The sequence below is a fragment of the Rhinolophus hipposideros genome, assembly GCF_964194185.1.
Source record: "Rhinolophus hipposideros genome assembly, chromosome: 6".
Taxonomy (NCBI): Eukaryota; Metazoa; Chordata; class Mammalia; order Chiroptera; family Rhinolophidae; genus Rhinolophus; species Rhinolophus hipposideros.
In genome coordinates, this window is record NC_138052.1 from 8,049,412 (window position 1) to 8,337,769 (window position 288,358).

The window sequence follows — 288,358 nt, forward strand, 5'->3', positions numbered from 1 at the left end:
CATCTGACCGACGTCACGGGCGGAGACGCTCCAGTAGGAAACGGCCGTCGCAGCGATGCCCCGGGCCCGGACCCAGCCCGCGCCGCTCCAAAGGGGCCCAGGAACCGTGAACAAGCGGCGCCTCCGGCTCGAGGGCAGGCGCCACTCGGGAAGGAAGGGGGCGAGCCCGCCGGCGCGGTACGGAGAGGCGCAGGGTGCCGCCCTCCGCGCCCTCGCCGCCCGCCCCCGACGAGAAAGGCCGTTTCCTTCGCGCGTTGCAGCCCCGAGCCGAGCAGGTCGCTCAGACGCCTTTATGCGGGCTGTCCGCGTTTCCGCTCAGCGCCGCTCCCCACACCCCCTGCCCTCCGCCGCCTGGCCGCCGAGCTCCCTCTCCTCGCCCGCTCTGAGCTTTGCAGCTACTGCAGGGGGCTCCCTAAGAGAGCCTTTACCTACGGGTCCCCATCAGGGCCAAGTAACGGTCCCCGCGGCCGCAGCGCGCCCGCGCGGGGCGGCTCCCCGTCCGGCGCAGCCAGGCCGACGCATGCGCGGGGAGCTGCGCCAGCGAGGCCGCTCTAGTCTCGGTTTGCGCTCTATGGTCCAGGGGCTCGGCGGCGGCAAGGGGAAGCAGGGAGAGCGCACCGCGCAGGCGCCCTCCGCTTTTTTTTTTTTTTTTTTTCCCTTCATCTCCGCACCGAGCACTTAACCTCATTAGGGTGGAGGAGAAGGCGGCGGCCGTCCGGGCTGCTGCGGCAACTGGAGCGAAGACTACGGCTGTAAGTTCCCGGCTAGGCGAGGGGCTTTGGGCCGCAGCCCCCCGGCCGCTGCCCCCCGCGGAGGCGAGCGGCGGGACTGGGTGGGGGCGACGTCTGGCGTTGTCACCGGCTCTTCGCTGCCCTTTGGGGGAGGGGCCGGCCCCGGTGGGAGCCGGCGAGCGGCGGACGCGAGCGCTGTGTGTCCCCCCCGCGGTCGCGGGTCCCGGGCGGCGCGCAGGGGGCGGCGGCCGTGAGGCCGGCCGGCCGGGTGTGCCCCTTTCCCGTGTCCTCCTCCACACCCCACCGGCCCCGGGTCGCCGGGCCGCGGGCAGAAGCCTGCGAACCCGCGTCGCGTGGCAGCGAGGCCGGATTGCGAGGGCGGCGGGCGCGGGGCCGGGCGGCGGGAAGGGGCCGGGCCCCACAGCGGCCGAGCGGCCGCCGGCCTTTGTTGTCCGCGCGCCGGGCCGCGGGCTCGCGCGGCGGCCGGGGCACAATGGGCCCGTCGGGGTGGGCGCTCCGTGTGCCGCGCCGCCCGGTGAGCGGGCGGTTCTCCGGAGCCTGGTTGCGGAATGGTTTTAAAACATAGTTATTTGTTTCTAAAACCAAAAAATAGGGGGAGCCTTAAAGCATGTTGTATTGCAGCTGGGTGAGTTTGTGTTGTGGGTGGCGTTCGTTAAATGCCATCCGTAGGGCTCGGGAGCTCTCGGAACAATAATTGGTAGGTGTTGTAGCCAGAGCTGCAGATTCTCCGGTCCTTGGGGAGGCAGTGGTGCAGAAGGGTCGGAGGCAGAAATAGTTGCATGCTGCCATGTGCCCTGCCCCCCATTCGGGTGCCGCGGTCCAACGCAGATTGTGGCTTTAGAATTAGTTGCTTCCATTATTCTTGTTTGTGGCATTTACTGAGCTCTTGGTATGAGACATCGTGGACAGTGGGCTCCTCTTGCTCATCACGGGAGGGGGAGAATAGTAACATTGATGCAGAGGCCATATAGATAACACCAGTAACACCACAGTGTCCCAGCGTCACAGAATATTATCTATCTTCTCCATTTGCTGAGAAACATGTACATTTTGGTGAGCTGTTTGCTTATTGCTTATTCACTTGGTAAAATTGTGTAATTGCACCTTTTTTTTTTTTTGTTTAGCAGTTATTACTTGAATCTCCATTTTTTCATTTATAGTTTATTGGCTAATGTGTAGCAAGCACTGTTTTGGATTTTTAAAGTGTTAATTTTCAATTGAGGCGTTTCCAGCCGTAGCATTGTACTCTCTGAGCTAAGGCTAACCAAAGCCAGGAATCCTTTGAAGAGCCTCTTGGTGGTGGAGGTGTCAAATACTGTATCTCCACCTTACAGTCCAAGTGGTAAATGCAGAAAACGCTAAGCTTATATTTCAGTGTTAGAACTGAAAACCCAGATCTCCTGGTGCTTCAGGATTTTGGCCACAGACTTAACTTTATGTAAAAGAGGTAAACACTCTTTGGATTAAGAGGAAGCAAAAATCTGAAACTTGGTGTGTTATGCTTCAGTAACTACTGTGATAGGATCTCTTAAGTGTAGTTTAGATGATGGGAACTTGCTTTTTATAGAGCGAGAGTTCAGGTCCTTAAAATAGTTTGACAGGGATGTTGAGAAATGTTTGACCAGAAGAATATTAAGTTCATTGTTCTAATGTGTTGTATTTTGTTCACTGGTTTGGACTTAGATTTTTTTTGCTTCAGTCTTTTGTTAATTCTATTTTCTTAGTTGGGTCAGTCTCACTATATGTGTTGGGTGCAGTAGTTTCTTGGATTTGAGACATCAACTTGTTTGTTTTTTAATTTATCGGGGTGACATTTATTAGTAAAATTACATAGATTTCAGGTGCACAACTCTGTATTACATCATCTATAAATCCCATTGTGTGTTCACCAGCCAGCATCAGTTCTCCTTCCATCACCATGTATTTGATCCCCCTTACTCTCATCTTCCATCCCCTATCCCCCTCAACTTGTTTTTTGAGACTCCATATATTCTTAACAATCTTCTAGTTAAAGTCATAGTTTGTAGATGATTATACTTTTTATTTTGTAGTACTATTAGTAAATATAACCGTTGAAGGGATTATAAATATTAGGCTCAAAGCAGAATTATAATTGCAAATATGGTTGTCAAATAGTGGAAAAAGTAGATAATAGTAAAACAACAAAAGTTTAAAAACAGAATCATCTAAAAGAGTTCCTAGAAAATAAGAAAAGGATCTATGAGTTCTAAAAAATAGAAAAAAACAAAACAAAACTTAAGTAAAGAAGAAATCATTGATGATATAGTTTTTGGTTTGTAAAATGTAATTTAAGAAAGTAACCTTTCTTTAACCAGTGCAATCAGCATAACATCCATAAGGTTTGTATGACTAACTGATCTCTAATATTTCCTTTTAGCACCAGAATTTACTGATTGTTTCTAGTGGTTCTTTACCGCCCCAGGGCTTTCCTTCCTCCTTTATGCTCAGACCATTACTGCCATATCCAACGCTTTTCTCCCCAGATTCTGTGGCAGCCCGAGTCTGCCTCCCACCAGGGATCCCTATAGACCTACCTCAGATGTGCTCAAATGGTGGCATTTCTTCAGTAACATTTTTGTTGACTTCCCTCTTGTTTCCTGCCTGGAAGTCTCCTCACTCCTTGCTATTGTGTTCATTACCTTCCTCCTTGGAAGATTCACTCCTGTGCTTTTGCGCTGCTGGTTTGTAGAACACTTTGTGGTATCTGTCCTCTGTTGCTTTCTCCTGGGACTTGTGTAACTAGTCACTGTATGATGTATGAAAGAATAAACCAATGTAGCATAACTTAGAATGATAGAATTTGAGCCTTGGTGGAGTTCTTAGAGGCCTCATAGTCCAATATCCTACCTTCTGTCTATTCTCATCAGCCTCAAACTGCAGACATGCTTTTCTGTTACTTTGTTGCTGTACAGGTCTTGGTTGCTAGAAGGGTATTTTATACTGTATCACAATGTTCCCTTTTCCTTTAACTTTTGATTTTTGTTATACCACCTGAAGCAACATGAGTTAAGTCTGTTGTTCACATAATAGCCTTTTCATTTCCTAGGACAGTCACCATGCCTCTTCTAGATTTATTGGTTAATTCATTTGTTAAACCCTTTAGTTAGGCACCAGGTACCATGAGGGTACAGTTAAAGATAGACATGGTCCCCACACCTCATACTCCAGGGCAGACAGACAAAATGTTATGAATTGATGCTGGTTATCAGTCATATAAAACCTCCCGGTTTCATGATTTCAGCATGCTGTATTTAGGCAACTCTGTTTTGTTGGTGTCTTTTAAATGAAGTGTTTGAGATAAAACGATTTGAAATGACCTGACCAGAGTATACAGCCATTGTCTTAGGTTAGGAAACTGTACCAACAATTTTCAAACTTTGTTGTGCTTTCAGGCTCTGCCACTTACTACTAGCTCTGTGATGTCATCCCATGGACCAGTTAAATCATCTTTCTATTTTAATATTTTCATCTGTAAAATGAGGGTGAAGGGAGAGTGATATTAGTATTAGTGCCTACTTACAGGGTGGTGGTAAGAATTAAATGAATTAATATTTGTAAAGTGCTGAGAATAGCGGCTGGCGTGTAATTGTGTATACGTGGTTAACACATGCATGATATGCACAGTTCATATTAATAATGTGTTAGTGGCAGTAATCAAGTTATCACAATCATTTCGGGAGCTTGTTAAAGTACAAATGGCCTAGCCTTGTTTATTCCTGTCTACCTAGAAATTTGGTCGATTAAGTCTCCGTGCATGGAGCCTGGGCAGCCACAGTTTTTAACAATCCCCAGGTGATTTTTAAAAACCCCAAAGTTTGAGAACCCTGCACTTTATATTGTCAGTGATTGCACTGGCTTTTACAAATTTGAAAACTTACCAAGTGATAGGTGACTAGATTTTCCCAAAAGATTCGAATAATACAGGTAAAGAGAAATGCTTGACCCCAGAGCCCAGGCCCCTTGGCAGCGTCACACACTTGTTATCTGTTTGGAATATAGCCTTCAAAACACCCTTACCCTTTTTTGTAGCTACACATATATGAACACTTTCATAATAATAGCAGATTTAAGGGAAAAAACCCTTTTTTCAAAGGACTTTTATATTCATAATCTTACCTGCTCCCTTCCAAGTCCTGTGAGGTAGGCAGGGGGAGATACCATCATTATCCTATCAATTTACAATGAGAAACCAAGACCTGCAAGTAAAATCCAGTACGTGACAGAGCTAGGATGAGAACCGGGCCTTCTGGTTCTCAGCTTAATGTTCTTTTCACGTAAACTGTCTCTTGGCTACATAATTTGTTGGCTTGCGTTGAAGTTGTGGTTCATGAAGTCGCCTGGTCTTTTTGCCGTGTGAATAGCTGCCAAACCAGATTCCTCCTGTCTTTTAGTGTGTCTATACTGGCTTTGTAAAAATGTAAATTTGAGGTTTCATAGTTACATGTATCTGTTAAGATTTCTCTTTTTTGTGAAAAAGAAATCCAGGACTGGCCTAGAGGCCATCTGTTAGCCTGGCTCATTTGGGTGAGTTTATCTTCATTCAGGAGAGCTGGCCCAGGTCAGTGTATCTGCTTTCCACCGGCCTCTCTAACTGTTGTCCAGTTCACTTTCCAAGCAGAATCAGTAAAATTTATAGTTTTATTGCAATAATATAGCAATCATATAGAAAGTTGAGAGACCAGAGGGAGAAAACCCACATCAAACCATTTTAACACAAGCTATTATTTCTCGATGTATCATATCACCCTTCGAGGCTGTCCACAGTCCATACTTTTTAGAAAGTAATTTTAGGCCTTACATGTTTTATGAATAGTTTCCATGTAATGACAAAGTACACATCATTCTAATATTTAACAATAGCTTTGTCATATTTGAAATTATATGGCAATTTTTGGTAAACTGGTATCCTTGATGTGCAGATATTTTTTATTTTTTTATATTACATGTACTACAACAGTGACTACCTTCTTTTGTGTTGCTTCCGTAGGATAAATTCAAAGTGAGATTATTAGGTGATTTTTATACATATTATCTGACCAAAAAATTGTACCAGTTGATAATTTCCCCAGCAATCTAAGGATGTACCAGTTTCACAGAATTTTTACCAGTTTCTGGTATTATAATTTAAGTATTTTTTTGTTATTGTGAGAGGTGTGGAATGGTACATTATTTTTATTTTTCATTTCTTATTTTGTATTTATTTTAGAAAAGAATAAGCAATAATGACAGACTTTAAATGAACCAACTGTATGCTATTTTCATTGGATAGTCCGTGCAGGTGACCTTCCTTCCTGGGTTTCCGCTCCCATCCTGCATTGTTAACGATCGTCGTTTCTAGTTAGGTAGGGAGGAAAGGGCGACTTTTGCTCTGGGTTGCAGACTGGTCTTTTTGTCAGCATCACAATGTAACCTAACATTTTTGTGGCCTACCTTCAAGTGTTTCTGTAAACAGTTGTGCTCAAGGGCCCTGCCTGAAATACTTAGTAATCAGAATGTCTGGAGGTGGGGGTGAGAGGCATCTGTTCTCCTAACATATTTCCCAAGTGCTTCTGAGGCCATCAGAGTTTGAGAGCTGCCTCAGGAGTACCTTCCAGTTATTTTTCTGCTCAGTTTCTTTACAGAGTGTGTCTTTCCTGTGGGTAGAGGCAGACTGCTATGAACGGTTGCTCAGATCTCCTAACAGAGGCCTGTTGTATAGAGTGAATGAATTGTGTGCAGTGCCCTTCCTAATAGAGAGTAGCTGGGTTCATTCTAGGAACAATAAGCCAGTCTTTCCAAGAGTAGTTGAACTGCATAAAAACAGTTCCTTCTCGGAAGCCTCCTGATGCTGGTGGCTGTTGTTTTGTTTCAGTTCTGACAAGTTATAGAGTTCTCCAGACCAGAGCCATGTCCTGCTCCGCGTTACGGTGGCACGTAGACCATAGACTAGCATTGCGATAGCAATAGCCATCACAAGCTGGAACACCCAGCATTTGCCAGGTACTGGCATGAGAGCTGTAGGTATACTTTTGTCAGTTCTTATAGCGACATTTAAAGGCCGTTGCTAATTTATTTTATAATGCTAGGGAGCTGCACCTTAGAGAGTTGAATAATGGTCACACAGCTGCAGTCGCAGTTTGGTTCTCAGATTCTTCAGCTTCCTTTCCATTTATCTCTTTCCTTCCAGCACAGGTTGTTCCTCCTTCATGGAGGTCAGTGGGAGAGAGTCTGCTCCCAGCATCTGGCAGCCTCTGGAGATGCATTCTTACTCACTAGTCAGGATGTAGAGATGCATGTTCCTCACTAGGGTTTCTGGGAGGGTTAGACCAGGTGACCTGCAGCCCTTTTTAGATTTGAGTCCCTGATGTGAAATCTATTTTGGACAATTCAGATCATGGAAGATCTGATATGAACTTTTTATTGTTAGTTTTTTATTGTGGGAGAATACATAGAACAAAATGTCAGGTAACCATATTAAGTATACAATTTAATAGCAATATGTACATTTTCTCACTGTTGTGCAATGACAACCATTGCCACAATCGGCTTCCAGATCTTTTCCATCACCCCAAACAGAAACGTTGTAGCTATTAAGCAATAAATCTCCATTCCTCCCTCCCTCAGCCACTGGTAACTTCTAGTCTGCTTTCTTTCTTTTCTTTTTAATTGGGGAAGGGGAACAGGACTTTATTGGGGAACAGTGTGTACTTCCAGGACTTTTTTCCAAGTCAATTTGTTGTCCTTTCAGTCTTAGTTGTGGAGGGCGCAGCTCAGCTCCAGTTGCCGTTGTTAGTTGCAGGGGGCGCAGCCCACCATCCCTTGCGGGAGTGGAACCGGCAACCTTGTGGTTGAGAGGACATGCTCCAACCAACTGAGCCATCTGGCCACCCGGGAGCTGAGCCGCAGCTCATTGACTTCATTCTAATTGTGGAGGGCGCAGCTCGCTGGCCCATGTGGGACTCAAACCGACAGCGTCGTTGCCCAGAGCTCGTGCTCTGACCAACTGAGCCACCCACCCGTGCGCCCTTCATTGTGGTTTTGATTTGCATTTCCCTAATGACTAAGCTGTTGAGCATCTTTTCGTGTGTTTATTGGCCAATTGTATATCTTATTTGGAGAAATACCTATCTTAAGTTGTTTGCCCATTTTTAAATTGGATTATGTGTCTTTGTTGTTGAGTGTTAGGAGTTCTTATATATTAAAGTCTTATCAGATGCATGATTTGCAAATGTATTCTCCCATTTATTCAGTAGGTTGTTGTCTTTTCACTTTTTGATAATATCCTTTGATAAAAATGTTTAATTTGATGAAGTCCAGTTAATCTATTTTTTCTTTTGCTGCTCATGCTTTTGGTGTCATATGTATTTATTGCTAAATCCAAGGTTGTGAAAATTTACTCTTATGTTTTCTTCTTAGAGTTTTATAGTTTTCGCTCTTACAGTTAGATTGTTGACTCATTTTGAGTTAATTTTTGTATGTGGTGTGAGGTAGGGGTCCAACTTCATTGTTTTGTATGTGGCTATCCAGGTGTCCCAGCACCATTTGTTGAAGACGGATACAAACTTTTTAATTATTTATTGTATCACTCACTGGCATTTATATTTTGTTTTGGGTTTTTGACTTTACTACTTATTTTCTTTTTTACCCCATCCTCTTCCCTGTTTCTTTCTTTTTTTTTTTTCAAACAAGATGCATAGAGGTTTTGTGTGGGTTACAGCTTTGCTGCTTGACCTATAAGAGCCACTTAATACATATGAGTTCCTTTCCTTTCATTTAATTTTGTGTAGTTACTTTTAAGTGGTTTGTGTTACAAAATAGATCGCAAAGACCTTCAGGGTAGGACCTTCAGAATATTTTTTTGTTTCCCAATTTCCAACCTTCTATAGTTCCCCTCCTCCTCCATCACTGTAGTGTCCAGTATACTACCGTGCAAGTGAGGTACTTAACTTTTATTGACCGAATTGTGAAACTAAACATAGATTGTTGTGAATACGTTTGGATAATTGCAGAAAATTCTCCTTTATTATCAAGTTCTTCAAGATTTTTAATTCAGATCCTTTTAAGTCATTTCCCCAAATGAGAGGATTGATAATAGCATCTAGGTCTTTCAAATGCCTTAGGAATTTTTGGGGTGTTACATTAGGTATTTGGATAAACCTCAGTTAGGTTGCATAATATGGGGTTCATTTCATGAGTGACTAAAATTTTTTAAACTTGCTATTTGAGAGTATGATGAGTTTTAATTTCAGGGGTGATTTTGTACATCTGGACCTTGCCTTTTTATTTTTGACAAATGCTCTTAGTTTAAATAATTATTTTGAGTCTGTGCAATGAGTATACATTACTTTTCTAACAAAAAAGTTAAATATTAGAAAATTCGTCTTTTGCCTAGAAATACCAAAAGTTAACTAGTGAAGATGTATCTGGTTTTTCTCTCTGGGGCTGTATTATCAGATTTCCCTCCATCACACTCTTTAGTGTTCAGTAGAGTCTAATGTTACGTGTCCTAAGTGATCTCCCTTGGGAGTCCATTTTGTAATCTGTGGTCCAGATGTCAGTGAAGGGAAGGCTTAGCTTGAAGGTTGGCCTTTGGTGTTTCATTTTGTAGTGGGTTTTGACTTCGAAATAGGTATTTCTTAGTATCTTGTTATATAGACACTTTTATCATATGAGATACTGGTTATTCTTCCATTGCTTATTTTAGTAGACCATTATTATCAATAGTGAAAACAAAGAAAGGCAACATAACAACATCAGAGAAAACAGAGCAGATCCAATATTTCACATGCTTTCAAGAAAATTGTCAACCAACAAAGAGATTCAGGATCTTGAACTCACTTAGCAGGAATGATGGTTTATGCCAGGGGCGGTAGGAAGGAGAGATGATGACTGTTTTCATTCACTATCTCTGGCCTTATTTATGGAGAGGTTAAGCTATCATATGTCAATCTATTCCCATATCTTCGTGTACACAAAGATATGTAGAGATACAATTATATCTATATATACACAATTTGATGCAAGAAGTATTTTTGGTCCCAAGAATGGGGCCCTTCAGACATGGGGTCCCATTCCGAGAAGCGTAGCCCTTTAAAAAGAAGTCCTCCCTGATATCAAGGATCTGATGAGAATTTGTAGGGTAGCTTTCCAGACCCGAAGCTACAAGGCATGTCCCCGTTGGGAGGCCTCTGCTGGCCTCCATTGTTGTAAGTGGTGTTTTTCTTAAGAATTCTTGGCCCTGTTTAGTCTAAGCACTGTCCAGAAGCATTTATTTTACCTGATGGTTGGCTCAGTCCAGCCTGTTACCTTAATCTGACCTTAAAGATGGGAGCTCTTGTTCTCAGTTAATATGAAGACCAATTTTGACACTGTTTAGAAACACTTTCTTAACAGCAGTTGAGTTTCATGTGGACTCTTGCTGTGAAAACATCCTATTAAAATGGCTATGAGCTGAAGGAAAAAAAAGAGATGCTCTCAATGCCACATTGCCCTGTGGAGCTGAGTTGGGCTAAAGAGTATGGCGTTTTAGCCGAATGCTGATTGAATTGATCTATCTGTAGTGATTGGCATGCCAAGTGTTAATAGATTCCTCTGGCCTGTGACTGTATTTTTAAAGTGAACAAGTGATGCAGAAAGCTTTCCATTCATTCTTTTCAGACTTGGAGTAGATTTGTGAAATTGACAAAGGAACATTTGTTTTGACAAAGTAACAATATTTAGATGAATTGTATAAAAATGATTTTTATAGAATCCTGAAAGAATAAGGTTAAATTCTGGAAGATAAGGAACATCTCATAATCATTTAATTGTTAGACCTCTTTTAGGGTGGAATGTGGTGAGTAGAGGGGATGTAGAAAGGGTGTAACACATAATGTGTTAATGAGAAATGGACCCAAAACACAAGAGCCTTTAAAGAAAACTTGCCATTTAGATAAGAGAGTTATTCTAGGGTATATTGGGGTAATCAGTAGAGAATGCACAAACTGCATACCTTGATCAGAATCTTCATTCAATAAACATTAGTATTGTGCCTTAAAGACAGAGGCTCTCAGCCGGGTTCCCAGAGAGCTCCGCCTCTAAGAGGGAAGGCAGACAATTAAGGAAATGGTTATGATTGTGGAGTTAAATGTGCTGCTGTGGGAAGATTGAAGAGGGAAGGGCTGCTAATGTGGGGGTGCCAGAGAGATGTGTCCCCTTCCTATTTTGAGCTGAAAGATGTGAGTGTCTGAACCAGGTACAAACTCACCTGGTTGGCCGCTCGGGGACCTGTGTGTGGCCTTCTTGGTGAGAGAGCTGTGTTGGCCGGAGATGTAGCTTTTGACCGTGGTGCAAGGAGCCTGACTGTGGGCCACATTACTGCCATGGTCTAATTTTGTGACGTGGCCCCAGACAGGAGCCAGGAAAGCACTACTCTTGCTGAGAGAAGGCTGTTTGGAGCTAACATCGGGCTGACAGCCCTGGGTCTTGATAAAATCAGGACTCATTTTTTCCTATCTTTACTTGAATCAAGTGGTCAGTGATTTAATTTTGGAATTTTGTGGATGGGAGTTAGACACTGTGCTTTTGGGAAACTGGTTGCTATTGAGACTGCTTTTGGATAGTGATTGAATTATTAAAATTATATTTTTGTTGTAGTCCAAAGCTTATATGAATGAATTATTGGCTGTAAATTTTAAAAAAAAGATAACTAGGGGATATTCTGTGTCCCTTTTTTTTTCATTGTTAAGATTTTATTGGAGAAGGGGAACAGGACTTTATTGGGGAACAGTGTGTACTTCCAGGACTTTTTTCCAACCCAAGTTGTTGTCCTTTCAATCTTAGTTGTGGAGGGCGCAGCTCAGCTCCAGGTCCAGTAGCCTTTGTTAGCTGCAGGGGGCACAGCCCACCCTCCCTTGCAGGAGTCAAACTGGCAACCTTGTGGTTGAGAGGACGCGCTCGCAGCCCACACCATCACTTGTGGGACTCGAGGAATTGAACTGGCAACCTTGTGGTTGAGAGCCCACTGGCCCATGTGGGAATCGAACCGGCAGCCTTCGGAGTTAGGGGCATGGAGCTCTAACTGCCTGAGCCACTGGGCCAGCCCCAGTGTTTCCCTTTTTATTATGAGCGAGTTTAAATGTGTTGTAGTTATATGTGAAGATTCTTTTCATTTTGTTTAAATTACCTAGAAAGGAGAAATAGAGCTGTTTGTTAATTGCATTACTTTCTTTTATTATAAAATATTTATTTTTTAAACAGGTAATACATACACATGATTTAAAATTTAAGTTTTCCTCCTATCCTATGTGCCATCCATCCAGTTCCCTTTCCTGGAGACTCCAATGCTATTAATTACATATGTGGGGAAAAAAAGCATGTATATCTATATATCTATTTCCTTCCTTCCTTCCTTCCTTCCTCTCACACCTGTTTTTGTACAGATGGTAGCCTATTAACAGACTGCCCTGTATTTTGCTTTTTCCCCTTTTTTTACTTAAGGTATCTTGCAAATCATTCTATGTCTGTACATTAAAAAGACTTCCTCATTTATTTTTTTAAGGGAATAGTAGGTTAACTAGCATGCATTGTATGATGTACCATAATTTACCTAGCCCTCTATTGAGGATTATTTGGATTTTTCATGTTTATAAACAGTGCTGCAAAGAATAATCCTATAATAATTTGTTTTGCCCATGCATGAATAAATAAATGCCCATAAGTTGACATTTTGGGTTGAAAGTTATGTGCCTTTAAATTATTGAGAGATATTGCCAAGTTATTCACTCTAGAGGTTTTAATGAAACCAGCCTGTAATATGAGACTCCTCTCATCAGCACACTTAATGTAAATTTTGTGAAAGCATGTGACCCTGACTTGTCATGTATCATTTTTGAATTAAAACGTGGCTATCGTTCAGTGATCAAAAATGAATTGAGCATTTGTCTTCTCATTACTTGTTTTTCTGTTTTTGACTTTGCAAGAATTCAAGGCTGAGATGCTGAGGTTCAGAAACAAACGTTTGCTTATAGGTGTTACCGATGCTGCCTTCTGGAGATGAATACTAGAGATGGATAGAGATGGATTGGCTGAATAACTGGCTCTTTTTATATTATTCAATTCTTGGTGTAGGAACTGATGATGCCTATGGTTTCAGGATTACAATTTTAATTCACTTTACAAGTAGCTTATTTATTGGATAAAGTGTGGTTTAACTAGAAAGGATGTGAACATGCTTTTTAATGTCCTAAGATGTATATTTCCTTTGAATAGGTAACATGCATATGGTTAAAAAGTTTAAAAGGTACCCAGATAGAGGGGGAAGTGTAAGTAAGTCTTCCTCTACCCTTTTATCCATTCTTCTGCATCCCATTCCCAGAGGCAACTGCTGCTTCTAGATTATTAAATGGTCTTCCAGATACTCTGTGCATATATACCCCTGTGTGTATAGGCATAGGCTGCGGCATTGTTTTGTTAGTACCACTGTGATTTTGAACATGTATTGTTTTTCCTTATATAAATAGTACATGTTCATTGTAGAAAATATAGTGTTAACATTTTGGTATATTTTCTTCCATATTTTTTCTATGCATGAAGAATATACATGACTGCTTTTTATTTTATAAACAAAAATGGTGTCATAAACATGCTCTTTTCTAATTTACTCTTTTCACTAAACTGATTGTAGATATCTTTCCAGGCCAATAAGAACATATTTTTACTGTCATTCTCAGTGACTGTATAGTATGCTGTTTGGATGTAATTTCTTTTCCAATTTCTTATTCTTGGATATTTAAGGACATTCTCATTTAAAAAAAATTTTCCTAAACTACTGCAACGAACAACTTTATACATACATTTTAGCATACTTGACACATTATTTCCTTAGATATATTCTTAGATTCGGATTTGTTGGATCAAAAGATATATTTAAAGATCATTGATAGATGTTTCCAAATTGTCTTGTTTATGAATTTTATTCTTATCAGCAGCACATTAAAGTGTGCATTTGATTATATTCAGTTATGTTCTTAAGCTATCTCTTTTTGTGAGGGTTAGGTCTTTTGGTATAATTGCGATTTTTGCAACTTTTTTCAACCTTTTAAACCGCGATTACTTTTTTTTTTAATTGGGGAATATTGGGGAACAGTGTGTTTCTCCAGGGACCATCACCTCCAAGTCGTTGTTGTTCAATCTTCATTGCAGGGGGCGCAGCCCACCATCCCATGTGGGAATTGAACCGACAACCTTGTTGAGAGCTTGTGCTCTAACCAACTGAGCCATCCGGCCACCCCTCTGAGCGGCAGCTCATTGTCTTCAATCTAGTTGTGGAGGGCGCAGCTCACTGGCCCATGTGGGAATCAAACCAGCAACCCTGTTGTTCAGAGCGCCTGCTCTAACCAACTCAGCCATCTGGCTGCCCCAGGTCTTTTGGTATTTAAAAAAAAGCCATGTTAATGTTGACTGGAAATAAGTCAGCATTGGAAAAATATTGAGGCAGTCACACAGCTCAGTTTGGAAACTGTGAGCACCTGTACAATTCAGTATATACTAACATAGTTAAGGCACAGATCACTTTTGTGCGTTTCTTTTGGAATTTTTTCCCCAAATCCATAAAGTATGAATATAAAAATATTATTTTAGTAATAGTGGTGTTCTGTTGTAGTTGATCTGAGAAATAATAGCAGAATTTCTCTAGCTGTTATATGTAAGCCTAGTAAATCACAGGTTTAAAGGCTGCTTGAAAATGGTTGGATGCGGGTTGGTGGGAAGCAGTAGATGACGTCTTTTCACTAGTCTTTGTCATGCATGCTCAGCTGATGTTTGGAATTATTTTTCTCTGCCAGATCACTTATACTGCATCGACAGATTTGATGTTAAATTTAGTAAGATCCGATTTATAAGTTATAAATGAATCCCTGAAGGCCTCGTTTCCGTTCTTTCTTCAGCAAGCACAGGACTCCTTGTCGTTGAAACCTCTGTGACTATACTATGTAGGTTTTCCCAGTCCATCCGAGTCTGTGTATTCACTTTGAATCTTGCTAGAGTGAGGAATGGGAGCAAGGGAAATGATTTGGAGGATGAGAGTCAGCAAGCGTGTGTTTTCATGCTGGTGTACACCTATCACCGAAGGTTGCCCATGTTGGGCCCTTACATGTGTGTTTCACTGTTGTAATCTTTCCTTTTTCCTTGTTTCCTAAGGAGTCATCAGAAAAGTAGGTGGTCTTACAGAAAGCACCTTGCTGTGCTGTGTTGGAATAGATTGTTTTCTTGTTTTCTCTCCACAGCGAACCTAGAGCTCGTAGGAGGCAATGCCTGGCTGATTGGCTGGCACATTAGGTATTCAGTGAATTTAGGAAACTAGTTCACTGACAAGAGCCTGTCCCCATCATGTGTGTCTTTTCACTTTTCATTTTGGAATAATTATAGATTCACAAGAAGTTGCAAAAAATAGTACAGAGTTTCTGTTTACCTTTCACTCAGTTTCCCCCAGTGGTTACGTGTTACCCTTTTTTCTCTCTCTTGCTATTTTTGATCATGGTTTTGGCTTGCCTTTCGCATCTGTGGGCAGTACTGAACCCTCTGAACTAAAGATCGCCGATTACTCTCCTAGGGTTACTTGTGGGGGTACATACGGCTCTTCCTCTTCATTTGATCTTTATGGAGCACTTGCTTGGCATGTAATGCTGTGCCAGGTGCTAACTGCCTCCCTATTCAGGCTCTAATTTTGGGACATTAAGTATAGTAGATACATCCTTCCTTTGTCTTTTCCCTAAATTATACATACACCCCTAAAAGTACTCAGAGATCTGTGTGTATTATTGGTGAGAAGAAGCAACTATGACTTGGTAGAAATAGCTCTGGGTTTGGAGTTTGAAGCCCAGGTTCAAATCCTGCTTTAGGTTCATACTTGCTGTGTGGCCCTGGGTGGTACTTTGCTTCTGACTGCTTCCGCCTCTGTAAAATAGGCATGATGATAATCACCTTGCAGCGGGTCTCATGGGGGTGGTGATAAAGACAGCGGCATTTGTATAAGCACTTAGTGAGTTGGGAAGTGCTGTTTTAAATGTACGTAGTTATGCTAATTTTAAATTGCTGAAATGAAAGCCAAATTTTAAACTACTGCTACATTACTTCTTTATAGCTTGACTTTTTTATTCAGTAACAGAGAAAAACTCTCTCTGCTTTTATATCCCAAGCCGTCTTACACCTTCTGTCTTCACATTAAATAACTAGTACTTAATAGGGTTTTCTTTTTGTCAACTGGGTATAACCTAGCTCCCTTGGGAAACTTGGGATGGCCATGTCAGCTGTCCTGCTATCAAGTGACATATCAAATACTCTCCTCTCTTCTTACTCACCTAAGTCTGGGGATTTCATGTTTCAGAAACCTCTTAGAAAATCTCTCATGAGCATATGTGAGGTCTTTTCTGCTTACCTTCTAAGCAGGTTTCGCTTTTAGAAACCAACGCTTAAGTTCATAGGGTGCTAGAAACTAAGATTTTTATTTTTAACAGGAGACCTGATTTTTATATATAAATGGAATAGTATGAAAGGTGGGGGATAACGTGAAAAATTTAAGATTCAGATAATTGACTTTTTTCTCTTAAGCATGATCTCGATGCAGATAAACTCTTTTAAATCATTAAGAGGCAGACATCTATACAACACTGCACCCAGTAACAGAATGCACATTGTTCTCCAGTGCATGTGGAACATCCTCTAGGATAGATGGTATGTTATGCCATAACACAGGACTCAGTAAATTTCAAAGGATGGAAATTATACAGAGTATGTTTTCTGACCACAATGGACTGAAATTAGATATCAGTAACCAAGGGAAATTTGGGGAATTCACAGATATGTGGAAATTAAGCAACACACCAAGTCACCAGTGGGTAAAAGAGGAAATCACAAGGAAAATTAGTAACTATTCTGAGATGATTGGAAAAAAAACCTCCAAAGCAACATTTGGTGGTAAATGGTAGCACACCAGTTTTAATGTATTTAATGCCAGCTAAACTGTACACTTAAAAGTGGTTAAAATAGTAAATCTTAGTATCTTAGTATGTTTTACCACAATTAAAAGAGAACTGCCACTCATTCATTGTTCAACAAGAAATGTTTATTGAGCACCTGTTATGCTCCATGCAAAAAACAAAACAACATATCAGAGCTTAGGGGAATCAGTGAAAGCAGTGAGTGCTCAGAGGGAAATTTGTAGCTGTAAACACCTATGTTAAAAAAAAGGAAGCGGGTGGCTGGTTAGAGTGCCAGCTCTTAGCAACAAGGTTGCCAGTTCAATTCCCACATGGGGTGGTGGGCTGTGCCTTTTGCAACTAAGATGGAAAACAGCCATTGGACTTGGAGCTGAGCTGCACTCTCCTAGATTGAAGGACAACTTCTTGGAGCTGATGGGCCCTGGAAAAACACACTGTTCCCCAATATTCCCCGGTTTTAAAAAAAGATCTAAATTCAATAACCTAGCCTTTTATCTTTAGAAACTAGTAAAAGAAGATAAAACTAAACCAAAAGCAGCAAGCAGGAGGAAGAAATAATAAAGACTAGATTAGAAATAAATGAAATAGAAAAAAGGTTGCGAAAATCAACAGACTAAAAATTGAAAAGATCAAAATTGATAAACCTTAAGCTAGACTGACTAAGAAAAACAGGGACAGGACTCAAATTAATAAAATCAGAGATGAAAGAGAGCACATCAGAAATAAAGAGGATTAGAAGGGCCTACTAGGAACAGTTATATACCAACAGATTAGATAACCTAGATGAGTGAAATGTACATTCATAGGCAGATACTACTGAGATTGGCTCAAGAAAAAAATAGAAAATCTGAATAGACTAATAATAAGAGATTGAATAAACAGAAAGCACCTCCACAAAGAAAAGTCCAGGCTCAGATTAGTTCACATTTGGTGATTCTACCAAACCTACCACATGCAAATTTTTTATAAACTCTTTTAAAATAAAGAGGAGGAGGAAATGCTTCCCATTTCATCCTTTGAGGTTGTTATTATTCTGTTACCAAAACCATACAAAGATATCACGAGGAAATTGCAGACCATTATCCTTTAGGAATATAGATGCAAAAAGTCCTCAGCAAAGTACTATTATAGCAAACTGAATCCAGCCTCATATCAGGATGATACACTGATCAAGTAGGATTTATTGCAGGAATGCAAAATTGGTTTAATATCTGAAAAATCTGTGTAATACAAACATATTGATAGACTAACGAACAAAAACCACATCATTGTCTCAATAGCTGCAGGAAAAGCATTTGACCAAATCTAATACCATTTCGTGATAGAAACACTCAACAAACTAGGAATAGAAGAAAACTTCTTCAGTGTGATAAAGGCCATCTGTGAAAACCCACAACTAATGTCATGGTTAATGTTGAATGAATACATCCTTCCCAAGATCAGGAACAAGACAAGGATGTTCTTTTACGCCACTTCTATTCAGCGTTGTACTGGAGGTTCAAATCCTGGAAATTAGTCAAGAAAAAGAAAAGCCATCCAGATTTGAAAATAAGTAAAATCTATTTGCAGATGACATGATCTTGTATAGAGAACATATTAAGGAATCCACTATAAAACTATTAGGACTAATAAATGAGTTCAGCAAGGTTGCAGGATAAAAGATGAATATACAAAAATCAATTGTATTCCTATACGCTTGGAATGAATAATCCAATAATGAAACTAAGAAAACATTTCCATTGATAATAGCATCAAAAAGAATGAAAAACTTGGAATAAAATTAACAAAGAAGTATAAAACTTATATTTTGAAAACTATAAAACATTGTTGAAAAAAATTAAAGATCTAAGTAGGTGGAAAGACATCCTATGTTCAAGTATTGGATGACCTAATATTATAACGATGGCAATACTCCCTGAATTGATCTACAGATTCAGCACAATCCCTATTAAAATTCCGACTTCCTGTTTTGCAGAAATTGACAAGTTGATCTTAAAATTCATATGGAAATACAAGGGACCCAGAATAACCAAAACAATGTTAAGAGAGAAGAACGAAGTTGGGAGACTTGAATAACTTACTACAAAATTACAGTAATTAAGACAGTCTGGTCCTGGCATAAGGGGTAGACATGTGGATGAGTGGAATAGAGTGTAAGTCCAGAAATAAACCGTTAACGTTTATAGTCAATTGATTATCAAGAGTGCAAAGACAATTCAATGGGGAAAGAATAGTATTTTCAACAACTGGTGCTGGGACAAGTGGATATTCACATGCAGAACAATGAATTTGGTTACCCCCCAACACAGACGGTTCTGAGCCTGCGGCATCCTCTTTCCTTTTCCTTTCTTGCCCTGTACTTCTTTGTCTCCTTTTTATTTATTGGGCAAGGGAAGGGGTGAGAGTATAGGCAGAAGAGAGTCCCTGTGTCCTGGGGTAATGGGGGGTGTCAGTTACCGTGGTCTGTCCCCCTTCCTCTGGTTGGGTGGGGGGTAGACTTAATAAAGAGAGAAACTGGAAAAAAAAGGAATGAATTTGGAATATACATGTATATATGTGTGTGTGTACATATGTGTGTGTATATATATATATATATATATATATATATATATATAAATCATAGAGCTGAAGGTAAGCTCTGAAACTCAAAAACTCTTAGAGAAAATACAGGTGTAAATATTCATGATCCTGGATTAGAAAGGGTTTGCTGTATTTTTTTTTTTTTTTAGGAGGGTACAGCTCGTAGTAGCCCATGTGGGGATCGAACCAGCAGCCTTGGTGTTATTAGTACCATGCTCTAACCAGCTGAGCTCAACATCCACTCCCCCCCCCCCCCTTTTTTTACTGTGGTAAAATAGGCAATGATTTCTTAGGTATGACATCTAAAACACAAGCTAAAAAAGAAAAAAATTAGTCTTCATCAAAATTTAGAGCTTTATTTCAAAAGAGGCCATCAAGAAAATGAATGCACACTCCACAAAGTGAGAGAAAATATTTACAAATTATATACCTGAGAATTTTATTATATAAAAACTCTTAAATCAACAATAAAAAGACAACCCACTTAAAAAGTAAGCAAAGGATCTGTTTAAACATTTCTCCAAAGATGTCCAAATGGCCAAAAAATTCATGAAAAGAAGCTCAACATCCTTAGTCATTAGGGAAATGCAAATCAAAATCACAGTGAAATGCCACTTCACATCCACTAAGATGGCTGTAATAAAAAAAGATGGATGGTAAGTGTTGCTGAAGATGAAAATTGGGACTCTCATATGCGCATATCGCTTGTGGGAATGTAAAATGGTATAACCACTTTGGAAAACAGTTTGGCAGTTCTTCAGAAAGTTAAACATGGCGTTACCATATCCTGTATTCTAGTTAACACTCTTATTTGTATATCAAAGAACATTGAAAACACGTCCATGGAAAACTTGTTCAGGAAAGTTTACAAGCAGCATATTTATAATAGCCAAAAAGTGGAAACAGTCCAAACATCCATCAACAGATAAATGCATGAACAAAATGTGTAGCTATGGAATGGAATATTATTTAGCCATAAAAAAGGAATGAAGTCCTGATGCATGCTGTAATATGGATAAATATTACATATTGAAATTACATAAATATTAAATATTGAAAATAGTATGCTAAGTGAAAGAAGTCAGACACAAAAGGCCACGTATTTTATGTCTCCATTTATATGAAATGTCCAGAATATGCAAATCCAGTCAGTCAGAAAGTAGATTATTGGTTTTCATGGGCTTAGAGGAGGTGGGAGTGTGGAGTGACTGGTAAAGGATATGGGGTTTCATTTTGAGGTGATAAAATTATTCTGGAATTAAATAATGGTGATGGTTGCACAACTTTGTGAATCCAATAAAAAAGCCTGAATTAAATGTACTTTAAAAGGGTGAATTTAATGGTATATGAATTATATCTCAGTAAAGTTGTTACTAAAAAAACATGTAAGGGTTTGTTCAGGTTTAGTGATCTGTTTTTTATTAGTCTAGTAAACAAAAGAAAAAAAAAAAAAGCTTTTTGGCCAGCACGTTGAAACTATAAATGAAACTTTCTAAAAAATACAATAGAAGTAAAGTATTGTTAGATTGATTGGAAATTTTTTTCTCCCTTCTTCCACCTCCTCCACCCACTCCAGTTCAAGCCCTTGTTTCTCAGTCTAGTTGTGTAGGGCACAGCAACCTGGCCCATGCTGGGATTCCGAGACTGGCACTCCCTCTGGCTGAGGCAGTTGGTCGCAGTCAGTTGCAGGGGTGGGGGGGATGGGGAGGAATTGCCGGTCATTGGTCGGCAGCTCTCACCGTTGGTCAGCAGCTCCCACCAGCTGCCAGCTGCTCACAATGGGTGCCGGCCACTCATGGCAGCACATGGTAGCTCATGCTGACCGGCTGCTCACGGCAGCCCAGCTCCAGGGAGAGCCGTTCACAATGTTAGCTGTAGAGGGTGCAGCTCACTGGCCCATGTGGGAATCCAGCTGGTGACCTCGGTGTTAGGAGCATGGCGCTCCAACCACCTAAGCCATCGGTCCGGCCCCTGATTGGAAATTTAAATCTCTTTCTAGAAGAGCCAGCGTATTGGTCACATCCTGTCTGTGATGAGGCTTCTTGCCTTCATAAGCTGGTTCTCTGCTGAGGTCTCTTGTCTTCATGTAAGACCATCCATAGGAAGCTGTAATTTATATTATTATTCTCTCCTATTTGGGGTAACTGTCTTAATAATACACAGTTTGGTATGCTGACGTTGACATCAGCCTTGTGTATATGTGAAATATATTTCATTGGAAGAAGGAAAGTCAGCAGTGAATAAAAAATGAGTTGTCTTTGTTTTCAGTTAGTTTTGGTCTCACAGTTTTTGAATGAATAATATTGATGTTATTAAATAACTGCTTTTCTAGTTTAAAACTTAAAATCTTTATCTCTTCTTTTTAGAAAATACAAAAGTAGAAAAAATTACTAAGGAGAGAAGTTCTCATAAACCTATTACTCAGAGGCTACATGTTAATTAATATTTTATGTATTTGTTTTTTCTATAATTTGTTTCATGTAGTCTATATCATATATATATATAATTTAATACAATTTAACATTTAACATCCTAGGTTGTTTAATTAAGAGTTTTTTCTCATTTCCCACCCAAATAAACATAAGTATCACAATTCTTTTGAATAAGTTTAATTTTTTTGTTTTTTTATTTTAACGTACAATTTTAAACATATACAAAACTAGAGAGAATGGTATCATAAACCCTCATGTACCCATCATTGAACTTCAGCAGTTGTCAATACATGTCTAGGTTTCGTCTTAGAAGTTTTGAGGAATAGAAAAAAATAGAAGCAATTCTTACCCATTATTATCTGCCACAGTTCACATTTAGAGAAAAAAAACTCAAATATTTCAAAGATATAGAAACCTTCATTAAGACACTATATAGATGATGTATTACAGAATTGTATACTTGAAACCTATGCAACTTTACTAACGATTGTCACCCCAATACCTTTTAATAAAAGAAAAAGATACTAGTGAAGCCAAATATTAAACTGTTGGAATTAACTTATCTGGCGGCTGTGTATTTTCCCCTATTAATTTTTAATTGTATTTGTACAGTAACGTGGAGATGCTTTTTAAAAAAGTACTTACTTGTCTTTAGCAACTTGTAGTTTTTCTTTTTTTAAATTTATTTTTGAATTACAGTTGACATACGATATTATGTTAGTTTCAGGTGTACAGCATAGTGCTTAGACATTTGTATACTTTATTAAGTTCTGCCCCTGATAAGTCTAATACCCATCTGACATCATACACAGTTATTACAATATTATTGGCTATATTTCTTACACTGTATTTTATCCCCAAGACTATTTTTATAACTGGCAGTTTGTAGTTCTTAATCCCTTTACCTTTTCACCAGCTTGTAGTTTTTCACAACATATTTTTCGGAAGTAACTGACTCACTAATTACATCTTAGGCATTTAAAAGTTTTTTCTTGTTTTGTACTTCATTGACAATTTTATTGGGTTGTGCAAAAATAATTGCGGGTTAAAAGGTTAAAAATAATTGCAATTACTTTTGCACCAACCTAACACATTATATTCCATAATACTGACATAGAGATTTTCTTCCATTACGAAATGGTAGTGCCTGATTTTTGAATAATACTTTTCTATTTGTAATTATAAAAACAATATATTCATTAAAGAAAATTTTTGGAAAATACAGAAAAGCATAAAGAAAAATCTGTACTCTTAACACCCAGAAATTAACCAATGTTAATGATTTTTTTTTTTCTATTTATGTGACTTACCTTTGAATGTAACATGGTGAACCTTCTCCCTTTGTTCATTTTTTGGGCATTTACATTATTGTTTTTTGTCATGACTTCCACTGTAGTTACTGTTCACACTGGGGTGAGTGATGGGTATGGGGAAGTAACATTAACTCTGATTTTTTTTTTTTCCCTTACTGCAAAATGTTCTTGTGATCACTTGAATAATTCCAGATTGAATGATCTTTCCAAGGTAGTCGTATGCCCACCCAGCGTCTCCTGATTCTACAGTTCAAAGCTGACCTGTACAGAGCTCCCTCAAGCCCCCAGTGCTAGAAACTGATTGTTGGGCCTTGTCTCTGTCCAGTCTTTCTGCTCTGTGCCTGACAGCTTGTTTCTAGACTTTCTGAGAGTAAGAACTCTCTTTAGTGGCCAGCATCACAGAGCCCTCCATAAATGGAATTTCTAGTATCCATTAATTGAGAAAAATTACCAAACTAAAAATAAGAAATTAGAAATACCCTTTTACATTACCTTGCATTTAAAAATTCGTAACTGCATATACATACATTTGAAAATATGGATATGAACTCTTATGCAGTTCATGGATGACGCTTGGTGTGTGTATGGGAAAATTCTCAGACATCTTTTTAATAACTCTGCCCTCTCACCCCAGGGGTAGGGGTCAGAGATATTTGGCCTGGTGATACAAATTTGGGTGTCATCAGTTTATAGGCAATTTTGAAATTCGTGGAAATGAATGCTGATAATTTTGAGTGAGCAAAGTGAGAAGACACGAGGCATTGGACTGAGCCCATCAACAGAGCTCTGGACGGGGAGTAAAGATGGTTATTAAAAAAACTTGAGTTGCTGCAGCCAGAGAAGTAGCAGGAAGGCGTGATCATTTGTTTTTAGAGCAATTGTAAATTTTTCTGAAGGAAGGAGCGCTGAGCTTTGGAATGCTGCCGAGAGGTGGAGCAGAAATGGTTATAGCAAAGTCTTCCTTGGCCTTGCCAGCATGGAAGTCACTGGTGAGCCTGCCAAGAGCAGGTCCAGTGGAGCAGTGGTGGGGGAAGCCTAATCTGAGGCTGCAAGGTGAACGGGAAGTGCGTCAGTGCAGCGAGCTCGTGTAGACATCTGTGTAAAGAAGCTGCACTGTCAGTGGTGTCATTGATGGAAGGCATGTGAGCTCAAGAGAGGGCCTTAGAGGAAGTTTATAAACTGCTGGGAACGAGCCAATGGAGAAGGACAGCTTGCTGATGCCAGAGAGCAGACAACTGAAAAGTCAGAGGTCAGAGGAAGCAAAAATGGGAGTGCTTCCCTCATTATCTCAGGAAGGAGAGAGATGCAGGTAGGTGTCCTGATTTGATGGTGGGAGATCTGCGTTGTCTTATAATTGCCTACCTCCCAGCCAAATAGGAGCTGAGAATCTCAGGAGAGAGTTGCAAGCTAGGGTTGGATGGTGCTTGAGGAGAATGTGGGAAAGTCATTTTGGAGAGAAGGGGAAACAGACCTACTAGAGAACCTTGAGCTGGAATGCTGGGTTTTGTTGAAGGCCTTTTTGAAATTTGAGATGATCAACTTAAAGCGAACCTGGATGGAGGTGTTTTGTGTGTGTTCTCTGCCCCATGATCGACTGTTGGCTGTAGGCACGAGAAGGCAGCAGACTGTTTTGAGTTCATCCAAGGTCTGGGTTTACTAGGCAACTATTACAGAGTAAGTTGAGGGTTGTTTCAAGCCATTAACACTCCCCATGGAATTTAATCTAGACTAAAAGGAGTGAAATTGGGAAAGAGTTGATGGAATTGCGGAGGTTGGGGTCATGGGCTTGAAGAATGGGCAGTTGTGGTTGGAAAGTGGGGCCTGAGACACCAGGAGAGGTTGCTGATGCCCGAGAGCAGACACCTGAACAAGCTAAACATCTGAGGAGGTAGAAAGGAGACGGTGGTGGTGTCCACTGGGTTGTTGAAGCCACTTAGGAAAATGAGAGGAGGTAGGGCGGTTGGCGGCTGTGTAGGTGGTTACAGCTGGGGCTGGGACAGTGGGGGTTATACCTGCGTGGGTGTAGTGCCCCATCCTTGAAATTCCCAGTTGGATTCCCTCAGGCAGCATTTTATCTTCCGTTCTCTGCCCTCTACAGCACTTGCCCCACACTTCAGGTTTAGGACTTGTCCTGATACTGTTAGCCCTGTGTGTGTTTCTGTCCATTTATCCCGCAACCACCTCCTTGAGGGCCTTGACCAAGTCTTACGTGCTGTGACTCCCAGTGGTAGGCATCGTGCAGTGCTTGCCACATCACAGGCTCTGAGTAAATGCTTGTTCACTGAGGGAGTGAGTGCGTGGGCTTAAAAGTGAGTGGGGCAGCTGCTTCTGCGTCTGGTTGCTGCGCAGCTCCTGCCGTCCTTTAGCCAAGATGCCTGAGGAAACCCAGACCCAAGACCAGACGATGGAGGAGGAGGAGATTGAGACGTTTGCCTTTCAGGCAGAAATTGCCCAGTTGATGTCATTGATCATCAATACTTTCTACTCGAATAAAGAGACCTTTCGGAGGGAGCTTATTTCAAATTCATCAGATGCTCTGGACAAAATCAGATATGAAAGTTGACAGATCCCAGTAAACTAGACTCCGGGAAAGAGCTGCACATAAACCTCATTGCAAACAAACAGGATCGAACCCTCAATATTGTGTATACTGGGATAGGAATGACCAAGGCTGATCTGATGAATAACCTTGGTACTATTGCCAAATCTGGTACCAAAGCATTCATGGAAGCTTTGCCGGCTGGTGCAGATATCTCTATGATCGGCTAGTTCGGTGTTGGGTTTTACTCGGTGTATTTGGTCGCTGAGAAAGTGACTGTGATCACCAAACATAACGATGATGAGCAGTATGCCTGGGAGTCTTCTGCAGGAGGTTCATTCACAGTCAGGACTGACACAGGGGAACCTATGGGTCGTGGAACAAAGGTTGCCTTGCACCTGAAAGAAGGCCAGACTGAATACTTGGAGGAGAGAAGAATAAAGGAGATTGTGAAGAAACACTCAGTTTATTGGCTACCCTATTACTCTTTTTGTGGAGAAGGAACGTGACAAAGAAGTCAGTGATGATGAGGCTGAAGAAAAGGAAGACAAAGAGGAAGAGAAAGAAAAGGAAGAAAAGGAGTCTGATGACAAACCTGAGATAGAAGACGTTGGTTCTGATGAAGAAGAAGAAGGATGGTGACAAGAAGAAGATTAAGGAGAAGTACATCGATCAAGAAGAATTGAGTAAGACAAAACCTATTTGGACCAGAAATCCTGATGACATTAGTAACGAAGAGTACGGGGAATTCTACAAGAGCCTGACTAATGATTGGGAGGATCACTTGGCAGTGAAGCGTTTTTCAGTTGAAGGATAATTGGAATTCCGAGCCCTTTTTGTCTCAAGACGTGCTCCCTTTGATCTCTTTGAAAACAGAAAGAAGAAGAACAACATTAAGTTGTATGTTCACAGAGTTTTCATCATAGATAATTGCGAGGAGCTAATCCCTGAATACCTGAATTTCATCAGAGGTGTTGTGGATTTTGAGGACCTCCCTCTCAGTATTTCCCGGGAGATGTTGCAACAAAGCAAAATTCTGAAAGTTATCAGAAAGAATTTGGTCAAAAAATGCTTAGAACTCTTCACTGAACTGGCAGAAGATAAAGAGAACTACAAAAAGTTTTATGAGCAGTTCTCTAAAAATACTAAGCTTGGAATACTTGAAGAGTCTCAAAATCGGAAGAAGCTTTCCGAGTTGTTAAGATATTACACATCTGCTTCTGGTGATGAGATGGTTTCTCTCAAGGACTATTGCACAAGAATGAAGGAGAACCAGAAAGACATCTATTACATCACAGGCGAGACTAAGGAGCAGGTGGCAAACTCGGCCTTTGTGGAGCGGCTGCGCAAGCTCGGCCTAGAAGTGATCTACATGATCGAGCCTATTGACGAGTACTGTGTCCAGAAACTAAAGGAGTTTGAGGGCAAGACTTTGGTGTCAGTCACCAAAGAGGGCTTGGAACTTCCAGAAGATGAAGAAGAGAAAAAGAAACAGGAGGAGAAAAAAACAAAGTTTGAAAACCTCTGCAAAATCATGAAGGACATCTTTGAGAAAAAAGTAGAAAAGGTGGTTGTGTCAAACCGATTGGTGACATCCCCTTGCTGCATTGTCACAAGCACATATGGCTGGACAACAAACATGGAAAGACTCATGAAGGCTCAAGCCCTAAGAGACAGCTCAACAATGGGTTACATGGCGGCAAAGAAGCCCCTGGAGATAAACTCTGACCATTGCATCATTGAGACCTTAAGGCGGAAGGCTGAAGCTGACAAGAACGACAAGTCTGTGAAGGACTTGGTCGTCCTGCTCCACGAGAGCGCGCTCCTGTCTTCCGGCTTCAGTCTGGAGGACCCCCAGACCCACGCCAACCGCATCTGCAGGATGATCCAGCTCGGTCTCGGTGGTGATGAAGATGACCCCACTGCTGACGACAGCGGTGCTACTGTCACTGAAGAGATGCCACTCCTCAAACGGGATGATGACACATCACTCATGGAAGAAGTAGGCTGAGCTCTGCCTGAAGGGGGGCTCGTACGCGTGTTAAATATTTTACCTTCATTCCCTTCCATATATTTTCAAGGATTTTTTAATTTTTGTGTTAGTTTGAAAATGTATGGCATGACAATACGTACTTAAAGGAAAGATAAGATTTCTTTCAACTTTTACGTGTCTGCTACTGTGATACCTTAGGCACTAAAGCTGAGCTAGTTTTTCCTTTCTCGTTTCATGTTGGTTTTTTTTTAACAGATCGAGACATAGCGTTTGTTGTAAAATGTCTGACCTAAATGTTACGTGAACTTTGTGACCTAGGTAGCTATAAAGCGGATTCCTTAGTGTACCACATTTTTTGTCACTGAGGTTCTGAGCTGCACCCTGTTGAAAAGAATATCGCTTAAAACAACTTGAACCTGCTAGGACCGCTGTAACCCTTCCACCCCTGTAGTTGTTAACTGCATGTACCCACCCCTAGAAATTAGTATATTAAGCTGAACCAACTTGATGGGAGTAACTATCCATAGGGTTTGTGTTCCAAAGAAAAGTGTTCTTTAGAGGAGCAGAATTGTAAGCCTGCCTCTCAAGGTACTTGGAAAGGAGCCAGAGCAAGTTTTGTGAATGGAAACATTGTTCACAGGTCACATTTTGCTTTAAAAGGTGACAAATACAGATGTATGGAAAAAAAAAAGTGAGTGGGGTCGTAGGAGGGAGAGGGAGAAGGAAAGAACAGAAATAGTAGGTAGAGTAAGAACAGAGACTGATTGATGGCAGGGCAAGGCAGTGTCTTTTTGAAATTTCAGACCATACTATAATTATAAAAATCATTATAATGCAAAAAACGTCTTATTGATGGAAACACATCACTTTTGACTTAGTGTGAATAAATTCTACTAATTTCTGGTTTTCATTGTTGGCTTTTAAAGTATTATGTCTGCTTTCTATGTATTTCCCAGGGAGGCTTTTGATGTGGTTATTGATTAACTGGTTCTGGTAATTTTTTTTTTTAAGATTTCATTGGGGAAGGGGAACAGGACCTTATCGGGGAACAGTGTGCACTTCCGGGACTTCGTCCTTTTAATCTTAGTTGCAGGGGCGCAGCCCACCATCCCCTGAGGGAGTCGCACCGGCAACCTTGTGGTTGAGAGGATGCGCTCCAACCCACTGAGCCATCCGGGAGCTCAGCGGCAGCTCAGCTCAAGGTGCTGTGTTCAGTCTTAGTTGCAGGGGGCAGAGCCCACCATCCCTTAGCGAACTGGCAATCTGGTGGTTGAGAGCTCGCGCTGTAACCACCTGCGCCACCTGTCCGCTCCTGGTGCTGGTAATTTAAATTGTATTTCTTGATACTGTGATACAGAACATTATTTTATTAAATGTTCCTGAGTACTTTGTGTTTTCATACCTTATTTCTTAATCCTTTGCTTCTTATGTCCTACATGGTAAAGCTACCGTTTCATTTTCACTTATTAAGTGCCCATGTTTGGCCTTGCAGTGAGGTGGTAGCACTGTGATGCAGAACAGTGCGAAGAGTATAACCCTTGGGGCCAGGCAGATGGAGTTTTCAGTTAGTGCCTGACAGTGATCAGCTTTAAAACCCGGACAGGTTTTTTTTTTTTTTTTTTTTTTTATCCTACTTCATTATCTTCCAAGTGGGAGTACTTATGCCTACCTAGCTCACAGGTGTCTCGCTGTCTCTGCCTTACCACACCTGTCCTTCAACTGGTCACAAGGCCCCACCTCATTTGCCAATGCTTCTTCCCCCATACAAAGTGCTGTCACTAATGTGTGCACATCCGGTGCACAGTTTAAGACAAAGCTCAAACTGAGTCTTGTTTGTATAGTTTTGACGTGGTCATTCCAGGCCTCCTGGATCCATCCCTTCTCTGAATTACTGCAGTACTTATTCATACCCTCATTGGGCAGGTGCATCATTCTTCCTGTGAAATCTACTGGTTGTGCATTCTGTGTTTGTGTCGAATTCTTATGTTGACAAGCATTTTGTCAGTATGTGTATCTGGTTCTCTCCAGGTAAGTTGGAAGCACTCACACGTTAAGTCATAGACTGTAGTTATTTCTTTTGTACTTTCTGTAGTGAGGTGTGATATATGATAAGTGACTTTCCCCGACCAATAGAATGTGGCAGAAATGATTTGCAAGTTCTAGATCCTAGGCCTTAAGAGGCCTGGCAGCTTCCTTCTTTGCCATTTTGGAATGCTCCAGCTGCTATGTACTGAACGGCAGGCTGTATTACTGAGTGGTTAGAGATCATGTGTAGCAGGAAGTCCCGTCAGCAGCGGTATACAGGCCTCCCACGTGTGAAGGATGCAGTTGTCATCTTCATCCCCAGTCACGCAGGCAGACGACAACAGCTGAACCTCCCAGCTGAGCCCAGCCAACCCACAGACTTACGAGAATTTTAATCCACTAAGTAACAGTGGTCCGACGTTAACTTCTCTTATGCAGATGTTTACAGTAGACTAAGTTGCAGAGCTTACAACTGGTTCTATTCTCCCCATTCTCCACTGTTAATACATACTCCTTTATAGTTGTGTACCTAAGTACCACAAAATAGTTATCAGTAAGGGGATAAGAAATAGCTATTTTTAAAAAATGCCCTGTGCAAACCCTTTCCATGTTTAATCTTTTTAAATGTATGTATTTCTCAGAGTGCCACTCAGAAGTGGCAAGTCAAGACTAGAGGGCAGAATTCTCAGCTTTGTTGCTGTTTTCATTGCATCAGTCTGTCTTATTTATTGTGTGTTTCATTTTTGTTGAAGCTGGTAGTTTTTAACTTCAGCCTGTTAGACTGCAGCAGAGTTGGGCTATTGTTCTGATTGTCATCCAAAGAAAGCTTTACGTTGTAATAAAGAATAAAAAGCATTTATTTGCTCAAAATGATTGCAATCTGAGAGATGCAGATTTAGGTAGCAACCCAAACTGTACTCTGGAGACACCAAAGGCAGGGTTTATAAAAGCAAAACCTACAAAATGTAATTCTTTCATGCACACGAAGGCTTGCTGGCTAGCTTAACCAGGGATTGGTTAGTTCCAGTATGCAAATGAGGGAGGCGAAAACTACAAGGAAGGAGGTAAAGTCCACGTGTGTCCACGTAGCAGTTGTTGTTCAGAATGTTTATGGTTCTGCCTTGAGCTGAGTTTAGCAATATGTGTAGCAACTTAATAGTAGCTCAGAACTGAGGCGCACGATGTACGTGGACCCCACTTGTAGCCTGACCGCATTTGCAGGGACTCGGCAGTGTTTATTCCATTCTATATTCTGCATTATGTTGGTAAAGGTTGCTCTGTTAATCTCCACTTGCCAGGGTACTTGACCTTTTATAATTTGCCTCTTTGGACCAACATGATGTGGCAGGAAAGGTTGAAATACTTGATACCCAGCTTCCGTAGTGGGGGGACAGTGATGCTGGGGAATGGAAGGGCCTGTTGCAGTTGGGGTTGGGTTTGAGGCCTTTGGTTTGGGGCATTTTTCAGAAATGCCTGAAATGTGTCTCTTTTCCCAGGTGACGGATACAATCATATTTAGTGTGTTCTGGCTTTCATAGTGAGATTTGGCTAAAGGGGAAAATTTGGCCTGATAAATCAAGGAGAGAGAGGTGCCTGACTATTCTAACCTCACCTGTCTTCTATATCATTTTCACATTTCTCTTATTATTTTGGAAAATGTGTGAAAGTTAAACTTTTTTTAAACTTAGAAATAGTGTTGCCTTCTGAGTAATTTCCGCTGTGGACACTGCTGTAAGGCACTGCTCCGTGTGACACTGCTCTTGAAGGATGATTACGGAGCCGACAACCAGATTGTAAAGCGGCGCTCCCTGCAGGCACGGCGGAGTCCTGTTTCACTTGTGTCCCAGAGCCTTCAAATACTGCCTTACACATAACAGGCCTCATGTTTGTTCAGCTCATCCACGTAACTGCTGTGATCACAAGTTCCAGGTGAACTTCAGACCTCAGTTTCCTTTTTGCACTCTTCCCTGGTAGAGCGCCTGGGCAGGGTGTGGGTGGAAGGAAGAGATCCCCCCCCAACCTCCAAATCCTCTTGCACCTCTTTTTCCAAGTCCTCCAAATCCTTTCCTGTTTATTTTCTAACTTTCCTCCATTGTTTAAAATACAGGCTTTATATAATTCTGGTGCGATATGAAGTTTTGCCTCTATTTTTGTCAGTTTGCTTTTGATTTCTCTTTTTATGATTTAATTGTAAATGCTTAGAAAATTCTTCCTGGGGGGTTCAGAAAGGAGAACAAGATGATTATTTTCTTGGGTAGCTAAAAATACCTCTGAAAGGTATTTCACACAGGAACATAGGAATGTTATTTGCTTTTAGGCCAGGAACCTGGTTGGTTGTGGGCAGCATTGGGAAGGAGGCCTGGCACTTTTGTACCTGATGGATTTGGGGCTGTGTGACTGGTACTCCCTGAATACCTGTGAAAGTAGAGATGGAGAAAATGCTTGGAAGCATGGGAAAAAGGCACAAGAACTACCCAGGTTAGTTTAAGAATAAAAGAGGATCACTGTTTACTTTCTTTTGTTTTTTTTAATTAGGAAGAAAAAGAAAAGAGAGGACCCAGTCTGCTTAATGCCTGGGGCTTCCAGTGTCTTTATTTCTCTGTGTTTTGTACATGGGAGTTTGTGACCAACTTTTGAGTGTGTTAAGCCTTTATTATTGCAAAATTACCTAAGCTTATTTATTAGAAATCTTATACAATTCGAGTTGAAGGAGAGGTTTTTATATAATTGAAGGAGAGGTATTTTATACTGGGGGTGCCAAATAAATGTATACAAGTGGGCACTTTGGTCAACTTGTTGCTCAAGCAGTAGTACACTGTAATCAGAAGTGTCTGGACACCAATGGTAACCACTTTGAGCACCTCTTGTAATTGCAGAAGTCAAACGTGACTTGTATTCATCTTTTGTTATCGGTATATATTGAGTATTACAATTTTAATACAGTTTTGCTTTTTTAAAATGTATACACATTATTTTTGGCACCCTCTGGCTATCACAATGGAAAGACTGGAATGAATGGGATGATTTCTGTTCCGGGAGTGGAGACTGCGCTCTCTTGCCTGTTGGCTTCCCAGCTCAGCCTGAAGTCTGACCTCGTTTCCCTGAGTCAACAGGACTAGGCCAGACTCCTAATAGGCTTTGAAGGTGGGGAAAGGAAATTCGTTGGCTGTGCAACCTTGGATAATTAGTTACCTTTACTTTACTTTAGTTTCTTTATAGAATTGAGATGTTAATACTTACTTTATAGAGTTGGTTAGAAAATTAGAGATAGTATGTATAAATCCTCTAGCGTAGAACCTGGCACCTTAGGTAGGTCAGTGTCTATTGATTTTAGGCCCCTTGAAGGAGTAAAGGATATGAGATTCTTTCCATTGAGAATGAAAGATAGATGTGGGGGGGGGGGTGAAGTCAGTTGACTACTGGTATGTAATAAACCACCACAAACTTAGTGGTTTAAAACAACAATGAAATATTGTTATAATTCTGTGGTTTGGCTGGGTGGTATTTCTGCTCTTCTCTTTAGACTTATTTGCGTGGCTGTGGTCAGATGATGACCGTGTAGATTGAAAAATGATATCAAGTAGGTATTTCATCACTAAAAAGGATTTATTGGGGAATAAGAAAAAGAAAAGGGTTGCAACCCAGTGCATGCAGATATGGCAAGCCACGTGCACATTCTGGCCTGCGTGCCAAGGTGGAGGGCTATTTAAGGACAGGACAAGGGAAGTTGGAACCATAGAGTTCTTCCCATAGTGTTCTCGCATGAACTTCGTAAGTCTTAGCTCCTCTCATAGACCCTCCCGACTGCTTATGTTTCCTTCAAGTTCATCTTTATCAACTGGAGTGGCTGAATGGGCCCAGATGGCCTCACTCATGTCTGCCAGTTGCTACTAGATTTCAGTTGCAGCACAAGGCCTGTCGTGTTGCAGGAGGCGAGACCAGCTTCCTGACAGCATCTCTCCAGGGCTTGCCTATCACATCTCTGCTTGCTTTGCACTTGCTGATTTGCCAAAGCAGGTCACAAGGCCAATCCTGGGGTCACTGTGGGAGACATAGACTCCACGTTGGTGGGGGAGGAGTAATAAAGAATCTGTGGCCATTTTTAATCTAATGCACACGGGGCCTTGTTTGATCTGCTTCTTGGGCTTGTATTGGGCCCAGAAAGAAAAGGTTCTGTTGGTTTTTCCAGTTTTCTTGTATCATGGATACCTTCTTTAGTTCAACATACGAGCTATTAAGGAACTGGAGATATTTTGTTTGGACTGAAAATTGGAATGAAAGACAATAACTGTGTTTATGTACTTAGAGGTCTTTCTTGTGAGGTAGGGAACAGTTCCAGGGCATGGACATGACTGGAAAGCACAGGCCCTTGAAGGAAGGATTGCCATGTGAGATCGTGAGGGTCTTGAATTCCCTGCTGTTGCCAGCCTGCTGCATTGTTAGAAGCAGTAAAACAGAAGATGGGAAATCACGTGCTAGGGGCTTTGAGGGAGGGTTTTCCTCACTGAGTGACTTGGCTTACATGATTTCTATCGGTGTCAAAAGTCTCTGATTAAAGACCGTTGTGCTTTCTATGCTGAGAGTAGGGTTGGGGTGGGGTGATGTTAGAAAGGGAAAGAAGCACTGTGCTCAGACTAGAAGAGTTACCATGCACAGAGTTTTAATTTTTCTTGATTTATAAGTTCAGATTTACCTGACAGAACCCCTGAGAGTTGGGATTTACCGTTGGTGTGAAGAACATTTTTATGTAACACAGTGTTAGGGAGGTGCTGCGTATTGAAGACAGGTTTCCTGTGGGTCTTCTTGGGTGAGAATCAAAGGAATTGAGAGGACAAATTGAAGTAAGAAATAAGTATACAATTGCTCCAGCAGCTGTAGATAAAATGGTCAGCTTGTTCAATGTGTCTAATGAAAAAGAATGTGGTACTTTTCCTATGTCATGAGTTTTGCCTTGCCGCAAACATGATTTTGAGATCTCCTGATTTTATAACAACATACAGGCCCAAATGGTGCTGTTGTCAGCGGAGAGTACCGTGTCAATCACTGGTCAGAACATAAGCCTATTTTTTTTTCTCCCTCCATCACTCTTTTCTTTGTTGGGGGGAGGAGGTGGCAGGGGCTGTTGCTTGTCCTGTTGCAAAGCAAGCGGCCTGCTGAGCAAGAAGTTGGATGGAGGTGCTGCACACCTTTGACTTTGATTAACATTCCAGGCTGGCACTTGGGTCAGCGGTGTTTCTAGGGAGCCTGCCCATTTGCAGCACTTGGTTTTTTGGAAGACTAGGATAAGGCAGTTAAGTACCTACAGTGATTCAGACACAGAGTGGTGGGAGGCTTTTGGTGGGAAACAAAATTTAAGCTACAAATAAATATGCTAGCTAAAGCAGAAGGTTGCTTTCTTGATTGGCACACTTACAAGCTGGAAGACTGTGAAAAACATCAACCCACCAACTGTATACCTCATTGGTTCTTTGCTTTGGGCTTCAGTGTTCTTTCTGATGAAAATAATAATTATGTTATTCTGATGTGGTTGCCAAGCATTCCGGATTCTCACTCCACTTGTGATTATAAATGATTCTGCAGTGTGAACTGCTTTGTCTTTGATTTACTGTTCCATTATATTTGAGTGTTACGTTATCTGTGCTGATTTGTTGTTGTCTTCTCTTTTCAGAATGGACTGCTGAATTATGAAGTATTCCAGACCCAATAGTAGAACATCACTCTGCCACTCACTCCTTTATCTTCTACTGGTTATTTAAATTGGACTTTTAATATCCTACCAGCTGCTCTTCAGACACACATGGTGCATTGTTGCCATTCCCCGGATTGCATCTTTGAAACACAGGCTCTTGGGAACCTTCGGCAAACAAAGAGGCAGCCTCCCAGGCACGTTTACTGGGAGGGTGTCACCCTGACTGCCCTCTAGCTTTGGCTGGATCTGGATTTGAATTCCACCATGGAGCCTCGCATGGAGTCCTGCCTGGCGCAGGTGTTGCAGAAGGATGTGGGGAAACGACTGCAGGTTGGCCAAGAACTTATAGACTATTTCTCAGATAAACAGAAGTCTGCTGACCTTGAGCATGACCAGACCATGTTAGATAAACTTGTGGATGGACTTGCTACCTCTTGGGTGAACTCTAGCAATTACAAGGTAAGCTGTGCTTTAGAAGGCACTCTGATAGGTGGCTGGGTTGCTTTGTTGGATCAGAATTGGTCCTTAGAAAAAAAAATCCTTTGTGAGCAATCAGCTTGATTCCTTGGCTTCCTATAAGACACTCAGTCAGGTTGTGGCTTTTGGGCATTTCATTGTACAGCGAGTAGAGATTGCTTTGATTTTTGTTGGAGATAAAAAAGTCCTTACCGTTAGCACTTTGAGCGAAGGCCAAGTGAACAGATAAAGAGAAGCTTTTGTGTTGGAAAAGTTTACAGGCATGTACAGCCTTAAAGTTAAAAGTGAATATTGTGTCTTACAGCGAATGGGTCATAAGACCTTGGTGAGTGGCCCTTCAAGAATAAGAAATGTCCTCACTGATTTTCTCTGGGGGGTGGAATTGGCAATAGGATGTGGAGCATTTGACCGTTAGGTCACTGTTTTCAAGTTGGCCCAGATACCTGGCCAGAAATAGTAGGGGTTTCCGAGGACTCTGCTGCGACCTGTGTGTGACGGCCTGGAGGTGTACTCGGGCTCTGAAGAGCAAGGCTTTTATGTGCCGCGGCCGGATGCAGGCGGGGACCCATGACCCGAATGAGCTGGAAAGGGTGACCATACGCCATTCAAGGACCGAGTGAATAAAACCTAAACTGGGCTTGAAGTACAGGATTGTCATTCTCTATCTTTTTGCACATACCCCTTTTTAGTTTGCCAAGATGGTGGCTCCTTGGGATGAATTGAGGTGCCAATAGGTGCCATAGACATTGTGAAAGGGGCTTACAGAAACAGAGCCTTCTATGCTGTTTTCATTGGCACAGTCTTCTGAGATTGATTTGGACTTGAAAACTGGTGCTTACAGGATTCCTTTGTTTGCTCCAGTATAGACTCTGTTTTCCAAATACATGAAACCTTGGTCTTGTCTAAGAGTCAGTAGGCTTTAGATTTATTACGGGTATTACCTGGGATCCTAATATTTTACTTACAACTGCTTGTAAAATTTATCCTGTCTTTAGAAGCTGGGCCTAAATTCCATTTCGTTAGTCTATTTCTTCATTTGGCTGCAGTTAACAAGTGCTTCTTACGCGCCTGGCATTAGTGCTGGATGACGGGAGTGATAGAGTAGTCGTGACATTTTTGAGGGCTGGGTCACCTTGTCTGTGTTTGAATCACGGCTCCACCATCCTCTCTGTGGGCACGTTAGGATGCATCTGGCTGAGACTAACTGAAAACTGCCAGTTGACTTAAAGTTTCTGTGCGGAGATTGCGTCATTTCCTTTAAGAATTTGAGGAGTTCGCAGTAGTTAAGGCAATGCCCAGGGAAGAAGAACATCTGACTGTGTCTTTACTTGAGAGGAGACCTTTCTCAGAAGCCCCCGGCAGACATTTTTACATCACAATGGCTGTGGGCCTGCCTTAGCCTCGCTTCACTAGAAAATGGACAGGTGTCCATAACTGCTTTCGACTGCCGACCTCCTGTTTTAAGAAGGGGTCCAGCAGCTATTGAATGAAGCATGTGGCCATGTGAAGGAGGGGAAAATACTGGCACAATGTCAGATTCCTATTAGGAAGGAGGAGGTTAGGGCGGAGATCTGGGTAACATGGGTGTTAAATAAGTAACCTATGGAGTCCGCTACACTGAGGGAGCTTTCTTAACCTCTCCAAGCTTATTGCCTCATCTGTAATGTTGGGATGATCGAGTTACTATAAGCACCAAATGAGAGTGACAATAAAGTTATCAGATGCTTGCCACGTAGTAAACGTTCAGACCTCAGCAGTTGTTACCAAGACTTGCTTCTTGTCTTCATGGGGCTCGTTGGTATGGGTGGGGGGACCAGCACTGATAAATAAGCCAGGGGTCATAGTGTGTGAAATAACAGAGATACAGAGAATTCGATGGGAAGACAAGAAGAGAGTAATAACACTGCTAGAGGAATCCAAGCCTTTGAAGATTGCGTAGTGTTTTCAGAATAGCATTTGTAGAGTCACAAAGGAGTGAAAGATTAATACTGACCTTTGTGAAGTAATTTCTAAGAAAGACAGCGTGGTAGGAAAGTCAGGAACATGGAGTTTGCTCCTCACTCTCATGTAACCCTGGACGAGGCACTTTACCTGTCTGTGCAGTGCAGGTGATTGACAGGTAATCTCTGGGGAGGCCTGAAGCTCTAGTATCTTACGTGACTTCATGCAGATGGCTGTGCTGTCGGGGCCATGGTTTGTGGGTCTCGTCTTACACAGTGCTACGGGCGGGAATGGGTGCACAAAGGGGAAGTAATTTTGGATTTCTAAAGCAATAGTACTTGGGTGTTGTGATTCCTTTTCTTAACAGGGAATATAGGGGAATGCCCACATAATGTCCTATTTAAAAAAGTGTTTGCCGGGGCTTGAATCCTTTTACATTTGAGTATTTCTTAACATGGTAAACAAATTTGTATTTGGTACTGATTGCAGTTTAGTAGCTACCATTTCTTGCTTACTTACTATATTTTAGGGATTTTATTTCATCACTTTTAATGTTCGTAACACCCCTGCCAGGTAGATGGTGGTACCTCATTTTATACATGAGGAAACTGCAGTTATCCAGAATTACAAGATAGTTTCTACTAATGATTACGGAACTGGGGTTTAAATATAGGTCTCTCTAATTTCCTAGCCCATGCTCCTTTATAAGAATGGGGGTTAGCAAACTTTCTTAAAGGCCATATAGCAAATATATTAAGCTTGGTGGGCCATATGGTCTTGCAAATATTCAACTAGTTTGGACTATTATAGTGCAAAAGCACCCACAGATAACACATAAATGAATGGGTATGGCTGTGTTCCCAATAAGATTTAATTTACACAAACAGATGGGGCAGTTTTGGCCCATGGAACGTAATTTGCTAGCCTCTGAACAAAACACTGAGAACCTACTATATGTAAGTACTTTTTTTTCAGAGGTGGGAAACATTCGTGATTCTTATGGGAAGAGAGTAGGCCTTATAATTTGCAGGTAATTTAGGTTAAATGGAACGCAGTTTGTTTTTGGAGCATCTTGTATGATATTTCAGGAAAACCTGCCTCTCTCAGGCTCACAGTATGCACTGTTATCTACCTTGATCATCTCCTGTGAGCTGGCTTTGGCTTGCTTGGGTAATAGAAGTCGTCGTCGTGGGGACTGAGGAATTGGTTATTGGAATAATGCCCTCACACATCCAGAATACCACAGGGCTGCTCTGTGAGGGTGCTTTGTAACCCCCCAGCTGGGGCTGGAAGGATTTAATAAGTTTGCTGCATTGTCAGAGTGACCACGGGAGCCTTCTTTTCTAGATTACTCAGACATTACAAATAAAACAACCCAAACAATTGAATATGGCTGCCCTCATTGATCTGCTCTCCCTTTCTTGTTTTTCTTGATTAAAATTTGAAGAAAGTGGAGTAGATTCCTGAATATACTTTCAGGCGGTTTGTTTTTTTTTCCTCTTCACCCTCATGTTTAGGCGAAAAAGGGATGAAAGGTAAGGCTGCCTGAGCTGGAGCAGCTGTGGGGAGTCCAGGGGAGACTTATGCTGTGCAGCTTTCCCAGTGAATCTTCACAATTTTTATTCAGCCAACCGGTGCATTTCCATGCAGTCTCTCAGATGCTCGCAGTGCAAACACTCAACACATTTAGTGGGCTCGGGGAACAAAGAACCTAGTGGGGACCAGGTACTTTTTGTGAATCTAGTTCCACAGTCTTTGCAGTTCCCAAATCCCCAAAGCTCTGAAAACCTAGGCGTTTTCACTTGTCATTTGACGTGCAGTGAACTCACATGGAACTACTTACAGTCTTTATTTACTTGCTTACGGCATGTTTCATTGCAAAAATATTAATATGTTTGATTGTGAGTTGCTGTCCCAGATTCTATTCAAGGAGCTATACATTTCTATTTCTATAACTGCATGCACTCTTTTACCTTTATAAAACCTGCAAAATTATGTATTCCAAAATAGATCTGGCCTTCAGTGTTTTGGACAAGTAATTATGGACCTGTGTTTAATGTTGTAGGATAATAGCAATAACCCAGATGGTTATGGGACATTTACTGTGTACTAGCAGAAAATGTGCTAAATATGTGTGCATTTTACCTTGTAATTACCATATGAGGTAGATATTGTAATCTTCATTTTTACAGATGAGACTGATGCTCAAATAAATCTAGTGATTTGTTCAAGGTAACAGAGCTAGTAGTTAAGGTTTTTGGGACTTGAACCCAGGTGTTTTTATGCAGCCAAAGTTAATTAAGCACCTGTGACGTGGCCACCTATACTGGGGTTAGGATTCCAGTGGGGAAAGCTAAGCCGGGTCCTGGTCCTGGACCACAGTGTGTGGTCACTGCCCGGGCAGCGTGGCTCCGTCTGAATCTACTGTGTGTGGACTGTATCCCCGGGCACTGTTGTCTCAAGGCCCGTGCCATGCTGCCTTGTATTGGAAATTTGTAGGTTCCCTATTCGCCTAGGGCTTCCTTTGTCTCTGCCCTCATGCTCTTTATCGTCTAATTGGGGTGACAGGTAAACAGAAGAGAGGACAATGCACAGTGTAGGATAGGAAATACTAACTATTAAAGTGCATCATAGGAGTGACGATAAATGCTGTGCTGTGGAGAACAACACGTTAGGGTGTGCTTAGTTTGGAGCAGGCTTGAGGGAGGTGGAATTAAATACAGGGCCACTCAGAATCCAAAGGAATGAGTCGCAAAGGGTTCAGAGAAGCCTCTCTTCCTTTCTTAGTTCTCCCTTTGTGGGCAACAGTGTCTGTGAAGATTTAGTCTCTCATTAAGCTTCTGTGCAGAGCGCTGGCTTAGCCCTGCCCTGGATGAGGGGGCAGGAGGGGGAGGTGCTGACAGATGGGGGTTTCCTTGCGTTCCCTTGACCTATCTCCAAAACCCGGGCTTTCACTGGGGTTTTCATTTTCCTCGTGTCCTTGGGAGGAGGGACAGAATAGATGATTGGATTCAGATTAAGTGACTTCTGTTTCTTTTTCTGGCAGTGGGCTTGGTGCTGCCATCAAATGATGAGTTCATGCTTCCCAAGTTTTCCCTGCAGTGTTGTCCTGTTGGTTGCAAAGGGTGAAGTTTTCTGGGTATAATTTTAAAAGGCAGGTGCCTGTCTTGTAAGTGGAAAAACCACTGTGAGCAGTACTAAGCGAAAGCAAAACAACTCCAGGAAAAGTTATTTCAAGAAACTTTATGTGGATGGTCAAATAAAAATGGTGTCCTTGATGTATGTAATTAATGGCATTTCTTTCTACATATGTGGTTGGTTATACACATATAGGTGCAGCAGAGTAGATTGGAAATAATTCAGATTTGAGTATGAACAGTCTGGATTCCTCTCCTGGCTCTGCCACTTAGACTTTTGAGCAGGTAACTTTCCTCGTCTGAAAACTGGGTCTGGTGATAATGACACCTATTACGTAGGGTTTCTACGAGGAGTCGCTGAGCCGTGCACCCTTATTGGACTGTAGCCTGTGGTCGGCGAAAGGAAGATGGTAACGCTGTTATGCAGTTACTGGGCCATTGATGCCAAATCTGTGGCAAGTTAACTTTTATTGGGACTGAGGTTACATGCCTTCCCATAATTCTTGTCGTCCTGTGCCTGAGAACAGGGGCTGCCGATCCTTTGGAATAAGATGTGAATCCTTGAGCTGTGCCCCATTGATAAAGTCCCTGAGCCGAGCCGCAGCTGGCTGAGGATTCTAAGGGTGACATTCAACCTCAGGTAAAAGCCTATCCTTTGATTGAGGACCCCTGTTTTAGGAGGGTTTCACTTGTTCTTTTTATTTTTAACACTTACACTTTGCCTTGTTTCAGAAAACTAAAATTTAAATAAGGATACATATAATACGCACAGAAGAAGTGATAAATTGAATATCAAAGCAAAAAAGAAAAACAGCAGGGGTGAAAACATGGAGGCAACAGAGGGGCTGATGCGTACGTGGTAGCTGGTGTGTACTAACAGCTGATATTTATCAAGTGCTTGCTGTGTGCCCGAAACCATGGAGCGTCTCCCATTCACTGCCCCATTTAATCATGATGTAGGTCCTGTGGTTACTCCCCTTCTGCAGCCGGGCAGACTGCCTTAGAGAAGTGAAGACCCTGCCAAGGTTACCTAACCGGGAAGGGTAAGAGGCAGGACGCTAATCTGGGTAGTCTGCCTTTACAGCACATGTCGGAATCGATAAGCTATACCGCTTCCTTCGTAATGTTACAGCAATGTGAATCAGTCACTGTCGGTGCGTCTTGAAGAGTGTACCGATACCCCCCAGTTAATAGTGACTGCTTTAGGAGACTACATCTTGTGAGAAGTAAGCAACTAGTTTTGTACTTTAATAAAAAACCCAAAAATATGTGCGATCGATGTATGTAAAAAGTTATTTGACTGGTCCTAGTAGAATCATGACCATATGTACTTTAAAAATTTTTTACTTTGGAAAATATTCGACCTACAGGAAAGTTTCAAAAAGCAGTACAAAAAAGTACTATTTACAGTAGCCAAGATATAGAAACAACCTAAGTGTCCATGAATGGATAAGAAAATACATGAATATATACAATGAAGTATTCGGCCATAGAAAAGAAGGAAATCTTGCCGTTTGTGAGAACATGGATGAACCTTGAGAGCATTGTGCTAAGTGAAATAAGACACAGAAATGCAAATACTGTATGATCTCACATATATGTGGAATCCAGAAACAAAGAAACAAACAAAAAAACAAACTCTAACCCCCCCATAAACCATAGATTAAGAGGACAGATGGGTGGTTGCCAGGGGTAACAGAATGGATGAAGGTGGTCAAAGGGTGCAGACTTGCAGTTATTATAAGTTATGGGGATGTGATGTACAGCATGGAGACTATAGTACGACTGTATTGCATATTTGAAAGTTCCCATTACAAAAAAAAATTATGTAGCTTTGTATGGTGATGGATATGAACCAGACTTACTGTGGAGATCATTTTGCAATATATACAAATATTGAATCATTATATCGTACACCTGAAACTAATATAATATTGTGTGTCAATTATACTTCATAAAAAGTGCAAAGAATTTTCATGTGTCACCCAGAAACTAATAGTTGACTACTTGTTTGTTTTATCGTTGTCTTTATATGCATGTTATTGTAATTTGTGAACTGTTTGAGAGTAAATTATATTAGGTTGGTTTAAAAGTAATTGCAGTGTAAAAGGTTAAAAATAATTGCAAAAACCGCAGTTACTTTTGCACCACCCTAAGAGACACAGTGCTCCGTTGCTCCCAAATATTTGTGTGTTTCCTGAAAACAGGGACATTCACTTATGTAATCCTAGTACAGTTGTTCGAATCAGTGTTAGGATTGATAGAGTTCTAATATCTAATCTATGAACCTTACTCACATTTCACCTAATGTTCTTTATAGCAAAAGGAAAAAAATTTTCTGGTCCTCCGTCCAATCCAATCACAGGTTGCATTTAGCTTTCATTTGTATAGTCTTTAACCCAGAGCAGTTCATCGTCAGCCTTAACTTGTCGTTTTTGATTTAATACTTTTGAAGAGTACAGGCCATTTATTTTGGATAGCCCCTCAATTTGAGCTTGTTTGATGTTTCTCATGATTGGATTAAAAGGCTGTGCATTTTTGGCGAGAATACCTCAGAGGTAACGTGTCCTCAGTGCATCGTATCAGGAGGCACATGGTGTCTCCTTGTCTTACCTGGTGAAAGCGGTGTTGGCCAGGTTGCTTCAGAGAGTTGCTATTGTTTTCCTTTCATAATTAATAGGTAGCTGGTGGGGAGATACTTTGAAATTATATAAATATCTTGTTTGTCATCAAATTTTCACCTTCTAGTGTTAGCATCTATTAATGATTTTTGCCTAAAATAACATGTTGGCTGCCAAAGGGTGATTTAATATTTCCATTATTTCTTCTTCATTTATTAGTTGACTCCATATATTTGAAGTATATCCTGTGTCTATTTGTATAGCAGGAGTTAAGTATATATTTTGATGGTTATCCCAAAAAAAAACTGTGAAGAAAGAAAAATGTTTTAAAATAGTCTTATTTAAGTACATTTATATTTGTAAGGAATTTAAGGCAATCTGATAATTTGTGAACATAAAATGACATGATGAAGTTTAGTTTGGATTTCTGGGCTTCCCAGCAGCCAAAGTTAGAATGGAGAAATGGTCAGCTGTAAGTTTTTATAACAATTGTGAAAGGCAAATAATAGCAAAATGTCTTCCTGGATTTAGCAGGATAATATATACTTTACAGGAAGGGAAAAATGCAGAGCATGGTAAATGGATGAAACAGAAGACAGTACTGAGTGAAATTCAGGTTAGTCAGCTGCTCTATTCCTGTAGACGAGTCACCAGCTTGAGCTTGGACTAAGGGGGAAATTGTCAGACGGCATCCAGGATAAAAAGAAAACCAGGAGCTGGCAGACCCCACTGAGTTATCTTTTTAACAGGTTAGGTAGAGGAAGAATCTGTGACAACTGGCATGGCAAAGAATCCAGAGAATTGGATAAAAAGTGGCTTGAAATACAGAATGGGAGGTCACCCTGGAGGAATTTTCTGGCTACAGCTGCTTTTTACATGGGATTTGGGGTAAGAGCAAAGATGGCTGTCCACTGTGGACCAGATAGATGGGTTTACAGATGGGGAGGAAATACCTTGTGCTAGGTTTGATGACTGGCAGGAATTGTGTGTTTAATCATGCTTAAAGGCTCTGTGGAAGAGATGGCCTTCAGGACTGTTCGGGATGAGGGAAGAGATGGCTCAGCGAGCTCCACACAGGAACACGCTGCCGGCCTCACTCATAGACGCAGTGTCCTGAGATAAGCGGCTGGTCCCACGCCAGTGAGGCTGAGCAGGTGAAGGAGCCTGGAGGGCTGGGTGGGTAATAGGAAATGACTTTCGGGGCAGTGGCAGCCATTGAAGGGCCCCTGGGAGAGCACGCACAGCATAGGTGCTACAGACTGCCTGAGGAGTTAGGGGTCAGGTGAAGGTCGTGTGGACTAGGACCAAGGGCAAGTGGGGGAGAAGCAAATTGGAGTAATGACATTAGGGAGGAGGACCGGGTGGGTGTTTTAGTATGTTGGGATGTATGAAGGACGGGTGGATTTCTTCAAGATTTCAGGCTTCACGATACATTTTATTGGTTGTGGGTGGCTGTGTGAAAAGGTGTCTGTGTCAGAATCTTTTCCTGCATGATGCATTTGGGTGTTGTTTTGCTTGATTTGGAGTAGGAATTTTAAAAAAAAAAGCCAAATAATTTTGAGGAACATTTAGAAAAATAACCATGGAGAAATTTTTGTCTTTGACTTCTTAACCGTGGCTAAGGGTCCTAAGCCTTAACGTGCTTTGTGATTTATATACATATCTTGGGGACAGCATTTCTCAAACACATTTTTTGAGGCTGCCTACTTGAAATATTTTTGCAAATGCTGATTTGAAAAATAATTTTGTTTTTATTACAATAAAAGTGATATGCATATGCTGTACAAACAACCTTTGACAACAAAGTTATAATGAAAAATTGAAAACTGCTCATGGCTTTTTGCTAGGAGATAAGTATTTTGTTTAGATGGAGAGAATATTTATGTAAGACTCATCATGCTGCACATGCTATTGTGTTAGCTGTCTTTTTTTTTTTTTAAGTTAAATGTATGTCGTGATAATTTTTCCAAGCCAGTAGAGGAGGTCACTTATGAGTTAATATAATTTTAATGTATTATTTTCTTCTGTGAATAGTTAGTCATTATTTTTTGTCCATACCTCATTGCTAACATCTAGGCAGTTCCTAGATGTTTGGTCCTAAGCAGCTCTGCACTGACCATCCTAGAACACTCATGTTTATGTCCTTTGTGTGTCTCTGCTGAAAGCTCTGAAAGGTTGAATTGATTGATGGTCATTCTCTTGTAGGTTTCCTTTTGGATGGGCAAAAGTTGTCTCTCTTGCTAGAAGCGGTGTTGAAGAGCACTTCTTCTGCTTTCAACCTTTCAAATAAGAGCAAATCTTAGGATGATATTAAGTAAATAATTTTATTTTTGTTAATCTCGTCTCCCCTGTAAATGATTGCTGAAAATAGGTTTTGCCTGGGCTGTATGAAATAGTAACAGGAGGAGGACGTCGTGATACCTCGACAGAGTCCACTTTGAAATGGATTAAAGAAGTTGGGTCTCTCTGTTGTTATTTAATCCCATTAGCTTTATTTTTATTTATTTATATTTTTAACACAGAATGAGAATAATACCGATTTATCTCCTGAGAGAGCTGTGAGGAACAAAACCTTCATAATCCATTCCTCTGGAATGTTCCTTTCTTTTTTTCCAAGTGCTTTCACAGCCACTGTTAACCTAAATGTCAGTTTATCTTAATCTGGCTAAGATGGCAGATGCTAAATACTGTTCAGTAGATAGTAATTTTGGTTCTTTTGGGCAGTGAGGGATCTTTGTTGGGTGTGTGATCTTATTTGGGTCTTCATAGGATTCTAGCCCTACTCGGAATATTTAAAATAAAAAAGCTTTGTGAAGAAAAATGACATAACCTTCCTGATCATGGTAAGCAAGTCAGATCGGCTTTGTGCTGAACAGGAACTCAGTTTAAATCACTTTAAGCTGAAATGGGCATTATTGGGTGATCACTGGCCAGAGTGGTGGTTGAGATTACTGTGGAGACAGTGCTGGGGGGCCTTGTGGGGGGCGGGGGGACTTCTGTGTGGCAAGTGCCTCCCTCTTGGACACAGGCTGCTTTTCAGTGTCTCACTCACGTCTTCTGAGACCCTGGCTCACCACCATAGGAAAGAATCTCTTTTCCCAGCTTCGAGTAAGACAACCACAAATCCCCCCCAAAATCCTCAAACCGCTGACGCGTTCATTGTGGCCAGGAAGGTATTGCCGTGCAAGAGGGCGGTGGTCCCTCCGCTCAGAAAACCTCATGTCAAGCCATGGAGTAAGGGGATCCTCCCCTAAAAAATGAAGTCCTGGCTGGGGGCAAGTGGCCCAGCTGTGACCACTGGGGGAACTAGGAATGTCATGGAACTTGTCTGACATTGTTTGAGGGGCTGCAGTGGGAAGGCGCAGGTGTTTGGGTCAGAGGCCCGAGTTTACATCCCAGGCCTTCTGCTTATTACCCGTGTGGATTTAGGCGCGCCCTGAACCTCTGCCTCCTGGGGGGAGGAGTGAGCCACCTGAGACGGCCGTGGCTTCCACAGCGCTGGGCATGGTGTGGTCTCTGTGTGTGTACCTTCACTTCTTGTCTCTTCTCGTGATCGTAGATTGTTAGGACTTTCAGCTCGTCCTCAAGTGAGCTTTTCTATTTTTCCCAACCCCTTTACATGAAGAACGTAGCTTTAGTGATTATTATACTAGTTTTTGGAATCCTAGTACCAAAATGCCAGGATTTTTATGGCTATAATGCCATCCTTTGTATTTTAGAAATTTGAAATCCGAATCATTTATGTGTGATGTACGCAGAGTTCGTGCTGCTTTAGCATTTCAGATGTGCACTTGCCACTTGCCCGTTCTGTTTAAAACCATTCTTGGGTATGTTGTTATAACGAAGGAAGTGGGAATTAAAACTAGTGAAGTTGAGCCTCTTAACGTTTATTCATCACTTGTATTTTTCCGAGAGCTAGTTTGAGCCCTTTACTTCTTTTAGCGCTCCCAAATGGAGTAGTTTTAAAATTAGGGGGGAAGAGAATTAGGAGGAGGCTGTGGTAGGGGTGTAGGAAATGGAGAGCCTGATGTCCAGCCCTCCCCTGCATCTGGGCCACTTCCTGTGAGCAGGGCTGCTGTCCCTGCTCTCGTCTTTTCCAGATCTGTTTTCTCAGGGCCGGACCTTTTCTCCCCAACGATAACATTTTAGCCAGAATCGGCCTCCCTGCCCAGTCAGGGTGAACACACTTTGGGAGAAGTATGTTCAGAGCAGGTGGGTGAAAGCCAGTGCTTTTCACAGAAGTATTGCTTGTGGGTTAATTCCATGCCATCATCCCAGCCCCAAGGGGCCATCCTGGCAGTGTTTGGGACCTTGTGCAAATCATCCTGTAATGTGAATAAGGAGGATTTAGATTACAGGTGGATGAGATGTGTGCACGGTGGTCAAGTGCGTACACACCAAGGACAGCTGGCCAGAGGTGGACCTTTTATTGTTATTTGTTAAGCATAGTTATGTTCAAGAAAACTGTATATGCGTCATTTATGGATTGGTGTATGCAGGGGGTTATCTGCTGCTTTGTCGTTTATGCTTGAACTCTATGCCCATCAACCCATAAATGATTCAGACTTCACGTTTTTAAAATACAAAAGAGTGGCATTATACCCATGAAAACACTGGACTTTGGTACTAGAATTCCAAGGAAAAAGTCTGGTGTGGCCTGTACCAAACTTATAATAGACTATTTTTAAAGGGAAGGGAAGCACTATAATGTTTAATTACTGCTTCATTAAGTGTTTCATTGTTGGATTTTTCAAAATAATACAACTGGCATTTAAAAAATTTCTTTCCTTTAAAGACTGCTTTTGAGTGTTAATTCTCTACACAAGTCAGTTTTATTTGTGTTAGGTGTGTGTGTTTACTTTCTGCCCAGGGCTGTTATCGTAAATGAAGAATGCTGTGATCGGCTTGAAGGTGGCAGAACAGGAAGCTATCTAGAACTCAGCATTTTTTTCTATGCTCTGAAGAGAAAACTCAAGTGCCTTGGTAGAAGGATTTATTTTTATAGGCTGAAATCTTGTTCCCTTTCTTAGGGGAAAATTGATCTGTTTCTTTTGTCATCTCCCAAACTAGGTACACCCTGTGTAGGGCCGGGATGCACTTCTAGAAATGGGAACAGCGGCAAAGGAGAACTACAGGGTTTGGTCTCTGTGGAGCCGTGTTCTAGAATCTTACTTTGGCATTTGCTTTTGCCTCCTCTGAAATCGTGGCCTGCTTCTGGCAGTTCTAGCTGTTGTATTTTTATAACTTGCTGGCAAATGCTCCCAGGCTGCAGAGGTTTAGGATGTTGGGGTTTCTGCTCATCAGTTCCTAGCTGATGCTCTTCTTTCCATTTTTCCTTCAAAGGTGGCTTCAGCTTTGTAAAGTAGACAATTTATAACGAAAAAGTGAAGAGCTTGGAATCTGGGGCCAGACTGCTTGGGTTAAAAATCCATGCTCCTTCCCTTACTCACTGTGATGCTGGATAAGTTACTTCACCTCTGTAGGCCTCAGTTTTTCATCTGTAAAATGGGGACAATGTCGATCTCATAGGGTTGTTATGAGGGTGAAAGAGTTCATACGTTGATATGCTCGACACGTCCTTCGTGCTGCAGACTTGTTAGCTTCATGATTGTTTTGTAGCGTCCCATGTGATACTCTTTCCTCATTTCTTCGTGGTGAGTTCAGCACTGTCACTGCCTGCCTTTGGTCACCTTTTATGGATTTAAATGGTCCCAGAACAGTGGCAGAAAGAGAGGCCTCCGAGGAATAAACAGTCTGGTTGCAGAGTAGCCTCATTCAGGAGGCTGTACTTGAGGGAGCGTTGGCTGCGCGTCTTTACAGGGTGGTAGGTGAAAGGTTACCGACCCGGGTCTCTCAGTGCGTTAAATGTGTACTAACATGGATTGTGGGTATATATCTACTCCACCTTTTCTTTCTTTCTAAACTATTTTAGAAACAAATAAGCACTCATCTCTGATGAGCCATATTAGACTCCTTGGGGGCATTTAACCTCCTCCCTCTAATAAAAACCACAAGTTAGAGTGTGTCCAAGCTTTGAGGGGTTGTTTCTCAACCAGGCTGTAGTGAGGGAGAAGTTCCAAGTCATCGTGCATGCATGCAGTTTGCATAAGTGAGCCATGAGCAAAAGGATTTCAGTACTGGAACAGATTGCACTCAGATGAGCATAAGACTGATCATAGTGAAGAACAAAAGGGAGTGCATATGAGCAAGGAAATGCAAGGACCCAGGCGGGAAGAAAGTAGCCTGATGGGAATTGTATGAAAACAGGAAGACGATTTTGCTGCGTAAAGTCAAAGAAGTGTTTGTATACTTTGCCAAAATGAATAAATGGTGATGGAGATTGTGGAAAAGGAATTGTTTGAACATCATCAAGACAGTCACCAGATATTTGATCTCCTGCATAATAAGGAGAAATAATAGTAGGTTTTTATATACTTTATTCTTAAGTCTTACCTCACCTTCCAGAGGTTAGGTAGCCCTGAGACTCCTCAACGTTAAGTCATACCCTTTAGGGCACAAAGCCTTGACTGGACTTTGAATGGAAGCCCCTCAATCAGTCAGGCTGAGAGGTGTAACTTTGCTTTGCCTTGTCATCGCCTTGTTTAGGGAGTATGGTAAGAAAAATAAAGCAAATCTTAGGTTTCCTACTGGGCTAATGGTAGTAGGTCGTGAGTTTAAATTTTCAATGAAAGTAACAAAAAGAAGTTCAATGGATGCTTGGAAGAATAACAGTCTTTTGACACAGGACAGGAAAATGGCTTGGTGTTTAAGGTGAACAAACTTTTCTTGGTGAATAAGAAAAACTTGATGTAAGGATTTTCTGTTCTAATAGCCAGAAGAACAGTGTAGATTATCTTAGAACCAAGTTTAGGAAGAAACCATTTCTTTCTTTATTTCTTACTAAGAATACAAGGGACTTTTGGGAGGGAGAGAAATGATTCTAGGTACTATTTACTAGTACCTGAGATCAGAGGGCAGTAGCTAAATAATAGTGGAACAGCAGATAAGGTAAATAAGCCTTCTTATTTTTAAAGTGAAGGATATGCCAGGAGCAAATTTATGTTCTTTTTTTGGCTAGTTTTGTTTTAATGTTTGATTTGAACTCTGTAAGTTTTTGGCAGACAAGTTCGTTTTATGTTAATTAAAAAAGTAATATGCTCTTGGACTGAGACAAAGGATTGGAAGTTTCTGCTTGTATGTATTTGTCTGGGTAAGCAATTGAAAGTGGGTCCTAAAAGTCTTTGGTTCTGCTTTACATTCCGTCCTGCTGTCCTGGAAGACTTGGCTGCTTCCACTGTCTGGAGTGACAGCAGCCTTTTTTTCTGAAGTGGATCCTTTGCTTTGCAGTCACCTTTGTGAGATGTTGGTGTGCCTGAAAAGAGAGTCTGATGTAGAAATTCAAGGTCAGCTCTCTGAGCCAGCCTTTGCCAAAGCGATATACAGGCAAACAAAATGAATCTTCCCTCTTCACATTCTTGGTATTAAAGGTAATAGATGGCAAGTTTAGGGTGGGAGCATGGCCTTTCATGTCTAAGTGGTTTAAAGGATTTATGGCCTATTGTTTGTTCATTCCAAAATCTTAATGATATGGATGATGTTTTTTCTCAGACAGGAATGTGGCTTTTGGCAGTGACTCTGCATCACAGTTGCTTGAAAATAACCTAGTCCTTTGGAATCAATATGAAAATATGTGCCCTCTGTGCATCTGACATGGGATTATGAAAGAAATGTGTGCATGATGATTCAGAAATCCTTTGAAATTAGAAAGAGTGGTTTTCAAATTCAGAAAATCTCAAATGTCCAGCACTAGGAGAATATAAGATACATGTATGCAAGTATTTCCATGTTTATCCAGAAGATGGTGTATTCTGCAACAAGTGTAATTTATAAAGAGTTTTCAGTGACATGGAGAAATGCTAATGGAATAATGTAGAATGAAAAAGCAGGTACAGTTTATATACAGCAAGATCTCCGCTATGTATAAATGTATAGAAAAAGGATCTGGGAAGAGATATGTAAACGTTAATCTGTATCATGAAATAATAGGCGATAGGTTTTCTTTCTTTGTTCCTGATTTTCTAAATTTTCCACAGTATGCATATATATGGAATTGTTGTTATTATTATTATTTAAACATCAGGAACAGGTTTTATTTGTCACTGTGAAAAGTCTGAATTTTAAACAGATTCTTGAACCGGAGGCTCAGCTGCATCAGCTTGTTTGGCTTTAGCACCTGTCTCATCCCCAGGAGCTCTTCCAGAGCTGCTGCCCTCACCATGAAGCTCCATGAGTTCTCCCTGTTCAGACGTGGGCTTCTTCAGCGTTTTGACTTTTCTAACAAAGACATGATGGAGCTAGATTGGCAAACCTTGTCTGTATCTTTTCCAGTGCTGTCAGGAATCAGTTTACTGACTGTTTCTTTCAGGTCATTTGTCTGCGCCTCTCGGGTCATGATTTCCATCATCTTCTTCAGGTTTGGCAGACTTAATGATCCTGAGCACAAGAGGTCTTCCAAATCTGATTGTTGAGTTTATTTGGTAAATCCAACACAGACTAGATGAAGCAAATAACCATTGGTAGTCTTGACATCAACATGAGCTTCAGTCATGGTCGGCCATTTTTTGACCAGGGAGCACATTTTGTCACAGGTAAGATCCATGCTGTGGAAATTAGTCAGGCAGTTTTTCCCCTGAACATCATCAGTAATTATCTTGAATTTTCTCGGTATAGCCTCATCATTCTGCTGTCAGCTAGGTTCGCTTCAAAAACACGACCCTGGAGACCATCAGATGCAAGTTTGGTTCCTTGAGTTCTCATGACTAGTGTTTTCCCAATATTTCTTATATTGAACATAGCCGGTGCTTTCATGTTGTGCCACTCTTTCTTAGAAAATGTGTCAACCACTGTCTTCTTGGCTCCCTTCTTGCCGACTGCCGTGGTGCTACTCAGCCAAAAGGCCATGTTTTATTTTTCAAACAGAAATTTAAAAATTTTCTACAGCTGCTTCTGAGAAGATGTGGGTAAGGATATGATGGGGGTGATATACTGCCTATATTGTGTGCTGCATGAAGGGGGGAGTTGGATTTGTAGCAAAAAGCAATGCCTTTGTGAGGTGCACAGTTACGTATCTGAAGTTAAGGAGGATTACCAGTAACTTACAGCGGTTCCTTAATTTTACTCTTGGAATTGCGGTAACAATAAAGTAACTTCCATATTTAAATATGGGTTATACTCAAGCAATACTGTAGTTAGGATCAAGAATCCACTAGGCATATCCAACTGCTTCAGCCCCACTTTTTCCCCCGTAAATTTTCATCTAGTTGCTCCAAGTGATTTTTAAAAATCTGTAGAAATGTTACAGCACTTCATACATACCTAAACTGTTTTGATAAGTTTTGCCAGCGAAATGAGCAAATATTGGTATGAATTTAGCTACCCTAATGACTAAATGTACTGTTTTCTACATTTATTTTATCTTTGTGGTAATTGCTGAATTTGATTTTGTTTTTGCATGAGAATTTTGAGGTAGAAGATTGTGAATATGCCACAGTCAAAGGTTCAGAGTTGATTGGAGTTGGAGTAAGCCAGCTCTGGCTGTTTGATTTGATTTCTGCTTCATAGAAGGGGGATTAATTCCAGAGGAAAATGCTTATCTTTCATCACCAAAGCATAATGGTACATGTGGATTTGAAGCATGCTCATTATATATTTCAAATCTTTAGAATGGAGATCTTTTGACATGAGGAATGTCCTGCATCTTCCTATCCCCTTCACTACAAAGCAGCCTGAGTAACAATTATAATTGCCTTAGTGATTGTCAGAGGTGGGGGGAATGGGGAGTGACCACTAATGGGTAACAATTCTTTTTGGGCTGAAGATGTTCTGCAGTTAGATAATGGTGACGGCGGTACAACCGTGTGCATATACTGAAAATTACTGGATCGTACATTTTAAAAGGATGAGTTTTATAATATGCAAATGATATGTCAGTTTTTACAAAAGGAGTGAGAAGATTCCCCATGTGAAGGAATCCCATCCATGTCTCAGGGACCCTGTAGACCAGTCAGTAATTAATTACAGAGAAGCTTAGTCCTGGGAGAACGCAGCATTTTCACAGGCATTTGACATGAGAGTAAAGAAATCCATATGATTTGATGATCAGCCACGTATACTATACTTTCAAAAGATCTATTTCAAAAGGAACATCAGGGGGATGTATTAAGACTGAATTCTGTTTTAAAATTGAAAATGAAACGTAATAGATGTCAATGAATAACTAAATGAAGGAAGAGAAGGGAAGGAAGCACATGAGTTTTGGATTCACAAGAATGAGGGTTTTTTTTGTTTTTTAAAGAAGTAATTGCTTTATTATGGTTTTCAAATGTAATAAAAAAACAAGAGCTTTAACATATTCTGAATGTCTTGTTATGTGCCAGATCTTGCGATAGTTGCTTTCAATATTTTATAGCACTTAATCACCATAAGAATCATATTTTCAACCCCTTTTTAAATTTGGGAAACTAAAAATAAAACATCACCTCCTCCCTAAGAAAAATTACATGAGTGAATGCCTTTATAAGAAGTTCCTAAGATCACTGAAAATAACTTGCCTAATATGTGACTGCCTGCAGATGCCCACACCTTGGTGAATGTCCTTCTGGGCCTTCCCCTGTGCACGTATCACATTAGAATTACGTTGTGTGTGCTGTTCTGCAGCCTGTTGTTTGTTTGTTGCTTTGTCTTACTCAATATAAAAAGTTACTAGAATTATTTTTGTTGCTAAAATAGGGTCATTTCTTTGGCCTCATGATACTCCTTTTTGTGTATGTTATGATTTCCCTAATTTGCCTCCTAGTAGTTTTAGGTTGTTTGCACATTTTCAGTGTCTGAATAGCATTGAGATGATTAGCCATGCGTAAGGGTTGTATCTTTTTTCCAACCTTTGTTATGGATTTTTTTTCAAATATATATACAAGTAAAGAGAATAAAACAATCCCCCCATACCCATCGTCCACTTTCAATAATTATTAGCGTTTTACCATTCTTGTTTCTTCTGTCTTTCCTCCACTGTTTTTCCTCTGGAGTATTTTAAGATATATTTCATTTGTCATATCATTTTACCTGTAAGTATTTCATCTGTATCGCAAATAAATAAGGACTTCATCATACCCAACATGATTACCCAAAATTAACATCATCTAATAACTACTCTACGTTCAGTTATCCTCAGTTCTTTCAAAAATATCTTTTCACAGTTGATTATTTGAATCTGAATCCAACTGATGTCACATTTAAATTTTTATTAAAATTAAGTTTCTCCCCCACCTGCCTTTTTTTTTTATCATATCATTTATTTGTTGAAACTATCATTTGCCCTGTAGACTCTCCCTCATTCTGGATTTAACTGATAGCGTGTTTTGTGCTTTGTGTCATCTAGCATGTTCTATGTCTGGAAAGCTGGTAGATGAGTCTAGAGGCTTGATTAGCTTCAGATTTTCTTTTTGTAACTAATGCTTCTTAGGTGTTGGTGTTTTCATCTGTCCACGTCATGTTATCTGGTTGTCCCACTTCTGGTGATGCTGAGATTGGTCAGGTACTGGCATCAATCCCTCTGTTGTCTGTTTTCCATCCAGCCTTTCACTTAATGCTTTTAGTAGCAGTTGATGGTTATTGCTTAGATTATGTCATTAGATAGTAATAGGACAGTTTTCTCATTCTGTTGTTTCATTCAGTAAATTATTAGCTGTGATTCTTCTGTAAAGAACTTTGCTTCATCAACTATTTGGTTACTCTGAAATAGGTTCTATATAGGAAAGGCAATTTGAGTGTTTTATTTTCTCCTTCCATGTATTAGTTTTCATGAGTTGGTGCTTACCAGCCTCCAACGATGACTAGAGGTCTTTTAATATAACATTCATATAACTAATGAATATGAACGTTTTATGTGTTTAACCTGTTACATTTGAGCATGTTCCTCATGTCAAAAGGGCACAGAGCCAGTTTGAAAGGGCTGTTTCCCAGTCAGGGTGCCGTAGAGACCTGCTGGTTCGCGGTCGGTCTAGGCTGGAATTGTCTGAGACGAGCCCTGGGCATCTTGTCAGACTTGATCTGGTTTCACACCACATTGAAGTGACTTGTTTGTCACGGACTCCCCATACTTAGGAGCTTCTGGAGGGCAGGGACTGCTTTGTTTTGGAGTCTCATAACCCAGTTCTACCCCTGCTAGTGGGTCTGCATCCCCACCCCACTCCACAACATGAAACGAAACAAAAAACTCACTTGAGAAGGGCTCTTGGGGACTTCAGGAAGTCTCCGTTTCCTTTTTTTTTAAACAACCAGTTTCCCCAGTGGTTTTCCAAGAGCTGTTAGTGACTTTCCAATAGTTGACTTTTCGGTGCACTTTGGAGTGCAGTCTTCCTAGGGCTTTCCTTCCTGTGTGCTGTGGCGAAGACAGGTAAACCTAATGGTGGGAATTTGTGCGTAGACTATAGATTTTGCTGATCAGGCAAGCTATAGGCTCACATCATACATTGGCTCGTGCAATTTGTTTAAGAAAAGTGGGCATAGTATGTGGCTAGACACTGAAGCATTGTTCTTTTCTGTCACCTCTACTTTTCCTTGGGATATCAAAGTTATGTGCTTTAAAGCTAGTTCTCTGTATTTTACAGCTATAGCTTTTTCTTTCAGAGCTGAGTTTCTCATTACTTACCTTATGTTCCACAAGTGTTGATCTCAAATCTTGTTTCTTGACCTTCAGGCTAGAACAGACCGCCTCTCCCCCCACTCCCACCCCCCATTTTATGTGCCTTCAAAGCTTTGGCTGTGTTTATATTGTGATGATACGATTCGTGTCTGTCTCAGACCATGTCTACTTTTTTTTTTTTTTAAGTAATTTTACCTGTAACACCCTGCTTAGTGCCTTGGCACATAGTTCTTGCTCGGTAAAATTTGTCTAATAAGTGAAAATACCCCTGAGCTCTCCTGCCAGTGGTATTCCGTGAGATTTTTCCATAGTCAAATGAGAATAACATAAGAGAACGACAGATTGCATAATACCTTGCCATTGTAGAGATCTGTCTGGCAGGGCTTCGGGGTTTGCATTGGCCTGTGTTATGCTTTTAGCAGCGTCAGTCATTTTGCAGTTGTAGGTGGGAGTTTGCACCCGCCCTCTGGTGTTGGGCGGGTTTTAACTGTCTCCTCCTCACATGAAGCCTCTCAGTAGGTTGTGAACTTGGTTTATTTATCGTGGGGATGAGGTGATACTGCTTGAATATCACTTTAGGTGCATGTAACCTTCCATCTTCTTATCTCCTTCCTCTCCCTTCTTCCCTTCTCCTCTGCTGCTAGGAAATTAGACTTCCTTTGGCATTTTAACACTGAATTGTGAACATCTGACTTTGCTCAGCCCCACTGTGGTGTGAAGACTTGGGCAGCTAACTTTACCCCTCTGAGCCTTTGCTGCTTTGCTTCCGTTTGTGAAATGGCGAACAGTCGTGACACCCGCCTTACCTGCTTACACTCTGTATGTAAAGCTGGACACGCAGGAATCATTCTGTTCACTGTCTTTCTCTTATTTTCTCCCTTTTACCTTGTATTGCTTAGATTTAGAATCTGATACATGTCTATGCTTCTGCCTGTATATGCAGTTAGCTTCAAAGCTTCCCTTTTTGTTGTCAGCCTATTGTGTGGCCAAAGTAAATTAGGGTTTCATAGGACAGAGCTACCCATTGGTTGACTGGTTTGTTTTAAAATAATTCACCCATTTTAAAAACTGAGATAATTATAGATTCATGTAAGAAATAATAGAGATCCTTTGTACAAATACTCAATTTTCCCCCAAATGACATTTTGCCAAATTGTGGTGCAATATCGTAACTAGGACGTTGACAGTGATAAAACCCAGCAATCGTCTCAGATTTATGCCGTTTATTTGTGCTCACTTATGTGTGTCCATTGGCTTTTGAACTGAAAATTTCCTAACTCAGCATTTTAGATTTGTGGTGATTGGGTAATGGAGATAAACATCACATTTTATATGAGAGAATTTATAGATTTAGAAGAAATATGATATTTTTCCTTTGAATTCCAGTGAATGTAGTATTACAGACTATGATAATTTTGGGCCATATAGTGTAATAACATTATTTAACACATAAACGATAAAGAACAGAAAACTACTAGTGGAGCATTCTTGGCATGCTAAGGACACTTTAAAAATGACTTTAAGTATACTTGAAAACTGATAACCATATCCCATTGTCAACTTTGTTTACATATTCCTTTGTTTACTAGTCCTTTGTTTAGAAAAGTATGTTTTCATGAGTACTGCAGAGCTCTGGGTTAGTGGAACCTAAACTAGATTTAATATCTCTGGTTTTTCCTTTTCGTTTTTTAATTGATTGGAAGAAGATGGTGGATGGACCTTAGCAGTTCGCTTCCTTCCTTCCCGTGTTCCTGTTTAGGTTTGACGCATGACCAGACACCACCAGTAGAAGTCTGGGGTTAATTTTTAACTCCTAGTATGTCGTTTTGTGACAGAGGATGCCTGGCGGGCTGGAAGCCCTGCGGATCATTAAGGGTTCATTAGATGCGGTCTGCAGCTGTTAGAAAAGGAACAATCAGGCATGTGGGACTCTCCTGTGTTGCTCAGAGGTGGATAACTAGCCACAGAGCTATTTTTCATTTCAGAGAAGGAAAGCCTTTCCTAGCCGAGAGAAATTGCCTTCGTCTTTAAGAAACAATGTCTACTGAGTGGTACACTTAAGTTGTAGTTGACATTTTGGACACACTCATTCCTCCTGCCACCGTAGTAGCCTTTGACGTGAAATAGGAGGGACGCTTTGTTTTGTTAACAAGACTGTGCCATGTGTCTGTTTCCTCCTTCAGAGAGAGAGGAGACTGATTTGCCATCGAGGCTTCTGGGAGATTAGTGCTTGCATTACTATCGACATTTAGACTCTTGGATGCCGCCCCTCACCCTGTTTTCTTTTGTTCTTGAAACTGAAACTCAACAACTACGAGATATTCGTGTTTATCTCCATTTTACTGATGAGACTTAGAGAGGAAATAATTTGCCAAAAGTTACATAGTAAGAGGCTAAATCTAGGTCCAGACTCTGCGCTCTTAACTACTGTGCAGTATTGTCATGACAGTACAGTCTCAGAACAGGATGGGCCATGCGAGCCGCCAGTGCAGTGCGGCATTCAGGACAATCTTTTAAAATCATGACTCAGATTCTGTTCTCAGCTTAGCCCTCTACAGGTCTTAGAATAAAAGGAGAAAGTTTGCCCTGTTGTACAAATCCCTGAGCCCATGGCCTCTCTGTCTCTCGGTGTCTGCCCACTCCCGCTGCCTTTTCCTACGCTCTAGCCACCCTTCGCTAGAACGTGCCCTCTGATGGTCGGTCGGCTTCTCTCAGATCTGTGTTTGAGCCACATGTTAACATTCAGGTCTCGGCTCCTGAGCGGAGCAGTCTCTATCCTCAGCCAGTTACGTTGCCCCTTAAAATTCCCCCCACTTGAATGTATGTTTCCTGATGGCAGAGCACTTACTTGTCTTGTTTAACTATAAATCTCCATTGCCTTAAACAGTGCTGGGGACAGTTGGACACTTGAGTAAACGAACATGAGGGATTGAACAGTTATGTCTCTGGAACGCCCATTGCTTTCCTGAGACCAAGCATTTAGAACCTTCTGGCTTTAAGGATAAATGACACCAGCTCAGGACAGCTAGAGGCTACCTTATGTACTCTATCCCTCCAAACTCTGCCACCTTCCAGACTAAAATTTGTGGAAAGAGTTATCTTCTCCAGTGTCTCAGCAGCAGGTAAAGGTAGGAGAAGACGACCCAGGGCCTGCAAATTACAGAAGGCTTCCTCTGATTTGTTCCTAGGACCCTGGGAAGGAACTCTTGGGCTTCAGCTCAGCATGATGACTGTTATGGTGGCCCTGAGACACCACAAAAGCCTAAACTCGAGACAGAGAATATTCTCTGTCTGAACGTGGAATGTTCAGACATTTGGAAACAGGCCTCAGATACCTGGAAAGACCAGATGGACTCATCCTTTCCTTCAGCTTAGTGCTTAGTGCTGCGGCAAGTCTTCGCGGAAGTTGTGTTCTATTTATTAAAGTAATGTTTCAGTCATTTGTTCTTCTACCTGTCTAGAATACCATGTGTTCCTTATCTGTAGTTTTCTAAGGGTCATTTGTTACCTGAATGGACTGTTCCCATGGCAGGGCTTTGGGCCTGTGAAGGCCCCTCACTCTGTCTGCTGCATGGGTCAGGATTGCCCTCAGGGCGCCACAGGAGGGGAGGTGGGGCTGCCTGACCCTGCTGGAGTCAGGCTGGGCTTCATGAGCCGCCCACCCCTGTCCTCAAGGCCATGAGCCTCAGAGCGCATTCCAAATCAGTGTCAAGTCCTCTGGAACAACCATCTGCTTTGTATCGGGCCTTTTCCCTCTTGGCTTTCAGTGAAAATTTAATACGAAGAAGAGGAAGGCCTTAATCTTTGTCCCTGCGTTGTTGTTTCACTGTGTAAAAGCATGTAAGTCTTAGAAGTTCACCAGTCCTGGGAAGCTTGACCAGTTTACCAACCCCACCTAAGAAGACAAAGAGAGTCACATAAAGGGACATCGTAACTCTTAGCCAAGAAATCATCCAACTCTCGGCAGTATGTGGAGCTCTATTTATTTTCTTTACTAATACCTCTTTATAGTCCAGATTTTTCTTTAGGTTCCTTGGCTTAAATAGGATGGTGATAGGATAACTAGGTTAGAGATTTATTTGCCCATTTCAGTTTTTTTTGAGAAGATAAGATGTGCCTGTTGTTAAGAGTAAAAGGATATTCCTGCCTTCAAATGCGTGATCACGGCGAGTGGATGTGGTTCGTGTTTTATGTGACAACTAACCAGTTAAGGGAGCAGAGTGCTCAGGTCCAGGTTTCTCTGTGGGAGGAAACGAGCAAAAGCTTCCTGGAAGTGGAGGCCCAGGACTGGGATCTTAAAAGACAGACAGGATTTGGGCGGGTGTTGGATAGGAGGCGGTTATCGTCCGCCTGCCTGGTTCCTGTGCTGTGTCTAGCCCAGAGCTGTGCTCTACGGAGGCAGAGAAAGGCAGCTGCACAGCGGGCTCTTTCACTCTCTTTCACTCCGGTCCATGGTAAAGAAATCCATTTTATGTTGCAACCGGCAGGGACACAGTAGTGCCACCGGCGGATGAAAAACCCTTTCACCCCGAGGGAAACCACAGAACACAAGAACACCTCATCTTACATTAAGCCCTAACGTAAATGAAGCCTTGAGTCCTTTTCCTGTGACCTGCTGATTCCGTAATGAAAACCACTCTACCTCTGTTTTAGCGTCCTGGTGCCGGCAGACGTGAAACGACCCTTTAGATCTTCCAGCCATGGGAGGAAACCGATGATTTTCCACAAGAGAAAATAGTGAACATACTAATTATATCTTTTTTTAACCCTTTAAATACCTGCATTACCCTTTATTTAGGAAGTCCGATATTTAAATATTTCAGAAGTCTGTGCTCGCTTATGCTCATCTGAACTCCAAATACTTGATTGTTTTATTTTGTTTCTGAGTGTTCCTGTGACCGCGGTTGTGTAAGATCAGTGCCCTATACGGCACTCTTGTCGATCACTGCGGCTTTCAGGGGAAAGAGGGCGTTAGGGTACGTTGTGCAGTGAGGGATTCTCCTGCCCAGCACATTCGTTATGAGTGTTAATCCTGATTCCTCGGTAACTAGGAGAGATGGATCTGCAAGATCAAAGATATAGGCACCTCTGTTGTTCTTCTTTAACTTTGTATTATGAACATTTTCAAACCTACCCAAAAGGAGAGAGAGAGAGATTGTTACAATGAATCCCCGTGCATCTAGCCTGGCTTCCATTCATTCCTTCTCTTCCTTTCTGGCAGGCAGCCTCTCAGGGAATTTAAATTTATTTGTTAAAAATTTTAAACATTAAACAGTATTTTATTGTGACTTTATCTTAAACTACAAAATTTTATGTGCTTGTGAAAATTTCGTAATACAGACATGTATGCAGCACAAGGTGAAAGGCCTGTCCCCTTTAATACAAACAGCCCTGCACACAAACATTGCATATACTTTTTTGAAACAAATACGTTGTACTGTACATATTGTTCTCCAGCTTGCTATCTTTTACAGTCACCTTCGAAAATTTTTTTCAGGTCATTTTCTGCAGAAAAAGGCCGCTGGAATTTGGATAGCAAATGCACTGAACCAATGTAGGGAGTAATGTCCTCTTAATAATATTACGTGTTCTGTTCCGTGAAAAGGATGTCTTTCCATTTGTTCAGGTCTTCTTTCAACAGTATTTTGTAGTTTTCAGGGTACAAGATTTGCACTTTTTTTTGTTGTGAAATTTATTCCTAAGCCTTTTTTTTCTTTTTGGTGCTATTATAAATGGAATTGTCTTCTTAATAATCATTTTTGGATTGTTCATTGTTAGTGTATTCATTATTATTTTTAATTAGGCGAATAACATACCTCCATATGTAACCAATTTACCCAGTTGTGTACTGGTGGATTTGGGGGCTTATTTTTAATGTTTTCCTTTTACAAAATAATGCTGTGGTAACGATTGTTGTATGTACACTATACTATTTTGTGTACTTGTGTTAATGTTTCTGAAATTGATTTCTAGAGATGAACTTGCTGGGTCAAAGTTTATGCATATTAAAAATTTGATAGATACCAAATTGTATGCCAAAATGCTGTGTCATTTACAGTTACCAAGTTTGTAAGCAGTTTATGCTAATGTTTATTTCTCTGAACCCTCCAAAAACAGGTTTTTAATCTTTTAAAAGTTATATCTGATAGGTTACAAATGGCATATCATTATTTTGATCTGCAATTCTTTGGATACAAATGAGATACAGAGCAACTTTTAATTTTTATTGGTGTTTTATAGAATAAATTATCTGTTAGATATCTTTTGCCTATTTAACAATCTTTGTGTTCGTCTTTTTCTTAATTATGTGTAGATTTCTTTATGTCATGGATATAATCCTTCATTGTGTATTTTACAGATTATTTTTGCTCAGTTTGTTGTTTCTTTTTACTTATTTTTATTCTTCCCCTGTTAGAAATATGACATTTCTCTTCATTTATTTGTGCCTTCTTAATACCCGTTAGTAAAATTTTTAGTTTTCTTCATATAAGTCTTAGAGTTCAGTCCTAATTACTGCATGTTTTTTGTTGGAGTTGAGAATTTTTTTTTCCCCATTAAACTTCCTTCCTGGTTCTTATAGAGATACTGAAAAGGTATAGATTTTACTATATTTGTGTGAGATTTGGGCATTGAGCTCTGTCGGTTCTAATTTTCAGGTGATTCTCTTAGATTTTCTTAGTAGACAGTTATAACTTGCAAATAATAACTTATTTTTTACTTCCCTTATCTCTTTATTCTTTCTCTGTTCTTACTATATTGCTAAGGCTTGTTGGAATGGTAACCGGAGTATCCTGTATCCTGGTCCTGTGCCCAGCTCCCATGGGAATGCCCCAGGTGTTTTCAGTCTCGCGTGCTGTTGGTTTCTAATAGGATACTTTTCATGTGTTGAAAGATGTTTCCTCCATTTCTTTAGTTACTAATAGATAATACTCATAATAAGAAGCAGAAATGAGAGTTCAAGTTTTTCTTTTTTTCCTTACACTGGGGTTTTTTTTTGGTGCGAGGCTTTGTTATCTCATTTTTCTTCCCTGGGATTCTCCCTCACCTCAATACTCCTTCCTACACCTTTATTATTCATAGTTTCCCTTCTTCCATTCTCCAGAAAAATCCAGGGCAGTGTAATCCATTTATTTCACAAATATTTTGGGTGCTTATGATAAGGAAGGCACTTGAGTTTTGTAATGGACAATTACAATATTCCAGTTGTGTTAAGATTTCTGGGGATTGATTGCAAATGGCGGTCAGCATACCCCAGTACCTGACACCTACCCCAGTTCCAAGCAAAAGAACTTTCTATTAAAACTGGTTTAAAATACTGAATTTAGTTCGTAAGTCCATGAATTTCTGTCTGCTACATCACACTTGGGTGGTCCTCGAGTGATTGGGCTTTGGTCACTACATTCTAGCACATTCTCACATGTTCTCACAACCCCTTCTCTGCCATCCTTTCCATGCGAATCACTATCCTACTTTCTGTCTCTAAGAATTTACCTATTCTAGGTACCTCATATAAGTGGAATCTTACAATATGTGTTCTTTTGTGTCTGGCTTATTTCAGTTAGCCCAATGTTTGCAAATACTCCTTGATTTTTACCTAGGAATGACGGGAAGGACAAAGGCCATGTTTGCTGTATGTGCGTCGCTGTGCTGGCTGGTTTAAGTAGATTGTTTCAGTCATCCTCCCCTGCACATACAGCATTAGGTGTCTCATTCTACAGGTAATGGGGCATGACTTCGAGATGTTAACCTTCTTGAGGTCCCATGGCTCGTGAGTATGGTGATGCCACGTTTTTAACCCTAGTTTTTTTCCTCACTCCAAAGCCTATTCTTTGTCTGCTGCTTTGACCTCACCTTTACTCCCAAATACGGGGTTTCTGAAGATTGAGCCTTCTGCTGGGTTTGTCTTGAGCTGTGTGGTTTGTACTTCTCACCAGGTATGGTCCTCATCCTGTGTACCTCCATCACAGTGGCCTTAAAGCTTTCTCACTGAGTTCAGATGAAGGATGGCCATCGGGTACTCTCGGCAGTAGTTTTTCTGATTGGTGCAGTGCAGTAGATTGATATTTCATAAAATGTTCTTAAGGTACCCAGGCCATGTTGAAAGCTTTGGTTCACAGGATTATTCCTATAACACATTCTGAGCAGTGTGACAGAATTTGGCTAGCTCTGAAATTAATATTATTTTTAAAATTTATTGGGTAACAGTGTGGTGGTTTTTTTCAGGACCCATCAGCTCCAAGTCAAGTCATTGTCCTTCAATCTAGTTGTGGAGGGCACAGCTCAGCTCCAAGTCCAGTCGCCATTTTCAATTTTTAGTTCTAGGGGGAGCAGTCCCCCATCCCATGGTGTTGAACTGGCAACCTTGTTGTTGAGAGCTCGTGCTCTAACTAACTGAGCCATCCGGCTGCCCCTCCAGAAGCTCAGCAGCAGCTCGTTGTCTTCAGTCTAGTTGTGGAGGGTGCAACTCACTGGCCCATGTGGGAATTGAACCAGCAGCTCTGTTGTTCAGAGCTCACTCTCTAATCAATTGAGCTAACTGGCTGCCCCTGAAATTCTTCATAATTTGAAGTCTGAGGGACTAGGAAGATTTTTTTTTTCTGCAAAGATAATTTTATTTTATATATCAAAAGCCATTAATTTTTGTCATTAGTTATTACGTAAATGCTGCCTCGTGCCATTATGCAAGTGACATGATCATTTTATGTCCACAATTCACTTCTGTATTTACAGAATTTTCATGATTTATGTAGGTACATTTATCAGTGAACGTTGAACATGGAGAGGAAGTTTAGCACTCATAATATCTGACATTTTGCAGATAGCAATGTACGTGTATTTTTAATCACCTTTCATTTGAGTCACCTAATGTAAAAAAAAAGTCAGTAATTTAGATGTTCTAAGTCTCTAAAGGAGATTTTCCAGTGCACTCATAGAAATGGTTACAGACAGTTAAGATTTTCAGAAATAACTTCCATGTCCACATCCTGTTGTAATTTCTGTACGTTTTGTTTTCCAGCTGCTTTCCTTTGCATGCAAAAGGGGCCTGGATGAGATGAATGTGTTGCTTCTTTGATGTACTGAACTTTCCGTAGTTCTTTTTCTTCATCCTGTTCATTAGAAATTTAGCTTGGCGTTTCTGTTTGAGCTCTTCAACTGTCTTCATTGGATCAGTAGTTTTATTTCACAGCTCTCATTGGTACTTGACTGGTTCATTTCTACATTTTTCAAATTCAAAGGAATTATCCGCTGTAAACTCTTTACCAGCTTCTTTACAGAATGCTTTACTGACCTTGCGAGGTCTGCGCTTCTTTTTCAAGTTTATACAACACTTGGATTTACAGAATCTGAACACCTTGGAATTGCTGTGGACAGACATCATGCTGTGGCCGGGTGTATGGGCCCCAAACAGCAATGACACTTCTCTGTGTACGGTGCGCGTGGGTACCCAGCACCCGGAAGGATACCGTTTTCACTGTCACTCTTTACCTGGTTGGCAGTGAGATGCTTCTAGGAGGTAGGAACCTAGAGGATTTCTCTCTGTTCTGTCGTCCCCTCATTTCCAGTTGGGCTAAGGTAAAGCTTTTCACAGGGAATGCTGCTGTTACCCTTTAGGTAGTGGGCTTCACGGTGGGGGTGGGAAGGCACCTCTGCATGGCTTGTCAGTCATTTTCACAAGTGTGCTATTTTGCATATATTTTATAATTTTACAGTATAGCTGCTTAACAGTAGATTGTTTGATTATTAATAAATATACTTATTAGGTATTCTAATAGGGATGTACAATCAAAATAATTTAGAGTCACTCACTGCTTTAAGCTATCAGCTGAGACAGGCACAGTTTAGCGTCTGAACTGCCAACTGGGCAGGAGTGAGTTCCATCACGTGCTCTTGGGAAAGGCAGATGAGGGAGCCTGGGCCACGCTCCAGCAGCTGGGACCAACGCATTCCCAGTGAGCAGCACTGCAGAATGCGGGGAGTGCAGAACAGAATTCAGACCATAGAACTTCCAGGGCCTTAGACACTCATTGTAGGTTTGTAGATGGGGGTCCGGAGAGAAGTGACTCGCCTGTAGTCGTTTGGTGGCAGAATGAGAATCCAGGTCTGTTGACCTCGTGCCGGCTTCTTACGTGGTGCCACCACTTTCACAGTGCTTTAGTTCTACTGCTTTCTGTGTTTATGTTTTGGCCTAAGTTTTTAGCATAAGGATGTACAGAAGGGGTGAGTTAGGTCAGAGGTGATTCTTTCATTTTCAACCTAATTTTGAATTTGGGGGAAAGATACTTTTCTAAGTGAGCAGTAGGATACATCAGTGGGGTTCATTCATTAATTCAACATGTAGGGTTCTGGACGACAGCAGTAGAAAATTAGATGCTTACATTTTACTTGGGGAAAGGACCAATAAGCAAGTTAACCGAGTGAATTTTATACACTATTGGAAAGTGCTAAGAGCTCTGGAGAAGAATAAAGCAGAATGGGTCGAGGGAGTCCATGTATGTCCATACCCACAGTGTTCAGTAGGGTGGTGGGAGTGGGTCTGGCTGAGAAGGTGACATTTAAACAAAGACTTGAGATGCTGGGACACGCTGGGTGGATGTCCTGGGGAAGAGCATTCCAGGCAGAGAGAGCGCGTCAAGTGGAAAGGGGAGCATGACTGGAATGTTTGAGGAACAGCCAGGAAGCCAATGAAAGGGGAGGGGCAGAAGTGAATTCAGAGAGGGAATGGGAGGTCAGGCTGTGAGTGCTTGTAGGCCATTCTAAAGACTAGCTCTTAACGCCATGTGGGGAGCCATTGGCAGGGTTCGAATGGAGGAGTGTGTCACTGATGTGAGAGGACTTACCGTTTAAAAAGACACTCTGGTTGTATGGTGAGACAAGAAGGGGAAACAGGGTGTAAGCAAGGATACAGGTGGGATAAAGTGATGATGTCTTCATGGCAGTCATTGTATTTGGGGTTGTTAAATGGAATGCTTAATTCATGTTTACATTATTACCCGTCCATCTCATCTATCCCCTTTCCCCCCATTTGCTGGCATTATGGTTTATGCTGATGATACAGAGACGAATACGATACGGAACCTGCCTGAGGAAACGTGCAGTCTAGACTCTAGGCACTAGAGAAATAGATGGTTTAACAAACCGGAGGTCACAGCTGAGTGGCTGTTAGAAGAGCAGTGTGTAGTGGATGTGCTGGGAACAGCTTCCTGTCTTGTGCTGGTGGATACAGGTGTGGGGGGGCTCTGGAGTTGATGCTTGAAGTGAGCCTGGAAAGAGGAACAAGAGCAGGCAGAAGAGGAAAAGCAAAATGTTTCACAGGGTAGCATGTAAATAAGAGCAGAGCATATTCAGGAAAACTACGGGTGGTTAGTGGGCCACAGAGAGGACCGTTGAGGTGTGGGTACAGCGTGAGCTTTCGGCTGGATTGCTCCCCACACAGTACTCGCAGCTCCTACCCTTGGCTTTGGCAGGTATAATGAATTCTTCCATGAGCCAATCATCAGAAAGATCAGATAAAAGGTCTTAGACGCTTAGTAACTGATTTTTCCCCCTAGCTTTATTGAGGTATAATTTGCACACCATAAAATTTGCTTGTTAAGTGTACAGTTGTTTTTAATAAATTTATGGAATTGTACAACCATCACCACAATCCAATTTTAGAACATTTCTCTATTGCTCTAAAAAGATGCCCATTTGTTGTCAATTCCCATTCTTACCCCCAGCTGTAAGCAACCACTTATTTTTTGTCTCTGTAGATTACCCTTTTCTGGACATTTCATATAAATGGAATCATACAATACGTAGTCTTTTGTGTCTGATTTCTTTTACTTAGCATCATGTTTTCAAGGTTCATCTATATTATAGCATGTATCAGTAGTTTGTTCCTCTTTATTGTTGAATGGTATTTAATTACATGGATCTACCACATTTTGTTTATCTGTTCATCAGTTGATGGATATTTGGATTATTACCACTTTCTGGCTATTATGAATAATGGACACTTTTTGCCAGAAGTGCAGCCAATGGGCAGATGGTTCTCTGGGATAAGCATACGTGAAAGTGATTTTGACTTTGCGAGTATCATTACAAACTTAGTGTTTCGGTTTGCCCTTTTGTAAGACTAATGGTTTAATGAATATTATTTGAGCCACTCAATAGCCGAGTGACCTTGCCAGTTGCCTGTTTCTTTATCTGTAAAGTAGGGATATTTATAGATGTGGTATTTGGCTCAAGGCGTTGTTCTGAGTATTACATAAGATAATACAGAGAATAGGCAAGGTAACAGTTAATTTCCCCCATTTCTATGTCTGGAGAAGTGGGTGGGGATGAGAAAGACTGTCTAAGGAACGCTGTCCTCAGGGTAGTTTGTGGTCTTTGGAGAGATTGGTGACGGGAACGTGAAGGAGCTGGAGAGAGGTGCAGGCATTGGCCGGGGAGAATCTAGAGGCGGGAAGGGCTGTGGACCGGGCCAGCTGGAAAGGCCTGTTGGGGGATCAGGACCTGGGCTTGGAGGACGGAGGACGGCGTCTCTTAGGAGACTCGGGCACGGGAAGAGCTGTAAGCCCCGCTGGCTGGCTGGCTTTGCTGGGAGAGAGGAACGCGTAGGTCGGCTAGAAGGCATAGTAGGGAGAATTTTGAGAGCCCACGTGGGAAACTTGGATCTTTGTTTAATACCTTGGACAACTGTCAATGTTTTGGTGCCTGATCCCCGCTGATGAGCTGCATCTAGATGGGAGAGGTTGCAGATTTGGGGATCTTTGGCTGGATTTGACACACAATGTGTTTTCTTTGAGCTCCTCAGCCCTTTAAAATTTATTCAATTAAATTGTCAGTGTTTGAAATATGGACGTCTGGCCACACTGGCCTTCATTCCCACCTGGTGTCAAGTGGCCAGAGCTTTAAGACGTGTCCAGGTTTCCATGCTCCCCTCACACGCTGGCCTCGTTTCTACCCGCTTGAGTTTGTAAGGCTTCGTCTCAGCTGCACTGTCCAACACGGTAGCCATGTAACATTAAGGTCTAATTCAGTAACATTAGGTAAACTTTCAAGTGTATTTCCTCTTCACACTGGCCACCTTGCAGCTGCTCGGTAGCTGCACGTGGCTGGTGACTGCTGTACTGGGCACAGGTGTGCAGCTGGTCTGTCGTCACTGGAAGCTGAGTTTTTTGTTTTGTTTTGTTTTTCTGTTTTAGGAGATACCTGAACATCCTCTTTAAATGTTTTTTTTTATTTTTCAATTACAATTGACATACAATGTTATGTTAGTTTCAGGTGTATAGCATAGTGATTGGGTATTGATATAACTTATGAAGTGATCACCCCAATCGGTCCAGTACCCATCTGACACCACACATAGTTATTACAACATTATTGACTATATTCCCTGTGCTGTACTTTACATCCCTGTGACTGTTTTTAAAACTGGCAATTTGTATTTAATCCCTTTTACCTTTTTCACCCATCATCCCAAACCCCCTTTCATCTGGCAGCCCTCAAAATGTTCTCTGTATCCATGAGTTTGTCTCTGTTTTGTGTGTTCATTTTGTTCTTCAGTTTGCATATATAAGGGAGATCATATGGTATTTGCTTTTCCATGTCTGACTTATTTCACTTAGGCTGAGATGGTCTGTGTCCATTCTTGCTGCAGATGGCAAGATTTCATTCTTTATTACAGCTGAGTAATACTCCATTGTACCATGGACCACCTCTCTATGCATTCATCTATCGACGGACACTTTAAGTTGCTTGGGCTAGATGTTTATACAAAGGTTACTGCCTGCCTGTCATTGTCTCGTTATGTTCAGACCTTGCCTCCTAGCCTCACTGGCCTACAGCTGCTCAGGTGTAAAATGAAGTGGTTTGATGGTGTGATGACCCTAAGTTCTTTCCACAGTAATAGCCTTGAAAATGGCCAACAATAGGGGACAAGCCTAGGACTTAGCCCCATTCATCTGAGATTAATTACTTACAGTTTAACAGACTTTTGTGACTCATAAACTGGCTCTGGAGATCATTCTAGAAGAGGGATTTAAAATGTAGGCTGCCTAGTGGTGTTATTATGGGACGAGCATCCTGGGACTCCTTTGGCGCCTAGTTTGAAGGACAAGTTTGGGTGACTTGTTTCAGAGCCTCCCTCTCGGGCTCTGCTTCCAGGAGCTACCCCATCGATGACCCCGCAGTGGCTTTCCACTACAGGCAGACTTTGGGTCCATAGCCTCCTTGGGCTGAGTCTGCTTGAGTAGTTCCCCCCACATGTGAATATGCTGAGCGACTGTATCACACATTTTTGGGTATTTCTGTTGTGCTCTTATTTTTAGAATTGAAAGTGAGTGCAGTGTAGAGTGCTAATTAATTTCCTCATATTTAATAAGGTTGCAATTTAGTCTTTTAAAATAACCAAGAAATGTATAGAAGTCAGCAGCAAGTAGTCCCATAGGGCACCTAGTACAATATGTTAAAAATAGTGCTAATAAAGTGCACAGTGTGTATTTTTTTGATCCAGCAGTTGTCCTTTTCAGAATGTGTCTCAAGGAGATAACAGCACATGTGTGGAAGTGTATACCCTCGCGGTATTGTTTAAAATAATGAAAAAGTCTAACCGCACCTGAATGTCTATAGGGGTTTGGAGGGTTGGTTCAGTCATTATACGTAGATATAGTAGGATATCATACAGTAGTCACTGGAAATGGGGATTTAAATCTGTACTTACTCATTTGGGAAGATTTTCATGGCATACTGAGCGAAAAACTATATACATCTATAACTGTGTGTATATGTATATAGTATATACACACAGTATATCTATACAGTGCATATATATATGACCTATTTATGCAAAATGGAGATGCACAGCGTATGTGCAGAGATGTCTTGGATAGTCATTAAAATATTAACAGGATTATTGTTGGGTGGTGTGATTTTGGGGCGACCTTACTTTGGGTTTATACCCACTTTAATTGTTCCTCTCTCCCCTCAATAAGTCATGCTTTTATTTTAAGTGGCGCTCTCATAAAGAAGGGAACAGGCCCCCTTACTGAGCGCCTCTATATTCCAGGCTTTGTGTTAAAACTCTTAACCCACATGTGTATTCCCGAAGGTAAACGTATTGTTGTTCTGATTGGACCGGCGAAGCGCTTGAAGCTTGGAGACCCGGCAGCGCTGCTGGCCCGCAGGGGCGGGAGCTGGAATTCCAGCCCACATCTGCTGTTACACAGCCTGGTGCTCTTTCCTATCCTCAGCATTATGGGAGCACCAGGGAAGCGTGGTGACGCCGCGGACTTTTGAGGTTATCTCGTATTGGCCGAGAAGTACGGTGATTGCTCAAGGTCTTAAACTAGCTAGACAGAGATGAAACGGACTGTAAACATGGGGGAGTTTGATTGCTGTGTTTTTGCTGGACTGCAAGTGCCCTTGGCTTAGGAGGCTAGGCTTTGTTTTCAGTTTGATGACTATCTGAACTTCTTGACTTGGGTGTCTCTCTTACCTCTTTGGTCTTTATTTTCCTCATTTGCAAAATAAGGATAATATAGCCTACATTTCAGGTTGTTGTGAAATTACTCAGATTCACCCAAAAGTGCCTTAAAAACAATAAAATACAATTTGAGTATGAAATATTATTTTTACTCTTGTTGACCTAAGAAACCTCCAAATCTGTAGAGAATTTTTGTAAGAGTTTATTTGAGCCAAACTGACAACATATGCCAGGGAGCAAGATCTCGAATGCTTTGGTAAATAACAGTTTGCAGTTTCTTTTATGCATTTGAATTTAAGGAGGGAACATGAGGAAGGTTACATGGAGGTGGGAGAAGGCAAGGTGGGGATCGGATTACAGGACTGTTAACAAGATTATGTGCTCTCTGGAGGGCGGTTACAGATTATTTCGAAGGTGTGTTAACCTAGATGCACAGAAACAATGGACAGGGCTTGCTTAAGGCAAAAGTAAGCCTTTTACTAAAGAAGGCACATGCCTGGGGCGTGACTACCCACCACGACCTGCCCAGTTAGGGATTTATGATCAGATCATCCTGTGAGGTTACTTTCAATAGAATCCCCTCTAGCCAGTCCACTCTTCCAAAGCTTAAGAAATGACCTGTTCTTCCTATCTAGCTTTTTACCTAATGGACTTTTTTTGGCGGGAAAGTATTTTAGTATTTCTTGGATCAGCGAACTGAGTCATTCTCTAGAAAGAGAACTGCGATAGGTTCCATTTTGGTGCTTTTACGAGTGGTTTGGAAAGTAAGTAAGGCAACAAGGTCTGTCACAGGCTTACAGTGGTCCAGGATCACTCCCTCTTATTTAGTTTTGAATCGTTAAAAAAAAAATCGTGAACTGTCTAGAAAGTGCGTAACACGCCAAGGCACAGTTGAATGAAGCTCACGCTGTTGATTTGCCTAGAACGTTTCTGGCACTCCTCAGAGGAACCGCTGGCCTGACGTATGGTAATCACTTTCTTGCTTTTCTTTTTACTTGAATCATTCAAATGTGCACCTTATTGCTTATGTTACGCTTTATGTTCGCTTGTTTGTGAACATACAAATGTGTGTGTACTTTGTGTCGGGCCTTTTCGCTAGTTATTGTGAGGTTTATCACTAGTTATTGTGAGGTTGAGTGTAGCTTTGATTCATTTATTTTCATTTTCTGTTGTATTCCTTGAATTTTTTTTGTATGTTGACTTTGTCTTAGTTTTGCTAAATTTGTGTATTAATATTATAATTCATCTACAGATCTTCCAGATTACCTGTTTATATTTTCCACTAATAATGATGCTTGTTTCTTCTTTGCGAATTTTAACATTTATTTTTTCTTGTCATAAAGGTATTAGCTAGGACCATGTTGAAAAGAAGCTATAGAATGGATGTTTTTGTCTTGTTCCCCATCTCAAATGAAAGCTTTCAGCATTTCTTCATTGAGTATTATTCTTGGTTTGATATTTGGGTTGTTTCCACCTTTTGGCCGTTGTGAATAATGCTAATAGGAACTTGGATGTGCAAATATCTGCTGGAATCCTGGCTTTCACTTCTTTTGGGTAGATACCCGGAAGTGGTGTTGCTGGATCATACATAGTAATTGTGTATTTATTTTTTTGAGGAAGCACCATCCCTCAGCTGCCTTCCAGAGTCCACCTGTTCATTCTGCTGTGAGGCTGCCTGGGCCTGTGTTCTGTCCTCTGGAGCCTAGTCTTCTGAGCGAGTCTCTGGACTCCTCAGTCTACTGGGCAAGACTGTGATATTTTAACCGCCTAGGTCTTTTCTGGTCAGACGTACCGGGTAAACCTCCCTCCATCCTGGAAAACCTTAAAAAGTCTGTGTTCCCCCAAATTCCACAGGTAGGTTAACTGACATGGACTCTCATGTCTGAAAATATGATTGTCCTCTTACGCTGCAGTCTTGAATGAATTATGAAGGGATGTGGTGAGAACTGAAGGCAGCGTTATTACTATTTTTGTAATGAATAACACTCCCACCCCAACCAGTAATGCAACCATCTGCTGTTAGCGTTTCATCAGGGAGAAGTCAAGTCCAATGAATTGGTAGGCTGCTCTTTCTTAAAAAATAAATTTTAAATTTTAGAACAGTTTTGGATTTACAGAAAAATTGCGAAGCTAATACTCCATGGACCCCACCGCCAGTCTCCCTATTACTGACTTATCACATGAGCATGGTGTATTTGTTACAGTGAATGAGCCAATATTGATACAGGTTTATTAACTAAGTCTGTGTAGGCTGCCTGCCTTTCAGCTGTTCAGGATCACATCCAGGACACCACATTACATTTAATTGTCCTGTTTCCATAGTCTCCTTGGTTGTGACAATTGCTGACTTCCCTTGGTTTTGCGAGCTTTGACGGTTTTAAAGAGTTCTGTCAGGCATTTTGTAGGATGCCCCTCTACTGGAATTTCATGGTTTTCTTGTGATTAGACTGAACTTACCAGTTTTGAGGAGAAGGATCCCAGGTGGAAAGTGCTATTTTAATCACATCATATCCAGCATACGTACTGTCAACATGATTTATGACTGCTGATGTTGACTTTGATCATCTGGCTGAGGTCACGTTTGTCACTGTAAAGCTGAGGGACTCCCCTCTATTCCATACTGTACATTTGGATGGAAGTAAAAATGTGATACCTAATCCTCTTTAGCTCGAGTAAAGTCATTATTGTAAAATGTTTTATACCATTCCATATTTAAAAAAAACTGTCCACAAACCAATATTCTCTTTATAAAAACATTTAAAATTAGTTCCTTTAATATCGGACAATTAATGTATTGTGCTGTTATTGGGCAAATTTTAGATTTCTTCAGTTGTGAAGCAGATTCAAAGTTGAATGGAAAAACCTTCAGGTTTTACTTTTGGTACTAGCTACAAAATGCAGGGTCATTAGGCAGATGCAGGGAATCATAATTATCATTGCCTGATGTAACGTTAGGATGATTATTGGTACCTGAGTCTTGTTTATTTGTTCTGTATGAGCACTGGACTGTGCTTCAGCTCTGCTTTTGAACCAAGTTTAATGTAATCAGGTTGCACAATGGAGAACTGCTTTATACTGAAACAAGGTTGTAGGGCCATCGTTTTAGTGATGGCTAATGGATCTTAGTCTGATAGATCATGGTGAAGTACGAAGGTGTCTTTGTAGAATTATTTGCATATTGTTGAGTACAGGTAGCCTCAAACCAGGTATACAGCCTTAAGTACGGGTGTACTCAAACCAGGTGTGAGTATACAGAAGTACAACTAAGATAAATTTGAGCTGTCCAGTCAAGAAAGAGACTAGGTAGAAACAGTTATAAAACCCAAAAAGTTAAGGTTTTATCAACGTTGTGCGTCGTGCACCACCTGGTGGCATGATGTAGAATGACAGCCTAAATATCAGAAACCGACTTATCATAATTATCTTTTTTAAAACTCCAAAGTCGTGGAAAAGGGGGTTTTTGTTTTTTCCAAAAATTGCACCAAGATAAAGCAGAGCTCTAACTGATGCGAATGTGTTGTTTAGGCGTTAGCAGTACTGTCCTCACTTCTCGTTCATTGGACAGTAGCGCAACCCCAAGAAAAGGATGGTTGGTGGGTTTTGTGCATGCGCTGCACGGAGGAAGTGCCAATACCAGGTTAGGTTGTGGTGACTAATTTGCAAGTCCAGGCCTAGTCGCCGAGTAGCTAGTGTACCCATGCCGACCACAGCTCCCGAAGCAAACCACCACCAAGGTCCTTGTTTTCTCAGGCTTCTGAGGGCGCAAGAGGCCTGTCGGTTTTACCCAGAAGGCCGCGCGCCTCTGCGAGACAATTTGCATATGCGCCCTCGTCGGGGCTGAGCCAACAGGGGGCGGGGCCGCGGCGCGCGTCCGTGCCTGCGTGTGTGTGTGTGTGTGTGTGCGCGCGCGCGCGCGCGCGTTTTCTCCCCACCCTCGGTGGCTGGCCCCCGGGATGTGTGGCCAGGCTGTGGCTGCGTTTTATTTCGTTTCTCATCGCTGACCATTTCCTATTAAAACTGCAAACGGCTCTTTCTGTACGGGAGCAGCCCTCCTCTTGATAACCGATTTAGTCCTGCCAGTCGGCATATGCTCTCTGGGCTCTGGGACGACACCTAGGCAGAACCGTGGGCGCGTCCTGGGAACTGCTGGGCGACAGCCTGGGGGCCAGGCCGGCCGCTGATGGGGTCCCGGTGTTTCCCATTGCAGGTGGTTCTTCTGGGCATGGACATCCTGTCCGCGCTGGTCACCCGGCTGCAGGACCGGTTCAAGGCGCAGATCGGCACCGGTGAGCTGTGGGCCAGCGGGGAGTGGGCCCCCGACCCTCCACCCGCCGGAGCCCAGCCTCCCCTCAGCCCCCCCCACACGCTCCACTTAGCCGTGCCCAACCCTCCCAGCCGTCCCCTGTCTGGTCCTCGCAGCCTCCGGGCCAGCACCCAGCCTCTTCCTTCAGCCCCCCCCCCTCCCCGCCCCCCGCCGGAGCTGCACCACTGCCTTCCTTCCCCTCGGGCCGCCCCCCAGATCCACCGGCCTCACTGCATCTCCTGGCACCCCCTCCACCCCTTCACACCTTTTTGCGGGCTTCTTCCTACCTTCATGTTCCAATAGGAAGTAGTACTGCTAATTCTTTTATGTTTTCATACAAATTAGCTATCACACTTCAGTGCCAACGAAGTCGTTTGTCCCCACCCTTCCCCTTTGAGAGGCATTGTTTCCTTCTTTGACAAGTCCTGCAAATCCCATACAGCTTTATTTTTTCCAGATGATTATTGTTGGTATCACTGTTTCCTGTTAGCTTTGTGATCAGTGTGCTCCTTTCAAATGAGGTCAAGAACTCTTTTGCCATTCTGGCACTAACTGACTACAAATAAAAATTCTCCTTTTAGAAATTTGACATTTTAATAGCATTCCATTTTCCTCCTAAATTAGCTGAATTGTTCAGGAATACTTCTTGTAAAAGAAAGGTTCATATACTCTTAGAAGAAGCAAAGTAAGCTGTCCTTTGGTTTGGAAGTGCCCTTGGAGCACTGCCCAGTGGCCCACACTCAGGTGTGTGGAGAAGGGGCAGACAGCTGGACTCCGTCTGATATGCATGTGTGTATGTTATATAAAATTAAAAACACATATAGTGTAGATGAAACATAGATTGAGCCATAAGCGCCTGCTTCTTTTGCCCCCAAGCAAATATTCTGGAACCCCCCCCCCCCCGCCCCTCCCACACCTATATTTCCTTTTGTCTTTCTTGCCAAGGTCTGCCATTGACATCTGTTTTACCAATATTTCACCAGCATAAAAATATGTTGGGAGCTGGCTGGCGGAGGGTGCGATAAGGAGGAAGACAAATAGTATGGCCATGCAAAAAGGATTTTGCAGACTCTCAAAGTGGCTCCCATGGATTTAACAAGGAAAGCAGGGATGGGTGGTTTTAGATGTTGGATGCACATCGTTTAGGCCAGGACTTTGTCTTCCCAGTTAATTGAAATGTCCACAGTTGATGACTGCGCACTCCCCAAATCAGTGTTCATTTGATCATTTTGCATTTTGATTTCCAGTGCTGCCAAGTTTAATAGACAGACTGGGAGACGCTAAAGACTCCGTCAGGGAGCAAGACCAGAATCTGCTGCTAAAGATCATGGATCAAGCTGCTAACCCCCAGGTAATGTGCTCCGCTAACACCAGTGGGTTACTCTATGTGAACAGACTTCATTTCTCCTAAGCTCGTGTATTTCAGATGAAAATTTTCATAGCATATAATCTGCACTCCCCCTTGATATTTAAATACATAATAAATAGCAAAGGGTTACTTTGAGTAAATAAGACTTGACTTAACATGGGTATGGACTGCATAGTTTAATACATTAGACTCCTGAGCTCATTTATGTCACTGATTCTCTGTTTCCCTGAAAAGAACAGCTGTGGTGTCTAGGGAGCCAGGAGGCCTGGCTGGAGTCTTGGTCCCTGTGTGCTAGTGACCTAGTCTGCTGGGGCAGATGGACAGAGGGACACCGCCCTGCCTTCCAGGGCCCCACTGTCCATTGTCGGAGGAGTGGGGGTGTTATCAGAAACAGCCTCCCAGGGAACGGAAAACCTGGACTAGCATGAAAAGATGAGCAGGTGTTTGACTTATGGAGAGAGTGGGGACAGCAGTTCCGGGCTGGGGGAGCAGTAGGAGTATGTGATCTTTGGCAAGTCACCCAACCTCTTTTGGCCTCACTGTCCTCACCCCAAAATGGGGACAGCCATATCTCCTTTCAGGGTCCTTGGGAGAATTAAATGCAATTATAGAAAGGAACGTATTTTGAAAAAAAAATATACTTGACATACAAATGGAAGTCACCCCTTTTCAGTATGTGCTTGAGATGACTGAATGGGCTGGTCGCGGCTGGGACTGATTTGACACCACCTATTGAGAAGTCCCTCTTCTGTTGGCCCGAATTAATAAAGAAAAGGCTGCAGCAGTCTCCTCCTCTTCTCTTTTCACCTGTCCTTTGCTCTGCAGTACGTGTGGGACCGGCTGCTGGGAGGCTTCAAGCATAAGAATTTCCGGACTCGGGAAGGCACATGTGTCTGCCTCATTGCCACACTCAATGCGTAAGTCTGGGCAGGGCCTGAGGGTTTCCTTGGCTGAGCTTTTTTCCTTTTACTTCGTATTTTGAAATAGCTATAGATTTCAGGGAGCTGCAGAGAACTGTATTGGGACGTGCCCTGCAGCTCCCCGCCCCCCTCCTGCCCTCCCTCACTGTTAGCGTCCTGCATAGTTGCAGTGTAATGACAATACCAGGAAATGGATCTCAATACAACCCACAGAGCTTATTCAGGTTCCTCCAGTTACACACACGTGTGTGTGCAGTCCTGTCACATGTGTAGCTCCATGTAGTACCGCGGTCAAGGTACAGACCTGTGCATCACCCCGGGCTCCTTCATGCTGCCTCTTTATAGCCAGTCCCTAACCTCTGGCAGCCCTCATCTGTCCTCCCTCTACGATTTTGTCATTTCAGGAATGTTACATAAATGGAATCATACAGAATGTAACCCTTTGAGATTGGGTTTTTTCACCACACATATTATACTTCCCGTGAGGTTGCGGCTATGTTGTTGCCTAAACAGTAGTTCATTTCTTCTTATTGCTGATGGGAATTCCATGGTATAAACATATCACAGTTTGTTTAAGCATTCACCTGTTGAAGGACATTGAATAACGTCCAGTTTTTGGCTATTATAAATAAAGCTGTTGTGAACACATGTATAAATTTCTGTATCAACATCAGCTTTCATTTCTGTTGGGTCAGTGCTCAAGGGTGCAGTTGCTGTTCATTTGGTAAGTTCATATTTAGTTTAAAAAGAAACTGCCAAACAATTTTCCATAGTTGTCGGTACCATTTTACATTCCCACCAGCAATATATGAATGATTCAGTTTCTTCGTATTCCTGCTAGCATTGAATGCTATCACTGATTTTTATTTTAGCCATTTTGATATGTGTGTACTGATATCGTTGTTTTATTTCCTTAATGACCGTTGATATTGAACGTTTTTCATGTGCTTATTTGTAGGTGAGGCTTTTTTCAAATTAAAATTACAAATCACTTTTTCTGATTATGAAAGTGACACTGTATATGTTAGAGAAAATTTAAAATAAAGAAGAAAATTACTACCTATAATTCTACCCCCTTCAGATAATCACTATTAACTGTGGTGCATTTTATTCCAGCCTGTGAAGTTACATTATTTTAAGAAACAAATTGGGATTACAATGTTTATATCACCATGTAAATTATTTCCTTCCTAATGTGTTAGCCTTTTCAGTGCCATTAAATTTGCCCAGATATGTCTAAGCTTTTAAACAGTTTCTAGCCTTTGATGACAGTAGTTTCACTTCTAAGAATTTATCCTCAGGAAGCAGTCAGATGACGAGAGAAAGTTGTGTTCCCAAAGAATATTTGTGACAGCGTTCATGATCGTGAAAAGTTGTCAATGACTTAAATGTTCTCCAGCAGGTAGTGTTTAGATGGCATCGTCTGCAGCCATTTTTTCATTCTCTTCATTCAGCACTTACTAAGTGAATGTCAGTTATAGCAGAGAGCTGTGCACAGATGAGAATTAAGTGGGGACCTTTCAGGGACTTCCAGTTTAGTTGAGAATACTGAGTTGGGCAGAACAGGAACCATTACATGACAAATGTAATGCAGAGACAGCTGTATGTGAGGCACGCAAGCCTGGGAAAGGCTGGCTGAGTCTGGCATGCCTTACAGGTTTGGGGCCAGATTGGGGCGAGCCCTGAGTGCCAGGGAGAAGACACATCAGTGAGAAGCACTAATGGTTTTGAACGCTGTGTAAATGGGCTGCCGCGGTACATTTGTTTTGGAACCAGATGTGAAAGGCATGGGGAAGAAGGGAAGTGGACAGCCTGGGAGTGAGATGGTGAAGGTGGAGAGGAAGGGGTGAATGTGGGCAGGGTGGCTTCTTTCTTGTCTTTGTTCTCACCAACACTAAAACCTTGCTTTTGTTTTTAGCTCTGGAGCACATACTTTAACACTAAGCAAGATTGTGCCACATATATGTAATTTACTTGGAGATCCAAACAGCCAGGTGAGTGTATTTAATGAGAAAGAATAATAATTGGTTATAGACAATTAAGATGCATTTTGGTGTTCTGTGTATGCTTGATAGGTGGGTGGGACGCTATTCATCTTTATAGAACTCTGATTATTATTTAAGATAATTAGCATTAATGCTCATTAGCATTTATAAGATATAGGTAAATGTAGCCACTCTGCTGTCTACATGAGACCTCATTAGCCTGTGAAGTGATGTCATCCAAGATAATACCACTCTGGTCACTATCCCTGAAGCCCAAAGAGGGTAGGCATGGGGAGAGTGATCAGTGCTCTTGGAAGTCAGTAATCGCCTCTGTGGAGGGGCAGTTGAAAGGGCCGGAGGGAACTTTTCTGAGGCATTGAAAATGTTCTGTGTTTTGCTTTGGGTGGTGGTCACACTGGTGTATACCCCTGTGGGAACTCCTTAAACCCTTAAGAACTGTGGATGTTATTTTATGTAAATGTTACCTAAATTTAAAAAAGAAAGGAAATGAAAACAAAGCACTATCTCCTTAGCTGAAGGGTAGGAGAGGAGGTGGTAATCCGTGACCAGGTGACCAGGCCATTCAGGAAGCTTTCCTTCCAAATCTGGGCTCCAGAAGTGCCAGTTCTCTCACTAGTTCATTTTTGTGTGTCACAGATGGATGGATAAGAAAAACCCTTCAGGAGATAAAGGGGCTAAGACAGAGATAAGAATTTACCAAAGAAGTATATGTGTGGGAAACAGGCATCTCATGAATCTTGACTGATGGCTGTTAAAGCACCCTCCAGAGGGGCTGTGTCATGCCCTGTCCTGCTTTCACCAGCTTCCGGGTCCTTCTCCGAGGGTACCTGCCGTTGTGTGTCCTTTCTTCTTTATCTTTGCCCTTAACCCCAGTTGCGGTCTCTCACCTTCTCTGGTGCTCTGTTTTTCTGCTTTTCTTTCTGTCCCAAACCTCTCCTGCTCACTGCCCATCTGTCTGTTTTCTTGGTCTCACTTGCTAGCACCTACTTTCTTCTTTCTCTTCAGCTGTCATTGAAGATGTATGATGTTGGAAATATAATTTCTGGATATTTTTATTTACCGAATCATACTTTATATTAAACATTAATTTAAAAATAAACTATTTAAAGAAGATTTTAAATAACGAAATGAATTATTTTGCCTCCTCTACCCCCCCCCCCCCGGTTTTGTCTCTATTTTCGTTTATTGTGGAAAAAAGTCCTTTATAGAGGTCCCACTCCGAGGATATTGCTGCTGTCACGTGGTATCCTTTCGTGGGGCAGAAAAGCTGTCCTGACTAGTTGAAGTTATTTGTCCCTAATTCATTTCCTTACTTTGGCCACACAGGTGATGGGCCTGTGGGAGACTGAGCATTGGGGTGAAAGGAGGTGGTGCTCTGGGGGCAACTGTCAGCATTCGGTAGTAGGCAGACGCAGCCAGTGTTCCAGCCTGAGAGCTCTGAAGATAATCCGCGTGCTCAGATCTGCCGCGGGAGTAGACACAAGTGCAGACACGCGCAGCCAGCGTGTCCTAGAGCTCCTCCTGCCGGGAGACTTCCCCACTCGCTGCCCTGATACCGATGGGTTCAGCACTCCTTCTGCGTGCACGTGTGTGTTGCTGGTGCTCTGCCTTTATTTTAATGTTTATTTTAATGTTTTTATCAGTGTTTCCCGCTGGTCTCTGACCCTTGAGAGTCAGGACTGTAATTACTCCTCATTATTGTCCTAGGACTGCCTTCCAGCAGTTTTAGGATTCAGTAGACCCCACAGCTGTGTGAGTGAATGTCCCTTCTTAGCTTGTTCCGGCTCAGACCAGAGAGGACAGTTGTGTCGTGGCTGTGCTGTCACTGCACTCGGCGCCTGACACTGCACTCAGCTATCCGCTCAGTGTGGAGAGCTTGCTCCTGGCCCTTCAGGTGGCCGCTGACATCAACTGTGAGCTCTGTGGGCGCTCCTGCTGTAGACGATGTGAGTCTGAGTGCAGAGTGACTCAGCTGGGAAGCCCCTCAGAAGCTTCCCTGTATGGCCCACAGGTAGATGTATGGAACATGTGGTTAGGATGCTTTTGGCTACAAGTAATTGAAAACCCAACTCAGAATTGCTAAGCAGTGGGGAAAATGCATCTGTCATCCGCATAGAGGAAGGGGTCTCCAGCGTTGTCAGCAGCACAGGATTTTCCCGAGACTTAGAGTCTAGACTATCTCAGCCCTGGGCTTTGTCCTCTGCAGCGCTCTTCAGGGCACGGCACAGGGACGTGAAAGCCTGCTGCTTCCTGCCTCCCTCCCCTGTTCTCAGCTGTCCTCATGGACAGGTTCAGACTCACATAGAAGACCAAAAATGACGTAGTGCACCTCTGTGTGTCACCATCGAGCTGCAACAACTCCAAGGCCAGTTTGGGTTCATCTGCTTCCTCTCCTCCATCCCATTATTTTGAAGCAAATCTTACACATCGTTTCCTTTAATTTCTTAAATTCTCTAAATGATAAGGACTCTTCTTTTTCCCCTTCAAAATCCTAACTTTAGTACTATTATCCCTCCTGTCCATCAAGAAGGAGTTATTTTCTCATATCAAATACCCAGTCTGTGTTCATTCTTCCCTCGTGTTTTAGTTTCCTGTCTTTCTCTTTCCAAGAGTGAAGAAACATTTTCCCGAAGCTTTCCTGCAGCTTTCCTGTCATGTTTCATTCTCGAGAATGATATCCCGTGGCCCTGCATTAACCAGTGGCTGGGAAGGGACTAGGGTCACGTGATGCCTTCCACTTTGCCTCCTGAGCTGAGGACAGGTTTTCCTTCCATGGGGTGGGATTCGCAGAACAAGGCCCGTGCTTGTGACAGGGAGGACAGGCCGTGGCTGTAGCCAAGGCAGCTCGTGGGCTGAGACATTATACACAATAGGAAGTCCTTTTTCTAGATTAGGTGTTTGACACACATCTTCAAAGCCCAAGGACATTTTTCAGTGTCTGAGGACAGTTGATCTCAGTGCTCTTTGCAGCTGGACCTGGACTGGGCTGTGTTGACAGCGCTGAGTAGGGAGGAGAGGAGCCTGTGTCAGGGCGGGACTGGCCTGGAAAAGTGGGGTGGGGGTGGGGCTGTAGGCCCCAGTCTGCAGTGCTCATGAGGCCCCTCAGTCTGGGCACATCTGGTGGCACCTATTCTTGGGGACAGGCTGGCTGTGGGGCTGTGCTGCTGTTTTCAGAGGACAGGGTAGGTTTGACTCCCTATCCGTTTACAGGTGCCCACCTCCCCCTGGAAGTGAAGCCGTCCCTTGAGTTTTAGGCTTTGGAGGGAGCCCTTATTTTGCACCCACAGTGACTGCAGTGCGCCGAAGTGAAAAGGTTGTGGGATTGCATGCAGAGAGCAGCGGGGCAGCTCCCTACTCTGCCATTTGTCTGCGTGGGCCCCGGCGGTGGCTGGCCTCTCCAGCCTCCATGGCTTCCTCTGTCACAGTGACCCTGAGAGGAAGGTCACAGATGTGAAGACCTCAGATTTTATAAAGCATTCAGGTCGAGCCTAGTAGGTCGTGCTTGACACGTGGCGTCCTTGTCTTTGACAGTCCTCATGGCCTGAAATGTTGGGGTTCCTTTTTGTGGTGAGCTTGAGGGTAGGCAGAGGCTGGGCCCTGTGGGGTTGGTGTGGACGTGTACACCACGTTATCCTGCAGCCTGTACTGAGCTGCTGGTACCGAGACTCCCCTCTTAGTCGGAGGGGAGTACTTTGTAGTACCAAGAAAACCTGCTCTCCTGTGTTTCGTGACTCAAGGGCGGTTTAGACTCTCAAATGCTATCGGACCCTGTAGCTTCCTAAGCCTGAGGAATGGTTATTTCAAGGTTAAAGATGTTGATTTAAAAGATGTAGATAATACTAGTCCCACAGCCATTGTGTCCCGTGCTCTATGCACACAGCCTGTGGGTCCCAAACTGCTGGCCCGAAAGCTCATGTCAACCCACAGATTGGTGTGTCTGCAGAATGTCTTCATTTTACATTTAGAGAGTGGGTGATTTTACATGGGAGATTTGCATCTCTGAGTTTCCTCAAAAGGTTAGAAAATGTGGCAGAGCTGGACCTGTATTCCCCCATGGCCGAGTAACAGTGGTGGCCTGTTTACTTGAACCTCCGCGTTTTCTCCTCTGTCTCTGCCAGCGGCATCCTGTGCCAGGGCCACTTATCACTGCACCCCCACCCTGCTCCACCTACCACTTCCCTGCCCGAGTTGTGTAGACACTGCAGTTTAGCACCTAGCAGGCTGTCAAACACTTATTGAATGAATCCATTATTTCTTTTAGCCCTCAAGATATCTTTCACCTTACAGAGGAGGAAATTGAGGCTAAAACAGTTAAAGTATTTTGTCCCAGGTTACACAACAACTAAATGGCCGAGCAGGTACCCGGGTCTCCTTGGACAGTAAGGCCAGTAGTTTGCCCACCACGCCTCTTAAACCCCGCATTGCCCAGACTTTCCCAGTCATGGCCAGGCTGTCGCTTGCTCTTTAAGGTGGTCACCCAGTGTGATTGGCTCTGAGCGAGTATCATCACTAGGAATCAAGCAAAGGCGATGCACTTGTTACTGAGCTGCAGAACAGTGGCATTGATTGCTTTTGTAATGTATGTATGTTTCCATATAAAAATGGTTTCTAACATCAGAAATTATTTATTTCCCAAAACAAATAGAGAATCTGTATTAGTCAGCTCGAGCTGCCATAATAAAATACCATAGACCTAGTGGCTTAAACAAAAGAAAGTTACGTTCTGACAGTTCTGGAGACTGGAAGTCTGGATGAGGGAGCCGGCAGGTCAGTTGGGTTCTGGTTCTGCTGAGGATTCACTTTGTGCTGACAGACGGCTGCCCTCTGGCTGAGGGGTCACAGGCCCTCTTTGTGCGCGTGGGGAGGACGAAGCGAACTCTGGTTCTTTTCCTATAAAGACACCGATTCTGTTGTCTCAGAGTCCCAGTCTTAGGACCTCATCTAACCTTAATTATCTTTGTATGGGCCCTGTCTTTGAATCTAGCCACACTGGGGGTTAGGGCTTCAACATATGAAGTGTAAGGGGACACAGTTCAGTCCACAGCATGAGGTTTTGGGTAAGAAGATAATGCAGCCTAGGATTTGCCTGTTTCCACCATAAGGGGGAAAAATATAAGTAAACTTACCTGTCATATAATACTGTTAAATTAAAGGGTAGCCTCTAATATTCAGATTGTAAATTACTGTTTGTGCCCCTACTTCTTTCCTCTGTCCTTTATTCTGCTACTTGGATTTCATTGCTTGAGTCCAAATCTAAAATCATGTTGTTCCCTTATCTTTGCCCACTGTATTAAATACATATCTCTTCTTCTCTACATCTTCAGCAGGCTGGCCTTGGTTACATTGTTTATTAAAGAAAGTTTTCCCTCCCACCTTTTTATTTGCAAAATTTTAAACCTCTGTAAAAATTGAAAGAGTACTATAGCGAACACCCATATTTGCCAGTAAACATTTTGTCACATTAGTTTTATATCTCTATGTATGTACACACACGTACACAGAAATGCCCTTTTGTCCCTGAACCATTTGAAAGATCTTACAGATGATATTTTTACTCCTAAACGCTTTGGTATATATCTCCTAATAACAAGGATATTTTCTTAACATAACCACAAGTCATTTTCACATTCAAGAAATATGACATTGGTACAGTGGTAATGTTTGATACACAATCGATATTCATATTTCACCAAGTTTTTGTTTTTTTAAATCTATTCTGTCTCTTGAACCTTATTTGTTGCTGCTTGCTTAGTTTGTATTGTGTTTGGCCAGGCTGCTTCCTTGCTTCTCCTGAGGCATATGTTTCTCAGGTCTGCTTCCACACCTTTACACAGGCTGTGCCTTGTTTGGAATCTGTCTCATTCCATCTTTTCCTGATAAAATGTGGTCCTTTTAAGCCCATTTTAAATGGTTCCTTCCTCTTCCATAAAACAGTTCTTGGTATCCTCTGGAGTGCTTGTTCCCTCCCCTAAACTGTATGAGCTCTTTGTACTCTTATATGATGTTTATTACACCCTGCCCCATGTTAAATGTAGAATTTATGGACTTCTTCCCATTTCCTTTTTAGGCTGATGAGGTCTTTTTTTTTTTTTTTTTTTTTTTTTTTTTTTTTTTTTTTAATGAGCTTGAATACGAGGCTCTGTGTAGCCTGTACCACCAATTTTTTGTTGCTCCCTAAGTGTTAGTTTGACCTAAATCCAGAATACTTTGCATGGTGTTTTATTTTCAGTACAGTTCATTTATTTGTAGTGTTTTCTAATTGGGAAAGATGCCCTGAAAATTCTAGAGTCCTGACATCATCATAAGGAATGAAAAAAAGCTAAGGGTTATGGAGTTGAACATGTATATAGCCATGGGACCTACAGTTTTTCTACCCCTTGGAATTGTACCCGTAGAGTCAACACTGTTCACTGTGGCTTTCTGTAGGCAAGCATCCAGAAGGCATTGTATTCACAGTTGTCTCAGTAAATTGGTGCTAAACTTGGGGTGGTGTATAGCCTGTTGTGACCCAGCAGGAAGTCCTGTGGAATGACACAGAGCAGCTGTAAGATCTCTTCTTTTACATCCAGGTCCGAGATGCAGCAATAAACAGCTTAGTGGAGATTTACAGACATGTAGGAGAACGTGTGAGGGCAGATCTCAGTAAAAAAGGATTGCCACAGTCCCGGTGAGTTCAGACGTTTTTCCTTTCTTCTCCTTTTTCCACTCTCTTCTTTCTCATTTAACATTTTGGTTTGTACTACTTACTTTGTTGGGGTAATTTTTTTCAAAGAATATATGGTTAGTGGTGTGGTGGCTGGCTGTCTTTCCAGATCATACAGTCGTCTGTCAGGGCCCCTCCCATTCCACTTCCTCAGGAGTGAGCCTCTCTCACCCACACATCGCGCCAGGGCTCAGGCCACGAGCTGATTTTAGAAGTATATTTAAAACCAGTTGGTTGAAAAATTCAGCATTCTTTTGCTTCATGTGGTTCTACATCTTGCATACACATAGCACCTAGTATGCTATGAATATATTTGTTTAGAATATATTTGTTTGAATGAATGAAGCCTTTCTCAAATGAGTTTGAATAGAAGTATATAAATAATAATTCTGGAAAACATCTCTGAAATGGTACTTATTTGTTTGGTAGTACCAGTCTCGGTGTGTAGAAGCCCCCGCAAGGGGATTCGCATCTCATCAGATCAAGACAACGTGAGGACACAGATGTGTCTGTCGTAGGCAGAATCTAAAAAGTAATGAACAATTAGATATCTGTAATCTGAGCCATGATGCAGAACCCTTACACCACGTGAATTCTAAAGCCTTTGCCCCACCCCATTCCTTTAAGGGGAGAAAGCAGTGTGAAAACCCTGGGAAGTTAGGCATGGATTGGACTCATGGAGCAGCATGTCAGAGCCTGTCGTTGTGGCCGTGGGAAAGCAGAGGCCCAGAGACATGAAGTGACTTGAGAGATGACACAGCGAGTCAGAGTCAGAGCTAAGATGGGAGCCCTGCTCTCTGACTCGCTCTTTAATTTTCTTTTCTTCGTTTTCCAAAAGTGTTTACGGATCATCTAGATATGGGCTGGAACATTGAAATATGCAGGAGTCATGTTTCTTGCTGCCCCTCAGTTGAATATGACCGAAGTGGGGATCTCTCCATAATGTGGGGGTTCCTCGAGCAGCGGAGTGGAGAGCTACACATGTTTGTGGTTGATGGTGATATCTGACCCCAGTGAGGCTATCACCACGGCCCCTGTGCTGTGTACAAGATAACGAGGGGGAATTGAACTACTTTTCATGTGATTTACAAAAGGTGATCTCTGAGCATAGAATTTATTTTTTCTTCTGTGTTTCATCAACCTCAGCCTTCTGGTCTTGAGGAGAGAAACTTACAGACAAAACTACCAAATACTCTCTTGGGAATATTGGAGGACCTGGGTGAACAGGGGGAGCAGGGGCTGGAAGGAGAGGGCTGATTGATGATGACGTCACCATCATTGTTGGGAAAACAGGCCTTGAACAGTGAAATCTTTCTGCTCCCAGGAGGGTCCCACTGTGCCATGCAGCTCATGGCAGCCCTCGGCTGAGAACGGGCCATGTTCCACAGTGGGGTTCCTGTGTCATGTTTGGGTGTTGCCATAATGAGTGAATAGATGTGGGGAAATGACATGGTGAAACTGACATCTAGAGAGGTCAGTACAGAAAAGAGTTAAATAGCAGGCCTGATGCTGCTGCTGTCTGGAAAAGCCTGCTTGCAAAGTTGGCCCTAGGCTGGTGTCTGGAAAGTTGGGTTTGGGACGATTTCCCACCTTTCCCAGAGTGAGCGCCGTGCAGGTGTTACGCTGCACACCTGCTTTCCTTCTGGTAAGTGCCAGGCAGTGGCTGTCTGCTGACCAGCCCCAGGAAAAAGCCAGGCTCTGAGACTAATGAGCAGACAACTTTTCACACATTGTCACACCCTGTTGCTGGGGGATTAACTGCATCCTGCGTGACTTCACCAGTGGGGACTTTAGGAAGCTCGTGCCTGGTTCCTCTGGACTTCACACAGCTTTTCCCTTTGCTGATTTTTTGGATTTTTTGTGTGTTCTTTTACTATAACAGTCATAGCTGTATGGCTATATGCTGAGTCCTGAGAGTCGTCCTAGACAATCGTTAAATGGAGGGGTGGTCTGGGGGACCCTCAATCCAGAGGGTGATTTACGTACGGTCCCAGAGGCAGTTAGTGCCCGAGCTGGGGCTAGGACCTTCTCTTCCAGACTCCCAGTCATGTGTTTCATGTGTTCTTTCTACTACCGCTCTCCTTTTTAAAAATAATATTTAAAAAACTACAGAGGAACTTGGGGCTTTGTGAATAGGAATGGGGTTTCTGCTACCTCATGTTACTTAAAATCCTTTCCCGAAGTTCTGAACCAAATGGAGAAGGGAGTCCCAGCAAAACAGACCCACGGGACAGGCTTCACAGCCATTGTTGTAAAACACGGCATACACGTGCGTGGAGCTCGAGGCTGAGGGGTCTTTAAAATCTGCTCTAGTGGAAGAAGCTGAAACTTCACTTTTCTTGTGTTTGTTAAAAGGTGATACCTGATGCAGCACTGTGAGAGTCAGAGGCTCTTGCCTTTATTTTGTCAGGAGATGTGATCATGTGGAACAACTTAAAAAATCCTACCATTGTTCGGGAAATGCAGTGTCTGCTCTTCGTGGCTCCACGTGGCTGGCTGGAATGCTTGAATAGTTTAGACCTTTGTTACGTCATTATAGACATTTTTTATTAGGTGAACATAGCAGATTTTTCAGGTTAGCAAACAAGATTCCATAGGATTTACAAAATACTGTAGAATTTGCTTAATGCTTTTTAAAGCTTGGAGTTAGTCCTGGAATAAAAATGTCGACCTCTTGTTTTGAGTTTGTTCACTGAGTGAGCGCTGTATTTGATAAGATCTCTAAGCAATATACGAAAAAAAAATGCCTAAATATCAGCTAAATGACTTAAATAATGAGAGTAATGTCGTGGGAGCAGCAGTTTTCTCTGTTCATTTCACAGTTGTGAAAAGAGACTTGTACATTCATCAGCTTCACTTTGGAGGAGCTGGAATTATGGGTATGATGTTGATGAGGCATACTTGGCAACTAAATAAAATGTAAAGAGACTTCCTGCAACCTCCCTCTGTGGTTTACTTTCATAGATGTGCTTTCAGCACGCTTTGACATCCACTGTTCTCCCATTGGATAGTTCAGAAAATGCTTTCATTCATTGTGGTATATTTTAGTTTTCAAAGCTATAGAGAAAAGACAGGTCACTGGTGTTCAATTTTTTTCTGGTACCATCATTTGGGAACCAAGCTCCTGAAATAGCAGCTGCTTTAAACAGTGAAGATAATTTCATTTATAGATAGAGCTGATGCATGTCATCTGATACATTGTCACTATTTGGTAAACAGTTTTGTATAGCTCTCATAATATTTGTTTTCCTATTTCAACCTATATAAAAATGCATAAACATTCACTAGACATTATTACTTAATGATTGTATTATTAGGGGAAAAATGGAAATTTCATTATTTTTAATTTAGTTGCTAAAGCTTTAGTGTTCTGGAGAGGGCCCAGGGCAGAAGGGTAAGAGACGTGCTCTGCGATATCTCCTCTCATATTTAATTTTGTTTTCTGTCAGAGTTGTTTATGTGGAGAGAGTTGACTAGGTTTATGAGATACATTGGAAAAAGACAACTCCTCACCCCTTCTGCTATTTTCCCTCAGAGGCAAACACAGTGAGCTGTTTTTATTGATTCTTTTGTATCTACTGCTGTATCTTAGTTTTTTGTCACTATAAGAATTTTGCTTCGCATTATGGAGGGTGAATTTCAGCTCTCTTCCCTCGTACCCTCCCTCGTGTGTGCTTGTCATTTCATCCACAAAATACAGTCGTGTTTTAATTGTGATGAGGACAACATTTCGTTTATATTAGGACTGTGTATGCTATTCACCAATCACTATTTGTGGTGAACTGTGACTGCCTTCCCCCCCCCCCCCCCCAGAACCTTTTGTTTTCCCTGGGTTAATACTCCATCTGACTTTCATTTGTGTAGCTGGTTACACACTACCCTGTACTAGGACTGTCTGCCTGACAGTCTGTGAACGTCTCATGAGCGTGTTCAGTCTGGCTGATCGCTTTCACTGCCTCCTGTTCCCTTTATCATCCTGACATCTCTCTCTGTCATCATCCTGGGGCTTCACTTCTGCTGTCTCTGCAGGTGCTGTTTTTTGGAGACCATGTCTTTTTTTTTTTTTTTGGTTTTCTCTCTCATTTTAGTTATGCATATCCTCCAATAGCTCTCTGAGAAAAGATGTGGAGACTTTTCTTGAGTCTGAGACTTTTTTGAGTCTGAGAATATCATTACTCTATCCTGACATTGATAGTTTGTCAGGGTTTAGAAATCTAGATTGGAAGTATTTTCATCTAGAATGTTAAAACTAATATCCATTGTGTTCCAGCTTTCAGTGTTTCTTCTGAGAAGGTCAAAGTCATTCTGATTCTTCATCCTGTGTAGATAATTTTGATTCTCTTTGTCTCCAGTGTTCATCTGAAACTTTATGATGATGGGTGTTATGTGAGACTATTTCTGTTGTGCTGTGTAGGTGGAGGGCCTTTCAATCTGGAATCTCATGTCGCTTGTATTGGGCAAGTTTCTTTCAAAACATAACTATATTTGTAGATAGTTATACTATGTGACCACTTGGACTAGTTTTCTGATTTTTCTCTCCCATTTTACAGCTTTACAATTTTGTCCTGTCTTCTGAGAGTTTTTCTCAAATTTATCTTCCAACCATTCTATTGGGTATTTGATTTAAAAATATTTCCTTTTTTGTTTTAATTTCTAAGCTCTCTTTTTTGTCCACTGTATGTTCCATTTTTATAGCATTCTATTTTCTTTTTTAAATAAGGGCTTTCTTCTTGAAATATTTCATAAACTGTAATTTTCATATTTTCATAATTAACCATTAACTTTTTAAAGTGGACAGTTCTGTTGTTTTTAGTGTATTCACAAAGTTGTGTGTCCCACTATCTAGTTTTAGAACATTCTGATCACCTCCAAAAGAAATCCCATATCCATTAGCAGTTACTCTCCATTCCTTCTTTTCCTTCAGCCCCTGGCAATTACTATTACTCTACTTTTTAATTCTATGGATTTGCCTTTTTTGGACATCACGTGCAAATAAAATCACACAGAATGTAGCCTTCTGTTGGCTGACTTTTTTCATTTACAATAATGTTTTCAAGATTCAACCATGTTGTAGCATGAGTCATTCTTTTTTATTGCCAAATAAAATTCTGTTGTATGTATATACCAAATTTTGTTTATTCATTCTTCTGTTGATGGACGCTTGAGTTGCTTCCACATTTTGGCTCTTGTGAATAATGCTGCTGTGAAAATGGGTGTACAAATATCTTTTGTTTCCTGCCTTCAGTTCTTTAGAGTATATATCTAGAAGTGAAATTGCTGGATCATATGGTAATTCTCTGTTTAATATTTTTAGGAACTGTCATAGCTACCGCACCAAAATGCATTCCACCAGCAGTGTACATCCTTGCCAACAATTGTTATTTTCTGTTTTTTCTTGTTTTTGTTTTGATAATAGCCATCCTAATGGGTATCTTGTGGTTTTGGTCTTGATAGATTTTTTTTTTTAATGGGACATTTGTTGAAAATCTGTTGACCATTAATATAAGGATTTTATTCTGTAATCTCAATTTGATTCCATTGATCTGTATTCTTGTCCTTCTATTACTACCACACTGTCTTGATTAATGTAGCTTTGTAGTAAATTTTGAAATCCAAGTTCTTTTAAATATTGTTTTGCCTGTTCTGGGTGCCTTGTGTGTCCATTTTAATTTTAGGATGAACTTACAAATTTCTGCACAAAAGGGCAGCTTGGATTTTGGTAGGAGCTGAATCTGTAATGAATCTTGGGAATATTGCCATCATAACAATATTGTCTTCCAATCCATGAACATGGAATGTCTTTTCATTTTTTTTGAAATCTAATGACTTTCAAAAAATTAGGAGGAAAGCTTTCAGTCTTTCAACATTAATTATGTTACCTGTGGGTGTTTTTGTATATGCCTTTATGAGGTTGAAGTAATTCTGTTTCTAGTTTGTTGAGTGTTTTTGTCATGAGAGGTTGTTAGATTTTGTCAAAACTTTTTCTGAATCTATTGAGATGATTATGTTACTTTGTTTTTATTCTATTGATATATTGTATTACATTAATTGAGTTTCAGATATTAAACCAGCCTTGCATTCCTGGGGTAAATCCCACTTGGTCATGATGTATAACTCTTGTTATATGCTTCAGGATTCATAAGGAATAATAGTCTGTACTTTTATTGTGATGTCTTTTTCTGGTTTTGGTTCTATTGTAATACTAGTCTCATAGAATGAGTTGGAAAGTGTTCCCTCCTCATGTTTTTTAGGGTGTGTGTGTGTGTGTGTGTGTGTGTGTGTGTGTGTGTAAGTAGACTTTAGTTTTTAGAGCAGTTCTAGATTTATAGAAAAAACTGACTGGAAAGTATAGAGTTCTGTTATTCCTCTCCTCCTCCACCTGTGGTTTCCCCTTGATATTTTATGAGTTTGTGAAGGATTGGCACTAATTCTTCTTTAAATATTTATTAGAATTCACCAAATATAAAGCCATCTGGGCCTTTGCTTTAGGGATGTGTTTTGATTACTAGTTCAATCCCATGTTATAAGTCTCTTCAGATTTTGTTTCTTTTTGAGTCAGTTTTGATATTTTGGTATTTTAGGAATTTTGTCTAGGTTATCTAATTTTTGATACGCAGTTCATAGTGTTCTCTTGTAAATCCTTTTTAATTTTGTAAGAGCAATAGTAATGTATCTTCTTTTGTCTTTCAATTTAAGTAATTTGAGTCATCTTATTTCTGGTCATTCCAGCTAAAGGTTTGTCAAATTTATTGATCTTTTCAAAAAACTAACTTTTGGTTTTTTGTTTTTCTGTATTTTACAAATTTCTGTTCTAGTCTGTATTTCTTCCTTTTGCTTGGTTTGATTTGTTTTTGCATTTTATTCCCTCAGTCTTTTAAGGTGATAGGTTCTTGATTTGAGATATTCTGTTTCGATGTAGGCATTAATGCTTGTATATTTTTCTGTAAGTACTGCTTTAGCTTCATCCTTTAAGTTTTGGTATTTTGTGTTTTCATTTTAACCGTTTTCTGATTTCTTTTTTTGTTTCCATGTTTGACCCATTTGTTAATTAAGAGTGTTTCGTTAAATTCCTACATTATTTGTGACTTTCCCATTTCTACTTGTTACTGATTTCTAATTTTATCCTGTATGTAGTCACGTATCATAATTTTTTATGTTCTGTGGTTTCAGTTCTTTGAAATTTATTAAGGCTTGTTTTGTGGCCTCGCATGTCGTCCTTCTGTACTGGAGAATGTTCCTTGTGCACTTGACAAGAATCTGTATTCTGTTGTCCATTATTGAAAGGTGAAGTATTGAAGTCTCCAATTAATACTGCTGAATTATCTATTTATTTTTTTAATTCTGTGACTTTTTGCTTCATATATTTGGGGACTCTGTTCTTAGGTGCTTTGTTATGTCTTCCTGATCATTGATACTTTTATCATTGTAAAATGTCTCTTTGTCCCTGGTAGCAATTTGGGTCTTAAAATCTATACTGTCTGATAATAGTATAACCACTCTAGGTCTCCTTTAAGGACAGTTTGAATGGAATATTTTTTTTCCATCCTTTTACTTTTAACCTCTGTGTCTTTGTATCTAAAGTGAGTCTCTCGTAGGTAGCATATAGTTGGGTCTTGTTTACTCAGTCTGACAATTTTTGCCTTTTCATTGCAGTGTTTGTTTTTATTTAATGTAGTACTGATAAGGTAAAATTCATTTCTACAGTTTTGCTGTTTGTGTTCTATATGCCATGACTTTCATTTTTCGGTTCCTCCATTATTGCCTTATTTTGTATCAAACAGGTATTTTCTAGTGCACCATTTTAGTTTTCTTGCTGTTTTCTTTTGCTATTCTCTTTTGGAATTATCTTCTTAGTGTTTGTTCTGGGGATTTCAACTGACATTTTAACTTATAGCAAGCTGGTTTGAATTAATTACCATTAATTTCAATATTAAAACCTTGATTCCTTCACAGTTTTCTCTCCTCCTGTCTTTTGCTGTTCTTGTCATGCAGATTACATCTTTGTACCTTACAAGCTTGCCAGCGCACAGTTTTATAGTTACTGCTTTACGCAACATCCCTTTAAGTCATGTAAGTCAAGAAAAGATTTATAAACAAAAAAAGTACATTTATGCAATTTTTTATATTTATATATGTTTTACATTTACCTTTATAGTCACTTTTACTGGTGTTCTTTATATCTTTATGTGGGTTTGGGCCATTGTATGGCGTTCTTTCATTTCAGTGTGAAGGACTCTTATTTTTTATTGAAGACTGTCTTAAATTCTTTATTTTTCCCACTACAGTCTGTACTGTTATATTGGTAGTATGGCTTCATGTAAAGACTCAAATGTCTGGTCCATAGAGGATTCTGTACTTCATCTTTGAGGATAATTTTGTTGGATATAGAATTCTTGATTGAGATTTTAAATTTCAGGACTTTAAACATGTCAGCTCACTGCTGCCTGGCCTCCATTGGTTTGTATGAGAAATTAGTTATTAATCTCAGTGAGGATCCTTGTACATGAGGAGTGGCTTCTCCGTTGTTGCTTTCAATATTTTCTTTGTCTTTTCTTTTGACAGTGTCCTTATCGTGTGTCCAGGTAGGATCTCGTTAACTTTATCCTATTTGGAATTTGTTAAGCTTCTTGAATTAATCTAATTAATGTTTTATATAAAATTAGGGAAGTTTTTTGGTCATTTTTTTCTTGATATATTCTTTCTGTCCTTTTCTTCTCTCCTGGGATTCTCATTATATGTACGTTGCTATGTTGGTACTGTAAGATGATAGCCTCGTAGGATCTTTCATTTTTTTTCCTTCTGTTTCTCAGACATGGTATTGTCAGTTGACTAATGTTCAAGTTTACTGCTTCTTTCTTCTCCCAGCTCAAATTCACTGTTGAGTCCCTCTACTGAATTTTTGATTTCAGTTATTATACTCTTCGTTTCCCGAATTTCTATATGATTTTTATGTGTTCTGTCTCTTTATTGATATTCTCTATTGGTGAGACATTGTTCTTATACTTTCCTTTAGTTATTTACAGCATATTTATAGTACTTGATTTCAAGTGTTCATCTAGTTATGTCTAACATCTGGGCTGCCACTAAGGATAGTTCCTGTTGACTGATTTCCTTTTCTTGTATGTGGGCCGCGTTTTCTTGTTTTTCTACATGTTTCATAATTTTTTGTTGGAGCTGGTCATTTAAAATATTCTTTCCCCCTCCCAGGTTTGTTGTTTTGTTGCTCATTGCTTATTTAGTGACTTTCCTGAACTAATTCTGTCAAGTCTGTAGTTTTTGTTGTGTATGGCTACTGAAGTCTCTGCTCGGCTAGCTTAGTGTTCAGCTAATGATTGGACGGAGATTCCCTTAAATGCTTTCAGCCAGTAAGTCTCCCAGCCATTGCTGAAGGGCCCTCTGTGCCTACTGGGGCATGCTCTTAGTTTTTTGGCAGGCAGTCTCTGCATCGCTGCGTCCCCCTGATTGCCTGCTTGTGCAGAGCTCCCAGGTTAGCTAGACATGAGGCATTGCCTTTTTGGCTCTTTCCTGGGCATGTGCCTTCTGGTTTCCCAGGAACGTGTCGGAGCTTCTCAGATTTCCTTGTGAACATCTTATTCTCCAGTTTTCCCTTGTAAGCGTTTTGGTCCATTTCTTTGTCCCAGTTTTTATTGCCATCTCAGGCAGCTGCCATGTCAAACAGTTGTCCCTGATTCTTTTTGATCATGGCTTCAGGGTAAAGAGTCTTGCACGGAGCATGCTCTGAATCAGGTCAGATAAAGACAAACCCTGTGCATGCGGGTTTCAGGATATGCCAGACAGGTCAAATAATGACAGTTCTCTGGGAACGGGGATTTTTTGACTGAGCTGCAAACATGTTCAACGCTTTCCAGGGGCTGTAAGGCAGCTGGTTTTCAGACGACTGTAAGTTGTGAGGCTGTTAGTCTTCATCTGGTGAGTTGGAGCTGGAAATAGGACATAGGAAAACAATGGAAAACTTCCTGTTCTTACAAAGATTCAGCCGTTTTTTTTAATTTAAGAATTCTCCTCGGGTTGTTGCAAGCTTTTGTTTAAATTTCTAGTTTTGAAAAACTTCATTTTGCCCGGTGGTTTCTTTGCGTCTTTGGAGGAGCAGATGGTCAAAGTTCTTTATTCTGCCATTTTTGAGGGGCTCCTGCCCTGTTTGCTTTTGTAAGTTGCAATAGTATCTCTTTGGAAGTATTGGTGGCACATTTAAAAAACGTTTCATAGTCTCTTCTTTCCTCGAAGGTGGGATTTTTGGGTATGTGTTTATTCATGTTGGTTTCTATTTTTCATTTTAGAAGATTTGTTCATGTATCTTAGGATTTTTGGTTGTATGCTCATATTAAAAAGTAGTAGACTAAAAAGCCAACGAGAAAGCTCTGAGTGTACAGGTGGAGCTTGTTGACTGAGAGATTACTAGCATTTGCTTCTAGGAAATTGTTTTAAATATGAGGTGTGATCAAAAAATATGGTGCACGTTTAAATAAAGAATAATGTATTAGAATAAAAGACATATTGCCATTAATCCCTCTGAAAATACTCCCCCTCGCTTCAAACATACTTATCCCATCGTTCTTGTCACTTTCTGAAGCACTTCTGGAAGTCCTCTCTTATGAGTGTCTTTAGTTGCATTGTTGTGGCTGCCTCGATGTCCTGAATTGATTCAAAATGTTTACCTTTTGTGGTCATTTTGACTTTGGGGAAGAGCCAGAAGTTGCATGCTGCCAGATCCGGTGAATAAGGTGGATGAAGACACACTGTAATGTTTTTATTTGACAAATATTGCTGTGCCAGATGCGATGTGTCACATGGAGCATTGTCATGATGGAGGATGAAACCATTTGCCCATTTCTCAGGCCGTTGTTCGTGATCCATGATTTACGGCACACTTTAAAACATACATTCTCTCAGCTATTGCTCACACCCGACTGACTGCACCGAACAAGTTGAAACTTGTCACACACTAAGGTTCGATGAGCTGCTTTCCATATCGAAGATCCCTGCCTTTCTGTTGGATGACATTCAGCAGCAGCATTCACCATAGTTTTTGATCATACCTTGTATATATTATAAAATATTCTATGAAGGAGTAATTATGTAGATCGAGATCTTAATAATAAAATAAGTGACAATTGAATTGAAGAATTAAATATTAAATTCAGAAAAACAGGGGGGAATGATATTGGTTATTGTCAAACTAGTAAAGAAATTTTATTTTAAATTTGAGATCTAGAGGGTTAAAATTAAAAAATGAAAAAAATTGACTTAAGAGGCTAATCATTAGTTATGTACTGCTGTTATTGAACATATACACGCATCCTGTTACACTTGTGTAAATTGATGGGTCCCAAGAGAGGCATTTCATAATGCTGGGTGACTCAGACCTAGCAAAAACCATTCATCCTAAGGAATGCTTTGTTGTTGTTAGACTATCAGGTTACTGATCTCTTGTGATAACCTTAATAGGAGCCATTGTTATGGGCATTATTGATCAGAGAATGAGGCAGCTCTTGAGACAGGAGTGAAAGTAGAGGGAAAGGCACCTGCCTGAGGTATTCTGAATTAGGCGCAGATGCCAGTAACAGTAATCTTTTTAGCATTCTCATACTAAGCTGTTTGGGCCTGCCAGTTGCAGATAATGTGGCCACAGTGAGTAGACATTACCATGGATAGGGAACTACAGTTGCTACAATTGCCATTGATAATGGCAAATACTTTCCCAGGAATGGAAGAAATGATTGCCCCCTCCCAGTATTTCAGGAACAGCCAGAGTAGAGGTATACCTTGTCCCTAACTTGCAAATATGCAGGGACACTCATGTCAGAGGGTATAGTTGTGACACAATAAAGTGGTAACTTAGGGCACGCCCTGACAACCTGTCTGGTGATACTACTTATGGGCTTATTAAGCCATTGGAGATCTTGTTACTTATAAAAGGGAAGGTGATGGAAACATCATAAGAAATTGATTCCAAGGGCTCTTTTTCCAGATGCTTAGTAACCACTGGATTTGAAAGTGAGTGGTAGTTTTACTTATATCTGGTCCTGAGATGACAAACAGAGTTTTGATTTAATGCCACCTTTGATCAATTGGTAGTAAGTGGCTTCCTTGAGCAGCTTTGAGAAGGATTCTGAGGCTACATCTGGACTTAGATGGAAGAATGGGTCAAAGATACTGATGTCTGCGGTGGAATGGGAAGGGGCGGACGCAGTGTATCAGGATAGTTCATTCCTTTCATGTTACTTCTATTTGCTGATGTGTGTTTCTGGCTCCTCTGTTACTTAGTACAATAGAATGAAGTCGAAGTAAATAGAAGCTCTGGAGAGGGGGAACTTGACACATTCAGCATCTAGCTAGCTCAGTGCTAGTTTCAGTGAATGAACTGAGACCAGAACGTGTGAACTACCTAGTTTTCCATAATGGGGGGGGGAGAAGGGGGGGCAGGGGACAAGATTAGGTACCAGCTCTTTCCCACAGTGATGTAACTCTCCTGCAGGACGCAGTGCTAGGTGTGTACAGAATACTAAAAATGCAGTTCCCATCCCTACGCCCAGGGAGCTTCCATTCTGGTTGGGAAGAAAAGACTAACATGGTTGAAATGATTAATTTGTATGACAGGATGGTTTGTAGGAAAGTGCCAAAATTTCTAGTTTGGTCCCTGAAATGGGTGGGCATAGGTGTGAATGCAAAAGTGCATTACCTTGGAATCTTAACCTTTATACTTATTCAGATGTATCTCTGTTTTGCTTAGGAAAGGTGCTTTTTTCCTTACTCTTCCCCACCACCCCTCAATTTTTCTTTCATGTTTGTGTCACTAGGATGAAATATTTTGACTGGTTTAGGAGTTTTGCGTCAATTTAAATGTCAAGGTGAAAATGATCCATTAATGGAGAATAAATGTGATGTTAATTTTTAAACTGAAGGTTATCTTGTCACAATGTTTGTTTCTAGAGGTTATTTATAGCATTTTTGAATTAAGCGTAAGTCACAGAAAAGCCTTTGCATTGTAATATCATAGCATTTGGAAAATCTTTATCCTAAGTAATCAACAGTCTGTGCTTAGGTAGAAATAGGAGAAGTACACGCTTTTCATAATGTACACACATTTTGTATAGAGCACCCAGTCAGTTTAATATAATGTCTGGGAGCATGCGCTCTGGATTCTTACTCTCAGGGCTGGCATCTCCACCAGAACTGTCACCTTATGTAAGCTTATGGGCGTTTTGATTTCCTCATCTGTAAAATGGGCATGATAATAATACCATATAAGATTGTTACAAGGGTTGAACGAGGTCTTTCAGTTAGAGCCCTTAGGTCAGTGCTTGGCTTATAATAAATGCTCAATTATTGTTAGCCATTGATATTGTTATTAATATAGTTACTGTTTCTGTTATTCGGTGGGTGTGTATCATTGACTTTTTTTTTCTTGGAGTATGACTCAACTGTATATTAGTGTTTTAATGTAGTTGACTAAACAATGATGGTTAATAGTTTATATATATATACTTTTTTCATACAGATTGAATGTTATTTTTACAAAATTTGATGAAGTCCAGAAATCTGGAAACATGATACAATCTGCAAATGGTGAGTAGAAAAAGCAGTCATTCTATTTTTGCTTTTTCAGTTTTATGTCAGTAATTATGCTCTTTTTGAACATCTGAATTTGATACCTTGTTAAGGGTTTGTAGGTCTCAAGACTTAACCTCCATTTCCCACTTTCCCAAGCCAGAAACTATGGAGTTGTCATTGACTTTCTTTCATAACTGACATTGAGTCCATCAGCTAATCCTGTTGGCTGTACTTTTAAAAATAACATCTAGAGGCCCGGTGATTCTCACTGGAACGGCTACTCTTCTCCTAGTGTCAGCCATTCTGTATTTCACCGGTGCTTTCCTGGTTGCCTCCTAACCCACATCCTTGCTTTTATTCTCTCCCAGCACCTACAGTTTGGTTTCCACACAGCAGACAGAGTAAGTCTTTTAGATGTGACTAAGGTTGTGGATTCCCTGTTCACAGCCCTGCAGAGGTTTGCATGACACAGACTGTAAGGCAGTGGCACCCCGTGGCCCAGCAGGCCCTGCGGTCTGGTGCTGGCCTCCAGCTGCCGACATCTCGACATCTCGTAGGGTTCTGACCCACACTTCTCTCGGCTCCGGTTCCACTGGCCTCCTTGCTTATTTTGAACATTCTAAGCTGCTCCTGCGTCGGGGCCTCTGCTCAGGATTCCCTCTGCTTCAAACTGTCGTCCCCTCCGTGGCATCGTGGCTGTCTTCCTCATTTCATCCAGATCTCATGACAAAGGCCACCCAGAACAGCACAGCCAGTTTTCAGAGGGAACTCTGTGCCCTCATCCTGCTGGAGTAACCTTGTTAGTGCATGCGCTACAAAATACTTTTTTTATTCATGAGGGCGGGAACTTTGTTTTATTCCCTGCTTTATCCTTAGTGCCTCAGAAAGTCCCTGGCATGTGGTAGGTATATAGTAAATATTGTTGAATAAATCAACAAAATAATAACTGAGACTTGAATTGCGACCTCTTATTTCCAGTACCTGTATTCCCTTTTACTGTACTTTGTGATGATATTTGAGGACAAGTGGGTAATTATTGTGATTCCAGAAGGGGAAGAAAAGATAGGAGTGAATTACTGTATGAATGAAGTCATCACAAAGACAGTTGCCAACAAGACAGTTGGTATCTCTAACTCTGGGTACCTCATTGCATCATAGCTATTGCAGAATTGCTGAGGATCTTCAGCATAGCTTTCAAATGTTGAGTATCTTGAAGTGATATGAGGTTGGTGCAAAAGTAATTGCAGTTTAAAAAGTTAAAATTAATTGCAAAAACCGCAATTACTTTTACGCCAACCTAATAAAAGCATTTGAGTGATTTCCCGCCAAGTGACATAGTACGTAGGGCAGAGCGAGCCCAGATTCCGGGTCTTTTCACTCATGGTCTGCTCTGTACCTACCATTGTCACTAAGCAACGTGTCTTCAGACACAGCATGTTTCTTCTAAAATGCTTGAAGTGTTCTAAAAATGCTTTCATTAATTCCCTTCATTTCTTTTTCATATATTTATATATTTATAAGAACTATTAAAAGAAAAAAGAATATTTACCGTAGTTCAGCTATCACCAACAAATCAGTTTTCATTTTTCTATATTCTCTTATAATTCATTGTCCTGTAATTGTATAATTTGTATGTTATTTTAACTGTGGCATGGTTTCTGTACATTACCCCCTACTTTTGTGTTTTCTTCCATATGTGCTTTAAAACGTGTATTCTTGGGACAGTCTGGCCTCGGAGTCGCGCTCCAGTGAGGAGTGGGCCTGACGTGTGCATGGGCATGGCTGCCCAGCCAGTTGCCAGACACGTGCTTTGAATCTCGTGTGTGTATATTTGTGTAGTTTCTATGGTTTTCCAGTTCAAATCCTGTTGGCGTCACGATAGAAAGTCCTGGGCAAGGATGTAGAGTGGTGGCAGGAATGAGTTGGGGCTTCCTAGCTTATGTTATAGCTGTAAAACATAGTCTTACTATAATGTGACACTGGGAGAAGAACCACAGCCATGGTGGAAACCTTGTCTAGAAGAGAGCATGTACGTATGTATCTGTGAGCTTTAAGGAACATGACTCATATGATGTCATCCTGTGGTGTTGGGTGTCCTAGCAACATTTTCTTCTAAATGCTCAGGTGTAAATGTTCCCGGCTTTTCTTATTTTTGTGGGGGGTGTGTGTGTGAATACTTGTATGTGGCATAGGGGCAGATTTGAGAATGAAAACAGTTATCTTTTAGGCATCTATATTAAAAATAGCAGAACGTCAGGAAGCCTTAACTCAAAACTTACTGGAGGCCTATGAGTATAATTTCAGCTTTTTTACTGTCTATATGTAGCATTAGTATTTTAATTATTAGAGCCAAAATAGAATAACCTAAAGTCTATATAAAGATTGCAGAATTCCTAACCCAAATAAATTTGGTCTCTTTACAGTAACTTTGAGAGACCAGTAAGATGTTCATTAGCTGTCAGAAGCCTAACAACCGCCTGACTTTCTTCTTTGCTAGAGCCATTGAACATTTAGACAGCATAGAGAAACCCTAGTGGCATTGTATAAATGCCATCCCCTCTTCCGATTTTTGGGTTTTGCCTGACAACTCTCTGTGTAACCATTTTTAAAACTCTTCTGGACTTCAGACCACTGACTGCTCTACTTTTTTCTCAGTCCATCCTTCCTGTGCTTTGCCCATTTTTCTTCTTAAATAGCTTAGCTTGCAACCTTTCTTATTCTAGAAGTTTGTGTAGATTCTTAGAGATTTTCTGCATAGACAGTCATATCATCTGCAAAAATGAACAGTTTTGTCTCTGTCAGAGCTGTATACTTTTTATACTTTTTCTTTTTCTTGCTCTATTGCACTGGTGAGAACTGCTACCACTGTGCAAAATACGAGTGGTGAGTTGACATCCTTACCTGGTTCCCCATCTTGTTATTTCACAACTAAGCATAATGCTAACGGTAGATTTTTTTGTAGTTCTTCAGCAGGATGAGGTAGTTCTCATCTATTTCTTTTTATTATATCTGAGTTTTTATCACAAATGAGTGTTGGATTTTACTTTTGGAAATAATCAGCGTATTTTAAGTATTGAGATAAAATTCACACCAAAAATGTACTTTTTTAAAGTACGTATATAATCCAGTGGTTTTTTGTATATTCACAGAATGGTGCAATTATCACCACTATCTAACTCCAGACTATTTTCATCACCTCCGAGAAAACCTATGCCACTATAACTCCCTGTTTCCTCTTCTTCCTTGTCCCTGACAACCTATATCCTGTCTCTATGAATTTGCCTGTTTTGGACATTTTTTATAAATGGAATTATACAACGTATGGCTTTTTGTATCTGGTTTCTTTCACTTAGCATTCTGTTTTCAAGGTTCATCCATGTGGTAGCATGTATCAGTACTTCATTCCTTTTCCTGGTATTTTATTGTGTAGATGTATATCACATTTTGTTTATCCGTTCATCCATGATGAACATTTGGACTGTTTTTACCTCTTGGGTATTGTCAGTGGTGCTCCTTTGAGCTCTTATTTGCAAGTTTTTGTTTGAACAGCTCTTTTCATTTTTTTGGAGTATATACCTAGAAGTAGAATTTCTGGTCACAGGTAATTTCTATGTTTGATTTACTTAAGGTCTGTCAATCTGTTTTCCACAGTGGCTTCCCATTTTATATTCCCACTAGCAATGTGTAAGGGTTCCAAATTCTCTACGTCCTCTCCAACAAAAGACAAACAAAACCAATTTTCTTAAAAAATATATATATATACATATATATACATATATATATATATGTATATATATATATAGTCATCTTGGTCACAGCATGCAGTGGTGCCAGTCCTTGTGGCTTTGACTTGCGTTCCCCTGATGCTCACGATGCTGAGCTCGCTTTCACGTGTTCGGTGGCCATTTATAGATCTGCTTTGGGAAAATATCTCTATTCAAGTACTTTTGAAAATAAAATAAAATTTAAAATTTAAAAATAAAGCCCATTTTTAAATTGCTTTATTTGTCTTTTTGTTGTTGAGCTATAAGAGTTCTTTATGTATTCTGGATACTAGACTCTTAGGTATCTGATTTGCAAATATATTTTCCCATTCTGTGGGTTGTCTTTTCGCTTTCTTGGTGTTTAAAAGTTTTTAATTTTGATGAAGTTTATCTATTTTTTCTTTTGCTATTTGTGAACACTAATGCTCTTTTGAGTAAGAAATAAAAGCTCTGGATTTGAGCTAAGTTGAAAGAAACTTCTAATGAATAGTTATAGTCTTAGAGAAGAAATAGGTTTATTTCTTGACAGCAAAGTTATGTTCTAGCATGTGTGATTATGTTTAAGTAAACCCAGGGACTTAATTTTTCAAAAGTGTAGCAATTGTGACTAAATCAGCAATGAAAAAGCAGCTGAATAGCAATGAGAAATGAGTGTCCTGTCTCTACTCTTATAGAATACTTCCTATTTGTATGGTTCTTTTTTGTTGCTAGGTTACCCGAAGGCCTTTCAGCTTTGAACGGAAAGAATATTGGAGTTAAAAATATGTTGTTTTATAGATACTTCTTTTTTCTTTATTTCCATCTCCATATAATTAGCAAGCCCCTTGAGGCAAAAATTATAGTTTTTCCTTCCATGGGTTTCAAAAAGCAAATTATGTTCTATGTAACTTTTTTTTTTAAATCATGCAGATGTACTTACGCTCTTGGGAGAACTGGATTTTCGGCATTAAAGAGCCAGTAATTATAGACTGACTAGTCAGTGTCCTTCATCTGCAGCCACTTAATGGTCTTTATTTTAATTGGGTTTTATTGAAGCGAGGCCCATGGACATTAATTTGGTTAAAAATGCTCATGCCTTTGAGAGTTTCTTAAGCAAAGCTAACATGTTTATGAGGAAGGAATTAAAATATCATGCTGGTAAATCCATGAAATTCCATAATAATTTGTAGCTAAAGAGAAAGAATATTTGCTGACAAAACTATAAACTAGATAACAGGTAATTATATACCATTATTGGCCCTTGTTCATGAATATTTTTAGGGTATCATTTTGCTGCCGAATGCATCGTGCCTTAGGATTTTTTACCAAAAGAAGTTTATAATTTGAAAACTGTTAGGTATCATTTCTAAGTTGTTGGAAATGAGAAATACCTGTGCAAGTGTGAAAATAAATAGACGGACGATGAATTAAGTGACATCTGAATTACTGCCCTGTGTAGCTAGGACAGGCCTTAATTTAAAAGTGAATTGACTTCCTTTTCTTTATTAAGAAGCCAAACCACAGTCTAAAACCGATGCTGATAATGGGTTCCTACTCTCTTCCATGCTTGTTTATAGGACTTGGCATATTACAAGGTTTGGGATTCTGGTTCGTGTCTTAGAAAAGGGTTTCCATAGTCACGGATTCAGGGATAATGTGTTAAAAGCTGGCAGGTGTATTGTGCTGAGGGGAGGACCACGTGCAATAGCCTGGGAGAGACTGTTGCTGAGACCAGCGAAAGCTGCAGCAAGTGGCGGCTTGCTTCATCTTCTATGTGGGAATAAGATTGCTTTTTGATATTATTCTTATTTCAGGTTTATGTTAGGAATGTTCTGTTTTCAGGGGGGAAATCAGATAGTTGGTTAATTTTTTAAAAACAATACCAGTTTTAAAGAAGGTTCTCTTACATGAGTAAAGCCAGATGGAGAAGGTTCACCTCCCACTCACCACCCCTTTAAAAAAAATTCAGTTATATATAGTATAGGCTTTTATTTTGGAATAGGGTGGCAGTTGTCATTGGTGCTGGATCGCACCGAAGAAGTCGTGTGGGTGGAGAGTTTGCTGATGCTTAAGTTGCTGTGAGTAGATCCAGCTTCCAGAGCAGTGTTTTCATCTGTGCCCAGATCCCTGACAAACATGACTACCGGGAAAGGTAGGCTCTTCTAACATAGTCCGAAATTTTGTAATTTTTGCAGCTTTAATTAGGAAAAGAAATTTACATATTTAAGATTTTATAATTGCTTTTATAACTATAAATCGTGGCTGAAACTTAGGAAACTAATTGCTATGAATATTTATATTTAGGCAGGGAAAAACTGTGAAACCTCCGTATATTAGTGTTAACCTTTGAGGATTAGTAGAGAGGATGTAGGACCCAGTAAGATGAGGATAGCTGTGTTTGTCATCAGCCTCTGTCTAGTTCATGTGCTTTTACTTTTTTTCTGCTCTCTTGTGTTCACAGTATGTGGGTTGTGAAAATAAATTATATTATAGTTGCAAGACATTTGTTAGTAAGTATATGGTGCTGTCCGAAGGTTTCCCAGCAGTGGGTAGAGGAAAAGCACAGATGAATCGTAGCAGTGCAGGAGTGCTGCGTCTGTCTTGAGAATCATTTTATAAACGTTTTTCCTTCCCTTTGAAAGATTTACATGTTTAAAATGCAAGAACGGAACCCCAAAATTACAAAAAAAGTACTGTTTACAGAAAGCCTTATTGATTAGCCGCCATTCTTTCCATGGAGGTTTGTACCCACACTTTGCAGCATTAAAAAGATTTTGAAAGGACTCCCTGTGAACAAGGTCTGTGTTTAAAGGAAGAGTGCATTTGATGTGTGAACAACCTGTGTCACTGTCTTGGCTTTCCTATGGATGGTGTTCCTAGCAGGCTTTGAATTTGTTGTCTCTGGTGGGTATTTCCAAACCCTGCAATTGAAACAAAATACAATACCAAGATTCTACCACTCAATAGGTATTACACACAGTAAATCATGCGCAATGACAAGTGTTCATATGTCTCCCACTGCAGGGAAATTGGCACACATCCAGCTCATTTTCTCTGTTTATTTTGTGCAGGATTGTTGAGGTGTATATATCTTACACTAAATTTGGTTAAGTTTGTTGAATATTGGAAGATGCCGTATTTCTGCTTGTTATATTTTCAAATTGAGAATTTAAAGGCACACAGCGATAGTATTCCTTTTTAATTCATCCCTCATTACAGTATTCTATGTTCAGGTTAAGCTGCTGTAGGAAATCAATACCTGGTCAGGAGAGGTAAATAATTCACATTCTGAAGTGACCTCTTTTAGAGACTTCGTTCGAGGATTTGGAAGTATGTTACTTATAAAAGTAGCATTTGTCTTAAGTTGTATTTTGGATTGTTTTTTAAACAACAGGGCAAAATAATTAAGGAAGTCGACTAATGTATTAAGAGCCATGGAGAGAACCTGTGGGTCTAAGTTTATAAAATACTGTTCTTTCACTTGGTAATTCCTTTCAAATTGCCCCCCTCGTTAATCACTGTTACCTGAAATGCCAGCCTAGAAGCCTTGGTAAATTTTACCCTAAGTAGCTGCAAATATAGTGGGAAACAAGAGTAAAAGCTGTTTCTTGTAGTGGTGGCACATTTGAATCTTCCTCTATCCATCCATGATTAATAAAGGGCCATTGACATTCTGCAAAATACCATACCAACCATTCTGCCACGGTTGTGTGTAGAGTACTTCAGGATTTTCAAAGCACTTTCTTGAATGTCTTTTGTTTGGTTTTGTTTTATGATCCTCTCAGCAGCCGGGTATGGGGTACAGGGCAGCTTTCGACCCTGGATGCAGAAGGTTTCAGGTGTCCTTGATTGTGTTGGTGGCTGAACGCAGAGCAGGAGCCCTGGATCTCACTGTCTGAGGCCCGCTCTCGGTCCAGCCACCGTGTGGCCAAGCTCAGGCCTTCCTCTCTGCTGTTGGGATAAAAGCTTGGCTTTGTTTGTCTCTGATGCTGAAATTGAACCATTTTCAATGGTTGCCGTAGGGAGTAATTAAAAAAAATGAAAGCATCAAACAGATATTATTAAAACAGGCATTAGCCCTCTATAACTAAGTTTTAGACACTTTGAAAATGTGATTTTCCCTAATCAGTTGTTTGCCCAGGGATAGGGAGTTGGGGGAGGCAATTCTGGGAGAGGAAATTACACTACAAACATGATGAGTTTGTTTTTTAAAGTGGTTTGGTATTGCTGGAGGGGACTGTTGCAGGGGAAGAAGAAGAACAAGGGCCTTGTATGCTGTGCTAAGAAACTGAGGTTTTATTGTAGGCTGTTTACTTCTCAGTCAAATTTTAAAATTTGGATTGAAGAGGGTAGAAAGATTGATACAGGGAAGCCAACTTTAATTTTACTAAATATAACAACAAAACAAAATCCCACCTTATCTCTTGTTCTTTCAAAAACAAGGGACATTAACACCAATAAAAAAATAAGAAAGGTACAATTTAGAATACAGGATAGTCTTTTAAGTGAACTAAATTTAACAGAAATTTATAAGTTTTCCTGTACACTTCTCAGTTTGGTACAACTTGGTGTAAATCATCCAAAATGTCACCAGTCCTTTACGTGGTTTTTGGGTCTAGATGACTGGACTGTAAGTGGACAGGGAGCTTTGGGGCAGCAATGAGGAGGCGTGTGGACTTCGAAATCCCTCACACTGTGGCTGCATGAGCAGTGTGTGACCTGCACCGTGACCTGGGGGTCAGCTTTCATTTCCTCATATATGAGTTGGGGATATCATAGTTCCTGCGGCACTGTCAGGAGTGACTGAGATTGGTGCATGCAGATAGCCTGGTGTAGGACCTGACCCATTAACACCATCCTCTGTGACGGCACAGGCCGCTGTGGCACTGTTAGGTTATCTAATGGGAGGTGAACGGTGGACTTAGGTTTAAAATGATACGGTTGATATTTCTGTTTAGATATAGAAAGCTCTCTAAAGAAAAACAAGATGCAGAATCTGATGTATAATAAGATCTCTTAAAAAGAAACTGCCACCCAGTGTCCAGATCTTGGTTTTCAACACGACCAGGGCTCCGTGGGGCAATCGCTGATCCTAGGGCTGGCGCAGGGAAGATGCCCAGGGAGCCTGGTATATCTTGTATGCCAGAAAGTAAGGAAGCGCTCAAGCAAAACAAAACAACAGCAACAACAACAAAAACCAAAACATTCATGGGAGTATGTCAAATGGACGCAGGTGTCAACTGAAAGATTCCCAATGGCCAAAGCTGGAACAATTTGAGCAATAAAATAAAGTAGTGTTGGATTATAATTCAAAGTATAAATACTGATGAGCTCCTACTGATAAAAATGAGTGATTGAGTAAGTATGTAAATGAGGGAGAAGCAGCAAATCTCCCGTTGCAAATCATTTATGTAGCTACTCTACCCTAAAGGAGGAGCATGTGACTTCCCATTCTGTGTGAGGTGCATAGTGACTTCTTCCGAAGAGTAAAGTATGGAAAGGGAGAAAGAAGTAACTTTGCCGTAGAGAAACCTGACAAACACTACCTCAGGAGATCAAGGGTCAGCATCAGCTGTCGGGTCGATGGCATGTATTCTTGATACGATGTGATGAGAATGACATTATTCCCTGTAGCCTTCCTCCCCAAAACCCACAAGCTCGGTCTACACATGATACAAACATCAGGCAAATGCAAATTGAAGGATATTCTGTAAACTACCCAGCCAGTACTCCTGGAAACTGTCAAGGTCATCTAAAACAAGGAAAGTCTGAGAAACTCAAAACCTGGAGGAATCTGAGACATGATGACTAAATGTAACTCGATATCGTGAATGGGGTCTAGAACAGATAAAGGACGATAGGAAAAAAGTAAGGATCTCTGAATAAACTACGGACTGGAGTTAAAAATAATGTTAATTGTAACAATTGTACCCTTCTAATGCTAGATGTTAATAGTAGGGAGACTGAGCATGGGGTGAGTGGGAATTCTCTCTGCACTGTCTTCACAACTTTTCTGTCACTCCAGTACTATTCCAAAGTAAAAACTTCATTGAAAACAAAAAACGGGAAACCGTAAGTGGAGTTGGGAGAGAAGCTTTTTACTCTCATTTTGTTTTCTTCTGGTAATATCTGAAATATTTTTTTTATATTTATATATACATTCTTTTTTTGTTTTTTTGAAAAGGGTTCCAGAGTTTATCTGGGCAGTAGGTTTATGTGCTTTTATTTTTCATTTATTTTTATTTTTTCTTAAAGAGGGCACAGCTCAAAGTGGCCCATGTGGGATTGAACCAGAACCTTGGTGTTAGTAGCCTTAGTCTTATTTTACTATAATAAAAAATTGGATCTGATCTGATATGATATGATATAATACCGGGTTTTATACTAATTTTTGCTCCAAAAATTAATCAGCATTAGAGCTGATTGTCCAGCTGGGTCTTATTTTCGGGGAAACACGGTAGGACCAGCTGAAATAGGGAACTCGGAGAATGATCAGGTTTTGAGGGAGGGAGATGATTATAGTTTCGGACAGCTGGACTTAGCATTTTGTTTGTACTTGAGTGTGAGTCAAGCAGCTTTGTATCTTGGAGTAGAGATGGTCTGGTATTAGCAGATTAAGATTTATTAGAATATAGGTGTTTATTTTAAATTGTCATCTTATTTTTCTGTCTTATGCAGAAGGCTGATTATTTGCCTCTCTTGGGTTCTTGAGAATGGAGCCATAAAAGCAGGGATGGATGATTTTAAGAGATTATTACGCGAAAGGCAAATAGCTCTTGGTTCAGTCACTTTTCAGCATGGGGGTGGGGGTGCGGGGGAAGCATCCTGGTAGGAAACCTTCCCCAAAGCTGGCTGTGAATTCTCCCAGCTGACTTGCTTTCGTGCCTGAAAGTGGTTGTCAGGAAGAACTAGGTCAGGATTGGTACAGTGATGATTAAAATGACATTTTCAAAAGAACGCAAGGTGTAGATCCGATACTTGGGGGATTTGGGTTTAAAACGATATGGTTGATGTTTGGGTTCGGACACTTATGAGGTAAAATGCCCTTTCAGGGCAAGTTCAAAGGTAGAAGAAGTACTGTCGTCAGAAGGAGAGTGTGACCAGTGGAAGGACGCATTGTGGCTTCTGTGAGTACACTCAGATCTCAGGTGTTGGGAGGTTGTTTCCTCTTTTACTTTCCACGTCGTTATACACAGCCTTTAAAGTTGCTTAAAACTCTTTCCTTTCCCATGAAATAGTAAAAAGGAAAGTCTGAATATTTCTTAAACATCCCCACTGTACCGTTCTAGTATTTTTGTGACAAATAAGGAACAGTTTAAGTGTCCTGCTCTTCTCTGCCTTGTTACCGTGAAGCAGGTTGGGGTTATCATGACAATTATCAGTAACTGCCATTGCCTGCTGTGACGTCTCCCTCCCGCCTGCCTGCACTGCCCCAGTGCCCTCCAGCTCACAGCTGCCTGTCTCCTTGGCCCAGGGGCTGCATACACACACTCCGCGCCCAGCCTAACATCTGCTCATTTTTCAGGCATCACTTTTTGTGTTGCAAAGGCTCCCTCAGGAATGCCGTGCCTGGACCTCAGTCGCCTCTAGGAATTTTCTTTCCAGAGGCTTATCGTACTGACTGGCTGTCAGCTCTGAGCGTAGGGACTGTTCTGTTCCCTGAATTGTTAGCTTTCAGCCCAGGGCCTGGCACAGGGTGGGCATTGAAAAAACATCGTCTAAACACACAAATGAAAGGTGTGTGAATGATTCTGCAGATGAGAAATGGGACCAGAGAAGTTCGATAACTTGTCTAAACTAAGAAATATTGCCATGAAAGGTCTGGAGAGCTTTTTGAAATCTGTGCACTTTTCCCCATAGACATGCCACCTCCCAAGATTAGAGTCACGTGGAAGATTGAATTCCACTTATTGTTTCATTTTTGTTAGTGAAAAACCGCACCCTCATTGATTTACCCCCTGTGCTAGGTATGCCAGAACCTTTATTCAGTATAAAGGAGTGTAGCTGTGAGGTCAGGACACGTCCTTTGGCCCCTCCCCCGGTGTACCCCCACACAGAGGCTGCCTGAGGTTCCACGGGAGGAGCCAGGCCAGCTCCAAAACCCAGCCAAGCCATGTGACGAATGGTGTCCTATTTGGCACGGATGCTCAGTCATGGAAAACAAATCTACCCATTGACCTTTGGAATTTAGAGAATTGATTGAGCAAGACAGATGGAAAGTTCTGGTAAAATAGGCTAGGATTCAGGGGTTCTTATAATCAGGTGTAATGTTGAATAAGTATATACATTTGATTTTTGTAAAAAAGTTGGAGGAAAAAACCCACATTGTAAGTCCCTCTTTTCTATCTTAAAATTCATTTTTGGCATCCTCAGTTTACTTAGGTTTCTTTGTACAGAAGTAAAAATTGTATTTGCGAGTGGCCTACTGCACACACTCATTTCCAGTTAGGTCGGGCTGTATGTCCGGGGATGAGTCCCGAGCAGGATGTAGAGCCAGGTTTTCAGGCTGCGTTCCCGCGGCTCACCAGACGCTGTCAGTGCTGAGCTGATTTAAGTCTCCGCAGAGCTCAGTGGCCAAGTCCTCAGGCAGGAAGGGCAGTTCACGCCATCCTCCGTAATTCTTCTCTGGGGAGTTCTTTAATCCTCAGGATGTGAAAGCAAGTCTCCTTGTTTTCCCTTCCTTTACTTCCAAGGGTGAGTTTATGGTCTTTCTGAGGTGTGTTGGGAGGTACCCCCTTCCAGACTGATCTTTTGTACCTGAAGCTGCTGTGCTGCTGTGGGTTTCTTTCTCTGGGGCGGGCATAGCAGGAACAGGGCTGGTTTAAACCTAGCCTCCAGAGTGCGCAGGGACACTGACTTCAGTGACCCTACCTGCTGGGCGTGGTCTCTGCCGTCAGTCCTGTGCTCCGTGGTGCCCAAGGTGGGGACGTCCCAGAGTGTGGGGCTCCTGGTCCCGTCTGCAGAGGCCAGCGGGCCAGCTCAGTCATTATATTCGTTAGCAATTCCTGCCCCTCTTACTTCTGCTCAGGCGTCTCTGGAGTCTGTTCTCTTCACTGTATGTTCGCTCAGCATGGTAGCACATGGTGTTCCTGAGTGAGCAGGACGTGCACACGGGTCACGCCCCTCAAGCTCCCCGTCAATGTCATCCCTCATTGTCAGGCGCAGTGATGGAGTGAGTCCCGGCAGTGGGGGGTGGGAGGGCACAGTGGTCCTTCCTCAGTGTCTGTGGCCCTATTCTGTTTGCCCCCACTCAGTGTTCATGTGGCATATAACGGCACGCATCATTGAATCATAATGCAGCCGTTCGCTTGTGCCCCACGCTGCACTGTGAGCTCAAGTGAGAGCTGTTGCCTTTCCTTACCTGGCACATACCGGGCCGGGGGTGCCCCAAAAAAGTGTGTACAAGTGGACACTTTGGTCAGCATTGCTCAAGCAGTAGTTCGTCATCATCAGAAGTGTCTGGACGCTGATGGTAACCACTTTGAGCACCTCTCGTAATTGCAGAAGTCCAACGTGGCTTGGATTCAACTTTTGTTATCGGTGTATATTGAGTATTACAATTTTAATACAGTTTTCCCTTCTTAAAATGTGTGTACATTTTTTGGCACTCTCTGTATTTATGCTTAATAATTAAGTGCTGGAGATGAAGGCAAGAAGAAGCACGTGGTGTGCTGTTAGTACTGAGAGGAGGTGTCCGCTCCAGTAGCCCCCTCAGGGAGAGGAGGCTGGTGCTTCTCGGCACTCATCCAGTTTCATTAGAGAAGTAACAAAGGGATTGATTGATTACTTGGAGACCAAATCACTTTTCAGGTGACCCTGTGCCCTGGATTGAATTTCCAAGTTACAGGAGACTGTGGCAGGCTGAGGGAGATTTTAAAAAATTGATGCCACTTGGTGGAAGCATTTTCCTAATTTAGCTTTTTGCCTTTTCCTTATAAATGGCAAGTTTCTTTCCTGTGACCCTGAGAAAACTGTTGTTGAGACTGTCCCAATGCATCTAGACAAGGGGGCAGATGGAGTCTTTTCCTTTTGGAACCAGCTTTAAGGAAGGTGGTTTGACTGTGCCTTCCATTTCTCAAAAATATCTATACATTTTTTCCTGCTATATAAACTGAATTCATTGTGTATGCCTTTTAAGAGCACTGAAAAAAATTATGTTCTTAATTCTTCAGCTCCATCCACATATTTTTGAAGGGCTTGCTTTTGTTGAATATGTAGTTTTCTTATCTTTACATACGTTCTGTCTAATCTGCATGACATCCTTTTAAGGTAGTACAGAGATTGTCTTGGTTGCAAGTGACACAAGCTCCATTCCAAGTGTGTAAGTAAAACGGGGAATTAATTGGTTCATAGAACAGAGAGGTCTCGGCCAGATCTAGGTTTACTCCCAGGAATGCAAACCTGGTGTTGGTCTCAGTTCTCCCACTACGTTTCGCTCCGCGCCCTCTGGTTTGCTGCACTCCTAGGCAGCACCGTGGTTTTGTTGGCGCCAGCAACACTGAGCTTGCATCTACACAGCTTTGAGGCAAGAAAAACAGGCTCTAGAATTAGTGTGGGGGGTGGGGTGGAGCTCAGGCCTGGGTCTGCCCATCCTTGAGGCAGGGGGGGTCACTGTGAACAGGAGGGGGGGTGCTGCTTACCCAAGAACTGTTCCTGCTGCGGGTAGAAGAGGGTTGGTATGGGGCAGACGACACTTTGGATGTTCCCTGTAGGTAGACTGTAGTATTCCTTTTTTCACAGCTAAGGAAGCAGAAACCTATTTCCATTTTCTGTTTAAACCTCTTGAACCCTGAGATTGGTCCTGATGAAAGTTCAGGCCTCTTACTAATGGCCCCATCTTAGGACAGACTCACTGCCCAGAGCCTGCTGTGCATTCCTCCTGCATCATATCACCCCTGGGCACCTCTGTTGTCAGCTACCCCTGCCAGACGTCTCTCCCGAGCCTGCTCACTGTTACCTATGTGCTTATAAGCTGTAGAGCAGCAGCCAGAACATTTTGTATCTGAGACCAAAGGAGAAATGGGCCTCGACCCACACCTGCAGAAGGCAGTTCTTATCCCAGGGGAGCGTCTCGCCCCCAGCAGTGCCTCAAAGAATTAGGCATCAGTGGATGTTTGCTTCTTACCCTCCTTACATTTCAGTTCCCTCTCCAGTTTCTCGTGACGTTTTCCTTGCCTGTCTGCCCCCAGTTTCTTCCCTTTTTAGCTCCCTTTTAAGGGATTAATAAAAGTGAAAAGGGATTTTTGACTTGTCATCCTTTCTTTGCTCTAGTTCTCTCTTTTTGCTTTATCTGCGCTAGGGGTATCATGGTTTAGATAGCTTTAAAATGCCAGCCTGACTCTCTGGCAGCAGGCTCTTGGCTAAGGGATTGGAAAGTGATCCTTCACTATAAAACTTGATTGTTTCAGGTTCGCTTTTTGGTAGATGGTGGATTACTGGTGCCAAAGGGGCAGAAGTGCAACTCTTTAAGCACCCTGGTAGCTTCCATTATGCCACTCCTATTTTTGTGCTGTGAAATATACAAACATTTCCAGTCAGGTTAAACATTTTTATACTTCTTGTGCTCTGACAAAAGCATTTCTTAATTTTGTAAATAGGGGAGAGGAATTTTTGTTTCAGAATATGGATAGTAAATAGGGTATTTTTTACAGAGCACTATTAAATAGGACTTGTCCTATTTAATACTGGTCCATGTTTTCTGGATTTGGGGGGAGACACATACCCTCTCCCCATATTTTGATAGGTATGGGATGTAAAAACTTCAAAGAAAAACAACCTTTTACCGATATATGCAGTTCAGACAGTGTGGTTGACACTTTTATGCCTCTCTAGGCAGCATTCAACTTTGATTAAAATTAAAAGCTGGTGGGGACAAATGGGCAAGAAATATAGTTTGCATAATGAGCAAAGTAACTTTATGTAAGTCTTTTGATGCATGAATATGGGTCTTTCCATTTGTAGGTCTTTAATTTCTCTCAACAATGTTATGTAGTTTTCAGTGTACATGTCTTACAGCCTTTTTGTTAAAGTCATTGCTAAGTAGTATTTTATTTTTTAATGCTATTGTTAATTAAATTGTTTTCTTGTTTCATTTTTGGATTGTTTATTGATGATGTATAGATTAGAAATATAATTGATTTTTCTGTATTGGTTCTTCCTATCCTGCAGCTTAGCTGAATTCATTTGTTAATTCATTTGTTAATTCATAGTTTTTTAGTGAATTCTTTAGAACTTTCCATATACAAAGTTATGTCATCTGTGAATAAAGATAGTTTTAGTTCTTCCTATCTATTTTGGATGATTTTTCTTTCTTTTTCTTTACCAATTGCCCTGGATAGAACTTTTCTAGAACAGGGTTGAATAAAAGTGGTGAGAGTGGGCATCTTCTCTTATTCCTGATCTTAAGGGGAAAAGCATCTAGTCTTTCACCATTAAGTATGACGTTAATTGTGTATTTTTTGTGTTTTGTAGATGTCTTCAGGTTGAGGGTGTTCCCTTCTAATCCGTTTGTAGTGTTTTTAGCACGAAAGGGTTTTGTTTTGGATATTGTCAAATACTTCTGTGTCTATTGAGCATGTTGTTTTTCTCTTTTATCCTATGAATATGATTGATTACATTAATTGATTTTTGTATATAAAACAACGTTACATTTCTGGGATAAATCCCACTTGGCCATGATGAATAATTCTTTTTATATGTTGCTGGATTTGGTTTGCTAGTATTTTGTTGAGGATTTCAATGTCTGTGTTCTTAAGAAATATTGATGATTCTGTATTTAAGAAATTATTTCAAGGAAGTAATTTTATTAAATAAGCAAACATCTGTTATGAGAATTAAATAAAGTAATGCACAGAAAGCACTTAGCATCGTGCTCAGCACATAAATGGCCAGTTGATATGAATTGCTTATTGGGATGGTGGTGGTTTATTGTCATGACTCGAATCATAGGCTCTTGAGTCGGACAAACATCGACTGAATCCTGGTTTCATCCACCTTCTAGCCAGCCATGTGACTTGGCATTTATACCTGATGCACTAAGATTTTTCATCTTTTAGCATAAGGGGATGATAGTACTTCCTTCTTAGGGTTGTCAGGAGGATTCAATGAGAATATGCAGAGAACCAAACACAGGGCCTGGCAGGCATTTAGGCACAATGTAATCATTAGCTATTACTGCTTTTAAACATACGGACTGCAGTGGTGTTATGTAAGGTTTGAGATAATCAAATTATAAATAGGTGATTGATTAAATGTAGTATATGTGAACTGTTTAATAATAAATAGTCCTTAAAAATGGATAAGACATATTGGCAGAGAAAATATTTACTAAATATTGGTACTGGGCAAAAAGCAGTTTTTGTGCATGTGTACATGTGATATGGTTTATGAATGCATTAAAGTTTAGAAATGCATAATGTATCAGTGTTAGCAGTTTAATTGGGAGGGGGGTTGTGATTGCTTATAGGAGAACTTTAACTTTTGATTTTAAAATAGGCATAGTTTATCAGAAAAAAGAATAAAGATATTTTTGTCTGGAGGGAAATCAGGAAGGTTAAAAAATATTTAGGGTAGTAATTACCTTTCTTGATTTGCCCTCAGGTATTTTCATAGCCTTGTTTGACTATTCTCTAATTAAATATTACACATTTTTAAAAGTAATAAAGCTTCTAAAAGTGGTCCGTGAAGAAGAGTTCGCATCCATCCACAACTTTGGCTTGCCTTCATTGGGGACTGCCAGAAGTCATGTTTGGATGCCCACGGGGTGTTGGCCTGGCTCTGTTGTAGGTGTTAGGAATACCAGGGAGAAAGCGAAAGGACAAATTTGGGGATATTGATGGAAGGCAGCCAGCCCTTGCCCAGCTTCCTCTCGGGGATGCTGATGAGGCTCTAGTTGCTGGGCTGCTGCATGTCTTACTGCCGTGGAGGGGTACTCCAGTAACAGAAAGCGGGTGACTGCCAGCCTGCCAGCAGCCTCAGCTTCCCCAAGGTGAACCGGATGCAGTGCAACAGACAGTTCACGAGCTTGGGCTTCCACTGGTCAGAGCCTGCCTCAGGAGAGAAGAGAGAAGCTTGGTGGTCTAGGTTCTGCCTTCCTGGCGGGTGGATGATGGAACAGACATTTCTTAGTTTCTGTGCCATTTCGTTGGTCCTCATAGACGAGTGTGTGTGTGAATTTCCTTAATGGTCAGTGTAATCTAAAGCTTGTAATTCCAAGTTTCAGGCACCAAACTTGAAGTCTATCTTGAGACTGATCTGTTTTTCTGCTCTCTCATACCCAAACCTATAGTCACAGAGGTACACAGTGGTTTTTCTGACGATTTTGAGCCGTGGGATATGTCTGTGGTTTGTTGCTTTGTATTTTCCCTTCTCCAACTTGATGAAAGTTCCCTTCTGAGGCAGCTGGAGCCTTAGGGATTTCCGAAGCTGAGTCAGGTGAGGCTGACGAAGGGCTGCTTCTGGCCTCCCTTTGCCAGCCCTGGTCACTCTTCAGCCCCACCTACCGTCTTGATCACGTTCAAAGACTTGTTCAAGACAAGTTCACAGGCTTGTTCAGCTTTCAGAATTCTGCTGCTTTCCTGTGAGTCCACGGATGACTGTTTGCACTCTAGCTTTCTAATTTGTTTTCAAAGGGCCCTTTCTGTGTTTTAAAATCTCTTTGTGTCAGTAGTCCTTTTTGGACTGCTGCTATTTCGCTGCGATTTTTCACTTTACTTGCCTGCTAACTGGGTTGCTAGGAGCGGGGTGTTTAAGTTGGATGGAAATTACAGTGTTGCTCTATAGAAATTCACGAGTCATTTTTAAATGTTTTGTCCCAATTCTAAAAGGAGCAATGGAGCTCAGGTGATTTTTTTAAAGGATTAAAGGAGGTGATGGTGGCTGAGAACTGAAGGCCGGAGTGACCTGATTGCAGGTTTGTATCCCAGGCCGTCACATGAGAGACGTGACTCTCAGATGGCAGTCTGCAGTGGTGACTGGAGAGAGAATTAATTATTTCTTTGGGCTCAGGGAGAACTTATCCCTCTGTAAGACTATTTTCTGGATAACATATGTTGTCTTAGTGTGTGAAAAATCTTAACATAACAGCACAAGCTTATATAGCTAAAAATACTGATTTTCACACGTTTTTGCGTTAGTGAAAGCTCTAGAAAAAAGGGCTATATGCTAACAAATGTCTGCTTAAGCTGAAAAGCCTAAAGAAAACGGGTATTTAAATGACCCGTAGCATTCACTATGGATTGCTTTGGTTGAGAAATACTGAAATATATTAGAAGCTGCAACTGGGGCTATCCTGGACTGGATTCAGAGGGGATCCACTCAGTACTCACTGGGCAGTTATGAATATAGCTTATTTGTCCCGTTAAGGAATGAATGGCATCTTTTACATAAGAGAATGTCCCAGTTAACTGAAACTAGGCACCTTTCTGAGGGCCTAACCTCCTTTATAATTTGCTTTTAATTTCTGGGTGTCCAAAAAGCTGGGAAACATAGGGTAAACTTACTTTTAAATAGTGTATTTGTTTCCAAATAATAGGTCCAATTGGCTCTTATCCTCCAAACACCTTTTCAGGCGAAGTATCTCTAAATTTAAAGCAGTGTGTCCAACTGGTAAATGTGGAAAACGAATATGGTACATTGTTTTTCCTGTTCCCCTAAATTCCCAATTCAGATAGAAAATATGAATTGCTTTCTTCATTACTGCACAGAAAAATACGCATGAAAAGAATGGGATCTTGATAGTACACGGTAGCAGTTTCGAGCATCTGCTGTTGTGCGGTTACGTTGTCTGAATGGGATTTGACCTCTGTACGGGCCCTGGCATTCTAAGCAGTTTGGGTTTGGGGATTTTCTATGTTTGTTTGCTTTTTATACTTTCTGTTTAGCTCCCAGGCTTTCATCTTTCACGTCTCATTAGCATGACTGAGCTTGACTCCTGCATTTCGCCTTCTCACTATTCCTATATTTGTCTCTTCTAGTCTGGTTTGGAAATCAGATAAGTAAGCCTGTTAGAATCAGGTAAGTTTCCAAAGGGTCAGTCAGATGACTGAGTGGGACCATCAGAGCCTTGTTTTTAAAACCCTGCACAGGCTGCTCAGTGTACCTTTCCCCCTTCCCTTTCTTGGGAGGTGTTTCCATACAGGAATTGGAGATGAAATGTGCATTCCCACGCAGTACACGATTATGTGACATCTTCAGTAAATTTAGACAAATTATAGTTAACTTTTTAAAAATATGAACTCTTCGAGGACAGAATGTGAACCATTTCCATTTTCTCATGCTTTCCCCGTTTTCTGTGTGGCGTCCTCTACAGCAACACGTCCTAACTGCCACCACATCCACGTGCCACCATGTACGTCCCTTCTCTGGCCACCCGGTTCTCTGTCTGCAGCGCAACAACATAAAGAGTGGACACTAAACGTTGAGTGTTTCATTTTGGCTTTAAACAGTTGTCCTTTACAGTAATTACAATACGAGGAGAAAGTCTTAATATTTGTTCACATATCTTCTATCTCCGATGTGCTTCATTTCTTTATGTAAATCCTATTTTCCATTTCATATCATTTTTCTCTCTGCCTGAGGATCTTTTAACATTTCTTAGAGTGCGGGTAAGTCTACTGGTGATGAATTCTTCTTTTGTTTGTCTGAATAAGTTTTATCTAGCTTTTATCCTTAAAAGATATTTTTACCAGATATAGAATTCTAGGTTAATACTTTTCACCATTTTCAAGATGTCATTGATTGTCTTCTGGTGCACGTGGTTTCTGATGAAGCCTGCTGTCATTTGTTCCTGACAAAATGTGTCTTTTCCCCCCTGGTTCCAGCTGGGAGTACAGTTTCCTGCTGGGAATGTTAGATGGCTTGGTATCAGCCCACTGGTCTCTGGGACTCTATTCCTCTTGTTTTTACAGCCCCCTCCTCTGCTTTTTTGGACTCTATGCTTAATTTTAGTTAAATCTTATTGCTATGTATTTATATTCCTTGATTTTTTTCTTCCTCTTCCCTGTAGTGTCTAATCTGTTTCTAGTCTCATTGAGTGAAATTTTCATTTCGGGTATTGTGTTTTCTTAATTTCTAGAAGTTCCATTTGGTCCTTTTTTTAAAAAAAAAATCCTATCATTGTGTCTGTGTGTTCCTTTAATACTGGAACATAGTTACAGTAGTTTTTAATGTTCTCATCTGTTGGTTTCATCATCTCTGTCATTACTGTTTTTTGATTTTTTTTCCTCCTCCAGATTATGGGCCACATTTTCGTGCTTCTCATCATGTTCATGAAATTTTCGTGTTTATGAAATTAAGATGCTGTGTATTGTGAATGTTACATTGTTGAGTATCTGCATTTTCTTACATTCCTTTAAAGAACATTACACTTTGTTTCAGTAAAGCAGTTAAAGTTCCTTGCAGATCTGTCTAATCCCCTTGGGGCCTGTTTTTAAACTCTGATCAGGCAGGTTTAGCATGGCCTTCACTCCAGAAATGGTTCAGTTCTGAGGCCTGCCCTGGGAGGGGCGTTGGGGGTTTGGGGGTGGGGGGGTCGTCACTACTGAAAGCCTCCAGTGAGTCGCGGCCAACACTGGTGCTTGAACATCTTCCTTCCTACTTTATATAAACTTTGGGAATCAGTTTATAGTTTCCTGGTCATTTTTTGCCCTGCCTTGTGGAATTTCACGCACGTGTGTATGGCCTATAACTTAGCACATTTCTAGAGCTCTCTTTCTGGGTAGCTTCCTCTTTTCTCTCACTCTGCCCTGTAACTTCCAGCCACCTCAGCCCCCCCGAACTCTGATCTTCATTTTCTCAAGGTTTCCAAGTTCAAGTTGGGTTCCCCTTCCCTGTACTTGGTGGCCTGGAAATTGTCTCCAGGCAGAATGTAGGGCTGGTTGTATAGGTCATCTTGTTTGTTTTTCTGGTCAGGGATCCATCTCTGCACTGCCTGTTGTCCTGTCTGAAAGTGGTGGTTTTACATATTTGGTCTGGTTTTAGCGATTTACTGGAGGAGGTGACGTCTGGTCCTTGCCAGTCCATCATTGCTGCAAGCAGAAGTCGCAAGAAACTGGTCCATTGAAAGTAATTCAGTAACTGAATGCAACTCCAAATGGCATGCCTGCCTGTTAGAAAGACGATCCCAATGCATTTTGAATGATGTGTAATAGTGTCCTCATTTCCCCCGTTCATTACTTACCTTTCCCACTGACTGGAGCTGTTGCTGTTCTGGGAGGGATGATGGTTGCAGTTCTTCAGCATGGCCGCACAGTGACAGTATTTCCGGTGCTGTGAGCTCCCCTGAGGGCAGATCAGCCCAGCGAGTCCTCGTTGCTGTGATGCTGTCAGTGCTCAGTGGGTGACCTCTCCTTTGGGGTGTTCTGTCCTTTACCTCAGGCTTCATTTTACTCTTGGAAAGGGCCATATTAATGTGCTCTGCAGTTTGAGAATCACGTTTTCAGCCCACATGGGAAATCTATATTAATTGCCACTGAATATCTGAATTAATAAGAAGTTGACGCGTGGATTGAAATAACCATCTGTGAAACAGCATAAGCATAGCCTCGATCCCGTGATCTGGGAAATTTAAAGGCATGTTGAAGGAAGCTAATTTGCACAAGGATATGCATTTGCAGGGATGTATTTCCCCGCCTTGATGTTGACTAAAGAAGCCGTGTACTTTGAAGTGGCTTGTTGGTGACTGTGAGGACCAGCAGAGTCCCAAGTCCACAGTAGCCTTGGCTGTGGGTAGTTCAGCTAAAAAGCAGCTGGATCACGAAAAACACGTTGTTATTTATATCTGTTATGAGGGGAACAGTTATTCACTCCCAACTTACTGGTAAAGGTCTAACACCTTTCTTCAGAAATCTTGAATATCTCCAGCGATAGATGTTAGTTTTCTTTTGCTGTTTTTAGTTACTCTGGAGCTCTTTGCTCAGCCTCCCAAGGGACTGGCGTCTACTCTGTAAGCCTTCGGCACTCTGCACAGTGCACGGTGATGGCTTTATTTTGTGTCATCAGAATGTTGCATATAAACATATTGGTTTTTAATTTTCAGTGCAACCTGAGGAATATTGATTGGACCCACTGCTGCGTAGAAAATTTAGACGTTAATAAACTTATTAAAAATTGTTCAACCTCATTAAAAGAGAAGTGTAACATTGAAGAAGCAGCTTTATTTTTCACCTGTGAAATTTTGGTCGAATATTAAAAATGGTAATCAGTCTTAGCAAGAGTGTGGCAAAATGGGCACTTCTTTGAACTTCTAAGAAAAATATGTATTTCTGTTATTACTGAACCAAAGTTTGGGTATCCGACACTTTGAAAGACCAAAACTCAATGTCAGAATTTGGAGTAAGAAAAGGTTTCTTGATCGGGAAGGTGCCAGCTGTGGAGATGGGAGACCTAATGGTGCCTCACATTCATCTTGCTCGCTGGACGAGGTTAAGGGCTTTTAGAAGGTTGAGGGGGACACATATGCAGAAGTGCTGGTGGGGCAAGTTGATGAACTTGCCCATTAATGATGTAGGGACGTCAACACCAGATTTTCCTGGACAACAGATCCTTGGCTTCTAAAAGTGTTCCAGTGTTCAAGTTCCAGTTATGTCCCAGTCCTTTGGGTGTGTGTGTGTGCGTGTGTGTGTGGCGGGGGAGGGGGGGTAAAGACTTTGGTTCTGGGTGCAGCTGGACGTCAGAGTTCTCTCCTCTGTGAATGCTTTGGCTGCTTGACTTGTGGTTTGGTCTCTTTTCTCTGAAAGACAACTCAGCATCTCGTTAAACAGGATAGGACCATTTTGAGGTTCTGTAGCTACCATATGACCTTTCTGAAGATAAGTTTGGTATAGTATACATCAAACACTTTTATACTCTTTGACTCAGTAATATTGTTTTTAGGGATGTTTTTTCTTAAAATGGTGAGAAAGTCAAACAAAAATGCAAGTGTTTGTTGCAGTATTATTTCTAACGGAGTATTAGAACCACCCTAAACATCATGAAAGTGTTTCAGTGGTGGCATTTTATGATTACAAAGTACCACGCACCATTAAAAGGTCTTTATGAAAAATATTTTATCATGTTGAAATAAGAAGTATTCCAAAGTGATATACGATATATAGGCTTATGTCAGCTATTATTAGGATGGTGCAAAAGTAATTGCATTTTTGTGTTTTTTTTAAAAATTTTTAACCTTGTAAACCGCAATTACTTTTGCACCAACCTATATTAAAAAATGTATGAAAGCATGGTTAGAAATATGCCAAAATGGTAAAGTAACTGTTTTTAGCTGGTTTTGTGAGAGATAGTTTGATGTTTGTAGCTGCAATCTGGACTTACCTCAGGCCTCGAAAGACCCTGGACTGGCACCTCAGATTCCAAGGGGCGGCAGACCATTCATTTCTCAGGCTAGTTGCTTTAAGTTCAGGTGAAAAAGTCCTTTTTTTTTTTTTTTTTAAGCAATCGTGTCTGTGCTTACTCTTCAGATAAAAATTTTGATGATGAAGATTCTGTGGATGGTAACAGACCTTCCTCTGCCAGTTCCACATCATCCAAAGCTCCATCAGGCTCACGGAGAAATGTTGGAATGGGGACCGCCCGCAGGCTCGGATCCTCCACCCTCGGATCCAAGCCTTCAGGTAAGACCAAGCCCTGGGTGGTGCTGTGGGGGCAGCTGGGCACGCTTTTAAAACTAGACGTGCATGGTACATGCCTCCTGTGTCCTTCAGAAGTGAAGCAATCCCATTTGCAATATGTTTCTGCTGGCTGTTCTTTAAATTAGTACTGTGCTGTCCATGCTGATAAGCCGGTGGGATGTCAGTCAGAGCTGCTGTGTGGCCACATTTTGCTGAGTAGAGCCTGTAGGAGCATGAAGCCCACGCAGAGGAAAGCATAGCTAAGAGACAGGAAGAACAGAATGGGCCCTGATGGCATTTGGTATTGGGATCCGGCAATGCCTGAAACTACCATGGGGCTTTTTTAACCATTTTTATTGATTAAGACTGAGACCAGCCACAAGAAACATTGTACCTGCAGTCTTTAAAATGTATTTTGTTCCTACAAGTAGCATTATTCCTTATGAGACTATTATGGATATTGAATTAAATAAATTGCAGGGATTAGTTCCCTGAGGCTTTGAAAATTGATTTACAAAGATTTCCTCCCTGAATCCCTCCTCTTCATTCCCCCTCATTTAGACAATTTGAGTCCTTGTTATATACAACTTTCATTTTCCTGCCACAATTTAAATTTGCATGCAAATTTCTTATTTTTTACTTCAAAAATAGCATGTAGCCACTGCTTTTCGAACCATGCTCACTATTAGCATTGGGCTTTTGAGCTTGGCTGGATGGCTGAGTTCAAGCTGGAGTAAGGATTAGCATTAGAATGCCTTCTCCTTCTGCTGGTCTGTTACGCTTTTGGAACTGGCTGCGAGTGCTGGTGGCTTGACTGGATCAGCTGGCTGCCACCTCAGTGTCTCTGCCACCAGTGTCTCTGTGTTAAAGAAGCCATACTAATGGCACAGAGTGACGTTCACATCAGAGATGGCAGAAGGATAAGTTATGCTTGTTTCTTACTTTTGTTCTCTTAGTTCTTTCTCATCTTTTTGTTGGGGGGCATTTAAATAATTTGTTGTTGTTATTGAGCTTCAATTCACATAGCATAAAATCAACCATTTTAAAGCTAACAATTCAGCGGCACTTAGTACATTCAGTGTTGTGCACCCACCACCTCTGTCTAATTCCAAAATGTTTTCATCACTCCAAAAGAAAGCCCCATACCATTTATACAGTTGCTCCCCATTTCTTCCTTCCCTCTGGCCATCACCAGTCTGCATTTTGGCTGTATGCATGTACCTATTCTAGACATTTCATAGAAATGGAAGCATACAGCATGTGCTCTTTTGTCTGGCTTCTTTCACTTGGCATAAGGTTTTTGAGGTTTATAGACGTTGTAGCCCGTATCAGTACTTCATTCCTCCTACGGCTGAACATTCTAAACCTTTTTCTTGATCTACTCTTGTGTGGTATCAGTTCCACAAACAAAGCTTAGAAAAATGTCTGCGTGCCCAGATCACTTCTTTTCCTTCCCACCCCTCACCCATACCCCTTCCGCAAATCCCACTGTGTAAGTGATGCAGGGATACCAGCCCTGTCTTCTCCTTCAGCCCTCGTCTCCTCTTTTTTTCCATTTTGTGTAACACCATTGCCATGAATTTTCTTGTTGGCTCCTTCTTGTCAGATTCCTTGGGCTCAGATTCCTTAGGGACTGTGGTTGGTCTTGGGGTCCTCTTCAGTATGTGGGTACATGGCACACTCAGTGCTTGCAGCACAGCGGACGCTGTCAGGACCTGCCTGCTCTGTGGGATCGAGTCCTAACGCTAAGCCAGACACAGAGCACCATGTCACAGTGTGTTACTAGTGACTGTCGTAGTTAGCTGGTCAATGCAGTGTGAGTGATTGTTTACTGCTACCAGGAGTTGTCTGTAAAGCCGATTTCTGTCTAGGTAGTCCATTTGGACACCAAGCACCAGAGAGCTTGTATGGCAAGAAGCTCTAGAAAAGCACTCCAACTGATCAGTGTAAATCACTAATGAGGGTTACGACGGTGACCGTAGCACCAATTCTGAGACTTATTAGAAAAAAAAAAAATACCCGATAAAATGTCACAAGATTTCATTTGTGGAGTTCATATTGGCATAAAGAAAAAAAACTCTCTCCCAAATGATAGCAATTAACTTTTTTTTAAATTTATTGGGGTGACAATTGTTAGTGAAATTACATAGATTTCAGGTGTACAATTCTGTATTACATCATCTATAAATCCCATTGTGTGTTCACCACCCAGAGTCAGTTCTCCTTCCATCACCATATATTTGATCCCCCTTACAATTAACTTTTAAATGTACAAAGCACCTTACAACAACTTTATGGGGGAAACTTCCTACTGAGGCATACATGAAAAATTGACAGCTATCATGAATGAGTTCAAAGGAAATGGAAATGTTTTTAGACTAATATAAATTTGAAATGAAACTGTTAAATTCTCTAGAACTTATGTGAATATTTCACAAATTCGTTATGTTAGATTTCTAACAATAATATAATCTGCTTTATTCCCCGAAGAACTGAATTTTCTTTTATATTTGTTTATTAGTAATCCTTCAAAAGGTTTGCACATTAATAGAATATAAATCATCTAAATTCTCTAAAGCCTGTGCTGTGCAGCCTTAAGCTAGTGGTCTCTAAATGACTACGCTGCTGCCTATGACAGAGAATTACTATCCTTCACCTTGGTGTTAAAAGTCAGTAACGTTTGTCAGTCCACAACATGACATTTTCATTAAGCTTTCAAAAAAAATAGTGACAAACTACCAAAATGCAGTTTTTATCGTACATACTCACATGCTCCCAATGCACATTGTTTACATTTTAAAAATATGTTTTTTCTAGCTACAAAAGAAGGAGCTGGAGCAGTTGATGAAGAGGATTTTATTAAAGCCTTCGATGATGTGCCGGTGGTGCAGGTGAGTGAGGGCCGTGTGTTTGATGACAAGCAGGGCGTCCTCTGCAGATTTCATTTTCCAAATGGGTGATCGTGAAGGTCCTCACTAGGTAAGGGATTCTAACTGTCAGGAGTCCAGGAGATCTGAGGGTGTAGTGCCTTTTACAGCGGAAGGGAGGAGCCAAAGTCCAGGCCCAGGATAGTCTTCCAGCAGAACTAGAGAGAAGCTGCTTGCTCTAATTAAGTTTGTGGGTCAGGTTACATAAAAGAGGGGAAAAGAAAGTAATTAGATTAGATGACGGAACAAAGAAGCGAACTTATTTAGGGATGTTTCTTAGAAAAATTTGTAAATTTGAGGGATTTCGGTCTGAAAAGCTGTAAAGAATGCTTCGTTTACACCATCTTGTTGCTTCATTTCAGTACCTAACAGGTTAAGCAACATTATTGATAAAAGTTGGGGCACACTCACACATTTTAACTGCATTGTGCCTCAGTGTTGTGTTATTGACTGAGGCTAACAGTACTTTTCCTCGGTCTACACTGATTGTCCATGCTCTGGATTGCGATAGCACTTAAAATTTCTGACCTTCCCAGCATGACTCTCTGTCTTAAGATGTGGGCTTAAATGAGAAAGTAGATGTGAAAGTGATTAAAGTTAAACAAGTAAAATGTGGGGTTATACAGAATACTAAGAGTAATAAATGACTTGTGTATCACCAACAGTACCCTAGGGTGCTTTTTTCTTTTTTGCATGTGAAATCCTCTGTTAGGTTTATAGTAAAGCTGTATTTGAGGCAAGGTTATCCATAGAATCTGGTCTCTGTATTCACAAAGGGTCAGAAGCTCATTCTAAGACAAATCTTTCTAGATGTTATCTCATTCATACGTCCTCTGGGAAATGAAGTGATTTATGTTATTATACTTACTAAATGCTCTCGAAGTCCCGTAATTAAGATAATCTTTGTTGAGTCTTTAACTTTTCTTATATGTTGATTGTAAATCAATTCTGCTTACAGATTTATTCCAGCCGAGACCTTGAGGAATCCATAAACAAGATTAGGGAAATACTATCTGATGATAAGCATGACTGGGAGCAAAGAGTAAATGCTGTAAGCTGTTGACTTCATTTGATTACATTTTCATTAGATTTATTTATATACTAAATGCTTTGTTATGAAATTGGGGTACAGCTCTAATGAATTTTAAAGTGGTGAAATCTTTAAAATATAAATTACTGCGCTAACACTTTACCTTTTGGTAGAGTACCTCACTTCTATTTCTACTTTTAAAACATGTCAACTTACACCTTTCTGTATACCCTGTATTTTTAACAAAGACTGTGAAATGTCTGGTGATGCCCTCCACTTTCACCTTGGTAAAGACTTAAATCTGTGATTGTTGGCCAGTAAAGTGGCTTTTTCAGTGTGTGTTCCTCTGTTCCTTTCTTCTATTTCAAGTTCAGACCAGCCTTACAGTAATGATAAAGTGGAAGATGTTTGATTCATTAAATAAATGGCGGTTAGAGTGGGGTGTGGAGGAAGGTAAGCTTAGGGGAGGAGCTTTTTACAAGCTAAAGGAGAGTTTTAGCACAGAATGTACAAGTATACTAAATGGTTTCCAATTAAAAAATACACTTTGTAGAATTGTAATATATTTATCACAGATACATTTCAAAAATTATTTGTTGTTTGTGATATGTAGATTTGTTTAGTATGTTATCTAATAGTTGAGTGGCTGAATTCTCTTTGTAAAATTATTTCTATTTTGCTTAACTTTGATAATGATTTCTCATATTTGGTGGCTTCCATTGTTTTATATATTCTGTTTTAGAAATTATTTTGTATATCTTAATTTTCTCTATCCCACTAGCTAAAAAAGATTAGATCTTTGCTTTTGGCTGGTGCTGCTGAGTATGATAACTTCTTTCAACATTTGCGACTTTTGGATGCAGCCTTTAAACTATCAGCTAAGGATCTGCGGTCTCAGGTAGTGCGGGAGGCGTGTATCACGTTGGGGTAAGGATTGCACAGCTCCGGATTGTAACACTTCTTAAAATAGTCAGTCGCAGCACAGGGCTTCAGAGATGGTCATTGCATCTGTCTGAGGGGTCTTTTCAATGTCATTCTGACTAGTCCTCCGGACCCATTCCAGTTACACTTCTGTTAATACTTTTATAATATTTCTCGTCCAATTATGTGAAGTGTGACAGGTTTGAAACTTTATTCAGTGACTTAGCTCTGAAGCCTTTATTTTAAACTTGAGGCAGTTGTTATTTATACTATGGGAAAAAATGAAATTTATAAACTCTGTTTCTTAGCCTCTTCATTAATTTTCCTCGCAGGATATAACATGATTATCAGAATTTGTTTGTTTCTTTGTTGCTAGAAGAGTACTGAAGCTGTAAAGTTAAAGTTAAGGGCATGTACTGCAGTAAAATTTTATCCCAGCTAAACTTGTATGACTGTTTGAAGCTGGAACTTCTGAATTAGAAAGTATGTCTGACTATCAGGGAAGCAGCAACATAAGGGGGTACTGAACTGTTGAAAAGTTTTGGATGCTGCCACATTTTGAAGCATGAGTATTTTATGTTAAAAATAAAAGGGTGAGGGCACTTTTTCATGTTTATGCTTTATTAATGTAGGATCAATTTGTTTATTTTTTGCTATTTTAAGATTAGTTAGTTGGAAATGACTTATTTTCAAAAAAGGAACAAACTCTTGGGATAATAGCTGTTTGCCATGTCCTCTACATGTCCATCGAAGGATGTGACACCCTTGTCCTTTATCCCTAGATAACTTGAAATGAAATTTCTAAAATGTTAAGAGGTTTATATGCTTCACTGTTTGCAAGAGATGTAACTACAGTCCAGTATTCATTTCTTATTGTAGGCATCTGTCATCAGTTCTGGGGAATAAGTTTGACCATGGAGCTGAAGCCATTATGCCAACAATCTTTAATTTAATTCCAAACAGTGCCAAAATTATGTCCACGTCTGGTGTGGTAGCTGTTAGGTTAATCATTCGGGTAAGTATGTTTTGGGGCCATACATGGAATAAGCAACTGGTAAATATCGGTGGTTGGTAAGCAGTATTTAGAGGCATTTTTCATTAGAGCGATCATATATAGTTGGAATCCTGTTGTACATACAGTATTGGCCCTTTTTCCCAATAATAGCATATGAGCCTTTTACATTCTGTAATCTGAATTACAGATACGGTGTATAGTTACTGAGGTGTTGATTGACTCATCATTGCTTTTAAATATTTGAACATCTGCGTCTGCTTCTGAGTTTCTGTTCTTTTTACTCCTCCAGATATCACTCCCATTCTTGCCTCCTCTCCCCAGTCGTTCCATTTTAGGTATTTGTTCTTGTGGTTTTGTTACTTACCTGTCATTGTTATTTAATTAATTGTAGGCAAGCACAGACACCAAATACTCTCTTCAATTAAGTTTGCTAAACATTTATTTAGATTTAAATAATTATCTGAATATGTACGAGTTTTCAGTAAAACCTAGTTCACAAAGTCTTAAATGAAACTTCTCCATATCACCTCTCCCTACCTTCAAGCCCCTTTTCCCAGAGGCAAGCCTTGTGACTGGGGCTTGATGATGCTAACGAATATCTACCCAGAATAGTCCTGATTATTGTGGGTTATTTACTTTGTGTTCTTTTTAGTTCTTACTGTTTGCACTGCCTACTTCAAATTAAACCCAGTGCCATTATTGAACATTTCCACTGAAACGATACCAAAATAAATTGGTCTGCTGACCCCTTTTGGACTCGCTCAGACCTGCTGCTCAGATAATTTAGACTTTGTACTAATGATATGTTTTAATTTTAGACTTATTTCCATATCATCATGTCAGTTTTGGCTCTGTAAATTTTGTCATGGCCTTTGGCAGCAATATCCAGTGAAACTTTCCTTTTTAAACTCTGTGAAATTCTATTATGGATATATATGTATGTGTGTTAGGTAGGTTAGTAAGGAAGTGGTTGTCTTAGTTTTGTTTTATTACTGCATTTTCAAGTGTTCATCTCTGGTTTTGTTCTTTCCCACAGCACACACACATCCCGAGGCTAATACCTGTCATAACAAGCAACTGTACCTCTAAATCTGTTGCAGTTAGAAGGTAAATTTTAAGTCTCCTCATTAATTTTGAATTATTTAAAACAAAACAAATTTCAGATTTTCTTCAATGGGAAAAAGTTTATTTGCCATGTTTAATATTATTTAAGATTGTTGTAATAAATGCTTTTGGATAAAGGATTATGATCTAAATAATCAGGAAAGTAAATTTGGATAATCTTGTGTGTGTGTGTGTGTGTGTGTGTGTGTGTGAAAGAGAGAGAGAGAGAGAATGAGAATGAATGAATGAATGAATGAATAGGTATGTAAGTTAATTGGGGATGGGGGAAGGAGGGGGAGAGAGGACCCCCTGTGCATTTCTTCCTGAGATAATCACTTTACCTATATCATTGGTCTATCGCATCCTCTGAATGTGAAGACAGTGACGGCGTGCAAGACAAAAACAATGTAAAAATTAATGGAAGTTATTTCCTATTAGCTTAGGTAGGACAGGTGTGTCTGCATCTTCTGATAGTGACTTCTGGGATTCCGAATTCTGACCAGTCACCTGCTTCTGCTTCACAGCCGTGGGAGATAAACCCTGCAGATACGACCTGGGTGGCTAGCTGCAGCTTTGTTCCTATGTCCCTGTCTTGTCATGTGTCCCGGTGAGCTGCCCTGACCCACATGTGAGGAGTAAGGGCTCTTCTAGCTAGGATTTATGGTTTTTGACTGTTGAGTCACAGAGTCTTTTGAAAGTCTGTTCAGATCTCTGGCCCCTCTTCCCAGGAAAATGTAAATACATAGATTGGTTTTGTGTAGATTTCCAGGGGCTTCATGGACACCCCTGAAGCCTCTCAGTGATATTGTCAGGAGCTTCACAGTGTCCGTTAGTGCGCCGCAGCCTCTGGCCCCATTCCTGGAGTTCTGTGTCTTGGTCCTAGCCCAGTGAGAGGGAGAGCCCTTCCCTCTCAGGCGTAGCGTCCAGCTCACCTTAGCTGCCTGCTGTTTCCTTCCTTTCCTAGGCTGTCATGTTGGTCCTGCCAGTTTTCCATGGGTCGGGGACCCTCTTTAGCATTAGGCGGCCCTACTGCCATCTTATTCACAGTCGTGTGGAATAAAAGAAGGGGAGTAATCCAACTGTATGCAGCCAGGAGGAAAGAAATTTGCTCCTTCTACTGAAAAAGCTTAATTCTGAACTGCACGGCTGAACTGGATGCAGCTGACGAACGCCGTCTAGCCTTGACACGCAGGTCAGCCGCTCCTCAGGACTGGCGGACAGCTTCAGCTTCCCCTAGAGACGACAGCGTGAAGTCAGCTAGGTAGATGGATGATAGTGAACTTCAGAACCGACAGATTTGGGTTGAAGTATTACCTCTTCCCACTTACTAATTTTTTGACCTGTTAGGAATAAGAGTACCCTTGCGCAGAGTTGTTCTGCAGATTCAATCATTCACGTAAAAGGATTTGACACTTAATAAATGGTAGCCATTATTAGAATTTGTTGCTGGTGCTGCTGTTATTGTTACTGTTGTTTTTAGGTTTCTAAGATGAATTCAGAGTGCGGCTTTCCTTTGTGTAAGGCAGAGTTCTTGCAGTGAAGTGACATACATTTTGTTGTAGAATGTGACAGGATTTTGAGTGTGTTAGTCGGCTTGGGCTGCCATAACAAGATACATATACTAGATGGCTTAAAGAACAGAAATTCATTTTCTCATAGTTCTGGAGGCTGGCAGTCTGAGGTCATGATGCCAGCCAGCATGGTTGGGTTCTAATGAGGGTGGTTTACAGATGGCTGCCTTCTTGCTGTGTCTTCACATGGCAGAGAGAGAGAGAGAGAGAGAGAGAGAAAGAGAGAGAGAGAGAGAGAACACGCACGCATGCACGCGTAAGCTCTCTGGTGTTTCTTGAGAGCTCCACTTAATTACCTCCCAAATACCCCATCTCCAAATACCATCATATTGGGGATTAGTGCCTCAACATACGAATTTTGGAGTGACACAGTTCAGTCCATAGCATTTCACACTTCTAGCCTCTGGTACTAAATGTGAGTAGCAGCCACAATTACTGTGACAGTAGAATTGCCACCCTCTTCTTCATTTTCTGAGCCACACATCCAGATTGCTGTTCTTCATTTAGTCAGAGTGAGTGTCAGTAAGAACCATGTGTCTTAATGCTGAAAGAAGTAAGGGACCATCTGGCCCCGTCCCGCTGCCTTCGGACAGGTAAGAAGCAGTGAAACCAAAGCAGTGCGCTAGGCTTCGCTTTGCTTTGAAGTTTTAAGAAATGGATTGCATAATCTCCTTGTTTTTAAGAACTTTATAATTTAATTGGGGGAGGTTAAAAACAGTAAGGCAAAGCAATGTAAGAGTGGGTTACAGCGTATGTATTGTGGATTTAGGAATTCAGAGAAAGCAGTGATTAAAATCAGCTCCCAAAAAGCTTCATAGAAAGTGGAAAATTGAGCTGCTTTTGGAATGATAAGTAGGTGAGGGAAAGAGACAAGTTCTAACCTGATGTGTTTAATTACTGATGTGTTTAAATGATGCCAACGTTGATAGACTTCTGAGTGTGATGTTAGTCTAAAAACTTGAAAGCAAAACCTAAAATAGTTTGTTCTAACACATTTTAGACAAGAATTAGCACTAAAGATGGCTGCTTTCACTAAGAGATAAATAAATATAGACATATACACATGCATTGAAAAATAAATAAAAAAATACCAGGAACTGACGCGGGGAAAAGGGTGGAAATAGAATCAACATGGCCTAGGTTGGGGCAGGAGTGGGAAAGCAACAGTGAGGGCAGGATGTGGCGTAGGCCAGCGGCTGTCCTTAGAGAAAGTTTGCTTCCCAAACCCCGCACTCCGTCCTGTTCCAACCCAAGGACTGGGTGCTTCTAGAAGAGTCCACTCTGCTTCTGGCACAGGGTGACTCTTTCTTGTTTGTGTCACTCACTGGGTCGTGTCTTGGTTACCGTTGTATCTCTAGCATCTAGCATCGGGTAAGGGTTTATTAAAGATCTATTGAGGTTTTGAATTGAGGGGATCATGGGAAAGAAGTCTGATCATTAGAGAAAGATTACCTTCTGATTTGTTTCCTTGACTGTGTTCCTAAGACTATTTAGATTTATTCCTCCAAAGATGGATATCCATCCGGGACTTCACCCAAAGTGGTGATGTAATCCAAAGGAGATGAGCCTACAATTGTTCTTGTGCACAAACCAGACCAAGGAAAATCACAAGAGTGAAAAGGCTGGAGAAGAAAGGATGTTGAAAGATTAAAGAGAGGAAAATAGCTGAGTCGCTAGAAAAAATATATTTTAAGCACTACTTAGGACTTGAGCAGGAAAATTTGACAAACACTTTGTTTTTCAGGGCAGTTTTTACTTTATTTCTGCAAGGCATTCTGTGAAATTAATGCAGAGACCAATTCCCTGATTCTGTAATGTACATTGATCTTTTCATGCATGTTTACATGCTGTATTAACGTATTATTTGAGGTGAAGAGAATGATACGCCCTTTTAATAATGTTCCCCATGAAGCTTAAGTTTGTGATTTGGAGAGAACTTTTGCATCTTGTTCCTATATCTCTGATTTTTCTTTCTTACCACCATAAATGCTTAATTTTTTCATTTGCTTTGATTTTTAGTCAATTCTGATTCCATCTTTATGTTCCATATTTTAAATCATAGAAATTAGAAACAATTTCCCAATTATAAAAAGTTGTATTGGTCATTTAAGAAAAAAGCTTCTATTTTCACTAACATAAATTACTAAGTTACATATTTTTTTCCTTTACAATTTTCAGACGCTGTTTTGAATTTTTAGAATTACTTTTACAAGAATGGCAAACACATTCCCTGGAACGGTGAGCATCTGATTTGCTGTTTTAGTCCTCTGAATTTACTCTTGAGATTTAATGCCAGTGGTCCAAGCCACTTTCTATCAGAAATGAAGGAATGTAAGCATTTGTTTGCACAACTACTTTTGTTATCTCTACTGATGGGAAGCATGTAATATTGGTAGAAGCCTGTAGTTAATTTCACTGGTTGAAATATTAGTGGGCGTAGAGATGTGGGCAGATGTGCACTATGACAGGTACAAAGCCTGGTTAACTCCTTACTGACTCTGATCCTGCAGTGTGATATTCCTGTCAGTTCCCGTGAGGTAAGTGTTCAAAGTTAGCAGGCACGGTATAATTCGTAGGTCCTAAAAGGTATTTCACTCGTTTGAAAGTTGCCTTTTTGACCCCTCTGTATCAGAAAGTCAGCAGTTTTCTTTTTATTCAGATTGGTATATGCTAAAAAGTAGGATTATGACAGAATCCTTGAAGAAGCATGCGTCTTCATTTTGAGATTCCTTTTTTCCTATTTTTAATTCATGTCAGTTTTAGGTGCTTTTATTCTTTCTGAGTTAAATTTGGAGAAATAGATAGTATGTGCCACCCATTTTTTTAAATGATATATCTTATAGTTTGCAAAGAACTTTAGAGCATATTAAACATTTTATTAGCATGGAATTTTAATAAATTGAGTACTCCTTGGAGTCCCACTCCATACTGCAGTGGTCAGAGATGTAACAAAGCCAAGACTCCCAGAGATAGAATTTCATCTGAAAATATTTTGATCTAGAAGATAGTTGCACATTTATTTTTCAATACTTTTTCTTCAATCTCTTGGGTATTATATCCTTTTGATTTGGTGGTAATTTTGGAATGTAGAGGTGGAGAGTCGGATGAGGGAGTTAAGCTTGGGACAGGAGCGGAAGAAGAGAAACGCATGAAGAACTCAGATGTAGGACGCCTCACGTGTTCCTTCACCTCCTAACTCAGCGTCTGCTACTTGGCAGGTGTTCACTAAGTATTTATTGAAGGGACGAAGGAATGAGGCAGAGACTTGGAGCGGGCTGGTAAAATCGGGAACCAGTCTTCGTTGTGTGAAGCTACTCATCCTAGTCATTTCTCTTTTCCTAAAACTGAAATGTTCATAGTGAGACAGTTTAATGATTTCTTCTCAGGGAGAACACAACTAAAGAGAATGCCTTTTTATACAGTGGTTACATAATTTTATACAGTTGTTCATATTGCATAGTGGAACTTGAAAAAACATTCTGTGTAATTGCAGGAATGTGATGCCGATAGCTCGTTAGTGTTTAGGTTATTATTATCTCAGTAAAATGTCCATATAAACTAGTTCTGACTATGGAAAAATAGACTTTTTTTGATTTGGCTGATTAAGATTGAGCTAAATGAGAATGGCCTGAAAACAATCAGCTGTAACTTAAGAACTTCATACCAGAATCCCATCAGAGAGTAGGGTTCTCGGGGTACCTAGGCTGGGTGATAGTGTGGGGCCAGTACCAGACAGTATGAGGTGCTCTGCAGAGTGTTCTGGTTTTCTAAGCTGCATGTTAGCTGACTCACTTGGCTCAAAAGCTCTGAGTTGCCATTTTGAAGTTATTTCTCACATTTGTTTCCATCCGCATAAATCATGTTAATGATTGTTATTACTACTTTCTTTTTTAAATATCTAGACACGTATCAGTATTAGCCGAAACAATAAAGAAGGGAATACATGATGCTGATTCCGAAGCAAGGATAGAAGCCAGAAAGTAAGTGATTATTTATACACCACTGTTTTTAGTCACTATTTTATTTCTCAGATGCATTTTCTAGATTGCCTTATTAAAAACACATTGTTACGTGAACTTTTTGTTAGTCATAACTTACAAATATGACCCCGAAAGGCCATATCAGAATACTTCTGTAGCTTTTTGTTTAGAAGGTTGTTCAGTGCCCAGGCCTGAAAGAGCGATTGTATTATTTGAATATAACTAGGACTGAGGTAGACAATCGAAGGCTCATTTTTAGATTTAAGAATCAGAACAGCACTGGTATGCACACTCAGTGCATTCTCTCCCTCATTGATCCCTGTTAGAAGCCGAGTCATAATCCAAAGCGACCTTGATTTACTCTGACGAATCGCGACCAGGGCAGTCTTTCCCTGTGATATCTTGCAAGCGTCTGGTGGTTGTGTGAGAGTGAATCACGGTGAAGCGACGTGACTGAGCTCATGCGCAGATTACACCTGGTCACCTGTTGTTGCCGTCTCCGGTGAGGCGCTCTTCCGAGTGGTTATGCCCGGCCACGTGGCGGTGCCCCTACATGTACCTCCCTGGGTGACTTTGCCATCGTGACTGGGTACTGGAAGCTTCGGGCTAAGACTTGGTCTTGGGCTGCGCGTAGACGAGCACTGCCAGCTTTGCACCTGTGCTGGGTTTTTCTGTGCTTCTGTAGTTGACCAACTCTCTCCTTGACACAGGTTAAAATCTGTTCTTACTAGCCTGGCATGTGATTGTTTTACTTAGCTGCATTAAGACATTGTGATCAAGTGCTTGTTGTTCTTTGTTCTCGTGGTTAAATTACATTTGTCTGGTTTCTGAGATTTGGGGAGGACCTCACTATGACACTGCAGTGCTTAATTACCCAATGTCATCTTGGGTAGTTCCTGCCAAAATAAGTGGCATAATTCATAGTTGCTAAAAACTATTAGTAATGGATTTGTTAATGATCTGCTACGTACTTAAGGTGCTTTGATTCTTGGAATGTGTTCCCTCCTCCCCCAGTTTTTCTACTTCTTAAGTCATAATGTAATACAGATTTCAAGTAGCTCTGAGCGTCTTTTCATTTTCTTTTGTGTGTATTGTCTAAGTTTTAAATACTTGAAATCAACGAGTGTCACACTGCGTTGATAAAAGCTGCCATTAATGAGTCCTTTGCCGTGTTTTAGGTGCAGTTCTAGATGTCTTAGCTCCATCCTCCTTAAGGCTCTCCAGTCTTCTTGCAAGTTAGGCCCTTTAATTTCCATGTTATAAATGAGGCTGAGATTCAGAGAAGTTAAGTACCATGCCCAGTGTCAGTAAGCCAGCACGTTGTGAGCTTAGGATTCATACCAGGCCTCCTTTGTCCACGGTCTTTTCCTTATGCCATGCTGCTACTAGGCAGGGAAACTGAGGAGTCTAGTCCTGGGCAGTGTCACGGGGTGCACTGCAGAGTGCAGCGAAATGCCTGTTGTGAGCCACTGACTAACAGGAAGTGTGTGCTTTCCCGAGGTGTTACTGGGGTTTCCACAGTCACTTCAGCAGAGAGGCAGAGCATTTATACCACAACTTGGAATCCTCCTACCAGAAGGCTCTGCAGTCCCATTTGAAGAACTCGGACAGCATCGTGTCTTTGCCGCAATCTGATCGCTCGTCTTCTAGCTCTCAAGAGAGTCTGAAGTAAGGGATTCAGGAATGTGAGATTTTATGTTTAAAACTTGGCTGCGTGACAACGCAAATTCTAGGTCTGTCTATAACACATATGTATGTGCCTGTTAAAATTTCCCCGTACTTCAGATGGGTTCAGGCACTAGGTGAGGTGCTGTGGGAATGGTAAGATCTAAGTGGGCTCGGTCTCTGTCATAAGTAGTTTTTAGTTAAATTCATATGGCAGTCCAATTGTATAGTTTTGGAGTGATGTAAGTGAATTATTCAAAATGTCTTCTAAAAACATGTACATATTAACTTGGAGACAAGTTTGGAAAGGGAGGGCATTCAAAACCTGGGACTTAATGTGTTAATCATCTTCACTTCTAATGTCTGTCTCTAGTTATGACTTTTTTCTGTGTGTTTGGGAGATTAGTTGAAAATATAGTGTTAAACCTTTTCTGAAATTGGGAGTTCAAGATTATGAACTTGATTATAAGATTATGGCCAAAATTACCTGAGAAATTCTGAAAACTCTGAAATAATTATTCATTTTCATAATTTCGAGTTACAGATTGTGCCTGTGTTAATGCAGATCAAGTGCACATTTGATAATAAATAGGTATATGCCTTTACTTTCAGTCGGCCGCTGTCTGCCAAAAGAAGTTCTACTGGAAGTACCAACTCTAGAGGTAAGACTAACGGTGTGGAGATGGTGGTACACTGGACGTCTCTCCCACTACCGCAGGTGGGCTTGCTGCTCCCACAGGCTGCTCTCGGGGCTGGAAGCCAGCCACCTGCTCTCAGCGCCGCCTCACATCTGCAGAGCGTGCCGTTCTGCTCTGCGCTCCTACTGTCCCCAGCAGAGTCCCACTTTCCCAGGACGTTAGCTGTGGGGATACATGGTCAGGATGACTTAGGCAGGCAGAAATTGGGCTCTGGGACCTCTCCTCACACACCTCCCGCCAGCATGTGCATACTGCCAGAAATAGGCAGCTCCTTCGCTCTGGTCCCCTGCTGAGAGAGAGTAAAGACAGCCTGTGATGCTTTGAGCAGCAGCAGCAGCAGGTGGGGGCCGTCAGAGGTGGGAGAGGGGAGTGTTTCCTAAGGCAGGGGGTTGTCCGGGTCAGAGTGCACATTTTGCCACATTGTGAGGAAACTGGCCCGATCTGAACAATTTTCATTGTTTCACTTCTCACATTAACCAGAAATAGGGTCCAATTCTTTGGGGTTTTATAGTCTTTGATTATAAGAAGACAGATATGACAGGTGTGGATTCTGCGGTCACTTTTCATTTCCTCAGCATTGGCTGAACTCTCTTCAGTGACCAGAAGAAACGGTTGGCCAGCGCCAACAAAGGTCCAACCTTTGTTAAAACTTGGTATTTGTTGTAAAGAGAAGCAAAACTTGTTCTAATAATATATGTTTAAAATTCTAGTGTAGTCCTGTCTGATGTTTCTGCCTTTCCACTAAAGCTTCCACAGTTAGTACCAAGTCCGCATCAACAACTGGGTCCCTCCAGCGGTCTCGAAGTGACATTGACGTGAACGCAGCAGCCAACGCCAAATCCAAAGTCTCCTCGGCCTCCGGCGCCACGCCTTTCAGCTCGGCAGCCGCCTTGCCTCCAGGGTCATATGCATCCTTAGGTAACCAGCCCCCGCCTCCTGGCCCCCACGTATTGCTGTTTGAGATGACGCTTACCTCTGTGCTAATTGAGGAAATTCTCACTGTGGCAGGGCTGATGTTTAAGTGAAAGTGAGTCGGTGCGCTCCCTGTTGCTTAACAGCCCCCCTTTGCTCATTCCGGAGCATCGTCCTTTTTAGTGACTAGAAGGTACACTGGTGCTCCTTCACTTCCCCGCCTCCATGGCAGCCCAGCCAGCACCTGAACCCCGACCCGTGTTGCTGAAGCTGGGTGTTCTCCCTTCCTGACATTGGTGGGAGCAGAGCCAGGATGGTTTAGTGAGGAAGTCTCCAGAGATCGTCATGTGGCTGGGGACGCCCTAATCTGAGACTGTACCTAGAGTGGGGGAGGTGTGGGGAGCGGGCCAGGAATGACAGTCGGGTGTTCGTCAGAGGAATGTGGGGGACATACTAACCACACACCCGTATCGTACAGAAGAGTTGTCCTTCCACGTGTCACCTTGGGAAGGGCATGCACTTACTCTAACGATAGCCCAAAAGGTTAAAAACAAATTCTTTGAAAGGATTAATACCTGACAGAGAGGTAGGTCAGTTGCTCAGTTTTTCAGCAGACACTTAACACCTGCTATATGTGAGGCTGATGGTTTATTTCATTTTATTTTTGTTAGAGCAAAGTCGTCTGAAGCCGAAATCTGGGCACTTACCTGGATCAGTTTTATTCTGGATTTTATGGAAGTGAATACATTTAAACTTCATGAAACACTGAGACTGAAGTACTTATGTGGCTTATGTATTAATTCCAAATTCACTTCTTAAACTAGTGTTCTAAAAACATTTGCCGTGGAGGCATAATGAAAGAATACCAAGGGAAGATACTGGACCTGTTGTTTATTAGCTTGGTACCCTTGAGCAGGCCACGGAACCTTTGAGTCTGTTTTCCTTACCCAGAAATTAGTTATAATAAGAGTCACCTAGCTTAGATAAGTGATAGAGATAAATAAATGAACTTATATAAAAGGGAAAGAAACAGATTATGATAGAAACATTGTTAGTTTGAGAGGTCCATGTTCTGGAACGTTTGTGAAATCAGTCTTGTTTTCTCTAGGGAAATACCTCATATATGGGTACATTTAGATTGGGAAGAAACCTAACTTCTCTATGTCATTTAACGGTTGTAGCATTACAGAAGCGTTTTTATGATATGTCGCTGTGAAATCAGAGTTCCTGTCCTATGGTGACGTAGTTCTGTTAATTTTAGTTGAGTTTTTAAAGTACTTACCTGTGTTTCAATACATTTAATCCACCTTGAGTAGTTGTAATTAGTATTTGTTCATTTCTAGAAAACTTGAGTGAAACCAGCGTTTAGAGTACTCAGTAGCCTTTGTTTTCTGTACATATTGCGGATATTTTGGTATGGACCATGTAGACTTCCCTCGGTGCTAGTACAAGCACCGGGCTCTTTTGGTCTCAAGATGTAGAACTGACCTTTTAAAGCACTGATGATAAATTTTCAGCCCAGTGTTTGCTCCTCATATAATGAGACTGGAGTATTCCCATTCTCTTACCTTTTCCTGACTAGTAGACCTCTAACTTTCCTCATGTCAAAAATAACGAAAAACAGCAACAGCATAAAACCACCCTGAAGTATAACATAATCCCACTGAGAAGTTGTCACAGTCAGTCCTCAGGTTATACATTCCATCTTGTGGAAGTGTAGCATTAAAGCTGATGATCCTTTTCAAACTTCTAGAGTCCAGACACATGAGGGAAGATGTGGAGTCCGTAGGCCTTGACTCAGGTACCACGCTGTGGAGCTTTGCTGCTGATGTGTAGCTGGGATCGGCCTGCTAGAGCTAGCTAGTTTCTCTGAGCTCTACCTGCCTCTGCCCTTTGGGTGACTCTTTAGTAGTTTAGCTTTTAGTTCTGTCACTCACCCCTTCCGCTGGTACTTTGTTCCAAGAAAAAGGAACTCTGAAGAGGATGAGGGTTATCCAAAAGGAAAAACAGCAGTCATTGTCGACTGAGACCTCGTCCTGGACTGCCCTTTTTTGTGTTGTTTTCCAAAGACAAAAGCACAAGATGCTAAACTGATTTCAAGATAAGGCACTTTTACTTGCTTCAGACTCTGCTTTGCTGTTGAACTTGTTTACCTTTTAATTTTATTTTAAATTGTACTTTTGCTTTTTTAGTAGCTAATAATATTCTGCTTTTTAAGTTTTTTTAATGTTACTAACTGTTCCCTGTTATCCCTTCCCTTGTTTTTTAATTTGCTTAAAGATGGTACTGCCACTAAAGCGGAGGGTAAGCGTTTGTTTCTGTGGTAGAGGTGTGTCTCCCTCTCACTGGTCCTCTGTCCTCACCGAGTGCTACCTCCTGCCCACTTGTGTCCCCAAGGTCCCTGCATGAGACTTTGCACGCTGTTCCCTCCACTCTTCATTCTGTTTCCTGAACTTGTGCCTTACCTCTACCTGAATTCTTATCCTTTCTTGTTCAGTCGTTGTTCTTGTGACGTGGGGCACTTAAGTATGCTGTCTGTGGTTTTCCCTCTGAGCCCACACCGGCGAGCAGACTGGACGTGACATTGCGTGCTGCTGTCGTCTGGCTGCTTGTCTCAGAGTGTAGCACTCCTCAAGTACCACCTTAGCTTTTGTTTCCTTCCCTCTGACTTCTGTGCTTTTGTGGGCCTCTCAGGACTTGCTTTCCTGTTTTGAAAATAAACTTCCATGTTGATTATTCAGGTTAAAGGCTGATAAAGGTTTTCTAGCAGGTAATTTACAGAAATTTTTTAAAAAACATCTCTCACCATAAAATACTGCTGAATTACACGATGCCGTTTTTATTTGTGTCACTGACACATACTCCATTCATTCATTTACTCTCGTTCATTCACTCATCAGTCATGTATTAGACACCTAGGTGTTGTGTTCTCTGCTACACACAAGGATAAAATGGTAAAAGGAATACACATATCCATAGCCACTTGATTTTGCTTTTATGCCATGCTCAGGTAGGGCCCCCTGATTTTGCCTTGTCTTTTGAATTTTAGACATAGCTGTTCCAGTCTGTGCAGGTCTTTGATTACCACGTGCTACACAAGTCATCCTTTGCAAAGTGTCTAGATAGAAAGCATGATAATGTTTCACGTATTGAAATATTACTTACCTCGTCTGCTAAAGAAGTGGCTTAGATCTCCCAACCTGAACACTTAGGAACTGCGGTTTACTTCTGTATGTTATTTAGCCACTCTAAAAGACTAGCCTGCAAAGCAGACGGGGTTTTTTCTTGACGTGTGTAGTTCACAATACTTTAATCCGTATTCTACCTCCTCAAGAACTCAAAAAGGAAAATTAGGAATGGCATTTTGTTCTCAAGATCAGTGTTCTTCAAACGTAACATAAAAATTACCCGGATGCTTGCTAAAGGGACAGTCCCATGTCCTCCCCCTGGAAATTCTGATTAAGTTTGGGAGGAGCAGAGGAATACCAGTTGTCAACAAGCTCCACTAGTGATTCTTGGGGTTGGAGAAGTTTGTGAAATGAGAAGTTTCCAAAGATGAAAAAATGGACAAGTAACCTGTGCCATGATGACTCATTTGTGATAGGAGAAGACTGAGGCTGGGTGTGATTTTCATTTTTTAGTTGATCTGAGTAATTTTATATTTCTCCTTCCCAAAGAAGCCATCCTAAGTATTTCGCCAGCCAATATGGACAGGAAGTGTGGGGGGCGAGATCCAGTAGTGTAGGTGGAATGGAAAGGGAAGACATTATGTAGGAAATTACATTTTTTTCCAGCATGCCCTGATTTCATATGCTTATATAGCAGAATTGAAAGCAGCCTGTGAATTTTTCACTTTTTTTCTTCTGATCAGTTTTCTTTTTTACCAATTCAGAGTGAGGTCAGAAGTCTGCCTGCTTGATTATTTGTAAAAGACTATGAGCAAGAAGTCTCTGGTTCCCCTTCTGGCCGGGAAAAGGGAGAATGACCTGTGGGCTCTTAATTTATAGAGTTTAGAGTCAGACAGAAGAGAACCTTCTTGTGGGAAGCCCACTGAGCCTTGGTCTGCATCCTAGGGCTGTGTGGGCTGTCGCAGAACTGACCAGTCAGAGCTTTGAGCCCCGGAGGACGAGGAGAGGGAACAGAGAGATGGCCCTGGTAGACCTGTAAACTTGAGCAAGTCTAGGCTGTCATTTCTTGCAGCAATGAAACTTGGTAGTGATGCTTAGAAAAGCCACAGATGGTTATTAGAAAAAGGCAGCAGTAAATATCACTTAGTGTCTTGTCATGAGTTTCCTATCAGAGTTTTTGCAGTCATTATGGGCCTTTAAAAAATTTTGTTAATAAGTCTGTTAAATATTTTACTGTCTAACTCCTGAGACAAGAAGAGATAGGTACTGTCATTATTGGGAGGCAGAGAGATGATTTTTGAATCAGTACTTGGATGCTCTAAATTCAAAATTCCAAAAATACTTTTGCGTTCTGGCAAATTCATTATTAATAGTAATTGAGAAAAATATATATTCTTTGGGAGTTATTTCTAACATTTATGACTAATCAGAAAAATATTTTTTTTGTGAAGAACTGAAAGCTCAACTTTTGGACAAAAGTTTACTTCCAGGTTATCTTATATGACCTGTGGGTACTGGCTTAACTGATAGGTTCAGAGAATAGATAATCGTATGATACTAAGTGTAGTCAAAGACCATGCTTAACTCTTCGTGACTTTAAGATTACATAATAAAAACTATGCAGCCTTGTCTGCTCTTCAGGGAAAAGAACTTAGATTATAGTTCAGTTTTACTGGGAAATACAACATTTGGTATTGGCCATGTATTTATCTAAGAACTCTAAATTTTAAGTGATTGGCTTTTTTTACACAATGAAAAAATATGTCTGGATGTAGAAATAAGAGTGTTAAACTTTTATCTTTAAAACATCTGAGGAAAGCTATCATTTTGGGGGACTACTTGTAGGTAGCAAACTTTACAACTGATCCATTTCCCCAAATTTAATTTTGATTCTGTCAAAAATGCTACATGTGAGTACAAGTTGGTTTAATGTGCCCCCAAGCAGTGAGTCATAAAACAGATATGTCTGCCCAGATATCCCAATGTGATGAGAGTTGAGATTTACCTAGGAGACCTTTTAGTTTTTATAACCTCTAAATTGAGAATTGGCTGAAATTTTGAAACACATGGGGTACAACAAACCCCAGTGATAGGAGGCTATCTATGGATTTTTAATTGTCTTAGGCTACACTGGATATGGGAAAGCCATGCCTTCAGATTAAACCAGGGCACAGGTTTAATTTTCCATTTTGAGGGCTTTTCTGGAAGAATGGCAACATGATTGAAAAACATTCTTCAGCAGCACTATTAAAAAGCCATGAGATATGGATATTTCTCCTTTCACTCTTAAAATTCTGCTTTCGTCGGGGCCTGCTTTGCTCTGGGAGGTAAGTTTGTTGGTTGACGCTCGTCACTCCCCGCAGACTTTTTTCCTGTTGTATAGTTCTCTGCTATCTCTTATTTCTATTTCTCTTACTGTAATGATTTTCTTCTTTTCACATTTACTTTCTCTGCATAACACAATATGAATAAATATGAATATGTCATTAATAAGTCATAATACCAAACTGAAGTATATTTTTACTGTTTGTTGCATTTATTGAGTAGGCTTTGTTTTTCCTAAAGACCACAGACTATTTTATCCCATTTCTTTAAAACATATACAGGCACTTATACCGTGTTTCCCTGAAAATAAGACCTAGCCGGATAATTAGCTCTAATGCGTCTTTTGGAGCAAAAACTAATATAAGACCTGGTCTTATTTTAGTATAAGACCAGGGATAATATAATATAATATAATGTAATGTAATGTAATGTAATGTAATGTAATGTATAAGACCAGGGATAATATAATATAATATAATGTAATGTAATATAATGTAATGTAATGTAATGTAATGTAATGTAATATAAATATAATTAATATATAATTATATATATAATATATATATATATTATATATTAATTAATAATAATTAATATAATGTAACACCGGGTATAATATAATATAATATAACATCACATAACATAATATAAAAGATCGGGTCTTATAGTAAAATAAGACCAGGTGTTATTTGATTTTTGCTCCAGAAGTTGCGTTTGAGTTGATTGTTCGGCTAGGTCTTATTTTCGGGGAAACATGGTAATTTTCACTCCCACGAGCAATGAAAAGAGTGCCTATTTCCTACATGCCAGAATATTAGCAAGTTCTTAGATTTTTGCCAGTCTGATAGGTAATAAATCTCATTCTTAATGTCATTTTAATTGGTGAGTGACGTTGAATACTATTTCGTACATGTAAGAGCCATTTCTATTTTCTATTAACTGTCCATTCTTAGCCTTTGTCCGTTCTTTATTGGGTTGTGGCAGTGGTGTGTTGGAACTGGCTTGAACCAGTTCATGAGAGCCAATTGTAAGTTTTCAGGAATTTTGTATGCTGGTTGACATATCAGTAGCCTGAAATTGACCATAGTGGGAACATTTATACCAGGGAAATTGCAAAACACTGCAAATCAGCAGGATCCCTCCCCGCCAGCCAATTTTTTAACATTTACAAGCATGCCACTGATGGATTTCTTATTGATTCCTAGAAATCTCTTATATGTTAAGGAAATTAGCCCTTTGTGATATAAATTACAAGTAGTTTTTCCCAGTTTCTCATTTTCTTGAATTTGCTCAGTTTTTTTGTTTTTTGGGGGTTTATTTTGTTGCTGTTGTTGTTTTTTTGCCATGTTGAGGTTTTAAAAAAATTTAGTGAAATTTAGCAATCTTTTCTTTTAATAGCTTTTAGTTGAAATGGACTTCTCCACTAGAAATTACAAAGGAATTTGCCTATGTTTTCTTTTAAAACTTTTATGGTTTCATATTTCACATTTTAATCTTAGGTCCCTTTGCTATTTTTCAAGTATAAAGTGTGAATTATAGATCCAACTTATTTTTCCAAAGCGAAACATTAGCAAATGATATCCAGTAATGTATTTTTTAAAAAGCAGCACATTACATGGAACTACATACCAATCCTTGTGGAACGACGCAGAAACAGTGTTTAGAGGGAAATTCATAGCCTTAAGTTTACTTTGGAAGAAAAACTGAATTAGGAATTTGTTTCCAGTATGATGGAAAAAGAACAGAATAAACCCAAAGATGAAGTATGAAGGAATTAATAAAGACGAAAGTTAATGAAATAGGAATTAAACATTTACTAGATAGGATTAAGAAGTATAAAATTCGATTCTTTGAAAATACTAATAAAATAGGCAAACTTTATGGACTTGGAATGGACTTGGAAGTCCATTCCAAGCTTTGCAAGGAAAGGTCAATTGAAATAGAAAAAAAGTACAAACTATTAACAATTATATAAAGTACACATAAGTATGGCTAAGTAGAGCTCTAAAGGGTAATAGAAAACTATGACAACTTTAATAATTATAAAACAAATTGTATAAATTTCTGGAAAAACCAAAACTGTTTCTTCAAGAAGAAACAAAAAAAAAATGAGTAGTTATAAGAGTAGTCATTAAATAATGTGAGTCAGGACTTAAAAGTTTATCCGTCCACCAAAAAGTAATTCATTAATTAAAACAGAAGAGATAGCCCCCAAACCCCTACTGTGCTCACATGACTATATGTACAAGTTGTATGAAGCATTGTATAATTCCAATTTTACATAAACTCAAGTAGTCTGAGGGAATACTTCCCTCACTGGTTTATGCAGCTGGTGGGAGCTTGGTGCTATAATCAGATAAGGTACAACACAGTCGTTCTGTGTATGTGAGTGTGTTCATCATGACTGTGGATGTTTAGCCTAGGTCTTTTTGGGGTTTGTTTTTTTTTGTTTTGTTTTTTAAAGATTTTATTGGGGAAAAGGGAACAGGATTTCATTGGGGAATAGTGTGTACTTCCAGGACTTTTTCCAAGTTAAGTTGTTGTCCTTTCGATCTTAGTTGTGGAGGGCGCAGCTCAGCTCCAGGTCCAGTTGCTGTTGCTAGTTGCAGGGGGCGCAGCCCACTATCCCTTGGGGGAGTCGAACCGGCAACCTTGTGGTTGAGAGCCCACTGGCCCATGTGGGAATCGAACCAGCAGCCTTCGGCATTAGGAGCACGGAGCTCCAACTGCCTGAGCTACCAGGCCGGCCCCTAACCTAGATTTTATAGTTTAAAAACTTACTGATACCACTCGGCGCAATAGGAGAAGGAGCCTCTTCTCTCAGAAAATGCAGACAGAGCATTTAAAAAATTTAACAAACATTTTTGACAGAAATTCTTAGCGATTAGGAATAGGAGTTTTCTTAACCTGTTGAAATATCAAACTTTTTGTGAAATTCCACGATTTCATTTTTTAAATGTGGCTCAAGGAAATACAGCCTGCCCTCGTGCTTTTCGTTAGCATTGTACTACATGTCCAAGACAGCAGGATAGAGGCAGAGAAATGAAATGGCAGAATTTCAAGGGAAAAAACCCAAAGTCTTATTTGTGAATGATACTCTATTTAGATAACCCCAAAGAATCTACATATAAATTAGTAGAATTAATAAAAGTTTAGCAAGGACAAAATATAAAGATTAAGAATACTCTTATTTGCTAACAAGTTAGAAAATATAACTTAATAAAATATATATAATAAAAGTAAGATTCCTTTGAATAAGTCTATAAAAATTGAGCAGTACTTTTAGAAAATATTGGAAGCTTTATTGAAAGACATTGAAGAAAATGAAATGAAACAGTCATGAGTGGAAAGATCATTATCATAATAGCTGTCTTTATTCCCCCAAAATTAATCCAAAATTCCACAAAATGCCAGTCAGGATTTTAACAGGTCTTATTGTATCTTCACCTACATATGGAGGAAAACAAAGTGGGTGATTTGCCCTAATTAGCAAGACTTTGTCCAAAGGTCATCACAGCCTTGTGATGTGGCAGGGGCACATGGGCTCCTGGACAGACAGACAGCTGAGACAGACCTGGGCTTGTGTGCTGCAGGTCCTGGGTAGTGATGAGGGTGGCCCTGCAGATCAGCAGGAAAGGGGTGAAGTAAATTGGCTTGGACGTTGGTTAGTCACGCGGAAAAGATAATACGGATCTCTCCTTTACCTCTGGCAGAAAAGTCAATTCCATAAGTGACCTCAAAAAAATGTTGAGCAAGACAGTAAGTTTTGGGAAAATACATACCCTATAATATACTTAAAAACATATAAAATATTAAAAATAATGCCATCTACTTCTTAGTCATGCAACTGTATATACTATTGAAAATGTAAAGAAATAAAGAGAATGGTGAAAACTGGCTTTAGGATCATGTTACCAAATGTTGGGGGAAGGTGGAGGATTCAGGAACGTTAGCAAAGATTTTATTTTTTAAGCTGAATGGGTGTGTATGTTCATTAAAGAATATTTTTGTGGCCTAAATATTTTAATAAATTTAAACAAGAAATTCAGTCATTTTTTCACATTCCCTTGCCTTGGTTATTGCCTAAATTAGCTTTGTGACTTCTTAGGAAAGTCCAATGTCCTTACTTAGAGGCCAGCCAGCCAGACACAGGTATCCATTTATTCATTTGATCTTGAACAAATGAATTAATCTCCCTGTTTCTCTGTTTTCTTATCTGTAAAATGGGAATAATTAGTTACATGTTGTTGTAAGGATTCTGAGTTCACACGTATACACTCTTAGTGTAATATATGGTATAGCTCTTAATTTTATTTTAGATTATAGAATTTGTATGTCTTTTTCTTAAACTGCTATTAAAAGTTATCGATTCGTTTTAATTTTTTTTAATGCATTGCTTTCTTTTATTGTTCCTTACCTCCCTTTCTTGAACCTTTTTCAAGCTTTAAGGTTTGTTTTTCTGTGTTACTTTTCTGTAAGCTTTCTCAGATGATGAGACAGAAATGAGTTTGAACAATATAAGAAGCCAATGAGAGTTCAGATTGGTTTGGTTTTCCCTATCAAGATTGCTATTCTGATTGACTTATGGCAGCAGAGGCATTTTGGTACCCTTTGAAACCGCAAAAGCCCTGATTTTAAAAGTTTAATCCCTAATCATACTTGTTTGATCATCAATAATTTTGCATTTCCGAATTCATTTTTATTTCTATGATTTCATGATTTAATAACTGGAGTAAACAGATTGCTTTACTTAAGAGTGGCAAATTGTTTTCATAAATGCCTACAATACTGCATTATTTTTAGGTCATCGTTTCTCTTGGTACTCCTAATATTGATTCTTTTTATCTTCATCTTCTGCAGCCTAGAAATTTATTGGCATACTTCTTTAAGAATAGGAGTTGAATGCTACATATCAAAACACACTTATTCTCCACATGCTGTAGCTTTTGTTGGTTGCTGAGTGTTTTGCATTTACTCTTTTCTATAGTATTTTTCTTAAGATGACATCTAACATTTTCATTTCTGTTTCTAGAAATTTGATATATTTGTAGACAACAAAAAATAGACAATTTAATCTGAAAAAAATTGTGGGGAAAAGTCCTCAAATGGTCATCACCTCCTCATCTGAAAATATAACATGCTAAAATAATTGAAATATAAGCCCCTGATAAGGTCATGACTCCCTCTCAGGAGTTTCTAAGGTATCCGTAGAATTGGTGTGTATAGATCGTGCACATGCCCACGCACAGGGCAGCGTGTTGGGACCACCTGTGAAGAAGACCTGTGCCTCCTGTCAGGGCCCCTTGCTCTTGCTGTGGGTTGTTTTCTTGTGTTGGTTGCACTTACTGAAAACCTGTGGAAACACTGTTGTTACTGTATCCTCCAGGTCGGATCCGCACGAGAAGGCAAACTTCTGGGAGTGCCACCAATGTCGCCTCTATACCTTCTGATAATCGAGGTCGCAGCCGCGCCAAAGTGGTTTCACAGTCCCAGCGTAAGAAGTATATTTTATGCTCTCTGTTGTCTTAGTTCATTCAGTAGCCCATTCTACAGTTTAAAAAATTATGGTATTTGCATTGACTTCAGGGAAAAACACATTTTTGTGCTCTAAGATGCTGCGAGTAATCTTGATGTTTGCTGGGTAAGCTTACAAAATGAGGATATTCAAGTGTACTTTTGTCTCCTGTCCAGGTGATTTAAATTTTTTGTCATTAAGCATTAAACATTAAAATGTGCTTTCTCTCCCTCTCCTTAAGCCTCTCCAGTTGAAACATAGCTGGACTGTGACCCATTTTCTCTTGCTAAGCAGTCCTTCTGATGTAATTTAAGAGCAGCAGTACCTGGGGAGGTGACTGTTAGGCCGAGTCGTCTTTCCAGCAGCCATAAGTCAATCCATTAAAAGCTCACCCCTCTAGCGCTCTGTTCTAACACTGCAGCCTGCTTCTCTCCCTGCCTGTGCGGGTTCTCGCTTTGCACATCTGCCCTTGCCGTCATTACTTCTTCTCTGTATATGTTGAGTCACTTGGTCTGTTACCTGAGCCCTGAAAGCAGCTATGGTCTGTGTAGTCTTACCATTCTTAGGATCCAACCCTGGTGTCCTACACCCAGCTCCACGGGACTTGGAGTCCCCTGCTCTGTGTCTGTGCACGTGGAGTCGGGCTGGGTGTCGGGATTCTCTGGGCAAGGGGAGTGTAGTGGAGAGGACGTCCCCTTTCCCAGGAGCAGCGCTCTTCGGTGGGTGTGTGCCTGCCTCCTCATGGAGAGAGCACTTAGACTGCAGCCGAACCGTAGGTTGTCTCTTAGTATTTAGAATGTCTTTCTCAGCTTCTGAATTTAGACCCTTTTCCGTGTCCCTTTGACAGCTATGTCCTTATGTTAAACAAGCTTATATCCTTTCTGAAAAGAAAGTGCAAGGTCAGTCGTATTGCGGCCTTCAGTGAGGCTACAGAACCCAGGCTTGTCTGACAGAGAAGCCCAGGCTTCTACACCACACTACACAATACAACATAGGCTGTGCAGGTGTAGCCCAGAAGCTTCTAGAACCTGGGGAACAATAGCCTGGCTCTGCTTATTCTGTTGAACCCTAGTGATTCCTGGAGTCACAAATGCATATAATACTCTGGTCACGGTCCCTGTTCTTTCAACTTCAATATGTTGGAGTTGGGTTGATTAAAAATGTCTAGCCCTTTAGCTGTGCAGTGTTATTTTCTTTCTTAGAAAATGAGGGTTGAATACTATTTCACATTTCTTCATTTATGTCTGCTATGTATTGGCATTGCCCTCTTCAGCGGTCCCTGCTTCTAGCCGGGCCCTCTGCTTAAGAGGTGGTGAAGATTCAAGTTCATTCTGGAGTGGGGATAAGGGTGATTACAGAGCTTTAATTCTTCAGTCTTAATAAAAACACTGCACCCTGCTTTAGGGCTCCACTTTAAAAACTCTTCAGTTTTACTTTACTCACCAAATTTAACTCACAGGGAGCGGGAGACAACATCAACAAATGATCAAGGCTGGAGCTTCATCTTATGCATATAAGTTAAATATTTTTAAAAATTATTTTGGTATGTAAATATGAGCAAATTTATATATTTTACAAATGTAGATATACTAGCATTCAAAGTCCTGGTTTAATAGGGAGTAGATTTCACGTATATTAGATTCAGGGTCAACAGTTAACATACTTTAAGTATTTGAGGATTTTATATTTGAGGATTTAAATATTTGAGGGTTAATATTAAAATATTTGAGGATTTGGCATAGGGCATTCAGGTGAAACTAGTTAATAGCAGCTCCTTTGAAAGCATTGATGTTTATTGAGCACTCCCTACGTGATAAGCCCTGTTTCAGATGGTAGTGATACATAAATTAGTAAGATACAGTCACTTCCATTGGGTTGGTAGGGGCTAGAGAGTAGATGTGTTCCTGGAGGGTAATACTTGTCTTACTCTTCTCTGCATCTCCTACGCCAAGCACTGTGCCTGGCACATTATAGGTTTGTAGGTGTTTCGTGAACAGATCAGAAATAAATGCTAACATGGTGTGATACGTATAAAAACAACGTAAATGCAAAACTAGACGAGGAGGAACAAGTCCTAAAAATAAAGCTATTTTGCTAATGTGTTTGTGAACAAAAACATGGTGCTGTGTTTGCATGCTGACCTTGTGTATTGTGTTATTGTCTTTTAATCCACTTTTTGCCTGTTCTTTGGTCTGCTCTCATACTCAAGGATCCAGGTCTGCTAATCCTGCTGGTGGTAAGCCATTTCTCTTCTTGCCCCCTCCTTTTTATTTTGGCATTCTCCCTCACCCCCCGTGTTCTTTGCACACTATTAATTTCTGTCTTTATTATGAGCTTAGTTAATCCTTCTGCTTTTTTTCTGTATGTGCAAATTCTAGAGTTTGAAATGGATTTCTTTTCTCCTTTTTACATGGCTTCATACTTAATAGTTTATTTGTGTGCTCAAACTTTATGGGCAAACTTGATAGATCATGAGGTGGGTTCTTCATGGGAATGTGTACTTGTGATTTTTACAAGGAATTTTACTTTAAATTGTAGTTAAATCATTATAAAGTACTAATTTTTCTGAGCAGTCACCTTAGTGATTCATTTGAATGATGGGTGTGTGTGTGTGTGCATGTGTGTGAAGTATGTGTGTGCTTAATTTCCAGCTAAGTTACTTCAAAGGTTTTTACCCTTGGGTGATCATGATCTGGGAAATAATAGTGTGTTCGTTATGTTTTACAATTTTATTGCCTTCCTTACTTAAGAAGATGATCTATCTTAATAAATGACTGCCATTCGGGTGTATTGGTATAATCCTTAAAAATTTCCTGTTTTCCCTAAATTTTGTCCCACAAGACGTTGTTATTTAGGTATGTAGCCACTTAATCATAATAAAAATTACTAACATATATCATTTGTTTTTAATTTCTAATTTTATTATATACATCTCAGGGAATGTGGTCTATATGATTTCTCCTTTTATAGATTTGTGAGATTTCCTTTGAGGCTTCGTATACAGTCGGTTTTTATAATACTTCTGAAGAAAGGCGAAAAGAGTGTGTATTCTGTTTAAGATATACGTGTGTGTGTGTGTGTGTGTGTGGTGTGTTTGTATGTAACTGTATAATTTTGACTGCTTGCTCTGTCAATTTCTGAGAGGTATATTAGTCTTTCATTAGTTATTAGCCTTTCTGAGAGTTATTAATAATTATGTCCTTTTTAATTTCTTCCTATATTTTTTTATTTTTATGTTTTATATTTCAAAGTATGTTATTTGGAGCATAAAGGTTCATGATTATTATATCTTCATGGTCAGTTATTCTTTTATCACTATGAAATGTCCTTTGCTCTTTATTAATTTTATTCCATTTTGTTTTAGGTATATATTATTTGTCTCTTATAAACAACATATAGTTAATTGAATTTCCTTTTTATTTTTTTAAAGCCTATCCAAGAATCTGCCTTTTAATAGATGAATTGTCTAGCTGTATTTATTATGATTACTCATACATTTGAGTTTATTCCTACTATCTTATTTTGTGATTTTTTTTTTTTTTTTTTGCCGTGTTTCTAGATATTTTATCCCCTTTCTCTCTCTCTTTCTGTTTGTTAGATTAATGGAGTTTTCTTGGATCCATTTTCTACCACTAATGTTTAAGAAATTTCTGTTATATTTATATTTCTGTTCTTCTGTTCTTCAGCAATTATACTTAAAATTTTGGCATATCAGTTCTTCTAGAATTAAAAAAAAAAGAACCAAGACAGTAAACAAACACCTTTGTGGTTATTTCTGGAAATTTGCTGTGGAACAGGGAGGCTGTTAGTACTCAGCCTCAGCCTACTCTTTCGACAGAGAAATTTGCAGTCATTTTTGTAGCGCTCCACCAGTAATTCTTCTATGTATAAATATTCTTTTAGGATAATTTGATGTTCTTTTATGCTCCTACATTTTTTTTTAAATCAGTACTACCACCAACTACAAGACTATTTTTATGTAAAATTCTCTTAGTATTTGATCGAAGTTAGTGTGTAAACTGGCTTCTGAAATTACTGTAATTTATTCCCTGATTAAATTGATTATTCAATTGTATTTTGCTTCATTTTTAGCTGGCAGCCGGTCAAGTTCTCCAGGGAAACTGTTGGGAAGTGGTTATAGTGGCCTTACTGGAGGTTCCTCAAGAGGCCCACCTGTGACATCCTCTTCAGAAAAGCGAAGCAAGATTCCCAGGAGTCAGGGATGTAGCCGAGAAACAAGTCCAAACCGAATAGGATTAGGTAAGGATTCTCAAAGACCTTGGAACACCATTCCCAACTTGGTCATAATTTTGACTATAATATAATGAGTTTTTCTAATGTAGGAAATAGAGATCTATTTTGAACTGAAGATGTCATTTTGCCTGTGTTAAGACATTTCAATTTGTGGTTTTTACAGTTTACAGCATGTTCAGGTTTCAGTTATAACTTAAAAATGTGTGGGCTTACCATTCAAATTGATAGGAAAGAATTGTGGCGTTGTGGGCTTTTGTGTTGCAGAGTCATTTTGCAAAGGATTACCGTTGAGGGAGTGGGCAGGATTTTTTACTTCATCATTAGAAGCAATATTGCTTTTCATTTTTCTTTCACTGATTAGCACTAAGTACCCGTTAACATAAATTTTTCAAAAGCAATTTGAAGGGTCCACATTCATTTTGATCCTGGTCTTCTCTAACCAACTGGTGAAACTTATGTTCAAAGAATATGTATGGTTACTTTTGACATAGTATTGTTCAAACATGAAAACTAGGAATAAATGAAATTCGAATATATACTATTTATTTTTGTGTTGTAGTATTTAGTTTCTTTGTAATAGTATTTAGAATTATACGAATTGCTCTCAGCAGCTTAAAGACCTTTTACCGCTATTAAAATCTAATTTGTACATTACCTTTTTAATATAAAAGGTAGAAGTCTTTTTAAATATATTATTAAAAAATGTATGTTCATACTCTTTCTTATATCTTTGCTTTCTAAGGGTGAAAATCTATTATATTAATGCGAAATCAGAGTACTATGGTCTTTAGTCTTATTGGGTTATGTTTCTCATTTTTTCATCTATGTCCTCAACAACCATTACTTGAGTATTTACTGTGATGTACTAGGCACTTTGTTAGATTTTAGGATTAGAAGAGAAATGAAATGGATTTAGCCTCTGACTTCAAAGAGCTTGCAGTCTTAGAGGTGGGAATGTGTGCAGTATGACAAGTACTATGACAGGGTGCTCTGGGAGTATGGAAGAGGCGTATTTTGGTGTCCTTGTCTGCCCCAGTCCTCCCAGATTTCCTGCTAGGAGAGGCTCCCCCAGAATAGCTTCTGTTTTGATGAAGTATACGGTGGATTAAGCAGGGTGGGGAGGGGAGATGAGAGAGGTGTTCTAGGGCAGAGAGGAGAATGCGCAGAAGCAGTCAGGTGAGAGGGAGTATAATGCCTTCTTGGAACCACAAATAACTCATTTGGCTACAGCAAAGGTAGTTTGTCAGGGTGGGTGGGAGATGAGGGCAGAGGGGCTGGTAGGGTCCAGCTCATGGAAGTCCTTGAAGGCTGCCTGAGCTACGAGAAGGAGGAGCAGATATTTAAGAAGTAGAATGGATAGGATTTGGTTTAACTAACGTTTCCAAACCAAGTGAGAAATGTAACCAAGTAGTGGTTTTGTTTTAATTCTACGTACGGTAATACTAACTTAGCATGGTCCCTGATCTGACAGGTTATTTGGATCCAGTAATAATAACAAGTAATGTGGACACAACCAGAGAAAAGATTATGACTGGAATATCTAAATTTCACATTTCATACTGTAACGCGTGTGTGGATCTGGTTTTGTTTGGAAAATGCATTTGATTTCAAATTGGGGTGTGACATTAGCTGACTTTTTTCCACAGTTAATTGTTTAAGTTCTTAGGCTCTCTCTTAGCAATCCAGATTAGTTTCATACTTTAAAAAATGCTTTTCTTTGAGGGTATTTTACTTTTTATATTTATTAAAGGTTCCATTTTTACCTTTTTGAAATTGGAAAGTAAATCAACGTTAGTTATCCAGCATGACTCTAGGACATAGTCTTCCATGGTCTTAACTGTGAAGTTTATGTTATGAATAGTTGGAAAGACCACACTTAATAAGCTTTTAGAGGAGGCACTATGAGGCATCATCAATAAGAACTAAATAGGAGCCTGCTCCCTTTCCAAAGAGTTCCTATTTGAAACACTATTTGAAGAAAGTTATTTCCTGATGCTCATTTTGGGTATTAATTATATGTCAGGCTTTGAGGTCATATGTACAATTCTGATTAAAGAAGATATTTAAATTTCTGCACATTGACAGAATACACACACACTGATATAACGATACACATATGAATAAAATATACTTTCCATTTTTTCCTAGGGTAATCTCAGGGATTCTGATTCATAGGATGTAGCTATATTAGCATTTTTCAGTAATACATTATACACTTCTGTGATCATCTAGAGTATACTGGGTATATGCCTATGTGAGTAAACATTTTGGTTCATTGTACAGAAACTTTGAACATAGTATTCAAAAAAAAGAGGGAACATCTTTAAAGAACATTTTCTATAATCCCCAAACCAATTAATAGTTTTAATTATAGCTAAACTAATCTTAGAATTTGTACAGAGAATTAACTCTAGTTATCTACAGATTATGTTTGGTTCAACTATACCTTTTTTTGTTTGAAATAATATTTCTTAACTAAATTTTCATTTCTTATCTGATGCCAAAGCTCTTCTTTAGCACTTAAGGTTTGTTAAGGAAAACGGGATGTAATCCCTGTTGGATAACAACAAACAAAATAAGATCTTGCTACTTTCTTTTTTCTTGGCAATTTAGTCCTTCATAAAGTGTTCAACCAAATAGAAGGATATACTATTTGTAAATTGTTTTATTTTTGTGTTTTGTTCTATTTTTGACAAACAATAAAGTAATATAAATAGCTAACATTTATAACAATTATATTTTGGAAATGTGTTCTTTGGTTCCCTTTTTTCCCCCACTCATCTATTGGAAAGGGTATAAAAAATATTTGACTTTTTGCAGCTTACATTTTGTGGATATGCGTTTAAAATGTTTCCAGATTTTCTGGTTTAAAATAGTTTGAAAGAACTAAAAATTAATAATCAATTTCAGCGGTTAAATTAGACTGTTGTATATAAGACCAAAACATGAAAATATGTAGAGAGAGATATTTCATGTCTTTAACTTCCGGTACTTTTCATTATTTCTCTTGTACTTCTGCTTAAGTTCTGTAGGATCTTAAAGTCAGAAGTCAGGATTATCCTTAAAACACTATAAAGGTAGAACAAAAGTCTCTCTCCAGAAATGAAAGCCAGTGAAATAGTTTTTCAAGACTTCCCAGCATTTCTTGTAAGCACAAGACTGGAGAGCTACTTAAGAATAGTGCGTTTAGAAAGAATGTTTTTATTGTCTTTTCCTCCTCTATAAGCCTTCTCCTACGTAGCATATTCTCACATAGGATGTACAGTTTGGGCACTCAACAGAGACAAATTGATTTGGTATATTGTTTTTTAGTTTTAACGACGTAACTAATTAGTCTTTTAAAAAATCGTTTATTTATATACTTATTTTAAATCCTTGTAGATTGGTCTTTGGAAGTGGTATTATAAGTGAGTATTTTTTCCTATTGTGTTTTAAATTATCCAACATTTGAACTGTTGATATAACCATTAGATGTATTTTAATGAGGTTTAGGGCAACTGTATGAACAGATTTTTGCAAAATTGTAAACAGTTCTTTTTCTGTATGTTGCTACTAGCCAAATGCGAAAGGAGCCAGTCAACACAACTGAACATTCTTTGGGTGACATACTCGGAGGGTAGACCTTGTGAAGAATTATGCATAGTGTTAACTTCAGGTCATGTGTGTCTGTCCCTTTTCATACTCTAATTGTCTTCCCAAAATAGGCTCAGCTCAGGGAGAGAGCAGAGATTTCCCATTGCTGTGGCATGTTTGTTAATTTAAGGAGGTGGGAGCTGGGTGAAAATTATGGGCAAGAACCATAAGAAAAGGCTCAACTAAGCATGTCCATATGTTAAAAACTCTCAGAACTGTTTTTATTACACGTGATGATTTGTTTTGGAGTAGGCAGTGGAATAGGTAAGATTTTCATGTGTGACTTGCATCAGGGAACTCAGAAGTGCTTACATATGTACCTTCTCTTTAAAATGGTGTGACTCTTTCTTCCTCCCCTTCCTGAGGGAGGCTGAGACCCGAAGAGGGTTAGTGGCTGACCCAGTGAGTTAGCATGTCACTGCGGAGGTCGTTTCATCAGTCAGATGGGCTATCGATCCTCTGAGGAGAAGCAGTGTTGCTTTGTACATTTTAGGCAACTTCTCATATGTCGGAGGGAATCAGTAGATACTCCCTAGTCTTTTAAGGGTTTAATTTAGTACCTGCTGCTTTTGCCCTCACTGAAGGAGCCGTTTAGAGTGTTATCAAGAATTGCTGATTAAATAGTCACTGGTACTTTGAGTGGAAATTCAGTGCTTCCATGTCACCATGACAAAATGAAGGAGGAGGTAGGAATTACCAGAGAATTCCAAATGCAGCCCTGTTCTTGCTGTTGCTCAGATTGCAGTCCTGCCCTTGACCTTCACTTTCTGGCCAGTGCAGAGTGAAACCTTTATTCCTTTAGGGTCTGATTCAACTCTAGCCCTCAGACCATAATCAGAAGTTGGTTTGGTTTTTCACTTTTGTACTTTTCTTTATCAGGGGGTTGCATGATTCTGATTTGTAAGACATCCTTGTTGTGGTTTGGCCACACAATAAATCTACCTTTGTTCTAAAATAATAGGTTACACTTATTGATTCACTGATGTAAAAACATGGCGAATCAAGTTTATTTTTTCCAAAATTTCTGAAAAAGACATTTCTCTCCAGTCCAGAGTTAGTAGATCCTTTCAAGATGGAAATTTCTATTGTCCTCTTCAGCAGTTAGGTCGGTGGCTACACGCATTCAGTATGCCAAGTTGTTTCCGAGTATTTTACCAGTACTATATTTGTTTTCTCAAATTAAATTGAAAAACAAAAGCATCATGATCTTTTCTGATGGCCTTAGGCTGTTCATGTGACTGTGTTCTCAGTGTTTTATAATGTGAGTGTATTAACATTATCCATAGGAAATCATACAGTAATTGGCTGTTCTGAGGTCAGGGGAGGGATCTCTTAACGTGAATATTGGGAGTATCAGTTCACATACTATTAGACTTGCGTGACGCCGGGTAAGTGAAGGTGTTTGCGTAGGGACCACAGGCAAATTTGGGGATTCCCTAGCAAGAAGAGGAATTAAATGTTGGGACCAGTAAATATGGGATAGCAATCCCAACTCTGTATCTGTTGGTTCAGATAATTAAATATGTTTGAGCGTCTACACACTTACTCGAAGTAGGCAGGTTCTCCAGCTGTGTCTGTCCCTCCGACTTCTCTTTATAAAGAAGGCCAGGCTGGGAGGAGTGAGCCCTCTTTTAATTAGGTAAGTTCTCAGTGACTAGAGCCTTCATTCTGTTTTCTAATCCAAATTAAATGATCTAAGAACCCAGTGCATATGAAAATGGCTTTGGTCTTTTATCCTCTTGTGGAGAAGTTTGCTAAAGCCACAAGAATGGGTCATTTCTATAAGGCTTTCTGATCTTGTGTTTTCTGGTGCCAGTTTGCTCTTTGGAAAGTTTTCTTTTCATTTCATACCACAATCCACAGCTTTCTGAGGCTTTGAGCATAATGGAGTTGTTCTCCCAACCCTCTCCTGTTGGCATGTCAGTCAGTGAGACCGCAGCAGGGAAATAGGTGCTCATTCATCAGAACGCTCAACGCCGACAATGTCATGATTACGTTAACGGAATGTGACTGACGTTTTGTGAGTTTTCTGTCTTCATTAAACTTGTTCACCTTCTCTGAAACCCCTCATGCTGCACACTAGCACGGAGCAGCCGTATCCCTCGACCCAGCATGAGTCAGGGGTGCAGCCGCGATACCAGCCGTGAGAGCAGCCGAGATACAAGCCCTGCTCGGGGCTTCCCTCCGCTCGGTGAGTACACGTAGGCGCTGGCTCTCGGAGCAGAGTCCCTTCCCTGCTCCACTGCTTTCCCCAGACTGCTAGGTGGAATGACCTGCTTTCCCTCCTCTACTGTCCTGTGATCCTTTCTTCTCTCTTTCCTCTTCCTTAGTTTTCCTTTGTTGTCCCCCTCTGCATGCTTGAATTTTGGCCACTTCCGGTTTTTACATGTTAGAGGAAAAAAGCACCACTTCACTCCATGCTGTTGCTGCCAGGCCAGCCCATCTGTGGTCATTTCTAACAGAAGGTGAAGCTCAGCCACCGTTAATTGCTGCTTAAAAGTAGAGTTAATGCAGAGTTTGTCCTTACTCATTGGATGTCAGCAATTTGTGTTTAATTTTACTGGTGATTAGGCCATACATGATTCAATTCAAAGAAGGAAAAAAAGTGAAATCATGGTAATGTTTAGGACACCAAATGGGCTCAGTTTAGGGGTTACAACGTTCATCTGAAAACCAGCATGAATGAAGCTGTTAGCCATGTTTTTGTTAAATAAGTCATTTCAAAGCTTTTCTTTAAAGGAGTCTAAAAATAGCTTTTTGATAAATTGCTTAGGTGTCCAGCACATTGCAAAACTTCATGACGCTTATTGTTAATTAGATATTTTCATTCTTCCTGGGCTCAATAAGCTATTTAATGTCTGTGAGCTGATGCCATCCCAGGACCAAAATTTACAATGTTTGGTTGCCACAGGTGGTGTAAGTACCGTACCTCAGATACCAGCCGGGTGCCAGCTGGGGCTGCTGATTCCCCACCCGCCTCAGTTTGTCTTATATACAGAATTTGTATTTTAACAGTTTCTAGGATTCAGGAAAAACAAGACAAAAAGAGAAACATGTATCCTTTATAGAATATTTTATTTACCTTTTCTCTTTAGTGTTAATAGTTCTGCCTTTTTCTAAAATGGACATATAAGTTGCTTATTTACATAGTGCAAATTACTGATCCCCAGAGGTAATCTGTCAACAATACTTTCACTTAAAAGAAATAGTTTGTTTTCTTCAGTAATTGTGTCTTAGCTCTGTGGCATGTTAAGTGCTATACGCTTGTGTATTTTCCTCTTGATAAGCACAGGAGGTAGAAATCATTTTATAACGATTAGGCCTAAGGTTATTATATAGGACTGTGGACTGCAGCAGTCTGTTATTTTTACTCTAATTATGTAACTGGTCTTTCAAATATGAAAATGTCAGAAGCATAAGGTCTTAATATTTGTTTCTGTTGTCATACATTTCTTCCCAGTATCCTTTTCCCCACTCAGCATCAGTCAGCAGAATCTAGATATATTCACTTTGGACCCCTTGTCCCTTGTGAAGTTTTGAGGAGGAGCAGGCAGTGGGTGCAAAAGCCCTGCTGGATGAGGCACGTGGCTTAGTGAGCAGACACCTGGGTGAGCTGTGTTACCCGCTTAGCATGCAGACCAGAGTGGGAAGTGTACCTGGTACACAGCAGTTCTCCCGCAGCAATGTGAAGCATTAGGCCAGAGTTCTCAACAGATCAGTGGTGGCAGTGATCCGCCCCCCCTCCCGCCATGAACTGGTGATTTTTCCTTTTAAGTTAAGGCTGTATGTCTATGTATCCTGCTCACTATCTGACCTTCCAGACAACCGGTTATATACGTGAACAATCCATTTATTGGTCATTTTGTCTCTTAGAGGCAAGTGAGTCTTTTTATGTCATGTGTACTGGTATTTTTGTCACTGTCTGTGGAAGCAGCCTTTGTAATCCAGCGTGAGGTCTGTGGGCCCAGCAAGGAGTGCTACATTCTTGAGGTCCTGACTGAGTCCTGAGGAGTTCAGTGACCTGGTCTGTTTTTAACTTTCTGTGGTGAAATGGATCTTCTTTAAATGTCTTGGTGACAATCCAGAACGCTGAAATGGATAATGCTTCTACCAAGGCAGAAGAGGTGGATGCAGACATTTCCCCTTCCTAACAAACTAGCATCAGCACGTGTCTTCTGTTGCGGTCAGGGCAATAGTAACTTCTTTCCAGCTGAATTTTTGTACTACGCCTTTTTTTCCCTCCACGAGTTAAATCTGTTTATAAAGCTTTTGTTGAGCAAGAAGAACAGTGCTTTCCGGTACCTGGCACCATTCTGAGCAGCGTTGGGCGTAATCCCTTGTGGTCCCTCTGGGACAGGTATTATCATCTCTCTGTTACAGGTGACAAAACTGACTTAAAGAGAGTAAACCACTTTCTCAAGGTCACACGGCTAAGCAGTGGAGCCAGGGTTTGAATCGAGGCCTGACTTCTAAGCTGCCTCATTGGAAAGCAGTTCTGATAATTTAGTATTTTTATTTGTTCCTCTGAAATGTGTTAAATGCTTTCTGTGAGACCTCTCCAGGCCGAGCCACGTAGAAAGTACTCAGCCATGTTTCTGAATCATGATTTCCAGACTTGTGGTTAGGACCTGGAAATTCAGATCTAAGTCCCAGTAGGCTGTTTTCCCCACAAAAACTTACTGTGCCTTTCAGAGAATGCGAACTTTTCTTCTTTTTCTCATTCACTTAAATGCTCATTTCCCACCCCTTTTATAAATTAGTGAGACTGTGGTAGTGCTCCTTTGAATCAACTCATATGGCCAAGCTTTGCTTTAAAAAGGGGAGGGTTGGTGAAAGTAATTACGTTTCAGTAAATATATATTGGTTTTAAGTTTATATTTTTATTACAAGATTGTTTTGGACCATTTTAGTGGTATGAATATCTATTTACATGGTTACAGTGATGACTTTTAAGTGAAATTAAGGGCTGCAGGATTTACTGTAAGTCAGGCTTTGATGTAAGTGGGTTCACCTTGGATTCTATTTTTGGGTGTTCACTGAAAAGGTGACAGAGGACTCATTACATGACAGATTTATTATAGAATATTCTGTTGAAATAGAACCAAAGGACAACTTTATAAGGAACCTTTAAATCAGGTATTGCTTAAAAACGATTTTTGGTTTAATCTGTCAAGATAATGATACTGATAGGCTTGAATAGTAAGTGAATATTTTGTTTCAGTCTTACAGAATATTTTGCCAACCTCCTTATTTGAGTAAAGTGATTATTTTATATTTGTTGTGGAGATTGCTGATTTATGTTTGTGCTGCTTGAGAAATTAGGAATTTTCTTATTTTCTTTTCCTTTTGCAAGCTGGTAAAAATTGGTCCTTATTGACCAGGAAGCCTTAGCTGTTTCATACCACAAATACATGTATTTCATAAAGTGACATGAGCTTAAATAAATAGTTATATTGAAGAGTTTGAGGTTTTGATATTTTTGTGCCGAACTGTAAACGTGAATGTGTTCAGGATGCTGTACTCTAGTAGTAGGTGTGAAAAGTAGCACTGCCTAGGATCCTTTTGTTAAACCTATGAATCGTCTATGGTACAATCATCATCATGTTCTCAGAGTAATGAAGAGAAACATATTATTTATTGTTGTTGTTTTCTGAGATAAAAACCGTATGTTACCTGGCACTCTGGTCAATAAATTCATGTTTTGAATCAAGTCTATAGGACATAATGATTTCTCTATCCCCATGAGGATAGAGTTTAGCATCTATTTCCTCAGACTGAAGAATTAAGATGCTTATTATGAATACTTGCTAATACAACCATGTAATGTCTCAATGTAAATGGGAGTTTACTCTTAACCATTACTGCCACCAACAGCATCGCAACTATGGCCGTTACCACTCGTTTATTCTGTGCCTGGCATTGCGTCACGTGCTTCAGGTGCTTTTTTATCTCCTTTAATTATCTGAACTCCCAAGAGGTAGGTACCATTATTAGCACCATTTTACAGATGAGGAGACTAGACCCAAAAGGGCTGAGTACTTTGCCTGCAGTCTTAAGCTTGCTGTGATCACACCGCATTTGCCCTCAGCTGAATTACAGAGTCTGCTCAGAACCGTGACACTGCAAATGGCTCCCCAGGGAAAGCCATTAAACTTGCCACTAATTTTTCAACAGTTAAACACCAAACTCATTAATTAGGATATTCAGGCAATAGAACAACAAAAATTTTGACTGGGGAAAATGGAATTCCAGTTAAGTCCCCTTCTTGTGATTTCATTCTGTTTCTGTTCAAATAACATTATGAACTTCTCTGCTTTTGTTTTTGGTGCATGGTTGCATAAGCATCACACACTGATGAGACATCTTGTGAGCTGAGTTAATGATCCATCCTACTGCTGTTCTCTCTGGGATTTAGATGGTGCTCTGGGACTCCAGATGCTCTTCATGTTGCATATTTCCATAATGGCTGATAGAGGCTTCATGGCGCGATTCTCCACCCAGAATCTGAGTTAGCTGGTGTATAAGGAACACCTTACAGAGTAGGGTGCCTTTGTTGCACCTGTGTGTCTAACAGCTATGTGAAAGCCAGCAGGCTGCTGGGAGTTTGGGGATTGGCGCTTGCTATCCACTCATATCCAGCACCATTTCTTTTCATGAGAAAACATGACCTGTTGGTAGCAGTCCCTGCATTTCCTTTGGACTGTGGCATTTCCTGTCTTGGGTACTTCTGTGTTAATCCTGTGGGTGTTGCCGTTCCTTTTACCTGCAGCCTCTCGACGTCATTCCAGGTCCACTAGTGCTCTCTCCACTGCTGAATCTGTTGGGCAGTCAGGTGAACAAGTGCTAACTGCATGACTTGGCTTCTTCATCTGTTCTAGTTTCACACTCATTTCAACATTTGTTTTCATCAGTGTCGGCTAGCACTTGGCATGTATGCACCGCATTTTTTTTTTTCCCCCAACATGCTTTTATTTTTTTAAGTTGTTGAATGTTTATGGTTCTGTTAATAGGCCGTACATAGAAGCCTTATAGCCTGTTTGATAACATCATTTCTCCAGTGTTCATATTTATGTTAAAACAAAACAAAGCAAAAAATGGGGACGCACGTCTCACCCTGTGTTCACTCCCTCCCTCAGGAAAACGACAACCCAAACTAGGTAACCCCTGAAGGGTCCCCATGGGGAATAGAGTATGGATATCATCCAGTAGTGTCATTCAGCTCCAAAGTCTTTGCTCCTAATAAAGTTTTGATTATTAATGTTAATTATTAGTGTCAGGTTCTAATTATTTGGAGGTACTGTTTAGTTACCAACTTATACATAATTTCACATGTATAAAAATAAATGGATTGTCCTAAAATTTTTATGGAAAAATAAGATCATGATTCAGATAATGGGGTTGCTTTTGCAGCCTTTGGACACTAAGCTTTCTATCTCAGCCTCGTTTTAATACCAAAAATTCAGTGGTTAGCCATTGGGGCAAAAAGCAAGCATACAATAACGCATCAATTTGCTGGATTGAACTGGCATCATTTTGATATGCTAACAGTCCCTAATGCCTGCACTTGTCTCAACTGAGTAAGGTACCACCTACAAAATCACAGGTGACAGCTGTGACCAATTCTCTGAGTAGATATTTTCTCTGTTCTACCTCTAAATGAAGTCAGGTATGCATTTTATTACGTACGTTCTGATTAGCGCATGCCCCTAAAGATTATGGGCCAGACTGAGGGTACAGTCCCATGTATCTATCTCTTGGGAAATGGAGCTTCACAATAGTGTCAGAGCAGTGAGGACGTAGCACAGATTTGGGTCTGGTGAAAACAAAAGGCTGCTCATTTTGCTTGGATCCAGACAAACATTTCCCCTTAAGATTTGAAATTCAAATGACCTATCATACATATCAAATGATCTTCAGTTACTGTGTATGACAAAGCTGTATGCATCTGGGAAGCACAGAATAATTGCATTTTTTCTTACAGTTTTAATTTTGTGTCTGAAAAATCAGTATTACCCCTGGAGCAAGAATTGCTGGCATGAGATTTTTAATTTTTTTTATTTAAAAAAATTTTTTAGATTCCGTTTTATTTTAGTTTCTGCTGGGTAATTGTTATATGGCTTATAAATTGAATTCCTTTCATTCTGTTACCCATAAATCCCTTACTATCTACCCTTTTTTAATGGAAAAAAAGATGACAAAGATCATTTATAAAACTCTGCGCAATAATTCTCGAATTTACACTTTTATATTTCAACTGATAATTTATATATCAGTATATAGATATAATTGTTTTATGGTCTCTTTTTAGTTTATATGGTGTATTAAATTGCCTTTTAAACAAAATGGCCAAGATGACATTCATTATGATTAGCAAGTGCATTAAAAAAGGGGATAGTATAACATACAATTTTTGTTTCTTTAAAAAAATTCATGACTGTATGACTGTTGATTAGCAGTGTTTAAATTTTTTTCCCTTTCTGTGGTGATGGAAGATATAATGTTTTGAAACTGACATTTTATAAAAAGCTAAGTAGCACTTAGCTTTTAAAGTTCACTTTTAAAGTTCACCAGTTTTGTCGGTGATGTTTTTGATCCATATCTAAAATTTTACATACATCATTTTATAAGAAAGATCAATTCGTGTAAGACAGATACTAGCGTTCCTTTTATTCTAAGTGGTTCATTACTAAAATGGGGCTAGTACAGAGATTTTCCTTGTTCAGTGTCTTATTTGTTAATAAAGGGCAGTTTTTTATCTTAACATTTTCTTCCAAAGGTTTTTCTTTAATACCTTAGCATTTTAAATAAGAGACTTTTACCAGTAGATAGTGCAATACACTTATTAAGTATAATTTAAACTGAGTTTCTCCTATTATAGTTTAAATCTCAGCACTTCTTAAGGAAGGCTGGTCAACTGGTCGGCTGACTTAAAGGGACTTTAGAAAGTAGCTTTTATTGTCTATAATCATCAACAAGCTTAGAATAATTGTTTAAAATGCTAAAATTTGTTCTAAATTTTTGGAATTTTATCCCTTTTGTCTACATGTATAATATAAAGACTATCATTTAATAGTTCTTTGAGGGACTCAGGAAAAATGTATACAATATCATCTGAATTATTAATGTTCTGCAGTGAAGATGCTAGCTTTGTGGTGATTATTAAAGAATTTTAATAAATTGATTTTTAAATAACCTTTGGTGACAGGCATCATGATGAACAAGTAACTAAAATTAATTAAATTTAATCATAGTTAAACTGTATTGACACTAGTGAAAATTTGCATAGGGTTCAATTTAGTACATTTGTTTCAAATTTTAACTTTATTGCACATTGCATTAGAACTAATTTGTGAAACCCTGAAGCTTTCTAATTAGTTTGACCAAACCTCAGGGACACTTTGCCTGTAGAGGGAAAGCTAAATAGATTAAAAGATAACTTGTAGCCCAGCTTCCTTCTATATAGTAAGTTCCCTGTCCTGTGTCTCAATACTTTTCAAAAATAAAACATCATTAAAGAACCATTTCAATTGTCAGGATGCTTTGTGGCACAATATTAAATGAACAACCTAACTTCTGCCACTGCTAAACTCAGATCAAGTGTAGTTAAAATTGGCGAGAGATGTTTCAGTGCCTGTATTCTGTAGGTGGGAAGAGGCAGGAGTCCTTGCAAAGAATTGAGAAAATGTGAATTCAAGTGACATACCTTTTTGCTTTTGTTTTTTTAAATAGACCGATTTGGCCTTGGCCAGGCAGGAAGAATACCTGGTTCTGTGAATGCCATGCGCGTCTTAAGCACGAGTACAGACCTTGAGGCTGCTGTTGCCGATGCTTTGGTAAGAGTCCTAGTGTGTGTAGAGTCTCTTTGAATTTTTCATCTGCGATATTCTCTGTCTGAACAAAAAATTGCCTCCAAATCAGGTTACTGAATTATTTTTGACATTCTTTAAAATTGTGCAGATGTTGGGTAAATTTATATTATTGCTTTTTTTCTTAAACTTTTATTATCTCTGTACATAAGTGAAAATGGGCCGTACAAAAACTATTAGCATCAAGTATTTCTTCTGTGCTCCTCAGTACCAAGGAAGTTTTGATGACATTGGGCTTCTCTGATGTCATTGGGTGTCTTTTTTATTCCCCACAGCATCTCCTTTTCCCCGTTCTATTGCTTCTATTGCTTTCCAAGCTTTGATGGCATAACCTGAACATATCATTATAATAGTAGGTAATAGAGTTTGTGGTTTGAAAATCTTGCGTTTATTACACTACTTCACTAGTTTTCTACATGATTTTTTTTTTATGAGTCCTTAAATCATTGTGTAAGGAAATTTCCCAGATTTTGACATTGACTCTGAGAACGTGAAGCTCTGGCAGTATATGTTTTAATGTCATTATAATGTAATATCTTTTTAAAAAACACGAAGTGATGAGACATCCTTAAATTTATGGTTATAGCAAAAAGTTCCTGAGTAGAATCCGTTCATGGTCTGATTGCTTTTTAAAGATACGTTTCAGCTCGTAGTAACACAGCCTCTTGCATATTCTGGCTTGTGTGCTCAGCATTTAAAATAGGTATTCCTTAGAACTGTCTGATCTCTTGTCTTGCTTGCACTGTTTGAAGAATTATTCTCTTCCAAGGAAAAAAGTATTATAACATTCTACTTACAGATCCTGAAGTTTTAAATTCAGCCCTGTTTTGTCTGATCAGAATTTTATATTCTAGGGCTGTAAGCGATTCTGACTTCAACCCCTTCCTGTTTCCCTCGTTTATTCTCGCTCAGTCAGATTTCTTTCAGAAAGTGGCTATGTAAGCAAGGGCTGCCTGGCCAGCTCTTTTTATCAACCTTATATGTAGGAGGGCCTTTTGTCTGCCAGATACTGGAGTTGAGGATAATTACCCTAACCATGGCTTTAACTTAAGAGTCACGAGCTGGAACAGAATTCTGTGAAACTGTTTCTCCTTCCAAGTTGCAGCATTCAGAATCTGACATTATTTGATTCTGATATTATTCTGATTCTGAATCAGACATTATTTGTTCAGAGACCCTAGAAAGTGGAGGTTAGAGGGGTGGCAAATGATGGATGTGCAAAATCCTTAGTTTGATGGGACTTCAGTTAAGGAGGGGGCGGGACATTCTTTAGTTCTTTAAAGAACTGCTGGAGGGACTGTGTACAAAGTTCTAGGAGGCAGAATAGGACTTGAGAATTCGTGCTTTGTCTTTACATGACTTGGGCTTTTCTCTGAGCTCTAGCTCCTATTACATTTATGCTGCCCTTACTACTTTTTGTCCAAACTGCTTGGTTTCTCTGATTGAACTGCTTCAGAAGAGAAAGCGCAGGAATGGTACATATCCTTGCCTCACAGAATAGAAGCCCCAGGGGATGACAGAATGTATCCTAGCGATAGACAACTGAATGGATGGTGACTTTTGAGATGCCCCTTAGTGGGATGGGGAGAGTTTTAGCAAAGTATTGTCGCCAGTACGGGAAGGTTTTATAAGAGGTATAGGAGAGTTAGGAAATGCCATTTTGAAAGCATTCTTTATTATAATTCGCTTGATATGAATCGCTTGCTAACCTGTGTTTTTGATTTGCTAAGGTATGTTTTGCTGTACACTTTTGTTGCAAGAACAATCCCCACATATGCTTCTGACATAATTCTCTATGCTTTTTCCCGATCCTTCAATATTTTCCTGCCTACAGCTGTTAGGAGACTCCAGGAGCAAGGTACTAGTGCTTTAACTTTTGTTTTACAACTTTATTTTTTCTGTTGGGAGTATATCTCCTTTAGGAGCTAGTGAAAGCAACAAAAAATGTAGTATAGAAATTCTAATCTAAATTATGATTTTGTTGAACCTAGTGAAACTTTTATTAATGATGGAATCAGTCACCTCTCACATTTGTTATAGTATTTATTTTGGATGTCAAGCTCTGTGCCTTCTCCTAATAGTATTTCATTTTATTTATTAGCCCAGTTTCTATCTGGAGTTCTACTAACTCTTATGTCGGTATTATTTCATGAATGGATATGTTCAACATTTTTCTTATTTTAGAAATCGAGTTTATATATAAGTCAGGTGATCATATAATTTATCATCCTAACAAAGATACCTTTGAGAGTGAAAGTGGGTGCTATTCATAATTATGCTGGGACAGTAGTCAGAAGACAACTGTCCTGAGCAAGTTGGGATGTATGTACAAGCCATATTATTAGAGAATTTCATTTACACAGTTTAAGCCAATAACTGTTTTTCTCGCAAAGAAATTATATTTTATACATTTTATCAATTTTGTATAGCTGTTGCTGTATTATTTATGGGTTTAACGTACAGTTTTATATTCAGGGTAAGAAATGAATGAAGCAGGTATTATAGTCTATGGAAAGGCGATTTGTGTTGTAAAACTTGAAGTCCTTACTTAATAAAAGTGGCTCAGATAATTGAAGAACCCTTCTACATAGGATGCTCCGCCACTGACGTTTCAGTTCCAAACTTTCTTCTGTATCATGAATATTCAAACAAATTTACCTGTAGGCTGTGCTCAAGTGACATTGCTTTCGATGGGAAAAGGCTGTGGGCGCACATACGTGCGCTGTGTCAGGTGTTGAGCCAGGTACTGAACACCAAATTCCACCGAATCCTCCCCACAAGCCTTTGCGAGGAATCCTCATCATACTCTCAAAGACAGGGAAACTGAAGCAGAAAGATCAGGAGGCTTCCTGAGGTCACAGCGCATCAGTGGCGGCCCCGGGATCACACCCCAAGTCTGTCTTACTGAGAAGTCCACTCGCTGTTCTAGAGACCATACTCTTCTCTCTGCCACAGGTTGCTCTGCTTATGACTTGTACATCTCCCGGAAGTCTGCTTTTCTGTTTATTCCCTAACCTGCAAGCACAGGGCAAGTGTGGTGTGTCCGCATATGTGTGTATGTTTGTACATTGAACTCTTCGTTGTTGTTCATTTTGTTTGGTATGACTCATGGTCATCTCATCTTTCCGTTTCTTCCTCGATCACCCCTACCCCCCACTGGATCTGGTAGAAGAAGCCTGTGAGGCGGAGATACGAGCCGTATGGGATGTATTCTGACGACGATGCCAACAGTGATGCCTCGAGTGTTTGCTCGGAGCGCTCCTACGGGTCCAGGAATGGTGGCATTCCCCATTACCTGCGGCAGACCGAGGATGTCGCTGAAGTTCTCAACCACTGTGCCAGTTCAAATTGGTCAGAAAGGAAAGAGGGGCTTCTAGGGCTGCAGAACTTGCTGAAGAGCCAAAGAACACTGAGGTGAGGACAAGAGGTCACGCTGTGAGCTGAGTTGGGGCCCCTGTTACACTCAGCAGGGGCTTACGTGGATTCCTTGCCATGTATGGAGTCCTGTCCTTAACAAAGTTCCAGCAGTAACGGTGGTCAGAGGGCTAAGGCCTAGTCTGTGCCTCCCAGAGACTTTGAAATTTCTAGCAAATACTCTATCATTTATTAGATTTACAAAAACATTTGGTTGTGGATAAGATGATAGCAGTCTCAGTCTAAAATTTTTTAAATATATATATGCATATACATAGTTTATAAATACGCATAATATGCATAGTAAAGAGGTACTAAAATGTACTCCAAAATAGTAACAGTATTAGCTCTAGAATTATTTTTGCTTTTTTTCTGTGTTTCTGTATTTCATATTCTAAAATGAGCATGTATTACACATACCAAACAAGTGTGTTTGTACCATATTTCATCAACTATAAGGCACCATTGACACAGTGTCATTTAATATCCCTCTAAAAAGAAATGCTGCTTATTAAACCCGACATTACTAATGTCCTTGATTACAAGGTGAATCTCACAATTACAGAGATGTTAAAATGTGAAAAGGTGGGCAACTTAGAATCCACGAAATACAGTATATTGTATTCTTTAGATAAGTTTTTAAAGATAAACTGTGACACCAGGTAAGTTTATGGTCCTAGGTGGGTTCTGCTACAGCTAGGTGGGTATTAATGGCGAGTCGCCCCAGCACAAGCGTGGCTGTCAAGTCAGGCTGACTCACCCTACTGCATTCCTGCCTGCTGACCACCGTCCCCATGTTACGCCATTCTGCTCATGAAGATACCATGACAGGTTTGCCTTCTGAAATGCAGGTAGCCCGACTGCTAGGAATCTGTCAAAAAACAGAATGAGGATGACTTGTGATCATTGCTTCAAGGATCTGTATAATTCTGGTGGTCACCGGCAGGTCCATGATTCTTAGTGTTCAAGTATCCATCCAGTCTCTAGAAATCTCTTGACTAGCATTGGTCTAATCTAATGACATTGTTATAATGTTAAAGAATCATTGAACCATCTATTGCGTGTGTGTGAGGGTGGATCACTCAGGCGTGATTTGGGGAAGAGATAACACTTGGAATCAGCTTTGAAGTAAAAATGGGAGTGAAGAATAAGAAAAGGCAAAGAGGGTCTCTAAAATGAAATTGGTGTTTGCTTTGTCTTAGGCACAGTTGTAGACAGGACGGGTTATCTGCTTTAATCCTTCCAGCCGCTAGGGAGCGCTTGTGCTGTGTGACTGATGGGGATATAAAGATGTCAGAGTACTTCGCCTATAACAGAGCTGAGATTAAAATTCAGGTCTGTCTCACCCCCTCCTTTATCCCATTGCTTTCCATCTGAGGCAGGTGGAAAACAACAGACCTGGAATGAAATGAACAAAATTTAGCTCCTGGCTTCGCCACTTCCGTACATGTGAATTTAGGCAACCACTCTCTGAGATTGTTTCCTCATTTTTAAAATGAGAACAAAACTATGATGGTTTTATATTCCTGCTTAATTTCATCATGAGTTAAATAATATAATTCACTGTGAAAAAAAACTTTTATATAACAATTATATAAAGCTTATGACTGAAATAAACGGATTTTTAAAAGCAAAGCTGTAATTAATTTCAGTGTTGATATCTAAATTTTAAGTGCATTTTTCCCCCATTTTATTTCCTTTAGTCGAGTAGAATTGAAAAGATTGTGTGAGATCTTCACACGAATGTTTGCTGATCCTCACAGCAAAGTAAGTGGGAATCATACCTTGCTTCCATACTCGATGCATGTCTGTGTGAGCTATATAATATACTACTGAAGAGTGAGAGAGAATTCCTTAGAGTGCGGTTTACACCTTATAGATTTAACACTAATTTCAGCAAAGGTTTATCACATCTTTTAAAAGATCAGAATTCTTGGAAACTTCAAATGTCCATGAAACTTCAAGTTGTAAATAAAGTGCATTTCAAGTAAGAGTTATCGTGGAAAGAATCAGATGTAGTCTTTCACTCAGCAGATATTTTTGGGTGGCTCCTTAATGTTAACCAAATAGTGGGCTAGGTGCTAGAATGTAACATTGTATTATAATATAGTGCCTTTTTTAAAAAAAGTTATAGTAGTAAAGAAAATAATCAAGTGTATAATAATTTTTTGGCATCCCATGTAGAATTTTTCTAATATTGGACAAGATGAAAAAAATGGAAGCATTTATGTAACAGATTTATTGGAAAAGCAGGTTGTTTTCTTCATATAGAATTTTCTTGTCTCCAAGAACTTGCTGGATGGTGGCCCCTGAGCTGGCACCTGTGCTCCTGGGGGACTAGGGAAGCATTAAGCCTGAGAACTGCCTTTGTGACGGGGCATCGCTGAAGGAAAACACCTGTCAGTGAGCGAGGGCCTCTCCAGGAGCAGTGCCGAGAGGGCCCTTTATCAAAGTTCACTTGGAGTCTAGATTTTAAATAAATACCATCTTTTGGGAGGAAGCCTTTAGAGCAGGGGTGTCCAAACTGCGGCCCTCGGGCCAACTGCAGCCCGCAATCCATTTTTTATTGGCCCACAGCAAATTCCAAAAATGTCTTTAGTTTACTTAAATAAACCAGGTGAGGCAATACGTACTTCACCTCGAGTGAGTGGCCCGGCTGTTTGTGTATTTTACCGCATATGGCCCTTGGTGAAAAATGTTGAAAAAAGTTTGGACACTCTTGCTTTAGAGGCTGATAGGTGCTTTTAGAGAAAGAAAACAGGGATAATGAAATTGGGAAAGTTAAAGAGTGAATAAAAGACAGAAACTAAAGTGCAGAAATTGATAAAACGTCAATCACCATAAGCAAATCTTAAATGCTTGACATACAGGATTTAACTATTTTCTACTGCAATTTTTCTAGTAAAAGTAATTAATCTGTTCTAAATGTTGCTGGTAGAATGCAACCTGTGATGGCCAGAAAGTCCAGCCCGTTTTTTGTGATGTCCCTTCTTTTCCTATTCTTTCTCCTTCATAGGAATTGTCCTTGAAGGGTCAAAACATCCATCTGTCTATTCATTCAGTGTTTACTGAGTAACTGCTTGGCTAGAGATGCAGAAAGCAGCACGTGACTCCTGCCATTGAGTGGAGAATGAATGCAGACAGGAGTTCTCCCCCTTTTTTGGCAGCACTTCTCAGTAATTCGTCCCAAAGCATGTCTTAAAATTCCTATTATGACCCTCACAGCTAGGTTAACGTTAACAGTATTAATAACACCCAAGAAAAGCGGATGCCACCTTTTTTTTCTTTTAATATTTATTAAGTACCTATTGTGTCAGGTGTTGGACTAAATGCTGGTGACACATGTTGGTGAGGAACGCAGAAACATCCCGAGTACTTCCAGTCTCTGGGGAGCTGAACCTTAACCAGTGGTCACACACATCACAGACTGGATTGAGTTTTTTCAGTGGATTAGCCAGAGATGTCCCCAAGAAAGTGACATATACATTAAAATCTGAAAGATTAGCAGTTAACTACTAGGTGAAAACCTTTCAGGTAAGGGAACCACACAGATAACCAGAGATACAATTATCAAGATTTTCCTCTAAGACAGTGTTAAACACAGTAAGATTTAAAGCATAACCAAAGGTATAATTATCAAGGTTATTCTCTAAGATAGTGTTAAAATCAGTAAGATTTAACGATAAACATAAGATTCATAGGATTCATAGCGTAAAGAATATTAGTTTTTGGACATTGATGAAATTTTTGTTACCTGTCACCTCTAGATTGCTGATTCAGAACCAGAATGTGAGGATAAAGAAGGAAATTTGTTTCCCACAGAAGGCTCTTGTACAGTGAGTTTGGAAGTCTCAGTTTAGTTATTATTTACTAGCTGCCTTGGAGCTGAGCTAGGAATCCCACAGCTGGGGCTCATTGACTTTCATCTGAGGTAGCTCACAGGCGACCCCTGGTGGTTGATAATTACTGCGCTCTAATGGTATATGATGGCTGGCTGGTCCCAGTAGAGCACGACTCATTCACCAAGGTGGGGACACAGTGCCACTTACCTCCCTGAATTCTGTTCAGGGATATTCCACTGCGATTCTTTCTCATCTTAGCAGTAATGAGTAGACAGCAGAATGACAATTATGTGAGCTGTCAGTGCCTTTTATTCTAAGCCATAATCTTCGATAAAGATTTTCATGGCTTTTATAATATCTTTTTATAAAGATATTAGTTTACACTATCTGAACTGGCATACTATAAAATAGATGACTAAATGAAATATGTACACAAGTTTTTTCACCTCGTTCTATAGTATTTTTTTTTGTGTGTGTAGGTATCACGTAATCTGTATTCATTAAAAGTAATTTTTTTTCATTTACACTCGACATACAGTATATTAGTTTCAGGTGTACAACATAGTGATTAGACATTTATATAACTTAGAAAGTGATCACCCCAATAAGTCTAGTACTCACCTGATACCATACACAGTTATTATAATATTATTGCTGTATTCCCTGCGCTGTACTTTATATCCCTGTGACTGTTTTTATAACTGGCAATTTGTACATCTTAATACCTTCCCCTTTTTCACCCCTTCCCACCCCTCCCATCTGGCAACCATCAGTTTGTTCTCTGTATCTATGGGTTTGTTTGTTTCATTTATTTATTTTATTTTTTAGATTCCACGTATAAGCGGAATCATACAGTATTTGTCTTTCTCTGTCTGACGTATTTCACTTAGCATAATTCCTTCTGGATCCAACCAGTTTGTCGCAAATGGCAAGATTTTATTCCTTTTTATGACTGAATAATATTCCATTGTGTGTGTGTATGTGTATGTATGTGTGTATATATATATATATATATATATATATATATATATATATATATATACACATACATAAACATCACATCTTTTTTATCCCTTCATCTATTGATGGATACTTAGGTTGTTTCCTTATCTTGGCTGTTGTAAATAATGTTGAAATGAAAATAGGGATGTATATATTTTTTCAAATTAGTGTTTTGGATTTCTTCAGATAAATACCCAGGAGTGGAATTGCTGGGCCATACAGTAGTTCTATTTTTAATTTTTTGAGGAACCTTCAAACTGTTTTCCATAGTGGCTGCACCAATTTGGAATCCATCAACAATGCATAAGGGTTCCCTTTTCTCCACATCCTCAACAACACTTGTTTGTTGATTTATTAATTATAACCATTCTGACAGGTGTGAGGCAATATCTCATTGTGGTTTTCATTTGCATTTCCCTGATGATTAGTGAAGTTGAGCATCTTTTTATCTATTGACCATCTGTATGTCTGTCCAGTCCTCTACCCATTTTTTAATTGGACTGTTTTTTTTTTTTTGGTGTTAAGTTGTATGAGTTCCTTACATATTTTGTATATTAGCCCCTTATCGGAGGTATATGGTGAACATCTTCTCCTGTTCAGTAGTTTGTCTTTTCATTTTATTGGTGGTTTACTTTGCAGTGCAAAACCTGTTTAGTTTAATGTAGACCCATTTGCTTATTTTTCTTTTGTTTCCCTTGCCTGAGGAGATACATCAGAAAAAAATACTACTAAAAACAATGTCAGAGAGCTTACTGCCTATATTTTCTTCTAAGAGTTTTATGGTTTGGGGTCTTACATTTAAGTCTTAAATCCAGTTTGAGTTTATTCTTTTATATGATCTAAGAAGGTGATCTAGTTTCTTTTTTTTTTTTCATGTATCTGCCCAGTTTTCCCAGCACCATTTATTGAATAGGCTGTCTTTATCCCATTGTATAGTCTTGCCACCTTTTTCATAGATTAATTAACCATACTACGGGCGTGAATTTATTTCTTGGCTCTTTAGTCTGTTTCATTGAGATTGTTTTCTTAATTTCTCTGATAGTTCGTTATTGGTGTATAAAAATGCCACTGATTTCTGAATATTAATTTTGTATCCTGCTACTTGACTGAATTTGTTTATCAGGTTGAATAGTTTTTTGGTGGAATCTTTAGGGTATTCTCTATATAGTATCATCTCACCTGCAAATAATGACAGTTTTACTTCTTTTTTTTTCAATTTGGATGCCTTTTATTTCTTGTCCAATTGCTGTAGCTGGGACTTCGAATACTATGTTGAATAAAAGTGGTAAAAGTGGGCTTCCTTGTCTTGCTCCTGATCTTAAAGGAAAAGCTTTCAGCTTTTCACTGTTGAGTGTGATGTTAGCCATGGGCTTGTCACGTATGGCCTCCCACCTTGCTGAGAGTTTTTATCATAAATGGATGCTGGATTTTGTCAAATACTTTTTCTGCATCTATTGATAGGATAATATGATTTTTATCCTTTTGTTTATGTGATATATCACGTTAATTTGCAGATATTGAACCAACCTTACATCTCAGGAATAAATCCCACTTGATCATGGTGTATGATCTTTTAATGTGTTACTTAATTTGGTTTGCTAATATTTTATTGAGGGGCTTATGCATTTATGTTCATCAGGGATATTAGCTTATATTTCTTTTTGTAAGGTCTTTGTCTGGTTTTGGTATCAGGTTTATTCTGGCCTCGTAACGTGAGCTTGGGATCTTTCCTCTTTAATTTTTTTGAATAGTTTGAGGACAATAGATATTATTTCTTCTTTGAATGTTTGGCAAAATTTACCTGTGAAGCCATCTGGTCCATTTGTAGATGGGGGGTTTTTGATTAGTGATTCAATTTTGTTAGTAGTTAGTAGTTTGTTCAGATTTTCTGTTTCTTCTCGATTCACTCTTAGAAAACTGCATGTTTCTAGGAATTTAGTCATTTGTTTTCCGTAATTGTTCATAGTATTTTCTTATAATCCTTTGTATTTTCCAGTGTCAGTTGTCTGTAGTTTCTCGTGTCAATCTATTGTTTCTCTCATTTCTGATTTTATTTGGACCCTCTCTTTTTTTTCTTGTTGAATCTCTGAAGAGAACCATCTTTGGTTTCATTGATCTTTTGTCCTTTTTTTTGATTCTTTCATTTCCACTCTGATCTTTATTATTTCCTTCCTTCCACTCACTCTGGGGTTAGATTGTTAATAGATTATTACAGGCAACCCTGTAGCGCCATGAGTTTCCCTCTTAGAACTGCTTTGGTTGTGTCCCATAGATTTTGGATAATTTGTGTCAAGGTGTCTTTTTATTTCTTCCTTGATCTCATTGTTCACCAATTTATTGTTTAGTAGCATGTTATTTAGCTTCCATGTATTTGTGTTTTTCAGTTTTCTTGTAACCGATTTCTAGTTTCATACCATTATGATTAGAGAAGATGCTTGATATGATTTCAAACTTCTTAAATTTATTAAGACTTGTTTCATGGCCCAACATGTGACCTCTGGTGGAAGAAATGGTCCAGGAGCACTTGAAACAAATGTATATTATGCTGCTTTTGGGTTAAATGTCCTGAATATTTCAATTAAGTCCCATCTGGTTGAAGTGTCATTTATGGCCACTGTTTAGTTATTTATGTTCCTTTTGAATGATGTATCCATTGATGTCAGTGGGTTGTTAAAGTTTTCTGTGACTGTGTTACTGCCGATCTCTCCGTATATGTCTGTCGGCACTTTCTTTATATATTTAGGTGCTCCTATGTTGGGTGTGTAAGTGTTCACAAGAGTTGTATCCTCTGGTTGGACGCATCCCTTTATCATTATAAAATGTTCTTTGCCTCCTGTTACAGCCTTTGTTTTAAAGTCCATTTTTGAAATAACTTGTTCCGTCCCTTCACTTTCAGTCTGTGTGTGTTTGGATCTGAGGTGGGTCTCTTGTAGGCAGCACATGCAGGGTCTTGTTTTCTTACCCACTCAGCCACCCAAGGCTTGATTGGAGCACTTAGTCCTTTGCATTTAAAATAATTATTGGTAGGTGTATAGTTACTGCCATGTTATTAATTTGTTTTCTGATTGTTTTTGTAGTTTTTTGTTTCTATTTTATTCTCTTACTATGTTCTCTTGTATGTTGATGACTTTCTATAGTGTTGTGTTTGGATTCCTTTCTTTTATTTCTTGTACATCTTTTGTAGATTTTTTTTGCTTTATTGTTACCATGTGCTTCATATATACCGAGCTATGTTTATAAGTCTTTTTTAAGTTGATGGTTGCTTAAGCTTAAACACTTTCTAAAATCTCTACCATTTTTACTCTCCCGTTCCACATTCATGTTTTTGTCATTATTTTTTATTTCTTGTGTGTGTATTTCTTAATTTACTGTTGTAATTACACATAATCTTCCTACTTTTGCCTTTAACCTTTGTACTAATTTTATAGTTGGCTGATTCACTGCTTTTATTATTTGTTTGCCTTTGTCACTGAGAATCTGGTTTTTCTTTGGTATACTTTCTTCATATTTTTTATTTTTTTTCTTAGAGAAATCCCTTTAACTTTTCATGTAATACTGGTTTGGTGGTTTTGTCTGGGAAATTCTATCATTCCTTCTAAATGATTGCCTTGCTGGGTAGAGTAATCTTAGTTATAGGTCCTTGCTTTTCATCATGTTGAATATTTTGTGCCAGTCCCTTCCGGCCTTTAAAGTTTCTGTTGAGAAATCAGCTATCAGTCTTATGGAAGCTCCTTTGTAGGTAACTAACTGCTTTTTTTTTTTTTTTTTTTTTTTTTTTTAAGATTCTCTCTTTGTCTTTAACCTTTTCTGTTTTAATTATAATGTGCCTTGGTGTGGGCCTCTTTGGGTTCATCTTGTTTGGGACTTTCTACACCTCCTGGCCTTGTATGTCTATTTCCTTCACCAGGTGAGGAAAGTTTTCTGTCACTATTTCTTCACATACCTTTTCAGTCCCTTGCTCTCTCTTCTCCTTCTGGTACCCCTATGATATGAGTGTTGTTACACTTGATGTTGTCCGAGAGGCCCCTTAAACTGTCCTCTGTTTTTTAATTCTTTTTTCTTTTTGCTATTCCAATTGGGTGTTTTCGGCTCCCTTTTCTTCCAGATCGCTGATTTGATCCTCTGCTTCATCTAACCTGCTGTTGATTCCATCCAATGTATTCTTTATTTCAGTTACTATTGTATTCATATCTGATAGCTTCTTTTTTATGGTTTGTATCTCTGTGCAAGTTCTCACTGAATTCATCTATTCTTTCCCTGTCTTCATTGAACATCATTTTAACCATTATTTGAACTCTGCATCTGGTAGATTGCTTGCGTCCATTTCGTTTAGTTCTCTTTTTTTTGGAGTTTTGTCCTTTTCTTTCATTTGGGACATGTTTCTTTGTCTCCTTATTTTGGCTGCCTCTCTGTGTTTGTTTCTATGTATTAGGTAGGTTCGCTATGTCTCCCCGTCTTGGCAAAGTGGCCGTATGTGGCACAGACTCCCTGGTCACCTGCCCGTGGTGCTCCATGGGTGTGGGTTGTGTGTGACCTCCTGTTGTAGTTGAGCCTTGATACTGTTGGCATCAAGTGGTGGGCTTGACCCTCGGGCTGGCTGTATAGGAGGACTGACTTTGAATACAGTGGATGGGCTGTTGTACGGGGGCGGACCCCATGGAACATGAATCGCTTTAGCGGGGGGCTCTGGTGTCTGCTGAGTTTTCCCTTTGAGTTTGTTGTGTCTGGAGCTGGTTGGGTAGTGCTCTGATAGGATCTGAAGCTGGTGTGTTGGTTCTGCAGCCCACTTGGAAGGGACTCCTGTGCATGCCTATGTCAGCTGTTGCCTCTGTCAGGCCATGGCCACCTTGTAGGAGCTACAAAGTGATCTGCATGAATGGTAGCCGCCTGTGCTGGGCTTGGAGGTGCCCAGGAGAGACAGTGTTGTGAATTGAAGCTGGCTACCACTAGTGCCGGGCTTGGGGCCACTGATGAAGAGGTATGGAGAATGCCGAGACCAGTTGCTGCTTGTTTGTGCTTTGTGGGTTTTTGAGAAATTTTAGGAAATTCTGCAGCCTGGGCCAACTCTGGCCGCTAGTGTGGAAAATCCGTTAAAAGAGGTTTGAGTTCACAACTTGGGTGGGGTGGGGTCTCAGGGAATCCTCAAGTCTGGATGAATGATGTTAGGCTAATGGAGAGTTCAGATTGGCACTTGTCTACACCTGCTGGCTGGGTAGGGGAAAGACTCAACAAAGGAATAATGGCACCTGCCAGCACTTCTGAACAGAGACAGCTGTGAGAGCTGTCCCAACCCTTGCCCTTCCAACCCTTGTCCTGAAGCTAGTCAATTCAATTACTCCCCATATGTCCCTCATGTTTTTCGAGCTGCTGCTCCTGCCCTGGAACTCTGAGTTAGTGATTTTTGAGAGGTGTGAATTTGTGTTTGGGCCCTTTAAGATCTGCAGCACCTTTGTTTCTAGCAGCTTGTTGTCTTTCTCAGTCACAATCTGCACTGGTTTTCACAGCCAGGTGTTACAGGGACTTCTCTTCCTGGCCCCGATGCCCTGGGCTGGGTAGCCTAGTGTGGTGCTGGGACCCCTTGCTCCTCAGGGGTACTTCTGTAGCCAAGATATCCCTCCTGATTCTTAACCACCACACGTGGGTATGGGACCAGTTCTTCATTGTCTCTGCTCCTCCTACCAGTCTCAGCATGGCTTCTTCTTTATATCCTTAGCTGTAGGACTTCTGATCAGCTAGTCTTCAGGAGGTTTTCAAGGGTGGTGGTTCTATAATTTAGTTGTAATTTTGAAGTGTTTGTGGGAGGAAGTGAGCACAGCATCTGCCTGCTCTTCCTCCTTGACCAGGAGTCTTTCTAGAATAGTATTCGTTGAATGTTAGATAATGAACAATCATAGTATAGAATTATGATGGATACAGAGGTTTTTTTAGAGAGAAAGGAAGAAAAGGCTTCCAGATTAAACTAATACTTTTCTGCAAAGTTAATTCTCTCTGTACTGAATTTTAAAGGCATATTGAGGGAAGGGAGAATATTTTATCAGTTTGTAGCCTTTTCAGGTCTTTTAAGAAACTGCATGAAAATAGTATTAATTCGCTGTGGACTAACATGGAATTTGTTTTGTTGCATGGCCTGGTTTGCGGTGGAATTCACATCAGAGAGTAAGTTCCAATCCTTTTTCCTTTCTTTTCTTTAATACATTTGCCTTTTATAGTATGACCAGTATAAACAGTGTTAACCTAAGTTATAAGTGTCTGGCAAAGCCAATATAGGCATATTTAATGTTTTGGAGACTTTGGAGGAAATAATGAATTAAATATGTGAAATGTTTGGTTTGCATTTGTGTCTAGGTTTTCAGTATGTTTTTGGAGACCCTTGTAGATTTTATAATAATTCATAAAGATGACTTGCAAGACTGGCTTTTTGTCCTTCTCACACAATTACTTAAGAAAATGGGAGCAGATTTGCTTGGATCTGTGCAAGCAAAAGTTCAGAAGGCTCTCGATGTCACAAGGTAAGTGTTTTTCCCAGCTTTTCATATATGATTGGCATACAACAATGTATAACTTTAAAATGTAAAACGTGATGATTTGATATACATTTGTACTGATGACCACAGTTAGTTAACAATTTCTTTACCTCACATAATTACCTTTTTTTGTTGTGGTGGTGGTGAGAATGTCTAAGAGATCTAGTCTCATTAAGACCTTTCAAGTATACAATACGGTGTTGTTAACTATATTATTACTGGAAGTTTGTACCCTTTGACCAACATTTCCCCATTTCCTTTACCCCCTAACCACGGGCAACCACCATTCTACTCTCTGTTTCTATGGATTTGGCTTTTTAAAATTTTTTTTGAGATTCCACATATAAATCAAAATTAGGGAACATTCCTCTATAGCAGTATAGCATTGGCGACAAGGGCTAGGGTGAGCTAGCTGATAATAAATGAATGAAGTAGATAGGAGGGAGGGTAATTAATACAGCAGGCTGGAGACATGTGATCAGTCGTAAACGTGTTGGAATGTGTGTCCAGTGGTACCAGACTTTTCAAAGAAGGTTAGAAATGTGGATTAAGGCAACACATTCGAGAAGGTTTTTGTTGTTGTTGTTGTTTTTTTTACACTGTGAAAGCCAAATAAAACATTTGTGAGCCAGACTTGGCCTGTAAGTTGCTTGCTTCATTTAGGTGAATTTATGAATGACAAGATCCATTTCAGAATTTTAGGGATGGCAGGAATATTATATTCCTAAATGTTGGTGGTTAAGGAAAACAGTTACTCCCTCCTGCTAATTTTCCTGGATACCTCTTTCCTGTGAGAATCCTGTTCTCAGTAGACTTGGCCTAAGTTTCTAAAGCTTGTTTACCATTCCCTTTTCCTCAGCAGCTGAGATGATAACTGCTTAAGCTTATCTGGAATTAGTCAGTGAGTATCTAGAGCAGGAGTATCCAAACTTTTTTCAATGCTTTTTACCAAGGGCCGTATGCGGTAAAATACACAAACAGCCGGGCCACTCACTTAAGGTGAAGTACATATTGCCTCACCTGGTTTATTTAAGTAAACTAAATATATTTTTGGAATTTGCTGCGGGCCAATTAACAATGGATTGCAGCCTGCAGTTGGCCCGCGGGCTGGAGTTTTGACACCCCTGGTCCAGAGGCTCAGTGTCGGCTGAGAGCTTTTCCTCAACTAATAGACCTGATTGTACATTTCCAGGTTAAATACACCAGTTAACTACAGAAGAAAGGAGAGGCATTTTGTGTGTGGTTTGTTGACCTTGTTTCTTTAACATAGCAAGTATGAGTCAAATTACACATACTAAAGTGCACTTTGCTTCCAGAAATGGTCCTTATCGCTTCCTGGAAGCAAATAGATGTGGGAGAAAAGATGTGCTGTTGGGTCGAGTTTACTTCTTATTAGTAATTATAATGTTGGTAATACTAGTACCTAGTGTGTGTCATGTACTTCATATTTTTCTTGTGTTATTTCATTTAAATTTCAGGTCTGTCCTATGATTTTACCTGCATCCCTTTTCTTTTTACTATACTTCTATAGATTAAGAAAAGTCTCTAAAGAGAGTTTAAAGACAGCAATGCAATCACTCAGCCTCAATGGTAATAGATGTTTGCATTGTATTATCTTACCTGTTAGTATGAAAGGTACATCTGCATTATCCGCATTGGCGCCATTATGCAATTTTACACATGCTAGTCATCACAGCATTTTAAGGAACAGGGAAAGTACTGACTTTCGCTAGCCCTCAGGGTTACTCAGTTGGACCAAAGATGGAGATGACTAAAAAATTAGGATAGGTAACAGGTAAGAATGGAGCGGAGAGGGGCTCCTAGGGCACCCTGTTTTGTAGCTGGATGGTGATATTCTTGCTTCTTTTGTGGTGACTATACCAAATAGAGATTGTAAGCAGTTACCCAGCTAGGGCTGAGGAGAACAATGCAGTTAGCTTAAGGAAGGTCAGCTGTAAGCAGTGTAGTCAGGGTGTAAAAGTAACATTTGGGAATTGGCAGTGTTTTTCATGTAAGCAATATTCAGAAACATGCCTGGAGAGAAGATGAGCAGATTCCTAGAAGGCAGGTAGGAATCTCTTCCTTATTAGTTTATTGCTTTGTATTTATGTTTAAAATAGCATACTCTAAGTTTAACTGTATGTGTTTTGGGAGGTTTAACAAGATTTCCCTTTTTCTGTTTTTTACATAACGTATATTTAGTATTTATATAAAATTAAAAGTACTGCTTAAAAATATGAACAGGCTTGCTTTTACATATATTAAAATACAACAGTATATTTCTTGTTTTTTATATGTTTATATAATAAATTTTTCTTTAAAAACCAAGCACTTTTTTTCTTTCTTTAAACCTAGGGACTCCTTTCCATTTGATCAACAATTTAACATTTTGATGAGATTTATTGTGGATCAAACTCAGACTCCAAACCTCAAGGTTGGTAACGATTTGTCACTACAATTCAACCTCTAAAAGTCAAATTTGAGTAAAATTTCCTTTTTACACGTGACTCATATTTGGCTGTTCTGAATACATATGCTGTGAGCATGCCTATACACCTCTTTGTAGCCATGTTTTCATTTGTCTTGGTTCAGTACTCAGTAGAGAAATTGCTAGCCTGTTGGCGTACGTTTGACTTTATTTTAAATTGTTAAAATGGTTGCATTGCATTTCTACCAGCAATGTATGAGAGCTCTAGTTGTTCCACATCTTTACCAACGTTTGGGTATTACCACTCTGGCACAGTATTTGAACTAGAAAATTCTGAGCTGTTGAGATAGGTATCTTACTGGAATTTTAAGAAATATTAACATTCTATTGTTACATGTTGTAAATTCATACCTATAATAACAAGGCTAAATTTGAGGGAGGATATGTGTTAATTTGAGTTAAGTCATAAATCATCCATTCTTTGATCATTAACTTTTGTTGGGGTTTTAGGATAGGCTCGATCGTAACCCTTTTGTGCTGAGGTCAGAACCAGTTGAGAAATCAGTGGAGAAGTTAAGGCAGAATATCAGCTTGATTACTGAACATGTTGCCTTGCGAGGCATGGCCTAGACCAGGGGTGTCCAAACTGCGGCCCATGATCCATTGTTAATTGGCCGGCAGCAAATTCCAAAAATAGATTTAGTTTACTTAAATAAACCAGGTGAGGCAATACGTACTTCACCTCGAGTGAGTGGCCCGGCTGTTTGTGTATTTTACCGCATATGGCCCTTGGTGAAAAATGTTGAAAACAGTTTGGACACCCTGGCCTAGACTGTCTGAAAACCAACACTAACTAGAGTTGCCCTCGCCCTCCCGGTCAGTGGCAGAGCAGGAAATGCCACGGCCTCCCGCCCGTGGCTCCCGCCCTGTAAGTGTCCTCAGCATACGTGAGGAGCAGAGCATGCCTTCTCCGCCTGCTCTGTGCTCTGAAAATGAGGAGGAGTGAGCTGCATGCCACTCTGCTATTCCTAAGCTTACCTCTCTCAGTCATGGATGTGGTACCATAAATCCGAAGAAAGGAGGTGTCCCCTCAATAGTATGCTTACTTTTCTCTGATCAAAGATTCATAAAGTGTACTTAACGTTTGTAATTATTGGGTCTTTCAGGTCAAAGTTGCAATCCTGAAGTACATTGAGTCTCTCGCCAGACAGATGGATCCAACAGATTTTGTAAATTCTAGTGAGACCAGGCTTGCTGTTTCTAGAATTATAACCTGGACAACAGAACCAAAGAGTTCAGATGTGAGAAAGGTATGTCCAAGGGAGCTGCCGTGCAGCTTTAATGGCAGACCGTTCGTCCTTAGCATGTGTTAGAAAAAGCAATGTAGCTAGAAGCTTGCCAACCGCCCCCACACCCGCATGCAAACCTCTGTCACTCCTTTTCTGTGAAAACCAAGACTTGGCTTTGGCCCCTTCTCTCTCCAGCTCCACCTCGTTCCAATTTCTGAATCTTAAAATGAAAATCTGAAATCTTGTATGATGGATTCTTAGTTTTCTTCGGCATCTATTTATGTTGTTTAATGTGAAAGCACTAGTAGTTTAGTATCCCTTACAGGGACATTGGTTTCCCTTACATTAGTTTGTGACGTGTACTTTGAAGATATAATTGCAGATTTAAGGTTACCTGGTCACGAGGTACCTAATAATATAAAGTGTGGTTGAAAGTTTGCTAAGATACAATGAATTCTTGAATTTAAAAAGAGCAAAAAAACTTGTGTTTATGTACCACAATTGGAACACACGCTCTTTAACTTGGGGAGTTAGGTGGGGAGATAAAATTCAGAGTTTTGAGACACGTTGATAACCAAGGTGGTGTTTTTATTTTATTTTATTTTTTGTATGCATGTATGTATGTATGTGTGTATGTATTTTAAGCCGCTGAAGAGAAATACTTGCTACTTTCTTCTGAAATGGCACATTGAGAGTCACAGAATATAGGAAAAAGCACGGGATACTGTTATTTCTATTACTAGGTAGTTTTCTGCCTCAGGACTATTGTGAAGATTAATAAGCATTTAAGCAATTTAAGCATTTAAGCATTTAAGCAATTCCTGACACATCATAAGCACAAAACAAGGATTAGTTATTACTGTGTTTGTTGTTTCTATTATTCGTTTCCTGTCAGTGTCTTGTTCTTCTACGCTTGAATTTCACACATGGCCATTATTCTTTTATGCTTGCATTTTTCCTCCTGTACTGTACTCCTTCCACAACCATCCATACCAATATAGTCCTTTGGCTGTGGGGCAGAGTTGATAATGTGGACTGCTTGGGTCTAAGCGAACGGAAAAAGGAAAGGATGATTTCAAGGAATAGTGACCGTGTTTCTCCGAAAATAAGACCTAACCGGACAATCAGCTCTAATGCGTCTTTTGGAGCAAAAATTAATATAAGACCCAGTATTATATTATATTATGTTATATTATATTATATTAGTTATATTAATTTTAAAGACCTGGTCTTATATAAGACCCAGTCTTATAGTAAAATAATTATATAAAATTATTTAATTAAATATTATTTAATTATTTAATTTATTTAATTTGTTAAGTTTTTATTTAATTTATTAAATTCATTTAATTTAATTATATGTAATTATATAAAATAATTATGTAAAATTATTGTAAAAATATATAATATAAGACCCAGTCTTATATTAATTTTTGCTCCAGAAGACGCATTAGAGCTGATTATCCAGCTAAGTCTTATTTTCAGGGAAACACGGTAGCTTCATATCGATAGTTCTTAGTCCCAGCCTCAAATAACAGCAACCGAGACACCTGGGCTCTAGCCCAGGTGATTTGACTTCAATGGTATAGAGAAGAGCTTGGGTGTTGTTTTGTGTCTGATTGAGATTCCCTCCATTCTTGGCTGATTTTTAATGCAGAATTGAGACCCTTTATTTGAGATGATTACCCTGGGGTTGAACCTCAGGACACACAGGTTGCTGGTATAGTTCTTGACCTGGTTGCCATGAGTACTCTTGGTCCCAATGCTCTGGACCCTTATTATCTTAAGAATTTGCTGGGCAAATTTCAAATTTGCCGTTCACTCGTGCCTTCCCCACCGCCCTACTTTAGCTCACTTTGTATGCCCAGCACCTAGTACAATACCTATAGGAACAAAGTAGGCACTTAATAAATATTTGGAATGAATTAATGAATGGTAAATATCCGAAGACAAATGATCTAATTTCAAGTAACCATTTGAAGCCATCATTTCAGAAACCATAGTCTTGGAAGTGCCCCTCTTTTGTCTTCTGAATTCGTTTTCTGCTACATAACAAATTACCGCAAACGTTGCACCTTGAAGCTACACTAATTTATTATCTCACAGTTTTGTGGCTCTGGCATGTGTCCCTGTGTTCTCTGCTCAAGGTCTTACCAGACTGAAGTCAAGGTGTTGTCTGAGTCTTCGATCTCCTCTGAGGCCTGAGCTCCTTCCAGCTCACAAGTTCTTGGCCAGATCCAGAGAGTTCCTTGCAGGTGTTGCGCTGAGGCGCCTGCTTTCTTGTCGACTGTCAGCAGGGGGCGTTCTCAGCTCATACACGCTACCTGTCATCTCCTATCACTTGGTCCCCCACAGCATGGCAGTTTGCTTCTTCAAAGCCAGCAAGAGAATACTGGAAGAAATAATGTGCAAAAACTTTTCAAATTTGATGAAAAACAGTAATGTACACATCGAAGCAGCTTAACAAGCTCCAAGTAGGATTTTTAAAAAGCTCCTCGCCTAGATACATCATACGCAAACTATTACAAGTCAAAGACCGAGAGAATCCTGAAAGCAAGCAGCAAGAGGGAAGCAGCTCATATCCAAGAGCACCTCAGTAATTGAAACAGCTGGTTTCAATTACATCTGCTTATCCCTTCTGTCACATAACAGTTACAGTGTGGTGTCCCAGCGCATTCCCAAGTCCCACTCACTCTAGGGGAGAGGGTTGTGCAGGAGGTGGAACGTTGGGCCGCCTTAGTGTTGTGCCTACCAAGTCTTTGGTCTCTTTTGGTGGGTTGGCAGGAATCTTCCATAGTTGTTTGGTAATTCTGTAGCTCTTACTTAAATAGGGAGCTTTTGTACATAGCTCTGCCAATTGTGAGGTTCAACTTAGATGCATCTCCACTTTCTGGGAGCCCTCTAGATTTTTTTTTACCATCAGCGATGTCTGTAGCTCTGGGTTGTCCAGCTTTCAATTGTACACGTGTCCAGCACTGGTTAGGAAAGCACTGTGACTGATACAAATAGGTGTGTCAATGTGCAGTATTCAAACCTGTGTTCTTCTGCCCCATAGGTACTTACCCGCAAACTGTACAGTAGGACACTGCAGGTTGATCCTTCCTGGACACAGAGTCACTTTTACTTAAATGCTGTTTTGGTGCACCATCCTTGGTACATTTCTATAAGGATAGATGCAGTTGTAAGTGATGCAGCTGCCTTGCTCAGGAATCTGAGAGGTATTTGAAAGATTGTCTCAATGAATGTGGGACCTAAATAAGTTAAAATATCTACGAGTAGAAATTGTGATGTATAAATTACTATGCCCTAAGAGCTAAAAGTATTAACATTTTAAAGCTGTAAAAAGGCCATTTTTATCACGATGATTGAATGCACTAAAGATACCTAGCTCTTTTAAATAAATGTATGTTTTGCCCCCTCTTTCATTTGCAGAGTTATTAAAAGATGTGTCGGGTAAATCTTGGGACTTCTTGGTGATTTAAAAGTACCTTGTGATCGTGAACCAAGTTCTGTTGTTGTCCTTCTTTAATTTCTTAAAAGAAGAGTGAGGTTATACTGTGAATACTGGAAGAGCCCTTCAGTCTGAAATTATGCAGTAAACTTCCATAGGGGCCCCATCCCTGGAGAATATTAATTTTCCACAACCAATACGTGGGGAGTTTGCAGACAGTGTAATTCATCTATAAAGCCATATTTGGGAAGGCACTTGAGAAACATTTTAAGCTGACATAACTGATTTTTTGACTTTTGCATTTTTAATATTTTGTTTCCCTTTTTATCTTAGTATGTTGGGGTGTTTCATATTGGAGAGAAGGGGGTGTTTAAAAATTTAAGATGTTCTGAATGGAGGGAAGAAGCACAATGGCAACCAGAACACAAGCCAGTTACTAGTGTGCTTATCAGGCTGCGACTGGTGGGAATTGGAGAGGAAAGCCCCACCCAGACTTAACTGGTCTGCCGGATTCCCAAAGAAACTGTTTTCATTAGTTATATGTGGGAGTCCTGGCTAGTGTCGAGCACATTATACAGAAGTACATGAGGCCTTTCTTAATGCCCTGTGTTTCTGTTAAGTTAATATAATGCATTAACAGTAGAAAGTGGTTTCTAGAGGTTGACCAGCATTTGACTTCTGCCTCTGCCACTTGTTAGCGCTGCGAGCAAGTAATTTAACCTCTGAATTCTTGTTTATTATCCCTAAAATGGGAATGATAATACATGCTGTAGGCATTATGGGGAGCACTAATTGCAATAAAGAATGTAAGACCATAACTAAATATTTCTTCACTTGCTGTTTAGCTGCCTCTGTCATTATTTAAGGGTTGTTTTGGTTTTGCTGCTGCTTTTGGTGGAACAAATTGAAAACCAAATTTTTTCCAGCATCAGGAAGATATTTTCCTCTCTATTAAAGGGAATGTGGTAATGTTGTTAGAATTGTGAATGATGTGTTTATGTTTTAGGGTTTCGAATCCCTGTATGTTTGTTCAGTGTATGTGGTTCTCTGGCATTTAGCATCTACTTTGCCAGATGAAATAACAGCCTTAGCCGCAACATGTTGTTTTGAGAAATGTGGGAAATGAAGGCACAGCAAGGGAACCTAGAAAGTGTAAAGATGCTTTTGCCTGTCTGAAGTAGGAAAAGTATATAAATAGCCTTCAAAATTTGAAATTTCAAATATTGAAAAATTTTAAAATCTCTGATTATACACAGGCAGCATGGCCTACTAAAAGCTAATGGCTTTACCATTGAATGAGATCTGAATTGCAGCTTTATTATGACTGCCCCTCTCAGGTCTCATTTTGACCTCTTTGATCTCCCTTTTTATCATGTACAGCAAGAATACTAAAACTTCCAGGGAGAATTATGATTACTGAGGACCTAGCAAATGATTGAGGTTTAAAACTGGTAGTAACTATTTGTTATTCTTAGCTTTTAGATCATATATGCGTACATGATTTTATAAAGTAAGCCAGATATTTTTACAGCTTGCAAATAACCGTGGTTTCGGCACTTGCTTCTTCTGTCTGATTAAACCCTACCACCTTTCCTGTTTGTCAGTCCCCGCTTCAGTGTAGTCGAGTAGGTGAGGATTTCCCCGCTAGGTCAGCTTCAACGTGCTCTGGGCTTGGAGAAGGAAACTTGGAAGAAAATTGTAAACAGGTAGATTGAAAACTGATACTTTGCTGTTTGCATTTTAGATTATTAATACTGACTCCCCTTGTGGAAACACCTAAAATTAATACAATTCTATTTGAGCGCGTGCGTGTGGAGGGGGAGGGGTGCTGTGTAAATGTTTGTGTTTTGTATGTTTTGTGATTAACTCCCTACCCAAAGAAATAGCCACGTTGAGTGTAGACCTCTGCCATATTTTAATGGAATAGTAAAGGACAAATACTACATAAGGAACATCTGAAGATTTTGAAGTACCTTCTCTTTGGTGATTTTCTAAGGCATTGTTTTAATGACAATCACAAGGGAATAGTAATATATGCCTAGTAAATTAAAAAACTCCTTTTCCTCCCAAATTTTAAGTTTTCCCTGATTAATGCCAGCACTGACGCATTTGTCAGAGTTTTATTATCTCCTGTCTGGAAGAATTCTTCTGCTGTAAGGTACTCAGCATTCAAGGCAGTTGACAACCCTGGGACTCCTTTCCAAACAGTCAGCAGTGACCTTTGAGGAACCTTTTACCTTCACCCCCCACAAATTCTACTGTAGGGGTGTGAGTGGGAATCATTTCCTTTTAAGTTGTTAATTGATATTTAAAATATTTTGCACTAGAGTTGTCCATTAGAAAAAGTCAGCAACACTCCTGAATTTTTGTGTGGTGACTACTTAATGCTGATAGTGGGGGCTGGAGTTACTCATGACTGAGCATGAGCTAAGCCCCAGGCTGTTTTTAAACGAATCTGACCCATTCCCCATATTTGGAATTATTCCATTTCTGAAGCTTGAATCTCATTAGAAAAAGATTTTACTATGAAAACAGCTTTAAGCCAAAGGGTGACCTTTGAAAACTGTATAAAATCATATGCATTTTATATTTTGGAATATGTAAAAATAAATCATATTCTCGTATATGTATGAATCACATCTATGTACCATCTGTCTAGCTAGTTATATTTTCAAAATTTTCTGTCTTTCTATTTGATTTCTTATCAAAATTCAACTTTAGGATTATTGAGAGAGGGTTCTTTAGTGGGTCAGAAATTAAAGTCTACTGCACTTTCTTTTCCCACATGACTAAAAATCACTAATGTTAGGTAGTCATGAATTAGCACAGTTTCTAGTCCTATCATCTTGCGTCCTTCCTGTTCTTAAAAGATCCCACTAATTTTAAAATTTGCTTCATGAGAAACTTCAAATAAGTTTGTAGTATTACATATCATGTCACTCTGGGAAGAAATATGATCTTTTATGTAAAGACAAAGGCTCATTTCAAATAAAAACATACTATTAAAAATGTGATACATTTTACTATTTTCAAATGTCATTTTCAGTTAATAACAACAACAACAAAATAAGTGCCTAAATTTTCTTACTCGATTGGCAACATTGATTTCCTACCCCTGCTAAAACTCGAGTCTGCTTCTTTTTTTCTCTTTGAAGTAGTTTTTTTCTGCATGAATTTTTCTAACATCTAATAAAATGTTTTTTAAAATGCACTGGTTACTTTGCATGATTTTAAAATTTTCTCTCATACAAATACTTAAATCATGTTAATAGTATATTAAATTGGTGGTGAAGTAAATTCCTCCAGATAATGACATTAAAAATGTTTCAATAATGGAATATAGAAATGTATATTTTAGTACAATAATGATGTTTGCCTGTCATTAAAGCGCACTGGCCTGTTGTGATTTAATTTGGATGGAAAGGTTACTAATGACTATATCTGGAGGTCAAGAGGAAAAAGATACTTTAGCCCAACGCTGTGTGTAATGAGTGCTTTTGACATTTTGAAAAACTAATTTTTGATCATTCTGTAAAAAATCCTACTGATATTTTAAAATTCATAATTTTATTTTTGGTTAAACACATTTGGGTCTTCGGATATTTTTTTTTTCCTTCTCCAGGCATAATAGTAGTTTTGTCTTAACTGGACAAATTTTCACATTGTAAAAGCATTGAAATATATCGTGAGAAAAATACAGTAATTACTGCAATCCTAAAAATTGCAGTCTTCGTGAAAATAAAAGTATGCTCTTAGTCAAAAGATTTTCATAATGTGTTTTCCTTTCTTTTGACTCCTAGAAATTTGTAAGAAATGCCAGTTAGTATTTACTAAAATTTTCTTTTGGCGTAGTTTTTCTAAATTAAAACCCTTGTAACTAATTCCTCAGGCATTGTTTTTAAGCTCAGAATGCCAGCTACTACACTAGTTCTGTAGAAAGCACTTAACTTGCTGGAGAACTCCAAGTCCCATTTGACTACTATTGCTTTAGCTAATTGCTTTTTCCCTCCTTGCCACTGTAGTGATTACAAGCAGTTCTGCAGTAGGTTGTCTCAATTAATAAAGAAAAGTAGAACATTTTCTAAAAGGCCGAAGAATGAGTTTTTAATTTGTACCATGTAAATCTGCTTTGCTTCCCAAAGACTGTCTCTCTTCAATTCATAGATGTAAAAGCAGGAATTTTTCAGATATTTATTTCTACTTGGTCTTTTTCTAGTATTTCTCAGTCACTGGGCATGGGGTTGAGGAAAAGTGGTTTCTCAAGATAACCTAGTGATAGCTTGTTTAGAAACTTGTTCTTTCCAGGATGTACTGGGAGCCCTGTCCAGTTCCAACTTAATAGAATGAACAATCTTAAGCCTTTAAAATTTTTGATCGCTTTCTTTATGTATTCCCCTGCTTCATTCCCAGTGCTAGACGACACAGGCATTTATTATTAATGTGCTGTGGAAATCCAAGGCCAGGGCGTTAAAAGGCAACCAAGACTTATTTTCCAGGTCGAGCCAGATTATTTATAATTGATGATACCATTTTTTCCAGATGCTTTTCATTTTTGTTTTTTGTTTTTTTTGTGGTGAAGATGTCCTGTTACTAATTATTTTACTCATACAAAAATGTTTTCTTTTAAAAACAATTTTAATTAACATTGTGACCGGGATATGCTATTGTACATTCCATACATTAATCAAGTCGTCTTTTTCTAGGCAGCACAAATTGTGCTGATTTCTCTGTTTGAACTGAACACTCCTGAATTTACCATGTTACTTGGTGCCTTGCCAAAAACATTCCAGGATGGTGCCACCAAACTCCTGCATAACCACCTCAAGAATTCCAGTAACACCAGTGTGGTGAGTGCTCCGCCACGGTTGGTGCTGTGCGGCTCATGGCCTCTGCATGCCCTCATCTGGAGGGCGCTCTGATGGAATAGGATGCGCTGATGGTTCTCTTTCAATAGATGTGGGCCTCTCAAGCGTGCAGGCCAGGCTTGATCCTGCCAGATTTCCAGCAATGAATGAGCCTGACATTTAAATGTGGCCTTTTTCTTAAGTTAGGTTGTTCAGTCGGTTAAATTTTTACACAGTCAGTCAAGTATTTATTAAGCTACTTACTCTTTTTCATACCGTAGAGGAGCAGGCGCTCCGTTGTGCCTTGTATTACTCTAGCACAACTGACGTCAGTCATTCAGCCTCAGGAACGTCTCTGACAATTATCCATTTTTGGTTTAATGTGCACTTAAAATTGACCATAACAATTCAGAAAAACAAATCACCCTGATTATGCCATTTCTGCCCATTTATTTACGTGTGGGTTAAAAGGCCATGGGACAAGTGGACCATGTTCTGTATTTAGCCCTGGAGTAATGATGTGCTTCTACTTTCGCCCCAGGGCTCTCCCAGCAATACAATCGGCCGGACTCCTTCCCGACACCCCAGCAGCAGGACCAGCCCCCTGACCTCACCCACCAACTGTTCCCACGGGGGCCTGTCTCCAAGGTAATGCCATTTCAACAGAAGTGAAGAAACGAAAGTACTAATATCTGTCTAGCCTATTTTTATATTTTTAGACCAAGCTTAGTACCAAAAAGTGTATGAGTATCAGGAGACCATGGGTTCTGTTCTAGTCCTTACCCAAATCTTAACTGTACAATCTTGGGCAAAGTGAAATGAGCAGTTTATGCTGAATGTCCTCTGAGATTCTTCTAGCTCTAAACACTCTCTAGTACCTTAAAGATTTAAAACTAACAGTTACATTTAGTACTGTTTCCTATAGAAACTCCTCACCTGTTCTGTAAGTGACAGGAGCACCAGAAGAAGGTATTTAGTCATCTAGATAAATTTCCTTCTAATCCATCCATGCCTAGTCTGGGGTGGTTTTCCACCCCAGTGGCCATTCCAAGCATAGTTTTGTCATTATGGACTCGTGTGTGAAGTACATGCTGCTCTGGAGGAGGAAGTAAAGCTCAGACTCGTGCAAACAGTGGCCTTGTAGAGCCTGAGGAAGTGACTGAAAAAGAGAAAAATGCTTTGTCTCGGGGTCTTTAGTTACCACTTCTCCATATGGCCAGAGCCCTCAGCGGTCTCTGCACTGTGGCATCTGTGACCCCCTGGCGGGTGCTGGAGCCCCTCCCCCCCCATGGCCTCCCTCAGAGAAGTGGCCCGATAGGCCAGACTTCACAGGAAAGAGCCAGTGCCTGGACCTGTAGGGTCACACGTGCTGTGTTGTCCTCAAGAAGTCCACATCTTTGGGACCACTGACAGCAAGAATCAAGGGGCTGTAACAGGTTGCTGTCAGCAAGATCATAAGTTATAAGGAAATCCTGCAAGTATGCCATTTTTCTTTTAAGGGTTCCCTCTTTAGCAGGAAGATAATCAAAATGTAAGTACCTTTACATTTCAGTTTTTAAATGATCAAGTCTAACAAACTCCTCTGTCTTTACCATGGAATTTCTCTTCAGTTACACAGGTTGTCATATAAATATTTTGGAATATATCAAATTTGTATTTTTTTCTCTTGGTGAAACAAAGTATTTTGTATACTTATAATATCGTACTGTTTATATTGCCTGAGGTTTAATCACCCTAAAGCCCCGCCCACACTATATTTAGGTAGAATGAAGTGTGACGTCAGGTCTCCAGGTGTGCTCTGCATTGTCAGGATTCCGCAGGCTCTTCTAATCAGACACTGACACCAGAAACTAATGAAATTATGTCTGATGTTCTCCGGGTGTGTCTGAGCCTCAGCCAACTATTTTTTTTAATGGAAACATCTGTATCTAAATTGTATGGTTTATCTCAAATAACGAGGGTCCATTGTTGACAGTAAAATAAATCACAGAGTTCTCTTTCTTGGTAGGGGAGGATTTTGTGGAAAACTTCTATTCTGTGTAAATTGTTGCTTTTGCCTAGAAGTGATACTTTGCAACATTAATTGGGAAATCTGTTCTTCCATAATACACACAGTTCATACTTCTTATCTGTTAGTTATTTCATTATTAGGGTGTTACATTTTTTAGGTAATAGTCAAAAGGTAAAACTCAGATTAAGTATTTTTTTATTATGTGTGCTGTTAGTCTAAATAAAAGATAGGTGGGAGCTGCTAGCATAATTCATCAGAGCTAAGAATTGGGTAGGTATTAATCTCATGGATCCCCAAATTATTAAAAATTTTAATTTATTTTTCCAGGTCACCATTCATTCTTAATTGGCCTGATTTAATTTTTACTGTTTAAAGTTACAGGTCAGTAGAAGAAATGGAGAGATTTATTTTCAATATTAAGAAGTCCAGGTGTGGCCTAAATATTTTTCTGTCAAAAAATTCTTCTTTAGAGGTTTACTGAGTTATGTAGTTTCTTCTTTTTCAAATAGTGTATCCTCAGTTTGTGTATAACAAGCCAGATGTCTTTAACCAACTTGAATTCAATAAGAGAAAGGATTTTTCTCACAACTAAAACTGTCCAGAAGTAGGAAAAACTGCCTCATATCACTGGAAACATTCAAATAGGCTGCGTACTTTCTACCAGAAAAATTATAAAAGCAATGAACTCTTGCACGCAATAGGAGAATGGACTAATTTATATCACATTCTAATGACGCAATAGACGAGTTGTACCATTTATAATGTCCTCTGTTTTCCTGAGCAGTGCCCTTGAAACATTTATTTTCTGTGGCCTGCCTTTCTTTTGAGTCATCTTGACCATGTGATAATAGCTTTTCATTCTTAAGGAGAAAAGTTATTACCAATTATTTGTTTTTAATCTAATTTTGAGAATCAAAATGAAGTAGTTTTTTTTTTGTTGTTTAAAAATTCTGCACTCAGATCATAGTGATAATAAGGAAGTATTCTAAAATGATGAAAAAAATCTAATTTTTGATAGTTTTTTAAAAACAAATCACCAGTAAGGAAGTCACTTTTATCAACCCAGTAGAATTAGAGAAGCTATAGCTAACAGGTTGAACTTTTGTGAAACATTCCATTAATGATTGTTTCTGTGGGAGGGAAGAATTACAGCTTATTCTCTGTAAGACAAAACCGTACAGGGTGGTCCTCCTCCCGTGCTTGGCAAACATGTAGAAGCAAAGTGGCACTAACCGGATAACCTGTCACCCTAGCGATGGAAGGTAATTGCAGGTGGAGTCTGCATGCATCCCATCTGGGGATCGGGACTCGTGTCCGTAGCATCACAGTGGGAATTACCTGTGAGCCCCAGGAAGGTGGGGGTGTACCTGCCTTATTCTCTACCAGTTAGTGGAGCTCCAGCCTGAGGTGATCGCCCCTGTTCCTCTCTTACCCCCTCCCCCAGCTCCGTGTGTGACTCACAGGCAGTCCTGAGGCCCCTCTGTACTGCAGGGACCTCTGATCGCGACACTTTATTTCCATTACCAAATGGGACCATAGCTGCCCACAAGTGGATACTAGCTTTGTACCTAACTGCCCTTAGCAGTACAGTGAGTGCCAGCAGCAGGCGTTGCCATTCTGTAGGAGCGCTGTCTCTGCTGCCAGACCACCCCGTGGCTGCAGGTCATGTTTCCAGCTAGCCCAGCTCACCCCTTTCCCGGTATCTCTGCTGCTTTTGAATTGAAACAGTTGCTAGAACACTCTGTCGGGGCCTCTGCAACGCCAGATCACTCAGTATATTTGTGAAGTGAAGAGGAATATCTATCTGTATTCTCAGATGACTTTTAATTTTCAAATTAGGTGATAAGAGCAGAGGAATGAGATTTTTGGCTCCCCCGTCTCTGGGCTGGCTAGCCGAGAGTTGGTGTCCTCGCCCTCTGGTGGTGCTGTTACTTTGTCAGAGGGACGTCTCTTGTGGCAGCCTCTGAACTCCCATCTGATTGGATCCCAGCCTCGGGGAGTATGTGTGTGCTCTGGGCAGAATGGGACACTCTCTGATTCTTCCTACCATCGTCCCTTTGGTCCCATTTGAATTAAGGCCCACAGTTCCTTCTTTGGGCATTATCTGAAACTGAACATCCATGTTTTTGTAAGTGCTTATGATGTCCTTCCCAATGTAGGCGCGCACACACACCTGCTTCATACTTACACTCGGAATCGCATGTGATTTAAAAATGTAAATGCACGATTGAGAGGGAAAGGAATAAGGCGATCTTATCGAGGACCAAACTGTAAAACAAAAATTTGTTCTTTTTCTCTCTGTGGGGAAGTATTAATTTTGATAGAACTCTGTCAAGGAAAGAGGAGAGTCTAAGACACTTAGAGTACAGCGTCTTCCTCTCCTTTTCCTCCTCCCTCCCCCCTTGCCTTTTTTTGTTTCTCTTTCTGATTTTCCTCTTCTGATCACTGCAGTCGGTTATGGGGTTGGAGTGCCGATGGGCTCTCGAAGCACCCACCTCCCTTTTCTCAGCCCAACTCCATTCCCACCGCTCCCTCTCACAAGACTCTCAGGCGCTCTTACTCTCCCAGGTAACAAGCTACCTGTTAAACTTGTCTGAGGTGTCACAATATTATTACACTTCCAAAGTCGTCTCAGGTCTTTTGGAAAGCCTCTCAGCTGCCCGAGTGTGGTCCCTGCTTTGGCTTAGACTAGCAGGAGGAGAGCCTTGGTGAGAAGCGTGAGCAGGTGCGTGAGCTTTGTTGAACCTCATGAGTACGGTTCCTACCATGTCATGAGGACAGATGACCATTTCATCGACTGACCAAATTCACGAACATCTACGGTTGTGAGCCTTTCAGCCCAGGGCAGTGCTCAGCCCCCAAAAGGTGCTCAGGCAATGCTGTGAAATCAGGGCAGGCAACAGTGAGCAGTTCCCTTAGCATTCTTCTTAGGCATGCAGGGCTTTCCCACCAAGAAGCACATGACACCTGCTCTTGCCAACGGCACCTGCAGCTTTCTGTCCTGTTAGTGATGGTGCAGACTGGTTTCTTACATCATGTACTGCCACCTGGTGATAGACTCAGGACCCAGATTCACACAGGAAGCCCCGAGAAGGGCGTTCGTTCAGTACGTCTCAGTAAAGATGCCCTGCCTCTAGGCAGGAGCCTGATGGTGTCCTCACAAGCCCCTCCCCACTCACACACCCCCAGTGTGACAGTGTTAGTGAGTCTAGAGGAAGGGAGGAGGTGGGCCTCCCTTCAGACGTAAATCTGTGGTATGGAGTAGGGTCTGGGTATTCCTACAGATATCTGTTTGAGGGTCTCTTAGGTGCTTTTCATAAAGGTCCAAAGACCAGAGAATCCCTTCCCTAGAAGTCTGTAATTACATGAGCAAAGCAGAGGTAGTCCAGCTGTCTTTGTGCTGTCTGTACCCTTTGTGATAGGACAAGGGTAAAAATAAAACAGTCTTCCTGTTGAGTGCTTCACAGATAGCTCTTGTACAGATTTACATTCCTACTTTGTATCCTCAACATAGCGAAGCTGTACATAGTAAACATGTCAGCTAAATGTTTTACCAACATCTTTTTTTTGAAACTCTTACAGCTCTAAAGTAACTTCTAAAGCATACAGAGAATCCTATAATGACTGTTTCTAGATACACAAGGTTAGGGCAAGGACACACAGACAGTGAGACATCCCTGCTGTCCTCAGTGATGTTGCTACACTTTCTTTTTTGTTGTTTTTAAAGGTTGCAGGCCTCCAAGTGTAAGAGCAGTTTGCCGACTGTCTCTGTAGACTGAGCTGTGTGCCCCAGTGTGCACCAAGCTTCTCCTTGAGCCAGTCTTCTCATCTAGCCATCAGACTGCCCTCCAGAATCATTTGTGCATATGTGCACAACAGTGTAGCTACTGCTGAATAAATACGTAGAACTTGTGTTAACTATCAGTGGGAGGGAGAGGTGACCAGAAACCCCTACATTTAGGAAACCGATTGGTGCCACAAAACTACAAGGAAATCTCTGTCTCTTCGCTCTATGCCAAAACCCTGGTGATTTCATAACAAGGAACAATTATCCTTTTTCCATACCCTAGTATCTTTTCCCCACAAAATGACGAAGAAAATCTCAGAAGGCCAACTTCTGTCTCCAGTGTCTCTTTCCTTGGAGACCTGACCTTATGCACCCCCTCCTCCAACCCCCAGTGTGGAGCCTTTGCAATGGGGCAGTCCAGAGTTTTATTTGGCATCAGTACTGGGCAATATGGCCTGACCTCAGGTCAGATTACTGACGGATTGAGCAACTCTTCCTAATCTAAAGAATCCTAAGGAAACCTTTCTGGAGTTGAATCTAATCACAGTGTTTACAGGTGGCCGGGGCCTGGCCTTTAACCTAAAGGATTATGTCCTGGGGTCATCTCTGAGTGTGGGGGCAGGTGACAGACTGGGGTGTCTTCTAAGTAAAGCTCTGCATTTCTCCTGCTGCTCTCTCATTGTATGGCTTGTCCAGACCACAGTGTCTACGATTCCCTGATGAGTGTGTTCATGTGAATTCTTTTTTCTCTATGAAATGGGGGCACATAGGTGTTGATTTGAAGAAAGACAAATCAAGCCAAAGCATAAAATAGCAAAGAAAGTAATAGCGCTGTTTCCTGTTACAGGAGAACAGTGGTCTCCCACCTGGAGCTCACAGTTTTAGCTTCATACCAAGGAGCCACTTCCAGCCTCAAGCTAGTGAGTCTAAAGGAAGCGTCACCACACATTATTCCTGGTGGTGCACATGTGCTCCTACACTGGACGTCTGAGTTGGTTTATTAATTGAAAGCAAGAAGGAGGAGCATTAACTGGCAGAATCCTTTCTTTTCTTATTTTAAAAAGAGGCTACTGTAATGCTAAAGTTATGTGAACTGAATTGAACTATTTTAAGAAAGTTCAGGTTAAAAAAACGAGATGAATTATGTGAAAGCTAACATCATCTGAAGCGACACATGGAAAATAATATTGTGACATCCCTTAAATAGCTGAACGTTCTGCCAGACTTCCTCTTGTCCATCTTGTCATTCTTTGGTTTTTGTTTTTGTTTTTCTTTTGCATGGGCTATGCTATTATTTTTGGTCGTTGTGATTCAAAGCATTTTAAGGCATCTTTTTACATCTTGTATACATATTTTTTGTTTGAGTCATACTCAGTCTTTATATATTAAAAAATAGCGTACTGGCCAGATGTATAAATGCTTTTGTTCATACATAAGCTGGTATTGTGATGTTCTAGAAAGGGGTGGGTGGGGGGCAGGGAGCCCTGTGCTTTTCAGTCATGCTCCTTCACATTAAAGGGGTGTTGCCTCACAGACAGATAACCTTGTGAACTTAGAAGGGATTGGAATCTTGAATTACGTTCAGTTTTTTTAATTCTCCCTTTTGTCGATATATACCTGGAATTTTAACTGTAGACATGTTCAAGTTCACATTCCTTTTGGTTTGATGCCAGAGTCAGTCTTTGAGTTGGCATATATTTCTGTGACCTGTCCAAGTACAATTGGGGTGTGTATTTTCTTTCATCAGAAAAGAAAAAAATGGGTTCTATTTTGCAATTTTAGGCAAATAGCTTCCATCTTTAAGAGTGAGTTCAGTTCTTGTGCTCTGGCAGAACCTAACAAGCCTTAGGAAACACTTGTATCGTTGGGGTCTCAAGCTAGCCTGGCTACTCCAAGTGAGAATTATCCAAATCTTGCCTTGCTCGTCTGCCCAACTTCTTTAAAAAAACCAAACCTTTAAAAAAAACAAAAGGTGGGGGAGGTGGCTTAGTAAATTTTATTCGTAAGTGATAGGCGATATAACCTCTTGTGAGAGTGTACAGGGCTGATCTGTGGTCCTTAGGACGGGCTCCCGCCAGTGGGTGCTTAGTTTCAGTTATTTCTCTGAAGAACAGAAAGCTTGCTTCTCTTTAGTCCTTAGTAATGGTGAGTGCTTACTTAAACACACAGCCTGAGTGGCACAGCGTCCTCGGTATGGCTCAAGACTGTCTTCAAGTGAAACTAGACCAACTCCCCGGAACTCTTCTTGAATACTTTCTTGGAACACGTGGCATCTAAACGAACTTGTAGCTCTGACTTGCCCCTGATTGACTGTTGCTTCCTATTTTGCTTTCTTGATACTTGTACATCCGTCCGTGCTTTTTTCTTTGATATTCCTAGCGGGGGACAGTTGATGGTTTTTGTTTTTAGAATCTTTTATCTGTTTCAGTGCATCTTCCAGACATCTAAAGGCCACTTGTTGACATAGCACATTACACCAAAAAGTTATTTAAAGATCTTTGCTTCGCTTCGTATTTTGCTATGCTACATGTCTAAAAGGACAGCAGCTGACATCACTTTTCTGTAAAGGACAAGTATTTCTTGCTTTTTGAAGTGCCTTTATGTCTTCATAAGATCTCATCTTTATCAGATCTGCTTTTATTATAAAACTCGAAATATAGGCATCTAGAAGAGTTTGATATTTCCAGCACGCTTCAGGTTAGATGTCCTGAGAGTCACAGTCTCAGTATCCCGTTGGTGAGGCGGATCTGACTTTGAGTTGTAAGGTTGGTTTTTTGGTTTTTTAACATAGGATGTTATTTACAAGTTTCTGATAACTGGTGAGCATAACTTCAGTCTGGCTGAAGTTGTTTGCTTTGCTCCTCTGAAATTTGTTTGTAACTGTAGCTTTATTTTGAAGTGCCCATGCCTCTTAATTTAAGTTTGTACATTTGAGACCAGTAACAACCAAACTTCTTTTTTCCATCTTCAAGATACGCAAGTTATTTCTCCACTTTCATTACCTCGCGCATTCTGTCACCAGTTCTCACTCTTTTGAGTTCTTGCATTCTCGTGGTTATTGTTTCCCACTGGTTCTTATGAGTGCTGATGTCATGTGTTTGGGACTAAATTTGACAAAGAAGAGGTATAATTGTCCAGTTGTGGGGCTCTAATAAAAGATGTCTCATTTTCATTCCAAGTCACCTGAAGAAACAACACTCTAATTATATCTTAACTTTGTAAATTATTGGAAGCAATTTATGCCCATACCTCAATTGCATGCATATGCCTCATTAAGGAAGAAACTATTTTTGATCTGTAGCCTGCCAGACTATGATACAGAGAACCTGAACTCTGAAGAAATCTATAGCTCTTTGCGTGGAGTTACGGAAGCCATTGAAAAGTTTAGTTTTCGGAGCCAAGAGGATCTGAATGAGCCAATTAAACGAGATGGCAAAAAGGACTGTGACATTGTAAGTATCCCCAGGCTAACAGAGAACTGTCTGCCAATTAAGTGATCGTTACTGATTCTTCTGAACCCTGACCACTGTAATTTCTGAGCTTCAGCATTATTTTTACCCTGTAGTAGAAAGTGTTATTTTCAGAGGCCCAAGACAATTTTGAGTGACCGTTGCTATCTTTGTGAAGAATGTTAAGTCCCTTTTTTTCTCAGCTTGCTTTTCATTTGTCCTGGACATATTTTTGTTCCTGTGATGTGATAAAGTAGTGAGCCTGAGCCAGACACCAGCATGGCTGTGTGGGAGCTCTGGTCTCACGCAGAGCGGGCAGATAGGCGGGAGACGGTGGTGCGGTGGGAGCGTTGGCGGCTCAGCACTGAGACCTGCAGGCCAGGCTCGGTGCTCAGAAAGGAGCTGCTCAGGGCTGATTGCACCCTCAGAGCTGAAGCGCGAAGGTTAAGTAGAAAGGTCATAGTGGGGAGGAAGGTCACCTGTGAGAAGGTGCAGAGGTGGGAGTGGGCAGGGTTGGCATGATTTCCCACCAGAGATTGCTAATGTGGAGAGAGTGGGCATGTTTGGGGGAGGTTTGGAGAAGAGGCTGCAGAGAGTGGCTCACGCAGGGCTTGCGTCAGGAACATTTCCAGCCTAGGTCTTAACTTTCCCCGGGGGGACACTGGAGAGTCTGAAGGATTTTTAACCAGGGAAGTGGCACTGTCACACTTAACATTTTAGAAAGATTGCTGTCACTCGGATGGAGAATTAGTCCGAGAAAGTTGGGTTGGGTGGGGAATAAGCAGAAATAGAAGAGTCGTAAGTGTCTGACTAGGACTGTTGAGTAGGTGCTAGTGTAATTCAATGAGAAAATATCATAGAAGGAGGAAAGACAATGCAGAAAAAAGTGCATGTTAATCCTTTTGGAACAGTTTTGAATGTGTGTGACGTGCAGAACCTATGGGACATCCAAGCAAACATACCCATTAGGCCTGTGGATGTACCAGTCTGGCGCGTAGGCCGGCAGTTTCGGCTCGAGACAGAGATTTGAGAGGCTTTGACTAGTTGATGGTGATTAAAGCGAAATGAGTGAAACCCGCCAGGTGAAGGGTAAAGACAAAATCTGCAGGAGCATCAGCACTAGGAAGAAGAAGACAAAGAGTTGGAAGAAAAGCTCAAGATGACGTGTGTGTGGTGCCATAGGAGCCATGACACTTTCAGGAAGCAGTGTCATCCCAGGGCATCTTATTGCCCACGGTCATGACCATGGCAGGGCAGCTATGGAGTGACAGGGCTCTGCTGGATTTCTTTTTAATTATTACTGTCTACATTAAAATTCTCTGTTAATCTAAAATATGTAAATCAAAAATTTATTTGCTAACGTTTTGCTATAGAGCCAAGACCTTTTCTTTTAGAATGAGCCCACCATTTGGACTTTTGTGTTCTTAAATAAATTTTACACATGGTCACAGTCCACAATCTACAAATTGAGTTTCTTCCAGGAGTCCATTGGATTTTGCGAGCATTGTTAAGAGCAGAATTGAAAGAGGAAAACAGTCCAGGGGATTGAGGAGTGACAAGGGTAACAAACAGAAGAGATGAGGGGTCATTCAGGGGCTTTTCACGTGGGAGAGGCCTGACCTGTTTGAATGCCGATGGGGCCAGTTGAGAGCAAACGGTTGACTCTACAAGTGAGGGAAGTGGATGATTGGTGGCGCAGGTCCTTAAGGATGTGGAAGAGGGAGAAGATTTGGAGACTGGTGGAGGGAATTGAGAAGTTCAAACATTCAGAGATGAGGCTGTTTCGCTAGAGGATGTGGACCTGAGAGGTGCAAGAAGCATAAGAGGGGAAGTGAAAACTGAAGAGTTGAGGAGGTTTAAAGCTCAACGTCTTGGCCACTGATTACCACATTTCTAGCTAAGAAGCTGAGGTAGATAATAAAACTTCGTTAAATGTGAGGCTCAGGAGCCAGTATTGTCTCTTCTTAAGCTTAACAAGTAGACCCAGTCTATTCAGAAGACAGAAGTCCAGAAGGGTGAATGTCAGATCCAGTGGAAAGATGGTTCACAAAAGCAGAGACAAAAACATTAAATGTGGGAGAAAATCCATCCTCAGATTTTGTCTTTATCCTTAGGAGTAATTACAGAAATACAAGAGGACCTATATTTTACTTCTAAATTATTCTGCTTTGTTTCAAGTAGAATATTATACTAGTATAATATTGGCAGTTTGGGAAATTAATATAGTTGTTCTACAGTTTAGTAGAACAACTGTAAATAGCATTATCTATAATGGCAAAAACCAAAAACATTAAAAAATCAGTAGAAGGAGACTAGTTGAGTAAATCGTATTAAAACACAAGTAGAAATAGTGGTGTGATTAAACTGATAAAAACTTTATTTACCTGGGACATGCTTATGCTATAAGGAAAGCAAAACACGTGATAGTGTGTGCACTGTGATTCCCACTCTATGAAATCTTCACATGACAAAGACCGGGGTAATATACAAAGTCAAAAAAGTAAGGGTTTTTTTCTCTTTTTGTTAAAAGTGATTAGAATTAGGATAGTTAGGCTTTTTAAAAAATGTCTTTAGTTTTTAAAACTCTCCCTTGAAATTTTTTCATTATAATGCTAATATGTTTTACTTTTAGAAGAGTTACAAAGAGAAAAAAATTAAAATCATCTATGAATTATCTTCCAAGAGAAAACCCCAGTTAAGTCTTATTTTGTTTGTATCTATGCACGTATTATATATAGAGGGTGCCAAAAAAAATGTCTATACATTTTAAGAAAGGAAAAAACTATTAAAATTGTAATACTCAATATATACTGATAACACAAGATGAGTACAAGTCATGTGTATATATTTTTTTGGCACCCCCGATATACAGTAGTACCTCGGTTTTTGAACGTCTCCGTTGGCGAATGTTTCGGTTTACAAATGCCGTAAATTTTATGGATTTATGGTGTCATTAGATAGTAAAATTCATGCTAAATTTGCAGTTTTAGGGGTTGATTTTAAAGGTCTGGAATGGATTAATCCATTTTGCGTTACTTTCTATGGGGAAACCGTGCCTCGGTTTTCGAACGTTTCAGAACTCAAACGGTCTTCCGGAACAGATTACCTTCGAAAACCGAGGTACCACTGTATATGTATTTTTATCTCAATAATTATATTAGTGTACAGTCTTTTGGGGTGGTTGTTAACCACATGCATTCCAACAATTCCACTAGGTACATATTAAAAAAAAAAAAACTGAAAGAAAGGACTTGAACATAGTTGTGTGCTAGTGTTCATAGGAGTATTAGTCACACTAGCCAGAAGGTGGATGAACCCAGTGTCCATCAGCAGATGAATGCATTGAAGAAGAACTTGATATGTACATGCAGTGGAATAGTACTCAGCCACAAAAAGGAATGTAATACTGACACATGTTACAATGTGAATGGAACTTGAAAATATTATGCCAAGTGAAAGAAGCCAGACACAGAAAGACAAATACTGTATGCTTCCACTCACATAAGGCACCTAAAGAAATCACATTCACAGAGACAGAAAGTGGAATAGAGATTACCAGGGCTAGTGGGGGCAGGGAATCATTATTTAATAGGTACAGAGTTTTAGTTGGGAAAGATGAAAAAGTTTTGCCTAAATTACAGCATAGTCGTAATGGTTATACAACATTGTGAATGGACTTAATGTCACTGAATTGTACCCTTAGGAATTAAGTGATTAAAATGAAACATGTACATTTCATCATAATTTAAAAAAATGTGTAAGCACAAAATGAGAGATGTATCTTGTCAGCAGCACAAGTAAAGAAATTGCCATAGGACTCAGTGCAGTCTGGCTGCCTGGAAATGTTTTTACTTGTTCCTTAGTCACATGTCTGGGATGAGGAGAATGACAGTTTGGCTCTGTTCCCAGCGTGAGCCCATACTTACTCTTGTTATAGTGCCCCCATAGAAAGTGTGCTACACAGGCCTTTGTGGCTCACCCCTGAGAGTGAAGGCAGTCAGCAACATGACACAAGGGCCAGAGGACCAGGGGTGTAATTTGTTGAAGATAAGTCTCAGAATATATTAGAAAAAAGTCTTTTTCAGAAAACAATACAGACTGTTCTTTGACACAGCATAAAGACCCACTCTGAGAGTCAGAAACATCCAAAGAAGAATGATCTGCCTAGCGGAAACTGAGTTCTCAATTGTTAGAGACTATTAGCCATTGTTTGGCTCTCCACATGGTGGGAATAGATACAAGAATTCTCGAACGGTTCAACCGTTTTAGATCTTGTGGTAACTGGGGGAGCGTTGGTGTTGTATCAGGGCCTCAGCAAGGAAACCCTTAGTATTTGTAAGGAAAGTGATAGGCTGCAGTGTTGGCACATGAGATTCCTGAGGAACTGGGCCTGTGGGGTATGCAGCCTTCGTTCTCAAGGGACTCTAAAGAATTTCATGCTAGCAGTCTCAAAAATGGATTAATCACTGAAAACAAAGTAAAATAGACTTTACGTGCAAATTAATGAATGAATAGATGGAAACATAGTTCCCTTTAAGGTAGTTTATAAATTAGATATTTACAAATTGCAATACTAATGAGATTTCCAGCCAAGATGGTGGGGTAGGTATATAAATGTTAGATAACTATTGTGTACAACTGAAACTAACATAATATTATTGTATGTTAGCTATATTTTAATAAAAATCTTTTAAAAAACATGAAAGTGCAATAAAGAAAAACAAAACAAAAAAGGAATTCTAATAACTGCCCTTTTGTTAGTGGCCAGATTTCACGTGAGAAATCTCTGGCTCTCCTAATGCTTCTTAAAATTTAAAGAGAAAATGTGTTGAAAGTCGTGAAAAGGAACTGACGGTGTGTTGTGCTGCAGGTGTCCCGGGATGGCGGAGTCGCCTCCCCTGCCTCTGAGGGCCGGGGGGGCAGTGATGTGGTGGAAGGAGGCAGGACGGCTCTGGACAACAAGACCTCCCTCCTCAACACTCAGCCTCCGCGGGCCTTCCCAGGGCCCCGCGTGCGAGATTACAATCTGTATCCCTACTCGGACACCATCAACACCTACGACAAGACGGCCCTGAAGGAGGCCGTGTTTGACGATGACATGGAACAGCTACGAGATGGTTTGTCTTTCTGTGCTTGATTGTCCCCTTCCATGGGTTTCCCCTCTCGTCAGACCAGCTCTGGGCATCCTGGAAACGTTGGGTCTGTCCTGGTTATTAGCCATTTGTCCAGCAGCTGCTTGTAGAGCTAGTACTATGTGCTTAGGAATGGGAGGCACAGTAATGAACAAAAGCATGCACAGTCCCTGCCCTCTAGAAGCTTATAGTCTAGTCCTGGAAGCAGTCAAGAAATAAGTGGTAAGCAGATTACCTAAAATCACCGCTCTGACAACTGTGCACCGGAAGGCTGGCTGTGCCCGTCAGGGAAGGCTTCACCGAGGAAGCTGGCCTGCGTGGAAATCAGAAGGACAAGGGGAGTGGGGGTTTAGCGAGGTGGGGAGCAAAGGCGCGAGCGGTCCAGCATTTGTAGTGGCCTCTGACGGTCCCTCCCAGGCCTGAGCTGCAGAAGTAAGAAGCACCCCTGGAAGGCTTCCCGCTTCTCTCACACAAGCGCTTTGTTTTTCCTTTTCCTTTTTCTTTTTTATTACTTCTCACATCAGTGTTTTAACCAGGTCTTCCTAGAGCTGCTTTATTTAACTTGCATCCTATAGTTGGGAGAGAGGGGATCTGACATACAGCAGGCAGTGGCATCACTGCGGTATTGCTGCTGCGCTGCTATTTTACATGTTATCTAATTGAGGTAGGGGGCGTTACTGCCATTTTACAGGTTGAGAAACTGAAGTTCAGAAAGGTTAAGTCACTTGCCCCAAATAGAACATAGTCAGTATGGAACAGAACTAGTCTGGCTTTTTTTCTGACTCTGCGTTAAGGCCAGTGTCCATTATTGAGTAACGAGTGAGTAAATAGGTATTGGTATGATGGTATTTTTATCTGGCACTTACGTACTTGTTTTTTTACCTCAGTGTCATGTTTACATGTTTTGATTTATTTCAGCTTAGTAGTCATTTTTAAAAAATTATATGTGTGTGTGTGTATATATATATATATACACACACACACACACACACACACACACACATACATACACGTCTGTTTTGTTTCCAAGCCTGCTGTTGTTTTGTTTTACAATTTTGAATGAAGAGTTAAATTAGAACTCTAAACAATTCATATTTGCTGAGTGCCTACTGCGTGTGAGGAAGCATATGGCTTACCGGGGACATGGAGTAGAAGAGACACAGTCCCTGACCTCAGAGAGCTCCAGGCCTGTCGGGGAACAGACTGATTAGGTTGCACCAGTGAGAGGGGAGGGCTCCGTTGCAGGCACTTGCCAGCTTCCGGGGGCATAAAAGAAAGAAAACTGCACTCTTCTCTGTGGGTCAGGCAGTGAAGCTGAGACAGAAGAGAAGTCCTCCAGTTGTGACAGCAGAAATTGTTTCAGGGGTCTAAAGCATAATCCCCTGGCTATTAATTGCCAATTGCTGGTGGGTAGCAGCTCAGTGTATACCCACACGTCTGTGTACTGGGCAGTAGGTGACCGTATAGTGTTTAGCATGACTTGTACTTTCTAGGAGTATTGGACTATTTATTTCCTTTCATTGCTCATAGAATTGGTCCATCATTGAACTTATCCGTTTGTAGGTCTTGTTGAAGATAGAATAGAGATTAGGATGTTGGTTATTATTTATTCAGCAACTGTATAATTAAAGGCTTATAGAGAGGGGTGGGATGGATAGCAGGGGGAAAATGGTGAGTTCTTTACCATTTCAGACTTCCGGATGTATTTGTTTCCCTGTCTTAGAAGCTAAAGAAATATGCACATACAAACTGAAGTAGTTCCTGATGATCTGTCTGATTTGTTTTTTTCCATCCTTTCCATTTAAAGTGAATTCAGAGTTGAGGTCTCTTCAAAGCACATGGAAAGAGAAAGGATGTGCTTTTCTACCATGTAAACCATGGTTTGCGTCCCTGCAAGTAATTATGTTAAGAGACCTTGGCAAGTTTTACAGTCTGTGAATTAGTCCGTGAATAAATAGTCTAAACACCTCCATTGGCATTCGTTTGCTGTGCTACTTCCTCACCTCTGGACATTCGAGAAGGGAATGGATGTTAGTGAGTCGGACGTGACAAGTGGTGAGGGTCTTGAGGAACGTGTGTACTGGAGTGGACTTGGTACTGGTGAGACTACCACTGGCAGGGGAAACAGAGTTTGGACGAAGAAGACAGTGAGTGAGGAGCGTTTTGGGAGGGGTCTCCTCTTTGTCTGACCTGGAAGGGGAGAAAAGGTGGCGAGGCAGGGTAGAGACTTGAATATATTGGCACCTGACACCTGTTCTCCCACCTGTTTTAATTGTGAGCTGAGCTGCCGAGGGTGTGAAGAGGGGGGGTGGGGCGGAGTGGGATGATGGTGTGATGGGATGGGAGCCGTCAGGGTGCCTCTGGGACGGCTGCGTGTCCCTGCGAGGCCCCTGGAACCAGGGGTTCCCTCACGTGTAAGTAACTTCTGTCTCGCGTGTCTCCCAAGTGCCCATTGACCATTCTGACTTGGTGGCGGACCTCCTGAAAGAGCTGTCCAACCACAACGAGCGGGTGGAGGAGCGGAAAGGTGCCCTGCTGGAGCTGCTCAAGATCACGCGGGAGGACAGCCTGGGCGTCTGGGAGGAGCACTTCAAGACCATCCTGCTCTTGCTGCTGGAGACCCTCGGAGACAAAGATGTGAGGAGGGCTCCGTGTGCGGCGTTTCCCCCATCCATGGGTGGTTGAGCTTCTGCGCGCTTTTCTGCACTGTGCTTACTGTTTACATCAAAACATGTTTGCAGTATTTTCCCAGCACCAGTTAGTTCATAGGGTAATGTTTTTGCCTGACACAGGCTCCATCCTCGCTTATATACAAGCTTTTTTTCTGTAATTGGCTTTGAGGGAAACTTATTCCTGCGTCAGGTGACTAACACATTTTCTTAAAACTTCTTTAGCATAAAATGTAGTTTTTTACAATGAGCTTTTTCCCTTGTGAGTTTTCTTTGTGGTTCATGTGTAATTGAGAAACAGAGAAGTTGATTTTTTTTTAAGTCCTTACTGCATGCTGCGTTCCATGAAATTCTGTCTCGGTTCACCCCGACATATGTGCACAGTGCCAGTAATCCTAATTGGTCAAGCGACAGGTTCAGGAACAGCAGATGATTATTATGGTCGATTTTCTTCTATTGGTTTTAAAATAAGAAGCCTTCTTCACACGGTGACATTTGAACGTGACAAACTAGGCATTTGCTATAATCTACATAGGGCGCCGAGTAGGTGACTCTTAAAAGAAGGGGGGGAATCTAGTCTCAGCCCTCTGCCCTCACACACAGGAATGAAGGAATACGGGAATCACCTGAAATGAACTCTAAAAGTAAAAACCCAGCGTTCCGCACTGGGCTTTGTGTGGGCTAGCAGAAACAAAAGTCAAGTCAGTGTGGTGAGGAGCTGCAAGGGCAGGAACCGGGCAGAAGTTGCACACAGCCCATGGTGTCAAGGTCATGCCCAGGGTCACGGGGGTGGTAACTGAGTGGAAGACGGCTGAGCAGAGGCTGCTGAATGTCATGATGACTCGGGCTGCTTTCTGATGCTTTGGGTTACTGGTTTGGTATAGGGTGAGTAAGCATAGAAGAATGATGATAAAAGGTCTGTATTAACTTTCCTTAAAGTATTGGCTCCCGAAGCGCTTCTGCTTGGTTGGGCTTTGTGGTCGGGAGATAAAGTGATGTCACGTAGAGGGCAGCTAGATGGGTTGTTAGTATGTGAATTGTACAGGTGAGTGACAAAGAATCAGGATGTACTTTTTGGCTGTGTTTGGTGTAAACTCCATTCTCTTTTAATGAGCTTAGGAGTCTGTTTGGAATGGCTTTCCTCCAGACGCATGACTGGGGCCTCAAGGTCCGCAGGCAACCCGAGGCCTGTACAAATTCCCCTCCCCCACGATCTCGTCACACAGATGGGGAATAATGAATGACAGGTCTCCAGCTATCCTTAGAGAGTTCACAGTCTTCAGGTCCTGTGGAAATGTCCAACAGGTCCTGTGGAAATGGTTAGATGCTCTTTACTGATCCTTTTGTACATTTTACAAAAGGGTTATTTGCATATCTAAACTTCAGGAAATCTGGAAATCTCCAGGAGATTGATAATGAGCTTAGATGTATTGTTCTCCTTTGGTCCTCATTTGGCTCCTTCAGGAAACCTTCCTGAGGTCCCTGTTAGATGCTAGATCATGGGAATGTCAATGTAGGCCGGCCCTGCCCTCCTGGAGCCGGCTGTGTAGACAGCCTCGGTCAGGTGAGCAGTGAGATCTACTTCGAGGCATCTGCTGGGGAAGATGCCAGGGAAACCCAGCAGTGGGTGCTGGTCTCCTCACATCCCGCCATTGGGTCCATATAGCAAAGCGCTGTGCATTGTGTGCTGATGTCTTCCTTTCCTTCTGCACTCCAGCATTCCATCCGAGCACTGGCCTTGAGAGTTTTACGGGAAATTCTGAGAAACCAGCCTGCAAGATTTAAAAACTATGCCGAGCTGACGATCATGAAGACTCTGGAAGCCCACAAAGATTGCCACAAGGAGGTGAGCCAGGCCTGAAGCCCAGGGTGCGCAGATGGGCCTGGGGCACAGTTTGGTGGGGGGAGGGGAGTGCCAGTCAGTACATGGCTTAGAAAAGAGACCCTTTCTTTGGACTCCGCCCTGCCGTAGCACAGGGGAAAACCTCTGTACTCTCCAGAGTTCCCTGGCTTTGCTCAGAAGGAGGCATCTCTCATTTCCTTGTGGCATTCAGCATCTGGCAGCCAGCTGGGCGATCAAGATTGGTTTGAAGACACAGATATCCTAGAGCTAGTCCCAGACAAGTCCTAGAACCGCCGCTTCCTTCCTCCAGAACCTTGGAGAACTTGTTTCTCTTTCTGAGCCTCAGTTTCCTTGTGTGTAAATTAGGGATGGATATTATCACAAAACTTCTTGTGAGGATTAAATGAGACAACCAGTGATAACAGGACATGCCACCCTGTGCTGGTCTTCCTTCCCCCTTCTGCTTCGCGCTTCTCTCTGGCTGTGCCATGCCTCTCTGCCAGCTCCTCACATTCCCAGTGCTAGCACGTCGTACCTGTAGCTCCTGGCCCCCCAGAAGCCCGCCGGAGAGCAGGAAGGGTGCATTCCTGGGCCAGGTACATATACTGCTGACATTGGGTACTCAGTGACTCGTCGTTCAGTTGCTGACTGAATTGTTCCAGCCCCTCGAATAGCTAGAGGCCTACAGAGTGGGAGGTGTGTGGCGCTGTCCCAAGTGAAAGTGATTTCAGTAACACCCTTCTAATGAAAGCTGCTGTGAGAGACGGAACCGTATGTTTAGAACTTACGCAAACTTACATGACAGGCGATGGATTGACCCCACCGTGATGGGCAGAACCACTCACTCAGTGCAGTCCTTGGCTCACGTGTGACTCTCGAGAGTACACTCATGGGTAAAGACAATTGATTAGAGCAATTCTTATTCGGATCTACAAGAAGAATCAGACCCTAAATTGTGGTTTGTCTCTAGTTAGTAGTTGTGTGACAGTTTGACCTCAAATCCCCACCACGATTGCAGACTCAGCGAGGGTGGGGGGTCTCAGGCTCTGTCTAGGCATCTCCCATCTAGCAGTCTAGCACGACACAGGTACATAAGTGACAGGTGTGTTTTTAAACCAATAACTTACACTTCTGAAATCTGGCATGGTTGCGTGATGGTATAATCACTCGTGTTTGAACAAAACACTTTCGACTTATAATAACTCCTTTTAAAATGTGAGGACCAGATGAGCTAATATAGTCAACAAAAAATGAGGAAAGAGGGTCCAAGAAGCACCATAGTTTGTCAGGTAGCACATGGCAGTTACTGGCAGAACCTAGATATAAACCCGGTCATGTGTCTGTCTCTTTTAAGAGGAAACTGAGCTATGCTGACTTTTTTTTCTTTTCCTTTTTTTTCTTAACCATAGTAACTTCTCCTTAATGAGAATACATGCACAAAAAAATGAAATAAAACTGAAGTTCTTTTACATATATGATGTCAGTTGTTTTCACTGTTTAGGACATAACTGGAATGTGGCATTAAGGTGAAACTAAGCCATCTACCGTGTGTGGCACTTAATAGCTCTCCCCATGGAAGATGTCTGCCTTGAAAGTGGGCATCCTGACCCTAAACTTGGAAACTTTGCCAGTAGACCCTGAAAAGTACAAGTTAACAGAATTAAATACTCCATTTACTATTTACTGTTTTCTTGAGGGGTCTTTTTTTTTCTTTCCTGCAGAATGAGAAGTTTAGGAAAGAAAGTCCTTTACATTGTCTAAGGGACAAAAGCAGAAAGTATCTGCTGCTGAGAGTAAATTTAGCAGCACTCAGTGGCTGCATAATTCCTGTCCTCCAGGGCTCTCCACCTGTTTCACTGATTACCTGATAAAGCAGGTGAGAAACCTGCTTTCTGGAAGGAGCGCCCTCATTGGCAGGCTCCCTGCTTCGCATACTTTCCGACTCACCTTGACTTGGTTGCCCTTGATGTTTTCCTTATGAAACTTTACTGTCACTTTGCCTGACACGCTTGACTTGGGCACCTGTATGTTTAGTTTTTAGGTATGGTTTTTGTTTTTGTTTTGCTTTTGCTTTTCCTTTAAAATTCTTCTAGTCTTTCTTTTCTTTTACCCAATCTCTCTCTATTCTGTTTTTGTTTTTCAGGGCAAAATAGTTAGACGCACATAAAGTTTGTGTTATAGCCATTGTGTTGTCATATAATTTTGCACACAGTATTTCCTTAGCCACTATACTTTCTCATCGTTGCATTCAAACATTTATTCAGACATTATTTAAACATGCATTGGAAAGGATCCAGAATGTTTCTAGGCCCAGTTACTATATTGCTCGTACAGAGTCAGCTCTATTTGCCTGTCTGATTAGTACTTCCTGGGACTTCCTTGTCATAAGAAGCTAGTTGGTTTTGTCTTCGCAGACAGAACCCAGGCTTCAGCAGGAGATGCAGAGCATGAGGCCCCGTGTGTTGACCCAGGGCTGTTCTCAGAGACCTTGGCATCAAATGTCCTCTCTGCCTGCTGTGCTGGTGGCCCATTGTGCAAGCTGTAGTTCTGACTGTGAGGCTGTAGCCACAAAGGACAACTTCTTGAAATACATTTTCTATAAATTGAAATATAGCATAGAAGCCCTTATGGAAGATGAATAAGGCAGAGCTGATGATAAGATGCTTGTTTTATCCTATGGCCAGGGTCTGTTTCCTCAGGGTCATTTAAAAGGAGCTGTGCATGCAAAACATTTTTCTTACATGTTGAAAATGTACCAGGCACTAAATTTGTCTCAGGCGTCATCCATTCTAAGCTAACGTTGACATTCTGCAGCAAGCCGGGTCGAGGATTTGGATACCAGTTTAGAGTTTCTGTTTAAAAAGTTGGTGTTTGTCACTTTAGACATGTTTTCATCTTCCCTACTTGAATAAGTAAATCTCTTTCATTATCTGCTTGTTTTTATCTTTTCAGTAAAGAAAATTTGCTGTTGAGTTTCAGTGCTTCGCTAATGAAGTTAAGTGCTTCCCAGTAGTGGTAGCTGTCAGCAAGCATCTTAGAGGGCTCAGGCTTTGATAGTGAACTTTTAAAATCTTAAGACCATTTTCTGTTTTTCAAGAACATTCTATTTTAACTTTTCTGTTCTTAGAAGTTGTAATCTGTTTGTTAGGGCTGGTACAGAATCTCTTCCTCATTGATAAAGAGAGGATTTAATAAGAATTCATTCTACGATTGAGATTCTCGGGTCGGTGTGAGGTATGACTCGTGAGACAGGAAGCCTGGTTTTCAATCCAGTGTCTCCTCCTCTCCAGCTGTGTTGTTGGTTTTCATCTCCTTTATAAACCTATGTAAGCGTGACGGATGTGAGAATCAAAGACATAGGAATACGGAAATACACTTTAAAACATGTCATGTGCTGTACAAATATTGCTACCTAAACTGTTCTCAGACATCCTTATCTGTTTCAGAAGACCCATTTCTTGGTAAATAGTTGCTATGCTAATTATGAATCATTTCATACACATACAGTGTAAGAACACTTGTTGCTGCCAGTCACTGTTTCTTGTGTATAAACTTAAAGGAAGCACCAACTCTATTTCCTGAAGAGAATCTATAATTGAGACTTTTTGATCACTAGGCTTAGCTTTTTCTGAACTTGGCCACATTAGTGTAATATTTGATTACACATAATATTGATTACAAATAATATTTGATTACACTTGCCTATTAAAAGAGGAAAGTTTTCGAAGTGTGCGTGTCATTTCATGTCACTGTGTTCATATCACTATCCCGGGTCACCAAACATTTCTTGCCACACACACAAGTCTCAGTGTGAGAGACATCAGACTCCAGCCTCAGGCTTGTTTGGGGAAGTCAGTCTTAGATAAATATAAAACAACCACTGTTAAATGTCTCAGGAGGGGTTGTTTTTAAGTCATTTTTAATTTTATGTGTTACGACTTCAAGGAATTAAGCAAAACCAGACCAAAATGATTTTAAAAGAAAACTTTTCGGGGACTCGTTTTCTGGCTTCTGCGTCACCCAGCTAGCATGGTGTGTCTTACCTTTTGGCGAATATCATGGCCAGAGAAGAGCAGGAGTGTATCAGAGGGAAGGCATTTTAGTGAGCTGATGTTCTGCTTCAAACACCAATTAAAACCACTTTCCGCCCGGCTATAAAAAAGAATGAGAGGCGGCCAGATGGCTCAATGGGTTAGAGCGCGAGCTGAGCGCGAGCTCCTAACAACAAGGTTGCTGGTTCAATTCCCGCATGGGATGGTGGGCTGCTCCCTGTGCAACTAAATATTGAAAATGGAAATTGGACTTGGAGCTGAGTTGCGCCCTCCACAACTGGATTGAAGGACAACTTGGAGCTGATGGGCCCTGGAGAAACACAGTCTTCCACAATATTCCCCAACAAAATGTTTTTAAAAATTAATTTAAAAAAAGAATGAAATCTTAAAACCATTTGCAACAACGTGGATGGACCTTGAGAATATTATGCTAAGTGAAATAAGTCAGACTGAGAAAAACAAATACCATATGATCTCACTTATATGTGGAATCTAAAGAACAGAATAAATGAGCAAACAAAATAGAAACAGACTAGAGATATAGAAAAAAAAATGTTGGTTGCTAGATGGTAGGAGGAAAGGGATGAGGGGAAAGTGAAGGGATTAGAAAGTGCAAATTAGTAGTTACAATATAGCCACGGGGATATGAAATACAGTATGGGGAATATAATTAATAATGTTGTAAAGATCATGTAAGGTGCCAGACGGGCACTGGACTTATTAGGGGGAGCACGTCATAGACTGTGTAGATGCCTGACTAATGCGCTGTACACCTGAAGAGCTGACATAGAATAATACCGTATGTCAAGTATAAGTAAATATGTGTATGTATAGTCACAGGAGGTGGAGTGTAGCATAAGGAAGATAGTCAATGGTATTGTAACAGTTGTGTAAGGTGTCAGAGGGGTAGTAGCTGGGGGGTGGGTGGGTTATCACTTTGTGAGGGGTGTAAATGTGTATTATGTTGCTTTGTACACCTGAAACTTAAAAAAAAAAAAAAAATCCTCCCACTGAAAAAGAAAAATTACCATTACAGGTAATGAGAGATCATTAAAAGATTCAAGCTGGGGGCGGGGGTGGAGGTGGGGGGAGGGACAGACACTCTCCAGTCACCCTCTTAACCGGACCCCTGCAGTCTGGAATGGCCCTTAGCAGCCCAGCCATGCTATCAGTGGTTCTGAGAACAATGCATGGTGGGAACCTGGAGGAGTTACTTCACCTCTCTGGACCTTGGTTTTTCTTATCTGTTAGCCCAAAGAGTGGACTAGATGATTATCCATGTCTCACGCAGCCTCAAGACAATAGAAGTCGCTACTGAGTAACAAACCTAAAACCTCATAGATTTTAAATCTCCATTTTCCATGAGCCCAATCTTAAGATGCAGCCAGAAGCCCATTTCCTTTGTGTTTGTTTTTCAACAAAAAGACAAAACCAGAGACCTGTATAGTCATATAAAAGCTCAGAATTGCTGAGCCAATAGCTTGACACTGTTCACGCAAACTCTGGTGAATGTTTTATTATTGGCGGCAGGGGCTTGGGGATGGAGGTGGGGGCAGGTGCTCTAGTCTTCAAGGAGCTTGTGGTTTAGGTGAGTTTAAAGCAAAGGAATTAACATGAGGTTCAGAGTGAAATGTAAGTTTGGAGTGGGCTGGAATCGTCAAGGAAGGGTGCCTGAGGTGTTAGAACCTGTGACGGCGGTGGCGGTGGCGGCGGCGGCGGTTTAGGGGTGAGAACCTGCCGCTGACTGAGGAGGCTTGTTAGGGAGAGAATTCTAACACAGTCCAGGCAGCGTGACCAGGGGAGGAGCATGCGCTTAGAAAGGGAGCTTGGGCTGAGTCTGTGAAGCAAGGCTGCCGTCGTCTTCTGTGTTGTAAAGGGCCGCGCACAGTGTCCAGTTTGAATAGCAGCAGCAGCTGCTGCTCCCACTGTTCTCGGGGCAAGGGGAGTGAGTGGTTCTGCTTCTCTGGTGAACTGACCCTCCCAGGAGCCAGGTGTGACTCCTGCCCTCCGGCTCCTGTAGCTTCAGAAAGGGCATCTTACTCATATGCAGAAAGTAGTCAAGGGTTTGGTGTCGGAACCCATTATTTAATGTCGGAACCTTTGAATTGGGAGTTTGAAAACCTGGGTTCTCATCCTCCTTTTGCCAGTTCACTGGCTTTGTCATTGTGCACAAGTCACAGAAGCTCTGTGGATCGCTAAAATGCTTGTACGCTCGGTGAATTGGGGAGCAGGGGTGCATTATGTGCTGCAAGGCTGACGTTAACATCGAGTGAGTGAGGTGGCTGCCATTGTTGGAAACCGAAGGTGCTGTCTTTTGTATCCTCATCCACTGAAGAAAGGGGACCGACGACGAATAGAACTGTTGTGGAGTTTTTAAAATTTTACACGAAGCAGATAGAACTGCATTTCTCTAATTACATGTAAAAAAGCCATTTAAGTTTGATTGAATTAACTTTAAAACTCCAATGAAAGCACAACTTGTGTCTTTGAACTACTGTGTTAGCCACATCTGTCGCTATCTACACTGGAGTGTCTGGAAAACATGTTCCAGCTAGAGAACACCATGAGTTCTCAGGGATGGACACTGGAGATGCAGAGAGGAGCCTCCGACGGAACACAGCCTCGTCCTGGGCTCTCAGGCTCCTCAGCAGTTTCCCTTTGAGCCCTAGTTCTGCCCTTTGGGGGAGGACAGAGTAAGTCTCCCACCTGAGAGCCTTAGTTAGCATGTTGCAGGTAGAGTTGCCCTGAACCTGCTTTTCCCGGCAGGCTGCGATGGCTGTGTCGTCAGAGATCATTTCATTCAGAATCTGCTTTCTGAAATATTTCATATGTGCAATTTTTTCAGGGGAGAGCACTTACCAAGTAGGAGTGGAGGATAAGGTTTTATAATCCACAATTAGTAAAAATCTTTGGTTCAGATTCTCACCCTTATTTTACTGGTGAGGGCACTGAGGCCTAGAAAGCAGAAGAAACTTTCCCCAAGATCACCAGATGGCAGAACCAGATCCAAAACTCAGCCTAGCTAAGTGGACTTGCATATCAGTTTCAGGTCCACATTGGCACTGCACCTTGAATCCCAGAGATTATAGCAGTGACCAAAGACATAATTTGCCCAGTATACGAGTGGACACCAAACTCGTGTCAATCCTATTTTTATAAGGGCCTTTCCAGCTTTTCCCAGAAGGTGGTGCCAACCTTTTCCTTAGCTTCCAAATCACCGAGGTGCTAAACTAGGTGTACCCCCCTCGGAAGAGTTCTTTGATTCCAATCATTTCTGAACATTTGTGTGTTTTTTAATTAATTAATTTATTTTTATTGAGCCAATTATTCTGATGTGTTTGTGAGAGGGCCAAATCAAACTTGGTGGATTTAAAACATGCAATTCAAATTTTGACAAGTTCTGTGCTCTAAAAGAAACCTTATCGTTAAACAAACATTCATCAGTATTCTGAATAATGATCTCATTTTTTAAAAAAAGTTAGATAAGGAAATTATGCTTTTCCTAGCTAGACACTATTTTTTCACTAATTTTGAAAAGAAAGAATTCCTGTTTCTAACCAGACTAGTAAAATCATCAGAAATAGAACCATTTTGAGAGCTTTAAGGTGGATTCTGATCCAAGAGTCTACCTGATCCTGCTCTCTCATGAATGTGCTCCTCCCCCTTTTTAAAGTCCTTGCTGCTTCTGGCCACCTTGTCCGCTAAAGTCTTGTCCTCCTTTCTCTCTGTCGCCCATGTTGACTTTTGCTTTCTGTTTGCTTACATTTTTAATCTTCGCTTCTTATGTTACACAGAACACAGAGGCAAAACCTGAAGTTCCCCCTGATTCAGGCAGTTCGCCAAAAGCTGAGGTTTGGCATAGAGAGGGAAGTCAAGAACACCTACCTGCCTTGCCAAAAACTGTGTGTCTTGGGAAACTCTCTCGAACCTCAGTAAAAGAGAGGGCCTCACACTTACCATCTTCAAGTGCAGTCGCTGGCAGTTTCTTTTCAGAAAACCTCCTTGTGTTAGATACATGGGGTTAATTGCTTCGTGCAGGTGACACCTAGGATTCCTAGAGTTGTGTAAAGGGAAGCTCCACGTGGGTTTGGGGTTGAGCTCGGTAGATCTGACAGTCCGTTCCCCCAGCAGTTCACTGCAGGGTAACTCACGTTAGCCTGAGTGACAGTCGAGCACGGACTGGAGAAGGAGGAGACCTATGACAGAGTTCTCGCTGTGAACCTGGCCACTTATTATCCGTGTCTCCGTAAGGCTTGTAGCATCCCTGACGGCACCCGGAGGTTTTCAGTTTGCTCCTGTCGTGACGTACGGGGCATGGCCGGGACTTGAATCCCAGTCCGTCTCCAGAGCCTGTGTCTGCCCCCCCACCGATCTGCTTCCCACTGCCTGCTGGGACCAGAAACATTGATTCCTGTACATCACTGTGTTCTAACTTGGCTTGTCTATGAAATCATCCAGTATTTCGTCGATGATGAAATACTCTCTTAACGTTTTTTTCCATGTTTAAGAACAAAGACCCAAAGTTTCCTCTGTTACTTAGCATTACTTAGCTTTCTGGACACTGTGTCAAGAGACTTGTGAACAGCAATTGCTTATAGTAGAAAGGGTTGATTTCAGAGCATGGGCGCACTGCATGAGTGCATGAAGTGAGGAGGAAGGAAAGCACTTCATCTTAGGTAATCCATGTATGATGGAGCTGTTCTAAGAAGCACGCTACCCCTCTCCCAACATTACTGGGAGAAGCTGACCCAAACTCAGCAACACATCTGTGTCTTTCTTGCCAGCGTGTCACCTAGATGGGACACTCTGGGCCTGGATGGCTGATTGTCCTAAGACCCCAGCTGGTCACTTGTGGGCATCTTGGCCTCCCTTTGCACTGGCTGGACTACCTCCTCAGTTAGAATTTGTAAGTGCAGACCAGCGAGGCATGCCAAGAGGTGACTTTGCCAGTCGTGAGCCTTTTTAAAAATAATGCAGTGTGGGAAAATCAGTTTGACAGACATTTATCGAGTACCTAATGTGTATTGGACATGCACTGTGCTGGGCACAGGGGATAGAAAGACAGCTGAGATGGGAGCTTACCTTCACGGAAATTTACGTCTAGTGGGCGAGACGATTTCAGCAGAATGTTTGAGCGCAGTGATCAAGGGGTGCACGTGAGGCTTCCTGGAGGTTCTGTTGGGGTGTGGTCCTGAAGGATGGCTTGGCCCAGCCAGGTGAGGAACACGAGTGAGCCCCATTCAGGAAGAGTGCAGGGATTAGACCCGGGCCCTCAGTGTGGCTGGCAGGACGTGCCCTCAGCTCAGTATTACCAGGGCACTGTAGGAGGAGAGATGGCTGAAAATGGGACTGGACAGGCGGGCGCCAGGCTTGTTGGCCCTCTATGCCGAATTGAAGAACGTTTACATGGTCATTAGCTTAGCATTCGGACAGGCTGTTAGAGCGGCAGACCCACTCGATGTGGGCAGCGGACCGGGGAGGAGGGGCCCTCTGGTCAGAGCTCCGCTCTGTGGCAGCCCTGGAGCTCCCAGGCTGCCTGCTGACCTCTTGTAGTTACCTGCACTGCCAAGCCCCACCTCTGGTATTGTTCCTGCAGCAAGACCTAGCTAACAGCCATGTGTTTTATAGCTACCATCTTTGTTATTTCTCTCAATCCAAATAACCGTAAAAGTAGGTGTTTCTGAATCCTCATTTTAGGGTTTTTTAAAATTGTGGTTCAGACCGAGGGAGTGTCTTGGCAGAGGGTTGACCTGAGATTGTGCCATACTGCTCTCCGAGGTGGAGTGTGGCCCTCCACTCCCTGAGGCTGCCGTGCTCGGGGTAAAAGGGTAAAGGTCATACTCACACCAGGCCATACAACACTCTACTTTTCCTGGACCTGTATAGAAATAGCTGTGTTTTTTGCAGGAGCTTGACCTGGCAAGAAAAAATCAGAGTGGGCCTCTTTAAATAGTCATATTTCCATGTGTAAGTAAAATGGAGTGACGTGCCATAAGTGGGACTGAGCTCGTGCTGCTGACACAGAAGTCCACTCCCGTATATTGAGGTCCTGCGAAGGCTGAGCCTGTGACCTGGCTAACCCAAACCGTTTGCTTTCTGTGGAGAGGCAGAGGCAGGGGGGGCTTGCTCTGTAGGGCCACAGGCCTTAGAGCTGGAGGAATTTCTGCAGAGCTCGAGAGGAGCTTCTGCGCTTCCCACCCCTCACCGCCCTCCTTCCATCTCATCCTGGCCAACTGCAGGAAGCTCCTCAGGCAGCAGATTCCCCCTGTCTGGCCCCTGCCTGATTCGTGGCCTCATCCTCCATTTCCTGGGCCTTTGCATCTTCACACTGCCTTTCTGCATGGACCACCCCCACCCTGCCCACTGCCAGTCAGCCTCACCTCTCTGGGCGGAGCTCTGAGCTGAGCCTTACACATGGGAGTGAATGGGCGCACCAGAATGAAATGAAAGTACAAATGGAAGGCAGAGGGAAGGGTAGAGAGAAAAAAATTGCTGAGGCTTGGAAATTCCTAAGACTCTTACGTCCTTTTTGAGAGTACAACGTGACTCTTAAAATTACCTCTCCACAGTGCTTTTCAGCAAAGCCTGAACTTTCACATACATAAGAAGCACAGATAAATCTTACAAGTTTTGGATGCCTGTCTTCTCACAGGTACACAGTATTTACCCTTGAACCACGCTGATCCGGGTCTTCATTTTGGCTCCTGAAAAGATTAGTACATAAATGCGGTATATGTCCCCACAGGTATATGTGTTGTGTCCACAAACCCACTGGCCAGGTGATGATAGGGATGATTTATTTAACGAGACACCCAGCCCGTGTCAGTGCTTTAAGGAGATAGCAGGTTCTCCCAGGGAAAGTCCAAAAGGCCTCCAACACGAAAGCAGTGTGACTTTCAGATTTGAGGAAGGTAGAACTTCTTTCAACAGGAACGAAGCCTCAAGCAGACAGGAGAATGAAATTCAGCCCCTCAGTGAGTGTTGAACAGCTAGCTAGTGAGTGCCCTTGCCTACTTTGGGGTACAAAAGAAATGTTCCAGCTCCTGCCTGCTGGGCCTTTGCAGTCTGTTGGGGAAGTAGAAACACACATGGAAATGTCAGCAAGAATACAAAGCAATCTACATCTGGTGCCAGAAATGAAGAGAAACGCTAGGATTGAAGGAAAGAAGCTGATTCTGCTGCCAGGAGGGCACATGTGTCAGCCACGTTTGTTTAAGGGACAATGAGTTTTCTGTTTAGCAGAAGAGAGTTTATGGAAATGGGAGGTAAGCAGAAATAGTAATAATGATTATAATAATAATACACATTATAGTGTTACATAGGCAGCAGGCTCAGCTAACACCCAAGGAGTACCTGCTCCCTGCCAGGGGTCAGATTCAGTTCAGGAGGATGGACGAGGGGCTGCTTCCCCTGGAGTGCAGCACTCTAGTACCTTCCGCCTTGAACCAAGGACTGCACTGCTAACTCAAGAAGCATTTTAAGTAGATTTTTATGAATACATTTTCCTTGCTACAAATGCTCATGTGGTGCTCATTGTAATTTTTCAATATAAAAAATATGAATGAAATAAAATTACCCTTGACCTTACCATTCTGAGATAATGAGTGTTAACATTTTATGCATTTCTTTGTAGATTTTTTATAGTGTTAAATGCCGGCTATTGGGGTATGAGTAGCCAGACTGGAACTTAGTGAAAAACCCACTAAAAGCTCTAAATATGTGAACTTTTTAAAAAACTTTTATGTAAGTGTGTTTTTCCAGGACCCATCCGCTCCAAGTCAAGTAGCTGTTTCAGTCTAGATGTGGGGGGCGGGGGGCAGCTCACAATGGCAAATGTGGGATCGAACTGGCAACCTTGTTGAGAGCACCGTGCTCTAACCAATTGAGCTAACCGGCCGCCCCAATATGTGGAGTTTTAAGTGAGATGACTCCAGTTCCCTGGTGTGGAAAGGATTTTCCTTTATCTTCCCGAGTGTAGAGCAGACACATGTCCGATGAAGCATGCTCCAAGCAGTGAGCCCCATTCCCAGATAGTGTGGCCCAGGCTGAATGCAAGGCTCAGCGGAATCATGTCCCAAAGCTACAGCGGGAGCCCTGAGATCTGACCCAGCCCTTGCTCGAGAGAGAACCCAGGGCTCTGACGGACAATGCCTCCTTAGAGTGACTGGTAGCACCTGCGTCCACCTTGTGGCTCGGGTTGACTTTCTGTGTCTCCTGCCCTCCTGGGCTCATATGCTCTGACTTAGCCTGCTCGTGCCCAGGACTAGAGGACCCTTCTCAAGCGGTCTCTATGCTGTTTTGGTCAGTCTCTGCTTAAACCACAGAGCACTGGGATGCTTGGAGGCTTGAGCTGGCAGCCTTGGTCTTGATGTTGAGTTAAAGGCAAAGCTAACTGCCTTTGAATAGCAGGACAAAGCAGAGGAGAATCTGATGGAATGACCAGTCCAGGTCATTCCTAGACATTTCTCCAGGAGGAGAAAAGTGTTAGATTTCCATTGTGTTTTGTAAGAAAATGCATACCTGTTGATGGCTTGGGGTCTTCTTTATATACCGTGTTTCCCTGAAAACAAGACCAGGTCTTATATTAATTTTTGCTCCAAAAGACACATTAGGGCTTATGTTTAGGGGATGTCATCCTGAAAAATCATGCCTGGGCTTCTCTTAGGTCTTATTTTTGGGAAAACACGGTATGTACTCCTACGCCATTATGAGTAGTAACCACCATTTCCTGAATATCGAGTACATCTCAGTACCACTCATCTTACGGTCTCTGAGACATGCCCGTTCACAGATGAGGAAATGAGGGCTTAGCATGCAGGAACGGCATGACTGGGCTTTGCCTCCAGCTCTCTGAGCCCAAGCCCTGGGCTCTCCTTCCTCACTGGGTTTTGCATTAGGAGTTCACCATTGTAACAAAGGTCTCCGTGGCCCTTCTGGTGACCATCATGTCCCAGAGCAGCATGATCCCATCAGAGGCCAGAGGCTGCTCTTTGGCCATGAGGTGATACCCTGAGCACAGATTGCTGGAAAAGCAACTTTCCACAAGAGGCTCCTCAGGAAAACACTTTGCACTTAGGCACTTCTGTGGAAACATAAGTCTCGAGGTCATTCTGATTTCCTTCCAGGCTTCTCTCAGTGATTCCAGTTGGAGGCCCACACGCCATTGGAAAGCATTTATGTTTCCAGGTCCTAATCTGCTAGGGCAGAGACTTTCAAATTTCCATGTACCGAAGAATTTCCCATGTACTTATTAAAACACCTTGCTGGACTCCACCCCCACAATCTCTGATTTAGCAGGTCCACGTGGGATCTGAGAAGTTACATTTCTAACAGGTTCTCGGAGACTTTGCTGCTGCTGTGGGGGGTAGACTACACTCAGAGAACCACATATCTAACCTAAGATTTTTGCCAGAATCCCTATATCTGCCTTCCCATGGCCCCGTTTCTCTATAAAATTACCCTCCAAACTACTCTGCTATTACTTTAACAAAATTGGCCAGAGGAAGTGATGGCTGCCATGTGGCCTTAGGTGAAGTCTGTCATTTGGCCTCTGAAATTAGGCAGCAGTGTTACTGGATATTTGCACTCCAGCAGTATGCGGAGCTCACTCCCTGGGGGACCTGGGTTTCAGGTGGTGAGAGCTGCCGAGGAGGCTGCGTCCACGCTGGCCAGTTCCATCCACCCCGAGCAGTGCATCAAAGTGCTTTGCCCCATCATCCAGACGGCCGACTACCCCATCAACCTCGCTGCCATCAAGATGCAGACCAAGGTCGTCGAGAGGATCTCCAGGGAGTCCCTGCTGCAGCTCCTCGCAGATATCATCCCCGGCTTGCTGCAGGTAGGCCCTGCGGCGGGCGGCCTGGGACGGGGCTGCGCCACTCAGGGAGGTGGGGTTCGGCTCTCCTCGTTCACATGAGGGGGTGCGGACAGGTAAGGCCGGATGGTGACCTGTAGTTAGAACCCGGGAGGCTGCGTGGCTTGGACACCTCACACCTTCTCTGTTGTCTTCTAGCCCACCCTCCTCTGATGTAGCAGGAAGCTTTTCCTGGCAGCCTAGAACTGTGGCTCCCAGAGCGAACTGTGTAGTGTAAACATGTTTTGATTTTCTTTTTTCTGTCCATTCCTTCAACAAACCCTTTTTGCACGTCTGTGAGCCCCAGCCCTGGGCAGGTGGGCCATGGGGTGCAAAAGCAAATAATGGTGCTTGCTCTCATATATCCAGCAAATGTTTACCGAAACCCTTCTAAGCATGAGGCATTGTGTTAGACGGACTCTGGAAGGTACAGATGTCTTCCACTGTTGGGGCACTGCCTCAGGATGTTCTCAGCCGTGGGACACAGTACTGCCGTGCAGGCAGCTAGCGATGCTGGTGCCAGGTAGGGAGGAGATAGTGGTGGAGAGGTAATTTCCAGGCAGGGTGGCAAAGAGAAGGCTCATAGGTGAGGTGTTAAATGGGTCTTAGAAAGAGATGTCAGTGGGCAGGGTAGAGAGATCAGCTTCACATTTAATAAATGCTGCTGTTTGCAGAGCATGTGGCCTGGGGATTTAAATATATACTATTGAGGACTGGATTATTCCAGGCAACAGGGAAAGACACAAAGGCTGAAAAATCCTGGGGGCTTTGGAGAACAGCAGGTAGTCCCTTTGCTGTGGGGTGGGGATGAGGCTGACCAGTGGGTGGAGGTCCAGATGTACAGGGACACTGCCAAATGTCAGGCTGTCCGGACGTTCCCCAGCCGTCTCTGGATGGTAGAGAGGTTTTGCCCGTAAGATGAGTGAAGTGGTTCTCATTTCCTTAAAGGGATTTTCACACAAAATTGGTTTTACCATTGGGAGAAACAAGAAAGAAGCCAGTTATTTTTCCCTCTTAATTTCCTTTTCTCATTCTGTCTCGTGACGTTTCTCGGTGACTGTACGGTGGCCGCTCATTATAAGCAGCGCCCTGTGCAGACGCAGACCAGTCAGCAGCTCGCCAGCCTCCTGCTCCCAGAGCCCAGGAGCCCCCTCACTCACCACCATTAAGTTTTGGCCTCTGGGGCGAAGGCTCCCTGGGTTCAGTCGCAGAGCTAAGGTGTATCCTGGTTGCTTTTGACAAGTCCAAGGTTGAACTATAAGGGCATTTGCGGCAATGTTGATGAAATAGTGACTGAAGGGAATCTTTGATCTCGTTTCCTTTTTGTGTTCCTCTCCTGACTCTAGGGTTATGACAACACTGAAAGTAGTGTGCGGAAGGCCAGCGTGTTTTGCTTAGTGGCAATTTATTCCGTAATTGGAGAAGAGCTGAAACCTCACCTCGCACAGCTCACGGGGAGCAAGGTACGTGTAGTGTTACAGGGACTGATACACACACGTGGGCTCTGCCAGCTGGTCTGGCTCTGGGCCCCAGACAGGTTTTCTCATCATGTGTGTTGTAGCTGGGCCTCCTTTCTCCAAAAGCCTTTTTCTAATGAGAAAAGTGAACAACTGTATATTGAAGTCACGTTAAGTTACAGCGTAGTCTGTGGCAACACCTGTTTTTGAACTGATAGCTTTGAGCTTCTAGCTTATTTCCAAAGGGAAGATGACTTTGTTTAGAAATCAGCTTGTCTTCTCTCACAGAAACACTAAGGAAATTTACCTGCTTAGATTAACAAATTGCTGAGTCGGGACTGGCTTTCTCGTAGCATCAACAGGAATGAGAGCTGACTCTTGCCTTGTACCTGCCAAGTCACGGCCACTGTCCTCCACACTTTGCACATGTGGACTCATTCATTCAGCACAGCACTGCCCTGGGGGATAAGGACAGTTAGCCCGCAATTAACCTGTTCAAAGGTACACAGTGATCTTACTCCCGAAGCCAGGCTTTTCACTCACCAGACTGCCTCTCAAGTTCCTTTGAGTATACGAGAGTCAGGCAGAAAATAGAACAAAAGCACTCTTGGCTCACTGCAGATGAGAGTGGCTAGAGTGCTTATTGGTTTAAGAGTAAACTTAGATCCCATGAACCTGCCAGGTGAGGGCAGGGAGGAAACCCCAAGCTCCGGCAGGAGAAGCCAGGGGGTAGGAGGCGGGGCCTCAGACCCCTTGGGGGCGGGGCTGCCTGTGGAGGAGGTGCAGCCAAATGGAGTTCAGAAGTGCCTGGCAGTGGTGTGATCCAAGCAGAGCTCCTTAGGAGACAAGGAATCAGCAAGTTGCCACCCGTTCCTTTTCCAATAGAACTGTTCCTTGGACACAGTTGGTGAGCATCACACAGCGTGAGCCTGCTCCCAAAGCTCTGCCCACCTATGTCCAGAGCAGGGCTGCAGGACCTTCGGCACTACAGACACGTCAGGCTCCGGGGTTGTGGGGGGCTGTCCTGGGTGTTGCCGGATCAGCAGCATCCCTGACCACCACCTGGGATGCCAGTAGCAGACCCCACTCCTCAGCCATGACAGTCACTAGAGTCCCCACCCATGGCTAGATGTCCCCTGTGGGGCACAGTTGAGAACCACTCACTGGCCCAGAAGGAGAACTTCACTGCTCTCACAGACAAACAATCGTGTAGGTTGGAAAATGTGAGCAAGGCAGGTGTGGACACATGTTTGGGCGCTGCTGCACCTGATGCCATTTTCCAGCATCTCTTTCCTTTTCTGCTCCTACAAAGTCTCCTCCTCGACCCTTTCCCTAACCACGGTCTGACAAGTACGGAGCCAAGACTCACGACCGGTGTGCTAGGCCAGGAACCCCGTCTCCTTCTCCCTCCATCAGGGATTTGTAGGTGGTTCCTGGCCACAGTGAGGGCCTAGAAGAGAGCATTCACCGAGGGAGTTGGATTTCTAAAATAGAAAATTCATCCACAATGAATGTTAGTCAGACATCAGTTTGGCTGGCACTCTTGCTTTCCTGAGTAAGGGAGCTGTCCTGTGATCTCATTTGACCCCTCCAATAAGGGACTGAGAAAATACAGGTGTCTTCTCCTGCCTGTTCTGCAGTTGGCCTGTGCTGTCCCTCTCAGTGGTGACCTTGAGTCTAGAGCCCACATCCTGATCAGGAGCCAATACCCCCTCCTCCCCCATTTTAACTTCAGTCAGCTCAGAGGGCTGAGGGAGATTGGCCGTAACACCTGTCTGGTTTGGTAGCCCAAGTCATCCAGCCATGACGATTTTAGACATGGTAACTCACGTGTGTTGATGTGAACTCAGTAGTGTCTAATACATATCTCCTAAAACAAATAAATACCCTCCTTCCCCCCAAAATACCCAGCTGGAGAGCTGACAGAACATGGAGCTAAGTCTGTGTCAGTGGCCTAGACTAGAGGTAGATAGAATCAAGCTATAGCTTCCTGTTTCTCTGTAACCAGGCCTATCACAACCGCCTTCCACTACTTAAGTTAATAAATGGTGCCAGGTTCTGTAGACAAAGGCCTGATGCAGGGACAGGGAGGGAGGAACCTGTGGGGGCATTTTGAGAAGTGTCCCATTGCTGTGGCAGCAACACTGGCTTTCGGGTCAGAACACCTGCCTTCTTGTCTCTGTCCCCCACTTACTAGCTGTGTGACCCTGAGCAAGCTTTCTTTTTCCTTCTTAATTCTTTTTTACTGTGGTAAAATACTCATAAACATAAAATGTACTGTCTTAACCATTTTCAGTGTACAGTTCACTGGCACTGAGTACATTCACAGTGTTGTACAACCATCACCACCATCCATCCACAGATCTCATTTCATCTTGTAAAGCTGAAACCCTGAGCCCATCAACTAACTCCCCATCCCCCTCCCCCAGCCCCTGGCAGCCACCATTCATTCTCCTTTCTGTCTCTATGAATGTGACTATTCAGGTGCCTCATACAAGGGGACTGGCTTTGTGTAGCTGGCTTCTTTCACTGAGCATAATGTCCTCGAGGTTCATCCATGTCATAGCATGTGTCAGAATTTCCTTCCTTTATAAGGCTGAACAGTATTCCATTGTTTGTACATACAACATTTTGTTTGTTCACTTCTTGGTCGTGGACACTTGGGCTGTTTACACCTTTTGGCTGTTATGACTAATACTGCGATGAACATGGGTGTACAAATATCTCTTTGAGACCCTGCTTTTAGTTCTTTTGGGTATATATCCAGGAGTAGAATTGCTGGATTATGTGATAACCGCCAAACTGTTTTCCATGGAGGCTGTACCATTTTACATTCCCACTGCAGTGCAGGATTCCAGTTTCGCCACATTCTCCAGCATTTATATTCTCATTTTTTGATAGTAGCCATCCTAATAGCTGATGTGAAGTGGTATTGGTTTGATTTACATTTTTCTAATGATCATTGATACTGAGAATCTTTTTATACGCTTATGCTTGTCTACCAGTTATATATCTTCTTGAGAGAAATGTCTGTTCAAGTCCTTTGCCCATTTTTGAAATGGGTTGTTTGTTTTTTTGTTATTGTTGAGTTTTAGAAGTTCTTTATATATTCTGGTTATTAATTCCTTGTCTTTTAATGCACAACATTTTAATTTTAACAAAGTCCAGTTTGTCTATTATTGTTTTTGTTGCTGTACTTTTGGTGTCATATTCAAGAAATCATTGACAAATCCAGTGTTATGAAGCTTTTGCCCAATGTTTTCTTCTAAGAGTTTTATTATTTTAGCTCTTATACACAGGTCCCTGATCCATTTTGAGTTAATTTTTGTGTAGGTGTTAGGTAAAGGTCCAGCTTCATTCTTTTTCTTGTGATTATCCAGTTTTCCCAACACCATCTGTTGAAAAGACTACGTTTTGGCACCCTTTTAAGAAATCATTTGATCACACATGTGAAGGTTTATTTCTGGGCTTTCTGGGTTCCATTGTCTATATGTCTGTCTTTGTGCCAGCACCACACTGTTTCGATTACTGTAGTTTTGTAGTAAGTTTTGAAATCAGAAGTGGGTGTCCTTAAGCTTTGTTCTTTTTCTAGATCATTTGGCTATTTGGGGTCTATTGAGATTCCATATGAATTTAAGGTTGATTTTTCATTTCTGCAAAAACCTCATTGGGATTTTGATAGGGATTTTATTGACCCTAGGTAGCTTTGGGGACAGTATTGACATCTTAACAACATTTTCTTCCAATCCATGAACATGGGATATCTTTTCATCTATTTATGTCTTTAATTACTTTCAGTAACATTTTATAGTTATTACTGTACAATTCTTTCACTTCTTTGGTTTAGTTAATTCCTAAGTATGTTATTCTTTTTGATGCTTTTGTAAATGGAGTTGTTTTCTTAACTTCCTTTTCGATTGTTTATTTTTCATTGTTAGTATATAGAAATGCAACTGGTTTTTGCTCGTTGATTTTGTGTCCTGGTATTTTGCTGAATTCACTTATTAGTTTTGACAGTTTTTGTGGAATCTTTAGGATTTTCTACATATAAGATCATAGCATCTACAAAGATAATTTTACTTCTTTTCCAGTATGGATGCCTATTATTTCTTTTCCTGCCTAACTGCTCTGGCTGGAACTTACAGTACTATATTGAGTAGAATTGATAAAAAGCAGGTATCCTTGCCTTGTCCCTGATCTTAGGGGAACAGCTTCCAGTCTTTCACCATCGAACATAATGTTCACTGTAGGCATTTCATATGTGTAGCTTTGGATGTGCTGAGGTAGTTTCCTTCTATTCCTAGTATGTTGAGTATTTTTATCATGAAAATGTATTGAATTTTGTCAAATGCTTTTTCTGCATCAATTGAGATAATCGTGTGGGGTTTTTTTTCTTCATCATGTTAATGTGGTGTATTATCTTGATCAATTTTCATGTGTTGAACCATCTGTACATTTCAGGAATAAATTCCACTTGGTGCATAAATGGTAATGGTGTATAAACTTTTTAATATGCTGTTGAATATGGTTTGTTAGTCTTGAAGATTTTTGTATCAATATTCATAAGGAAACTGTAGTTTTCTTGTAATGTTTTTGTCGAGCTTTGGTATCAGAACAATACTGACCTCATAGCGTGAGTTTGACAGTGTTCTTTTTTGTGTAGTTTTCTGGAAATATTTGAGGAGCATTTTATTCTTTAAATGTTTGGACCAGTGAAGCCATCTGGTCCAAGGCTTTTCTTTGTCAGATTTTTATTACAGTTTAATCTCCTCACTAGTTATAGGTCTGTTCAGATTTTCTCTTCATGATTCAATCTTGGTAGGTTTTGTGTTTCTAGGAAAAAGTGTGTTGTTTGGTTTCCACACATTTGTGAATTTTTCAGTTTTCTCTTGTTATTGATTTCTAATTTCATTTGGTTGTGGTCAGAGAAGCTACTTTGTATATTTATCTTTTTAAATCTGTTGAGATTTGTGTCCTAAAGTATAATATATGCTGGAGAATGCTCACATGCACTTGAAAAGAATGTATATTCTGCTGTTGTTGGGTAGAATTCTCTGATATGTCTCTTAGATCTTGTTGATTTATTGTATTGTTCAAGTCCTCTATTTTCTTCCTTACTCTCTGGTTCTTTCCATTATTAAAGTCTCCAACTATTATTGTAAAACTGTTTCTCTTTTTAATTCTGTCCATTTTTGTTCGTATATTTTGATGGCATTTTATTAAGATGCATAAATGTTTATCATTGTTACATGTTTTTGCTGTATTGACTTTCTTTGTCTCTTGTAACCATTTTTTGTTTGAAGTCCATTTTTGTGATTATATATACAGCCATCCCTGTACTTCTGGCTGTACAGCCATCCCTGTACAATGTTTCACAGCTCTTTTTTAATTCGGCTCTCACAGAAATATAATTGTCTTGTCTTCTAGATCATTTTTTTCTTTAAAAAAAGACTCTGATTCAACAAGTATGTATTAGGAACCTGCTTTCTTCACTACACTATGCTAAAGCATGTGGGAAAAGCAAAAACTCATCCTGCCCTGAAATAGCATAAAATACAGCTAGGAGGTGGGATTGGCACAGAAGGAAATTTGTACAGCCCCCCAGGAGTGACCAGCAGGCAGTAGACAGAGTGAAACAGGCTCTGACTGCTGGGTCCTGGGCCCACTGGAGTAGGAGAAAGAGGAGACTTCTCGGAGGAAGTGGGACTAGGCAGGATGGGGGTGGGTTGCCCAGGAGAGAAGAAGGACCAACGTACAGGAAGTAGCAGCGTGAACAACTTGGGTAGAACCGTGTGTTCAGAGGACACATTTTAGGAACAAGGAGCTGCAGAAGCTCCTTGGAAGTGTTATTGCTCTTCATTTTGCAGGTGCAGTAGTTGAGGTTTAGAAACTGTTTTGCCCGAGGTCACACGACTAGTTAGTGTGAAGTTGGTTTTAGAACTCTTGAGCCTTGGGTCAGTCCTTTGTCTAATGTGCCAGGGTTTCCCTTGAACCTGATTGGGCCTGGACGTGTCACACTGAGTTTTAAAGCATTGAAATCCTAGTGTAAAGTGGTGGAACTTTCATCATTGTACTTGCATTATGTTAAAATGTTTAAGATATTTAAAGGTGGGGAATGAAAAACAAACTGACATGTACTGTAAATTAACATGACATAGTCCATTGCAGGTGAAAGGAGTAAGGTAGCACTGCAGGTCCCGGCGTGGGGAGATCGCAGAGATGGGCTGTTGAGTAAAGTAGCAAGCTCCAGGGTGCTCACTGCAGACTCCATGTGTGGGAAACCCACAGCGCAGCAGTCTGTTTCAGTCTCTGCGTGTGTGTACATGATAGCTAGCAGCTTGGTGCTGGCCAGGGCCAGGGTGCCTTTGCCTCTGGGAGGAGCTCTGTGGGCTCGCTCTTCCTGTCACCCCAGTCATCAGAGGGCACTGCTTCCTGTGTGCCACACACACCACCCTGAGCATCTCTTCATGGGCCCCCGAGACCAGCCTCTCCTCCCCCGGCTGCCTGATAATTGTCTCAGCCTTACAGCCTGTTCAGGGCGAGGCAGGTACAAGGCTGTGGATAGTATGTCATATCTCACATAGATCCTACTATAGGCATTCTGCTTCTGCAAATATCTGTTTCTCTTCTTCTTAATATGATCGGGCAAAGTCTCAACATAACATGAACTTAGTGACGTTCCACAGGTATTTAAGAACCTACTATGTTATGTGCTGCTCTATTTATCTTGAGGGCTCAGGGGGGCTTACATTCAAAGCGGATGAGGTCTCAGAGATGAAAGCCCTTTCACTGCCAAGCACTGCGCCCGTCAGGGAGGATGTTAGTTAGTAACACAATGTCTGGCATTAAGGAGGTCCAGTCTTGCCGGAAGTCCACTGCTCCCTGTGGCACGAGGTGGCATGTGCTAAGTTGCAGTAGGGGTGGGAGTGGCACAGGAGTGGAAAGGAAGGAATGGTCACATCCAAATGAACAGATGAGGGACAACCTGATGGACGTGGCCTTTAAGGTAGTAGGTCGCAGATGCCATGCGGTTCGGTCGGTTTCAGGAGGCAGAAATGGAGGTGGAGAGAGGTGGGAGGTGGGAGGAGCCACATCAGCAAAGGTGTGAAAGTTAGAAAACTTGACTTCTAATCTTGGCTTAGCTCCTTTATCCCTGTGAAGCCTGGGCTCTCCACCTGCTTTTCCGCTAGCCTGGAGGGCACCTCCCATTGGCTGCAGTTGCCCCTGAATGTGTGGGTCTGCCCCTCATCGGCTGTAGCCCAGGGAGTCCTAACAGCCCATTATCGCATGTTTCTTCCCTTTTGTCATAAGCCATACATTTCCCTGTCCTCCAGACTCTGTCCTCTTCCCTGTCACTGTGGCCCCAGCAGATGTGTGGGATAAGGGGTGGGCACTCAGTAAATACTTGGATAATGAGTCCCTACTGTCACCTGGGGTTTCCCTCCTTGTTTTCTACTTTCTGATTGCTTTTCCTGCTGCTAATCCAGTTGTACCTTATCTTTGCAGATGAAGCTACTAAATTTATATATAAAGAGGGCCCAGACCACGAACAGCAACAGCAGCTCCTCCTCGGACGTCTCCACACACAGCTAATGGCGACGCCGAGTCTGTGTTGCCCTAGAAGCAATCGGGGTGCCTCTCAGAGACCCTCCCCTCACCTTCATCGGCTGCCCAGTCAGGGCAAGGAGGCCTGCAAATATTTATTACAATCAGTATTTTGGTCCCTTCCAGCTTTTGTGTAGAATCTTACTGGTATTGAATGTAAACAAAGCAAAGCAAAAGGAATCAGAAAAGAAAAGAGCCATACTTAAACATGTCTTACACAGCCTGCTGAGATCCTAAACCCATGTGTGCAGGGTGCGGTTTTTAAAAATCAGAGCTCTTTACCCAATAGTTGTAGGAAGTAGCATTTTCTCTTCAGTTAACAGAGTTGAGGAGGGTGTGTCAGTTTGTGTTTCTCTTTCATCTTAGCTTACTTTCTTCTGGATGTGGCCTGTGGGGGGCACCTCCCCACTTTCACAACTAACACCATGAAAGGGTTGTGCGTCTTTAAATTATATTATGAGACCTAATAAGAATGTGCATTGGAGTCTTGGCAAGAAACGGAGAAAAGCCTGAAGATGGCTTTTTAACAAAACAAGTAGAATTTTGCTTATAATTTCAAGACTGGAGGCTGACTGCCCTCACTGTGGTTTAGGGGGCCAGCCTCGTGGGCTTCTTCTAGGACAGGCTCCCAGCCCGCGGAACAATGCCATGATGCTGTCGGCCCCCACCCCAGAGCTTCCACTCCGAAGAATCCACAAAGTTTACACCCAAACAAAAAAATCAACGTAAATGTATTGCATCAGTTGGTGATGCCTAAAATGGCATTTCGTGACACATAGAAGATACGGAAAGTACTTTGTTTTGCTACTAAGATCTTTGGAAAACACTGTTTTAACAGTGCTTCTCTCACAACCCTGGTTTTTGGTGATTCTGGCTTGGCGCCATCTTTTTTCCTCTCCGCCATCCTTTGCTTAAGCTGCTCAATTTTAAAAGGTTTTCACTTGATCTAGTAAGAGGCAACTCTACCATCTCAGTTTTGACTTCTCTGTGTAATTTGGGATTAAGATCAAAGAAAAGTCTAGAGAAACCAGGTATCAGAATTATTATTTTTTTAAATTTATGGACTGAAGTACTTCCTTGATCATCTGTTAAAATAGTCATTGTTTAAGGAAAAAGTGATTATGGTGAGTGGCAAGTTGCAGAAAAACAGGATTTGAAACACAACTTTAGAGTGTTTCCTTTTCTTCAATAAAAAATTACCAGAGAAACTGCCCCTTTTAAAAAGTTTTTTGAGGGTTTGAATGCTCCAAAGTAACTATAGAAGTGTGGCATGTGGTTAAATAAGTTTTGAGTAAAATTCTTAAAGCCAAATGGAAATTCTTAATGCAATCATGAAGATTTCTGTCATCTCCTAACTACTCTAAATTGAAACTGATTTTTTTTCCATAGGAAAATGCCTATTCTGATGTTAATTTCTAATGAGGTGATTGCTGTTTCAGTGCAGAGTCCCTTCAGCTGGCAGTGCTGAGAAACCGCGGTTGTGCGGTTCTCACCTCCGACCCCCACACCCCAGTCTGCTCTGCCCCTCCAGCTTTGATGTTGGGAGTTGTGAAAGACACTATGGCAAATGTAACTCATTTTCATTCAGATTTTATTTTACATACTTTATTTGGAGCTAGGCTTTGAAAATGGAGGTCCAGGAACAGTGAAGCCAGGGTGCTTTCACTGTGTGCGCGCGCGTGTGTGTGTGTGTGTGTGTGTGTGTGTGTGTGTGTGTGTAGGGGTATCTCGCACATGTAGGGAGTGAGTACCCCACTGCTGCTGTTGAGGGAACTTCAGGGGTGTGTTTTAAGTGGTTTAATATTATTGGCTTATTTTTGGCTCAAAACATAGCAGGACCAGGCCTTACTCTCATTGATAAATACTGTTTGTTAATATTTCACTAATGGGATTCTTTTTTACACTCTACAAGTGAGTCAGCAGAGCGTCGTTGATGACTGCTCCCTTGTAGGGACCCGTATGTGGCTAGGTCATTTGTGAGTTGTTTTATGCTTCATGTGTTTGGGTGGACCTTCTCCCTCAACTCTGTGACTCCCCGGTCACCATGGCCCCCACCTCCAGTGGGGAAGAAATCTTGAACATTGCCGGATGTCCTCATCGTCCTCACAAAGGGCTCGCCTTGATGTCACTTGCCCAACCTTCTGTCTCCTGACGTAGAGATACAGGCACTCACAGATCTCTTGGCCTCCGTCCAACCGCTGCCTGCCTCCGAGGACACTCGCATGCTGCCGCCACCTCACAGGGAGGGACGCCGAGCCCGCATCCTGACAGCTGCAGCCGCCTGCCCGCTTCCCTGCAGGGCTCCTGTTCAGATGATACAACAGAACTCAGAAGAACACAGCACCCAGCCTGAGTTTGCCGCCCCTGTTTACCTGACTTCCAGGACGCCCGGAGCCCACCTGAGTGTGCTCTGGCCCAGTGCCCGCACAGCCGTGGGGCTGACTGCTCCCCACTGGCTTCTCAGTGCCCTGTGCGGGCAGAGCGACGGATTTTTGTCTCATCTTTTTCTTTCCCTGCCGCCCTTATTTATCAAGCATAATACTACACATTGAAGAACAGCAAATAAGAACTTTGTAGAATTCCACAGGACTTTGCTAACAGTGGTGTTTGAAAATGAAAAAAGGAATACTCTGAAAAATATCAGCCACCAAAATAGTTTTGTCGGCACTGTGTTCACACGCATGGTCCCCACACCCCTAGGTTGGGTTTTTGTTTTTTGTTTTGTTTTGGTTTTTGTTTTCGTTTTTTGTTTTTTTCTTTTTTGGCTTTTTCATGTTACATCCATATCTGTATTTATATCTTATTTGTTTCACTTTCAAGTGTATCATGGCAAATGTACAGATTTTTTTTGTTGTTAATAATGTGCTAGGATTTGCTAAAAAAGAAAACAAAAAAAACCCTTTTGAGTTTGCCCTAGAATAAATGAAACTTAATTCAGTTTCCTGCGTTGGAGCAGTCTTTTTCATCACTGTGCTCTGCAGATCGCTTATCCCATCTCCCTGACATCAGAATGTGGCCACATCTATAATCTCAGGGGACTCCATCAAGGGGGCTCTTTCTCCTCGTGATGGAACAGGGCTAACCTTAGGGGCACTTTCCCACCTGACCAGGGTGCCTGGAGCTGCCGTGTGCAGTGTGGGGTGGAAAGGTTGGGCATGAGGACCCCTGGTGAGCTGCATGAAAGAGGGGTCCTCCCTTGTGCGGCCTCCCCCTCGTCCGAGTAGGGAGAAAGAACACTGGCTTTCAGCAACCAGCAGGCGAACTGCTGGGGGCAGGCGGGTGTCCGCTGGGGCCTCGGGGAAAGGCGTAAATGGGGCTGCCTGACAGCTGGCAGGAGTGTGGTCTTGGGAGGGACGTGTGCACCACACCAACATGGCCCCCCTCCTTGGGGGCCACACCAAGGCCACCAGTCCGTCTCTTTGAAGCTATACTTTCATTTTAAAACTACTTTGAGTTTCCATCCTGTTTAATGATGCATGGCAAGTATCGGTCCCCCATGACTAAGCCTCCTTTCCCCTGTGGCCCACCACCTACCACTGACATGTGACCGCAGGGGGGTACAGGTCACACATACCTGGGTTCAAATCCCAGCTCCCCGCTTCACTGTTGGGCAAGTAATGTCACGTCCTGCCTCCGTCTTCATTTATAAACTGGAGTGAGCACTACTTCAGGGAGGTGCAGTGAGGGTTAAGAGACACAATGTAAGTGCAGCAGCTGGCAGGGTAAATGCTGCCTAAGGCCCCGGCCCAGTGCCCTGCTGTGGAGTGGGGAGTACACGGGAGGGTGAGGTCACCCCCTCGCCTGTGTGTGCAGAGTCCATTAATGGTTAACAAATGTGGAGAAGCCCCGGGGGATGCAGCGACCACATTCAGGCTCGGCAGGCAGTGCTGCTTTCTACATGTGAATCTCTACATGTGAACCCCTGCCCCGGTGCCATTGCCCACCCTTCCCCAAGGGCTGCCAGGAAGTCCTTGCCATCTTTCTGACCGTTACAGGCCATGGTTGTGGGGGGGGATACAGAGCCCACTTCAGTAGCAGGTCTTGGCTTTGGGGGATCTGAATGGTCTCTCCAGAAAAATGAACATTTGCGCTCGATCGTGTGTTATGTGCAGTTGAGTGTCTCCAACTCCTGGCGACCCTCTGAATGAGTGATGTCTACAGTGTTCCCTCCTCAGCCCTGCTTCAGCTCCTACAGACTCATGCCTATGGCTTCTATGGAGTCAATCCATCTCATATGTGGTCTTCCTCTTTTCCTGCTCTCTTGTTTTCCCAGCAATATTGTCTTTTGCAAAGAACCCTGCCTTCTCATGAGGTGCCTGAAACAAGACTTCAGTTCAGTCATTTCTGCCTCTAGTGATGTTTCAGGCTTCTTTTGCTCCAGGACCCACTTGTCCATTTTCCTGGTTGCCCAGGTTATCCACAGAGCTCTGCTTCAGCACCATATTTCAAGTGAATCAATGTTTTTCCTGTCAGCCTTCCTCACTGTCCAACTTTCACACCCGTACATAGTAATTGAGAACACGAGGGTGTGGGTGACCTTCGCCTTGGTCGCTAATGACACATCTTTGTTCTTCATGATCTTCCCTAATTCTTCCATTGCTGCCCCTCCGGGTCTCAGCCCCCTCCTGATTTCTTGGCTGCCGTCTCCATTTGAATCGATGACTGAACCCGGGTCAGCAAAATCTTTAACAATTTCAGTGTCTTCATTGTCTGTTAAAGTTGTGTGTTTGTTTCTGTAGCCGTGATTTTTGTCTTCTTGATGTTCAAACGCAGTCCTGCTTTGGCACTTTCTTCTTCCACTTTCATCAGAAGTCGTTTCAGATCATTGCTACTTTCTGCCATTAGGGTGTCATCTCCATGTCTCAAGTTACTGATACTTCCTTCTCCAATTTTCACTCAATCATAGAAGATTGCAGAACCCCCTGAAGCTGTCCAAGGGTCCCAAGGTGAAAACCTCTGACTTAAAGGCCACCGTTCTTGACATTCTTGGATCAGTAATGGTGGAGGGGAAAAGGGCGGTTGACAGGCGGCCCTGTCAACCCGATTAATATATAATAATAACCCAATAATAACCCAATTAATACAATTGGTGAGGCACTTAGCTTTTGGAAGAATTCTCATCTGAGGCGTCTCAGTGATGTTTATGTCAGTCCCGAGGTACAGAGAAAGGGTGTGTTGTCGTGTTCAAGTTCCAGGTGAGGAAACAGGCACAAGAAAAACTCCCAGCTGGACAGTGATGAATGGAGTTGGGGCTAAGACCCAGGTGCCCACCTCTGTCGAGGAGCTGTCTCCCCTGCCTCCTCACCCCTCCCCCCCGGAGCATATCTTTCCTGAAATTACAGAGGGCACGTCAGAGTCCCCTGGAGGGTGAAGCAGAGACTGGCACCGACCCCCACCCCCCACCCCCGCTAACTCCGTGGGGGGCCTGGAAATGTGCATTTCTAACCAATTCCAGGTGATGTTGATGCTTCTGGTCTGCCACCACCGCCTGAGAGCTTTAGCAGAGCCTTTTGCTTAAAACATGACGGAGGGTGTAGCCCCAGCTGTGGGACGATCCCGAGACAAGCTGTTGCAGGAAACGGTGGTGCTGAGTCCAGGATGTCACCAGACCACCACCGACATTACAGGTAATGGGTGGTGACTAACGGAGCACCAGACTAGGATCTTGAAAGGGAAATGGGGGGCCACTAGCAGAGGGAAAGCAGGAGTGTCTCGGGCAAACAGGACACACACTTCCCAGGGGTATAAAGCTCCCGCTCGGGAAAACTCTTCCCTCAAGAGCCTTAGCTCCAGCCTGCCTGGCCTTTCCTTTTCCTCCAGTATTTATTAACTTATACTTCAGTGGCTCCAGGCAAGAACGGACAAAGGTCATGTGAATGGGATCTAATCTTAGATTATGTATTTCAAAAACATTAAAATGCTTCCACACCAGTGCCCTCCTCGGACCCCGGGCCTGCTGCCAGGGTTGAGGCCCGGGCGGCTCGGGGCCCCTCTGGAGATGGCGTTCCTGGGTAAATTCCCTACGGCTCTGGGATGCCCCTGCCTCCCCAGGTGCCCTGCCGGTGTGTGTGGGGGGGAGGGGGGTAGTGAGCAAGGGCAAGAAGGGCCCGCAGCCCCAGACCTGGGCCCAGGCAGCGCCACCTCCCACAGCAGTGGTTCCGGCTCTGTGTCCCCACAGCCTCGGTGCTCCCCTCTGCCTGACAGGGCTTGGAAGGCTGCCCACGTACATCCAACATCAGCACCTCTCCTCTGGTGTCCTGCTTCCCGTATCTGCAGGCCTGCCGTTTCCCCACTGCGTGTACCTGATACTGAACGCTCACTGTATGCTGAGCTCTGGTCCGGTGTTACACTGAGTTATCTGACTTAATCCTCATAACAACCCTGTGAGGTAGGTCTTATTAGTAGTCCCATTTTACAGATGGAAAACAGGCACAGAGAGGTTGAATAACTCACCTGGGGTCACAGAGCTAGTAAGAGGCAGAGCTGGGGTTCAAAGCCAGGAAGTCCTCTAGACTGAACCAGTCTCCCCTTGTGTCTCTCTGTCCCTTCTCTGAGCCTTGGTGCTGTTTCCCACCTGTTTTATCTTGTTAGCAAGTTCAGGTGGTCCCTGGTCACAGGCCCGCTGAGCTGTGTGACACCAGCCCATGATACACATTTATGGAGCATCCCAGGTACTGCTTACTGGGCCTGGCAAAGGCGAAAGGGCCTTCTTGGGTGCAGGAGTCTGGGTCTTCAATCCAGCTCCGAGCATTTCAGAGTCTATAACTTTAGCCAATGACTTCAGCTTAGGATGACTTCAGTTTCTTCCTCTGTGAAATCCTAGGGGAGGGGCACTTGGGGGAGGGGAGATACAAGGATTAGCATTCCGTGTGTAAAGGTCCTGACAGCTCTGGGTCCCTCAACAAATGTCAGCTATTATGATTCTTATTACAATGACTATTATTGAGGCACCTACCCCAATTTCTGACACACTTGATGCTCAATAAGTGTTTGGACAAACAAATGAAAGAATTAATGTCTCTGCCCTTTAAAACCCTCAGTCCAGTGGGAAAGATGAGCACACAAACCATCAGCTTACAGGTGCTGTTCCCTCTGTGAGAGATGATCAGACCTCAGGACATGGGGAGAGACAAAGGACTGTCTGAATGTTTCCTGGTAATTTAGCCTCCTTCCTGAGCCCCTAGCACAGCGTCTCCGGCCTACAGGGCACCCTCTTCACAGGGGGCTTCACCCCACACCTTCCCACAGCTGCCGTGTCCTGATAGCTACATTTTATCTCCTTTGAGCTCCAGACTCACTCACCCTGCTCGACTTCTCCACGTGGACGTTTCAGGGGCTGCTCAAATGGAGTATTTCCACAATCGGACGTTTGAGCGGGTCTCCCAAATCTGCTACTCGCCATTTTGGAAAATGGTAGCTCCACCCAACCAGATTCCGATGCCAGCCCCCTTCCCTCATCCTCCGCTCCCACCTCAGCCCAGCCCCAAGTCCCACGCACCCCACCTCCACAGTGGGTCTGGAAGCTCTCCCTCTTGCCCTTCCCAGCCACCACCTGGCTAAGCCTCCCTCTTCTGTCACCTGCACAACGGCAGAGCGGCTCCTCCCACCCTGCCTTGCCCTTGCTCTCCTGCCCTCTCGTCTCCTTCCTGAAGGTATGCGGCTGCTTGTTTTAATCAAGGTTCATCCGTCATCCCTTTGCTTCAGTCCTTACAGTGGCTTCACACACACATTAGGATAAAATTCCAAAATTTTGACTGTGGCCTGCAAGGCTCACTACCCAGCTCCTGCCTTCCTCTCTCACCCCATCTTGTGTCACTGCGCCCCAGCCACTGTGTCCCTGCCTCCCAGCCTTTGCTGCTGTTCCCTCTGCCTGGTCCAATCCCCTCGCCCCTCTGAGCACGCGTGGGCACACACACACATACACACACACACACACACACACACACACACACAGAAATCTGTTCAATTCCCTTGGCTAACTTCTACAGATATTTTAGGTCTCAGCTTAAATGCCAGATCATTACTCCTTTGAAGAAGAATCTAAATTAGTCCCTTTACTTTTCCCTTCTAATCCTTATCATGCATTTTGTGCCTGTTTGTGTGATAATCTGTTTCTCCTAGATCTTTGGGTAAGAACTGGACCTGTCTCATTTACTTCTGTATTCCTAACACTTAGCCATGTGTCTGGGCCAGGATAGGTACTGAATGAATGAATGAACAAATGAATGAATGAACGAACCAATGAATGACTAGTTTACATTTCTCCAAGTAGGATGTGATCGGAAGGCCATGCCTCATGACCTAGACTTTTTTCTATTTATTCAGGAGTCCCCCTGCCAGCTGCTACTGCTACTCTGCCTGGGTTCAAATTCCGGCTCTGTGTGAGTTTGGGCAAGTTTTCTAAACGTTTCCTGCCTCAGTTTCTTCATCTGAGTGGATAGAGTGCCAGTGAAGGATAGGTATCTCGTAGGATATTTGTAAATCACTTGAAAACAAAGAGCACCCTGGATGCTGTTCTGTTTGCCATTACTTTTCATTCTATGGTCATTAAACCAATTAAGTGGGGAGTTGGCCTAACCTTGTGTGTTGGGCCTGGGTCCCAGAGCTGGTTTCCCCATTTCTCTGTAATCTCAGGTGACTCTTTTGGCTTCTGTGAGCCCTCAAGTTGCAAGGCAGACCCACGTGGAAAGCACTTTGAAATTCTTTTGTAAAATTGAAGATTCATATGACCTGTTACCGACCTATCAGTTCCACTCGTGGGGCATGCCCTAGACAAACACAGGCACGAGTGTTCTGGAAGATGATGTCCGAGGCAGCGTGACCCCTAAAACCCAAAGCAGCACGGCCCAAAGGAGCCAGAAGAGGAGGTGAGTGAACACGTCACGGAATATTCATGCAACGGGACCCCATACACAAGTGAAAATGAGTGAACTGCAGCTACGTTTAACAGCATGGGTGAATCTTAGGAATATCATTTTGAGGGACAAGAGAAAGTCCCAGAAGCATGTGTACAGCATCTTACCATTTTTTTAAAGGTGAAAATAACCTAAACTAAATTACCATGTGTCTTTTAGAGACACACATGTTGTGATAAAACTGTACAAAGTAAGTAGATGCGAAACAAATTTTGGAGAGGGGTGATTTGTTTGGGGAGGCAGGTGTCCAAAATCCAGAACAGTAACAATTAAAACTGATCAGTAAAATAGTGTCTAGTGAGAGTTTATTGTGCACAGAACAGTTCCAAACCGGGAGCTTTCAAATGCAACCCGATAGGGAGCCCTGGGGTCTGACTTAGAAGAGCAGGGCTTATGAAGTGAAAATAAGGTAACTGCTTAACCTTCACAATGTTTATTTATTACAGTGGGGGTTCCAGACTGCAGGAGATTGGTTAAAAGTGATTATCTCATGCCATTTTGGGAGATGACTTAGTTTCCTTTAGGATTATTAGATTTGTGTACAAGAAATGACCTAAATTGTTTCACTTACATTCATGAAATAAGCCCGATTTAGTTTTGCTCCCATGGCTTAAACTGTTTTGTCTGCACAGGGAATTTTCACGTTCAGTGATGCTAATGTTTTAGCTCATAATTTGGGTGGCGGAATCAATGAGTGTTTGTTTTATTTTTATAGCTCCTAGCTACATGTATGTTATTATACAGCAGGTCATCGAATAACATTGTTTCAGTCAACATTTTTTGGTTATAACATTGATGAGCCTCTGTAGGAACTTAGCTCTTGTTTCTATCAATTAGCTTATGGTAAAATTGGTTTTGTTTTATGTTGTTTCACTTAAAGTTGCAGAACCTATTGACAACGTTAAGGAAGGGCTTACTCTATGTTTTCTTTTATCAAATATTTCATAACTTAAAAACAAAAATGTGTGAAGATACTAAGTTATGTGTGAAGATACTAAGGTGACCCAGGTGAGTTTCCTATTAATTTTTTGGATTATCATAGACATGGAAACCTCCAAATTTTAAGTTTCTGTAGAGAATTTGTAGATCCCTAAGAATGCATGGGTTTTCATTCAAGGAATGCCTTGCTGCATGACCAGTGTCCTGAGTCTGAGAGGAGGCCCCAAGGATAGGACACCATCACTGTTATAGGACACCCTTTCTGCTCATGGCAGTGGGGGATGGAAGAGCAGAGAGGACCTTCTTCTTTCAGTTTCTTATAGCCCTTTGGGCCCCTAAACATTAGGGAGGCTTTGTCCCCTTTGGCTCCTGTTCTTGCTCAGTTCATTCCTCTCCCACCTAGTTTTATCTCCTAATAAAGCCCAACAGGAAAAATGGTTCTCATGTTGTCCAAACTGTTATTGATCACAGAGGGTCCTGCTTTTTCAGCCAAGTCTGAGGCTCCTTATTCTCCATGTGAGATAGTCTCCAAATGGATGGGGAAAGAACCCAAGAGACACATACCAGAGAGGGAAGGGCCAGGAAAGATGGCTGCTCTTGGAAACATCAGGCTGCAAAGAGAGATGTTGACTGAGGAGGGCTGGCTCAACACCTTTCCCAGTCCTTCCAACATGCCTACCTCCATTGCTGGGCCGAACTCTCTTGGTGCTTAGTTCTACGTGTGGCTCAGTTCTGCCAAGGAGATGCACCTTGCAAGATGGGAAACAGCTTTTTTTAAGATGGACACAATGTGGTGACATGTGGTTCTTGGGGGAAAGCTCAGATGTAGGTTCTAGCTTGTCCCCAATGTCATGGCTACCAAAAAGCAGGCGAACCACCAAAGGTTGTCCCCTTATCTGGGAAGGAATTTTCGCTGTCTGCTGTTGTTCCCGGCAGAGTGGCACCCAAACTGGTCCCCTGGCTCTCCTGAAGATAACGTCAACTACCTACTCTCTGTAAGAAGCCCCTTCTGCTTAAACTAACTGGAGTGGACTCCATCATTTGTATTGGAGAACCCTGAGCAACAGAGACAGACAACTCAAAACACCCAACTGAAGATAAAACACCTAAGTAAATTATGGCTTAGCCTTTTCATAAAATACTATCCAGCCATGTAAGTGTTTGTCCAAAAAATTCTTAAAGACATGAGGAATGCTCACAAATAATGTTAAGTGGAAAATAAAATGATAGGGAGGATTTTCTCTTCTGATAATGGTATATTAGATAATTAGGGGTAAATCCTTCTACAGAAGGTAACTAAAAAGTTGAACAAATATTTTAAAAATTTGATTAAAGCATCAGAGAGTTAACAAAGTAGTGAAAATTAATAAGATTTACTGGGAATTAGCATGAAAGGATGGATATCTAAGAAGACGAGCCTGGGATTTAGGGCAACTTGTGTCCTGGGGGTGCTTAGTGATCCAGAAGGGAAAGCTAAGACCACTGAGATGTAGAAACATTTATACAATTTTTCAGCACACTGTTCAGCACACAATAAATAATAACTGGCCACACTAGGGGACAAGACAACATGAACGAAGACCAACAGAAAAAACAAACAAACAGACACTGGGTAAAGATCCACAGGTCTCCAACTATTGGAGTTATCAAACACAGAATTTAAAATAACTTTGACATATTCAAAGAGATAAAAGATCAGTTTGAGAACTTCTGGAGAGGACTAGAAACTTTTCAAAATCTGCCATATCATTTTTTAAAAAGAAATGGTGGAATAAAAAAGGGAATTCTAGAATTGAAAAATAGAGTAACTGCAATTAATAATTCAAGGGATAAGTTTAAACACAAATGAGACTTAGCTGAAAAGATGATTAGGGGAGTGGAAAGAAGGCCAGAAACACTATCAACAATGAAGCACAAAGAAACAAAAGGATGGAAAATACAGAAGCCATGGTAAGAAGTACAGAAGTTGTAAGTGATGTAAAATCCATGTAATGAGAATCCCAGAGGGGAGAAGAAAGAGAATGAAGCAGAATGCTACTTTTTACAATATATTAAAATATAATGGCTGAGAATTTTTCAAAATGGCTAAAGATATCAAACTGAAAATTTGAAAGTCCAATGAACTCCAGGAAGCAGGCCTGGGAAGAAGGTACACTTGCATGGCCCTGAGTTTGACTGCGTCTCTAAACTGTGTGCTCTAAGGGGATCACTGTCTCGCTCTAGTCCTGATGGTGCCAGTGAGGGTAAATAAAATATCCAAATGTAGGTATATCATAATAAAACTTCATAAAAACCAAAGAGAAAATCTTGAAAACAGCTAGTGAACAATGAAAATTACTTTCAAAGAAGCAATGATGAGCCTGTCAGCTGATTACTCCGCAGAAACAATATAAAACAGAAGATAATGGCATTCTATACCCAACAAAAACATCCTGTCAGACAGAAGGTGAAACAAATAAAATTTCAGTCAAACAAAAAAAAAATAAAATTCTTCGTAAGCAGACAAGCATTAAAAGTATTATAGAGGTTTCGCCAGGCAGACAGAAACCATCCCAAATATTAGAATTTTGTTGTAGGAATGAAGATGAGTAGAAATGGTAATTACGAAGGCAAATCTAAATGATTCTGACTGTTTAGAACAACAGTCATAATGTCCTGTGGGGTTTGAAATGTATGTGGATTTAAAATTCGTAACCATGGCATATAAATAAACAGGGAGACAAATGAAGTTAAAGTGTTCTAAGGAAGAGAATAGAAGTACTGATTAACATTTGGATTTGAAAAGTAAAGAATGCATTTAAAAACCCTAGGGGAAACTTAAAAATAAAATTAAAAAGAGTGAAGGTATAACTTCCAAGCTAATAAAAGGGGGGAAACTGTATAATAAAAAGTAATCCAAAAGAAAACAAAAGAAAAGGAAAAGGAAATATTGCAGATGGGACAAATGACAAACACATACTAAAGATGTTAGATTTAAGCCAATGTAACCAATTACAATAAATACAAATGAACAGAAAACACCAATGAAATGAAAGAAATTTTTAGACTCGATTTTAAAAAGACAAAGTTATGTGTTGTTTCCAAGAGATGCATGTAAACATAAGGATACAGATAAGTTGAAAACAGATCAGAAAAAGATATACCATGCAAGCACTATATTTTAAAATACACTTCTAGGGGCCGACCCGGTGGCTCAGGCGGTTAGAGCTCCGTGCTCCTAACTCCGACGGCTGCCGGTTCGATTCCCACGTGGGCCAGTGGGCTCTCAACCACAAGGTTGCTGGTTCGACTCCGACAAGGGAGGGTGGGCTGCGCCCCCTGCAACTAGCAACAGCAACTGGACCTGGAGCTGAGCTGCGCCCTCTACAACTAAGATTGGAAGGACAACAACTTGACTTGGAAAATAAAAAAGTCCTAGAAGTACACACTGTTCCCCAATAAAGTCCTGTTAAAAAAAAAATGACTAAGAAAAATACACTTCTAAATAACCCAATGGACAAGAAAAAAATTACAATGCAAATTAGAAAATATTTTTAACTAAATGATTATGAAAATATCACATACCAAAATCTGTGGAATGCAGCTAAAAGCCAACTTAGAGCAAATTTTTAGCCTTGGATGCATATGTTAAATAAAAGGAAAAGCTGAACATTTATAACAATGATTTATCTCAAGAATTTATAAAAATAATAGCAAAATAAAGAAAATAAAAGATGTGCTTAGAGACGTCATCAAAATGGCGGCGTGAGGTGAGCCTCTGTAAAGCTCCCCTGGAATTTACAACTAACTGAACAACAATAACTCCACAAAGGACTCCCTGCACAGCAGAGAGGCAAGACAAAGAGGCCCACTACTGAATTCACCTAAAGGTGGGAGAATCGAGCGAGCGGGGGAGGAGGGAGAGGAGAAGTGCGGAGACGGAGCCGCGCGGGCGCAGGACGCAGACCTAGCTCAGTGCTCGGAGCCCGCTGCTCCCGGAACTACCGCCTCTGTGGGAGAGGGAAGAACTCGGACTGCTAGGGCTCCGCTTACGGCCCACAGGGCTGAGGGGGCAGCATATAGCACGGCTGAACCCAATGCTCATGGCAGACCTCGGAGCAAAGACTGAGGGAAGAAGGCTGAAAACGGTGGTTTAAGCCCTCACTGCCAAGCAGAGAACGGAAGCCTCAGGCACTGAGACCAGTTGCCCTCTCCCTACCCTCCCAGAGCTCGCCCCACCCCACCTGCCCGGTGCTTAAAGCAGAACAGTAGCAGTGTCAGATCAAAAGAACAGAATATTTGCTGCTCTGAGAACTGTGGACCGCAGACACAGATTCACAGCAGACACAGTTCCGGCAAAAGGGAGAGAGCTGTGGAAGCAGAACCGGCTGTGGTGGTGGTCGCCGCCATTGCTCTGGGCCACCTCTCACAACTCACCCCACCCCTGGCCCCACCTGTCTGGGCAGATCCCTGCAGGAGTAAACAGAACTGCTGAAACAAACGGGCTCTGAATCTGGTGCAGAAAGAGCTTTGGAACTTCAAAAGCTCTCAGTATACCCACACGGACACTGCACCCTGTGACCCAGGCGAACTATTAACAGAGGAGAAGCCTGTTTCCCAGGGAATCCCCCCATTGGGTGAGAAGCCTTGAATAGTGCAGAGAAAAAATGGCACTACCATGTGAGAGAGAAAAAAAGGCTGCAGTCAGAGAAAAAATAAAACATTCTACCAACAAGTATTGGAAAACAAAAGAAAGACCTCTTCCTATCAACCTGTTGCAGAAGCCACTCCTGTAGATGTCTAGGAAGAGAAATAATAAATCAGTAATTGCCATGAATAACCAAGGCAACAAGACAGCTCAGAAAGAAAGTAAAAAGTCTCCAGAAAAGGAACTTAAAGATATGGAAATATGTGACTTAAATGACAGAGAATTCAAGATTGCAGTTCTGAAAAACCTCAAAAAGATGCAAGAAAACACAGAAAGGCAATTTAATGAGCTCAGAAACACAATCAAAGAACAACATGAGCATTTCACGAAAGAGATTGAAATTTTAAAAAAAACAAATAGAATTTGTAATTAAGTAATTAATTTTTGGGGAGTTTTGTAGTGATTTTGTAGTTTCTTTGTAAAAGTTGAAAATTTACTTTCTGTGAGGTAATGCACACATGTGATTGTTAAACTGCACGTACCCATAGGGTATATATTGGTGAAGATAATTAAACCGCTTGCTCCACTATCACTGGAGACCGGCCGCATTATAATTTGTGTGTGCCTCTTTCTTTCATTTCCACTCCCCCTCCCAGGTACCGTTCGACTCGTGGCGGCTGGCCCGCCACATTGAAGCTGTTTAAAATCAACAACAAAGAAAGAATCCTCAAGGCAGCCAGGGAAAAGAAGACGGTAACCTACAAAGGAAAGCCCATTAGATTATCATCAGATTTTTCAGCAGAAACTCTACAAGCTAGGAGGGAATGGAACCAAATATTCAAACTATTGAAAGAGAGAAATTATGAGCCAAGAATAATATATCCAGCAAAGATCTCCTTTAGATATGAAGGCGGAATAAAGACCTTTGCAGACATACAGAAGCTGAGGGAATTTTCTAATACACGACCTGCACTACAAGAAATACTAAAGGAGGCTATTCGACCACCATCAACAGGGACAACTTGTGGCAACCAAAACATAAAAAGGGGGAGAGTAAAGGCCTGAACTGGAATATGGGAATAGAGAAAGTAAGCGTGCTGAAGAAACTGGAATACTCTAAATATCAAACTTTCTTTTACATAAACTTAAGGGTAACCACTCAAAAAACATCCAGAACTGAAACATATACTGTAATAAAAGAAGAAACAGAGGGAAACATCATAGAATACCACCACACAGAAATAATAGACAACAACAAAAAGGCAAAGAAACAATGGAGACACAGCCTTACCAGAAAACTAAAGATAGAATGACAGGAAATCCTCACATATCAATAATCACCCAAAATGTAAATGGACTGAACTCACCAATAAAGAGACACAGAGTAGCAGATTGGATCAAAAAACTAAACCCAACCATATGCTGCCTACAAGAGACACATCTCAGCTACAAGGACAAGCATAGACTCAAAGTGAAAGGGTGGAAATTGGCACTCCAAGCAAATGGTACCCAGAGAAAATCAGGTGTAGCCATAATGATTTCTGATGAAACAGACTTCAGTGTGAAAAAGATAAAAAGAGACAAAGATGGACATTTCATAATGGTAAAGGGGACTATACAACAAGAAGACATAACAGTCATCAATATTTATGCCCCCAATCAGGGAGCACCAAAATATACCAAGCAACTACTAACAGAACTAAAGGGAGAAATTGACCAAAACACAATTATACTAGGGGACTTAAATACATCATTGACAGCTATGGATAGATCATCCAAACAGAAGATAAATAACGAAATAGCAGCCCTAAATGACACATTAGATGAAATGGACATAATTGACATATATAGAGCACTTCATCCTAAAACATCAGACTATACATTCTTTTCTAGTCTACATGGAACATTCTCAAGGATAGACCATATATTGGGACATAAAATCAGCCTCAGCAAATTTAAGAAGATTGAAATCATACCAAGCATATTCTCTGATCACAAGGCTTTGAAATTGGATATCAACTGCAAAAAGAAAGCAGGAAAAAACTCAAATACATGGAGATTAAACAACATACTTTTAAAGTATGACTGGGTAAAGAAGAAATTAGAGGAGAGATCGAAAGATACATAGAAACAAATGACAATGAAAATACATCCTACCAAAAATTTTGGGATGCCACGAAAGCAGTTTTAAGAGGGAAATTTATATAATTACAGGCTTATCTCAAGAAACAAGAAAAATCCCAAATAAATAATCTCATGTTACACCTTAAAGAACTAGAAAAAGAAGAACAAGCGAAACCCAAGGTCAGCAGAAGAAAGGAGATAACAAAAATCAGAGCAGAACTAAATGAAATAGAGAACAAAAAGACAATAGAAAAAATTAATGTGACAAAGATCTAGTTCTTTGAAAAGATTAACAAAATTGACAAACCCTTGGCTAGACTCACTAAGATATAAAGAGAGAAGACACTAATTAACAAAATCAGAAATGAAAAAGGGGAAGTTATCACGGATACCACAGAAATACAAAGGATTATCCAAGAATACTATGAAGGACTATATGCCACCAAATTCAATAACTTAGAAGAAATGAACAAGTTCTTAGAAACATATAGCCTTCCAAGGCTGAACCATGAAGAAATGGAAAATCTAAACAGACAGATCACCAGTAACGAAATTGAATCAGTCATCAAAAACCTTCCCAAAATCAAAAGTCCGGGACCAGATGGCTTCACTAGTAAATTCTACCAAACCTTCAAAGAGGATCTAATACCAATCCTGCTCAAACACTTCCAAAAAATTGAAGAAGAGTCAGTACTCCCTAACTCATTTTATAAAGCTGATATTACCCTGATACCAAAACCTGGTAAGGACAACACACACACACAAAAAACTACAGACCAATATCTCTGATGAATACAGATGCTAAAATCCCAAACAAAATTCTAGCAAATCGAATACAACAATGCATTAAAAAGATTATTCATCACGACCAAGTGGAGTTCATCCCCGGGGCACAAGGATGGTTCAACATCAGCAAATCCATCAATGTGATACATCACATAAACAAAATAAAGGACAAAAATCATGTGATTCTATCCATTGATGCAGAAAAAGCATTTGATAAGATACAACATCCATTTATGATTAAAACACTTAATGAAATTGGTATAGAAGGAAAATACCTCAACATAATAAAGGCCATATACGACAAGCCCTCAGCTAATCTCATAATTAATGGTGAAAAGCTGAAGCCCTTTGCTCTACGTTCAAGAACACGACAAGGTTGTCCCCTATCACCTCTGCTTTTCAACATAGTGTTGGAAGTCCTTGCCAGAGCAATCAGGCAAGAGAAAGAAATAAAAGGCATCCAAATTGGGAATGAAGAAGTTAAATTGCCACTCTTTGCAGATGACATGATGCTATATATAGAAAACCCTAAAGACTCCACCAAAAAGCTATTAGAAACAATCAATGAATACAGTAAAGTTGCTGGCTACAAAATCAACGTACAAAAGTCCATTGCTTTCCTATATACCAACAATGAAATATCAGAAAAAGAAATAGAAAAAACAATTCCTTTTGCAATTGCAGCAAAAAGAATAAAATACCTAGGAATAAACTTAACCAAGGATGTGAAGGATTTATATGCTGAAAAGTATAAGACATTTTTGAAAGAAATTGAAGAAGACACAAAGAAATGGAAAGACATTCCGTGCTCATGGATTGGAAGAATCAACATAGTTAAAATGGCCATATTACCCAAAGCCATATACAGATTTAATGCAATCCCCATCAAAATCCCAATGGCATTTTTTAAAGAAATAGAACAAAAAATCATCAGATTTGTTTGGAACAACAAAAGACCCAGAATAGCCAAAGCAATATTTAAAAAAAAGAACAATACTGGAGGTATCACACTTCCTGATTTTTGCTTGTACTACAGGGCTACAATAATCAAAACAGCTTGGTATTGGCGGAAAAACAGACACATAGACCAATGGAATAGAATTGAGAACCCAGAAATAAAACCACATAAATATGGACAGATAATTTTTGACAAAGAAGCTAAAAACATACAATGGAGGAAAGACAGTCTCTTCAATAAATGGTGCTGGCAGAATTGGATAGCTACATGCAAAAAAATGAAACTGGACTGCTATCTGTCACTATGTACCAAAATTAATCAAAATGGATCAAAGACTTAAGCATAAGACCTGACACAATAAACTGCATTGAAGAAAACATAGGTACTAAACTTAGGGATCTTGGGTTCAAAGAACATTTTATGAATTTGACTCGAAAGGCAATGGAAGTAAAAACTAAAATAAACGAATGGGATTATATGAAACTGAAAAGCTTCTGCACAGCAAAAGAAACTATTGACAAAATAATGAGGCAACCAACTGAATGGGAGAAGATTTTTGCAAACAGTTCCTCCGATAAGGGGCTAATATCCAAAATATACAAGGAACTCATGAAACTCAACAACAAAAAAACAAACAACCCAATTGAAAAATGGGCAGAGGACCTGAAGAGACATTTCTCCAAAGAGGACTTACAAATGGCAAACAGACATATGAAAAAATGCTCAACATCGCTAATTATCAGAGAAATGCAAATGAAAACCACAATGACATATCACCTTACCCCAGTCAGAATGGCTTTCATCAACAAGACAAATAGTAACAAGTGTTGGAGAGGCTGTGGAGAAAAAGGATCCCTCATACACTGTTGGTGGGAATGCAGACTGGTGCAGCCGTTATGGAAGGCAGTGTGGAGGTTCCTCAAGAAATTACGAATAGAATTACCATATGACCCAGCAATCGCTCTCCTGGGTATCTACACAAAAAATCTGAAAACATTTCTCTATAAAGACACGTGTATTCCAATGTTCATTGCAGCTTTGTTTACGGTGGCCAAGACATGGAAACAACCAAAATGTCCTTCGATAGATGAATGGATAAAGAAGTTGTGGTACATATACACAATGGAGTACTATTCGGCGTTAAGGAAAGATGATATAAGAGCATTTGTGACAACATGGATGGATCTTGAGTATAATGCTAAGTGAAATAAGTCAGACAGAAAAAGCAGAGAACCTTATGATTTCACTGATATGTGGTATATAAACCAAAAACAACAAAAGAACAAGACAAACAAATGAGAAAGAAAAACTCTTAGACACAGACGATAGTTTAGTGGTTACCAGAGGGTAAGGGGGTGGGGGATGGGTGATGAGGGTAAAGGGGATCAAATATATGGTGATGGAAGGAGAACTGACTCTGGGTGGTGAACACACAATGGGATTTATAGATGATGTAATACAGAATTGTACACCTGAAATCTATGTAAATTTACTAACAATTGTCACCCCAATAAATTTATTTTAAAAATTTAAAAAAAAAGAAATTGAATATGTAATTTTAAACCTTCACACAAAGAAAACTCTAAGCCCAAATGGCTGCACTTCTGCATTTTACCAAACACGCAAGAAAGAAAAAAATGCCAATCCCACACAAACTTTTCCAGGGAAAAAAATAAGAGGAAGCATACCTGATCAGGTCAGAATAACCTTGATACCAAACCTGATAAGATGTTATGAGAAAGGAAAATTACAGGCCAATCTCACTCATTAACATAGATGCAGAAATCCTAAACAAAATATTAGCAAACTGAATCTTGTAATATACAATGATCAAGTAGTGTTTACTCCAGGGTTGGTTTAACATTAGAAAATCAATTAGTGAAATTCATCATTTGAACAGAGTATAGAGGAAAAATAATGATCATATTAGGAGATAATAGAAACAGCATTTGATAAAACTCAACATCCATTCATGATTTTCAACATACTTTGAAAACTCAAAATAGAAACTTTTTTAATCTGATAAATGTTGCCTATAAAAATCCTAGAGCAAATATTGTACTTAATGATGAGATGTTGAAAGCTTCCCTTTTGAGATTTGGAACAAGGCAAGGGCGCACATTATTGCTACCTCTATTGAAAGTTGCAGGGCAGGCCCTGCAAAGTGTAAAAAGGCAACAAAATAAGAGAGAGTAAAGTCATAAGAATTGGAAAGAAAGAAATGAAAGTGCCATAATTTGTGGATGAAATGACTTTGCAAATGGGAAATCCAAAGAATTTACAGATAAATTATTGGAATTAATAATGAGTTCAGCAAAAGTTGCTGATAAAATTCAGTACAAATAAATTGTATTTCTATATGTCAGCAACCAATAGAAAATGAAAATTTTAAATACTGATTACAACAGAATAAAAATTTATAATACCTAGAAATAAATCTAACCAAAAAAAAAAAATGGACAAGACTTCTCTGAAGAAAACTACACAAATATTCTTGAGAGACAATAAATATTTAACTAAATGGAGAGATATGTTCATCAGAAGACGTAGTATTGTCAGTTTTCCCCCAAGTGATCTTGCAATTCTAATAAAAATCCCAAGTGCTTTATGTATCTTGAAAACCTGATTTTAAACTGTATGTGGAAATCCAAAGGGAAAAAAATAGTCAAGACTCTAGAGGAACAAAAAACAAGGTAGAAGGATTTGTTCTACCAGAAATCAAGAATTTTTCCAAAATTCACAATAATTAAGGTAGTGTGGTATTCTTCAGTAATAAACAAACAGATGAAGAGAAAAAATAAAGACCCAGAAATAGACCCATGAATATTTGGATATTTGATTTATGACGTACGCGGCACTGCACAGCAGAGGGTAAAGGAAAACGTTTTCAATAAGCAGACTGGGTCAACTAGATATAAATATGGGGTGAGGGTAGAGAGACTTTACCCCTACCTCACACAATTAATTCCAGGAGAATTGTAGGCCTTGGTGTGAAAGGAGAAACAGTATATGAGTATCTTTGAGAAGATAATTGAGAATATCTTCATGAAAATATATTTCCTATATATGTAACCAACAAAGGGCTGACTATCAAAATATGTAAAAGAAAAACTCTTAGAAATCAATAAAAAAATAAAGCACTCTAGAAGACAAGTGGGCAATAGGTTAACAGTATGCAAAACTAGATATCCAAATGAGGGTTTTAAAAAAGGGCTCAGCCTCATTAGCAATCAAGGAAATGCAAATCAAAACCAGAGGGAGATACTTCAAAACCTACGCACCAGCATGGCTAAAACTAAAAGAACTAGCAATACCAAGATGCCAGCTATGGGCATTCTTATGTGAAGAATTTAGAAACCCAGAGAGCACTTCTGAAGTTGAACAATGCAACAATTTCACTCTACCTACATACCCAACAGAAAAGTATCAGGGCTCTAGGAGACAAAAGAATGTTCAAGGAAGCATTATTTGTAACATTCCCCTTTTCCCCAACCCGCCCCCCACCCTCACCCCAAGCCTTGTAAACAATTGAAATGTCTATCATCAGCAGAATGGATAACTTGTGATTTATTCATGCAGTGCAACACTTCACAGCAACAAAAATAAACCACGTCTATCAAACATAATGTTCACCAACAAAAACAGACAAATACGAAGGGTATAATTATATTCATATAAAGTTCAGAAAGAGATGGAAGTAAGCTATAGTGTTTATTGATGAACACTTAGTAAGTGAAAGTATAAAGAAAATCAATGGAGGAAACAAATCAAGAGAACATATAAAGAGCCCAGAAAAGTCATCTATATGTATATCTATTATGAATATTTTTAGTAATAAAATTTTACCCTGATTTGTCTTTAGTAACTATTATGTAATGCAGTTGGGATTGTGGCATTCTAACACCATATGTGTGTGTGTGTGTGTGTGTGTGTGTGTGTGCCAGGTGTGTCAAAAAAAGTATACAAGTGGACACTTTTGTCAGCGTTGCTCAAGCAGTAGTTCGCCGTAATCAGAAGTGTCTGGATGTTGATGGTACCACTCTGAGCACCTCTTGTAACTGCAGAAGTCAAACGTGACTTGTATTCATCTTTTGTTATTGGTATTTATTGAGTATTACACTTTTAATATAGTTTTCCTTTCTTAAAATATGTACACTTTTTTTGGCACTACACACACACACACACACACACACACACACACACACACACACACATATACATACACAGTCTAACAACTAAGTTTGTGAACTTGCCACCATGCACTTACATTGGCAGCACTGTACAAACAACTCGGTGAGGTTTTTATAGCCTTGGTATATCAGTGTCTGGTATACCAGATGTGTTCGTGTTGATGTCTGGCAGTGTCTTGCTGAGTGGTGTTCATTATTGTTGATACCGTGTTTTTGCGTGCTGTCGCGAGAATGTCCGAGCTTGAATTAGAGCAACGAACAAACATTAAATTTCTTGTTAAACTTGGCAAGAGTGGAAGTGAAATCAAGGACATGTTAGTCCCAGTTAATGGGGATTATGCCATGAAGAAAACGGCAGTGTACACACGAATTAAATGTTTTTCTGAGGGGAAAGAACACGTCACTGATGGAGAGAGGTCACGGCGGCCAGTAACGAGCAGAACTGACGAAAACATTGCAAAAATTGTCGAATTGTGAGTCAAAATCTTCAGCTAACTGTGAGAAGCACAGCAGACAAAGTAAACATTGATAAACAGTTAGAAAAATCTTAATTGAAAATCTTGGCATGAGAAAGGTGTGTGTAAAAATCATCCTGAAGGAGCTCACCAATGAACAAAAAAGCAAAGGAGAGTTGAAGTTTGCCAAGACCTTTCGGAGAGATGAGATGATGTTTTGGGCTGTGTTATCACTGGTGATGAAACATGGGTGTGCCAATACTACCCTGAAACAAAGGGTGACAGTGCACAATGGAAGTCAGCCAATTCTCCACAACCAAAAACATTCCATCAGTCCAAATCAAGAGTCAAAACGATGATGCTAACCTTTTTTTGATATCAGAAAGATTAATAATTATGAATTTGTACCAACTGGCAAACAGTTAACCAAGTTTACTATTTGGAGGTGATGAAAAGACTGCGTGGTAAAGTTAGATGAAAACAACTTGAACTTTTCGCCAACACTTCATGGCTCTTGCATCAAGACAATGCACCAGCTCACACGGCACTGTCTGTGAGGGAGTTTTTAGCCAGTAAACAAATAACTGTATTGGAACATCCTCCGTACTCACCTGATCTGGCCCCCAATGACTTCTTAACCCAAAGATACAGGAAATATTGAAAGGAAGACATTTTGATGACATTCAGGACATCAAGGGTAATATGACGACAGCTCTGATGGCTGTTCCAGAAAAAGTTTCAAAATTGCTCTGAAGGGAGGACTAGGCACTGGCATCAGTGCATAGCTTCCCAAGGGGAGTACTTCAAAGGTGACCATAGTGATATTCAGCAATGAGGTATGTAGCACTTTTTCTAGGATGAGTTTGGGAACTTAATTGTCCGACCTTGTATTACTTCAGTTTTTGTGGTCAGGGGTCCCATTCCAGGTTATCTGAGTCCTCTGCTCAGGATCTTATAAAACTGAAATCAAGATGTCGGCTGGGATGCATTCCTTTTGGGAAGCTGACTCTTCTTCCAAGTTCACATGATTGTTGGCAGAGTTCAATTCCTTGTGGTTGTAGGACTAACTTTCCTTCTTTCTGGCCATGAGCTGGTTACTGCTCTCACCCCTATGAGCTGCACTTTCCTGTCACCATTACCTGCCCATGCACTCTCCACAATATGGCAGTTTGTTTCTTCAAGGCCAGCAGGAAAGCATCTTCGGCATTTTTAAATCTTTCTGACTTCCTTTGTCTCAAATGTTTAGACCCATTATAAAGGACTCGTGATTAGATTTTGTCCACCCATACTCGAGGGTAGCAATCTTGGGGTTCGTGTTGAACTCTGCCTACCTCACTTATCCTCAATGGTAAGAATAGGGGATGACATATTTTACATTTTATTAACTAACTGACATTTTAGAAAATATTAATTTACTTTACATTGACATTTAAGAATAATATTAACTAATTTTATATTTATAATTTTATATTTTGATGCTTATTAATTTACTTTACTGAATGTTTTACAATAAACACACCTTTTTTCCATCACAAAAATACTTAAAAATTTTGCTTACTTGTTCCTTATTACATTGATTAAAGGGAGAAACTGTAGCCTGGGAAGGGCAATCCAGACATCCGTCACCAGCACCTTCATTCTGGCTCCTAAGTCCTTCAGTTGTCGGTATCCTACCAATAACTGTGGCGCAATTTCCCAGTGACATTATGAATGATATGAACTTTCGGAGATATCCTGGGATAACCTCCCCACCATTGGGTCTAGGGTAAATCACATTCCGTGAACTCCATTAATGAATGCTTGAGCCTGCTGGTTTTGTAATCTTGTGTTTAGATCAAGCATCTGATACAGGTTTTACACATGGTAGGCATGCAGTATGTGTTTTATGTAGTCATTTGCTTGTTCATTCAACCATTTGTTGTTCATTTATTCAACCATGTTGATTGAGTATCAGGCCCCATGACAGGCCCTCAGTTGTTGAATAAATGACCACATCTGAGTCTCACCCCATTTCTATGTGGTCCAGCTAGTGCTAGGACTGGTACCCTCCCCAAGGCATTCTGGAGAGAAATGAGCCAAAAGCAAGAGAAGTGAAAGATGATTCCTTTGGGAGACAAATATGGTCACCAAGTCCAAAGAATGGGAAACCAGGTGTACATGGGATAGAGCCCATGAAGAGATCAGTGGAAGTACGGAGGGGGTCAAGAGAGAAGTGAGCAAGGTCCTGGGCCACTACCAAGCAGATATGGGGGTCTGCAACTCATTACGAGAGGCTTTTTGTACTTGATAAATGTTCACTAGGCTGGTGAAGCAGGATGGGGGATAAACTGCCTGGTGAGCACCCTGGGGGAGTGCGTAAACCCCAAGAATGACTTTAGCAAGGAAAGTTATCAGGGATAAATAAGGCCATTACATAATGATAAAGGGATCAGATTTTCAAGAAAATGTAACTATCCTTAGTGTGTATGTGCTTAACAACAAAGCATCAAATTATACGAGGCAAAAACTAATAAAATTACAAAGAAAAATTGAGGATTCCACTGTCATAATTGGAGACTTCAACACTGCTCTATTAGAAATGAAGACATATAGCAGGCAAAAAAATCAGTTAACATATTGTTGAATTCAACAACACCATCAATCAACAGGATATAATTAATATCTATAGACCATCTAACAACAGAAGAATATGTATTATTCTCAAGCTCAATGGAACACTCAGCAAGACAGACTAAATTCTGGGCAATAAAAACACACCTCAACAAATTTAAAAGCAAAGAAATCGTACAATGTCTGTTCTCAGACCACAATGAAATTAAACTAGAAATCAATAACAGAAAAATAAATGGAAAATCTCAAACTACATGGAGATTAAACAATACACTTCTAAATACCATATGGGTCAAAGAAGAAATCTCAAGAGAAATTTAAAAATATTTTGAACAGAATAAAAAATGAAAACAAAACTTACCAAAATTTGTGGGATGCCCCAAAAAGCTGTGCTTAGAGGAAAATTTGTAAGATTGAATGCATGTATTAGAATAGAAGAAAGATCTTAAGTAATATAAGTTTCCACCTTAGGAAACTAGCAAAAGAACTGTAAATTAAATCCAAAGAAAGCAGAAGAAAAACAATAAAAATTAGAGGAGCTATTAATAAAGTTGCAAACAGGAAATCCATAGAGAGAATCAACGAAACCAAAAGTTGGTTCTTTGAAAAGATCAATAAAACCAAAAAGCTGCTAGACAAGCTAAACCTAAGAAATAGAGAGAGGACACAAATTACTAATATCAGAAATTAAAGAGGAGACATCACTACAAATCCTATAGACATCAAAAGGATAATAAGTGAATACTATAAACAACTCTTTGCCCATGAATTTGATTATCTAGATGAAATAGACCAATTCTTTGAAAGATAAAATTTGCCAAAACTCACACAATAAATAAACAATCTAAATAGGCGTAGATGTATTAAAGAAATTAAATGAAAATAATAACCTTCCAAAACAGAAAGCACCAGGCCCATATGATTCACTGGTGGATTCTACCAAACATTTAAGGAAGACATTATGCTAATTGTATACAATCTTTTTCACAGGACAAAAGCAGAGGGAATGCTTCCTAACTCATTCCCTCCCTGTGAGACCAGCATTACCCTAAATACCAAGAACAGGCAAAGACATTACAAGAAAGAAAACTATAGACCAATATTTCTCATGAACATAAATGCAAAAATCCTCAACAAAATATTAGCAAATTGGGTCCAACAATGTATACAAAGAATTATATACAGCATGACCAAGTGGGACTTACCCCAAGTATGCAAGGCTGATTCAACATTCTGAGATCAACTAATGTGATCCATCACATCAACAGGCTACAAAAGAATAATTGTATGATGCTATCAATAGATACAGAAATGAATTTAACAAAATCCAACACCCATTCATGATGAAAGCTCAGTAAACTAGGAATAAAGGAAAATTTCTTCAAGTTGATAAAAAAATATCTGCAAAAACCCTACAGCTGACAAGATACTTAATGTTGAGAAACTCAAAGTTTTCCCTCTAAGATCATGGACAAGGCAAGCATGTTCCCGTTCATCACTCATTTTCAACATAATACTGGAAATTCTAGCTAATGCAATAAGACAAGAAAAGGAAAATAAGCATGTATTGATACGTGCTGTAGGCCTGAGAAATACTGTGATGATGTTGTGTGTGATAGAGTAATCTCTGTGTCCAGGTGTAAGTGCTTTGCATGTAGAGCTCATGTCATCCTCACGAAACCTCAATGAGCCAACTATCTTATCATAAGCCCATTTTCCAGAGGAGCAAACTGAGGCACAGAAAGATGAAGTCACTTTTCCAAGGGCACACAGCTACTACATGACAGCTGGGATTGGAACCCAGGTCCTCCATGTCTAAAGCCTGTGGGCTTAATTTCCAAGCTGTTTTGTCTTCTCTTTGTCTGATCAAGTTCTGCTCATCCATCCTATGAAGCTTATCCTGCATGTTCTTGACCCTTTAGGACTGGATTGCCTGTCCCACCTCTCCACTCCCAGGCCCCCGTGACTATAGCCCTCACCTTTCACTCGTCATTGTCAGTTTTGTTCTTTGTCTCTCCTGCCCATACCCCTCAGGAGGACATCCACGTGTCTCTAGCCCTTAACCCAAGGTCCAGCACATAGTAGGTGGTTAGTGAACATGTTATGAATTAGGGGACAGCTGGATGATGGTCATGACACTCTGAGAGGTTAAATAGCCCACTCAAGGCCGCACAAGGAAGAGGCTGAATCTTGACTCAATCCTAAGTCCTCGAAAAGCAGGTCCATGCTGGCCTCCGAGTCCCTCTGCCTTTTGGGGCCCACATGCAAATGTTTTGCAGTAGCTTACCCACCCCAGTCTGCTTCCTTTGACTGTTCATCCTATATTGTGAAAGAGGACTAGACAAAAAGAAGGAGAAATTTCCCAGCATCTGATGATAGGGGTGTACTATCTGTTGAGGCTCATGGGCAGGAACTCGTCTCATTGTCAGGCCCTCCGAGGCTGGCCATATGGATTTATTTTAGTGGATTTTTGTATTGTGGAAAAGAGTTTCTGTTAAACACAGGGTGAGTCATTGTCTGCTTCTGCAGTTGCGTCCAGCCTGCACCACCTTCACCAACATTTTCTGAGAGCCAGGTTGCAATTTCCAGAAAATTCTATGGAGCTCCCTTGCTTCTTGAGGGGTGAGATGCCCTGTTTTCCAGGAATGTCACCCTCTCCTTCGTGATTTTTGAGCCTGGGTGCCCACCACGGCCCATGTTCTCCCACATTGGTGATTCTGTTGTTTTTTTCCATCTATTTCCCAAACAAAACTATACATTCCTCTGGGGCAGTGACTGGGTTTTGTTTTGTTTTGTTTTTTTCATCCTGGTTTCTATAGAGCCTGGCACTCCCATACTGCCAACGTGCACCTGTGGAAGGATGAACCCCAATTTTGTTTGCTTGACCATTAGAGTGACTGGCTGGAAAGCCGGGTTAAAAATAGTTCAGGTTGCTTTTGCTCTGATCACCCACACATATTTTCACAGAGACAAGCTGGTGCAGAGAAAAGAATAAAGGCTTGGGGTCAGACCAAATGGGGTTCAAATCCTGGCTCAGCGGATTTAGGTTTGGCCAACCCTCCCCTCAAGTCTCAGTGTCTTTATTGGTATTGTGAGAATTAATCTCAACGAATGGAATTGTTATAAGGGCTAAATAAAATAATGCATGTGAGGTTCTGCACACGTTGGCCTTTCTCTTCACCTGGGAAAAGGATATGGACTTGCAGAACCAGTCCTGAGGCATCTGTTGTCAAAAGTAACCTTCCCTGATGCAGCCTTGGGGGTCCGACTGAGATGGTGACTTACTTGAGAAAAATCAGGAATGAGCTCTGAACATTCTGGGCATGGGATTTAATTTGCTGCATCCTTATGCCAAGCCTGGCAGATGATAAAAATGCTTGGTCAATGGCTGTTGGATTCAAGAGGAGTGTTGTTGGAAAACAGAAAGTGGGTTCCACAGAGGAACCCTTTGGAAGGGTTCCTCACCAGAAGCTGGTGAGGACCACCCACCTGGGTCTTTTGTAGAATGTTCACAAGGGTCTTTTCACTGGCCAGCTCCAGTTTTCTGGATAAGCAGCCATCTGACCATCAGAAGACTGGGAACCAATGATGAATGGAAATGTTTATAGGATTTATAAACCCTCAGCCCTATTAAGGATGGCATTTCTGAGGTGGAACTGGAGACCCCATCTTGAGTTTCATGTGTTTTCATGGGAAACACTAGAAATAGGTTTGGGTTCCTTTTATTCCTCCTCTGTTTGCATAAAAGTTGGTTGTGCCCACTTCTTGTCTGAGAATTAGGGTTAAATGATACAGCTGGAAACAAGCCAATGCTTAAGCCAGAGATGACAAATTCGAACACGTGCTGTAACTCAGCCCTCCCCTGCCCATGGCAGACATGCACAGCCAATCGCTGCACTGTCCATGCCGTCCCTGGAATGTGCTACCTAGTTACATACAGTTCAGGGAACTTCCAGGTTAGAACTTTCTTTCATTATTTATTCAGAATAGAGACAATTCTTGGAGGAAATATGGATTCATAGGTCATTTGCAATTACTCTGATCATTTTTACACCCTATACCATCAACACAAGAGCCAAAATGTGGATTTCTACCCCTAAATATTTTCTGGTTTCTATATAGTGCTGGTACGGCATGATGGCTAAGAGCAACGGACTTAGTGGCACTCATCACTCGTCAAACACTACCGAGGCCACTGAGCAGCTGTGCCTCCTCGGGCAAGGGCTCCGACATGCAAAGCTGCTGCTTTTTCATTTGCGAAACGGAAATGTGAATTGGTCAACAGAGTGCGTGGCTCTGAGCAGGGGACTCCGTGATGGAATTCTATTGTTATTATCTTACTGTGATCTCTGCTTACCTACCTGGAAGCACAAAGAGACTGGCTTCCCCGCTCACCTGCCCCTGCTTGGATCTGCTTCCACAGGCTCCTAGTCTCTGATTCCAGGCGGTAGCTCTTAAACCAGGTATTTGTGTTTGTTCTCCAAGGCAGATTGGTCGCATCAGAGAGTCATGGGGCTGGAGCCTGCCTCCCGGGTGGGCAGCTGGAGGCCCCAGGATGCAGTTCTGGCAGAACCATCAGCAGCCTCCCTGTCTCTCCTGCCCATGCCCTCCTTCACCTCTGCCTCCTGGACTCCATCTCCAGCTGGCTCCTAAGAACCTGTGCTATGCTGGCCAGTGTGCAGGCACCCGCACCAGGGACGAGGTAGGTGAAAAGCTCCCCTTCTCTGGGAGGAGACAAGCATGGACATGTCTGTGGAATTATGATGCAGCATTAGAGGTACAAGGCCAGAGCGTCCCTGGGGCTAAGGGACCCCAGAGGAGGGAGCTCCATTCAGCTTGGAGGTGAAGAGGGGAAGGGAGGCAAGGGCAAAAGGTTAATCGGAACTGCTACATGAACAGAAGTTTTGAGACCTATGCAGAGCACTCTAGGCAGAGGGAATAGCATGTGCTAAGGCCCAGCAGGCTGTGAGAGGATGAAAGTTCTGGGTGAAGTTGGTTGTGCCCACTTCTTGTCTGAGAATTAGGGGGAGAGTACTGAGTTGGTGGGAGGTGGGTGTGAGGAGTAGAGAGAGGAGGGATGACCTCCTCTCCTTCCATCACATCTCACCCCAGAGCAGACACTCAGTCCAATCCCCAAGGTCTTATTAATATTCTTACCCACAAAATGTTCTTTACTTAATGAGGTGACACAAAACTTTATTCCTGAGGGAACTGAGCTCTTAGTGATCCTGTCTATGTTGGATTACTTTGTCTTCCATTAATTTTACCACTGGACATAGCTTTACCAGGAACAGTCTCTGAGGATTCCCTGTCCCGATGTGTAGCTGTAACTATATCTTCTCCTAAGAATTAAGGTCAATCACACCAGTCAACGTTATAACTCCCCCTTTTTAAAAAATTTATTGGGGAACAGTGTGTTTTTCCAGGACCCATCAGCTCCAAGTCATTGTCCTTCAATCTAGTTGTGGGAGCTCAGCTCCAAATCCTGTCGCTGTTTTAATTTAGTTGCAGGGGGCACAGCCCACCATCCCATGAGGGAATTGAACTAGCAACCTTGATGTTAAGAGCTCATGCTCTAACCAGCTGAGCTAACTGGTCACCCCTTATAATTCCCTTTTTTTCTTGTTTGTTCAGTGGCATGAGGAGCCCCAAATGGACAGGTGAAGGTTTAATCTTCTAATTTAACTTAATTTAACTTTATTCTTCTGTGGGTATATTCATTCCTTGAGTTATCTTGACTACTTAATAGCACCCCAAATTGTGGGGATATAAAGACAAATGTCTTGTGAGTGGTCATGAACTGAAACATGAAAGAGGTGATTAGCCCTCAACTCCAGGGCACATGTATTATGGCTAAGAAGATACAGGGCCATATGTTGATAACCGATTCAGGACATACACTCTACTGTGTAGAATAGGAGCTCAGTTTTGTGAAGTATTGTCTCTTATCTGGTGCCATAACTGAGTCTTTAACAGGCCATTCCACTGTTTTGTAAGACCAGCTGCTTTGGACTGATCAGGTATGTGGTAAAACCCATGAATCCCACGGGTGTTATTACCCTATAGTCTTACTTTTCTTTCTGCTGTGAAATAAGTTCAGTAACAATACTGAGTGACTAAGGCCTCCAGTAAGTCCATAGATGGCACAAGTATGGCAGATAGGGAAGGAAAATCCATTTGCAGAATTAATGTCTACCCCAATGAAGAAAAATCACTGCCACCTCCATGGTGCAGGAAGCTCAATGCCACCAACCTCCACCAGGTGGCAGACTGCTTCCCCATGGTATGGTGCCATATTGAGGGCACTTGGTAGTGAGTTATAGAGGGGTCAATCCCATGCTATTAGGTCAACATATAAACTCTATCCCTGCCACTTTCCCGTTTGTCAGTGGGTCAGTGATGGTTAGGGAAAGTTTGATTGTTAAAAACCTCCTCTGTAATGGGTGTCCTTGTAGGGAGCATTCACGTGAGACACAGATATCCTCACATTGTGGGCCAGTTCTGTCTCTTTCTCCAACCAACTTGTTCTCAGTCTTTCGATCTTGTTACTTCCAACGTCCTGACCACTAACCTTAGCTACCACCCACAAATCAGGAGACAGCCTCAGTTTACATCATCTCTCCTTCTGGCCAAAGAGAATCATATGATGATGTACTGCTTGAAGTTCTATGCTTTGGAAGGGTTTCCCATCTCTACTGTCTGTCAGCACACCACTGAGTAGCTACACCACTGTAGCTCCACCGCAGTTTATCTTCCACTGGCAGCAGCAAGTTGTTCAGAGCCATCTGAAAACAGGTGTCACTGATTTCCTCCTCAATCAACTGGTCTTAGTGGAGGAAGGATGGTAGGAGTAAGGGCACTGGGTGGCTGAGACCCCTGCTCCTGCAGCTTACTTGTGCCTCCAGGACCTGCATGAGCCTGACCCCATCTATTTGATGTGGAGTGATCAGACCACTTCCAGTTCCTGGTCAAGGTCATCTGGTACCTCATAGATATTCACTCTCGACTAGAGCAAAAACTGTTTCTCAAGAGAATACTTCCTCAGAGAAGAAGGTATGGCTTCACTCCACATTCGCCACAGACACACTGAATGCACTGAATCGTAAGGGCCAAGGGACCGGTAGGATGTCCAGGTGGATGCTGAGATGGTCCAGACGTCTGGGTTCTAAATTATGGGCCAGAGCTAGAGGGTTGATATAGTTTTGAGGCACCATGCTATGGATAAGTCCTTGTCGGGTACAAGTAAACTCATCTTGGCTCTTTTTGGGGCTATGAAAATATTCTGGAATTAGATAATGGTGATGGTGGCACAATTTCAAGAATAGACAAAAACCACTGCATTTCTAATGCTCTGAAAACGTGAATTTTATGGTAGGTGAATTATATATCAATTTAAAATAAATCTCCTTCTGGAGTTTCCTGTTTCTTTGCCAGATCAATAGATGAATACCAGGCATCAGGATCAAAGCTGATTTGTACCAGTAAAGAGAGGACACCTGGAAAAGCTGCCTTTGGAGTCACCACCTTATTAAGCTTTTCAGTTCCCAAGAATCAGCTACCTTGTCTACAGGCTAAATATGCACTGCCATGCATCTGTGATGTCTTTGGTGGTGATATTAATCTTTGTTCGCCAGGAAGTTCACCAGCAATGTGGTACAGCTTTTATGACTTATTTTCATAGGGAGAAAGACCTCAGAAGTTTCCATTCAGCCCTTCCTACTCTGACAGCTGTATTCCCTGGATCAAAGAAAGAACTGCTGTGGGGATTCTGAGAGTTGTTAAAGAACAGTCAAAGGACATGTTTTCAGATCCATTTGGTCACATGAGATGCTCTTAAGCCCAAACTCCATTTATCACCTGATTCCCATAAACCCCCATTTGACCAGTGGACACAGTAGTATTTTTTAAAATACATTTTTTTTTCAATTATAGTTGACAGACAATATTAGTTTCAAGTGTACAACACAGTGATTAGACATTTATATAACTTATGAAGTGATCACCCCAATGAATCTAGTACCCATTTGATAACATTAGTTATTAGAATATTATTGACTATATTCCTATGCTGTACCTTACCCATGACTACTGTGTAACAACCAATTTGTACTTCTTAATCCCTTCTCCTTTTTCACCCATTTCTAACCTCTCTCCATCTAGCAACCATCTAAATATTCTCTATATCTATGAGTTTGTTTCTGTTTTGTTTGTTTGTTTTCTTTTTTAGAGTCCATATATAAGCAAAATCACATTGCATCTGTCTTTTGCTGTCTGACACTCCACTCAGCACAGCACCCTCCAGGTCCATCCATGCCACTGCAGATAGCAAGAAGCCATTCCCATGCATGGCCAAACAATATTCCATTGTATATATGTACTACATAATCTTTATCCATTCATCCATCAATGGACACCCAGGCTGCCTCCATATCTTGGCCATTGTAAACAACGCTGCAATGAACATATGTATGCACAAAACCCCTTGAAATAGCATTTTGGGTTTCTGTGGATAATTACCCAGAAGTGGGATTACTGGGTTCTTCTTTTTCACTTGTTATAGTCTTTGTTTTAAAGATCTATTTTGTCTGGTGCCACAGTGCCTCCTTCCCCCCTTTTTCTGTTTCCATTATCGTGAAATATCTTTTCCTCATCCCTTTAATTTCAGTCTCTGTGTATTTTTTGATCTGAAGTGAGTCTTTTTTAGGCATCATATGTAAGGGTATTGTTTTCTTATCCATTCAGCCACTTTATCTTTTGATTGGAGCATTTAATCCATTTATATTTAAAGTAATTGTTGATAGGTATGTAGTTATTGCCATATTTTAAATCTTTTTTTTTTGTCTTCTTCTTAAAGAAGCCCTTCAAGTTTGCTTGTAATACTGGTTTGGTGGTGATGAACTCCTTCAGCTTTTTCTTGTCTGGGAAGCTCTTTATCTGTCCTTCTAAATGATAGCTTTGCTGGGTAGAGTGATATTGGTTGTAGGTCCTTTTTTCATCACTTTGAATATTTCCTGCCAATCCCTTCTGGCCTGCAAAGTTTCTGTTGTGAAAGCAGCTGACAGTCTTATGGGAGCTCCCTTGTAGGTACTAACCACTTTTCTCTTGCTGCTTTTAAGATTCTCTCTTTGTCTTTAACCATTGGCATTTTACTTATGATGTGTCTTGGTGTGGGCTTGTTTGGGTTCAACTTGTTTGGGACTCTCTGCACTTCTTGGCTTTGCATATCTATTCCCTTCACCAGGTTAGCAAAGTTTTCAGTCATTATTTCTTCAAACACTGTGTTTCCCAGAAAATAAGACTTAACTGGTAAATAAGCCCTAACATGATTTTTCAGGATGACATCCCCTGAACATAAGCCCTGATGCATCTTTTGGAGCAAAATTAATATAAGACCCGGTCTTATTTTCGGGGAAACACGATAGGTTTTCAATTCCTTGCTCTCTCTCTTCTCCTTCTGATAATCCTATGATGCAAATGTTGGTACGCTTGATGTTGTCCCAAAGGTCCCTTAAACTCTCCTCAACTTTTTGGATTCCTTTTTCTGTTCTGATTGGGTGTTTTCTGCTACCTTATCTACTAAATCAACGAATCAGTCTTCTGCTTCTTCTAATCTATTGTGACTCCTTCTAATGTAGTCTTCATTCCAGTTATTGTAGACTTTATTTCTGACTGTTTTTTTTTTTATGCTTCCTATCTCTTTGTTGACGTTCTTCCTGAGTTCATTGAGCATCCTTATAACCAGTGTTTGGAACTTTGCTTCTGGAAGATTGCTTGTCTTCATTTTATTTAGTGCTTTTTCTGGAGCTTTGTTCTGTTATTTTATTTGGGGAATGTTTGTCTCCCCATTTTGGCTGCCTTCCTGTGTTTGTTTCTATGTATTAGGTAGGGTTGCTATGCCTCCTGGTCTTAATAGAGTGGTCTTACATAGTAGGTGTCCTGTGGGACCCAGTGGTACAGTCTCCCTAGTCACCACAACCGGGTGCTCCAGGTGTGTCCCTTGTGTGGGTTGTGTGTGCCCTTCTGTTGTAGTTGAGACTTCATTGCTCTTTGCATGTCACTAGGAGGGATTGACCCTCAAACTTATTTGTTGTGAGGACTGGCTGTGACTACAGTGAACAAACTGTTGTGCAAGGGCTGACCCTAAAAAGCAGGGTGTGCTTTAATGAGGCTCTTGTGCCTGCCCAGTCTGCCTTTTGGGGGTGTCATCCTTGGAGGCAGCCGGGTGATGCTCTGGCCCAGACCTAAACTGACCACTGGCCTGCCAGCCCTGGGGCTTCCAGGGAGGAGACCCACTGCAGGTCAAGTTCAGGCACAGTCTGTGCCCTGCCTGGGGCCACCTGGCATGAGCCATAAAGCAATCCAGAGATGACCACTGCCCACACTATGCTTGGAGGTGCCTTGAGAGGCCAAGCCATGAACCAAGGCCAGCTGTCAGTAGTGCCGGGTTAGGGCTGCTCAGCCAAAGGTACAGGACATGCCAAAGGCAGATGCTGTTTGTTTGGGTTTTGTGAACCTTTGAGGCATTTTAGGAAAGTCTGCAGCATGAGCCGAGGCAAGCTGTTTATACAGAAAAGCTACTGGAAGTGGCTTGGGTGTGCTGGAAATGTGGGTGGGGCATAGTCTCAGGGAATCATGAAGGCAGGGGAGATGAAAGGTGATAGCCAACTTGATGGAGACTCAGACATGGCATCTGCCTGTGTCTGCACTCATGGAGGGAAGGGCTCAGCAAAGAAACAATGGCGTCTGCGAGCTCCTCCCTCTGGGAGAAAGCTGCTCCTCCAGCCCTCATCCTGAATCTAGACAATTCAGGTCCTCTCCATGTGTCTCTGGTGCTTTTTGAGCTGCTGCCCCAGCACGGGAGCTCAGATTGAGTCCAGCATGCAGTCCCTTTAAGAGGAATGCCTGGGAGTGCAGCTGCCCTCCATTTCACTCAGCCACAATTTCTGCTAGTTTTCACAGCCACAAGTTATGGGCACATCTCTCTCTGGCACTGAAACCCTGGGCTGGAGAGGGGCTGGGACCTCTTGCTTTTCCCAGGGGGACCTCCAACAGCCAAGATATCCCTTCCAATTTTTAACGGTCACACGAGTGTTGTCTCTGACTCTCATACCAGTCTCAAGGTGGCTTCTTCTGTATGTCCATAGCTGTAGGACTTTGGTTCAGCTAGACGTCAGGTGATTCTCAATAATGGTTGTTCTATGGTTTAGTTGTAATTGACGTGGTCCTGAGAGGAGGTGAGCACAGCATCTACCTATTCTGCCATTTTGACTGGAAAATTGATTGTCTTTTTGAAGACTTCTTTAGATATACTAGGTCCTTCCCATGTTCAGATAGCTTTTGGAATCAGTTTGTCAATTTCTAGATAATAAAAGCCTAGTGAGATTATGACTGAGACCACATTGGATCTATAAACAAATTTGGAGAGAACTGACATTTTAACAATACTGAGCTAAAACGAAACTGGTATGTCTCCATTGATTCGGGTATTGCACATCTTTGGGTAAATTTACTCCTAAGTATTGTATACTTTTTATGATATAAATGGAATTTATTTTAATTTAAATTTCCAATTGTTTGCATACTGACTTATGTAATCTTGCTAAAGTAACTTTTAAATTCTTGTAATTGTTTTTGCAGAATTCTACTTAAGGATTATCTGTGTAAACAACCGTGTCATTTGAGAATAGAAATAGTTTTGATTCTTCCTTTCTGACCTATAGGCCTTTTATTTCTTTTACTTGCCTTATTGCTTTGGCTAGTGCTTCCAGCACAATGTTTAATACAAGTCGTGAGAGTGGACATCCTTGCCTTATTACTGATATTAGGGGGAAAACAAGACATTTACACCAAAATAAACTATATGCTGAGCCATAAAACAAATCTCAATAAATTTCAAAAAACCCACAAAAGAACAAAAAATGAAATCATTCAGGGTATGTCCTCTAACCACAATGGAATTACATAGAAATAAATATCAATATTATACCACTTCACATAAAATGTAGGAAACTTGAAATTGTATACATTTATTTTGCCTATCCTTTATGCTGCAGTTGTCATATATTACATATACATATGTCATAAACCCTACATAAAATGTTATGATTTATGATTTAAACAATCAAATGCATTTTAAAGACATTAAGAGAGAAATATTTTATTATTTTTATCAACATATTTTTTGATTTCTGATGCTCACATTCCTTCCTGAATATTTTATCTGATACTATTCCCTTCAGCCTGAAGAACATCTTTGCATGTCATGTAGTGTGGGTCTGCTAGCAATGAATTGTCTTAGTTTTCATTTATATGAGAACATCTTTGTTTTTCTATGATTGTTGAAGAATATTTCCTATGAATAAAGAATTCTGGAGTTTTTTCAGCACTTTAAAGATGTCATTCTACTATCTTTGGCTCCCATTTTTACTGGGAAGAAGGTAGTTATACTTTTTATTGTTGTCTGTATATAATGCATTTTTTTCCCTCTGGCTGCTTTAAAAGTTTTTGCTTTGTCTTTGTTTTTCACCCATTTGACAATATGATGCCTTGTAATTTTTTTGTATTTATTCTTTGTGGAACTTGCTGACATTGAATCTGTAAAGGTGTGTTCTTCACCACCTTTCAGAAAGTGTTGACTATTAATCTGCAAATGTTTTTACTATACAATTTTATTTCTCTTATCTTTCTAGAACACCAAATACAAGTGTGTTAAGGTTTTTAATATTGTTTATGGGTCCCAGAGACTGTGTCCATTTTATTGTCGTTTTTCTTCTCTCTGTCCTTCAGATTGGATCCATTCTGTTGATTTCTGTTCAAGTTCACTCAGTGATGCTCTTGACATTTACAATCTGGTATTCAGTAAATTTTTATTCCTTATTTTAAGTCATGGCACTTTTCTCCTATATTTTCTTAGAAGAGTTTTACTGGTTTAACTCCTAAATTTAAGTTTTTGATTCATTTTGAGTTAATTTTTATGTGGTATAAAATAAGGATCTGACTTTATTTTTTACATATGGATATCCAGTTTTCCCATTGAATGTCCTTTACCCATTGAATGATCTTAGCAAAAATTATTTAACTATCTGCAAGGTGTGATCAAACAATATGGTGAATATTTAAATAAAAAATTTATTATAGTCAAAGACACACTGCCATTAACCTCCCTCAAAATACTCCCCCTCACTTTGAACACACTTATCCCATCTTTCTTACCACTTTCTGAAGCAGTTCTAGAAGTTTTCTTTCATGAATGTCTTTAGTTGTGCTGTTGTGGCTGCCTCGATGTCCTGAATCATTCTGACTTTGGGGAAGAGCCAGAAGTCACACGGTGCCAGATCCAGTGAATAAGATGGATGAGGACACATGGTGATGTTTTTATTTGACAGAAATTGCCATATACCAGAAGTGATGTGTGACATGGAGCAATGTCATGATGGAGGATGATTTAAGACACAGTTTAAAACACACCTTCTCTCAACCATAGCTCACACCTGATTGACTGCACCAAACAAGTTGAAGGTTGTCAAACACTCTTACTAAGGTTGGAAGCGCCACTTCCCATGTTGAAGATCCCTGCCTTTCCATTGGATGGCACTCGGCAGCAGCATTCACCATATTTTGTGATCACAATGAAAAGGCTCCATGCCACACATCACTTCTGGTACAGCAATTTCTGTCAAATAAAAACATTATCATGCGTCCTCATCCACCTTATTCACCGGATCTGGCACTATGAGACTTTTGGCTCTTCCTCAAAGTAAAAATGACCATGAACATGTTGAATTGATTCAGGACAATGAAGAAGGCACGACAGCACAACTAAAGACATGAAAGAGGACTTCCAGAACTGCTTCAGAAAATGGCAAGAACGATGGGATAAGTGAGGGGGATTATTTTGAGGGAAATTAATGGCAGTGGTCTTTTATTGCAAAAAAATTTTTTTTAATTTAAACATTCACTGTGTTGTTTGATCACACCTCATATGCAATAGTTTATTTGTGGTCTCTCTATTCAATTCCATTGTTTCATATATCTATCTTTCTGCCAGCATTAGTTTTGTAGTAAGTTTTGAAATCAGAAAGCGTGAGTACTCTAACTTTTGTCCCTTGGGATTCCATGTGAATTTAAGGAAGAATTTTTTTTTTTCCTGCAAAAACATTGCTATTTTGAGAGGGATTTCTCTGAATGTGTAAATTGCTTTGGGTAGTACTGACATCTTAACAATTTTGTCTTGCTATCCATTAACATGGGAGTTTTTCCACCTATGTGTGTCTAATTTTTTTCAGCAATGTTTTGTAGTTTTAGTATTCAAGTCTTCTGTCTCCCTGGTTAATTTTTAAGTATTAAGTATTTTATTATTTGTGATGCTACTATAAGTGGAATTATTTTCTTAATTTCATTTTTGGATTTCTCATTGTTAATGTATAGAAATAAACTGATTTTTAAAAATTTAATGGGTTTATTCAAATTACTTTTAAAATTATTTATCCCAAATTATCCCTGGTGAAGAAAATGGAAATAAAGATTTGGTTAGAAGTTAAAGGAGTGGGTTGTATGTTTCCTGGCATTAAAAAGTACCAAATTACAAGCAGGCACAAAATAGTGAAATATAGTCGAGAAAATAAGGGAAGTGGTTAGCAGCAGATGAAAGAGTTCGACAAATTCTTGGAAGAAAGAAATAAGATGGGATTGTGTTAATGAAAGAAAGGAAGTATAAGAAATCTTGCTCAGACTATGCCCTTCATAGATGCTCCAAGAATGTTTGGAACTGATCTACTTAAGCCACCCCCAAGAGAAGTTCTATCAATAATGATAAAAATTTCTGGTAATGGTAACATTGAGAAATTGGATGAAAACAGGGGCAATAATTAAAAACTAGTCTACAGAGAAAGTGTTCCTATCTTCAACCTTCTCTGTCTCCATGAGCAAAAAAACCCAGTAGCTGCAGGAAACACATATACACCAATATGATAAAAACAACACATACACACACACACACACACACACACACACACACACACACACACCTATTTTAAAAATCACATATACATCCCAAAACCAATCAAACAAACAAAGAAACAAACAAAAACCAAAATGCATTGCCGGTATTTTTTTTACAAATAAATTGAATGAATTACTTGGGGATATCTTTAGATAGTAGAGAGCAATTGTCCCAGACTCTATTTTTATTTTATTTTTTTTTGGTATTTTGGGGGGACAACACAATAGTTAGCATTTTACTTATGTTACCTACAGCAACATTTGCTAATTGAATCTTACCCATGTACATGGTTGGCAGTCAGTCATGTGTTAAATATTTATATAATTTTCTGCTGAGTGAATTAGTATACTTTATATTTCCTTTCTTACATAGATTTTCTCCCAACTCATCTTTAATTTTAGTTAATGTTGTGTATAAGATTAATTTTCATATGTTGAAACATCCTTGGATTCCAGGAATAAATCCCACTTTGTCATGGTGAATAATCTTTTTAATATGTTATTGAATTTGGTGTGCCACTATTTCGTTGAGGGTTTTTGCATTGGTATTCATAGGGATATCAGTTTGTTTTTCCTTTGGCTTTGGTATCATGGTAGTACTGCTCTAATATAATGAGTTAGACAGTGTTCCTGCCTCTTTTTTGGAAGAGTTTGAGAAGGATTGGTATTAGTTCTTCTCTAAGTGTTTTGTAGTATTCACCAGTGAAGCCATCTTGTGCTGAGCTTTTCTTTATTGAGAGGTTTTGATTAGTGATTCAGTCTCCTTACAAGTTATGGGATATCTGTTGCTGTTCAGATTTTCTTCACAATTCTGTCTTGGTAGGTTGAATGTTTCTAGGAAATTGTTCATTTCATCTAGTTTACTCAATTGTTCATAGGACTCTCTTGTAATCCTTTTTATTTCTGTAAAGTTGGTAGTAGTGACCCCTGTTTCATTTCTGATTTTAGTTATTTGACTCTGTTCTCTCTTTTTCTTGTTAATCTAGCTAAAATTTTATCAATTTTGTTGGTCTTTTTGAAGAATCACCTTTTGGTTGCATTGATTTTTCTCTATTGTTTTTCATTCTCTATTTTACTTCTAGTCTGAACTTTATTTCCTTTCTTCTGCCTATTTTATGTTTATTTTTTTTCTTCTTTTTCCAGTTCCTTAAGGTTTAAAGTTAGTTGTTGATCTGAGGTCTTTTTTTTTTTTAAATGTAAGCATTTATAACCATAGATTTCCCTTTTTAGTACTGCTTTTACTACATTTCATAAGTTTTGGTATGTTATGTTTTAATTTTCATTTGTCTCAAGATATTTTCTGATTTCTTGTTTGATTTCCTCTTTACCCATTGGTTGTTTAAGAGTTTGTTGTTTAATTTCACGTATTTGTGAAATTTTGGTTTTCCTCCTGCTGTTGATTTCTGGTTTCATTCCATTGTGATCAGAAATGATGCTTTTTATTATTTCAATCTTTTAAATTTATGAAGACTTCTTTTGTGGCCTAGCATATTGTCCCTTTGGAGAATACTCTGGGTGCATGTGAGAAAATTGTGTATTGTGCTGTTGTTGAGTGGATGTTCTGCATGCATATATCAGATCCAGTTAGTCTAAAGAGATTTTCAAGTCCTCTACTTCCTAATTTATCTTCTGTCTTGTTCTAGTCATTATTGAAAGTGGAATTTAGAAGTATCTTACTATTATTTCACAATATTTCTTCCTTTCATTCTGTCAATGGTTTCATCTATTTAGGAGCTCTAGTGTCTGGTGCATTTAATTTGTATGTTTTTAATTTTTATATAATTATGATATGTTTATAATTATATCTTTTTGTTGTTTGATACCTTTTATTAACATATAATGTCCTTCTTTGTCTCTTGTAAACGCTTTGATTTAAAGTGTATTTTGCCTGACATTAGTATATCCACCCTGCTCTCTTTTGGTTACTATTTGTACGGAATATATTTTTCTATCTTTTTTACTTTCAACCTATGAATGTCATTAAATCTAAAGAGAGTCTCTTGTAGACAGCATATAGGTAGATCCTGTTTGTTTTCTTTAACTTTATTGAGGTACAATTAAGAAATATAATTGTAAAATATTTAAAGTGTACATTATGATGATTTGCTATAAATATACATTGTGAAGAGATTCTTCAATCTAGTTAATTAATACATTCATCACCTCACATATCTAACTTTTTTTTAGTGAGAACATTTAAGGTCTACTCTCTCAGTAAGTTTAAGTTGTATAATACAGTGTTGTCAACTATAGCACCATGTTATTCATTAGAGCCTCCGATCTTATTCATCTTACAGCTGAAAAGATTTTTGTTAAAAAACCATTTTGCCAATCTATGTGTTTTGATTTGTGAGTTGAATTCATTTACATTAAAAATAATTACTCATAGGAAAGAACATACTATTACTATTTTGTTATTTGCTGTATGTCTCATAGATGTTTTTGTTCTGCGTTTCCTTCATTACTACCTTCTTTGTGCTTAGTTGATTTTTTTGTAGTTACATGTTTGATTTTACTTTCATTTATTTTTGTGTATATTTTATAGGTAGTTTCTTGTGGTTACCATGGGGATTGCATGTAACATTCTAAAGTTATAAGAATTTATTTTAAACTGATACAATATCACTTCAATTACGTACAAAAACTTTACTCCTTTACAGGCCCACTATCTTCCACTTTATATCACAAATCATATCTATATATATTACATATGCATTAACATAGATTTATAATTCTTTTTTATGCTTTTGTCTTTTAAATTTGTGGAAGAATAAAAGTGGAGTTCCAAACCAGAATTATAATACTACTGGTTTTTATATTTATCCATTAATTTACCTTTACTGGAGAACTTTATATTTTCATATGGCTTTGAGTTTCTGCCTGGTATCATTTTAATTCAGCTTGAAGGATTTCCTTTAGCACTTTTTGTAGGGTAGGTCGAGTGTCAGTGAACTTCCTCAGCTTTTGTTTATCTGGAAATGTCTTGATTTCGCTCTCATTTTTTTGAAGGACTGTTTTGCTGGATATAGATTTTTCCATTGACTGTTTTTTTTCTTCTGGCAATTTAAATATATCATCCCACTGCCTTTTGTCCTGCAAGGTTTTGCTGAAAACTCTGTTGATAATTTTATTGAGGATCCTTTGCACATGATGAGTTGCTTTTCTCTTGCTGATTTAAATAGTCCCTCTTTCGCTTTGGCTTTGACAGTTTGATTATAACGTGTCTCATGTGGGTCTCTTTAGGTTTGTCTTAGTTGGGGTTCATGGAACTTCTTGAATTTGTATACACATGCCTTTCTTCAAATTTGAGGAGTTTTTGGCTATTATCTTTAAATAATCTCTCTGACTCCTTTTCTCTTTCTTCTTCTGGGACTCCCATTGCGTATATATTAATCTTTTATATGCTGTCCCCAGATGTCTCTTAGGTTCTCTTCACTTTTCTTTACCTTTTTTTTAAAAAAGGTTTGTTTTTTTTTTTTTTCAAGATATTTTATTGGGGAAGGGGTACAGGACTTTTATTGGGGGAACAGTGTACTTCCAGGACTTTTTTCCAAGTCAAGTTGTTTACCTTTCAGTCTTAGTTGTGGAGGGCGCAGCTCAGTTCCAGGTCCAGTTGCCCTTGCTAGTTGCAGGGGGCACAGTCCACCATCCCTTGCAGGAGTCGAACCGGCAACCTTGTGGTTGAGAGGATGCGCTCCAACCAACTGAGCCATCTGGGGGCTCAGCGGCCGCTCAGCTCAAGGTGCTGTGTTCAGTCTTAGTTGCAGGGGGTGCAGCCCACCATCCCTGTGGGACTCAAGGAATTGAACTGGCAACCTTGTGGTTGAGAGCCCACTGGCCAATGTGGGAATAGAACCAGCAGCCTTCGGAGTTAGGAGCATGGAGCTCTAACCACCTGAGCCACCGGGCCAGCCCTTCTTTACCTTTTTTTCTTTCTGCTCCTCAGACTTGACAATTTATAATGACTTGTTTTCCAGTTTGTTGATTCTTTCTTCTGTCTGTTAAAGTCTGCTATTGAATTTTTCAATGAGACTATTATATATTTCAACCTCAGAATTTTTTTAAAAATTAGTTTCAGGTGTACAAAACAATGTAATAATTAGCCATTTATCATTTATATCCCTCACACAGTGATAACACCCCTCCCCCATCCACTATCCCTCTGACATCTCATACAGCCATTACATTTCCACTGTCTCTATTCCTAATGCTGTACTCCACTTCATATATATATGTATGTATGTATATATATATATATATGTATATATATATGCATATATAATTGCAGTTGACATTCATTATTATTCAGCTTCAGGTGTACAGTGCAGTGATCAGGCATCTACACCATCCCTGAGGTGGTCTCCCTAATGAGACAAGTGTCCATCGGATACCCTACAAAATCTTTACAACATTGTTGATTACATTCCCCAAATTGACTTTTGTATCCCTGTGGCCATCTTGTGGTTACTGACTGTTCTTTCTAATCCCCTCACCTTCCCCCTTATCTCCAGCCCCCTCCCATCTAGCAACTCGCAGTTTTTCCTCTATGTCTCTGACACTGTTTCTGATTAGTGCATTCATTTATTCTTTTCTTTAGATTCCACATATAAGTGAGATCACACGGTACTTGTCTTTCTCTGTCTGACTTATTTCACTTAACGTAATGTTCTCTAGGTCCATCCATGTTGTTGCATCAGCCCCAGAATTTTTGCTTGGTACTTTTTAATAGCATATATCTCCTGGTTGATATCCTCATTTTGATCATATATCATTTTCCAGCTTTCCTTTAGTTCTTTGTCCATATTTTCCTTTTGCTCTTTGAGCATATTTAAGACAGTTGTTTTAAAGTCTTTGTGTAGCAAGTACAATGCCTGTGTTTTTCTTCAGGGACAGTTTCTGGAGACTCATTTTATATCTTTGAATGGGCCATATTTTCCTGTTTCCTCATGTACCTTGTAATGTTTTATTGAAAATTGGGCATTTGAAAAAACAGCCACTTCCAGTCTTTGAAGATTGGCTCTGAGCAAGAAAAAAACTTTTATTAAGCAACCTGGAATGAAGACTTAAGGTCTTCTTAGGTCTTTCTGGGCATGTGTCTTCCTTGGGCACGTGTGTGTGTGTTTTCTGATTCCCCCATATATGTGGCTGCTTTTAAATGTCTTGATTTCCCCAAGTGTCTCACTCTGTATCCTCGCAGGGCCTTAGCTGTTTTATTGTATTCCTCAATCAGTAATCTCTTATCTCATGGGTCTGCAGGTCTGTCATCCCCTTGCAATTTTCATGAGCTGTTCTAGCTGCTTCCTATGGCTTCCTATAGCCTAAGATCCAAGCTCTGTTCCTTTAGGCTATGTGAGCCCCAAGTTAGATGACCCAGAGACCAATTCCTCAGACAGCCCCCAGGTTAGAACATTACAAATTTAATTGGTTCTGTTTTCTCTGGTTTGCAGAAGGGAAGTGGGGACTAGGCCACCACTGGCCCCAAAGTATGCCATGCCAAGGCGTGGTTGGGGAAATAATAAGTAAAAATATCATAAAATTTCCTACTGTTTTGAATGTGGCTATCCTTCAGTTGGGCATTTACTCATTTTCTGTAGATCTTGATTTTGAGAGAGAGAGAGAGAGAGAGAGAGAGAGAGAGAGAGAGAGAGAGAGAGCACTCTGGTGTCTCTTACAAGACACTAATTCTATTAGATCATGGCCCCACTCTTGTGACCTTAATTACTTCCTTACTCCAAATACAGCCACACTGGAGGTTAGGGCTTCAGCATAAGTTTGAAGGAACACAAACATTTAGTGCATAACTATCCTCAAGTGTGCCTCATAATCATAAGATATCTGTTGCTGTTCCAACATCCCTTTCTACGGTCCAGGCAACAGAAAGCAGGCAAGGGCAAGGACAGAAGGGCACTTGCTAGTTGAGTAAGATTTCTTTTAAAGGTTTTCCTAAAGTTTCACTCAAATTTCACTTAATTTCATGGGCCAGGATCACTCCATTTATTAGGAAGGCTGCTAAAGGCAGTTTCTGGTGGTGTTGTAGCTGAGCACATTGTTTCACCAACAAAATTAGGGTTTGATTCATAAGGAAGTAGAGGGATGTTTGTATTGGTGGGTAACTAGCAGTCTCTACTCCAATATCCTCCGTGGGTCGCCTACTACCCATCACATACTCTTCCTAGCTGTGGAGCACATTTAGCCTGCCCCACATCTCAGCCAGTGATTATATCAGCTCGAAGTCCAGGCCCCCTGGGTGGTATGTAGTTCTCTCTGTCAATGGCACATGTAGCTTGTTAGAGACTTATAAACTGAAAGATAAGGCATGTGTCCCAAACACACCTGATATACAATGGTGGAGGAAGAATGGGACTTCTACAATGAAACCTTATTTAGAAAAGAGACAATGGGAGAAGAGTAATCACTGACCTAGAACATGATCAGATCCTGAAGTCTTGCGGCGTGGGCGGTGGAGTGAGTGCCTCGCTCAGCCGATGAAGCAGTCCTGGTTCTGACTTCTGTGAGGATCTTCTGGACCCATTATCCTCCATTCCCACGGCTGGTGTGAGCATTGAGGAGATGCCCCTCCTGGAAACCATAATGAGGGCGTTAGCAGCTTTCTTCCTGTTGGCCTGAGTTCAAGGTCAGGTCTTGTGGCCAGCCTTTTATTTTCTATTTTTTGGTAACATAGTAACTGAGTCTACTTGTAGGGTATATTCCTCTGGTTAAATCTATGTGTGAGTAACTATAGTCCAATAACTTGCCTCCCCACAGCTTTTTGTTTTATTTTTATTGTGAAATGTATCATACATAAAAGAGTGCATATAATCTCATGGACATTTACAAACTAAAACAAACCTCCATGTCCCCAGTGACACTTAAAATCCTGATTTTGTGCATGTTTATGTATCCCTTTGCAATATATTGTTTAGTTTGGCCTGTTTTTGCACTTTTTATAAATAGAAAAAGTTCTTCTTACAACTTGAGTTTTTCCTGTCAATGTTATGTTTCTGAGATTTAACCACGTCAATGCATGTGGTTGTTTTTATTTCATTTTCACTGCTATATGTATTTCTGTGTTAGATTTTTTAATCCATTCTACAGTAAAAGATGGTTACCACTCCTATTTTTTATGAGCACTGCTGCTCTGAAAATTTTTTGCAAGTGACCCCTGGTGCAAAAGTTCAGGAATTTCTCTAGGGAATGTACTTTGGTGCAGAATGCTGGGGCACAGGATGTACACAGTGAAGTGTTTCCTGCCAGACTATTTTCTACAGTGGTTTGCCAGTTTATACCACCCTCAGGCCTATTCCACATCCCAACACTTGGTGTTTTCTGACTTCAAATTTTTGCCAGCCTGTGAAATTTTATCTCATGGCCTAAATTTATGTTTTCCTGATTACTAATTAGGTTGAACAATGTTTTATATGTTTATGGGCCATTGGTGTTTCCTCTTCTGGGCAATGTCTCTTCAATTATTGTGCCTATTATCGATTGAATGATTTGCTTGTTTTCATTGATTTGTGAGAATTCTTAATATATTCTGGACACTAATTCCATGACAATTATATTTAGTGTAATGACTATTTTTTGAAACTGAAATTTTGGGCCCTGTAATTGTTGACCTGTATACTTCATCAGCCCTCCCCCCTCAGCCTACCCTTTTAGCTTGCCCCCAAACCCGGGGCCACCCCTTGGCCCAGCTCCTTCTCTGCCCATGCCTTGAGGTTATTTGAAACAACGGGTTCGGGTAGGAAGGCAACACCCTCAATCTGATCTTCCTTGTGGGTTTGCCCCTGCCATCTGGCAGAAAACTCTCAATGGAGGGATATTGAAAAGGCCTGGAGGCTATTTTCTTATCCCCTGCTAATACTGCTTCTTCACATCGTTTCACAGCATGGGGAACAGGGGTACGGGAGCAGCTGAATTCTTCTGACAGGTTCTGTCATTTGGAGCACTCTTCAAGGCTCTAAATGACAGAACCCTCAGTCAATTTAGAATTCAGGCTATAGGCAGAGTGCTATTTCCTTTCTTCTTTGACTAGCTGGCTCTCCCTTGAGGTTTCTCTTTCTTACAGGAGTTGGCTCAAAGTAGCAGAATAAGCTGAGTCAACACATGTCACTATTCTGCCCCTTTTCCTACCATGTGTCCTATCCTACTGTGTTGGTTGGCATAGTCCAGCTCTCAAAGCACCACATTGTTTCCAGGCAACAATTTGACCAAATATTTCACTACCATATAACTAAAGGTAACAACTCTCCAGCCTTCCACATCTTTAAAATAGCCCCAAACCCAACTGTTAGGCACAGCCGGAAGAGTCGCGGGAGACCAAGATTGGTCTATTAGAAATTATTTGGGGGCGGCTGGATGGCTCAGTTGGATAGAGCATGAGGTCTGAACAGCAGGGTTGTCGGTTCGAATCCCACATGCGCCAGTGAGCTGCGCCCTCCACAACTAGATTGAAGACAAGGAGCTGCCGCTGAGCTGCCAGTGGGGCGGCTGCATGGCTCAGTTGGTTAGAGCGCGAGCTCTCATCAACAAGATTGCTGGTTCAATTCCCACATGGGATGGTGGGCTGCACCCCCTGAAACTAAACATTGAAAATGACGACTGGACCTGGAGCTGAGCTGTGCCCTCCACAACTAGATTGAAGGACAATGACTTGAAGCTGATGGGCCCTGGAGAAATACACTGTTTCCCAATATTCCCCAATAAAATTTATTTTAAAAAAAATTATTTGGTGTGTTTGAGCTGTAGGAGTTCAAACTAGAGCAGAGGGAAAAGATCATAACCTCCCTGAGCAAAGATGGGTATGGAGTTTTATAGGAGGGGGTAAACAAGGCTGTTCCGCCTTTAATGCTTCATGGAGTTTTCACCGACAGAGGGTTTCAGGGCATGACAAAGCCCTCCAGCTCCACACCCTGGCCCCAGGACCACCCAGGCCCACTGATCACAGGCCCCTAGGAGATAAAGCAAGACAGGATCAAGACAAGATGGCTTTTAAGATAAGGTTTCTGCTCCTGGCCTAAACATGGTTTAACACCAACCTTCTCCATCCAGCCAATTCTAAAACTTTATATTCTGTAACTTGCAGCCATCACTCTGAGATACTAAATTGGGATCAAGTAATATCACTTAAGATCTGATGGGCAATCCCGGGCTGAAATAGTATTTTTGTGAGGTTTAGGGATTCAGGCTTCTTTTGTATTTCTGCTCTAACAATGTTAGAACGGGTGTTTAGCCTTCATAATATGGCTGTCTGAGTTCCAGCCTGCACATCTCCTTTCAGAGTAGCAGGGAGTAGAAAATGGCAAGGGCAAAAGGAGAATGGTCAACTAATTCAGTTCTCCCTCCTATTCTTTGCTATAAAATATGTTTATTTGGGGCGGCCAGTTGGCTCAGTTGGTTAGAGCACAGTGCTCATAACACGGGGTCGCTGGTTTGATTCCCCATGGGCCAGTGAGCTGCGCCCTCCACAACTAGATTGAAAACAACGACTTGACTTGGAGCTGATGGATCCTGGAAAAAAACACTGTTCCCCAATAAAAAAAAAAATAAAAGAAATATATAAGCATTTAAACACTTTTAGGTGTGTGGACCATAAAAAGGGGTCTATGGAAAGTAACCTCACAGGGTGACCTGATCATAAATTCCTAACTGGGCAGGTCATGGTGGGTAGTCACGCCCCAGGCATATAACT

At 40.9% G+C, this 288,358-nt stretch overlaps 1 protein-coding gene and 2 pseudogenes across 4 annotated transcripts; 2 read left to right on the forward strand and 1 right to left on the reverse strand.

Moving 5' to 3' along the window:
* Positions 1-589: 589 nt before the first annotated feature.
* CLASP1 (cytoplasmic linker associated protein 1) lies at positions 590-241,000 on the forward strand. Of its 2 annotated transcripts, XM_081051107.1 has the most exons (43): positions 656-752; positions 35,280-35,759; positions 75,853-75,931; positions 77,196-77,299; positions 78,143-78,234; positions 80,156-80,231; positions 86,813-86,910; positions 100,466-100,533; positions 124,718-124,870; positions 127,685-127,758; positions 128,753-128,845; positions 129,606-129,751; positions 130,625-130,760; positions 131,797-131,867; positions 135,614-135,673; positions 137,338-137,415; positions 138,916-139,083; positions 139,693-139,742; positions 140,526-140,696; positions 142,971-142,994; positions 151,530-151,637; positions 153,868-153,894; positions 155,751-155,918; positions 161,629-161,736; positions 166,315-166,377; positions 169,275-169,378; positions 171,246-171,269; positions 172,581-172,825; positions 174,529-174,592; positions 184,015-184,178; positions 186,549-186,627; positions 187,788-187,931; positions 196,065-196,208; positions 196,747-196,853; positions 200,668-200,784; positions 205,305-205,455; positions 208,085-208,144; positions 210,320-210,569; positions 213,031-213,221; positions 214,971-215,099; positions 228,780-228,986; positions 230,348-230,464; positions 237,965-241,000. In XM_081051107.1, the coding sequence occupies exons 2-43, from the start codon at positions 35,565-35,567 to the stop codon at positions 238,049-238,051; spliced, it is 4,794 nt and encodes a 1,597-aa protein (XP_080907233.1). In that variant the 5' UTR covers positions 656-752; positions 35,280-35,564; the 3' UTR covers positions 238,052-241,000. The 2 variants fall into 2 exon arrangements, with proteins under 2 accessions (XP_080907234.1, XP_080907233.1); XM_081051108.1 differs by lacking the exons at positions 142,971-142,994; positions 153,868-153,894; positions 161,629-161,736; ... (2 more) ...; positions 200,668-200,784; positions 208,085-208,144 and having other exon boundaries at positions 590-752; positions 210,323-210,569.
* Positions 25,426-27,604, forward strand: LOC308499145 (heat shock protein HSP 90-alpha-like; annotated as a pseudogene). The gene has a single exon. The product of its transcript is annotated as a heat shock protein HSP 90-alpha-like (transcript).
* On the reverse strand, positions 65,119-71,374 carry LOC308498959 (putative ribosome biogenesis protein RLP24; annotated as a pseudogene). Its single transcript has 2 exons — positions 71,255-71,374; positions 65,119-65,665 (listed from the first exon to the last, which is right to left on the reverse strand). The product of its transcript is annotated as a putative ribosome biogenesis protein RLP24 (transcript).
* Positions 241,001-288,358: the final 47,358 nt, after the last annotated feature.

What these genes read in the sequence shown, in the direction of transcription:
- CLASP1 (XM_081051107.1), top strand. Translation starts at nt 35,565, where the DNA reads ATGGAGCCTCGCATGGAGTCCTGCCTGGCGCAGGTGTTGCAGAAGGAT. An exon ending in CTGCTGTTGCCGATGCTTTG is followed by an intron (nt 169,379 to 171,245) that starts GTAAGAGTCCTA and finishes TCCTGCCTACAG; the next exon opens with CTGTTAGGAGACTCCAGGAG. An exon ending in CACAGCTCACGGGGAGCAAG is followed by an intron (nt 230,465 to 237,964) that starts GTACGTGTAGTG and finishes TTATCTTTGCAG; the next exon opens with ATGAAGCTACTAAATTTATA.